Source organism: Mandrillus leucophaeus, unplaced genomic scaffold (assembly GCF_000951045.1).
Source record: "Mandrillus leucophaeus isolate KB7577 unplaced genomic scaffold, Mleu.le_1.0 Scaffold389, whole genome shotgun sequence".
Taxonomy (NCBI): Eukaryota; Metazoa; Chordata; class Mammalia; order Primates; family Cercopithecidae; genus Mandrillus; species Mandrillus leucophaeus.
In genome coordinates this window covers 5,121,388-5,349,203 of record NW_012104131.1, presented here as the reverse complement: position 1 = coordinate 5,349,203, position 227,816 = coordinate 5,121,388, and the positions used below count along the sequence as shown (strand labels likewise).

At 37.0% G+C, this 227,816-nt stretch overlaps 3 protein-coding genes and 1 long non-coding RNA gene across 6 annotated transcripts in view; 1 reads left to right on the top strand and 3 right to left on the bottom strand.

Moving 5' to 3' along the window:
• The first annotated feature begins 28,415 nt into the window (after positions 1-28,415).
• On the top strand, positions 28,416-87,437 carry LOC105547417. Its single transcript, XR_001007223.1, has 4 exons — positions 28,416-28,504; positions 76,466-76,597; positions 77,672-77,773; positions 84,160-87,437. It is a non-coding gene; the product is annotated as an uncharacterized LOC105547417 (long non-coding RNA).
• GCG (glucagon) lies at positions 57,564-67,076 on the bottom strand. The gene is made up of 6 exons (XM_011991004.1): positions 66,836-67,076; positions 63,774-63,874; positions 62,044-62,205; positions 60,233-60,370; positions 58,716-58,859; positions 57,564-58,058 (listed from the first exon to the last, which is right to left on the bottom strand). The coding sequence occupies exons 1-6, from the start codon at positions 67,073-67,075 to the stop codon at positions 58,052-58,054; spliced, it is 792 nt and encodes a 263-aa protein (XP_011846394.1). The 5' UTR covers position 67,076; the 3' UTR covers positions 57,564-58,051.
• FAP (fibroblast activation protein, alpha) lies at positions 85,383-158,771 on the bottom strand. Of its 3 annotated transcripts, XM_011991006.1 has the most exons (27): positions 158,363-158,771; positions 156,940-157,117; positions 156,526-156,610; positions 141,246-141,344; positions 140,205-140,299; positions 139,189-139,263; positions 138,341-138,393; positions 134,534-134,606; positions 133,743-133,863; positions 132,660-132,814; positions 130,561-130,664; positions 128,610-128,745; positions 124,663-124,707; positions 117,719-117,823; positions 117,550-117,620; positions 115,233-115,286; positions 113,414-113,538; positions 109,368-109,415; positions 104,338-104,436; positions 103,786-103,855; positions 102,859-103,053; positions 98,070-98,124; positions 89,543-89,642; positions 88,419-88,483; positions 87,845-87,917; positions 87,509-87,582; positions 85,383-85,775 (listed from the first exon to the last, which is right to left on the bottom strand). In XM_011991006.1, exons 2-27 carry the CDS (start codon positions 156,943-156,945, stop codon positions 85,674-85,676), a joined length of 2,283 nt encoding a protein of 760 aa, XP_011846396.1. In that variant the 5' UTR covers positions 156,946-157,117; positions 158,363-158,771; the 3' UTR covers positions 85,383-85,673. The 3 variants fall into 3 exon arrangements, with proteins under 3 accessions (XP_011846396.1, XP_011846395.1, XP_011846397.1); XM_011991005.1 differs by lacking the exon at positions 158,363-158,771 and having other exon boundaries at positions 156,940-157,174; XM_011991007.1 differs by lacking the exons at positions 139,189-139,263; positions 158,363-158,771 and having other exon boundaries at positions 156,940-157,152.
• Positions 158,772-180,395: 21,624 nt separating this feature from the next.
• IFIH1 (interferon induced with helicase C domain 1) overlaps positions 180,396-227,816 on the bottom strand; it is a 51,922-nt gene continuing 4,501 nt past the window's right edge. The window contains exons 2-16 of the mRNA XM_011990999.1: positions 224,249-224,417; positions 220,170-220,316; positions 206,984-207,088; positions 201,563-201,783; positions 195,733-195,943; positions 194,693-194,910; positions 193,367-193,483; positions 191,568-191,691; positions 190,758-191,036; positions 190,029-190,288; positions 187,085-187,234; positions 185,546-185,707; positions 181,405-181,595; positions 180,796-180,886; positions 180,396-180,696 (exon numbers count right to left, since the gene is read on the bottom strand). Coding sequence (XP_011846389.1) covers positions 180,517-180,696; positions 180,796-180,886; positions 181,405-181,595; positions 185,546-185,707; positions 187,085-187,234; positions 190,029-190,288; positions 190,758-191,036; positions 191,568-191,691; positions 193,367-193,483; positions 194,693-194,910; positions 195,733-195,943; positions 201,563-201,783; positions 206,984-207,088; positions 220,170-220,316; positions 224,249-224,417 — 2,625 coding nt within the window. The 3' untranslated portion in view covers positions 180,396-180,516. The remainder of the gene's footprint in view (positions 180,697-180,795; positions 180,887-181,404; positions 181,596-185,545; positions 185,708-187,084; positions 187,235-190,028; positions 190,289-190,757; positions 191,037-191,567; positions 191,692-193,366; positions 193,484-194,692; positions 194,911-195,732; positions 195,944-201,562; positions 201,784-206,983; positions 207,089-220,169; positions 220,317-224,248; positions 224,418-227,816) is intronic.

The window sequence follows — 227,816 nt, the reverse complement described above, 5'->3', positions numbered from 1 at the left end:
CACCTTGTTAGCCAGGATGGTCTCGATCTCCTGACCTCGTGATCCGCCCGCCTCGGCCTCCCAAAGTGCTGGGATTACAGGAGCGAGCCACTGCGCCCGCGTTTCAGTGTTTTTTTTTTGCTTGTTTGGTTGGTTGGTTTTGTTTCGTTTGTTTGTTTGTTTTGTTTTTAATTTAGTCTCTACACTAACCTCCCTGACCCAAGCATTTTTGTTTTTTATTTTTTTGAGACAGAGTCTCGCTCTGTCACCCAGGCTGGAGTGCAGCAGTGCGATCTCAGCTCACTGCAACCTCTGCCACCGGGTTCACACCATTCTCCTGCCTCAGCCTCCCAAGCAGCTGGGACTACAGGCGCCTGCCAACACACCCAGCTAATTTTTTATATTTTTAGTAGAGACAGGGTTTCACCATTTTAGCCAGGATGGTCTTGATCTCCTGACCTTGTGATCCACCCACCTCGGCCTCCCAAAGTGCTGGGATTACAGACCCAAGCATTTTTTAGACTTTTTTTTTCTCCTGCTCATCCTCCATGAAATTTTAATAGCACAGATATACTCTATTGTATTTATGTTTATGCACTATCTGGAATACATATATATATATACACACACACACACACATACACATATACATATATATTTATATTTATTCTGTGCTTCACTTATAGGGAGAGTGATGCTTTTGCCCTCAACAACCAATTTTCATTCCTTGGGGGCAATGTTGCCCTCATTCAGAATGCATGCTCTGGAGACACATGTGCTTCTAGCACGAACGTGTCAGTGACTCAGGATCAGCTGAGTATCACTGCTGCTTCCAGCACATGATAGAAATACTGAATTCATTCTGGGAAAGCTCATCTCTGAAACCTTTTTTGGTTTGTTCGCTTGTTTGTTTGAGATGGAGTTTCTCTCTGCTGCCCAGGCTGGAGTGCAGTGGTGTGACCTTGGCTGATTGCAACCTCCACCTCCCAGGTTCAAGTGATTCTTTTGCCTCTGCCTCCCGAGTAACTAGGATTACAGGCATCTGCCACCACACCCAGCTAATTTTTATATATTTAGTAGAGACAGGGTTTCACCGTGTTGACCAGGCTGGTCTCGAACTCTTGACCTCAAGTGATCCACCCGCCTTGGCCTCCGAAAGTGCTGGGATTAAAGGCACGAGCCACCACACCTGGCCTCATCTCTGAAATCTTAATGCTGAGAGACTGAATATGCAAAGAGTCAGTGGTCAGACTGTACCTGACAACTGGACTCTGCCCCACAACCTCTATTGCAATCAGCCCAGAATAGTCAGGATTATAAACTTTGCTTCTAACTCAGGACCAACCAGAAAAAGATTTCTATGCTCCCCACACCAATCTCGTCAGATGTCCTGTTTTTAGTTAGCCTACCTCCTGTTTCTTATGCCAACAGGCTTTGATCAGAGCACACCTGAACCCTCTCCTGTTTTCTCTATAAATCTTTCCCCCTGCCCTTCCTGCCTTTGCATCTCTGCCACCTGCTAAGTGATGGTGACTGACTCCCTTGCTACAGTAAACATTGAAAAAGTAACCCTGTTTGTTCTCATTTGGGTGGTTTTCATTTATTTCCACAATGCAAAATGGGGATGCAGCCATGCAAGGTCTCACACATTTAAGACACCATTGATAATAATTGTTACACTCCAGTGTTTTGGCAACAAACATGTCTCATTCGTTGGTCTCTGTTGTTTTCAACCACCCCTACTGTGTTACCATTATTTATCTCACCCTTTTCAGCCACAGTATTTTAATAATTCAGATGATGTGTCTCTGCTATTTGACTACAGTAGCCATAATAGTCAAAGGTGCTTGGAAATGCAGGAAGTTGGTAAAAGACCTAGTCAAAGTCTTTCAAAAGAAATCCTACACATAAAAACCCTACTACTGAGCTGGTTGAATGCTTTACTTTGATGGAGCCCAGAGAAAACACCCATGCTCAAATGTCTACTTTTTGAGGATTTCATTAGAAATATTTGTATATTTATATTTAAGACTTTCTGATATATCCACCAGAGTATTAGGATTAGTATGTTGGCAGATAAACTAAAAGTGGTCTCAGGAGAAGCAGAAGGATGACTCATACTTATTGAGAAATTACTGTGCCAGGAAATGTCTTGGGAATTTTAAGTTGAACAAATCAGGAGCATCTCCAGGATTACAGCTTACAAACCAGTTTACAGTTGTTAATCCATCTGAGCTTGCTAGCAAAACAACACAAAACTAAGTCTGAGATAACTAGGCTTTACTGCCCCCAACCCCAACCCCACATAAGCATTTTTCAGAGGAAGCGGAGGGAGGAGATTAGAATTCCTGAAGGCCACATTAATCCACTGGGCTATGGATCTGATGTTCAGAGTGAAGTGGTCCTCCTGGCTCCATCCTGTAAGTGCCCTGTTTCCCTCCTAGGTCCTGCCATCTCTTTTTCAATGTCTCTTTTATGCCAAGAATCCCCTTCTGTAGTATTTCCTTCCAACCAGTCCCCCTCCAAAGGCCCAACCTCTTCCTCCCTTTCTCTGCTATCAAACTTCATATTCTAACCTATTTCATTTTTTTAAGATTTCATATATAAATGACAGCATGCAAAATATAGAGATAGAGACTAAAACAGTGGTGACCAGGGTTGGGGATGGGGAGAAAATGAGGAGATGTAGGTCAAAGGATATAAAGTAGCAAATGTAGGATGAACAAGTTGAAAGATTTAATATACAACATAAGACCGCTAGTTAATACTGGTGTATTGCATTCAGGATTTTTGCTGAAGGATTAGATATAGCTGCTCTTGCCATGATGGGGATTGGTAACTATGTAAGATGAAAGGATATGTTAATTTGTTCCACTATAGTAACCATTTTACTATATGTATATATCTTATATTGTATACCTTTTATATACATAATAAAATTTATTAAAAAAGAAAACCATCTATTCTGATATACAGACTTGATGGAGGTTGATAGGATTGACATATGCATTTTATCAGGACTTTTGAGACGGAGAGGCCCTTCCCGATTCTCAAAAGTTGCCCCAAATGTATGCCCTGCTCACATCTCCTTCACTGCCTTGAGCATATTTTATTAAAATGATCTGTTAAGTTTCTGTCTTTCTGACCTTGCTTTGAGTGTGGCAGCCATGCTCTATTGTTTGTATTTCTAGAAACTACACCAGTGCTGGGCTAGAGTAAACTTAGCCATGTGCCAAAGCTGGCAACACGGAAACAGCTGCTCCTAGCAGTCACTCACCAGGCCACCTGCAAGGCCATGGGGAGAAGAGAAACGAGCGAAGACTTCATGGTTAGACAAGCCTGGGTCTGCAATCCAATTATATGCCCTTGGCGGTTTTTAAAAAACCTTTATGTGCCCTTGACTGTTTTTTTAAAAAGCTTCTTCCCAGAGTTGCAGAGATTTAATGAGATAAGAACTTAGTCATCTCAGTTACTCCCAAGCCTTCAAATATATCTCTATGCTGATGGTTTCTGCTTGTATTTCTCTAGCTGGGATCTCTCTTCTGGAGTCTGAGCCTCCGGAAGTTCCCCACCTGGATGACTCATAGGCCTATTAAATCTAATTTAGCCAGAGAGGGTTAATAATTACCAACACTACTCCCCTACCCACTAGTCACCAAATTAGGTCCTTCTCCATCATGCTCTCCCTCCATGAGAGTATCACCACCACATGGCCCAAGCCAGAAATCCAGGAGTCCTCCTTGATGCCTGCTCGCTTCTTATCCCACACGCAGACCTCTCTAATTTCCCTTCTCTTTGTCCACATCTCTCTATGGTCTCTCTTGCACCTTTGCTCAGGCCTTCCTCTCTTCCAGATCAGGTCATTGCCCAGCCCATCTAACTGGCTCTCCTCTTGTCATTTCTCTCCATGGCAGCCTCTATTACTTTCCTGCTTAAAACTAGTGGCTTCCCCTGCTGCAGGATCAAATCCAAATCCCTTATCCTGTTCTGGTCTCCGCTTAGCCTTCCTTCTCATGGCTCCTCCCCAACGTCCCGCCACCTACACACCAAGCTACATGCATTCATTTCTAAGAATTGAAATGCAATCTCTGTTTTGCTCTCTCTTTTGCTTTTGGAACTTCAAACACAACGTTCCCTCCACCTGGAGTTCATTCCCTTTGTTTTTCATGTGGCTAAGGTCCTAGTCAATGATTGCAACTCCAGTGCCATCTCATCCAAGAAGCTTTGCCCACCCACTGCCCTAGCAAGGTACATGGCTTCTGTGCTCTCCAACAGCCTTGTGCCTCACTGCTTTTTAACAAAGCACTCATCACTCTGTAATGCAATTATCTAATGTAATAATTGCTAAGATTCAGGACTCCATGCTAGGTGCTAAATATTCCCGTAAGCTCTTTACTTGTAATAGTTCATTTAATCCTCATAACAGCTCCATGCAATAGGTATCTTTATCATCCCTGCTTTGCAGATGAGGAAATTGAGGTGCAGAGAGGTACATCTCAGTATTACACAGCAAGTATTTGAACCCATGAGGCCTGACTCCAGAGCTGTATAATTATCTACTATTATCTAGTAATATTCAAGGATTTTGTCTCTATTGTTCACTGATGGACTCCTAGGGCCTAGAATAATGTCTGGCATAATAATAATTGCTTATTAAGTGTTTACTGACTCACTGAGTGAACAAATGCTGACTCAATGTGTCATTTCCTTCCTGATGGGCAGAGATTAGACTTTATTCCATTTATTTCTAGCAGCTAGCTTGAATCCTGGACATATGAAAATTGTTAAGTTTGTCTGTCTGCATAGGGTCTTTGCTACTCTGTGAGATCCATGATTCTGTTTTGCCTTTGTGCTCTTCTGAGACCCCGTATTCACCCTCCCACACCACAGCACACTTTGCTGTGTGTCAATTTTTAGTGCGTAGAAAAAAATCTGGTCAGCTGCTGCTTGACAGCTGGAAAAATAGAGCTGTACCTGAGCCAGTTTTGTACCTCAGAAAAGCAAGGGGGAGAGTCTCCTGCCTCACGCGGTGTGTGGGTGGAGGGCTGAATCATCAAGTTCTTTGAGTTCCTTGGGAAAAGATAACTCAAAGGAATATTACACAACATGGAGAAATAGGAGGAAAATAAGCAGAGACACAAAAAATGACTCAAGTGTTGAAAAATATGATCCACACAACTAAAAATATATTGCAATTGAGTTTGAAGAGGAAAAGACTGGGTGTCAACATTCCAGTGGCCCAAATGGCTGTGCATGAATGGGCTTTGGTTCGAAGGATGGTGAGCCAATGGTCACCGGCCTCACAGAGAAGAGGGATGTGCAACGGGGCCTAGAGGCCCTCTGAGGATCTGAGACAAGGGGAAGAGGACAACTTTACCAGGAACAAGACAGTCTGAGCTTCAGCAAAACATTATAAAAGAGTATCCTCGGTTCCATATGACCCAGGCAGAGGGAGGAGTGATGGTAAATCTTGGGGGATTGGTGTATTGTGCATTTTTCTTTTCTAAATGAGCACTTACAATTCCCTGTAGATTAAACAATTTTGTTGTAGATTTTTTTCTAGAAACTGAAAACTTTGGGTGGGAAGGGTGGGTCAGGCTTTCATGGATATGCAAACAATTCTCATGTTCCATTCTCTGGCTTCTCTAGCAATTGGCATTTGAGAGATACGTTGGTGTAGTAGATGGAACATGGACTTGAGGCCCCTACTGTTCTGTAACCTAGGGAAGTTGCTGCTTCAGGCTCTACTTCAGTGTCTTTTTTGAGCAACACTTTGCAAATAGCTTTGTAAATACTAAAGAGGTATAGAGAATATCTAAAACACTACCTCAAGGGCACATGATATGCTTAATGAACGAGAATGAAGTTGTCATTAGTATAATTTTTTAGCAGCTTTATTTTCTTAATTTCTGAAGTATTGCCCCATCATAAAAAGATTAAAGTAGATCCCAAAATCAGAAGAGTTCTTGATTAGAATGAAGGACCTGAATTGTTTTTCCAGATGGACTCACTTGTTAAAAGGGGATTGTGACAAGTATTTATTCAACAGTTTGTTCCACAGCCGGTGTTTGGGCTATTGGAAAGGAGGTGCTATATAAGTGTATTGTAATAATGAATGCCCTTAGGGAAGAGGGGAATTGTGTAAGGAGATGTATTCTGTAATTCTTTCATGTATATTCATCTTTTCTGTCCAAGTAGAATATACACCCTTTATGGGCAAGGACTACCTCGTCTAATTTGTATTTATAAACTTTCTTTTTTCTTTCTCAGGGCTTTCAAGGACTGAGAATGCACATATGGATAGAACAAATCTAGAAATTCAAGCTACTTCTATTGCTAAACAAGTATAGAGTTTCATATAAATATAATTCATAAAAGGTATAAACGGCAAGAGTTTCTACCCAAAGATTTTGTGAAACACCTGGTATTCTGGCTACAGTGGCAAATTATGGCATCCCTTAGCCCTTCAGGGACCTCTGTCCTCAGCAGATGTGACTGCCTTCTTGGATCTCAGCAGTGCAAGGGTCCAGTGTGCCAGCATATCTACCTCTGAGGTCCTGTTGTCCTCTCCAGGCCTTCCAGCTGCTTTGAGAGAGAAGTGACCAAAGTATTCTCACTTTTGGGGGTAGTGAAATAAAACCTGGACAAACCAGGTTCTCAAATTAAAATTCATGGATCTTCCTATTTTCCCAAGAAGAGCCTTTTTTTTTTTTTCTTTTTCGTATACTCCATTGAAGGCATTGCTGGTGGACAATTTTCAGTAGCATTTTCTTCTATTTGTTTTGAAAGGCATTGATTAGTAACTAGGACATTTCTGTTCAGCAATTGCCCTTTGAGGTTTTATTCAAACACAGAATTTACTGTAAAACAGACCAGTCTTTATTATTTTAGTGAAAATCATAAACTCTTAACTCAAGTATATACACAATCATATTTCTGGACCTCGAATCTACCCAGGCACCCCTGTGTGAAGTTAATTCTTAGGGATTGGTGAACTACTTTTAACGAGAGTTAAAAAATGATATTGGGGTTAACATACGGGATGTATGCTATACGGATGTTACTTGCTTTAGTTATTTTACTTAATGATTATCAGGCAGTGGTTCCTGATAATGGAAAGGGATTTTAAAAATGCATGGAAATATTAGATTTGAGCCATACAAAACTGGTGATCCTTGACCTTTTTTGACCTACAAAAATAAATATTTAACGTAATACAACCTAATATGTTAAGGTTTGTTCATAAAACAATACAGTCTATATTATGTCAAGTATAAAATTGACATTGGAATAGTGGCATAGTACACTTAAGAAGATAAGCTGGAAACTGTTTTAAATACAGCTATAAAACGCCGTAATAAACCAGTCATTGATGACAAAATTATGGCTTTTTGTACCCAGTAATTAAATAGAAGCCTTATAATTATGGTAACTGATATAAATGAATGTATTTATATTAGTTTACCATAAGCCTTGGAGTCAATAACATTTTATGAAAAAACTCTTAACTGTGTTCTACGAGGTTTAGGAACTCTTCCTTTATCTCCCTGGAGACTATACATTTGTCTTGGTCAGTTCAGGCTGCTACAGCAAAGTACCATGTACCAGGTGGCTTATAAACTACAGAAATTTATTTCTCACAGTTCTGGAAGCTGGAAATCTGAAGTCAGGGTGCCCACATGCTTCAGCTCTGATGACAGTCCTCTTTAAAACTGCAGGCTAGGACTCTTTGCATCATCATGTGGCAGTCATGGAGCAGGTTAGCTCTCTGGCTTCTTCTTGGAAGGGCACTAATCCCATTCATGAGTCTCCCCCTTCATGACCTATTCTCCTCCTAACTGTTCCATCTCCAAATACCAGCACATTGAGATGAGAGTCTCAACATAAATTTTGGGGAACACAGACATTTAGTCCACTGTAATATTTCAATGAGAAATACTGTAAGAAAATTAAAACTACCCTGCACATGAATAAAATGTACTAACATGTAAAATTAATGAAATATGGCTGATAATAATTTGGGTTGACTGTTATAATAAGAACTCCAAGCAATATATGAAATATTTTTGTTTTGAAAAGGTTCTGGCTAATGTCCAAAAGTAATCCCTCCCCTGTTTATATTTTGGTCCCAGGTACAGTAATAATTTACAACTCTGAATTATCCAAAACAGTGAATGCTCTTCTTCAGTCTGTGTGCATCTCATAGACAGTCTTCTTAATAAAGGAACTAATTAGTAGCTGATGGCATGGTGCAGCATAAACATAAGGAGACACCTAACAGGCTCACTAATCTAGGGGTAAATCGCATCCTGTGGGAGGCAAGAAAATGCAAAATCATAGAATGACTGCATCTTCCTCCGAGAGAAAAAATGGATTTCCCCTCTGTCAATCCCAGGGTGCCAGATTGAAACTCCCCAACCCCTTCAAAGATAAATATCTTAAAACACTTGATTACTTCATTACTAGAGATTTTCCCTCTGGATGCTGCAGTTTTTGTTTTTATTTTTTCAATGGAAGAGTTATACTTTAGCACTTATGAGAAATCTTTATTTTAATCACTGGGGAGTGGTCATTTAGAATTGTTTCCATGGCTGGGCGGGGTGACTCACACCTGTAATCCTAGCACTTTGGGAGGCCAAGGTGGGCAGATCACTTAAGGTCAGGAGTTCAAGGCCAGCCTGGCCAACATGGTGAAACCCCGTCTCTACTTAAAATACAAAAATTAGCCAGGTTTGGTTATGTACACTTGTAATCCCAGCTACTCGAGAGGCTGAGGCAGGAGAATCACTTGAACCTGGGAGACGGACGTTGCAGCGAACTGAGATCACGCCACTGTATTCCAGCCTGGGTGACAGAGGGAGACTCCGTCTCAAGAAAAAAGCAAAACAGGATTGTTTCCATGTGGAGTTCTGTGTGATGGGATTTGAGCTGTATCAGTTGTCTCAGTGTTTTCCCTGCAATATTTCTGAGGAACGCAACCAACCTTCCTAGTAGCCTACAGTGTGTTCTCCCTCCATCACATCCAGTCGCCAGACTCGGCCTTCCCACATCCCAGTCCCTAGTGCCACTTAGGACTGCAGGTTACCAGCACTTCTCTTAGCTGGCCTGCTGACTCCAGGATTCTTGCCCACCTCATTTCCTACTGCTCCATCAATTCTCTCTACTCTGCTCCGTGAGACTGTCCTCAAATGCAAGTGGGATCCTATTGTTTCCAATCCCTTAAACATGTCTGTAAATTCCTCTGCAATATCGCCTCCACTCCCTGCCACCTTCTTTTTCCTGACCTTTCCTTCATCCCAGGCATTTGCTTATTCAGGATCCTCTTTCAGGAACGCTATCCCTGAGAGCACTCCCAGTTGCCTGCACCTGTATAGTCCCTGTTTGTTTGTAAAGCTTCTGCTTGGATGCTGCTTCCTCCAAGTTGCCTTCCTAGATCTGGAAAATCTGAGTGTCCCTGGTACCTTTAGCTCCTTCCTCCTAGAGCACTAACTGCACTGTATTTTATTGTCTTTTTGCTTTTCTGCAATCCTCTGCAGTCTGCAAATATCACTATTGTATTCCGAGGGCCTAGCACAGTGCCTAGCTCACAGTAGTCACTGAATGCAGGCTTGTTGAATGAGCAAATGAATGAATGAATAAATGAATGAATAAGGACAGGCCTAGAAAATACACAATAGTGCTTTGCGCAGAGCTTCTATTTTTGAAGAGATTATAGTCTGCTTTACTTTCTGTAGACTGGATGATTATGTGGAATAATAAAAAGAATAACTTTTTAATTAGACCTGGCTTTACAATTTGCCAGTCCTGTCAATTTGAGTAATTTATCCAAATCTTCCTGAATCTCAAAATATAAATCAGTACAGGGATAAAAGATGTCCTCCTGTGGGGTTCTTGTGAGCACTAAAGTAAGCACTGTTAAATGTGTGCCATAATAGGCGCTCAAAGATGCTGGCTCCTCCCCTCTCCAATGCCCAGCTCTGCTTCCACTTAACTCACATCCTTGCTCACCATGTCAGTGAACTTGAGATGCTCCTCCATCATTTATGTGACCACGAGCCTACGTAATTTTAAAAATCATATTGAAGAAAAAGTTAAGATAATTTATATTTATTAAAAACAATATTCATACCTGTAATACATTAAAATTACATGCATAGATCAATAACTTATAAATGTTTAAAGCATTGTGTGTCAAATGTCATATCCTACTGAACAGGGTAAGTAAACTTAAAATTAGATTTCAAGTCCGGGTGCGGTGGTTCATGCCTGTAATCTCAGTAATTTGGAAGGTCAAGGCGGGCGGACCACCTGAGGTCAGGAGACCTGCCTGGCTAACGTGGTGAAACCACATCTCTACTGAAATTACAAAAATTAGCCGGGCATGGTGGCACACGCCTGTAATCCCAGCTACTCGGGAAATTGAGGCAGGAGAATCGCTTGAACCTGGGGGGTGGAGGTTGCAGTGAGCTGAGATTATGTCATTGCACTCCAGCCTGGGCAACAGAGTAAGACTCAGTCCCTCCCTGCCCTCCCCCCATCAAAAAAAAAAAAAGATTTCAATACGCAGAGCTCAGTTCTATGATGTAGGGTTCAAATTTTAGGCTGCTACTTAATTTTACAGTGCATTATTTTAAATATCATTGTAACTAAAAAATACTCTTACAATTTTATATTTTCAATGGAAATAAAATATATAAATTGGAGTTGTATTTTTAAACATGGTAACTAATGATATAAATTTTAGACTACATTTTTTCTCTAAATAATGGTAATAACTATTTGCTTTATTTCACTATGTAATGAATTAAGAGACACACAGAAAAAAGATAGAACTTCTTCATTACTATTATTTTCCCAGTGAAAGTATATACCCTAAACCAGGACACAACAGAGTGTACTGAGATAGCTTTATTTCCACAAAATTTACAACCCAATGGCTAGTTTTGCATGCTTTTCTCACCGGCTGGATTGTGGCTAATCATGGCCAAGTGTTTTGATGCTGTTGGTTTGGCTCTTAAATGAAACTGGATCCTGACAACAAAGTTCAAGAATTATTGTCGGCTTCTCTGCATAACTTAGAAGCATCTCCAAAGGCATATGTACTATTGCCCTGGCAGACATATATACACGAGTGCAGTGTAACACCTCTATTCTCCATGCTTGGCAAGTTAATGTGGATGTTCATTTTTATAGCCGCTAACTTATTAGCTGTGGATTACGTTGTCACTTTGTGTGTTACATTTCCAAGCATAAGAAGTGTGAGTGAGTTCTAAGACATGTGAAATGAAGGATCAGCTCGCAAAAGCTGGTCTTGAAGGCATCAGAGAGTAGGGATAAAGACTTCATCATGCAGTTCATAGAGCCTGCCAATTTCTTGATTGACAGCTCTCTGTATGGCAAGTCTTGAGGGATTGGGTATTTAAATCTTAATTACAAAAAAGTGTTACAGAATACTAAAAATCATTCAAGGAAACTGGAAAGCTTATAATGTAGCATTCCTCTATTAATCTCTTATACAGAGTAGATTTGATTGACAAGATCCATACAAATAGTGTAAAGGAATTTAGAAAATCAGTACAAAACTGAAGGAAAAATTTAAAACTATGTGCCATAAACGTGTCTTATCTTATAAATTAAATTGCTCCACAATCATGTACGCAAAAATAAAACAGATTAAAACAAACTTTGTTTTAAGATGTGATTCTAGCTGGCCTAATAACTAAAATCTCATTAACAAGATTTAAACAAATAAAATTACAGTATAAACAACTGCTTTGCTTAGAAAAAATATCACAAGAACTTAATACAGAAAAAAAAAAAGAATTTGATTTCAACAGATAGAAATAAACCAACTATAAGGAAAAGTCATTATAATAAAAATTGAGCAACATTCAAGGACATGTCTTTGCATATCCATGTCATTCTCTTGCTAATTCATTAACTTAATTCGTTAACTCAACAAACACTAATTAAGAGACCTTAATTTAGGAGACCTAAATTAAAAGTCCAAACCCATTGCCAAGTGCAGAGAATAGGGAGATAACAATGTCAGGGTCATGGTCCAGTGGAAAAATACTCATGAAAACAGGTCATAGCAATAGAATGTCATTGAAATATGAGTTAAAAGTCTGGATACTTTTTTTCTCTCACATCCCTGTATCCACTCTCTATCCTTCTTATCTTTGCGCTTTTCCTTGGGAAGGCTGATTTATATGACCGTATCAGTGGGTTCTTGTATTAGTCAGAGTTCTTTAGAGAAACAGAACCAATAGGATATGCAGTTGACCCCTGAATGCAGGGCTTAGGGGCACTGACCCTCTGCACAGTCAAAAAATCCATGTATAACTTTTGACTCCCCAAAACCTTAACTAATAGCCTGCTGTTGACTGGAAGACTTCACACAACAGAAACAGTCAATTTACACATGTTGTGTGTTATATGTATTATATACTGTATTCTCATGATAAAGTAAGCCAGAGAAATTGAAGTGTTATTAAGAAAATCATAAGGAAGAAAAAACGTACTTACTATTCATTAAGTGGAAGTGGATCATCATGAAGGTCTTCATCCTTGTTGCCTTCAGGTTGAGTTGGCTGAGGAGGAAGAGGAAGAAGAAGAGCTGGTCTTGCTGTCTCAGAGGTGGCAGAGGCAGAAGAAGAAGTGGAGGAGGTAGAAGAAAAGGCGGGAAGGCAGACAAACTCAGCGTAACTTTTATGGAAAAAAACAATGTATAATCTCTCTCTCTCTCTTTCATATATATATATATATACACACACACACACACACACATATACACATATATACACGAAGGCCCAAGAACTCTGAGAGTAAGTCCTAGTCCAAGTTCTGAAGGCCTAAGACCAGGAGTGCAATGTCCAAGGGCAAGAGAAGATGCAAGTCCTCGCTCAAGCAGAAAGCAAATTCTTTCTTCCTCTGCTTTTTTGTTCTATTGTGGCCTTCAACAGATTAGATGATGCCCGGCTGCACTGGTGAAGGTGACCTTTTCTATTCAGTTTACTGATTCAAATACTCATCTCTTCCAGAAATATTCTTATTCTGTTTCTGGTAAAACAGTGAGAAATAATGTTTTACCAGCTATGTGGGCCTCCCTTAGCCCAGTCAAGTTGACACATAAAATTAACCATCACAATTTCTTTGCCCTTTGGCTGCTAGTTGGGTTCAGCCAATGGGGACCCTGGAAGCAGATAAAAGGAAAGGAAAAGTGTGAGGTGGGTTACTGAGTGTGTCCTTAGCTTCTTCCACAACCTATATCTGTTTCTCAGAAGTCACAATGCCTTTCTAGTAATGTCCTTCAATTACTCATTGGAATGTGCCATGTGTTTCCTGCAAGGCCCTAACTGATACTGATACTGATAAATCCTGCAGGAATTCCAGAAAGACTTCACAGAGGAAGCAGCACTTGAGCTGGGTCTTTATGGAGGAGTAGGAGTTCCTGAGGGCACAGGGGAGAAGCTCCAGGGACTTGAGCAGAGGGCAAGTACATGAAAGAAAGAAAAAAACTAAGATGATTTTGGGTGTGGATTGGAAGGACTGTTTAGACTTAATATAAAGAATATATGCAATAGGGTATTTTGGTGAATTTTTAAGCAGAAGGTAACTGATAATAGTAAAAAGTGGTGTTTCTCAAATATAATTATTATGTTAATCCTTTCAATGAAAATATTTTCGTGGACATTTTCAGGATTGACTTACATTGTTTTTATTGTAATGTGTATCCTGTATGTGTCGGTTTTAACTAGTTATATATAAATTCATTTTCCTTATAATTTTTACACAACTGAAGAACCAAAATCAACTTACATAAAAGATAAAAACAAAACCATGTAAACTGTAAAATCCAAATAAATGTTAATGCAAAGGATGATATTTTGCTGAAATAAATGTGTGAAAAAATGATTGAGTTCATCATTCGTAAAGGAGTTTAATGTGCCTGTAATATCTTGTGTTTTAGGATGATTCACTTCTTCTATCCAGTCTTTTCACTGCTGCAACTTTTGTGTGTCTTCCATCTGTACAATGTGCTGTGATGTCATTTGACCTTCATTTAATTTATTGTCTCCCTCAAAAGTTAGCTGCTTAAACAATGACTGTATGATGCTTATGGATTCTGTGAGTCAGGAATTCAGACTGAGAGCAGTGGGAATGGCTTGTCTTTGCTCCATGATACCGGGAGTTTAGCTGGGAAGACAGGTGCTTTGATCTTGACTGTCACCAGGGACCTCAGCTGCAACTGTTGCAGAAGCCTGTACACTTGCCTTTCCATGAAGCACCAGCTTCCTCAGCATCATACCCTCAGGGTAGCCAGACTTGGCTTCCAAATGTCGCAGTTCACAAAGTAGAAGTCTCCTCATGTCTTCCATTCTTGCTTCAGAAGTCACAGAATGTTACTTCCGCTGTATTCTACTGGTTACAGCAAGCCACAACTACCCAGATTTAGAGTGAGGGGGCACCGACTCCACCTCTCAGTTTCTTGATGAGAAAATGGTCAAAGGCTTTTTTGCTACTTTATAAAACTATCATAGTCTGTGATAATTTATCTTGTTAGACACCAATACAGATTTAGGACACTTAAAAAGCATATTTTTTGTTTTGTTTTGTTTTGTTTTTTTGGTAATGTGGTGACCATCTGAATGACCCAGATGCTTACACTCATTAACAGTATCATAGTTGGGAATTTTTCCTTAAACTTTAAAAATGGTCATTAAGACCAAAAGCTGAGGACAAATGTGGTGGTAAGTATTTCCCACTTTAAAGGGCTCATCATTAGGCATTAAGTACACCATTTAGGACATAAGAAGTAGCAAAATGACAGTTTTCTCCTTTCTCATGGAAAAGAGAGTACAATGAGGTCTGCATGGAGAAACATATAGTGCTTGCTACTCTGCAAACTACACTGCATGGTCACGTGACCAAGGTGGCACTCTGCCATCTGGACATCTACCTCCTTCACCAGCCAGTTGCAAACCACTCATTCTGGCCAAGGGCCAATACTGAACAGCACTTGCGAATCACTTCAAATCCCCTCAGTCTACCTCTTCAGCCACTGTTGTGGTGAACAGTTCCAGCAGACTTAGTAGCTTCCCTCAGGTACCACCAGACAGCAGCTTTCCTTGAGACAGCTTTCCTCCCATGTGCCTCTTGCTTCCTGCCCCACACTTCTCAGGTGCCATGGCTTTGGGTTCCAGTGAGGACCAGGTTGGCACTCATGCATGCACAGCCTGGAGGTGTGCGGAAATGAATGCCTACAAAGCCATGTCTGATGCAGGAGGTGGAAACTGACGAATCAATGCTTTCCCTTTTTATTGCGTGGCAGCATTCTAAGATACATTTCAGAAGAATCCCCAGAAGGTCCTGTGGATTGAACATCAGTCACCCATAATGGCAGCCAGTTTGTAAACACACCCTTTGATTGATTTTCCCTTTCTCTTGTTTCACTCTCCCAGGTTCTAACCCCTGCACTCCAGACTCATTTCCCAGATAAACTACCCACATGCAAGGCTTTATTTCAGGGTCTTCTTTCTGAGATCCAGACTATGCTAAAGTCCATAGAGCTGGAGCTGCAGCTGCAGGTGGGAATTCATATTATAGGTGCTCAAGGAACATTGCTCCAACTCAAGACCAGCAGTGAGGGGAAAGAGAGGGTTCCAGGAGAGCTAGGCTGGGGCTCCTGTGACCTTAAGGCCCCAGTCTCTGTCTTCACCTGTACTGCATATCTGTCCGTTTCTGGCTGATGTGCTCATTAGTGGCATGGAAACTAGACAAGGTGGCTACTCTGTAAGGCATAAATGTATTCTGTAAACTAGAACTTCAATATGATTTAAAATAATTAATATGTGTGGTAATTTCCTTCCAAGGTGGATTCTAATGGTTCTTGTCTCCTCAAAGTCATGCCCTACAGTCCCCTTCCACAGTGGATAAGGCTCACTGACTAATCAGTAGGATATTGCGGAAACAACATCAAGTGTTCTATTCAAGACTAGGTCATGAAGAATACTGTAGCCTCCACCTTGATCTCTTGAATCCCTTGCTCTGGAAAAACCAGCTGCTAAGTCATGAGAACATTCAAGAAGCCCTGTGGAGATGTCCATGTGGCAAAAAACCAAGGCCTCCTGCCCACAGCCAGCAACAACCTACCAGCTGTGTTAGTTTTCTATTGCTACTATAATGAATTACACAAACTCAGTGGCTTAAAACAACACAGATTTATTATCTTACAGTTTTGGGGATCAGAAGTCTAAAATCAGTCTTACAAGGCTAGTGAAGGGGTTGGCAGGGCTTCTGGAGACTCTTAGGGGAGAATGTGTTTTCTTGCCTTTCTCAGTTTTTTGAGGCTACCTTCATTCCATGGCTCATGAGTCTTCCCTTGTATCACTCCAACCTCTTGCTTCTGTCTTCACATCTTCTACTACTCACCCTACTCCTCTTGCTTCCCTCTTAAAAGGATCCCTATGATTACATTGGGCCCACATGGATAGTTGAGTATAATCTTCCACCTCAAGATCTTAATATAATCACACCTGCAAAAACCCTTTTAACGTATTAACAAATTTTTGGGGATTAGGACAGGGACATCTTTGATGTGGCCGTTATTCAGTCTACCACACCAACTATGAGAGTGAACCACCTTGGAGGCAGACCTACCGTCACCACCCAAGCCTTCAGATGATTTGCAGCCTCTGCTGACAACTGGACTGCAAAAATGCCCAGCTAAGCCATTCCTAAAATCCTGATCCACAGAAACTTTGTGAGATGATACAAAGTTTGTATTCTTTTGTTGTTTGTTATATTGGTTTGTTTTATTATTTTGTTTTTTATGATTGTTGTAAGCCATTAAATTGTGGGATGACTTGTTACCCAGCAATAGATAATACAAAATGGAAAAGTTTATTAATATTTAAAAGTCTATTTACATTTTCATAGGAAATTTTAATACTAGATTTATTAAGGAAGAAATGACTTAGATTCTTTAGATTCTCAGATTCTATATTATAATTTTAGCTGTTGGAAATATTTGATGAGTTGTAAATAAATGAATTTACATTTTTACCTACTTAAAAGAATAAAGTTTTTATTGATGCCAAATTGCAAAAAATATAAAGAGAGATTGTAAAATCTTATTCTGGGCCTGGCATAGTGGTTTACACCTGCAATACTAGTGCTTTGGGATGGTAAAGAGGGAGAATCCCTTAAGGCCAGGAGTTCAAGACCAGTCTAGGAAACATAATGAGACCCCATCCCCACACAAAAAATTTTTGTTTAAAGTTAGCTAGGCTAGGCATAGTGGTACATGCCTGTAGTCCTAGCTATTCACAAGGCTGAGGTGGGAGGATTACTTGAGCTGGGGAGTTCAAGGCTGCAGTGAGCTATGAGTGCACTGTTGCTCTCTAGCCTGGGCAACTGAGTGAGACTCTGTCTTAGAAAAAAAATAAAAATCTTATTCTGGGCGGATGGAGGGCAGTGAGGGAGAACAGGGAGTGAGTGCCAATGAGCATGGGTTTTCTTTTGGGGATGGTGAAAATGCCCTAAAATTAGATTGTGGTTAGGGCTACATAACTCTGTGATATCAAACTTATATTAAAAACCACTGAATTACACAACTTAAATGGACAAATTATATATCATATGAATGATATCTCAATAAAGCTGTTAAAAAATCTTATTCAGGCATAAGTAATCTGAAGTTAGAAGTCAGGAAAATGGTTTCCCTGTGGAGGGGAGAAGTGACTAAGGAAGCACCAAGTGGGCTCTGATGAGAGTTTTATTTTATTTTATTTATTTTATTTTTGAGACAGACTCCCTCTCTGTCACACAGGCTGGAGGCTGGGGTGCAGTGAGTGGCATGATCTCAGCTCCCTGGGACCTCCGCCTCCTAGGTTCAAGCGATTCTCGTTCCTCAGTCTCCCAAGTAGCTGGGATTACAGGCACATACCTCCATGCCCAGCTAGAGAGTTTTATAAAATATCTGGCTGCTGGCAACATGGATGTATTCATTCTGTGAAAATTATTAGGTACTTACAATTTACCTCCTCTTCTGTATGATTATTACACTTCAATAAGTTTTACCTTTAAAAAATACACAAAAAAGCCAAAATGGCATTATGCAAATCCTAGTTATCAGTGATGTGTATAGGAGTACATAAAAATCATGGTTCTATCAAACAATGAAGGATATGCATAGAAACAAAAATTGTGACAGGAACGATGACCTTCAGAGTAGGTTTACTCACCGTTCCTGTATGCACATTACTCTTTCATAACAAAATAGTTTATTTTAAAACATTAGTATATTAATGTGGCATGTATAGAAACTTATCATTCTAATAGTTATTACTAGAAAAGCCATGTTTAGAAAGTACATGGAGGCACTTCATTTCAAAAATCTGGTATAAAGATTCTGTTCAAAGAAGCAAACTCCCTTCACTTCTTACTGAATATTTTGAAAAAATTTCATTTGGAAGATTTACAAAAATTCAATATTTAGTATCCTCTCTCATGCATTGTATTGTGTTTTATCATAATATAATGGTATAACATAAAAATAATGTAATACATTTTGTACCAGTCCCCAGAAAACCTTCAGGTTCATTCATGCCCACAACTAATATCATTTTATATGTTTATGAGATATTGAAAAATCTCTAGGACACGGTTTTCAAAACGTAGATGTCAAGAACTATGAAGTATCTGAGATTTAATCTTACTTCAAGCTAGTAGGTCAGCCTGGCACAGTCACAGATGCTGGCAGAAGCCATGAGATTCCTGTATCAGAGACAACAGTCTATTATTCACAACCATAGCAGTAGCCAGAGTACCATCAGTTTTTCACTAAGTTCATGAAAGCCCATTTCCAACATAGCAACATGAAAAGTATCAGGTGATATCTCCACATGCAATGGACTGTGTTTTAAGAGAGGAACTCCAAGCTGTGGGGAACAAAATCTTTTATAACGGGTATTAGTCTTTTTTTAAATAAACTTTGTCACAGAGGGAGACATTATCTTTATTTTTATTTGACAGTAAACAAACCTGCCCTTTGCTCTGGAGGTAAATATTGTCTATATTCCCAAGATTGTTCACTATATAAACATCCTTGAAAAGATAGTCTCCATCAAAAACAGTTGGCGCCTATGCTGAAAGGCACACAGAAACATGAGAGATTAATGGAGAATTATATCCCAACAGTTGATGGGGAGCTCTAAAGGTCCAGGAGACCTTTACATGGGGACCCTATTAGGCCAAAACTTTTATAATTATGCTAAAATATTATTTTCAGTTTGCACTTTCATTCTCTCATGAATTTACAGTGGAGATTTTTAGAGGCTTACATGAAATGAGATGATGGCTATGTTTTTAAAGTTTCTGTTTTAATTGCTAATACAGTAGATCTCAATAGACATGGTCCACATAAACAAACACTCTTTGAGATCTTCAGTATTTCTTAGGATGGCAAAGAAGTCCTGAGACCAAAAAGTTTGAGAACTGCTGCCTCGAGACAATCAAGAGAGAGAGAAGACCTTGGAGTGCTGTTTGTATGAGACTCTCTCTCTGAGTGGGAGGGGCCTCTGAGACAATTGCTTCCAGAGATTGAGGGTACTCTAAAGGGAAGAAGAAGGGGAGTCAATATTTCTTTCCTGAGCACATGCCTGCTTATGTAGTTGATTGCTGAACTGCTACTATGCTAATCCGAGCAGAAAGAGCAGAAATTCGAAGAGAAATGACAGGGTGGTGTGAAGAGCCAACAATGCAATTGTGGGCACTTCTGTTCACTGATGTGGGAAGGGTGCATTGTTTTCCTGAGCCACTCAAATGCTTTATGCAATAATCAAGCGTCAGTCATCTTGCCAGCTCCCCTTTCCCAAAGGGCTGTCCTCTGGATGAAGCTGCAAGAGACTGTGGGGTAGGTCACTCGGGAAAGGAGGTGAAAGCCATGGACATTCCAGTAAGTGCTAGTGTATGTTTGACTTTCCAAGAGAAAAAAGAAAGTAGACTAGAGTTGTAATTTTTGCTGATTTCTGTAGTGTAAATTTTCTCACCGTGGTCGATTTCAAGCTACCAATGGATTAACAACCAGCTCACAAAATTCCTGAAAATTTAACAATTGGCTGATAGGAGCCAACTTTAGTGTATAACTGGATAAAGAGATTGGAATAAGTGGAATCAGGACAGCTATCCTATACCCAAAACAATGAGGTGAGTGGGTTCTCCCACAAGAACACACTGTGCCCCAAAGTGAATTTGCACTGTGTCCCCCCAAAGAGCTAGTGTCTGGACTTCTACCACATCAAGAAAGTGTAGCCCAGAGAGAACCATATGACAGCATTTATTAAGCAGGACTCAATTATCCCTTTACATAACTCCTATTCCTCCACCCACCCAGTCACCTAGACAGTGGGGACACCAAAAGAAAGTAAGGACCACACCTTTTATGTCCTTCAGGTTTCAGGCCATGGGTCAAGCAGCATGAGCTCTGGGCAGAGGAGGGAACTCTATGAGAATAATGATTTAACTGAATTAAAATAAATTAGGCTGGAAGTAACCTAAAAGTACCTGATAAGGAAGGTTTATCCTAGCACAATTGAATGCGGCAAATTGGAGGAGAAAAAAAAAAAAAAAACTGTTTTAGGTTTGAATGCTTCCAGTTGAGACTGCTTGATAAACTAATTATGTGCATATTTTATTGATTTGAAGTTCAGCATTAAGATAAACACCAAACAAAAACAATCTCCTAGATAACAGGGAGAAAGACACTCTAAATACACTGAAATGGAGAGGTGAGTTGTAGAAGAGAACTGTGGGACTGGCTGAGGCACAAGAGGCAGGTTCCTACTGTGTCCTGGGGTCAGGTGCTATGGGGACAAATTTTCAGGCATGGCCATCAAAGTTTTGGTCCTTTGGAATCAGAGAATCCCACTTTTCTAAGATAGGCAATAAGTAACGTGAAGAGGCCAGCACAGAGCAAAGGTTGAATGTACGGTCTTCAGGGGCTTAATTGTTCCACTTATGTTTCTAAGATTTATCTGTAGTCAGCTGTGTATAGCTGTAGTTCACTCATTTCCCTGATGTGTCTTCTATTGGGTGAATATATCTATTCTTCTTCTTCTTCTTTTTTTTTTTTGGACAGAGTTTTACTCTTGTTGCCCAGGCTGGAGTGCAATGGCACGATCTCAGCTCACTGCAACTTCTGCCTCCCAGGTTCAAGCGATTCTCCTGCCTCAGCATCTCGAGTAGCTGGGATTACAGGCATGTGCCACCACGCCCGGCTAATTTTGTATTTTCAGTAGAGACGGAGTTTCTCCATGTTGGTCAGGCTGGTCTTGAACTCCTAATCTCAGGTGATCCACCCACCTTGGCCTCCCAAAGTGCTGGGATTACAGGCATGACCACTGCCCCAGCCCTGACTATTCTTTAGTTGATGGATATTTGTATTGGTTTCAGTTTTGTGTTATAATTGTGCATATCATTGTGAATATTGTCATGGTATATATGTCAGGGATGCTATGAGGAAGAGGACAGGTATTTAAAATCTTTTAATTCTGAAATTGGTGGTGGACTTCATAATGGTTTATTTTATTGGTATTCTTTATAGTTTTTATATATAAACTCCTATGGTCAGGAGTTTGAGAGCAACCTGACCAATATGGTGAAACCTCGTCTCTACTAAAAATACAAAAATTAGCTGGGCTTGGTGGCGGGCACCTGTAGTCCCAGGTACTAGGGAGGCTGAGGCAGGAGAATCGCTTGAACCCAGGAGGCAGAGCTTGCAGTGAGCTGAGATCATGCCACTGCCCTCCAGCCTGGTGACAGGGCAAGACTCCATCTCAAAAGAAAAAAAATATGTTATTTTGTAGGTATCAAATATTACATTTTAAAAGATAATATAGTGCTATGGAGAAAATAAGTAGAAAGGCAGAAAACAAAATGAGATATTATGATATTATTTTTATAAAGCTCTAAAGCAAGCAAAACAATGTTATTATTGTTTTAATTTAATTTAATGTAACTTAATTTGGGAGAGCTAAGTAATTAAACATGAGGCCAAAGTACATAAGAAAGTGGCAGTCTTTTATTGCAAATATGCACACACACTCAGGCGAAGTTCTCTGGTCCTCAGGTGTGGGGGGCCAGGGAAGTCGCGCCGGCGCTCTCGGGTGATGTTCTCCGGTCCACGAATGTGGGGGGCCCAAGAAGTCACACCGGCTCTGGCCGGCAGCGGACTTTTATGCCTGGGAGCTGGAAGGGGAGGAGTTTGGGGCGTGTGTGTAGGAGTGGCTTCTTGAATTTCGGTGTCCTCGGCTTGACGTCATTCTGCACATGCTCAGTTGATTTGGTTCTTTTCCCGGGGGCGGGAAAATCTGTGAAGAAGAACCCGGAAACAACAGGGACTGCTCCATCTTGTTCACCTTCCTCCATCTTGTCCCTTTTCCTTCACCCAAACAGTCCAACTTCTTATTCATTATAAGAATTTAGGGCGCCGTGGTCTGTCTGGCTGCTTCCTGCTGTTAAGGGGCGTAGTTAGGGTCTGAGGTTGGCAGTTGGGTGTAGGGATGCAGGAGCATTTGGTTGAAGGTGACTCGGGTGATCTCTTGGACCTTGGCTTGGAGAAATTTTATTAGAATGGGAGCAAGACATAACATAAGGCAGAGGATTAGTATGGGAATTAGGAATGGAAGCATCTGCTGTACTACAAGCAGTAGCCATACTGGTGGTCCGGGGGTTAAGGGGGCGTTAAATTGTTGAAGCTAGGGAAACCCCGATAATTAAGGGAAGAAAAACAGCCCGCTTTTGGATGTTATTGCTGGAGCTGAGCTGGGAAGCTAGTTCAGACAATTCTCCTTCGCTATATAGGGTTAAGCTAGGCACTAAAGATACCGGAATGCAAAGGGACTGGGTGATGGAGGTATGGTTAAGAGTTTTAGATAGAGTTTGGTTACACCAAAAGTAGCCTCCAACAGGGGCCGTCTGGGTCCTGCTGGGAGCTTATGTGCAATTACACCATGAAGAGTTTGGCGTAGAGTAGCAAAAAGGAATCTCTGTTTCACTCTGTCTCTCTTCATCTCTGTCTCTGTTCATCTCTATCTCTTCATCTATCTCTCTCTGTCTCTCTTCATCTCTGTCTCTCCTCATCTCTGTCTCTCTCCATTTCTGTCTCTCTCCATTTCTGTCTCTCTCCATTTCTGTCTCTCTCCATCTCTGTCTCACTCTGTCTCTCTTCATCTCTGTCTCCCCATCTCTGTCTCTCTCCACCTCTGTCTCTCTCTGTCTCTCTCTCTGTCTCTCTTCATCTCTGTCTTTCCCCATCTCTGTCTTTGTCTCTCTCCACCTCTGTCTCTCCCCATCTCTGTCTTTGTCTCTCTCTCTCTCTGTCTCTGTATCTCTTTGTCTCCATCTCCATCTCCGTCTCTGTCTCTCCACCTCCGGCTCATTAAGGCTGCTCCCCTCACCAACTCCCCTACCTCCTGGCTTCTCTGTATCTCTGACTCAACAGGGACTGAGTGCCGCAGAGGCCCTTGGGGAGGTCTGGGCTTTCTACTGCCTTCTGGTTATAGCCTCTCCTTCCCTGTATCTGTCCTTCATCCTGGCCTAATGAGTCCACCTTTTATTTAGGGAGAGGGCAGAGTGACAACCCTGGGTGGTGGTGGGGGGGGACAATCTGCAGTGCCCTGCATGACTGAGTGTATCTGGTTGTCTGTAGACCAGGTTTAGAATCTCCATACAAAGTTAGGATTAGTAGGAGTAACTAGGGGAATTAGAGTGAACCATAATAATGATGACAAAGGTGTAGAGGGTAAGTTCAACATTGCCGAAATCACAAAGGGCACCCTGCTAGGTCTTCTATGAGAGTAAAAAGTTGGGAAACCTACTGGTTGGGGGATGGGTCGGGAAGGAGGGTGTCTATGGGGTTTATGAGGGAAAAGTCAGTTAAGTTAAGATGAAGAATGGTGAGGAAGCGGGAAAATTTGAGGAGGGTGTTGATCCTTGAGTAGAACCTGGCCACCTGGAGAAAGGGAAGGGGAATAGATGTTTTGAGTTAGGTTAAGATGTTTCATCCGAAGAGGGGGGTGGGACAAGAGGGCATGATGAGGAAAGAGTGGGCAAAGCATGCATAGTCCAGGCAGTAACTTAGCATTGGGGTCTGGCGAGGGTTAGACGGTTTACCGTCTACCTTAGCTACTGAGATAGTGGATGGCTGGCTAGGACCTCCATAGGTTGACAAAACAGAATAGGTAGCCTCCGTATTGATGAGAAAAGAAATTGGCTTACCCGCTAGCTGTAGAGTTACCGTAGGCTCGGCGAGGGTGATCAGGGTCTCCGAGTGTGGGCACCGTCAGTCGTCGTCCAAGTGTAGGAGCTGGAAGGAGCCTTCCGGCCTTTGAGGAGAGGCACCACGTTGAGGCGCAATGCCTTCCCTGCTGGCGGGGCAATCAGACTTCCAGTGTCCTTCCTGTTGGCAGGTTGGGCATGGCGTGGTAGGCAGGCGAGGATTTGGACACCTTTTTGCTAAAACATATTCATCAGCTTTAACTTAGTTTATTGTCCAGATAGGACTCTTCCAACTTCAGCACCAATGTAAATTATGTCTTCTAAATTGAGGACAAGCAGCTAGAATCTACAGTCTACCTTAAAGTCTCAATTTTTACCAAGTATCATACTAGGATTCCATGCTTATTTGACATCTTCCTATGGTAGAGTTTTGGACACCTTAAGTTCCAGAAATAGGTATAAAGATTAACTCTTCACTTTCCTTTTTTCTCAGGATGTTAGTTATATGATATACCATAATTTTTGTTATAAAAGCAATACATGTTCATTACAGTAAATTTGGAAAAACATAAGGAAGGAAAAATCACCCACATCCCAACCATCTTAACTATGTTCATGGGATTCTTTCTAGTCTTGTTTCTGTGAGTGTATTTATATATGTACCTGTGTGTGTATAGGCATGTGTATTTTAACAAAGATTGGGGATGCTCTACATACACTGGTTACGTGGTCTGCTGTTTACTTAACTCGAATACTTTCCATTTACAAAGATTCTTTGAAAGCATAGTTTTCTTTTTTGTTTTTTAGTTTTGTTTTTGTTGTTGATTGTTTTTTAGGTACATGGTCTCACTATTTTGCTCAGGCTGGTCTCGAACTCTTGAGCTCAAATGTCCCTCTTTCCTTGGCCTCCCAAAGTGCTAGGCTTACAGGTGTGAGTCACCATGACTGGCTGAAAGCATAGTTTTTAATTGCTGCCAAGTACTTAGTTGTACACAACATTTATAAATCCTTTTGTTATTTTATTTTTAAATGCGTAATCACTTTGACAATCACATGGTGAAGCCTAGGCTAGTAGTCAGGACTACAGCTCTGAATCCAATGTTTATTTAACTATTATAAATACTTGAGGCTAGGTATGATGCTTGTTTGTCCTGGTTACTCACTAAAGATGGTCCCTTAACTAACCACACTTACATTCATAGCCTTGGGTCATCTTCTCCCACAGTGAATCTGGGCTTGTCCTGGATAGTCGATAGAATTCAGTGGAAGGGAGGCTGCATGACTTCGGGCTAGGTTGTAAGAAGCCTTACAGCTTCTGGCTTGGTTTCTGTGCTCCAGAAAAACTTGGAAGACATCTGACTGCCTGAGGTTGCCTTGCTTAAGGAAGCCCACGTTGGCCAGGTGCATAGGCCATATGCACAGAGAGAGAGAGAGAGAGAGAGAGGGAGAGAGGGAGGGACAGAAGAAGGGGGAGAGAGAGAGAGAGAGAGATAGAGAGACAGACAGAGAGAGAGAGAGAGAGAGAATGGTCTAGACAGCTCCAGATGTTTCTAGCCATCTCAGCTGCGGGCACACAAAACAACTTGGATGTCCAGACCAGTCAAGCCTTCATATGCCTCTAGCCCCAACCACTATATCTTTGTCACTACATGAGCAATGCCAAGTGGGAACTGTCCAGCTGAGTCCAGTGAATTCACTGAAAGAGCATAATGAATTGTAGTTTTAAGGCACTGAGTTCTGAGGCGGTTTGTTACACAGAAACAGAAAATCAAAACACTGCTTCACTTCTGTGTCTTCAGCACCTGGCATGAGGCTGGTGTACTTGGTGTATTGTAAACACTTCAAAAACATTTGTTACATGAGTAAATAAGCTTACAAGATTACTTGCACACACAAATAATATGTGTATAATTATGAAATTTCCTTATAATTAAAGGCTAAGAAAATAACTCACTTTCTATTTTGTTATTTCTTGTTTTTCTCAGTTTCATTTTCCACTGGACTGACTGGGTCAATAAACATTGAGTTGGTGTTTGTACAAACACAGTAGAGCCAAATGTCATAAATGACTGAAATTTTTCCTTTCTTCAGAGTCCCACTTCTTTGATGAGATAGGCAATGTGTTACAGGATGGCCCAGTGCAGAGCAAAGGCTCAGCAAGTATTACCATTTCTTGTTGTTCAGACTCCTGGTTGCAGGAGCCTCAGTGTTCGCACAACCACACTGCACAGCTTCCAGGGAGATTTCTGCACATCTGAAGCATCACCTAAAATAAAGAACATTCTATGCCACTCAATATCAAAGTCTCTTTAGATGTTAGCGCAGGCCCTGAGATGGGCTCTGTCATGTATGAGAGGGCACCCCTTCCACTCTGAACTTGTACCATCTTGCCCCAACCATTGAGAAATGTGGCAAGCATAAGCAAACCTTAGAACTCCCACAAACAATTCCCATAAACACAAATCTCATTCCGAGGGAAAATTTTAGTAGAAATTACAAGCACCAACTTGAGACTTCTATAAAAACGACATGAAACACATTGGAAAAGGTGGGCCTACCTAGGTTTCTGCCAAATTTCTAATTCACAAAGTTTTGCACTCTTCTCAGGGTTGTTATGGAGTCCTGGCCACTTGCTGTGTACAATGGGAGATGCCTGGAGAGGCTCCTTCTCACTTTAACTTTTTTTCTAACTAATCTAATTCTGATTTCAGCTTTCAACATTTCAGTGCTCAGATTATTCACTTTAAACGGGCAACCCATGGGCTTTCTTCTCTGTTCTCCCAGAAACTGTGGAAGCTGAGTGGCTTTCCATAATATGCGCTACTTGGTCTCACCCTGAAGCGGAGAAGACTTTGCCTTGTACAACTTCAAAAGGCCCTTTGATAAGTTGTTTTGGCTTCTTACTTAAATATAGAGCAATCCAGCTTATTATCACTTCCAGTTTGTTTTTAAAATAAATTCTTCCTTTATCACACCTTTAAATCCATCTAAAGAAAGTTTAAGTTCTCTTTAAACAATTAAGAAAAGTCACCCAAGGTATTAGCTGCAGCAAGGGTGAGACTTGTGGTGTGATGCAATGTCTTTCAGGGTCCCCTCTGCTCCAGAGTCTTGTCCCTTAGTCTTAAAATGCAGAATATTCAGTTAACTGGCCACCTACGGAGTCTTACTGCATGCAGTAATTCACATTTCCTCGTAACATACTTTTATTACTACTTTGTAATACTATAGCAGTGTGAACGTCCTGTAGGGAGCCTGAACTGTGAGTATTTTGATAACCTTTCTTTATGGTCATGCTTGGTTTAATTTGGACATGATTCAGGAAAAAGAAAAGAGAGAAAAAAAAGGGCCAGATCATGACAGGCTAGTTCTGAATGGTCAAACCCAGCAGGCCCCTTGGTGGAACAGTGGGCCAACCTGAATCATTTGCAATGAATGACGAACCAGGTCAAAGCCCAGAGCAACTGCTGCTATAGGCATACTCTATCATCCACAGAATATTTATTGTTATTAAGCCTCATATTAGTGTTCCTTCATGTGTAGTTTGAGAAGTGTTGATTTAGACAAAATGGATTGAAACAATATCTTTAGTCTCCACTTTAAAGATTCAGCTGAGTGTCAGTTGCTCCAGGGAGCCTTATCTGACCCAGAGCAGTTTATCTCTATTATACCACTATTGTGCAATGCAGTGCTGTAGTTAGATGTCTGTTCCCCCACTGCATTTCTTTCTCCTGTTCTCCTTGAATACACTAATCACAAGTTTGGCTTTGAAGAGTTCATGAATGGATGGATGGATGAATGAATGAATGAATGAGTGAATGTGGTGTCAGATGTGTAATATTGGAAGAGCAATGACCACAATGGTAGCTGTAGAACTCCAGAACTTCTCCTGAGTAGTAGTGATAGTATTATCCTTTTTGCAAGGTTGTTGAGGAGTAAAACAATGAGATAATCTGTATTATTTTATTTAGCAAATGTATAATTGAGTGTCTACTTGGAGGCAAATACTGTACAAATATTCCAAAGCGCTTTAAAAATGATATCGTTTCTCTTTATTTTATAATAGAATTTGGTTGGCCAGTTTCTCTAAGTGTACATACACCACTAGGCAGGGTGGCTTTCCATTGTTCTCTAACATCCTGTTTTTAGATTTTCCAGCTAGGAATTCACATTTCCTCATAACATACTTATATTACTACTTTGTAATACTATAGCACTATGAACGGTCCTGTAGGGAGCCTGAACTGTGAGTATTTTGATAACCTTTCTTTATGGTCACGCTTGGTTTAATTTGGACATGATTCAGGAAAAAGAAAAGAGAAAAAAAAAAAAAACAGAAAAAGCAACACTGCAGATTTTTTTTTAATAATTCAACATAATCCTTTAAGGATGCAATGCTATTTTATTTTAATTTTTTATTTTAGTTTTTATTATGCTTGGTGTGTTTAATTAGAGTGGTTTGGATACAGAAAACAAGTTTGATAGAAATTTGAATTTAACTTTGTTTGGCAATTGGATACCAAAGACAAATGTAAGAAATATTTTCAAAATTTGAGAACATTTTGGTTCTTAAAAAGTATGTATTATGTAAGTTAATGTTTACATGGCTTTGAAATGGTACAGGCACTAATGTATGACTGAAAGGAAAACTTAGAGAAAAAGGCATCTTCACTTAGGAACAGCTGAATTTGGGAACTAACAAGAGCAAAGCAAATAATTCAGTTAGTTGTTGCATGGAATAAATTTACTATGGTAAAAACACCATTTACTTTGAGAACATTCCTATATTTTTCAAAATAACTCATAACATCATTTTGTATAATGGATGAGTTTCTTTTAGTGGTCATGGTTTCATAATTTGTAAAACCTAAAAAATGTCTAACCTTCTAGTTAGTTTTTATTTTTGTACTTCTTTTAGAAGTACAAAATTCTATGCTATGACATATTAATTTGCTATGGATTGAGTGTTTTAAATTCCAACAGATATGGCTTCCAAAGGCACTCAAATAAGCAGGCAGAAAGGACAGAGTCATTGAATCCCAACAGTTATTTAAGTCAAATGGAGCGTATGTGATCACAGCTTGGATTGTGGTTCTGAACCAAGGCAAAGGTTGAGTTTCAAAACTACGAAGTTAGAGTCTCAGACTCATTTTCATAGAAACCCTGATGTAAATGACACATAAATTCCCAATTTAATGGGTATGGTTGCTGGAAGGGTAACCCCAAATCTGAAGTTGGGGACTTGTCTCATTGGTGATGACTGTACTTGAAGGGTTGTTTGTAGTATTGAGTGAGTGGTCTCCGTGGTCCTCATGTCCTGAGGCTGAAGCCCTGTCAAGGGAGCTGCACAGCCTCGTGTGGAGGACCATGAAGGTTCGATTCTGGAAAAGGTGTCAAAGGCAGTAGCTGCTTCAGGCAGCAGACGGCTGCAGAGGGAGAGTTTCGGGTTCTGTTGCTAGGGTGTTGTGGTAGTTGTAGTCCAGAGACTTGGAGCAACACTGGGGAAGACTCGGATGGTATTAGAAGACATGCTTGTGGGAGATGCTGCCATGTCAGAGACAGGGCAGGTGTGACTGGGCTGCATATCCTTCATAAGTCCTGTCTCTAAGTCATGCTATTCTGGTTACTCAGCTGAGTAAAAAATGACCCCAAATCTAGAGGTGGAAAACAAACTTTTATCATGTTCATGGATTCTTTGGACAGGGGACTGCGAGGGCAGTTTTTTTCTATGAGGCCAGGAGCCATATCCAGAAGACTCAAAGGCTGGGGCTGGAATCATCTGAATGCTTGCTCACTCACATGTCTGGGGGGTGCTTCTGGCTGTTGCTGAGGGTATTTCTAGGACTATTGCTGTGGACTAAATGTTAGTGTCTCCCACAGATGTGTATGTTCAAATCTAATCCACAGTGGGATGACATTTGGAGGTGGAGTCCCTGGCATGTCATTAGGTCAGGAGCAAGGAAAACTCATTAATGGAGTTAGTGCCCTTATAAGAAGAGGCCAGAGAGCCAGCTCATTCTCCTTCCACCATCTGAGGACATAGCCAAACGTGGCTCTCTGTAAACCAATAAGAGATCACTCACTAGAACCTGACCCTGCTAGCACCATGATCTTGGAATTTCAGCCTCCAGAACTGTAGGAATAAATGTTTGTTGTTTGAAACACCCAGTTTATGGTATTTAGAGCCGTCCAAGTTGACTAAGCAGCTGTCAAGTGGAATGGCTACACATAACTCCTCCATTTGGGATGGGCTTCCTATCAACATGGTGGCTGGTTTTCAAAGATAAGCATCTTAAACAGGGATGGCTTCATGGGTTTGTGTCCTGTGTAGTTACACAAGGCTAACACACAGAAGAGGGCTCTGTGCTTGCCACTCTTTTGGAAGTCTTAATTTTGAATAAGAGGCTGCTCATTTTCATTTTCTCCTGGGTTCCACAAATTTCATCACTGGTCCAGATTAAGACAGACAGAGATAGAGAGAGAGAGGAGAAAAATAGAAGGGGGCGGGGAGAGGAACTAGTCAAAAGCTATATTGCCTTCTTTTACTTCATCTAGGAAGTCAGGCAGCATCATGTCTACTACATTGTATTTGTTAGAAGCAAGTCATTGAGGTGTCCCATATTCAAAGGGAAGATAATAGATTCCACTGCTTGATGGAAGGATGTCAAGGTTCTGGGAGAGTATGTGGGAACATAAATATTGCTATGGCCATTTTTGGAAAATACAATCTGCCACAAATGCTCTGCATATATTTCTGCAGGTGCCACCTACTGGGGTAGTTTTTATTTTGTTTCTTGTGTAATAGAGTGTTAAAATTAAAGTTAGAGACTGAGACACCAAGATAGAATTGATGTGATATTCCAAAGCCAGATCACAGTATGTGAAATTTACATTCCACGACTTGAATCCCCTCAACCACTTTCAGAATGGAAAGAGTTGACGTGGAGGAGAATTTTGAAATGACTTATTTGGAAAGATCAGTTGCTCCATTCAGGTTTACCCCATGTTTAGTAACGGAGACCTCCAGGAGTTCATTTGGAAAGTTCTGAATCACCTTCCTTAAAGCTAGAAGCAACTTAAGCTGTAAAAAGTCAAAAAGGGTAAAGGCAAGAGGATAAGGCATTATCTTTATTTTTTATTAAAAATCTTGTATGTTATTAAAAGTTTGTATTTATTTTTTCATTTAAATTCACAGCTTTATTTTATTAAAATTAGCATTTTTTTCTTTCTTTCTTTATTTTTTGAGACAGAGTTTTTGCTCTGTTGTCCAGCTTCGAGTGCAGTGGCACGATCTTGGCTCACTGCAACTTCCTTCTCTGGGAAGTGATTGATTCTCCTGCCTCAGCCTCCTGAATAGCTGGAATTACAAGTGAGCACCACTACGCCCAGCTAATTTTTTTTTTTTTTGTATTTTTAGTAAAGACGAGGTTGTCACCATGTTGGCCAGGCTGGTCTCGAACTCCTGACCTCAAGTGATCTGCCCACTTTGGCTTCCCAAATCGCTGGGATTACAGGTATGAGCCACTGTGCCCAGCTTAAAATCAGTGTTTTTAAAAGGTGATTTAATCAGTAAGGTATTTATTATCACCATATAAAACAGACCCAGATAGGGGCCTCCATGGTTAGGGAAGTTTGTAATTTATAGGCTCAGCTGATACAACATAAGGGTGATAGCAGATTTGACCACATCTACAAAAAATACTCATCTTTCCAAGAAGTCCAGACTAGGCACCCCTTGAGGTCCCTAGGCCATTGCCAAGCCTTCTCAGAGGTGATGGGAAGGAATCTGTTCTAATGGGCCCAGGACAATCCTGAATCCTCTCCAGAAAAGTGGAAGGGCGGCCAGGGAGCTGCTTTGCCTATGCACATGGAGATGACCTTCACAAACATTGAATCCAGGCAGAATGGAGAGCTTATACCTTCAGATTCCAAAGGGTAAAGGAATATTTTCTGTGGACTAGCTCTGTGTGGGGTGATTGGGCAAGTGAGACAGTGTGGGTTTTTTATGAATTTGTCCAAGGGCCCTAGATGGTTGAAGGGCCAGAAGCCAGAAGTTGAAGTTAATATCAGATAATTGAGGGCTGCAGAAGGACTCATGAGTAACCCCTGACTAACCATTCTGGTTTGCCCAGATCTCAGAAGTTTCACAAGATGTGGGACCTTTAGGCTAGAATGGGAATATTCCTGGACAAGCTGGGATGGATGGTCACCCTACCTACCTTGGACCACCCATAATAAGATGCATTAACCCAGGACAGGACTGCAGGGCAGGGGCCCACCAGGGACCCTACAGGATGCCCGTGAAAGTGCCCATGAAAGAAAGACTCATCTGCAAACGTTTGCCAGGCCTGGAAAGCCCAAAGCCAGCACAAGAAGGACATTTCCTGGCCCTTTACCATGTCTCTCTTCTGGCTCTGGCATTAACCCAGAAACTGGCTAGCAAGCTGCGGGAGGGCATCAGAAGGGAGGAGGGAAAGCACTAGGTGGAGAATAAAGCATAAGCCATCCACAGTGGAGCAGCTGAGGTACAGGGACAGGAAAAGGTTTAGTGCTAAATCAGTTTCAGTTTCTGGTTATGTAAGATGTTCTGATTACTGAATTCCACTCACTTGTTACTAAAGGGATTGTAGGATGTTCTTGTCCTCAAATACACATCCAAGAGTATCTAGAAAAGTCCTGGGATGCACCTGAATGTTCAAGTAGGGGCAAGGGAAGCTTAACTCTACTGAACACATGAAGGGGAGTGCTGTGATTTCACGATGGGCTGTCCTCGTTCAACATACTTCTTATACTTGAATTTCAAAAATCCTGCTCCAATGTGAAGTGACAAATGACAGGTCAAGGAAATAACTTGTTTGTTCCTCTACTTTGTAAAGATTATGCACTTTCCATGAACTGTTTAAAATTCCTCAAATAATGAATTTAAGTTAAAGAGGGAAAAAAATCCATCTTTCCCATCTCTCGCTCAGTCTCCAACAGCTATCAAACATCAAATATTTTCTTCTTCCCTAGGCTGGAGGCCTAACAACTCCAGGAACTAAATATCAGATTTTCCACAGAGAATTGTGGGATCATTTATTCTTTGGGATGATTGTCAGATATTACTTGTTTTCCTCTACCTCCACCGTACCCCCTCAATCAGGTGAACCCACCTGCTGCAGCTACCTGTTTCAGCTCAGCTCAGCTCATCTGCTTCTACTGTGGTCCTGACCCTCATAAAGTGCCCCTTTCACAGATGCTGGCTTGTCAGTGTTGCTACTTATTTTCACCCAGCCCTGTGCCATCCATATCTGGCATACAGTCTCAAGATCTGATGCTGATTCTCTGATCTCTCTCGACCAAGCCATCAGGTGCTTCTGACCCAGCTGCCCAGGATTTCTGTGTTAGAAAGGAACTGCCTGGGAACTGCTTCTTGATTTTTCTGGACCAGGCTTCTAGTCCCAACTCTGTTAAAATTCCGGTATAATCTTAGACAGTTGTTTTAACCTCTGCAAGCCTCAGTTTCTTCATCTATACAATTAAGATAAAAATAGTTGTATTGCTTAAGGATACTGTGAAGAAATCAATTAATAGATGTGAAAACACTTTGTAAAAGTTAGACAGTAAATATATGCATGGTAGTACATATGTATGCATTAGTACAATCTGGTTACCACACTGGAGTTGGGATTTTTGTTATTATTACCCTTATCTTTACCCTTCCCTGTCATTACTGCATCTCTTGGCTTTTTGCTTAGATCCTTGATCTTCAGGACCTGATGTGCTGAATGTCAATATCCATCCGTTCACTGAGATGATCTTACCAGGCTCAATGTCTTCTTATCGCTTCATGCAAAGGTCATTTTCTCACTCTCTTTCAGTCCCAGGTGAGCCACCTGAGCCTTCTCTCTTCAACTACTTTTCTTTCTGACCCAATGTCCTAATGAATATGGAGATCTGTGCAATTCCAGTTCAACCAACACTCTGCTCTTTTCTTCCTTCATAGCTGTCACACAGAGAAAACCCAAGACAGCAACATGTTCTGGAAGCCAGGTGAGGAGAGATTTTTAAGAGGGAGAGAGTGAAAAATTCTGTCGAATGTCAAATTCTTTTCAAGGAAGGTGAAGCCTGAGAATTGAGCATTGAATTTAGCAATGTGGAAGTTACCGGTGAGCTTGATAGGAGCAAATTGGGGGAAAAAATGAAATAAATTTCAATTAGAGTAGATTCAACAGAGAGCAGGAAGAACTAAATTAGAGGCAATGATAAACAGATCTTTCAAAGAACTGTGTTTTGTTTTGTTACTTTTTTCCTTAAGATAAGGAAAAGAATGGGCAATAGCTGGAAAGACAATAGGATGATGAAAGGTTTTACCAGACAATACAGACAAAAAAGAGGGATACATTGATAAGACAGGAGAGAAGAAAATTGCTGGAACAATGACTTGAGTAGGTTAGAGCAGATGGGATCCAGGGCCATACTGGAGGGGCTGGCCTTCTGAAATGCAGATGGCTCAACTATATCACAGGAAGAGAGCTGGAACATGTGTACACACATGCATCAGGGGAGGACATGGCGGGTGTCTTCTAATGGCTTCAGTTTTCTTAGTTACACAGGAAGCAAAGCCATCAGCTGGGAATGAGGATGGAGGAGGAGGTGTTGGAATCTGAGAAGAGGGAAGGTAAGAAATAACCACATAGGAGAGTAGAACAGTAAATTATCTAGGGATATATAGTACAATTGCTAGGCAGTGTTAATCACTCTCGCAATGTTAATGATCATTAATCTATATTGATGTCATTAGTGGATTTTACTCTAGATATGTTCATTTGTGTGAGTGTAGTCACAGTGTAGGCAGAATGTCAAATTTAACTAGGGTTTGGCTTTATCCAAGAGAGTTTGATGAACAAGAGTAAAGTAGAGAAATTGGGGGCAAATTTAAGGGAGTGATTATAACGACAGACCATGAAATGTAAGCAAGATAATGAGGAAGTGAGGGAGGCTGCAAGGAAAACCAACAGGATCAATAGACAGAAGATGGCAGGATGGATTTAGCCAAGTGACTAATCAGGGAAGAGAACTCCAGGCAGATTGTAGATGTTTGTGAGGCTGGCTGACTATTGGAATTGGGGTTCAGGAAATGTGTTGAAAAAATAGCAGTTATTGACCAGAATAGTAAGCTGCTCATAATTGATATTATGGAGGGTTTGCAGTTATGGAAAAAGCACAAGAGTTTATCCATGGGAATCAGTGGCCAAGGTAAAGAGGAGAACAAGATCTCTAGAAGTGGGGAGGCCAAGGAACTGAGAGAACAGACATTGGAAATGATCATCTATAGGGATATTGAACTCACTAATAAGTAGAAGAGAATTAGAGGTAGACAGAATGAATCATAAGTTAATTATCTCCAAAGACTAACAAGGAGTAACCAGGAAGTGCTGGTGATAATGGCGGCATGAGGTTAGGGATGACCTCAACAAACCCAGTCACTTTCAGAATGCATACAGATCTGGCTTAAAACGTTCTGGTCAGATCAGGCGCCGTGGCTCACTCCTGTAATCCCAGCACTTGGGGAGGCTGAGGCCAGCGGATCACGAGGTCAGGAGATTGAGACCATCCTGGCTAATGCGGTGAAATCTCGTCTCTACTAAAAATACAAAAAATTAGCCAGGCATGGTGGCGGGCACCTGTAGTCCCAGCTACTCGGGAGGCTGAGGCAGGACAATGGCATGAACCCGGGAGGCGGATCTTGCAGTGAGCTGAGATCGCGCACTGCACTCCAGCCTGGGTGACAGGGCGAAACTCCGTCTAAAAAAAAAAAAATGTTCTGGTCATTCCACACAAGCAAGTGGGTAATGAGGGGCCACTGTTTCATGCTAGTGTCCTTATTCTCGCCATTATTCTTTTTTCAGTTTTAATTGAGCTCGTGAATCTCGTGAATAATAGAGAAGAAAGAAAAAAGGAAAGAATGTGGAGTGATGATAATTCAGTTAGTTTAATCCAGCTCAACTCAGGAATTAATTTCAAAGTGTGATTTGGGAACTCCTGGGGCTCCCTAAGACCTTTTCTCGGATCATAACTGTTCTCCTAATGAAACTAAGATGTCATTTGCTGTTTTTGCTTTTTTTGTCTTGGGAGTGTACAGTGAAGTTTTCCAGAGGCTAGATAACATATGATAGCAAAATATGATAAAAACTGAGTACAGAAGCAAACATGAGAATCTACCTGTCTTCTATTAAGTCAGCAATTAGAGATTTCAAAAAATGTAAAACAATGCCATTTTTCTTGATATTTTTTCTGTTTTGGAAAACACAATCTTTTTCATAAAAATTATTATTTATGTTAACTTGTAATGGAACTATTCTTTTAACTTAAATGAATAAAATGAATATTTAGGACTTTCTGTTTAATTTTGGATATGTTAAATGTTAATAGATATAACCTGAATAGACAAAAGTCCTTTGGGGATAGCCGATTTTTAAAAGGGGCCTGAGACCAGAGAGTTTAAGAAACTCTGATTTTTGTCACTTACTAGAAGGCAAAGACTGGGAAGGCTGAGAGGTTGGACGTATCTAGAGAAATGGAGGTGAAGAGTCTTGCATGAGCACTTCTAACCACTGTGACCTGCAACATGTTATAACATCACCTCCCTGAGGCTCTAGCAGGGGACATGCACAAGTCATAAAGTGTCTCTCCTAGCTATGGAAGTTCTCCTTACTTTGAATATCATTAGACATATTTAATGAATTAGTAATTGTTACGAAAAATTGAGCAATAAATCAATCTGTATAAGACAATGGTATATCTTTGAAATTTGAATAAAACTCAATTGTTTTAAAGGTTTAGAAGTTTGCTTTTCTTTTTTGATTATGAAAGCAATACAAGTCACTGTCTAAAATGTAGAAAATTCTGAAAAGCATTAAGAGAATAGGAGTTAGTTATAATTTTACCTCCCAGAGAGAATGAGTTAGCTTACTACCTGTTTTCTTCTGTCTCTCTTTTTTAAACAAATATGTTATCATGCTGTATATATAATTTGAAATCATTATGTTTAATGGAGCAAAATATCCCATTTGAATTATATAATAACAAATTTAGTCAATCTACCTATAGTTAGTTAGATGTGAAAAGGTTCCCCTCCATTTTTTTCATCTGTTATAATGTATGCTTGAATATGCTTCTCTCTATATCTCTATATATTACTTTATTCTGCACATGTACACACACACACACACACACGCCTAAAACTATGTATATGCAGTTGTCTACATCACTGGTTCAAAGCATTCGTTTTGCTGAAGGAAATAAATACTGCAAAGTTGGAACTTCCTTCCAAACTGACTTATATTTATTGTTATTGCTATTGTTAAATTTACTAGCAATTCCAGTACAAGTGCCATTGTAGATTTTTTTTAAAAACACTGATTAAATAAACCTAAATTTCATTTGGATAAATTAATGGATTAAAAAATATTTTGAAAACGAAGACATAATTGAAAATGAATAGTGGTGACAGCAGGTTTTAGAAGGTATTGTAAAACAAAAATAATTAAAACAGCATGGTTTTATAGTAAGGATTGACAGATAAAGGAAGGAAATTCCTAGGAAATATTGTCTAGCATATTTAAAAATTTAGTATATGATTAAAGGCAGTATCACAAATAAGTAGTGACACTAATGAATATTCAATAACTAGTGCGAAAATATCATTAACTCTGTGGAAAGCAATAAACAAAAACAAAAACGCAAATCCCGTTTAAGTGACTGAGATAATTAGAATAAAAGATGTATGGTGCCATCTAGTGGTTAAACATGTAATTGCATACATATTGTTCTATGTGGAGTCTAATGGCAGAAATTTAAACCTGATGGAGACTTGAAGGGAGGTAAATTATTCATTAATAAAAAGGTTTACATCTCACACTTCAGCACTAATTTAAGAAAACATTTTTAAATACTGACTGTTTCTGAGAATATTATAAACGGTAGCCTATATAGTGATCCTGCATGAACATACAAGAAATTGCAGTTCCAGACATTCACATAAACAAGCATGCCAACCTGTCAGACTTTTTTTAGTAACACAATGAAACAAAAGAACAATTTGAGTAAAAGCATGCTGACTGGAAATTCATACATGAGAGCAGAGCCTTCCAGCAGTTATAGTTTTGAATAAAGAACACCAGGGGAGCAATCTATCTTCTGGCCCATGGGGACGAATGGAGGGCCAGAGCTTGCCCTGGGCCAGTGGCCAGTGCGGTTGGGTAGTTCTGGCGTCAGTGGAGACCACATATCTCCCTTTTGGCCTCAGGCACAAGCTGTACACACGCAACCATCTCTACACTGGTTCTATGCCTCCAGTCTTCCCATCCGTCAATCCATGGAGGCTGCTGCAAGGACACATGGCTCATCTAGAAAGCAGCCCTGCCTTCCATCGCTGGGAACGCACTCTCCTTCCCATTCAGTGGCTGCAGCACCAGCTGCCCTGTTGGAATGCACAGAGCTTCCTGGCCCCAGCTCCTTGGTCCAGAGATGAGCTCCTAGACTAAAGCTGGGCCTATAAGTCCTCTTCCTTGGAGTTTTGAATTTGGAAACAAGAGAATTGGGCCAGTCTATCTCTGGATTGTCAAGACTGGGAGCTTAAAACCCAGAAGCTTTGGGTGTCCATTAGTGTAAGCTGGAGAAACAGAAAGAGCAAGTGGAGAGGATGAAGCCCAAAGCAGCAGCAGCGGGCGATGAACGAGGCAGCACCACTGTGCTCCCCCTCCCCAGCTCTGTTGCTTCGCTCCTTTTGGATGCTCAGTTTCTCCTTGGATTCCTTGGATTCCCAGTATTCCTCAGATAAGCCTTTCCACTTTCTGAAGCAAATGTAAACGATTTTTTCTTGCCTCTACATTCAAAAGTGTGCTAATAAATCTTTTGAAAGGACAAATCTGATCTGTATCATTCAACAGCTGCTCATTACCTGCACATCAAGTGCAAGTTCTTTAGCATGGCCTTTGAGGCCTCTCATGACCTCTGAAGCCTCATCTCTGACTTGCCCTTGCTTTCTCCCTTCTCCCAGCCCCACTCTCTCCTCCCTGTCCGTTCTCCATGCTCCAGCCATACCCCGATGCCTCTCACCTCCCATACTGCTGCATTCTGCCAGCTTCTCACCACACTGTTCCCTCTCCATGAAATACTTTTCCACCACTCCTGCTCCCCCAGAAGCACTGATTCGTCCTTCAGATCCCAGCTTAGGCATTATTTCCTCCCAAATCCTCTTAGGTCCCCGAAAACGGGGTTGGTTGCTCATCATATGTTATCCCGTTAGCACCTTGTTCGTGACTGTGTTATAGTTTTTATTGCTTGGCATCAAAATGGCCTGTTTATTTGGAGGAGACACTAAGTTCTGTAAGGGAAGGACAGTATTTGCCTCATTATTGAATCCCCCACCCCCGCTGCAATGCTCTGTACTTTACCTAGAATACAGTTTGTGCCCGAATATTTGTTCAATAAACAAACAAATATATACAGAGAACCATGTCTGCTATCTAAGTGAGAACAACTGAGGCCCAAGTGTGCTGTAAACTTTTTTTCAGAGAAGTGTCCAATCAGCCTCATTTCTGCTTAGACTAGGGTCTGTAAATCTCTAATAACATTTTTGAGGGCTGCTGTCTCAGGCTTCACAACCAGACAAATGCTTTTAATGTATGCAACTTTCTCTTATGCAAAATCAGAGTGAAATGCACATGAATCGATATAAGGATTATCTGCATTTTGTGGACATGGGTGGTCCAGACACCCACAAGGAGATAAATAAATGTTTGAGGTGGGTCCTTCAATGATTTTTACAACGGATGCCAATTTGGCAAGCTTGACTGGGCCCTACCAGTGTGAGGAACCATGATTTTGGTATGATGTTGGGGAATTTGTGGCTTCCATCTGCTGGTTATCTCACAAAATGTAGAGCTGAGAAAAATCACATACTGATTAAATCATAGAATCCCACACTTGGAAGGGACTTCATGAGATGATCTGGGCCCGCCTCCTGAAGGTCAATGCATAAATCATCTTGTGCAGATGGCTGTTTATACTATTTTTAAAGCTCTTTAGGGATGGAGATTACACAGCTTCCCTTGGTAGTCTGATCTTCATGGTCAAGAACTTCCTTTTTTAAAAGCCCAGCTCCTCACTGCAGTTTGGCTCATTTCCTCCTTTTTTCAGCTCTCTGTGAACATGGAGAACACATGACCAATCTTTCCTGCTAATTACCTCTGGCCCACACCTGTACCCTTGCAATTAATTATTAGGATTTGTGCTATTTTCCCCCTCCCAAGCTACCCAGTTGCAATTCCTTAATTTTTTCACAAGACTTATTTTTTGCTCCTCAATTACTTTTGTAATTTATACTTTTTCTCCTTAGAGTCTGTCCCATAGCTCATTATATAAAACTAGTAATAGCAGCTCTCCTCAAGTCCTAATCAGCTATAAATAAACAGCAAAGCTTGCGTCTTATCTTACTCCAGTATCATATTTGCTGTTTAGATCACAGCACTTCCTTTTTGTTTGTGGTGTAGATTAGGTTCCACAATAAACCTCGAGCCTTTTACTGTCAAACTGCTACTTTCTACATGCCATATCTGCGTCATTTGCCTTTGTTTTCTTGATAGACTGAGTAATGCTTCCCCACCCCAAAGATGTCTGTGCCCTGGTCCCCGGGACTATGAATATGTTACCTTGCCTGCCAAAAGGGACTTCGCAGATGTGAGTAAGGACCTTGAGATGGGGAGAGTATCCGGAATTATTCAGGCGGGCCCAGTGTAATCACAGGAGTCCTTACCAAGTGGAGGCCAGGAGGATCTGAGTAGGAGAGAAAAGATGGCGGCAGAGATGAGCGTGATGGGCTTTGAGGATGGGGGAAGGTGATACAAGCCAAGCAATGCAGCTGCAGGAGCTGGAAAAGGCAAGGAAATGGACTTTCCCCTGGAACTTCCATGGAGAACCATGGCCCTGACTTGCCCACACCTTGATCACGGCCCATTGAAACCTGTTTGGGTTTCTGATTTGCGAAGCTGTAAAGCAATACATTTGTGTTGTCTTAAGCAGCTAAGTTTGTGGTGATTTGTTAAAACAGCAATAAGAAACATACAATTAACTAATGTAATGATCTGTGCTTGTCTTGAACTTCATGGTCTTATTCAACAGAGCATTTTTTGATTTATAGAGGTTTTCTTGATACTGTGTTCTCATCATCCAAAACCACATCAAAATGAGTGGGTATTTACTAGACTATTGATAACCTGAACTTCTTATCAACTGTTTTAAAGTAATTTATGTACTAGAGGATTCCATTTATTGAACAGGTTCTATGTACCACGTATTTGAGCTTGGAATGTGCTATCTCACTTAAGCGTGACAACAAAACCACGAGGCAGAGATTATTAGCCGAGCCCCGTTCTCCTGGGGCGTGGAGCGGTGCAGCAGAGCAGCTAGTTGCTGAGGGAGCTGATGGTCAAGCTCCAGCCTGCTTGATTTTAAAGTCTATTTTCTCTCTACCATGATGACCTGCCACTGTGCTGTGCTCACTTTCTCTAGTGGAGTGCAAAATTGTGAAGAATCTGAAGCGTTGAACTTTCAAGGAAGACGTGTTACTATATGTAATTTTCTTGGGGAAAAAAAAACTGGTTTCCTAGAAACGCTATGTAATTATTCCAGATGTCAGATTGAAATGATTTCAAACACCAAAACCAAAATTATAATTGTTGAAAAGTGAGAGGGATCACTCAAAAACGTTAGTGGGGAAAGCAAAAGCTCTCTCTGTCTTGGCAGGAATCTATACTTTCCCTGGGGAAATATCATTTCTAAGGAGCAAAACTTCTGAATTAGTTTTCAGCAAAGTATACTTTAAATTCTTCTGTCCTATGAAAGTTTCTGACATCGTATTATTCTTCAGTTGAATTTTGTTGCCTACATAATTTGACATGTGAGACAAGGAGGGATGCTATTTTGCTTCCATGATCCTCTTCCTTTTCTCGGTTCTCTCTGTTTGGGAGCGAGGAGAGTGCAACTTTATTTTTAATACTAACCTTTTCCAACGACGCTTTCCATGTGGTCTGCTGAGGCTGAGAGCATATATACATTTGTTTTCAAGTCATCTCATTTTAAACTGACCAGCAAATATTTAATCAGCCAACAACCTCCCCTTGGTTCTGCTCATTAGCCCTCTCCCTCTCCCTTTTTACTGACCAATTAGTACATTTTCTTAATATCATAGTAAACACTATGCAGATACAGCTTCAATTTCGGCCTCTCTTCCAACCACACTGCTGCACCTATGTCCCTGATACATAAATCTGACAGCTTCCCTCCCTCTTGTACCTCCTGGCAAATCTTAAAAGACCACAATGATCTATACTGTTATCTGCATCCCTTACTTCCTTGTCTCTTGTTACTGCACTGTAATTCACTCTGCCCCATCATTCCTTTGTGAGACCATGAAACTTGTCTCACAAAAACTTGGGTTCTTGTGGGTGGCAGTGGGAGTAGATGTCAACTTGGTATCTTTTATGTGTCCCAAGCTAAACCTCTTGTTTCCCCTTCAGCCTCTAAAACTCACTCTTTGACCTGTTTTTACCTTTCAGTGAATGACGCAATTTTGAAGTCAAGCCAGAAATCTAGGATGTAACCCTATACTGCTTTCTTTTATCCATGTCATCTTCATTACCTTAAAAGAAGTGATTCTAGGTCAGGCACAGGGGCTTATACCTGTAATCCCAGCTACATCTTGGGAGGCTGAGATGGGAGGATCGCTTGAGCCCAGGAGTTCAAGAACAGCCTGGGCAACATAGTGAGACCTCGTCTCTACATTAAATAGAAAAATTAGCTGGGCATGGTGGCATGCACCCATATTCCCAGCTACTTGGGAGACTGAGGTTGGGGATGGCTTGAGCCTGGGAGGTGGAGGTTGCAGTGAGCCAAGATTGTGCCATTGCACTCCAGCCTGGGCAACAGCAGAGTGAGACCCTGTCTCAAGAAAAAAAAAAAGTAATTTCACTTACCTCCTTCTGCTCACTCTTGGTTTTTTTAATTCAACCCTTCATCTTTTAAAAGAAAATTAGTTTTGTGGGTACATTATAGGTGTGTATATTTATGGGGTACATGAGATATTTTGAAACACATTAGGCTAAATGAGGTATCTGTCACCTCATCCTTTGAACTGCAAGCAATTCAATTATACTCTTTTACCTATTTTTAAATGTGCAGTTAAATTATTTTTGACTATAGTAACTCGGTTTCACTCTCAATTACTAGGCCTTATTCATTCTTTCTATTTTTTTTGGTACCCATTAACCTACTTCCCCTCTCTTTCCTCCACTGCCCTTCCCAGCCTCTGATAACCTTCCTTTTACTCTCTATCTCCATAAGTTCAATTGTTTCAATTTTTAGCACACAAAAATAAGTGAGAACATGTGAAGTTTGTCTTTCTGTGCCTGGTTTATTTCTCTTAACATAATGACCTCCAGTTCTATCCATATTGTTGCAAATGACAAGATCTCATTCGTTTTTACAGGTGAATAGTACTCTGTGTATATGTACCACATTTCCTTTATCCATTCATCTGTTGATGGACGCTTAGGTTGCTTCCAAATCTTGGCTATTATGAACAATGCTGCATTAAACATGGGAGTGCAGAATCTCTTTGATATACTCATTTCCTTTCTTTTGAGTATGTACCCATCAGTGGGATTGCTGGATCATATGGTAGCTCTATTTTTAGTTTTTTGAGGAACCTCCAAACTGTTCTCCATAGTGCTTGTACTAATTTACATTTCCACCACCAGTGTACAAGGGTCTCTTTTCTCTATATCCTCTCTAGCATTTGTTATTGCCTGTCTTTTGGTTAAAAGCCATTTTAACTGGGGTGAAATGATATCTCTTTGTAGTTTTGATCTGCATTTCTCTGATGATCAGTGATGTTGGGCACCTTTTCATACACCTGTTTGCCATTTTCTTGTCTTCTTTTGAGAAATGTCTATTCAGATCTTTTGCCTGTTTAAAAATCAGATTACTAGACTTTTTTACTAGATAATTGTTTGGGATCCTCATATATTTTGGTTATTAATTCCTTGTCAGATGGGATTAATATTTACAAATATCTTCTCCTATTCTGTGGGTTATCGCTAAACCTTGTTGATTGTTTCCTTTGCTGTGAAGAAGCTTTTTAACTCGATGTGATCTCATTTGTCCATTTTTGCTTTGGTTGCCTGTGCTTGTGGAGTATTACTCAGAAAATCATTGCCCAGACCAATGTTTTGAAGAGTTTCCCCAATGTTTTCTTTTAGTATTTTCATAGTTTCTGGTCTTAGATTTAAGTTCTTAATCCATTTTGATTTCATTTTTGTACTTGGTGGGATATAGACATCTAGTTTCATTCTTTTGCATACAGATGTACAGTTTTCCCAGCACCATTTATTGAAAAGACTGTCTTTTCCCAAATGTATGTTCTTGGCACCCTTGCTAAAAATGAGTTCACTGTAGATGTTTGGATTTGTTTCTGGGTTCTCTATTCTGTTCCACTGGTTTATGTGTCTATTTTTAAGCCAATACCATGCTGTTTTGGTTACTACAGCTCTGTAGTATAATTTGAAGTCAGATAACATGATTTTTCCAGTTTTGCTCTTTTTGCTTATTATAGCTTTGGCTATTCTGGGTCTTTTGCAGTTCCATATAAATTTTAGATTTTTTTCTATTTCTGTGAAGGATGTCTTTGGTATTTTGAGAGATTACATTGAATTTGTAGATTGGTTTGGGTAGTATGGAGATTTTAACAATATTTATTCTTCCAATCCATAAACATGGAATATCTTTCCACTTTTTGGTGTCCTCTTCAATAGTCTTTATCACTTTTCAGCTAAATTACTGAAACACTCCCCAAACTGCTACTTTCCTTTAATTTTTAAGTTTTGTTGTTGTTGTTGTTATTGTTGTTGCTGTTGTTGTTTTTATGAAACCAATGGGAACTTCTTAGGTGGAGGTGACTAGATATATATGTTCAAAGCAAAAGGCACCTATGCTATTAAGATGGCCAAAGGAAGAATTTTATTACTACACTTATTATTATTATTTTGAGATGGAGTTTCACTCTTGTTGCCCAGGCTGGAGTGCAATGGTGTGATCTTGGCTCACTGCAACCTCTGCCCCCAGGTTCAAGCAATTCTCCTGCTTCAGCCTTCTGAGTAGCTGGGATTACAGACGCCCGCCACAATGCCCAGCTAATGTTTTGTATTTTTAGTAGAGATAGGGTTTCATCATGTTGGCCAGGCTGGTCTAGAACTTTCAACCTCAGGTGATCCACCCGCCTCGGCCTCCCAAAGTGCTAGGATTATAGGTGTGAGCTACTGCGTCCAGCCAAGAATTTTATTTTTAATGGTCAGAGAAATTGAAATGAGACTGAAGACATGGAAATGTAGGGGACAGCTTTGAAACATATGTGGACTAGTGGGCTCCTAAACACTCACCTCTCAGAATATTATGCTATAATTGAACACTGGTAGATAAAATGTAGTCTATGTGAGCATATATTATTCCATGAATGCTTGTGGTGGTGAGAAGAGCTGAGTTTTTAGAATTGTAACTGGAATCACCAGCTATGGCTTCAAAATAATGAGTTATTATTACTCAATATTATCATTATTTTGTCTTCATGGGTATTTTATTACTAACTTGGAACATGATAGCTTTTTTACTTTTTCTCTTTATTTTTATTTCATTTGTAATTTATTATGATACACTTATGACACTCAAAAATATATAAAGAATGATTAAGCCAGGCACAGTGCTCATGCCTGTAATCCCAGCACTTTGGGAGGCCAAAGCAGGCAGGTCACTTGAGGTCAGGAGTTCAAGACCAGCCTGGACAACATGGTGAAATCTCATCTCTGCGAAAAAATAGAAAAATTAGCTGGGCATGGTGGTGCATGCGTGTAGTCCCAGTTACCTGGGAGGCTGAGGTGGGAGAATCGCTCGAACCTCGGAGGTGGAGGTTGCAGTGAGCTGAGACCATGCCACTGTATTCCAGCCTGGGCATCAGAGTAACAGAGTGAGACCCTCTCTCAAAAAATTAAATAAATAAAGATAAAGAATGATTAAGTGAACACCCATTTACTCACCACCAACCTTAAAATATAAAATTCCAAATACAGTAATGATTGGAGCACCTGTGCCCAGTGCCCCCTTCTCCCCTGCACTCCCCCAATTCTGAAATTTGACTTCTTTCTCCTTCTCATGTATATTTACTTTTAATGCCCCTATTTACAAGGGCTCTCACTTACCTAATGTAGGATCTCAGCTACTGTACCCAACCGTTGAAAGCAGAAACTTAGGCCTAATTCTTGTTTAATCACTTTTTTTTTTTTAATCCTTGGGTGTGTTGGCACTGAGCTTGCCTACTGAGGAGAGGCAGTTGTGCACATCTCTTCCCAAATCCACGTTCAGTTTGAGATCACCATGGTGGGAGTAGTTACATCATGGAAATTGACAAATACTACAAATCAGGGATCTTCCTTGACCCTCCCAGGAGAAAGGTCTTACCTGCACAGTACTGCCCACTGCTCGTCTTCCACATCCAATTAGTTCTGTTGGTTATCTCCCTGATTGTATTTCAATTCTGCCCATTGATCTCAAATCTATTGCTACATCCTTGGCCAAACCATTACTAGCTTTTCCTTTTTTGTTTTTCTTAAATTAAGAAGTTTCAAATACAGACAAAAATAGAGAGGATAGCATAATAAACTCCTGTACATCCATTACCCAACCTCAATAATTACCAACATTTTGCCAGTATTGTTTTATTTATTCTCCACTCCCTGCTTTTTTTTTTTGTTACTAGAGGGAAAGGAGCTGTAGTAATTGAAAAAAATTTCTATATTATTTCTCTCAAATTCTTAATATTCATCTCTAAATTAAGTCTATATCAGGAGATTATTACTCATTAAGAAATTAATGATTATTCCATAATATTATTTAACACCCAAATTATTTTCAAATTTCCCAAATTTTAACACAGTGCCTTTCTACAGCCTTTGTTTGCTATATTTTTACCGTCTCTTGTTTCTGTAACAGATTCTTTCCTTTTTTCTTTTTTTTACAATTATTTGATAAACTCAATAATGTGTCCTGTAGAGTATTATACATTTTGCATTTAGTTCACAGCTTCCTCGATATTCTTTATTAACTGATATTTAGATTAAGAGTTTCCATTAGATTCAAGTTCAAGTCTTTAGGCAGCACTAGCTCAGGGTGGTGTGTTCTATCACATCACATCGTAATTAGTAGGTTCACATATGGCTAGCTTGATCCATGCACTACCCAGTTCCACATCAGTTTTTCACCTAATAGTTTTAGTATCTTCTCATGATCTGGATTCAGTTTTTTTTTTTTTTGAGATTGCAAAATGGTATTTATGGTATTTTTCTAATTCTATAATTTTATTTTCTATTTTTTAGCTGCATTTCTATACAAAAATCTTTCTCTCGTCAACTTTTTAGTTACTCTGAATAATAACTGGTGCAGAAAAAGTATAACAAATTCCTCTCTCTTTTCCTATATCTATAATTTTTTAGAGTAATGAGTTGGTATCTCAGCAATCATCAATGGTAATAAATAGTTTTTAAAAGAGCTTTTATAGGCCAGTTATGGTGGCTCACACCTGTAATCCCAGAATGTTGGGAGGCCTAGGCGGGTGGATCACCTGAGCTCAGGAGTTCCAAAGCCTGACCAATGTGGCGAAACCCCATCTCCATTAAAAATACAAAAATTAGCTGGGGGTGGTGGTGGGTGCCTGTAAACCCAGCTACTCAGGAGGCTGAGGCAGGAGAATCACTTGAACTCAGGAGGCGATGGTTGCAGTGAGCCAAGATCGCGCCATTGCACTCGAGCCTGGGTGACAAGAGTGAAACTTCGTCTCAATAAATAAATAAATAAATACAAATATAAAAGTTTTTATAGAAAAAAATTAAACCTGAAGAAAAGTTGAAAGAATAGTATAATGAACATTTATATGCTATTCACATTCCAGGTACACCAATTAGTAGCATTGTCACATTAATACCTCTTCCTCCATTGGCCTTTGAGTGCTTCCATGGTTTCTGGCACAAGATATTCCAAACTCACCTTGCACTTTACATATCTTGGAGGATTCAAGCATTTCTTTAAGGAGCCTTGGATTTTTTAAAGGGTTTTGAGACCAGAATTAGTGTATGTGTATTCGTGTGTACGTGTGTATACACATATGTACATACACACTTACATATTTATTCATACACACACATCTACAGACATATATTCATGTATATGTATGTACACAAATACACATATATTCATGAATATACATTTATATTAATATCACCAATTCAAATCCACATAGCACTTACTCTCACCTTTTTTATTCCATGTATATTTCTCTCTTCTCCCTTCCTAACAAACTCAATATATTTACTCATTTGTTCTCTCATTCACCACACATGAAAGAGTTGTTTCAGAATTAGTGTATCAATAACACTAGTAAAAACCATACCTATCTTTATGAACTGATACTAATCTTTTTTTTTTTAATGGTTACATAGTTCCCCATTTTGTGAACATATCTTGATTCATTCAATTAGTATCCTATGGATGGCGATTTTGATGGTTTCTCAGTTTTCACAATGAATGATCAATACCCACAAAGAATAACCTTGTGCATATGTAGTTTTGAATGTTTGGATGTGCATCTTTAGGGTGAATTTCTAGAACTGAGGCTGCTGGGTAGTTTTGGCAGACACTGTCAAATTCCCCTCCCTGAGCAATGATTACATTTTGCATGGTAATCTTCACTGTTTGGAAGGCTCTGTGTACTCACAGACTTGTCAACAGAGGGTATTGTTAGGTTTTCGAATTAGAAATACTATCTCATTGTAGTTTTATTTCATTTTATTTATATAGGGTTTGCGTATTTAAATTTATTTATTAAGGCATAGTTTAGTTATCGATTGTGAAATGCACAGGTCTTAAGCATTAATTTTGTTGCCTTTTGATAAATGTATGGGGTTGCCCAGGTTATCCACACCCCAATCAAGAAATAGAACATTTCCATCACTCCAGAAAACTCTTTTATTCTCATTTCTACTCAGTTCCACACTTCCTTCTCCCAGAGGCAACCATTAAACTATTCTACCACCATTGCTTAGTCTGTCCTGTTCTTAAACTTTATATGTACAATCTTTTCTACCCATTCTTCTATTGATGGACATTTGGGTTGTTTCTAATTTTTTGGCTGTTATGAAGGCCACTGAGAACATTCTTATTCAAATCATTTAATGACTATGTATTCCTCAGTTTTGTTGATGTAACTTGATTTATTCAACCAGTAACTATCTTACAGATGGCAATTTAGGATGTTTATATATTTCTATTTGTTTATATATACAAGATAGGTGTATGTTTAACTGTATAAGAAATTGTCAATTTTCCTAAGCAGTTGTCCAATTTTATACCATCACCAGGAGTATATGACACTTCCAGTTATTCTACATTCTTGACACCATTTAGTCTGGTGCCTTATGGAGATTTGATATAAGTATATAATGCATTAATTCTGTTTACTGACACTTCAATGAGGAATAGGTGTTGATTTTTGTCAGAGGTCTATGCAGTACGTGTGAAGTTCATGATAAAAATTTCTGTTTAGATCTCTTAATATGATAGATTACATTAATAGATTTTCTAATATTGAGATACCCTTGACAATTTTAGAATACATTACATTTGGTCATAGTGGATTATTAAAAATTTTAATATGCTATTAAATTCTTTTTTTCTGAATTTTAAACGATTTAAAAATCAATATTCATAAGTGAAATTAATCCATTTTTCTTTATCAAGTTTAGGCATCAATGTTATACTCATTTTATAAAAAGAGTTACGACTTTTTTTTGTTCTGGCCTCTGTAACAATTTATATAGCATAATTATCCATTCTTTATGAGTTCGGTAGAGGTTACATGGGAAACCATCTGGACCTAGTGCCTATTTATGAGATAGCTCTTTGGTTCTTTTCTCCATTTTTTCTGTGTAAATTGGTTTACTTTTCACTTTCCACTGGTATCCATTTTTTTTTTTTTTTTTTGGAGACAGAGTCTCACTCTGTTGCCCAGGCTGGAGTGCAGTGGCGCGATCTCGGCTCACTGCAAGCTCCACCTCCCAGGCTCATGCCATTCTGCCTCAGCTTCCCGAGTAGCTGGGACTACAGGCACCTGCCACCATGCCCGGCTAATTTTTTTGTATGTTTTTAAGTAGAGACGGGGTTTCACCATGTTAGCCAGGATGGTCTCGATCTCCTGACCTTGTGATCCACCCGTCTCGGCCTCCCAAAGTGCTGGGATTACAGGCTTGAGCCACCGTGCCCGGCCCCAAAGTTCAATTTTCAAAAATTACATTTTGTAAAATATTTTACCTATTTCTTCTAGATTTTCAAGTACATTTGTTCAACATTTTTAATAGTCTATTTGTTTTGATTTTTTCTGTTTCAATGGTTGTTTCTCAATTCGTTTTATTTTAAGTATTGTTGGTTTCTTTTTTCCTTGCTTAGGTTGACTAGTAATTTTCTCTTTTATTGTTTCTCTTCAGAGAATTATCTTGATTTATTAGCACTATTGTTTTTGTTTTGTTTTCAACCTATTTTTTTACTTTTATTATTTCCTTCTGAGAGTTTTAAAAATCATAAATAGGTTTTGAATTTCAACAAATGTGTTTACTTCACTTATTAAGACAATCATATAATTTTATCATTGCTATTTCCGTTAATTACATCAATTGCTTTGCAAATTATAAATCAGCCCAGAATTTCTGGAATATACCTTGTTTGTCTTTACTGTATTATTTCTTTTATATATTGCTGGATTTGATTCTTTGATGTTTATATAGGATTTTTCATTTATTCTCATGAGTTAGGTTGGTCTGTTGTTTTTCTTTCTTGTAAAATCTGTCAGATTTTTATATTAAGGTTATCCTGGTTTTATAAGCTGAGAAGTATTCCCTTTCTTCCTCCCATGCCTTGAAGAGTTTATGTAATATTGGTATTTTTTTTTTTCCAAAATGTTTAGAAGAATTCACCTGGAAAGCCATCTGGCCTTGGAGCTCTTTTTGCAGAGATATTTTTTAAATAACAGATACTATTTCCATAATAGATAGAGGACTATTAAAATTTTTCTATTTTTTAATCTGTTTCAGTAACATTCTTAAAATAATTTTTTCATTTCATCTAACTGTCAAATTTATCAGGCATATGATTGGTATGTAATATATTTTTATTGCCCTTTTATTGTCCATAAGATGTTTAGAGATGCCACCTTTATTACGTAGTGACATTTTTCTTCTTTTTTTTTTCTTTACTAGTCTTGCTAGGAACTTATTAATTTTGTTAATCTATTCAAAGAACTAACTTACAGTTTTTTTATTTTTATGATAGATTTTCCCTACTTTATTATTTTCTCCTCTTTTTTATTTTCTTTGTTTTACTTTCTGAGATTTTCTGTCCCTTTTTTCCCCAAACTTTTGAGGTAGAAGTTTTGCTATTGATTTTCAAAATTTTTTTTTCTTACCATTGCATGTAAAGCAATACTTTTCCTTTAAAAATTGCATTAGTTGCATTTCAAGTTTGAATTTTATTGCATCTTCATTAGCAGACAGTATAGAAGTATTTTTTAACATTTTCTTTATGAGTTCTTCTTTGACCCATGGGTTATTTAGAAGTGATTGTCTAATTTTAAGCAGTTGCGAATTTTAAGATATCTTGTTATTGATTTCTAGCTTAATCCCATGGTGGTTAGAGAGCATAGTCTGAGTGATTTCAGTCTTTGAAATTCGTTGAAATTTTAAAATCCAGCATAAAGTCAATCTTGGTAAATATTATTTGTGCACATTGAAAAAAATGTTCATTTTGTTGTTATTGGGTATGATATTTATAAATATTGTTTACCTTGTTGATTGTGTTTATTGAATCTTACAGACTTTTCTGTTTTCTCTGTCAGCTATTAAACAAGTTGTTTAAGTCTTCCACTATAATTACAGATTCGTCAGCTTTAAACAATTCAGCCATTTTAAACCTCATCTATTTTTAAAACTATGTTATTTGTTGCATAAATATTTAGAACGATTATTTATTACTGGTGAATTGATTCTTCTATCATTTTTAAATTCTCCTCTTTATCTGTAGAATGCTAGTTTTTAAAAAGTCTACTTTCTGATATTAATATATCCACATACACTTTCTTGTGTTAGTATTTGCATGTTATAAATTTTAAAACCTTTTTATTTTAATGAATCGATTTTAATAAAAATCCTTTTATGTTTTTATATATATAAAATATATTTCTTTTAATTGTTGGTTGAATGTTTGTACTCAGTTGATGACCTTTGTCTTCAATTTGAGTATTTAATCCTCTTATATTTAGTTTACAACAAAGTATGTTTAGTTTTATTGTATTTTGGATTATATCTGCCACCTTGCTCTGGTTTCTGTTTGAACTGCAGTTGATTCTCATTATTTACAGACACCATATTTGCAAACTCATCTACTCTCTAAAATTTATTTGTAACCCCAAATCAATACTCAGAGCACTTTCATGTTTACTCACAGGCATGTACAGAGTGGTGAAAACTTAGGTCCCTCCATGCACACAATCCCAGCTGAATTAGAAAAAAGGTGACACTCTGCCTTATTGTTTCAGCTCTCAGGCAATAAACAAGTGTCCTTTGAGCAGTCAGTTCAGTACCACTTTTTCACATTTTTGTACTTTCTTTGGTGATTTCTGTGTTTAAAAATGGCTCCTGGCTGGTTGCTGTGGCTTTCGCCTGTAATCCCAGCACTTTGGAAGGTTGAGAGGCAGGCAGATCACTTGAATCCAGGAGTTTGAGACGAGCCAGGGCAACATGGCGAAATACAAAAACTACATAAGTTAGCTGGGCATGGTAGTGCACACCTGTAGTCCCAGCTACTTGAGAGGCTAGGGTGGAAGGATTGCTTGGGCCCAGAAAGTTAAGGCTGCAGTGAGCCGTGATTATGCCACTGCACTCCAGCCTGGGTAACAGAGCAAGACCCTGTCTCCAGAAAAAAAATAAAAAGGCTCCCAAATGTAGTGCTGAAGTGCCGTCTAGTGTCTGTAACTGCAAGAAGGAGCTGAATTTGTGGATTCATAAAATGACTGCTAATTTATAAAAGCATAATGGACAGCACTGCTGTAAGGTTGAAAGCTAAAGAATTGTGTAGTCACATTACCCAACGTCAAGAAAATGTTAAATCCTTTTTTTTTTTTTTTTTTTTTTGAGACGGAGTCTCACTCTGTTGCCCAGGCTGGAGTGCAGTGGCACGATCTCGGCTTACTGCAAACTCCATCTCCTGGGTTCACTCCATTCTCCTGCCTCAGCCTCCCAAGTAGCTGGGACTACAAGCGCCCGCCACCGCACCTGGCTAATTTTTTGTATTCTTAGTGGAGACGGGGTTTCACCGTATTAACCAGGATGGTCTGGATCTCCTGACCTCGTGATCCGCCCGCCTTGGCCTCCCAAAGTGCTGGGATTACAGGCGTGAGCGACGGCGCCCGGCGTTAAATGCTTTTTAGGTAGTCCTGGCTTGTATATTTCAAAAGGTGATACAGCATGAAAAGTGTTAAACTTGCAGGTGAATGAGGGAGCTTCTGCATATCAGGAGGCTGCAGAAGAATTTTTAAAATACCTGTTAAGTGTTACGTGGGGAAAGATTATGTGGAAAAGCAGATTTTCTTTTCTTTTCTTTTTTTAGCGAAAAATCTCTAATTCTTTATTTGAAACAATGCAGTCAAAAGAATAAAAACACTCAGATTCTAGAACATAAAAGCAAAAAACTTGCAAAATTTGCAATAGAGAAAGTAAAAGCGTGACCAACCAGCAAATACTGTATACTCAGTCTCAGCAGAAAGGGAATAATTGCAATTTAAAACTCTTGAGTATTCCTAATTTGACCTGTCAAATAATATTCTTTTTTTCATGTGATTATGAGAAATAATCCAAGGATGCTGACCAACAGCCTGCAATGAGCAGGTCACCCCACACACAAAAACTATGTAGCAAAAATGTTAACACTGGGAGGTTGAGAGGCTATTCTGTCCAGAATATGTCCAACCTCAACGCGTATATGATTCAACTGGGGATCTTGTTCAAATGTAGATTCTGATATGGGGCCTCTAGGATGGGTCCAGACATTCTGCATTTTGTAACTGTTTCGCTGTAGATATTGATGTATCTGACCTGCTGTGTGGTCCACTCTTTGAGGATCAAGGCTGTGGTCTCATATTAAACTCACATGGAAATACTTTGAGGACATCTCCAGCAAGAATCCTATGACATTTTATATTCAAAAATATATTTTGAATATTTTTGAATGTATCTACCTCTTCATTTTCTATTAACAAAATATTATATGTTCATTCAACTTGATTCATTTACTCCTTCATGCTCATTATTTAATCTGCCTATAATTAAGGATATAAAATGCTGTAAAAGTTTTATGCTGAATATTCTTCAATAATTTGTTTTGTTTTGTTTTGTTTTTTTTATTTTTTGAGACAGAGTTTCTCTCCTGTCACCCAGGCTGGAGGAGTTCAATGGGGTGATCTCAGCTCACTGCAACCTCCACCTCCCAGGTTCAAGCGATGCTTCTGCCTCAGTCTCCTGAGTAGCTGGGATTACAGGTGCCCACCATCACGCCCAGCTAATTTTTGTATTTTTGGTAGAGACAGTGTTTCACCATGTTGGCCAGGCTGTTCTTGAACTCCTGACCTCAAAAGATCCACCCACCTCCACCTCCTAAAGTGCTGGGATTACAGGCGTGAGCCACCACGCCCCGCCTCTTCAATAATTCTTTGTTGGATGCTTTACTTTTATTCCATTCGGAGGGAGTCCAAGGTTCTGGAAACCTGCTTGAACTTAAATCAGGCCAACACATCCCCACACTACAAACATGACAGTAAAGTGAGCCCTGGGTATTTCAACTCTGACAGTGGAAATATGCCCTTTAATTTTAATTATCTGTATAATATTTATTCTTTCCCTTGTTCTTACAATAGAATCCTGAATTTTCTATGGGATCCAATATATCCAGCTGAGAGACATTTCCCAGCCTCCCTTGTAGCCAGGATGGGTCATGGGACACATTTTTGGCCAACAAGACATAATTGAAAATCTGTTGGGTATTTTTTGGGAGTGTTTTGCTTTCTCTAAATTGGTACATCACCATCCTGATTATCAATTCTCCTTGCCTACATTTCTTCTCTTTTTTGTCTTTATCTTCTTCCTCTTTCTCCTTCTTCTCCTTCTCCTTTTCCTTTTGTGTCTTCCGTGGAAAGTAGATAAGAGCTGAAGATGGAGCAGCCACATTTCAATCTGGAGCTACCATGGGAGGAAAGCCATTTGTTAGAGATGGCAGAGCAGAAAGAAAAAGACCACAAGCTATCCCTGACATGTTTACCTTTGATCTTCTTGCCTCTGGGCTTCTGATTTTGCGAAACATATAACCCTTTTATCAGTTTAGTCTCTGTGGCTAGATTTATATTACACACAGTCAAACATAACACCTAACTGATATATTTCACTTAATTTCTACACTTGAATGACTCCTCACTCACTTCCTTAGCTTCCTTTTTCAATGACATCCCTTCGTTTGCCTCTTGAACTTCAGGACAGACTTATCTTTTCTATTTTTGACCCTTGGCACTCTTTTGGGCTTGACTCACACTCACTATCTTATGGTCTCCCTTCCATTTACCTCTACTATGTGCCAGTTTTCTTTGTGGACTACCTCCTCTCCTTTGTGTGAGTCTTTTTCTGAAGGATGATGCCTCACTGCGTGTGTCCTGAGGTGTTCTCAAGATTTTGACTTTGGTTTCATGAAAACACACACACACACACGTGCATGCATGCATACACACACACAGAGGTATATATTCAGTTTCCAAATCAAATTTTAGTTATAAATGGGACATTTTAGGTCACCTGTGGATAATTGGTGTAGGAGTGGTAAATATAACACTTTGCATAAAAGAAAACATAGTGAACATCTGAAAGTTGCCTTGAGCTCCTTCAGTGAGAACTGTGAAAAATACTATACTTTGATCTTACCAATTGAATACTTTAACAATCAACATAGCCATCTTCTACCTAAAAAATAAGAAAATGAACAAACAAAAACCCTATGTGTGAATATGCTTTTGTAGCCTGTGAGCCTCCCTCATTGAGGTGTTTTGGAGGAAGATATGATGGTTTGGGTTCTAGAGAAGCTGACAGACATAATTTTGACACATACAGTGGTAACTTCTGCCCTGACCTGCTCCATGACCACCATTTTAGGATGAATACTTCAGGATGCTATTTTTACTGAAACTTTATCGTAAGGCAAAAAATCAGTTATAATCGAAGACTTCTTTAGGAAATGATGGTGATTGGACAATTTTAACTTTATATTTTCACATGAGGAACTTAGTTCCAGAGAGTTTATGTGACTTGCTCAGGATCCTACAGCTAGCAGTAGCCTTAATTAGACAATTCTGGTCTTAAGATTTCTATCCATTTCAGGAAAAGCTCATCACTATGTCAACAAATAAGAGTGATCATTACAGGTATTAGTTCAAATTCACTACTGCTGATCAAAATATATAAGTAATTTGTAAACGTTAGAATCTTATTGGTGGGTAAGTCTACACTGTGGGAGCACTATAGAGATAGAGAAAGAGAGTTGGCAATGCTAAATACAGCAAAGAAAAGTCTCAGGCTTGGCAATCACTGTCAGACTGTCCCAAGATATTGGCCATTGCAGGACAAGGAGAACAGGGTACAAGGCATGATGGGAAAACTCAAATGCCTGCAAGTGCAGTATGCAAGTGAAGTGGGCCAGAGGTAAGTTCCTTGATGTCTCCATTATGTAGGTGAGGTGTGGGAGCATGCATGGGCAGGTGCTGGGGACCTACACAAGCCGGGGAGCACCTGATCCTTTAGTAAGAGGCAGCTGCTACTTAGTTACAGGATAGACTTGCCTTTTGGGTCTAATATTGCCTGATGACCTACTTTTTCAGGAGACGCTACAAATCAATAGTTTTCTATGAAAGACCCTGATTTTTCAATGTTGGCTCAAAATGTTAAAAGTTCTGTGCAGCCATTTGAAGCATGAAGTCACGCCTGTGCACCAGATTTGACTTGTGGACTGCAGCTTAGAAAACAGGGGTGCTTGGAAGGAGTGGGGCATGAAAAAGGGGGACATAAAAAGCAAACAGACAATGATAAAGAAGCTTGAAAATTTTATTTAATTGTATCTTTGATACATTGAAAGCTGATTATTTTTTAAGACAAAGGTTTCAAGAAGAAAGTTATCTTTCCAGTTTCACCACTGTGGCTACCAGTTCTTCTCTTCTCCTATTATTATAATGCAGATATGTCATGATTGGAATAATTTACATTTATAAATTATATCATAGAAAAATAATTTTATCACTAAATGTAAACAGGTTGGGGTACTTCATCCAAAATAAGAAGAAAATAACAGAATCTAGCACTTTCATATTTTATAGCTGATATTTTAGCAATATTTTCACAAAACTTTATTCCATTTACAATTTTTGGCTACACAACACTAAAAGAAAATTTATTTATTGGCATGCAAAGCAATATGGCCTCAGAATACACCTCTTAAATTTACAGGACTTAACGTTTCAAACATCCCACGTGACTGGCAGGTGATGTTGTGAAGATGATCTTGAATAGTGATATAGTTATTTCCTAGAGATTAAAAAAAGAAAATGATTTAACATAATTATAATGAGAAGACGATATGGTTAACTTATCCAGAAAGTATTTCAATGATTTATTTTGATAAAAGTTGTTTATTAATCCCTTTGTCTGTAAATCTCTCCATCCTTTGGACTCTTAAAATATTTTCATTTAAAGATTATTTATCCTAAAATCTGCCCATCAAAGCTATCAAACAATTATTAATAATTATTAAAAAACAAAATTCATCAAGATAAGTATTTTTTGGTGTCCAGTTCTCACTACTCTTCTTATTAAGCATGTAATATTGTATATGCTGCATTTCACCATTGTGCTAAAATTTCAGCATACATAGCAATTTTCAATGCGACAATATGTGAATGATGTAATATTTCCAATGTTTCATTTCTATCTGTGTTTCCAGCTTCTTGACTCTAATAGACACTCAGTAAATGTTTCTGGAATAAATGAATAAATGTATACAAACTGTAATGATACAAAACAAACATAACGATGTACTCTTATATGACTTAAACGCGCATAATTATTTCTTATATAACGAGAAATTACAGACTTTCCCCCTACATGGGGAATAGCTTGTAGCAGTATGGCAATCAGTACTTATGAAAGTTTGATGGTTTTCAGAATTAACTAAAAAGCAATCACCTGTCAGTGATTTTGGTCTGAATCAACCAGTTTATAAAGTCCCTGGTGGCAAGATTATCAAGAACCGTGTTCATCTCATCAGAGAAAGAACCATCAGCATGTCTGCGGCCAAGTTCTTCAACAATGGCGACCTCTTCTGGGAAACTAAGAAAATAAGGGTTAAAATTAGCGTTTGATTAGACGTTTTAAATAAATGATCATAGATTGTCTACCACTGGTAACATGCACAAGTGTCTTGAGGAAACAGGAAAGGATTCTGTTTTTAAAGGGCTTATTATGAAACACCTGATAAAAACTCACGTAGACCGGTAACTGCCTGAAAGAGAAAGTAGTAGAGCTGAGATCTAATACCAAGCCTGCATAATTTCATGCCCCTTTCAATCTTCCAGGTTGTTTTGAAGATTTTAGTATATTGACAATACAGGAACTATTGTTGAGATTATTAATTTGTCTGTAGTTCAACAAAATATAGCATATCCCATAAAATCAGAGATTGCTGAAACAGCCTTACAAAATGCAGTATTAAGAGGTTAAAGCTTCATCTATATTAAATTTTTCTCTTTCACTGGTTTACAATTGCAGAATTTTTGCTATCCCTTTAAAACACTACAAAATACCGTCAAGAGTAAGAAACTATGTTACCATTGGTTTTATAAGTTTAATTATTAATGTTTTAAAAACTAACCATTATGCTAGTTCTCTTTCATCTTGAGATCTCTTTAAATTTCAGTAAGCTTGTTTTAAATCTAATTTAAAAATCAGAGTTAAACATATATTCTCTGTCTCTCATATTTCACCTCTCCAAAAAAATCAGGAGAAAATGAGATGGTTCACGGGTCTGTTTGGTTGTGTTAACATCCAAGCAAGTAATGAATGGTCTTGGTTGTTTTTCAACTTTGATTGTTTAATAGATATCTATATGACAGCCCCATACAAAATTGGATATGTAGTTAAATATATGGATGTTTTTACCTGTTTGTACTTTGAATATCATTTTATCAACATTTTATGTTTGGTCACTTTCAGTCTTCATCAAATTTTTATCTGAATGTTTATTAACATATAAATATATGTTGATCACATATGTAAATATTTAAAGTTAAGCTTTAAATATTACATGTTTTCTTTAAACATTGGAAGTTTTCAGCACCATTTCTTCTTTTTCCTTATCTCTAGCTCTCCTGGAACAGTCCTAGTTTCAACTTGTCTCAGTGTAGTTATTAAAAACACCCTATTTACTCTCAGAGGTGGCCTGATTTGGCCAAAGATTTAATATCTAATTATAATGTAACTACAAGGGGGATAAAAATGTAACTTGTTTGGCTCTATTATTAATACTTAGTACCAAAAACAAAATGGACTCAACTTTTGTATACTGTTTCTCATCAATAGGAATTATTTCCTTACTTTGCAAGACTACTAATTGCTTCTGTAATCCAGATCCATATATAGATAACTGTAGTCTTAAATTTTCTGCATCAAGGCAAAAAATGTCAAATAAGAATGTACAGACTTACTCTCGCCTTCCTCGGCCTTTCACCAGCCAAGCAATGAATTCCTTGGCAGCTTGGCCTTCCAAATAAGAACTTACATCACTGGTAAAGGTCCCTTCAGCATGTCTCTCAAATTCATCGTGACGTTTGGCAATGTTATTCCTGAAAGAAATGTGAAAGTTAAATTGAAGATCTGTCTCTTTGGCAATATGGTTCTCACCTATAAGCAGTGGCAACTTTGGGTTCAGGATTCTATGTAGAAGGGGCTTAGGGAGTTTAGGCGATGAGGGTTGCTAGGGGATTTGTCGTGAAGCTACGTTAATGTTCTGGATTGAAACTGGTGGAAGAGGGCTACTAACAATCGGTGGGCTAAAGCTCCCCCTCCCTTCCCAGCATACCCATCTGCAATCCCCTGCTTGTGTATGCCATTGGTTATTAAAGCTGCCTTACCTTTGACGTTAGCCTCAATGAATACAGGCTATCCACTGTGCTATGTGACTTGCAAGCAAGACAGCTGTTTATTATTAGTAAGTATGGGGTCAGAGTTAGTTAATTGATTTGAGGGAAAGCAAAGGACCATCTTGAATTGTCACCAAAAGGACCACTTGATAATGGATTAAAGAAAATGTGTGATCTGCTAGCAACAAGGAAAGCAAAGAAGATGACCCCATATCAACATCAAGTATGTGCAGAGCACCGTGGAGGTGAGCCGTCAGCTGCTGTCAGTCTCCCTGGCACATATTATGCCATATCACCTCATCTTAAACATGTAGCCAACCCTGCTTGAGTGTGAGGATTGCTTTACATCAATTTACCAAGTTGTGGCATTCCCATTCTACAAAATGAGGACAGTTGTTTGCATTTTTATAAATTTGTGATTTCTCACCTTTCACTGTAGTCCTTAACAGGGACCTCTCCCAGTGTCTGCTCTGACCATGATAGCCATCTTCCTGTGGTTGTACCCTCTATTTTAAGAACCTTTGGTTAGCAACTCTATTTCTCCTATTCCTCCTGCTTGCTTGTTCTCTCTCCCTCTCTCTCTGTCTCTCTCTCTCCCTTTCTTACTCTCACTCTCTCTCTTCTCCATTCTATCCAGACAAATCTATGTCCTTTTCCTGATTTTTTTTTATTTCTTCAGCTACTTTCTATGCATAACTCCCTTCCCCTTGTGGGCCACCCTCCAAAAAATTTGTGAAATTCCACCATCTCTGTGAAACCCTTGCGGATAATTTCCTCCAGTAGCCTAGATGCAGCAAAAAACCCAACACTCGTCAAAGAAAATCCAACATTAAAATGTATGCCTTCCGATAGGCTTGTGTTCTTATTTGCTGCCTTCTCTCTCTATGCTGTGCAGCTAGGCTGTAATTTTAAATGCATGTCTTGGATTTTATTCTACAAGAAAAAGAATGCATCTGTTTCCATTCCTTACCCTTGGCTGGGGGATAATTTTAATGTTGGGTTTGAACCCCACAAAAGAATGTTACATTTGCTCTATCTTTCGGTAGAAATTAGATTGGTAACCTCGTAGGTCCACAAAAGTAAATTTTCACTTTAAGGGAAAGTGAGTAAGCAAGTAAATATTGCTAGGACTACCACTGGGAAAATAATTTAAAGTCTATGTCACACTGGAGGTTGGGTAAGTGGTTTAGAGGGGTGCGGGTTAAGACATTCGGAGGCATAATACAAAGGAGAGCATCCACAACCCTAAATATCTTCAAAATGATCAGAGCTTATGGGCACTATTTGACGAGCATAAGAACTTAATAATGTCAATAGAAATTTTAGACCTATTTAATACATTTATGTGCAAGTTTGAACCAGGTTTAGACTCTTACCTGTTCCTCTTGGTATTCATCAACCACTGCACAAAATCTTGGGCACGCCTGGAGTCCAGATACTTGCTGTAGTCACTGGTGAATGTGCCCTGTGAATGGCGCTTGTCCTCATTCATCTGATCGGGATCACCGAGTGGGTCTGTCTGGGAAGCTGAGACTGATCTGTGAAGAACAGTGATTGGTACAACATAAATCTCTCTTCAAGAGTAGACTCACTTGAGAAGCATCTTCACTACAAAAATACAAGACCATATAAAACAGTAAGGCAGGCATCTAGAGTATTTCAATAGGTAGTTTAGAGAGATCTTCCTCAGCTTGTCATGAGATCCCATTGTTTTAGTATAGTTGCATACGCTATTATTCTGAATTCTAGTAACATGTTTCTCAACTGACCTCTTTTTTCCTGAAATAGGATTAAACAAATCTTTTTCTACTAATTAATCTACCCATGATTATGCTAATAGTGACAGAAGAGAGTATTGACTTGAATGTTTTAAAAGAGTGAAGAATCCCAAATCATTTCTTTGAGCAGCAGATTTATGTTCCCAGTTTTGTTTTGCATATATTAATATGAAAACAGCACAATTATCTAGTTATATGGTGGCTAATAGTGGAAAGAAGACAATTAAAAGTTCAAAGAAAGGCAAGAAAAAGGACACTTTCTAATTTGAAACTGTATCATGAATAATCCATATGCCACTAATCAACAGTTGGTTGGCATGGTAAATTCACGGAGAAATAGTCAATGTAATTAATACTCAGAAAGGAGATACTATTTTTACCTATGAAATTAGCAAACATTGAATGCTGAGGAGGATATTATGAGGAGTATTTCTACACTGCTGATGAGAGTGTGCATGTATATGAACTTTCTGGAAAGCAAGTTCCAAGATATTATAAAAGGTTTAAACTCATGCAGACCCTTTGATACAGTATTTTTACAACTATAAACCTATGTACAAAAAATAGTAAGAAATGTAGGAAAGTGTGTATATAAAATGTTGTTTGCAACATTCTTCATGGAAGAAATCTGAAGACCTCTTAAGCTTCCCAAATAAATAGCTAAACAAATATTGTACATTTATGGGATGATATAGTATGCAGCCATTTAATATCATATGTTTAATAGATATTTTTAATAATACAGTAAAATTGTATAATAATACTACATTAAGATATCAAGCATGATACAAAGCCATATAATGAGCCAAGAGATATTTATGTTCGGTTTACATAAAACACAGGAAAGTAATACACCAAATTTGTTTACTTTGAACAGCTTTCTTTGGACAGTGGAATTTTGAGTACTTAGTATTTTTTGCATACTTTTCATACTTTCCATCATGAACATGTATGGCTTTTACATTTAGGAAGAAATAATGTTATTTTTTAAAGGAGGAAAAAAGAGAAAAGGGTTGGTGTGAATAATTGAAATAATCTATTATGCAGTGTGTGAGTAATGAATTGACAGAATCATCTGTAGATTTCAAAGAGCTATAATTTCCCATGTAACATGTTTTTCAACATTTCTCTCTCCTTTGATTATAAAAAACACATACTCTGATCTACACTCCAACAAAGTCTGCTTTTATCACAAGGATACTTTAAACATTTGATCATTGTGCAGAACATTTACTCTAAATTACTGAGACCCTATTCACTAATCATAGTTTTCACAGGCTTTATTCCAACCATATTGATACGTTAGTTCAAGACTATGGATTTAATACCTGGATTTCTCCTCTGTGTCTTGAAGGGAACGTTGCCAGCTGCCTTGTACCAGCATTACAAACAATCCAGCCACAAAGTAAATGCTTTTCATTTCTGCTGTCTGTCAGAACACAGAATGGGGGTAGGGTAAGGGGGGCAGGCAAGCATTTTTAAACACATTAGGCTAAATTAGTTAGATTTGACTAGATAAATATCGTAAGTAGAAAGAAAAAGCTAGTGTTATCAGTTTTATTCTGATTATATTTTCAGCTTAATTTTAAATAGTGGATTATGTTTTTCCCCCAGATTTTTTGGAGGCAAAAAAGGACACAAAAGATGTGTTCCACCATTAAGCTTTTTCATTAATGTAGGGACACTTCTGTTTAATAATTAGAAGGCTCATTTCCAGACTGGAAATTAAAATGTCCACAATCAACATTTAAAATACCCACTGTAGATGATATGCTACATATGGTTAGCCTGAATGGCACCTTATCCATCATGCCACCCCCCTCACTATCAGTCTGGCTTTCAATTAATAGTCCTTCACTTCCAAGCATTTACATTATACTGCATTTCAACTATCTTAAAGCAGCCTCAGGCTACAACTTGGCATACCAGCTGTCGGTTCAGATGTATTATTCATTTATATTTTAAATAGTGTAACTTGGTCTAGACTTTGTAATTATAAAGCGGCCAACAGATTTGAGGTATTTTAGGGTGCTTTGACCTGTTCTAAATTAAAGGGAAAAAATCATTTTAAAGACAAGCAATTTGCAGCAAGAACTAATGCTTCTGGCAACGTGAACAATCACAACTAAAAAACTAAGAGATTACTATCTAAAAGAAAATTAGAGCTTACTTCTAAAGTCATAAAAGTCCCCAGGTTGTTTTCTAATTGGACTTAGATGAGGACATGTCATTCACTGCTAGTGACACCATAGACTTGGTTATAGGATACACCTAATTGCTTGTCCTTGTGTCACAAGCGGATGCCCTGTGAAGCCATAGTATGTTAAGGACATGATGATGCAGTGTGGATGGGGACTGGGACCAACATGAATGTGGGACAGAGTGTCCCCACAGAGCAAGCTCTTCAATTTTCTGAATGGGGACATCAAGTCCAGTATTTGTTATGGATCTCTGCTACTTTGAAACCCAGTGGTGTTTCCTTTGAGAAGTGGGCATTTCAATCCAAGTTTGACTATGCTTATCCACAAATAATTTGAATGAGTATTTTTAGCAAATGACATTTGTTTGGAATAAGGATTTCACAAATATTATCATTTTTAAACTATCAATCTTTTCCTTAACATCTTAGCTGTATTTGTTATCACTGGCAATAAAAGATAGACACTGTAATACCTGCAGCAGTAACTTTTTTCTTTGAAATATTAAGTTTTTTTGTAGACTGAATGGACGATTAGACAAAGGAACATAGTAGGAATGATATATTCACCCTTCTTCATTCATCAACATCAAATTACCATTTGACATTTTGCTATGTTTCAGTTTCACCAGTTGGCAGACATTGGAAACCTTGCCATATATTTAGGTATTGTCTTCTGATTATAACTCTCAATTGTTATATCCATGCTTTCAGGAATATTTAAATATTAAAGTAAGCACTTCTTTTTACAATTATACCACTGTTGGAAAGTTTCTTGTAAAAGCTTTTAGTCTTTCACAAGACTGAAAAAATACTCATTCCACCCAAAGTCCTAAGCATTTTGCAACATCTCCTATTATGTTCCATTGAGGCAGATTTAGAGCAGAAGGTATCCTGCCACTTCAGGAACCGATGGAAGAAAGAACAACCATAAACAACATAAAGAAGTGAGCGTTCTGTATCTTATAATATTACCAACAATAAATGGCTTCTTCTGAAGAAAGACCTGGCTTTAAAAATCTCACTTATTTGTTTGTGAAAGTCTACCAAATTGTGAGAAAAAATAAGAATAGAGTTAATTGTTTGAATACAATTGCTGAGAAAGTAAATATTTATGTTATTTTAGTATCAAAATCTTATTCAATAAGAAAATAATTTCCAAATTTGCCCCTCTTTAGGTAGTCTAAAGAGAGGCTACAGTTTTGTAAGAACTACAAATTTCCACTTAAATTTAAAGGAAAGTGTGGTAACAATAATAAGTAGGAAGTCTTAGAGAAAGATTAATCTTAGACCTAAAAAAGAAGACATTATATTCTATCCCCAAATATATTGGCATTGTAGTCCACATAAATCCTTCTTTAAACTGGTTAGCTCATTTTATGTAATAGGTCTTCAGTATGTATGGAAAAATACACCACTTAATCATTTACTCCATTGAAGATCTTTGTAAATTTGTGTTTTGTCTTTAGGAGCTTAATCTAAAAAGACAAATTAAAATTTTATTCCAGAGGGTAGCTATTTTAGATTTTATTACTATTTGTCCTCAATACATAGTAAATAGTTATTAATCTATGACTTCACTCAGATCCATCCAAAGAAAACCCCCAAATAGATACTTGTTCTCCGCACCAAGTATGCTATGTTTTATTTACAAAGAGTAGATTTCACGGACTTTGACTTTCTGATAGATGTCTGAAATTTGAATATTTGAAAGATGATATTTAATTTGCTCTTTTGGAAAACTAGAGATTTTAATTGGTAAAAAGCAATTTCTGTTATAGGCTCCCTAATGGACACATTTCTGCTTACTTTAAAAGGCGCCTTCTGTTCAAAGTAGTGTACACATCTATCAAGTCCAAGAAAAATATTTATTCTTCAAAATGTTACCAATTATTTTAAAATGCAATTCTCATAACAGTTAAGTATTATAACAAGTGCATTGATTTGAATCGTTTTTTTCTTTCTATTTTATATTTTTGCGTGGAATTATTTTTCCAACTCGCTTTGCAACTTCGCTATATTAAAGTACACGTAAATGCATTTGATATAACCTTTTCATCTCCGTTCCTCTCTGTCTGCTATTAGTAATAAAGTCTAAGATGAAAGAACAACATTTTAATTTATAATACTTTGATCCCTTAAAAACACTTAACTGTCCCCCAAACAGGATTTACAATTTTATAATCATCTTACCTTCCGGTAGTGTGCTGTAGAACAGAGCAGGTGAAGAGAGAGCAAGCCCTCTTTGGGAACTTTTGACGTGCTCTGTGTCCTAAGCTCTGCACTTCTGCACCAAGGCGCACTGCTTTTATATACTCTCCAGCTCTGTTTAGCCTCACAGATATTACGCTGACAATATAAATTTCTCATCTGTAAATAATGAGTTTTTGTTACAAATGACTTCCCTCGCCCACTCACTTTGCTCATCTGCATTCTACGCTTACATTGGGTGACAAACCTCAGAGACCTGGAAACTTTTTATGCACTCTTGTGTCTTTTTTTTTTTTTTTTTTGGTTGGAAATGGGAAGAGCAGCTTGGAAATTCACCTTCCACTTTCAGTCACGCATGAAAACCACTTAAGTTCTCTAAAGTGAATTTTGATGTTGAAGACAAAAGACCTTGAAATTACATAGCCCATGGCCAGCCCTGTTTTGTGCATGGCCTCATTTGAGGTTCTTGTAAGTCTTTTGGTTTGCTACCTAGCCATGATGAATTTACCTGAATATAACAATCACTTCAGTCATTCTTCTATCCAAAAAATGATCATTCATTCAACAGGTAAGTATTAAAAATCCTCTCCCTCACTACATGGAGTTTATTTATGTTGTGTTTATGGAAAATTTAAGGATATTGATTAAATCCCAATGTGTCCTGTTTTAATAAATGGAATTCAGGCAGAAAGGATGGAGCCAAATGAAGATTAAACATCCAAGAGAGCTGATGCTAATAGGAAATTATCTGGCATTTTTTCCCTTCTAATGTACATTTAAAATCTAATTTTACTGATAAGAGAGTGGGGTACTAAGTTACAAAAGAATGAGATGAGGAAAACTGTTGAGATGAGATGCATGTTGTCATGTTTCCTGAGTTTTGTGACCGACCACATAGGCCTTTAATGATCTGTAAGATTTAGCAGAAATTGTTCTGGTCACTGTAGAGAAATAGAAAAATGGTAAACAGTCTGGACAGAGAGCATAAGACGTAGTGTCAGCATAATTCGATTTTAGTTTTCCTGTTATTGACCAGTTGTGTGACCTTGGTCAAGTCACACATTCTCTTTGTGTCTCTCCCTCCTTATTTGTAAAATGAGAGGGGTTGGCAAATGTCTTTTCTAAAATAAAAAAGTTTATTCCATATTGCAAACTCATCACAGTGTTTCCTAACTAGATTTCAATATTCTAATATAACCAACCGCATGATGTAACTGATGACTTGCATGGAGGTAAATCACTGAGGCAACTGGAGAAATATTCCAAATGAACTTAACTGTTCAATTTGTGCATGAGACCAACGTTGGAATGTAGAGCTACTTAAAGGCCATAGAGATCAGTTTCAAGTCAGACTGGAAGACCTCATTGAGGGGTTTTTGTGCTGGTGATTATTGATGCTAGAAAGCCTTGCTTTGCAAAGTGTGGTCCAAGGACTAGCATCATTTGGGAGCTTGCTAGTCATGCAGAATCTCATGCCCATCAGAATCTGTATTTTAACAAAATCCTAAGGAAATCTGTGTTCGTATTAAAATTTGAGAAGCACAGCTGTATAAAATATCCTTCTCACTTTATCTCCTCGTTGGTACTGCTGGTGTCTTGATCTGAGACCGGTTTCTTGGCACTACCAGCAGAGGGGGTGAAAGAGCAGAGAAAGGTGTCACGCCCCTGGTCAGTCTAGAGAGTAACACTTATAAATACGGTAATAGTTTGAAAGAGTGGATTGATTTAATGTATGATTAGCTTGTCTTTCTGTTTGGCTAAAATCTTCACACAGCTATTAGCTATAGTTTTAATTGTTTTGGCAGATTCAGTTCTATTTTTCCTGTTATCTATTTGTCTATTTAAGTAAATGTTTCTTTCTGTCTCTGTCTCTGTCTCCCTCTTTACTTTTCAGACTGTACTTGTTTGTGGAGCAGCCCTAAGAAAGAAGATCTGCAGATCATGTATATAAAACTTTCAAGAAAGCACTGGTCTTGCAGTAACTATCCTTTTCCGGTATTTAACTACCAAACATTTTTCTTTCCCTCCACTCTACTTGCTTCCATTATTCTAGAAGTGACTATCCCTAGTTGTTTCAGAAAATTTCCTGTGACTTTATCTCCAGCCCACTGACATTGCTTCTTGGGGCTCCCAGTGTCATAAGGGTAAGCATTCTGAAGATGTATAAGCAATAAGAACACCACTGCACTGTGCCCTGCTCTCCTCTCTAGGAGGGGCAATCAGGCTTCTTCATGGACACCGCACTGTCAGAAATTAAGACAGAACCCAAGTGCAATTTGGACTTGCAGATCTTCTTTCAATGACTGTTCCAGCATGAGCCTCTACTTGGCCTATTCCCATCAATACAGTTATTCATTGATTTAGATGTGAGGCAAGGAAAGTGGCAGCCCTGTATTTCTATGACTAGTGTCATATATGATTTCTTTATGATGTTTAGTCCTAAGGACAATTTCCACAGATTTGCAATCTGTCCAGTTGCAGGAGGCTGCATGCAGGACCTCATGCTTGCCTTAATGGTTTTACCATCTTGAAATTCTTAATAATTTACACAAAACCATGCCTTGTGGGGTTATTGTATGTTTATTTTCTGTAGCTGCTCAGAATACTTAGGAATATTTGAATATGGTAGAGATCCAGGTTCACAGTGAGCTGTGGTGGGAAGTCTATGGTCAGGGAGAACTCTCAGACGTTGCTGATTGGAGTACAAAATATTAACTCCTTTGAAAGGCAGTTTGGTAATACTTATCAAAGTCACAAATACCTATCGTTCTTGGCCCAGTAAAGCTAAAGCACTATTCTGAACATTTATCCCATACATATTGCTATGTAGATATATAATGATTAGGTACAAGGTTGAGTACAATAGTAACAGGTGGGAACCAATCCAAGGGGTCAGCAATAGAGCACTGTTTAGAAAAAAAATGAGGATGCTGTCTATTTACCAATATGGAAAGACTCCAAGATATGCTGTTAGTTGAAAACAGGAAAGTGCAGAAGGGGTATGTAGTAGGCTACCTTTTGTTTTAGAAGGTAGAGGGGCAGAAATACATGTTTATTTTTCGTAATTGCGTCAAAAAATTAGAATAAGCAAGAAGCTGATGAAAGTGCTTACCTGTAGGGGGGCAGTGTGGATAAGTGAGGTGCATGTGGACAGGGACAGGATGCAAAGAATACTTCTTTATATATACCTGCTATGTGGTTTGGATTGTTTGACCATTTGATTGAATTATCCATTCAAAACAAACCAAAAAAATGTAATTTAAAAAGGAGTGACAGTACAACTACTTTGGAAAAAGGTAAAACTTTAGAGCTAAATGTACAATTACGCTTTGACCTAGCAATCCACTCCTGGGTATTTTATCCAAGAGAAATAAAAACATATGTCCACAAAATGACTTGTAAAAAAGTGTTCAATTAAGCTTTATTTACAATACTTAAAAACTGGAAACAACTGAACTATCCATCAACAAGAGAAAGAATAAACAAATTGTGATACGGAATTCATACGGCAACAAAAGTTAAGCAACAGCTGACTCAGGCAGCAATGTGGAAGAATTTTGCAGACATTATGCTGCATAAAAGAAGATGGACATGAACAACTATATACTGTATGAATCCATTTATAGAAGTTCAAGAACAGGCAAAACTGAAGTTAAAAAAACTCAGAACTGTGGTTGTTTCTTGGAAGAGGATGGGAGAGTATTGCCTAAGAGAGAACTCTCTGGGAGATGGAAATATTCTATATTATGGGTATGTGTTACCAGGTTTATCCGATTATCAAAATAGTACAGCTAAGATTCGTGATTTTTAATTTATGTAAATTTTACCTAAAAGGAAAAAAAAAAGAATAGTTACAAAAAGAAGAAGTCTGAGGTGTGGGTGGAGGTACAGATGACACAACCATGGCAAAATACTGATAATTGTTGAAGCTGGCTGATGGATAAACAGGGTTCATTGTGCGATTCTGCTTACTTTATGTTTGAAATTTCCCATATTAAAAAGTTAAAGCCGTAATAGAATGATTGTGGGGATGGAGCATTAGTACTAATTGGTCATTTATCACTTTGGAAGTCAAAGAGTTAGACTTTTCAGTGACTAAGGATTAGCTAGGTAAAATAAGTGAACTTCACAGACACATGGTGGCAACAGAGCCTGGATGGAAAACAGTAGCATAGGACAGGGTGAAGGTACTGGAAAAACAACTGCAATGAAGGCAGAGAGAGGAAGATACCACTCAGAGGTAATGGAATCAAAATCACTGCTCCCTTCTTCTCAATGTTATTCAACGCCCATCCCTAGGATTTGCCCAGCTCTGTTTGCTAAAACTGTAGTAGCGACCAGTCAAGCTTTCCTGATATGCTTGAGGTTTGTTTTTGATTCTTGGACAGTATTTTAATACCCTGTGCTCTAATCTAGGAAGAGCACAGCGCATTTAGATACCATCCAAGGGTCCATAACAAGGGTCTTCTGAAAATAGGTGTGAACCTTCAAAAGATCAAAGAAAAATTATGTATAGCATTTGAGGAAAAAATTTTATTGATTAGTTTTAACTTTGAAGATAAAAGGATCAAGAGTCACTTAACAAGAGCATTTGAAAAGCTAAAAATTAAGTACATACAATATAATAATCAGATGTCCTTCACATCTCTATGGGTGACTTAATAGGCTCAGGGATCCAGGGGTAATAAAAGAAGAACTTTCAGGGGAAGTTCTGAGTTTGCCAGAGGATGTGAGAACTACCCTTCCTGAGAGATATTTAAAAATCAGTTCATGACCCATCCATCTGGAAGGATTCTGAGGAAGCCTGCTGGGGTGGAGGGAAGATTCAGTAATAAGATCAACGGACAGTCTTCCTGCCCTGAGGCTCCGAGACCCTGCAGACAGCCCGCTCACAAGTCTGTGTAGAGGACTTTGTGGCATCATGGCTTTGCATTCGTTGATTTTATCTTTTGCAAGATCTCTGGTATAATGAGATGTTTAAAATTGTTCTAAGTTTCAGTTGTTATTTTTATTCCTAAAGGGAACAAGAAAGAGAAAGAAAACAAAATCATATTTGTACAAAAGAATCTTATCTCATAATTTACAAGCAGAATATATATTTATATGTATAAATACATATATATCATTGAATACATGTGTTATGCTACTATTTTTCGCATATTGTAGCTATAAAAAACAAACCATATGTCATTACATTTATCCAACCTCTTGCTCATCTGGAAAGACTTTTTTTCTTCAAGCTTCTAAGAGTCTTTAATGTGAACCAATTAAAACATTGCAATTTTTTAAAGTCTTCTGTAAAAGGAAGTAACTTCAGCCATTAGAAAATTTAAAATTTGAAGTCTGTATAGTAAGAAAATGCAGAGAATGCAAACCTAAGTTATAAAGACTTTTTCTTGTTCATTATACCTTGTAGTAAAATTTGCCCCCTGCCTGAAACCTACTCAGTATTGCCAATTTGTATTTTATCACATGTATTATCAAGATATGCCCAGTTTTCTGGTGAAATTGAAATGATATAATCATAGAGGGGAGGAAAATTCTTAAAGCCATCTAGGCTATTACCCTATTTTAAAGCAGAGCTTTATTTAATTTATTACAATTCATTGTTTGGCTATTTTATTCTTCAAACCTGGAGAATAAATTTCTACATTTCCATTTTGCAAGAAATGACCAAAATAATTTATTTCTGCAGTCAGAAACATTTCTATGGCCAAAAGTATTTCATATCTGTGTTCTAGTCCTGGCTCTTACTGAAAGGTAAATCATTTCTTTGTTGCCATGTTGTCAGAAGATGTAAAAGCTGATTTTTCACGTCCGTTTTAATAAAAATTCTTTTCTCCTCATAAAGCACAGTCGACTAACCACAAGTCCTTTCTAAGGCTGAAGAAAGAATCTCCCTTTGTTTCTTATATGTCTAGTCCATGATTGCCAGCATTCTCCTCCATAAATACTTATGAACAAAACTCTAGAGGTTGAAGACCATGGTTTTTATACCTTCGTTTGCATTCTTTTCTTTTTCTTTCTTTCTTTCTTTCTTTTTCTTTTTTTTTTTTTTTGAGACGGAGTCTCGCTCTGTTGCCCAGGCTGGAGTGCAGGGGCACGATCTCAGCTCACTGCAAGCTCCACCTCCCGAGTTCACGCCATTCTCCTCCCTCAGCCTCCGGAGTAGCTGGGACTACAGGCACCTGCCACCATGCCCGGCTAAATTTTTTTTTGCATTTTTAGTAGAGGCGGGGTTTCACCATGTTAGCCAGGACGGTCTCCATCTCCTGACCTGGTGATCTGCCCGCCTCGGCCTCCCAATTTGTTTGCATTCTTTCCCCAGAAATAATAGGCAAAACTCATAGTGGAAAAAAAGGTGATGCAAATAATATCTTAAAAAATTATTTGATTTATTAAACATCAATTTGCATCTAATGTTTTTATGGACACTTGTCCTAATAAATGTATTGTTGAAGACTGTTGACATTGATGCAAAGAATCAAGTAAAAATTATAAATTCAGAGATACATTTGACTAAACACCAGGGGTAAAGTGTAATAGTCATTCCTTCCATTGGTTAGCACATAACTTCAACCAGCTGATTAGCTTATTACTTTTTTGATTTCTCATCTGGAATTTATATGGAGATTTAACTGTAAGCAACAGATTTAAAAAGAATAATATGAGCACCAGTATTTTTTACAATTGAGAAATAAGGATCAAGCCCTCTAAGAATAGAAGTAACTACCATTTCCTGAATATGTACTAAAGGCAAAGCTGAGTATATTATTGTCTAATACTCGAAATACAGAACGAGTTTAATATTTTTGGCTTCATTTTACAAATAACAGGACAAGGGCTTAGAACAGGCAACCAAGTTGCTTAAAGCCATATCTGGGTCCGAATACAGGACCCCACTACTTTGTAACCTTTCTAGAGTAAGGCTTTGCAGAGTAGTCCTGGAAGGACATGCAAAATCTCCTCAAATCAGAGTTGACTGCTGTCTAAATCTATTCAGAACTTCCAGATAGCTAAGATAGCAAGACACCTAAATGCTAAACAATTGGTGATTGAGGTATTTTTGGGCTTAGTTTTTAAAAAATGTATGATTCAATAGTTTTTAGTATGTTCAGAATGCTGTGTCACCATTACTATTATCTAATTTCAGAACTTTTCATCACCCATAAAAGAAACCCCATACTTATCAGCAGTCACTCCCCCTTGCCCTCTTTTCCAGCTCTTGACTACTGATCTACTTTTTCTGTATACACATTTGCCTGTTCTGTGTATTTTATATAAATGGAATCACTCAACATATAATCTTTTTTGTCTGATGTCTTTTATTTAGCATAATATTCTCAAGGTTCATCCATGTTGTAGAAGGAATCAGTACTTCATTCCTTTTTATGATTGAAATGATTCCATTGTATGTATTTACCACATCTAGTTTACCCATCTATCAGTAATGGACATCTGGATGGTTTCCACTTTGGGGCTATTATGCATAATGCTGCTGTGAACATTCATGCACAAATTTTTGTCTGGGCTATGTTTTTAATTCTCTTGGGTAAATACCTAGGAGTAGAATCGCTGGCTTATATGCTAACTCTATGTTTAACTTTTTGAGGAACTGCCAACTGCTTTCCAAAGCGACAGTGGAGATTCTGTTTTTTAAGAATCAGATCCACGAATTTTGGATATGTCAAACGATGGACTTTTTCGTCCTTTTCAACAGCTACAGATTTCAATGAGGACAATAAAGGAGCATAAGATCGAGAGGTCAGTGGTGGGGCAGGTCTTGGTAAGGAGGAGAGACTTTGCTTTTTGTTTCCTCTAGACTGAATTGGAGCGTCAATGAGAAGGAGGCAAGATGAGGCTGGATGTTGGAAAAAGTCTCCTTGGAAGAGCTGCTCTGCTGAGTGCAGTTAAGCAGAAAACTGAAAGATGAAAATGTAGGGGTCAGAAAAGGGATTTTCTTATATGACAGGTTTAAGCATTTTGAGTGCTCATGGGCTGTAAAATGTAGATCTGGAATAAGTGGCGGGGGTGGGCTAAATCCTGTGGTTTCCTCTGTGCTTTGTACAGAGACATAGTGGTGTGAGTGGCAACTGGGTAAAACAAGTGTAACTGAAATTTTAATTTTTTTCTTTCATTGAGAATAAAAATATTCCTGTTATTGGCAACAACAATGGATCACAATAGATTTTTCTAAAGCACCTAAGAGCCTAATTTCCTGGACTAGTCTATTCTCTTATAACAGAAGCTTTAGTCTGTGATCCAGGAATAATGCAATAATTATTATAGATTACTTATACTGAAAATTATTACAAATAAAATTTTTAAAAGAAGTTTTAAAAAAATTATTGAGGTGACATTTACATAACAAAATAAATCCTTTTAAAGTGAACAATTAAGTGACATTTAGTACATTCATAATGTGTGCAACCGCCACTTCCTATTAGGTACCAAAACAATTCCGTAATTTCAAAATAAAAACCCATATTCAATAAGAAGTTTCTCCTTACATCTCTCTCCCCACATCCAGTGGCAGCCACCACATTGAATTCTGTCACTATGGGTTTACGTATTCTGAACATGTCAGATAAATTGAATCATACAATAGCTTTTTGTGTCAATGCATTAGAGATTCATCCATGTGGTAGTATATGTGAGTACTTCATTACATGCGTGGTGCAATAATATTCTGCTGTATGTATATACTACAGTTTGTTCATCCATTCACCCATTGATGGACATTTGGGCTATTTCCGCTCTTTGAATATGGTGAATAATACTGCTGTGAACATGTTTGTACATGCATTTGTTTGAGTACCTCTTTTCAATTCTTTTGAGTATATATATATATATGTATATATATATATATGTAGGAGTGGAATTGCTGAGTTATATGGTAATTCTATGTTTAACTTTTTAAGGAGCTGCTAAAGTGTTTCCCACAGTGGCTGAAGTATTTTACATTCCCACCTGCGATGTGCAAGAGTTCCAGTTTCTCCACATTCTTGCCAATATTTATTTTTTGTTTTTTTCTGGAATAGTTATAGCCTTTTTTGTTGGCATAAATATACCTCACTGTGGTTTTGATTGGTATTATTCTCATGACCAAGGATGCTGAGCATCTTTTCATGAGCTTGTTGGACATTTGTATGTTTTGTTTGGGGAGATGTCTCCTCAAATCCTTTGCCCATGTTAAAATTGTGCTGTCTCTTTTCTTATTGTTGAATTGTATGTGTTTTTAATATATTCTGGATACTGAACCCTACAAATAAAGTTATATTTGTATATATGTAAATATGTAAGTATATATAGCTATGAGACATACATACAAATATATATATAATGTATAAGTTCTTTATAAAAAATGAATAAAATTTTAATGATAAAAATTATACATTTTTAATAATTACATTCATAGTTTCCATGACTTTACTTACTTTCTGGAAAATATGACACGAAGATGATTTGAATATTGAGTTGCTATTTATAAAGTTTATTATAAAATTGTAATACTTTGATAGTGATAGATTCCTAATTTTTGTTAAGAGAAAAACACATGCAGAAGGCTCTAAGTTTACATCAAGAAACTGATAGTAGGATTTCCTCTAGCAGGTTTCACTGAGCACGGCTTTTTCATCAAAGAAGATTATGTCAACAATATTTTATGACTCCTGATACTGTAACTTGAAAAAGTAAATAGCAAAAGTACTCCGGATATGTTGGGAGTACTTTTGCAACCTGGAGGTACGTGTGTGACCCTTTGAAATCATAAATTGATAGCCACTAACTAAAAATGGCGGGGAGACATAAAAGGCTTTTTTTTTTTTTTTTTTTGAGACGGAATCTCGCTCTGTGGCCCAGGCTGGAGTGCAATGGAGTGATCTCAGCTTACTACAACCTCCGCCTCCTGGGTTCAAGCGATTCTCCTGCCTCAGTCTCCTGAGTAGCTGGGATTACAGGCATGTGCCACCATGCCCGGCTAATTTTTGTATTTTTAGTAGAGATGGAGTTTCACCATGTTGTCCAGGCTGGTCTTGAACTCCTGACCTCAAGTGATCCACCTGCCTTGGCCTCCCAAAGTGCTGGAATTACAGGCGTGAGCCACCGTGCCTGGCCATAAAAGACATTTTACCTGTAATCTTCTAAATTGTACCTTTTTGTTCTTCTAAAAACTTAATCTAGAGGAATAAAGCCTCAGGTTTATACACGCATTGTTCCTTATTTCTGGAGCCTCTGCTTTGGCGGCCTGGGTGCAGTTGGCATGACACACTCAATGCCAATTTGGGGACCACCCCTGGGTGATATCTTGCAAGTGTCCCCCACCACCCTGACCCATCTATAGTTCCACAGTCATGGTGTGGAAGTTGGCAGGAGAGCAAGTGTGGGAAGACACAGTGCAGAGGTGACATTGGGGAGAAGACATCAAGAAGCAGCAGCAACGCGTGGAGGAGAGGCCATGGGAAGACTGGAAAGCCAACGCCATTTAGAGTTCAGTCATGAATTGGATTTGCATATTGATTGACTTGTTTGGACATACACAGAATTTTGCGGAGGCCAGAAACAAGATGTAGACCCTGTAGAAGTTATTAAGTTATAGAGGGAGGCACAAAACTTCAGTTTCAAAAGCAACCTTCAAATGTTTGTTTAGCAGTTACTTAATGGTGATTTCATTATGTGTGCTTCAATTCTAATAATGGCTTATAAGGGCCTGCTATTAGGGTCGTGTTAATTTATACTCCATTATATATTCATTATTTGAATAATGACATTAATAGGCAAAAAAGCTATCTGAAAAGGCATTCCACATATTTCTTCTAGAATACCTAAGAAGAGACACTGCCACTGTGGTACAGAAACTGTATGCCAATTCAATTGGCATACAGGGAGTAATTGAATTGACCTGGATCTATGGAATCTTAGGTGAGTACTATAACTTACACCTTATTTTCCTAGTCAGAAATACATATATTTTAATTTCTAATTTACAGAGTTTCAAAAATTAAATGGAAGAATATATACGGAGCACCGGTATACAATTCACATCCAAAAGAAAGCAATCAAATTATTCCTTAAAATAGAAATTGATACCCAAAGCCCAAATCTGGCACGCAGATGAGTTTCCTTTACTCATAAATTAGTTGTCAAAGGTTCAAAATTGAGAGGGAATTTACATTTAAAACTCCAGTTTTCCGGTTTCTCTCGACAAAAATCACAATGTCTGGCAACACCATATTTCCAATGGCAGCAGTTTGAGTCAGTAGTTGTTATCCCTTTAGTGCAGTCACCAGCTCATTAGAGTCCCAGCCTTATTTTACCAGGAACCTCCTTGACCCCTTTCTTAGTTTGCTTCATTCGTTCTGATCACCTGCCTGAACTCAGTAGTTCTTGAGATTGGAAACTCTACTCCAAGACTCCTGTTACATTTATCCAATACAAGATTTTCAGCTATCAACTTAACTCATATAAAATAAGTTTTATGAAATAAGATGTTGGATGGTGATGGTGATGGCAATCCCTTTGAAAATGTTATTGCCGGGCATGGTGGCTCACTCCTGTAATCCCAGCACTTTGGAGGCTGAGGCAGGTGGCTCATTTGAGGTCAGGAGATCAAAACCATCCTGGCCAACGTGGTGAAACCCCGTCTCTACTAAAAATACAAAAATTAGCTTGCCGTGGTGGTGGGTGCCTGTAATCCTAGCTACTTGGGAGGCTGAGGCAGGAGAATTGCTTGAACCTGGGAGGCGGAGGTTGCAGTGCGCCGAGATCGTGCCATTTCACTCCAGCCTGGGTGACGAGAGCAAAACTCTGTCTCAAAAATAAAATAAAATAAAATAAAATAAAATAAAATAAAATAAAATTTTATTATATGACCATCAAACAAGATGCCATGGTGGGTCCCTGCCCTCACTTTTACTGCCTAAGTAGTTAGAGACCACACTCCAACCTCAGTGTTTCTAAGGGATCTATGGTTGCCCTCCAACCAAATATTTCCCACTCCAACCCCATAAATATGGCCTAAAAAGAGACCCATGAGACCTCCATATTGAGAGAAACCACTGTAATCCCAGTGGATGTTGAGATCCAGGAGAGAAAATAGTAAATGAAAACACAGGACTGACTCCTATTATTTAACTGACAGGCCTCCAGTTGTGGAAGATGATTTAGGGATCAGGAATTGTTTTGCAGTATGCCCTAAAGGGACAGAGAAGAATTCTTAGGGCTTGCAAAATGTGATTTGAAAGCCATGGATCTAGCCCAGTATCTGTGGTATACAGGGAGTAATTGAATCTCAGGAAGAGAAGGAGCTTGCCCGAATTACAAGAATTAGAACTCAGTTCTCTTGAATCTGTTTGGCAACTTTGCAGGCACACAGGACTACATTCAGTTGCATCAATGGGATACTAGGAAGTTCAGTTCACCCATGTTGAATGATCAACTAAAAAAATATGATCTAAAATGCACAACCTTTACAAGAGACATTTCACTGATTTATTTTTCATGACTCCAAGTTTACAATCTGAATTTAAAAGAACCAACTTTTCAAACCAACCAGACTTTCAGGGTTTGAACATATAATTTGATCATGAGACAGAAACAGAATAAGCATGGGTATCCTTGTTTTATAATGTAAAAAAAATCACTAGTACTTGAAACATACTTATTAAGTAAAATATATTTTTAAAAACTAGTGCTGTTTTTTAAAGAAAAGCTGCTAGAGTAATCAATCACATTCCAGATATTTATTTGTCATTTTCCAGCCTGAACATTTGTGCCAAACTTCCTCAGCCTGCAGTGTCCCGGTGGTGATTCATCTAGAGGCAGCAAGTATCTAAGTTAGGACAGTGAAGTAGGCTGTGTTTCCATTTCCTAATCCAAATTATTTTTGTTTCAAAGACTAACTTCTTTTAGATCTCTGGCTAAAATTCATGTCCTCCCTAACCTTATTCTCCTGACCGGGACACCTGCTGCTCAGGGATTTTTCTTTCTCTTTGCTTTGAGGAGGACAATAGCAAGTTCCTATTATATACTAAGTTCCAGAAAGGGCATGATCTGTACCCACTGTCAGATTGCACATCAGGATTCCAGTTTCATGGGCTCTCTCATCCACAGAATGTGAGGATACATTCAGCAAATATTGACTTAGGTCCTCCTACGTTATTCCAGGTACTGTCTAGGAGACAGAGAGGTGAAAAAAAAAATAGACAAGCTCTCTGCTCAGAGGGGGTTTGTACATGAATGGAGAATCGGAACAACCAGCATAAACATAAATCAAAGAATTTCTGATGCTTCTAAGTGCTGTCAAGGAAACAAGATTAAATAATGTGATTGGAAGTCTCTGACTGTGGCAGAAGCAATATGTAATCCAATGATCAGGGAAATCCCCTCTGAGACAATGACACCTGAGCTGAAACCAAATGAGAAGGAGACAGCCAAGTGAAAAACTGAGAAAAGATGTTCTAGACCCCGGCACAGAAATAAGTTTGGTCCACACAAAATCCACAGAGGAGACCAGGGTGACTGGAGTTTTGTAGGTGATGAGAGAGCAGTGGAGACAGGGCCAGAGAGGACGGCCACTGTGGTGCTTTGCAGTCTTCACAGGAAGGTGGGTGAATTTACTGCCCATGTCCTTCAACTGCACATTACCCTGGCTGTTTGTCTTTCTCAAAGGTGTTTCAATCACTGCTATCAAATATTAGACTCTTTAGACAGGTGTTGAGTGAGATACAAGGATGAACAACTCATTTAAGATAAGTACCAAGGAAGATGAGCTTCCTTGGATATGCAAGACTTCAATATTGGTTATTCCTAAAAGGCCACCTTGTTTTAGAAATAAAGACTCATAAAAAACATAAAATAAAGATTCATGTATAAATGATCAAGGACACTTATACTACATTCTCTGGTATGGGAAAGAAACTATTGGCTTCTGACTGAGGCTATTAATTTCTTGAGAATTAGTTCATTGAAAATAACCATTAAAAAGTAGTTCATTTTATGCATCTAACAAACACCTACAAAAGACCTACTATGTGTCAGATACTGCTCTACAAATGATAACTATTTTAAAACAACAATCAATTCCATGGGGTAAGAACTGTTATTATCTCAATTTTACATATGAGGAAACTGAAACAGAGAGAACTTATGAAAATTTATCAAAGTTGCATAGCTTATGTATTACTGAACTGGGATTCAAACCAGATAGATTCACTTTAACCTCCATTCCCTTACCCACTACAGTGCTGTCCCTAAAATGCGCTGTCGTGAACATGTTCTGCTTACAAGATTGACAAGTGAACTATGTTGTGTTTCATTTGAAAGAAAGAGATTTATAACATTGCAAAGTATTGCCTTAATCTTCCGAAGGAAATTAGAGAGCAGCATTGTTTCCTGTGGGTGTACAAAGCACTTGTATATATGTTAAAGCATCTTCACTTTTTAATGATCATTTCTCAAATTTGGAAATTTCGTGTAGTACCAGTGGGGTATAAGGAAATTTCATCACATATCTAAAATGTTCTGTTGTGTTCATGGATATCTAAAAGGATGTTTCAATAAGAAGCCTAATTTTCCAAATGGGTAGTAGTTTTTTAACATAGAAATCACTTCTTAATATTCTACTGTTTCATTATGACACTTATTTCAAAAATTCACCTTCTGTAGCATTGACAAAAGTTCCTGGCCCTAAAAATTAATGGCTAGCAAAGATGTTCCTATCTTTGTTTGTCAACAGATAGTAAATATGAAAGAAGGAAGATGAGTTGTCAAGCCATTGTGGCATGACCTTACCTTGATTGTACCTCTCTCTTGTTCACACAATACTGATTCTCTATAACCACAGAGCAAAGAATGGAGTGCTATACCAACGAGTATCTGTTAAAACATATACTGTCAATACAATGTTTTAAGTAAGTAAAAAATGGAGTATTAATTAGAAACCAATGGAATAAAATCAGACTGCTCTAGCTTGCCAAAGATGTTACCTGTGTGTCAAAAGAAGTGTTTATGACCAGCATGTTAGTATTGCATGCCAGTAATCTGAGCAGGTGGTCATTAGAGGCTTATGCTAGAAGCCAGATCGTTTTCCCCATGAATAGCTTGGTAAGGTCTAAGCACTTATTTCTTCCTGAATTAAAAATTATTCCACTTCAAATTGCCAAGGTACCTGTCCATAATGCCAAGGAAGTGTTTTAGCAGTTCCCCTTCACAGACTGAGAATGATTTACTGCGTTCAGAATTTTTCAATCTGTTTTATTGGATAAACTCAAAATATCTGCTTTATTGGATAAATTCAAAATCTCTGTTAGGTGCCTTCTTTCTTCTTTACAAACAGCATAATTGAAAGCATTGTTTTGGTAGAATCTTCTCAGAAGACCACATTATCACCATTTAAATTAGCTCCAATTCATTTTACATTTGCTTATTTTACTGTTAACTTTCCCAGAACTATTTTTTTTTTACAATTAGAACATCTGAATTTTAATTACATTACCATCAAGAAGCTCATTAAAGTCACTTAATTGGCAACATTTCCAAAAAAACCTTAGCTGGGTTTAATATATTTTAAAGAGTTACTGTCAAAGTATAATTTCACCATTACAAACAGCTTGGCAACAACATTTGCATAAAGATCTGTCAGTTTCTGAAAAATGCTCAAATGTTGGGAAAATCAGATTCGTTAAGTCGCCTTTACTGAAACAGTCTAGAAATGGAGAAACTGTCATATATATTCATCTTTGTAACCCCTGAAGTACCCAGAATACTACTGTGCACAGCATAGGTATTCAATAAATGTTTTCTTAAGGAAATAAGTAATGCATCTTATAAATAAGGGTAGGTTTTTTTTTTTAAAAAAAACAAAACATTTAAAACTCCAATAAAAGTTCTCTCATTTGTGTTAAATTTAACCAAATACTCGATTGCTTGCTCCTTTTTATCTTATTTACTCTAAGAAATATTAGATGCTCATCTAGAATTTTGAAACCTTTAAAAATAGCCCTCAGGCCAGCCTTATGGGACTAAAAAATGAAATAATGTTTAGAAATTAATTGTTTTATGACTTCCCTCTTGCACTAGATTTTTTTTGGGGGAGAGTTCTTACCTACAGTACCTAAAATAGTGGCCTGCAATTGCAGTCACTGAATGAATGAATGAATGAATGAATGAAAATCTTGTTCGTCGAATGTGAAGGATGATTATACTTTGCAGCTTTAATTAGGTTATTGGGATACCCCCTTACCCATGTGTCATATCCAAGAATAAAATGTGGTAAATGATAATTATTAGTATACTCCAGCCTCTTATAGACAGAAAAGGCAAGATATTTTTAAATCTCTCTTTTAGTTTGGCATTTTCTACTTAAAATCTCTCCCTTTTGTACTTCATGTACTTTTTATCTTTCTAGCCAAAATAAGAATCTAATAAAGCTGCATGAAAGGTGAACACTTAAAAGATTGCCATGCAAGTTGCTGCCTTGCTCTTACTACATCCTCAAAGTCTTGCACAGTGTTTGATACACAGTCAGACTCAGTAAATGTTTGTTGAATGAATGAATGAATAAATAACTGAAAACATATTTAGAGTTTTGAGGAAGACCTGGGAGAGTCTACCTGAGGGGGTCAGGGAAGGCTTCATCAACAGTAAGTAGAAAACCTGAATCATCCATGAACACAAAGTCTTTCATTAATTCAACAATTGGTGACTTTCTGTGATATGCCACATTTCAAGACAAGGGCGGTGAAGATTTCTCCAGGGTAGCATTAGGAAGATTTTCTCTAAGGTAGCACTAGGGTGTTCAGCAGCACTTTCTGTGATGATGAAAATGTTCTACATTGACATTGTCCAGTATAGTGCTGACTAACCATGTGGCTACTGAGCAGGGAAATGTGGCAAGTGGGACTGAAGAGATGAACTGTAGTTTTATCTAATTTTAATTTAACAGTCTATAGAAGCTGGTGTCAGGAGAAGGGTTTGGAAAACATGCATGGGGACAGATTGTCAAGGGCTCTCTCTGTCACGCTGATTTTGAATATTGTTTTGTAGACAATGGAGAATCACCAAAGGGTTCTAAGTGGGAAAATGGCACTATTAATTTTGTCTCAGCAGTTCCCTCTGTGGCAGTGGGAGCAAAGGCCTGAGACTGGAGACCACTTACTGCACATTGATATTAGAATCCAGTTTTGCAAAGTTCACAAAGGCAGAAAATAAGTTGGAGAAATAGGATTTTTGTTCTTTCTATTTGCAATGACCGTGTGGTATCCCTAGATAGAGTATTAGACAATGACTGGTTGTTTTTCTCTCCCTAGATGGAGAGAGTGAATGATGAGAAAACTATGAGAAAATCTCTTGGGCTTGCTTCAGAGGCTGCCCTGTGCAGAACAGAGGGAGGTGGTAGCTTACTCTGATCCTGAGGGCAACAGCCATTGCATGGAGGAAGAAAAGAGGGGCTGTGGCCAGTCCTGAACCTGGGAAGGTGTTGTCCAGAATTCCTGACCACCACAAAACGTCCCTTCCTGATGTGTGAGGTGGAGCTATGTGGCCTGAGTTGGGGGCAATGGTTTCAGAAACCTGAAGTGGAAAGAATGCTGGATTGGGAAAAGTCAGAAAACTCTAGAGAAGACTGTTTGTGCTCTTTGTGGTCTTCCTGCTGCAATGTTCCAGGCCAGGATTGATTCTTCTGGCTATAAGGCATGAGGGGATTCAACCTGCAACTGGAAAGAAAGTATCAAGCTAGGGATGGGGAGAAATTACCCAGGGCAATCCAGTGCTGGGGATCACACAATGAAAAGTCCCTTAGACAGCAGTGTGGTGGATACTTCCAACATTCATTCAATAAATATCTTCTGGTGACCTGGTATGGATCTTTTAATTCTGAGGCAGTCACAGAGATGGCAGGTCACTGGTAGTTTCTAAATGTAGGTGGTAGTAACTGGCAATGCGTTGCTTTAGGATTGTAGGCATTACAGCTATTTTTTTTCCAATATGAACTTTATAATGTAGAACTAAAACCCCAGAAAAACCTCATAGATATAAAATTTTCCTCTCTAGCCATTGATGTCCATTTTATTGATTGATTGATTGATTTTTGTTTGGTTTGATTTGGTTATGGGTTAGCAATCTGAAAGCAGTTACCATTACTAATTCTAAAAATGGATTCAAAATAGGAACACTTCCAAATTAGAAGCATTTTTTAAAAAGGAGCCTGAATTCAAAAGTCTGACTTTATCTTTATCAAATGCTTTTGGCAATGTTGAAGAAATCTTCTGGGAGAAATGAAATAAACATTTCTTGGAGGGACAGCATAGAGTGCAAACATCTCAAACGTGATTCACTTACATTTTCTGAACAATGCTTTTGCCTACTCTGAGCTGTTGGTTCCAGTATTTGGAGTTCTCATGACAGAAATCCAAAACTGCTTCTAGTTTCTTCTCCTCCACGACCACCCTAATATTCATGCCCTTGCTTTGCACAAACACTTCTTTCTGTGATAGAACCTGGAACCTGAAATCAGTGAATACAGACAGCACAATAGCCCTTGAACTTCTGACTTTATTACTTTTCTTTAAATGAACAGGTGATAAAACACTGTGTCCAAAGCAAAATGCATGACTCCCTTTTCTCTTCTTTCACAGAGTACCAGAAAATGTAAACAATATTTATCATGAACTTCTTAGTCCTCATCATTTTTTTACCAGCCTTTAGAACAACATTCACTTGTTTATACCAGCATTTTACAACATAAAAAATAAAACAAGCAAATCATCTGAGGGATTTATATAAAGTTTTCAGATTCTGATACAGGCTTGCATCTGCATCGTTTTTAGTCCGACAAAGAAAAACACTGCTTTAGAAAGTGGGTCATGTGGGTGTATAAGTGGTTCGTGGACAGGCCGGATAAGCCGTGGTTCTGGTCAGAGTACCACTGAAACACAAAGAAAGAATCTTGTTTTATTCTTGCAGTCACAAAATGCATTTAGCTTGGACTTTTTTGTGTTCTTAGGACCTGATAATCTTTCTATTATGGGGAAATTCTATCTAAGAACACTCGAATAAATAAAATAGCTTACATGTAAATATTTACAGCAGGAAGAGCTTTCATTAACCTCCACTACTGTTTCACATGCTTTAAACATATTTTAGATCTCAGTGGCTGAGATCTCACATCATCCAGCATCCTGGAAGATCAGGATCAGGAATCAGAGTTACCAGAAGTGATGCACTGAGTCTGTTACTTTGCTTCTTTGGAGTTTGGTTTCTTCATTTGAAAAACAAAGGGGTTGGAGCTGATTTTCCCTAAGATTCCTTGTAGCTCAAAAATTCCATGAGGCTTTCAACTTGTGAATCTAATTCGTCTCTGTTGCAGAAAATCCACAATATAATGTATTCACATATAGCCATAAATACCCTTTATAGGAGTTAAAAATAGCATTTTAAAAAAGTGAAAGATAGTATTATAACTTTAAACTTCACTCTTGGAGAGATGCCACTAAGATTATTGCTTTCACTGAATAAAGGTAGCAGTGGTCACCATGTAATAACATATATATTTACTAAGTTGAATTTACTTTGGGGATCACAATAAAAAAGGTCAGAAAAAACTCACCTCACTCTTTGTATATTTTTAAACATTTGATATATAATAGTTGCACTATCTTTTGGGTGTACAGTGATATTTTGATAGCTGAATACAATGTGTAATGATCAAATCAAGATAACTGAAATACCCATCACCTCAAACAAATTTTGTTTATGTTGGGAAAATTATAATTCTTCTCTTCCAGCTATTTTGAATTATACAATCAATTATCATTGACCATAATTTCCCTACTGTACTTTCAAATACTAGAACTTATTTTTTTCTATCTAACTGTCTTTTGTACCCGTCAACCGCCTTCTCCTTATACCCCCTCCCCCATTTCCTTCCTAGCCAGTACATTTTTTTAAACAAATGTTGAAAAGATGGGGGTTTCCTTTTCGGGGTTCTTGTTCAACTCAAGCAACTGAGGGAGAATTTGTGAGAGGAAAAGGTAGCTACCAAGAATGCCCCCTCCCCCAACTTTGGCTTTCACCTTATTTTCTTTTCTGGTTCCATTTTTCATTCCTCATGAAACCTGGATTTTACATTTAGCTCATTCATTCATTCACTCAGTAAGAAGCTGAGCATCTGTGATAGGCCAGGTGTATGCCAGGGGATGAGAATACATAGGTGAAAAGTCCTCTAACCCCAAATGGAGCCATATGATTTCAGGGAGCCTTGTAGGTTTGTGATGACATTCTGCAGCTGCTTCTTCCTGAACAAACAGCATCTTTTAGCTGCTTAAGGATGCTCAGGTTTTGCAGGGACTCTAAACATATAGCTGCTTATTCACATAGGATTTCAGAACTACTGAATGTTTGAACTAGAAGATCATTTAATCTTGTGAACTCCTTTATTTTACATGACTCAACTGGGAACACGAGAGGTGATCTGGTTTGCCTTGGGTCCTTCAGGAGTTAAAGAAAGATCCAAGATTCATTTGCTAATGTTCTGCCTACTCTATCCTGCAGTCTCTTTGTCAGATTTTACTTTAAAAGTTAAAAAAAATAAAAATATGAACCCCTCCTTTTAGCTTGAGGGTCTAAGGCCATGAACATGAGTAAAACAAAATTATGTACCATTGCCTGGAAATCCACTTGTGCATTAACCAGAGCTTTAGCAATCTGTGCTGAGTTTTGAAAGTGCACATTATCTGCAACAAAGAGAGAGAGTTAAAGTGCGGCTAAATACCAGAAAGCATAGAGTGACAATGTACTGCCTGGAAATGAACACCAACAATTATCTAGTCATGCATTTGACATTGTCAGCAGTGAGGAATCACACTCAGATATGGAAATGTCCCTGACTCTTAGGTACTGACCCTGAGCATAGGCATAGGAGGATGCTTAATGTTTCTTAAACAAAGTGATGCTGGCTCAGTATTTTTATGTGTAAGAGTCTTGCTTAAACCTCACCATCTGCTGTTCCGTGGATGAGAAGATAGTCTACATTTCTGAAATATTCTGCTCTTGCCATCACAGTTGAATTCTGGAAAAGAGAAAAAAATTAACATTTTAGTTGCTGCAAGTTCTAATAGAAAACTAGCTAAATCATTGTGCAATGGACTTAGCACCAATACTGAAATTATGTATTGCTTTGCTTGATAAATATTTAAGAGTCAGAGCAACACATTTTCATCATCATTTGCATTACTTCCATCTGATTCTTAGTTTGAAAAACTGAAAGTTTATGTGTCATATGTTACATATGAGTGAGACCTTAGGCATAAATGATGCCCGCTCAAGCTGTGTAGGGGTTGGGGGTGGGGAGGAAGATTGAGAAAAGAGAGGTTAGGGAAGGGAGGATGGGAAAAGCAAGAACAGAATCCAAAAGGAGTAAAACCCTTTCTAATGAAGCGTTTTGCAATTAACAAAAGATTATATTTGCTTGGGGACCCAGAATTAAAACTCTAAACTCTGAACTACTGCTTTTCAATTATTTAGCATATTAGAAATTAATTAATAACCTAAATAAAATGGAAACACTTACTTTGTAGTGCTCAAGATTATCATCCTTTGTGGGAAGACCCATGAATCTTTCTGTGTAGACAGACGCTATAAAATACATAAGAATATACATTGTTTGCATGTGATGCATGTCATTTCATTAACCAACAAGACCGTCTAGTTTAATAACTGTTTCTCAATTTTCCCATCCTGAGCTCTTGAGGTAAATTCTTGCTTTACTTGGCTGTAATGGTTGGTCTCAAAGAATATGTGTAATCTCTGCAATTTGCCTCAACAGAGCTAGAGAAGTACGAAGGAAGAGATTATGGAAACAGGAGCATCTAAATATTTTCTTTCTATGACTAGTCTTAATATTTTTCACTTCTACCCTCCTAGGGAAGAATGTTGAAGTAGGAATGACCTGTAGAATGGTCTCAATATATTTTAAAGGAAATCACAAAACAAGCCATCTTTAGGACTTCTACTGGTGTCTTATTTCATCTGGAATGAAAATATGTTCCCCAAATCCATTCCCCCTACACACATACATAGATGCACACACATTTTTTCTTAATCAAGATCCCCTACAAGTCACAATTGTTTTATATCTACCGCAATACAGAGGAGAGAATCCGATGAAGCTAATTTTCGTATAATTATTAGAGTTCCTTCCAAATAATCATCCTGCATTGATGTAATGATAAAAATAGGAGCACACAGGAGTATTTCTCCAACAAACTTTTTGTTTCTTTGATTTCTGGGGCAACGGAGCTGGCAATTGCTAACTGTGGCATGGAGGTGAATTGCTTGGCCTCTGGCCTGACCGTGCAGAAGATGTGCTTAAAAGTCAATTATGCTGTAGCTGTGTGCCTGCAAAAACAGAGTTAGCTCTGATTTTAAAGATTTGGTTCGGCAGGGGCTCAAGGTTTCTGGGAGAAAACAAGATATAGTGGATTATGGAAGAAGAGCCTTTCCTCACTCTTGAGGTTTCTTCGATTGTTACAATATGTTTATATAAATGATATAAACAACTTTGTTTATAAATTGTATTTTCCCCAGTGATGCTGGGGTGAATTTTACTGCATAATCCATTTTTCTAGCAACATCCAATGTACAGTAATTACGTGTTAAATGCTTTCACGGTAACATTCAGGAATGTTTCCATACCGTAATATTCCCAGCTGGAGACCGGAGCCACTGCTATCCCACATTTGAAAAGACCAGTTCCAGATGCAAGGGCCAGCGATGAAACGTATCCTCCATAGGACTGTAGAGACATTGTTATGAGTCAGACTCAGATTTACCTTCACGAGCTTTCCTCCATGTGTTTATAGCAACTCTACTCACAATCCGGACCGAAGGGAGCTGGAGAATGTGGCTAAGGGTGGATTACACGTCTATCTTGCATCCTCAGCAGCAAGCTCCAGATAAATGACCAGACATAATGATCGTTTCATCCCTAATGCATTAGAAATACTTGGTGTGCTGATCAGAACAGACCCTCTTAAAACATGGTAAGAGCAGTTTAAGAGATAGAATTTCAATTTTTTTTTGCAAAAACCTTCTCCTTTTTTTCTCTATATCTTTCCAACTAGGACTGTGCTGGAACAAAAACAGGATTTTACTTGAAAGAGATGACTTGAAAGAGATGCACTGAAAAAAAAATTACCAAAATTTAAATGTAAGATACATCCTTGCAGTTTGCAAAAGTCCTGTGAGGCAGAACATGTATCTATGTATTTACTTATTTATTTTCACAACAGAATACCAAAGGAAGGCCATAAGAACTTTTTGGATAATTTAAGACACGGCCATAGTTTGTGTATGACGTAGTGGTACATGTTCTGTTTTAAGGATTTCTGACACAGCAGCTCAAAGGAGGAAAAGTCATCGGTGTCTTTAAAAACCTTATACTTCTTCCTGCAAATTTAAGGAAAAGGAAATAAATACAAAGCAGGATGCAATTTGCAGTCAGGAGTAGGTTTAGCTCTCATAGATTTCCTTCTCCAAGGAATCAAGAGGTGATTCAGAAATGGGATCCTGTTAAGAGAAAGAGATCTCTGACCATGTCATTTGGAAATTTGAACATTTTCTTAAACATGAAGAAATGAACAGGGCATCCAAATAAAGTTGCATTGCCTCGTGAGAAGCAAATTTGGTCTGTACAAACATGCTGTGAGAGAGGTGCTTCTCCTGGGAACGTGGACTAAGCAGTTGTCTGGGACATGGACCAAAAAAAGTGTGTGCACTAGATGAGGAAGTGATTCTCTGTGTTTATTCTTGCCCTGATGCAAGAACGTCTCTAAAAATCATAAGGGGACAGCGTGACTCTCCAGCTAAAGCCATACCGCGTTTTTAGGACCTTATGACCACAGATTTCTGGGAATCACTTCCCTCAGATCAGGACAGATCATATCATCTTTACCAGAGAAAGTCATTCTTTAGATAGGGAGAATGAGTGAGTGTGTGTGAGAGAGAGAGAGAGAGAGAGATGTAGACAGACATGGTGCTGGTAATAGGTCAGTGGCAGGGGTCTATTTTTGATTCATGAAATGTATGGAATGGGAGAATCAGCTAAACAGTCTTGCTGAATCTAACAGTTAAATGAAGAATTCTCAAACTAATTTACAGTTTTATGTTTTTAGCTCTGGGGAATTTTATTGAAGACCTTTAGCTACAAAACACAGAATAAAAGAGGGAGCTCCGATTGTACCATGGCCTCTTTTCATTATACTTGGAGGAGAATTGAACCATGTTTTAACAGGGAAAAAGTATATTTTAAAAACAGAAGATACATTTGGGTTTGAAAATCCTTATTGCAAGTGAAAATTCTCTGTCTGGTTTAAACTTTCACTTATAATTTTAAAAATGACTTGTTTTGATTAGCAGGTTTGCAGCAACTCCTGCTGAAATGGGAGGGCTTTCCTTCCTTCTTAATTTCAAGTTCAAATGAGAGCAGAGTAAGCCAGAGACCTTTAGAAAAAAAGTATTATCATTTATGGTTTTATTGGCAAAGTGTGTTTACTGCAAATAAAAATACTGGTTCCTGCTTCTCCTTTCCTATGCCCCAGAGCAGGAAATAAAGTGAGACCTGAGATTAAAATAAAAGCCTTTGCATATCATGAAAAGGTTTTTGAATATTTCTGTTGAAAATCTTAGGAATTATTAATCTGTATCTATTCAGTGATTGGGTGAGAGTGTTGTATTTAAACAAAACTTTCCTGTTTTCAGAATGAATACAAATTTTCTCTGGGAATTTGTAAGAGCAAAAGCGACTGTATCAGCAGCACAACAAAAGAAGGTGTACTTTAAATTCTCGGGCAGCTTGGAAAAGCTATTCCTATTGTAGAAAGGAAGAGGGGGAAAAAAGAAAACCCGAGTTGACTTTTTCCTGCCCCCCCTCCATGAGTGGGGCTCCCAGGCAGAGTGGGTGGCTGTTGCAAGAAAAGAACCCACAGAGCAGATTGGCCATGAGAATTCTGGAATTTTGTCCTTTGCACTTAGACGCCTTGCCATTTTGTTTAAATGAAGGATATCTTTAAAAACATTCTTAGAAGGGCACAGGATTTTGAAGGAGGGTTTACGAAATACTCTTATTTGAGGCATAATGCACACTGGAACATTTTACCTATAGGCAATAATAATAACTCGCTAACATTTATGTGGTCAGGGTTATTGCAATGGCCTTTATGGTCTCACACAATCTGTCTCCCTTCTCCCACCTCATTTCTCCCCTTCCTTTCCCTTCCCCTTGCTCACTGGCTGTCTTGATGTTCTTTGAACTCTCCAAGCATGATCTGGCCTCAGGACGTTTGCAAATGCTGTGACCTTCTGCCTGGAATGTTCTTTCCACAGACACTGGCATGCCTCACTTCCTCTCCTCTTCAAAGTCAAATGTCACCTCAAATGAGCCTTCTTTGCCGTTTTGATTTAAAATTGTACCAACTTGCACCATTCCTCGTTCTTGTTTTGTCTTTTTCCATAGCACTTAATGCCATTAAACACTCTCTATATTTTACATATTTATCTTGTTTATTGTCTTACTCCCCAACCATTCCCAACTCTGTCAGGGTAGATATTTTTGTCTGTCTTGTCAATGAATGTATGCTTGGCACTGAAAATATAGCCTGACACACAATAGGAATGGAATAAATATTTGTTGAGTATATGACTTTGCTATTACTATGTCTAATCCTCACAGTGTCTTGGTGAGGAAATTACTGCTGCATTTCACAATGAGGAAACTGAGGCTCAGAGTAAACTTATAGTGGCTATGGAGTCAGTAAGCAGCAGAGCTGGGACTCAAACCCAGGACACTTGACTCACCAACCCATGCCCCTTCCTCTGTATCCCTATACTTAGGGCAACCTCTTTTGGGGAAACTGTAAGTTCAGAGTCTAATATAGTCTCATTAGAGGTGCATTTGTCCTACTTTTACATCGTTGATCACACATAGCAATTCAAATTACTTATAATTAGTCACTGGGAGAGAAAGGAACTAAGATTAAATCATGAACTAATGCTTATTCAACACCACCTGGCTAGGCCTATATTAACAAAGCGAAGCCCAGAAATGAGGCTGTTATTCTAATAATTTAGGCAAAACCCTCGCTGCTCTTCAATTGTCAGAATAATTGTGTTGAGTTTTCACTGCATATCAGGGTTTTGCAACTCTGACACTATTGACAGTTTGGGATGGATAATTCTTTGTTATAGGGGGCTGTCCTGTGTATTGTGGGATGTTTAACAGCATCTCTGGCCTCTACCCACTAGATGCCAGTAGCACTCCCCCAGCGTGACAATTAAAAATGCCTCTAGACGTTGTCAAATGTCCCAAGGAGCAAAATCGTCCTGGTTAACAACCACTGTCATAAACTGATACTTCTTAGGCACTGTGGTGGGCACATAGTGAATATTTATCAAGGAGCTAAAACCAGGGCTAGTGGGCTTTGTTTTATGTGAGCCAGAAAATGAAAGGGAAAGATAAAAAGGTTTCTTCCCCATTTCTTGAACTCGATAATGGAGAGTAATGTGGGATTTGGAGCTTATTGACCAATCGACTTCAAAAAATATTGTTGGGTATGACATATTTCCCAAACCACTATACTGTCTAATACTTCATGGAAACACATATATTCTTCCCTAATAAACGCAATAAGAGCTAAGTAACCCTTACGGTAGTTTTCAATGTCTTTCTCCTTTCCATCTCCAATTTGCCATAGGTCCCTGCTTATTATATTGTATAAGAACACACAGAGATATGACCTCTTCCAACTGCTACTTCACTGACTAAGTTAGGCCTTTAATACCTGTCCCTGGTATTACTGCTCTTCTAGCCCCTTGGTCCATCCTCTCCCCACATCTCAGATTATCCTCCACTTTGCAGCCAAGATTATCTTTCTAAGGCACCAATACCTCGCCCTATTGACTTCAAGAGCACTTAAAAAGTTGATGTCCGTAGAAAACATTGTCAATATGTGTTCTGGGATGGTAGAGGAATAAGGAGTTATGGAATCAAATACTTTTTGGTAATATTGTGTTAAACAAAACTTGACAGTATTTTTTACTAGTTTTTCTAGAGCCTATATACACTGTTACATAGAATTCATGATTTGCCAAAGTATTAGACTATAGAACATTTTCCTGAAAAATCTCCTGGTACTAGTGGGACACATTCGAGGGGAGACATTGATTTATAGGATTAAAGTCAGTTTAAACAACATCATAGATGCTTGATGTGGCCAGGCATTGTGCTAAACAAGCACAATTCTAACTCTGCGCTCAGAAACAAAGCAAAAATGAGACACAGTCCATTCCTTTGATGAACTTACATTCTTATGGGAGAAACGAACAGACAGACAAGATACAACATAGTAATTCCTGTAAGAGAAATACAAAGAGCTTCCGGAACACAAAGAAAATAATATCTGAGTTGAATCTTAAAGAGCAAGTGTGAGTTATCCATTTGGGAGTGAGGAAAAGGTGGGGAATGGAAGACAAGAATGGACACTACAGATGCGAGAAACAGCATGTACAAAACGTGGGAACGAGGAAGCACGGATATAATTTTTCTTTTTTTTTTTTGAAATGGAGTCGTGCTCTGTTGCCCAGGCTGGAGTGCAATGGTACGATCTTGGCTCACTGCAACCTCTACCTCCTGGGTTCAAGTAATTCTCCTGCCTCAGCCTCCTGAGTAGCTGGGATTACAGGTGCATGCTACCACAACTGACTAATTTTTGTATTTTTAGTAGAGACGGGGTTTCACCATGTTTGTCAGGCTGGTCTCGAACTCCTGATCTCGTGATCCGCCTGCTTCGGCCTCACAAAGTACTGGGATTACAGGCATGAGCCACCGCTCCCAGCCATAATTTAAATTACTTAAGGTACAGGGAAAAGCAGCAAGAGATGAGATTGGAAGATAAGCTGGAGTCAGATTGGCAAAGGCCTTGCATGCCATGAAAGGTATCTGGGCTTTGTGTTGCAGGCAATGCAGAGTCCTATAAAATACATAAGCAGAAAAGTCACACAGTAAAAATTATTTTGGAATGATAACTTCATTAACCACATTGGAGCTTGTGAGGCCAAAGCAGGAGGACAGGTAAGAAGCAATTAGAACAGTTAAATTGAAGCATGCAACCTGTGCTCCATGGACCCAAACATCAGCATCACCTGGGGTCTTGTTGGAAACGCAGACTCTCGGACCCCACCCCAGAAGCACAGACTCAGAATCTCTAGTGTCTTAAGAAGCTCTCCAGGTGATGTTTGTGCAAGCTAACGTTTGAGAATTTCTGGCTTAAATTACAAATGAAGAAACTCAAACTAAGGTAGTGTCAGTAGGAATGATGAGAACAGACTTTGATGTTTAAAGGTAGAATTGACAGAACTTACTAATCAATGGAATATTGAAGTCAGGAACAGGGGGAGGTTGAAAACAGCTCTCAGGTTTCTAATTTGGGTGAATAAGTGTTTGGAGAAGCCTTAATGAAGATTAAGACTTGTTTTAAAATAGGCCTTAACAAGTTTACCTTAGGCGTAAGTTGAGGCCCATATGAGACATGTGGGAGAGATACTCAGCAGGCATTTGAAACACGGAGCACAGAAGAGAGGTGTGTGCTGGTGCCAGGGATCTGGAAGTCATCATCATCTTTGACACCACAAGCGTTTGCAGAAGGAAAGGAAGACTAATGAGGGTCCAGGTGAGATCCAGACCCAGAAAAACACCAATATTTAAATAATAAATGGAGGCTGGTGCCGTAGCTCATGCCTGTAATCAAAGCATTTTGGGAGGCCAAGGTGGGTGAATTGCTTGAGCCTAGGGATTTAAGACCAGCCTGGGCAACATGACAAAACCTTGTCTCAAAAAACGAAAAAAGGAGTATTAGCCGGGTGTGGTGGCATGTGCCTGTAATCCCAGCTACTCGGGAGGCTGAGGCAGGAGAATCGCTTGAACCTGGGAGGCAGAGGTTGCAGTGAGCCGAGATCGCACCACTGCACTCCAGCCTGGACAACAGAGAGCAATTCCGTCTCAAAAACGAAAAAAGGAAAAAAAAAAAAAAAAAGGTATAACAACCATAGAGGCACAGAAGAACGAAGAGAAAGGTGTCACAGGCATGCACAAAGCCCCCTCTCCTTTAGGTGGCCTAAGAGACTGTGTATTGTCTGTATACTTACTTATTCAGACTCATTCCCTGTAATTTCCTCAAGATACTTTAGACTTTCGAAGTTTCAGGCATCCCTGGCCAGCTCAGTCTCCCCGTGTGCACCATGCTCTTTAACTCAGGTCCTGGGCAATGTGGTTTTCACTCTGCCTGGAATGCTCCGTTCCTCAGCTATCTTCACCAACCTCAAATGCTAACTTATTTTGGAATCCTCCCTTAGCTCCCACAGCCATAATTATCCACTCTTGTCCCCCTGTACTCCACAGCAAGTTGCATCTCTCTTAACACTTGGAACATTGCTGAGCCATTGCTTATTTTGTTGTCTGTTTCCCCCACAAGAGGGCCAGGACTATGACTTACTCATCTTTTCATCCCTTAAGGAACCTAGTACAAGACCTTGTAAAAAATGTACTATGTAGATGAAAGAATGAACAAGTCAGTGATTAGACAGATGGATTAATAAACATGTCTTAAACCTGAACAGCTGATTTTAAAACCCAGTATAGTATTAATGTCTTTATCCACACACTAGTTCCTTCTGCTCAGATGTTATATCACGTGGCAGCCCATTTCTTACTTTCTTTGCTCAGACTTGCTCTCAGAGTCGACCTCACAGTCATCACCATGTTGGAAAGTAAGCAATTGAGGGGTGGGGGTTTTAATGTACTATTTCAGTGGCATTTGCCCAACTAGATGCAGTGAGAATCTATTATTGAAGAATTTCAGGCTGATAGGGATATATTTTTGGGTGATGAGTGGGTTTTTAGAAAATCATCCCACGTAGATGGTTTTCTACCAAACTAATACCTAGAATGTTCTATAAATAAAATAAAAAGTTCTACTTTATGGTTATTTCAAAGCCTGCAGCAAAAGCAAAGTCCAACTCTAAGAGAAATGTTAATGATTATATGTACATGTTCAACTTAAAATTAGAATCTTTCAAGGATTTGCTTTAGGAAACCGTTTATAAAAATGGATGATAGGGAAGGTATTATCTGGAATATTTCACTATAGAAATATTTCATTTATTTCTACTCATTTGAATTTCATTCTGTTTAGATATTTAACATTTGATAGTTTTAAGAAGGACCAAATGGCTTGAAGTAACAACTTTCTTCAAATTCCTAACAGCTCTTCATCTGGTCACTGAGCTGAGTGGAGCTGAATCCTGCAGATTCCCTTCAATATTGGGTTTCATTCCCTTCTTCTCGTGCAGGCCGCTCTCAGAGAAAACAGCCAAGAAAAACAACCCAGGCACAAATGGCTGCAAATTGACTTGCAAATGTACAAATTCAGACCAAAAAGTGAAACAGGAAATCTTCTTTGAAGGGTAATTATCATAATTTATAATGGGCAAATTTAAACTCTTTCCAATATTTCTCTAAACTTTCCAGTGACTTCATTGCCCATAAATGATAAGTTTTGCCACTTTCTTGAAATGTGTATTTTCAAAATATGCACAGTTCCTCAAATGTGAGAAGTTATCTTCATGACCTATAATTAAGAAACTAAATAGTACTTTTCTCCAGTTAGTACAAATGAGCATTCGGTCTAGTAAAATAATTTGATTGCCAAATAAAAAGAAACAAAATTAAACAGCTAAGATATGACTGCTAGGCTAGGTACTAAGGAATTTATATTCTGAAAGTCCCTGTGATTTCAAATTGTAGCTCCGATTTTTATAAAATAGAAATATAAAATAAAAGATATATATTTAACTTTAAAATAACAAAGGAAATTCACCCTCTGATGGATATGGTTCAGTTCAGTATGCTATAATCTAGTAACAAAGACTTAAGTAAAAATATGTTAATTATGAGTTAACTTACTGTACAGGGAAGAAAAGATTGAAAAAAAGGAACAAACACTTAAAACCACCATTTTGAAGCCCAGATTATCCAAACTGACTGTTTCCATTGACAGATTAAATTATGTTGCAACATTAACATTTCATGAGAAACCTTCTAAACGAACACTTTAGAAAATGATGATTGCTGAACTGAATAACAGGCATAAAAAAATATAAAACAACTCACCCAGCCCCATATGGCTATTCTTTTTTCATCAATGAAACCCATTTCTATGAATTTTCTAAAGTAAAAGAAACAAATTTTTAGAATGTTAAGTGTGTACACATGACATTTACTTCATTACACAAGCATATTTAATCCAAAGATTTAATAGAAACGCTACATTTTCTTTGTTTAAACACATGCATAATAAGGCTGCATTTACAAATAATTAAAATAATATTATCATGTTTTCTGCTAAGAGATAAAAGGATTCTCTTACACTCTATCGTACAGTTATTGAGTGGCAATCTCAGAGCGATAAGGCCTTGTATTCTAATCGTGGGGGCATACCTGAGACTCAGAGAGGCCAAGATACGGGGTCATAGTGACACAAGAAGTAGCAGTACCATCGAGCAGGACCAAATTTCCAAATCCCCAGCCATCGGAAAGAAGGATTTTGTTCTTGCTGCTTTAAATTATATTAATTTCTTATCATATTGTTTGTTGAGTTGTTACTGATAATCACCACTTCGTTTTGAGTGACATTTGAGAGAAATACACAACTCTCTTCCATTTCATATTTAGGCATCCTCAATTCATCTTGCATGGGGTCATTACATGTGTCTTTTAGAATATGGAAATAATTCCTTTTTAGCTCCATCCCAGAAGAACATTCATTTGAAAACTATTTTGATAATAACTCTTTCCTTAGGAGCAAGGGGCTACACTGAAGGACAACCTTTAAAAAGTCATGGGAAACCCTCAAAATTGAGGGTTTCAAGCTAATTTCTAACATGCTCCCCTGAGGGCTAGTGTTCTAGAGCAATTGTGATTTATCTGCGGATTGATTTCATAAAAACTCAAGAAAATCTCTGAGAAACAGAAGCCAGAGTGGAATGTAGCAAACTGGATCAGCCATTGCAGTAAACACTGTATGCAACAGTAACAGGAAGGAGGGGAGAAGACCAAAGGGAGACATACAGTCCCAGAAAAATACTATCTTCTTGTTCCATTCAATTACTGTTAATGACCTTCCTCATCAGTTCTTCTCTGGAAGTAGAACTGAGTGATTTTCATTACTTGAATAATGTAGTTTCTTAAAGGGATTTCACAGCAACCATTTCGCTCTTGCATTGATTCAACATGCACGTTTCCGATGCACAGAGGAGTTGGGCAAATGCCCGGGACAAACAGATGGGAAGAGGCCCCGTTAGTCACAGCTTACCCGACACTGATTCTGAAGGACACTGAGGAGTCTACAGAGAAGAAATGCAGTAGCAAATGGAAAGTTGCTACCTGTGTGGATGCTGCTCATGGTATAGAAGAGAAAATGTGCAGCAAATTGTGACACTTGAGCAATTCTTGCACAAACTTCAAAAACCAAATGAAAGAAGAGAAGGTTCACTTTCTCGTTAAAAAAAAAATCTTGCTACTAGGGCTTGAAGACAGTTCTGAGAAATAAAGTCAATTGTGATTTTATGATCTCCCAGAAGCTAGCAATCATACCGCCTTACATCTGGGGTAAAAAGCAAATAACAGGTGATACATGGGAACAGGAAACTCTTAACAGCTCTCTTCCTAGGTTTATTCTGAAAGGATGACATTTACAGGAAAGGGTAGTGCAATAGTTAACATGGAAATGAAACATTAACACTGAATGTGGCAGAACTAGGTTAAAGGTTAGCTAGATAATCTCAGCACTTCCAGACCAATGAGGCACTATAAAATTCACCTTCAAATTATGAAGAGTTTCCCAGAGGGTTGTAAATACTGTTGATAATGTGGTTATATCAACAAAATGTCAGTAACAAATGAAAAGGATGTTTTTCTAATTTTGGAGGCTGGATGAACTTTATAACTTTTCTTTCATAAAGATGGCCCGAGGCCAAGGTAAACTTGGAATCCTAGTGATCAATTATTATCCTATTTTAGAAATATTCTTATTTATACCATCTATAAAAGCATGATAGAAAATTTCATCTCATGTAATTCTTCCCCACCACTAACCCTCAAGCTATATCAAATTTTAAAGTTGTGGGAATATCAAAAATGCCAAATATACTCCAAATGAGCAAAGTTGCCCTTATAACCACCAAAGTTTTAAGGGTCTCACATATGTACTATTTGAAGAGAAACCTAAAGAAAGCAGGTTCCAGTCTCCCTTATGTCTGTAGCTTCACAAGCATCTCTTCTGAAGCATTTTCTTTCATATAGACAGAAGTTATAAGATGATATGACTTCTTTTTTTCCCCTACTTTGCTTTGTTTAAATCTATTTGCTGGCCTTGAGTAGTATTTACTGTTGTTTCCAAATATGTACGTACAATTTTCTTTTGGTATGTCAAAAGCTTAGCCAGACTGCAGTTTATAAAAGATTCAGGGGACAAATTTTATTCTCTGAGAGACAATTTAAGGGCTACAGTAGAAGGATTGTAATCTCAATTCCCCAGGTCAGGCATTTGGTGTCTGATTCCTGAAACACTTCCTTAGGAGGTATATTGAATCATCCCCAGGATTATTATTCTAAATCAATCCTGTTTAGCTTTTGTTTTCTCAAAGCATTGGATTATAAGGCTTCCTTTTCACAGTTGCATAAGAATGATTTCAAGCAAAAACCAAGGCCAGCTCTGGCTGTCATCTCCACTGTTGTTTATAGGCTTTGCATGGGTCCACGCAGCTGCCCATATTCTCTGGGGTGTTTACTAAAAGTTTGATCTAACAATAATGTTGTCCCTTCAGAGTGTAGGTGGCTTATTTACTTTTACCAGATTGTAAGCACATTGAAAACAGAGATTGCAAATTGCACAATTTTATACAGAATGTACTGCAATGGCATGTATTAACATTAATATTTGATATGTTGTTAAATGGCTGAGTATATGGGTGAACATATGTTTTCCCTACAGCAGGAAGACTTTCTTCAGATTCCATCCTAAAAATGGCTCAGAGAAAGTAAAGGTATCCAATTACCACCTCTAGTCCGTCTTCAATTCTAAATGCCAAAGACAAATTGGTATTACTGCGAAAATCAGTAGAAGGTAGAATTTATGGCTTTGTGTCCTTTGTGTTGAACATCATGGCTCAGGTTTAAAATTTCATTTCATCCAAGGAAAATATTAAGAAGTTATTTCTTCTTAGGTTCAAATGGTGCATTTGTGGTGGTAAATAAATGTATAAAAGTATAATGACATATTTTGTTGTTACTGATGGGTTGTGATGATAATGATGATGAAGACAATGATTTTTTAACCAATGCCAAAATAAACCACTTTTTAGCTCTTTTAGCTTTGGAAAAGATCTAAATAAATTATAGATGAGGCATATTTTCATCTGTTTTCATGTAGTACCAGGATTACATGTCCTTGATGTTTATTGCATGGTTTAAATGCAAATAGATGTAAGCCATGGTGCTAAAAATAAGTCCCTCATGGAATTAGGCTATAATTCTGAGGATGGTGTTAATATTCTCATTAAGGCACACTACAGTCTTTATATGAGAAACTGATACCTCAGTGGGGTTTTTCTTTGAACTATCTCCTCCAAACAAGTGAATAGTTGAAAGGCCAAAGTCTGAATCCGTAAGAAAGAAGGAGCTTCCAGAAATTGAGTGATAGCTACAGATTTTAGTGTTAGTAACCTACTTACTAATTTGTTATATCGTACTCAGATAGACTTTGTTTTTTATTGAGCATTTTGTGTGTTCCCAGAATGAAAGAAGCACTTGAAAATGTATGGGTTATGGACACCTTTCTATTTTTAAAAATAATTACTTGTGAGTCTAAACTCTTCTGCTTTGATTAGAGACAAAATTACAAAAAAGTGTTGTCTAGGCCTGGCTCCTGGCTGTTAAATACAATCTTTGTTCTGCACGTTGCAGTGAAATCATTAAGTATTAAGGACATTAAGGAGATAAAAAATGTACTAAAGAAATTTCTAAATTGCTCTTTGCCTGTGAAACAGTGTTTGACCTTTAGATCCGCACATGCGTATATATTCATGACTGAGACTGCAAGTAGCCTGCTACCTTTTAGATTTACGAACTATTATTCTCTAGCTTCACCTACTCATAACATAGTAACAGAAATTCAACAACTATAGAGACATTGCAAGAATTATTTGCACAGTGTTTCTAAAAAAGTCACAATTTTGGTGCCTATGTAGTCCTGTTTCAGGAAAAGATGATTGAACCATAAATCATGGTTGAAAGTATATGTAGTTGAGAAGAAGAAATCAGATTATGAATCTGTCTTTCCCCTAAATGTTTTCATAATATAATTTCTGTTGTGTAAAATGACTTTGTTTTTGTCAAATGAAAATAGGCAAACACTTTCATGCTACAATGGCTGACTGATAGCAAGTTTAACCCCAAATGAATGCCTGACATCTAAAAGCATGTAGTGCTGATAAAATCTTGAGCTATTTCTAAACTTATGAGGTACAATCCACAATGCTTGAGCAAATTCAGATATTTGTTTCCCTGAAGATCATCATTAGAGTTCAAAGTTTTTCTATCAATTGTAAGAAATGGAACTAAATTAAAAGATATTAGAATGAATGACAACACTTCAAAAGAGGGTATTTGTGATTTAGCGCTTGAAATCATTTTTCTACACATTTATCAGCGCTCTTCCATGAATACTTTTTTTTTTTTTCACATTTGGCAAAAATACCCCTGTAAGATTAGTAATAATTTTAGACTAAGTTACAAAAAGAAAAAAAAAAAAAGAATTAAGTCATGAAGAATGGAGAAATACAATAGTGATTGCATGACTTTTGTTGCATGTTGACATCTGCTTGAATGAGAAGGTGCTCACCTGACAGCTGTAATCTGGTCTTCAACTTCATAAACACCCAGCTTTCGATACACTGCATACAGGAGTTTGTCACCTTGGAAAGCTGTTCCTCGACCATCCACCAAGGCAATGACCATCCCTTCCTTACTTGCAAGATAAGATATCCAATTAACAGCAAATACAGACCTTACACTCTGACTGCAGGGACCACCATACCTAAAGGAAAAAAAAAAAGAATCTTTGATTTCTTTGTAAAACTCTATTTCCCATCCTGGCCAAGCATTGCTTCTAGTAATTCCAGTACAATTATGTGATAAAATAACAATGGCGTTAGAACTGGCTCAAAATCAAGAGGAGTCCAGGCTTTTCCCAGAGGTTTGCTACAAGGAAGTTGTTTTGGGACACAGCCTCTCCTATTCCCCAAAACGGATACATCTAGGGTTGGCATTTCAAGGAATATGTGTGGGTTTTTCGTCATTTCTGCCACCTGCCACTTGCTAAAAGCAGACATAAGATATACTAAAAAAAATGCATGGTGTTTTAAGCAAATTGTGTGTAGGTCAGCACTGATTTTGGGTGTGATTCCACTAAATGTATTCTATTCCTTTATTTCATTTCTAACTCAATTACATAAGATGTGAAGATGATTTACAATATTTTTTTGGCTGCAATTTCTCTATCTCAAAGGTATTCTGACACATTCGGCAAATTGCCATACAAAGGAAATTTAACACAGCCAATGCAAGCAAGTCCAGCTAAAATCTCAAAACTTCCTCAATCTATTTTAAATAGCCATATTTTATTTACTCTGATTAGTTGAAGAATATATAAAAACAGCATCAATAGGAACTGTTACCAAGGAGAATGGTTCATTCTATTTCATAAATGTGTATTTCATCTAACATATTTTCAGTAAATAGTTTTTACACCAAAGAAAATATTACATACACTTGAATTAGCAAGGGATACTTCTTTGATCTGTCAAATTGAGGAGGAAGAATCATCTTGTACCATAAAGCTTTGAGGAAAAAAAAAAGGAGAAAAATCTTCATTCCACAGTACTCATAGCATCATTTATTATCTTTAATAGCAATATATGCCATAAAATCAATTTTCAACTACTAAATTGTTAAGAATTGAGGATATATTGAAAGTAACTTTTATTAAATTTTTGTGTTAAATGTATAAATGACTAGAAATCTTGAATTACTATTTGTTCTAGAAGGACACATTTTAAAATTAAAATTAGATAAGCTCTTTTTGAAAAATGTCAATGTGGAAAGGAAGCTATTGAAAATGTATAAGATCAACCATGTTTACAAACATATTAAAGATATTTAGTAAAACTAAAAATTGTTACCATAACATTATTTTAAATGAAATCCTGTAATATTAATAGATCACAGAATTTGCACTGTAACGTTCACCCTATGCTTTTTTAAAAGCAAGAAAATTGCTCAGCTTCATATCTATAAACGAGAAGTTTTTAAAAGATCTTACTAATTTCATCTACTTCAAGTTTCTTAATTTCTTCTTTAGGCAGCTGGATATTTTTCAAAGCATTTTCCAATTCCTTATTTTCTTCCAGGATTTTAATTTCTGAAAAAAAGTTAAATGTTCATTTTTAATCAATAGTATTTTCATAAACAATTTTTTCCCTTAAAATTCCTTTGACTTCAATATGGGTGAAACTGAAACTGTGAAAAGCTTGCTTAAGAAGTGACGTTTCATATTGACAAATGTATTTATAATCAGCCTTTAGACCATAATCAGCCTTTAGGAAGGACATCACATTTTAACCACTGTGTCTTTAACTAATTATAACAGCATCAAAACACATTCTGAGCAAGATCACAGGAGCAACGATGTTTATTCAATCACGTTTTCCCATCTAAAACTGTTTTGTTTTTAAGTTTAAAGCCATGACCTAAGCAGGTGATATTTATTTTATCATATACTAAAAAAAATGTAGTGGAAATACAATCTGGATTACTGGGGCCTCAAATTTAAAATAATTAATTGTGTAATTTCAAAATTTGTTTTTTAATTTTTAATGTGTAAAGTTGAATATTATTTCTGTGATTTTTAAAATCTTTCTTTCTTACACTTTCCTGTTGTACTTGATTAATATAGGACATTCTCCTTTTTCTGGAAATTGAATTATTGTGTATGCTATTTTTTCAGATCCTTTCTCTCAAGGTAGTGATATATCTGAGTAAGACAACAATATATATTGTGTATACACACACACACTATGCTCTTTCTCTGTCTTAAATCTTTAAAAAATCTAAAACCTGCTATTTATACTTCAGCTCAGTTATATTTCACACTTTAATATTTGAAAAGGAAGAAATCCATTGATCTCTTGAATCTGTAGATTGGTAATACATGCAAATAGGTTTCTAGCAATAGAGGGCTTTTTATAGACTTTATTTTGAACTTGGGATTGACATCAGCATTTTCTAGGGAAAAGTTAGTCTTTCAAATAGTATGTGGAGTTTTAGCTTTATATTTTAAAAGAGGGGCTGGATGACTTGTGAGGTATATTTATTGCTACAAAAGATGTCCATGGACTTCTTGTTTTTATGCCTTTTTGAAAGAGTGGTCTCTGAAGAGAGAGAGTTGGAGGAGTGCTTGTAACTATACTAAGTTTGCCAAACCACTTCTCTTGTAACTCTCAGTTTTCATATACTCATGGCATTTTGCTCCAACATGTTATATTTAATCTTAGCACAAGTATAGATGTTTTGGGTATGATTTGTATAAGATACATAATGAATTTCACATTAACTTTGGGTAATCCATCAGGGAAGAGATACTTGTGACACCTTAAAAGTTAAAACCAAAAAAGTAAAATGAATACACAATTCTAAGTACAGTAGAGCCAACCCTTCATTCTTGCGTGGATTCTATGTGTGGAGCTGCCATGGATAAATAGACTCCTGTGTGGATCAAGCGCACAGAGTGGCTGATTGATTGACTGATTACTATTTGTATTATTTTACCACAAGCACTGGAAGTGGGAGACAGTATCCGGGTGTTGTCACGTGCTTATGGCTTTGACTCTTTCTCTGTTCTGTTCTTAGCTCCTGAACTTTTCTGATACATGGCTTAATGAAATGCCAAATTTAATCTAAACGCTTTTAGGATTCAGAGTTGCATTTTTATGGATAGTGAGTGGGCAATTTTTCCACCTCTTGGAGCACAAACAGAATCTCACAGGGGGCAGTGGGGAGAGTGAGAGTTGGCAGGTGGGCTTCTCAGTAAGGCTGTGCATTAAAAACCTATAACCTAGCAAGGGGAGTACAGGTCAGACTATACCTTTTACTTTCTTTCATCCATCACTGTATACTCAGTACCAAGCACACACAGCACCTAGTATCTGGCATGTAGTATCTGCTCCACATGTATTTGTAGGCTCTTCATTGTGATGAAATTGAGTTATAACAGCGATGGACCTTATACTTGATTTCTCTTTGAATCATTTTAAAATCCCACATTGCTCATTAATTTAATTATGGGAAGAATCCATGGAAAGGCTGATTAATAAGGGCCTGTCATGAATTAGTTAATTTTAATGAGCATTTTCTGTGCCGAAAGCAACTAAGCTTTAACTGGGCCCTCCCTGTCAATTCCAGCTCTTCTGGATTCCCACAGAATCTGGTTCAAGTACTGCCCGCTATGTTCAAATAACCCTCCCCCTCTTTGCAGGGAAAAGGAAGCCATTTCACTGTGTTCCAACTTTCATACAATTATACCAACAATTTCTTTATTCTCTCCCATCACATCACAAGAGATTAATCCTCTTATCTGTCTCTGATCTTCATCCTTTGTCAACTTCTTAGGGACCTCCCTCCTCTATGTTTTCATTTCATTTTTTCTCCTGATTTCCTCTATCAACATTCACTCATAATCAAATGTTTATCCTGTTTCAAAACCAAAATTAAACCTACATCAACTTTTTACAGCCATCATCCCACCGATCCCCTCTTCTCATCACACTCAGGCCAACCGGAAATACTGCTTTTTTTTTTTTTTTTTTTTAACTTACTTATGCAGACCTAATTTTGCTTTAATCTGGCTTCCACCTCCACTGCTCCACTGAAATGGCTCTGACCAAGCTAATGTCAATCTCCCTCTTGCTAAGTCCATTAATTTAGAGCAAGTCTTCCTTCACTCTCTGCAGCATCTGGCACGGATGATTATTTCCTCCTCTTTGAGTTCTTCTCCTCCCCTGCTTTCCACAATACCATACTCTCAAGTTTATTCCCCTCCTTCTGTTCCTTCTTGGTCTCCTCTCCAGGCTCATTTTTCTCCTTCCATTTCTCAAGTGTTGATGTTCCACACAGTTTTGTTGTAGGCTCACTCCCCACTAACCCTATCCACTCTTGTATTGTCACTCTGCTCATGCCATCCACTTCCAAGGCCTTAGTTACCACATGCTCCATAAACTAATGAGTTTCATCAGTATCTTCAGTCCAAACTGATCTTCTGACATCCAGATCCAAAATGATGTCATTACAGAGCAGCTCCACTTAGACATCCCATCAGTGCCTCAAGCTCAACATTTAAAACAAAATTCATCATCCTCCCAAAACCTGATCTCCACAGTGAATCCTCTATCTCAGTAAAAAACCATTATCAAGCCAATCATCCAAACAGCATCAACACCTACTTCATATTCATGAGTCTTGGGCTTGTGGTAGTTATCATTAGTAAACATTTCCTAATCCCCCAAACTCAGATGAGCTGCTCTTCCTGTGGGCTTCCAGGCTTTCTGTAGTTCCCCTATTTTAGAACTTACCCCACTGTATTGTAACTGCTCATTTCCATGTTCATATTCCCTACTCATCTATAACCTCCTTGAGGACAAGGACATCATGTAACCCAGTATCTCTTTATTTTATAGATAGATCCAGGACCTAGCACAGTGCCTGGCTTAATGTGGTAGAAGTTCCATACATATTTTTAAATGAGATTGCTGACACCAAATGCGATGTAAACAAGAGACACAGCATCTGCTCCAAAACAGCAGTTGAACATTTACTATCAAAAATACAAACTTCCAAGCATAACTTAAGATATACCATATTAAAATCTTTGGGGAAGGCCTAGGAATCTGTATTTATAATGAACATAGGAGAATAATTTCACATTAGGTAAGTTGTGGAACTGTGCTCTGAAAGAATTTGAATTCTATTTTTTCAGTTAGCACTTATTTAATTACATCTGACATATCTGAGGATGTACCTATTTTGTAAATAGTGAGTGAAATAAAGGAACTTCAAAATCAGTACAGAGATCTGCTAGGAATCTAAGAAGGATCTCAAGAAAGTAGAAATCCATGCTATGGAAAAAGAAAGGCTGACTATTATTTTGAGTCTTGATAAAATGGGAATTATACACTGATGGTGATTTCTATTAAAACAAAACGTTGTTGACTTGAAATCCATTTCACTGACTGAGATGGTCAAATTAAGAAACATAATCGTTATTCTTACAAGTATTTCCTTATTAGACACAAGGTTTAAAAAAAATCTTAAAATGAAACTAAATTCACAGTCCCATTATCACAATGCCTGTCCTGTCCAGAGTTCCCAAATTGATTCTGGTTTTTTTTCTCATTATTTTCACCTATACTTGAGCCATTGAGCTGACAGCCAAACTAATCCCAAGGCAGTCTCCTGACTTGTCACCAAAGCTGTCCAGGAGAAATCGCAGGCATGAGTGCTGAAGAAAGTGGCATCTGCCTCATTGTCCCTTGCCTCCAACAACTCCAACCCTATAATGTTGTTTAATAGTAAATCAAAAGATAATGGAGAGCCAGCAGGAGAGTATCAGAGCAATTAGACACTCGGACAACTCTGTTGAGAGCAAAACCAGTCGTCTTTGAGATGTGAACTATTTTGAACCAATATCACAAATACAGGATAGAGGAGGACTGTCTTGATAGCAGTTGAAAATGGAAAGAGCCTCCAAATTTCAGGGCGTTCATACGTGGCAACAATGTGATGTAGCTGTTAAAACAAAAAAAGCTGGCGTGACAGTCACCCTCTGCTCTGAACTGAAGAAGTTACACGTACAATTTGTTTCCGGTTTGGGATGTTACCACACACACACATACACACGCACACAAACAACCCCCTACCCCCAACCCCCTGAGCAAAAAAAAAAAAAAAAAAAAAACTAGAAATTCTATTTTGGAAGGAAGATCGTACTGAATGTGCTAAGTTTTTTCCCAATTCTAATCTGTGCTTTTTATAAGGCTGATTGGAGAAGATAGAATTAAACCCTCTGATATAACTCATCTGTGTTATGCCAGGTTCTCACTGCAAAGAATTATTAAATTTCATAGGATCTTGTTTGACCCAAATAATATCCAAATCTGTGCAATAATAAGTGGTGTGATAACAGGATTCCACCGCAGTTCCCTTGGTGGTGTGGAGAAACTGTCCTGCTTTCTCTTGTGGAGCATCGCAGAGAGTTCAGGATTACTTGAGACAAGATAAACAGCATGCAAGAGAGAGTACCTTGATCAGTGCGTCCGTCATGAAGGGTGGAAATGGGGATGCCTGGGCCTGTGTGCAGGATGAAAACAAAATCATGGCTTAGTGTTAGAATAACACTTTGTTTTCAAGACGGGCTGCTGGTAGTATTTGTGATTAGTGTCAAGTGCCAGTACATCTTTTAATTCTGCAGCTATTTTTTTCCCCACAGAGAAGAAAACATCACTTTTAAGTTACATTTAAACAATACATGAGATCAAAGCCCACTCAAAGAACAGCTGTGAGAGAGGCCTCGCCTGTGCACTTTTCCAAGACTAATCCTGAATCGTTAATATCTAATTACACAAATGCACCCCAGAAGCTGCAGTGACAAATGGCCTTCTGGGAAGATGTCATGCTGTATTGGGCCAGTTTTGGCTATGTCTTTATTATCAAACAACCTTCACCAGTACCCAGATTGTATTTTCAATCTGGTTTCTTGGTTCAATGTTCAGCTTATTGAGATGGGTAAAATCTAGTATTTCTTCCATGCGGTAATACATGCAGAAATCTATATGAGATACACTTCCTTTTAAAATATGCTGTGGCAGGTCCCTGGGAAGCAGTCCTGGAAGGAGGTTTGTGGGGGTGGTATTGGGATGCACACTTGTGGGGGAAGAGGAGGAAGAATGGGGCAGGGGAGGAAGGTAGATGTCACTGCTGTCACATGGAGACTCCTAGATGGCTTGTAGAATCGTCTCCAATGTGGCAACAAGGCCGGCCTTTACCCCCTAGCATGGAGCAGTCATTGGATGTGGCCTGGGAGAAGAGAAAACTCCAGTGTGTTGGGGGGTGTTAGGGTTAGGGGGCTGTTCAGCTGTAAGCTGTCAGCCACTAGCACTCTCATAGCTGAAGAAATGACTGAGTCAGTCCTGAAGATGGGGATGAAGGGGTCTGGCTGGCACACCAGTGTCCACTACATATTCCAACATGCATTCAGCTTCTCTATGCAGAAACTGGCCATTTTTAGCAAGATATACAAATAATTAAAAACGAATTATTCCTTACTTGAAATACAGGATCAAATAATGTCTGGAAATAAATCTTTTAAGCATAAATTTGCTCCGTCAGTAGGTTAAAAGCAACAAATGTGGAGGTTGGAGGTACATGTTCATTTGCCCCCCCCAAGATAGGGTGAGGATGCTACCTTCTATGTGGAGGGAACCCATTAGAGTAGCATGCTTGGCCCATGCAAAGCAGAGGAGAAATGAATTTTTTGTAGAGTTCTGAGAAGACTTGGGTATGAGTAGCTCCTTCTGTCTTGCTTCTGGCATCTTTCTGCCTGCAGAGAACATGCTTTTGATCTGTTCCTCGGTGCTGTACCTGTGCCAGTGCCAAGCCCCATGGAGGAAGATGGTGGCTGCCCTGTCATACCCGTATTTGTGTAAATATAATTCTGGGATGCAATATTGGGAAACCACACAGCTTTACCACATTTTCCAACTAGCCTTTACAAGTAATAAAGATAATATTTCGGTTTCCTGCTTGAATCCTAGTCTAATTTGGAAATGAGGAAAAAGGATAGTATTTATTAGGCTCCCTCAAGACCCAAAAGTTCCTGTGTGGAATCTCAGAATTTTATAGAATGTTATTGCAGAGATTTTCATTTTGGCCAGTTTTTCATCAAAGTTATGAAAAAGGACAAACACACATATTATATTTTCAGCCAGAGTGCAAAGAAATGAGACATGAATATAAATTTCTAGAGTCTAATCAACCAGCATCTACCCTGTGGAATTTTCGTGGGTGTGTAGTTTCAATAACGGAAACTTGCACATCTTTTTTTTTTTTTTTTTTTGCCTAAAAAATGAGATAAATAAATGACTGACTGCATTTGACACTGGACGGAAGGTGTGATCCTAGTGGCCTAAACATCAATCCTTGAGAAGCCTACCTTGCATGCTTTTGTTCCATCAGCATCATCGATATGGTTTTACCTGTTTTGATCCTATCATCTGGGACTTACTAACCATCCCTCGGGAGAGTTTGAAGTTACATAATGAGGCTTTACTCTTAGTCCCGAAGGGAAAGATTTCAAGGTTTTTCCTATGATGGCGCAGTGACTCATTTTACTGGAGCTTCAAAAACACCAGACGATGTGATGCTTCCCACACAGTATATTTTTTGCTAAATGGGAAATTACCATACTGCCGAGGAAGAGTGAGTGGTGGAAAAGTCAGGCGATTCAAGTTCTAGAAAGGACTCTTCCACCAACTTTTGATGAGAGCTTAGGCTTTTATTCTTCATCTCTTCAGTGGGCACACAGGCTCAAGTATATATTAGGAAGACAAACTAATATAAAATGTGAGATAGTGCCTTCCAAAAACATTAAAGCATTATACAAATGCAGAATGCATACACATATAAATGCATGGATGTAAATGTAGTGTCACTGATGCATTCATCAGCAAATACATCAGTATAAAACCAGTTTTTTTGTAGACTTTGCAAGGGACGGCAATATTACCTCATATCTATGTTAATTCCACAAGCATTGAATGTCTATTATGTATTAGACATTCTTCTTGGTCTTAGAAATACAAAGATTAAAAGAAAGTAGCCCCTGCCTTCCAGAAGAAAAAGATAGATAAACAGATGACTCAGTATGGTTAGCTCAATGATACTATGTGCCTGGCATGTAAGCTTTCAATCTATGTTGCATAAATACATAGCTTAGGTTGAAAAATGTTGCATAGAACTTGAGAGGGACGTTTAATGCATACCTTTAAATGTCAGTAACCACAATCAGCACATATGGTCATGAACAACAATCTCTTGACATTTCAAAGATGCCACTGACCAAACATTTTATGAAAGTGTTATTTCAAACTGACATCTTTGTGCTATCTTGAAGGGAGCATTTGGGTTAAAATGCTTATTCATGTCCACATAGTCAAACGAGCTGCAGCTCAGGTTCAGGGGCCAGGTGGCTGGACTGAGGGAAGTGGCATGTTAGGGTAGCCTTCACTCTGGTTCCCTTTATGGGATCTTCAGGGCCTCTGCAACTGAACCGGAATATCAAGCAGCCAAAGATTCCATTTGTTCTTTAAGCCACATAGCCCCACCAGGGGAACTGATACTAAAATAGGAGGGTAGTATACATTTTGTAATACCTTTTTCCAAGTACTCTAACTCCCAGCTCCAAATTAGGAATAAGCTGGGGGAGGTGACAGAGATTGGAGAATTAGAGATTCCCAAGTCAGTTTTCCAAATCTCCATAATGACTTAGACACCAATATATTTCATTGATCTATATTGGCCTCTTAACCTAACCTGTTTTATTGTTTGCCACATGCTCAAGATATAGATAAAAGGTTGTGTATAAAATAAAATTGTATGGGTAGAAATTATTCATTAAATGTACGTATGTCCTAAACAATCAGGAAATGTTTCGTAGATTTTCTTACTTATGGCTTGTTATATTTGAATGTATTACTCACGATGTTTTCCAGATTTAGAAAGGACATCTTGAGTGACAAAGGTTCATTTTCTATCCCCATTGAAATCACAGTTTGAGGAATGATTGACCTCCGAGGTGGGGATCTCAGGTTTCTAAGCCTTTGTCCATTCCCCTGGCTGTGAGAGTTTGATATTTCTCTGGGAAAAGGGGGCCGAGAGTCCAGCAACCATTTTATCAGAGAACATTTCTTTTATTGCTATTGCTCAAATCCTGCGAAGCCTAGCTGGTAGGTTGCCTCTGCATGCAATCTTAGTGCTGTGGAATGCGGTGGTTGAGAGCATGGGACTTAGAGGCAACAGACCCTTGCTTCAATCCTGGCTGATGCTTAGCCGCAGTGTGGACCTTTGGCAAGTTACTCTGTTTCCCCGAGCTCTGTTTCCTCAGCTGCAAAAAAGTGAAGATAATAATACCCTCCTATCCTCCTTTCATTTCTTTTTCTATAAACACAAGATAAGATTCTTACATATAACAAGTGCTCATTAACTGTAGCTAAGAATTGATCAGATAGAGGTGAGGAGGATGACAACAATGCCCGTGGGGATGGTGTGCTTGTGTGAGGTCCGTTACCTACCATAGCAGACAAGTGCATAGTACTTGGCGTAGTCGCTGAAACTTGCTGTGTAATATTGGCACCTTTCTTTCCTTAGATGGCAAGTAACACACTTCTTGCTTGGAGGATAGCTTCCAATGCTAATTCTAGAGGGAAATGAAAATAAAACTAAGCTGAAATTTTGAGATTGTATTTATCAAAATGTACTACTCCATGTAAAGTGACTAATTTACATATTGACATCAAACCCACTCTATTTTTCTGTTGCCAATATCATTTAAAGTAAAGGGGAATCACAGTATTTTGATGTAGCTTGATTTTTGATCCATCTTTGCCTTAATAGGCACAAACCTTGAGGAAGAAGCCCTATGTGGTTTCCCTGGAGTGGGAGAAATATCTAACACCTCAAATGGCAGTGAGGTAGTCATTTCCCATAACCATTCATCTTTTACACTTTACAAAGTGCTTGGGAATGCATAGTTCTTCATCTTCCTATCTCTCTGTTTCCACCCCATGGCAAAACATAGAAGGAAAATCTGGCACTATTACCAAGAAAGAGTCCCCGTTCTTACCATATATCAGGAAGGGTAAATTAATAATAGGCAAATTAGAAATAAGAAATGACAATTCTAAGTGCCTCCTGTGCCTTCATTCCTTTCAGCAGGAAATTTGGGCTCGTGGAAACTCAGGCTAGGAATGCCCCCTCCACACAGTCTACACAAGCCAATCTGTCCTGCCCACATTGCCCCCACACTCACTCTGCAGAGTCATCTGTGTGGTTCCTGAACAGAGTGATTGGCTTCAATACACAAACTCAGGGACCTTATCCTACACCCTCAGAATCAGAATTCCATGTGGAGGAGTTTAGATGATGTCATGCCAGGGTCTGGACAGGTCAGGACCCCATGGTGGCTGTCAGGGTCTCCTGTGCCACCTCTGAGTTTCTTCTGCTGCTGTCCCTGACTTTGCCTTGGGCATGGCAGAGAGTGGCCAGGCCAGAGACATTGCTGGACCCAGAGAGTGATCCTTCTTCACGCATAAAGTAAGATCACGATCCAGGAGGGAACAGAGAAATATGACAGAGGGCAAATTTCTTATTTCCTCTGTTAGGGTTAATATGTTAGCATATGTCCCTATTTGGGTGTGACCTTGGAAACATTAGGCAGGCAGTTAACAGCAAGGGCTCAGAGACCAGCATGCCCAGGTACAAATCCTGGCTCCAGCAACATTACCTGCCTCATAGTGCTGTAGGAATTAAATGAAATTACATATGTAAGTCAGATTAAAAGGTGCCTGGCATATAATAGACGACTGGCATGTAGTAACTATCGCTTTCCTTTCCACATCCAGAAAGGGCTGTCGAGGGCACCATTTCAGTCATCAAGGGGACAACTGGACTGAATTTAAGCACTAATATAGGGACAGGGATGGGTGGTGCCAAAGTGAGCCAGAGTGAAGGAAATCACATATTATCAGAATAAAAACAATGCCTGGTTCATACTGGGTATTCAGCAAATGTGTGTTAAATAAAGAAATGTCCTCAATTTAACTATATGTAGTTAAAGTGTTTAGTACCAAAATAGTATTTAGTATTTATATGAGCATTAGAATTTCTTGTTTTTTCCTTTTGAAAACAAATACTTTGAATTGGCTAACATTTTGAGAGTGTGTGTTTTTTTACTGATGTAGTATACAACATTCTCCAAATGTTTTCTCTCAATTCATAAATAATTATATTAAGTGCCACAATTTAAAAATATTTTCCATCTCCTGGAGATGATGACTTTTTATATTAAAATGTCAATATACAGAAATAACAGAACGAATGGACATAAATTACCTGTAGATGTTTCTTCTTCCAGGGTAATCTTCAAATTCATTGCTAGAATAAAACCTGAAAATATATTCAGAAATTATTAAGTATTGATAAATAAGTGATAATAGAATTGTTAGTATTAATACGAATATAGTATCAATATAGGTAAGCATTCATCTAATGAAACTATTTATTAATTGGTGCTTAGGTACACAAATAACTGCTGTTAATAACCTGAACTTTGCGTGTTTATTCTGACTTCCAAATCATCAGAGGAAGATTCAATTATGCTGAATACTGTTTTTATTACAGGTATATTATATTCTGATTCATTATGAGCCATGCAAATTAACTAGGAAATTGTATTAATATCATACTTTTCCTTTTCCATGATTAAGAACAGTTTACCTGTTTCTCTGTACTATGTTATTTAATTTTATCTGTGATTCTGAACATACCTTGAATTTATTTTATAGAAACCCTGTCAATAGATAGGTTTGCTACAAATTGAGGATATCACACTGGATACCACACCAGGGCATGTAAATTTAGCCAAATGTAAAACAAGTCAGAAGAGAACATGCGTGTTACTTAAGTATCCAGGTTCTGATTCTAACCTGTCTTAAAATAGCCATGAAGTGGGAAATTCAGTTTCATGACGTGGTTTTCACTCTGCTGTATGTTCATCTGAGTATCAGAAACTGTCATTATTCTCCCCCCACGAATGTGAAAAGTTTGGGATAACTGAAGTTTGATTGAATTCTCAGGACAATTAGGCAGTCCAGTTCTCACTCTGTCCTAGGTATGTTGAAAATCTTATTAGCACCAAGTAGAAGAAAAAAGCAATGGAATACAACTTGTTTATAGCACCAAATTTATCTCCCAAACTAACACCTTTCTATGCATCTTTAGTAACTTTGCGTGACTCCCATCATCCCTTTCCCTTGCCCTCCCCACATAATCTCAAACAATCTGTGAATAAAAGACTCAGGATCTTTCCCCAGCAGCCCCCTGCCACTTCCTTGTTATGTGGAAGCTTCCCTGATTGTCTCCCTCTCTAACCCTTGCAGCTGGGTCCAGTTTGTCTCTTTTCTCTCTCTTTTCCCAGACAGTCTCCCTTCGCCAGTCCTGTTTAGCCTCCATCTGTCTTTACTGTCTATTCTGCTCTCTCTTCCATTTAGATAATGTGTGTTGATCTCCTCTGTGTCAGGCGCTGTGCTAAGTGCTAAGGACGCAAACAAAGAAGGAGGTGCAGTTTTGTCCTCAGTGCATCTACTGCATTGCCACTATTCTAGTCCAAGTCTCTTATGACCAGAGCTGGGGCTCTCCGCCTTCAGTTTTTCCCCACCTCCTCAACACATCATGTCTGAAATGAATCTCCCACCAGTTTTGAGCATGTCCCTTCCCTTTACTCTAGTGATTTTAATGGCTGCTCCAAAGAAAGTCCAAACACCTTTACCCTCCTTTCAAAGAATTCCAAAGATTGATAATAGATTTCTGACAGGCTTTTATTCCATGAGCCTGGACTAATGGTCCTCACCTTTTTGCTCCTAGAATTTCAGCTAATAGCGGGCAGATTTTCAGCACTAAGAGAGGATCCCGAGATGCAGATTGTATTAGAAATTATAGAAAGAAAGTATACTTTTGTGATTAGAGCAGTTTTATCATAAATGATTATTTGAAGATGGTTTATTTAAATAGTATGCAGAATGGACTGAAGAGGAAAGAACTGTAAGAAAGCAGTCCTATGTTCAGGTTAACAATAACAGCCTTAGATTTAATGCTTTAGGATTGAATCTTAGTCTGCTGCTAACTAACTGTGGCCTTTGGCCAAGTTAATTAAATTTTATGAGTATCCCTTTTCTCATCTGCAAACTTAGGATAACCATTTCTACTTTACAGTATCTGGTACACAGTAATTGCTCCATAAATGATAGCTGTTATAAATAATAATGTTCAACTTATATAACAATGAATCACTACAAAAGATGCTCCATATCTATGGGCTGCCCTCCAGTGAATTTTGAAACTTGCTCATTGCTTCAAGTGCTGAAGGGTAAAATTTGCCTTTAGAACCAGTTATTATCTTAAAATTTGTATACTTTTTATATAATTACCTACCAAATATCAGAAGAGAAATTATCACCTACTGAAGACTTTTCTCCAAAAGAAAATCATTTTGACTAGTTATTTAAAATGTACAATTGTAAATGAACTCACAACTGTCTGAATTATAGAGTAACAAAAATCTTCTTAACTAAGAGAGTTGGTACAGTATCATTTACGTCCATCGGTGCCAATTAAAACCTGAATGGTGCATCGCGCTTCGTGCAATACTTACAGTGAATCCTGTGTTACTCTGAATATATTTATGGCCTCCCACTTGCCACTTGTAATTTGAATAGCATTTTCCTATAAAAAGACAAACATTATGTTGTGTGAAACCGAGCGTTATTTGAGCAACCTCAAGTGAATGATCTTTGAGGAGATAAATCTTGGAAGGAACGTACCACAGTGTCTTTGATATAGTGAATATGTTTGTAGCCATCCTTGTCACTAAATATTTTGTAGTATGAAATGGCATCATAGCTGAAAACTGGTGTTGAAACAAAGAACTGAAAAAAATTAACAGAGGTTATGTTCAAAAGACAAACCAAACTAAAACCATAGATTTTGTTTTAATATATAAAAGCGATGTATGGTCATAGTTAGAGGAATCAGAATGTCTTGCCTCCTCTGTCTTCTGTCATTCACTTCTGGAATCTCATTCTTTCAGATAAACAGCTTATGTAGTGATTCTAACAGGCACTTGAACATCCCAACTACTGCTTGGCTGCTACTGCATACCCCTGGATTCATGATGCTTAATTTGATTAAATTTCTAAGTCGAAGGTTATGTGGTTTGAAACGGAGTTGGAAGAATCACAAACGAATGTTGATATTTAACCAAACCAAACTTCAAATGAGGTATTTGACCACAGTCTGATGCTCGTTAAGACTTATACCTCTTTTAATTCTTGATTTGTCTGATGCCAAGCACCTAATACCAATCATTCAGTGAAGACATTTTGAAGATGAAAACATCATGACTTGCCAGCCACAGTTTTTAATGGTGAGGAGGGGCTTCTGGACTTGAGAGAAAAAGGTTGCCTACGTTGGGAGAGGTTTACTCCTTGAGCATAAGAAGCAGACTGCAGACTGTCCTCAATGCCCTAGTTTAACCTCTAACCGGTAACCCCACGCAGACCTTGCTGGGAACCACTTAACTACCTCAGGCACGCTAGGCTCTTTAGTGTGCCTTGAAACAGAACAAGTCACACTTCAACATTCTAAATGATAGAGATAACTGAAATTCTGCAAATGTTCTTACACTAAATTTTTGAAAGTAGTTTCATACATTTCCCATTAAAAAATTAATTGGCTTGTCTTACATTTGCTGACTTTTCTTTCTCCATTGGTCATTGTTTGGTGAAATGATGGCAAATCATTAAAAGAATTACATGAGGAAAGAGCTACTCTACATCATGCAGAGCAGATTTAAAGCCAGCTCTCTCTAGTTGGTATCCCTCCACATAAGAACTGTATCAAGCAACAGCAACAAAAAGCTACCAGTATCTTTTAGCTAAAATACCTATCCTGGTGAGACCTAACGTGAGACCCATTGTGGAGCAAGAAGAGAGCGGGGGAAGTCACTGTAGGCTCCTTTAATGATGATCCCATATTTGATGCCTTTTTGATACAACTGATCATTATTTCTCACGAAATAATTATAATCATGTGACATTAAAATACAACTTATTTGATATGATGTCTGTAATGGACTAAGTTCCCCCAAAATTCATGTCCACGTGAAGCCACAGAATGTGACCATTTGGGAAATGGGGTCTTTGCAGATGTGATCAAGGTAGAAATTGAAGATGTGCTCATACTGGATTAAAGTGGGCCCTAACTCTAACGACTGGTGTCCTCATAGGAGGGGAAGACACAAAGAGACACTGAGAGATACAGGGAAGAAGGCTATGTGAAGACAGAAGCAGGGATTAAAGTGATACGGCTGTGAACCAAAGAATGCCCAGGGATTTCTAGGAGCCATGAGAAGCCAGAAGAGACAGGGAGGATTCTTCTCTTGAGCCTTCCTAGGGAGCATGGCTCTGCTGACACCATGATTTCTGACTTCCAGCTTTCAGAATGACGAGAGAATAAATTTCTGTTGTTTTAAGCCACAAAGTTTGCCATAACTTATAGCAGCCCTAGGAAACAAATACAGTACCCTAAGTCTTACCACATTTACCTAGAATCAATAAATCAGTTAAATCAAATAAGCAAAAGGCCATTAACCTGAGGCTGTCTCTATAATTTGAGTTCCTATATAATGAAACACAACCTTAGTACGTATACAATCCAAAACATAACTACAAGTCCAGCAAAAGGGTTTCAGCCAATCATAGGCAGCCATCATATCACACCACATCCAAATAAGGTAGATGCCTCATGGCTCTATGACCCAATAAGGCTGATTCCTAGTGTAGCCAACCAGTGATTTATCTACCTTGCTTCTGCGTTTGGCCTATAAAAGGTGGCAGCTCACATTGCTGGACAGAACTCTCAGAACCTCTTCTGGTTCTGAGTGCTGCCTGATTTATGAATTGTTTGTGTTCAAATAAACTCTACTACTTTTAACTTGTCTAAAGTTTTTCTTTAAAATGAAAAAATGCAATAATGAGAAACAGCTGCCTCCTTACATGATTCCTGCGTTAGTTTCATTAATAATAAGACCAATCTTGGTAGGCTTTTGCATATTGAGACTAATGCTTCCAAGTGAAATTTATAACCAAGAGGCCCAGGAATAGAAAACTCTGATTAGCAATTTTGTGGGTAGAATTTTATTACTATAAGTGTTTGACAAAATCCTTCTTTCATTCCAGAATGAAATTTCACCCTCTTATCTAAATGATAATATACATACTAGTAACCTCTTTCAATGTCTCCTCTGTTTTTTTTAATGGAGTTTCATTCTTGTTGCCCAGGCTGGAGTGCAAAGAGCATGGTCTTGGCTCATCACAATCTCCATCTCACGGGTGCAAGTGATTCTCCTGCCTCAGCCTCCCAAGTAGCTAGGATTACAGGCATGCACCACCATGCCCAGCTAATTTATAGTTGGTCAGGCTGACCTCAGGTGATCCACCCACCTTGGCCTCCCAAAGTGCTGGGATTACAGGTGTGAGCCACTGCACCCAGCCTATGTCTCCTTCTTATTCCTCATTGTGAAACACAAAATTTGGTTCTACATTGCCTTAATTACTAAAATGAAACCTGAGTCACAACATTTTTTAAGGTACCACAGTAAAAAGAAAAATTGTCTGCAAGCCTGCAGTCAGTTAGTAAAGGACTTTTGAAGGAGCTTTGTTCTAGATTAAAACTTAACATCTCATTTTTATTGAAAATAAAAAAAAAACAGGGCAGAGCATTATGTTTTAAGATATTAGAATCAGGCAAACAGGAAGAATATTTCTGATAAGCAAGGACTGTTATCTTCTCCCCTTTCATTGCACACATTGAAGACAGCTGCTTTAGATGAACAGGTAACTTGGGTGAGGTAAAGAGAGTGTGAAATATGTCCACATTCATTTTGCTAGAGCTAGGCCCATAAAGTGTTCCGAGTTAAGTGCTTCTTGCAAGTCATACCTGGACCCTAGATAAGCACCCACATTAAGTTGTCCTCAGTTTTAATGAGGCCCTTACACTGGTTTCTTTATCATGCTTAGATTTTTTGATAGATTACTCATCTCTATATGAAGTGCAAAGCCATTTAAAATATTTTACCTGGAAGGTGAGATTATTTACTGCCATGTAATATCTTGCCATAGCTGTTAAATGACCTAAAGCGGATGCCCTAAACTGAGTGCACATTCAATCAAAAGCACAAGCTTTCAAGCATCAGGAAGAAAATTCATTTTTTTTGAACCAAGGGATTTTGCCAGCTGCCTAAAGAAGGTGTAGTGTGTTGCTTAAATTATTTTAAAATAATTGGTGTGACTTTGCAGTCTAAGCATAATGCCTTCAGTGCTTGTTCTCCAAATTTAAGGAACTAAGCACTAGGTTCCCTTGATTAACTCTTCACTTTTCTGTCTGTTCTCTACAGAGCAAAAAAACAAAACAAAACAAAACAAAAAATGTTTCAAAAGCAAGTTTGTTGTTATTTTTCCTGATTAAATACCAAAAAAGAAATTAAGTTTTTAATCCTAAATTAAGAGACTGGATGTGCCAGTGCTGGAGGGAAAAAGTGGTAAGTAAAGTTCTCAGCAAACCTATTTGCTAGTTCTGTGCCTGCAACTAACAGACCAGTTACTTTTTACTAGACATTTAATCTCCCTTTTCTAATTCATTAGGTGATTTCTGAGAGTCTTTTTCCATTTTAAATATCTCTGACAAGTTCAAAAGAAACCACATATCAAAAATAGCTTTTAAAATTTATACTAATATGACTAGCATGTATACTTTATCTAAAGACCCTATAAATGTTACTTGAACGAATGTCTGAAATACATACACATTTCTAGTTTTTTTCTGGTTAATTTTATTAAGCCACTAGTTTCATTATAGGTCAAAGGAAGCTATTAAATATACAATATATTATTACATATGAGTTATGGCTATACAAAATTGTGGCCAGACTTTTTCAAAAGGCATGTCAGAACTTACAAAAGCTAATTAATAATCCATTTAAAGCAGGTGTTTTGGGAGAGTGTAAACTTAAACTCTTGAAAACAATCATTGCAAATAATTTTTGATAATTTGTCTTCTGGAATTTAGAAGTTTTACTGACTATTGAATACATGTGAAGAGATTGAGATTAGTATATAAAAATAAGTTGCTCCCAATAGAATTATAAAACTATGAATATTAAAATGATCTGGCACAAAAATCACAAGTCCCAGATAAGTAACTCATTTACTCTCTAGATTTAGTTGGGAATGACTTTTGATTTAATACGAGGACCTCATCTTCTCCCAAAGGAGAGGTATGCGCCCGCACTGAGGGTATTTTTTCAAAAAAGTTCTTCAGCTGGACTGGACACGGTGGCTCATGCCATTTAGTTGGGAATGACTTTTGATTTAGTGTAAGGACCTCATCTTCTCTCAAAGGAGGCATATGTGCCTCCACTGAGGGTATTTTGTTTGTTTGTTTGTTTGATTGATTTTGAAATGGAGTCTCGCTCTGTCGCCCAGGCTGGAGTGCAGTGGCGCGATCTCGGCTCACTGCAAGCTCCGCCTCCCAGGTTCACGCCATTCTCCTGCCTCAGCCTCCAGAGTAGTGGGACTACAGGCGCCCGCCACCATGCCCGACTATTTCTTTTGTATTTTTAGTAGAGACCGGGTTTCACCGTGTTAGCCAGGATGGTCTCGATCTCCTGACACTGAGGGTATTTTTTAAAAAAGTTCTACAGCTGGGCTGGGGGCGGTGGCTTATGCCTGTAATCCCAACACTTTGGAAGGCCGAGGCGGGCGGATCACGAGGTCAAGAGATTGAAACCATCCTGGCTAACACGGTGAAACCCCGTCTCTACTAAAAATACAAAAATTAGCTGGGCGTGGTGGCGGGCGCCTGCAATCCCGGCTACTCGGGAGGCTGAGGCAGGAGAATCGCGTGAACCCGGGAGGCGGAGCTTGCAGTGAGCGGAGATCACGCCCCTGCACTCCAGCCTGGCGACAGAGTGCGACTCCGTCGCGGGAGGGAAATAAAAAGTTTTAAAGCTTTGCAGGCAATTCATTCATTCATTCAGCTCAATTTGATGAGAATGCAAGGTTAGTGCAATACAGATTTTTAAATATAAGATGCTGAAGATGCTTATAAATATGAGCTTTCAAAAGATGCATTCTAAAGTGTTTCAGAGTGTTTTGAACACTGCAGCATTTTCAAAATAAATGTGTATAGATGCTCAAGATAATGTCTTTGAAAGGGTTGTTGGTATCATTGTTGATATAATTATAAAATTACATTATTCATATAACTGTACAGTAAATCTAGTTATATTATCATCTTGGAGAACATGACTAAAGAATATTTTCCAGCATTATTTCTTCTCTTCATTCTTTACTAGAAATATTTGTAATGGGAGTGGATTGGTAGATTAACTTTTTTTCCTCAAAATTTCAAATACCGATCTAAGAATTACCTTTCTGAAAGGTGAGAGTCAGAGATTCAGATTGATTAAGAATCCATAAAATTTAGAGAATACTTTTCTTTCACTGAATACTACTCTTTTTTCCTGTGATATTTAGCACAGTAGAAAAAGTGAGTTCAAATAGGAGTGGTTTTTTTTTTTTTTTCTGAATTACATACTTATCTTTATTATCTTTTTACCACAGAATGTAATTTACATTTACTATATATAATAAATAAAGTAACTATTCCCTAGTTAATGAATAAAACTGCAGTATCTTTAATTAAACACAGAGTATAAATTAAACAACATGTAAGCCAAAATCAACTGGATCCAGAAAAGTGTACAATTAAGAGTTTTTAATATTTGAAGATTATCACTTTACAATTTATCTTTTTCCCAGCCAATTTAAGTTTAAATTTTTATATAATTTATCCTCTTATAATTGATTTCTGACTTTTTTTTTTGTCCTTGGATCATGAGCTAATGTGTTAAACCAGGTCTTAAGAGTTTCCTTTTTCATTGCATAATGCGTCCAAATCTTAGAGAAGTAGCCTTTCGTCTTCAAATACTAATTGAATTGAATTTCGTGTTTGTGGTAAGTGGCAGCATCTACTAACCTTCACTTATTCTCTTGTCTTAATTTTTATTCTTCATATATGATATAAAATACAATTGGTATTTACCTCAAGCATCATTTTTACCTTAAAAATCCTAATCAATTATTGAATAAATCTATCCTAAACTTCCAAATATAAATGATCACAAAAAACAAAACACACGTTTCCCTGTTTGTTACCAAATCATTAAATACTGGAAGGAGTAGACATATATGAAATTTAGTACATGTTATATGAAGTTTAATAAGAGGTAGATTGTCTTTAAATTACAAGGATACCCAATGTATTTATTTTTTTAGATTCAGATGGCTAGTAATTATTAAGATTATTTTAACAGATCAGGGATTTTGTTTACTTTTGAAAAATGATCTATATTGCATTTGTTTAAAAAGTAATATTAGTTCTAGATATCAAGGATTCAGTTGACAAACTTAAAATTGGAACGTGAGGAGTATGAGCTATTTTCAATAGAATTCTAAAAAGATGGACATTGAAATTGTCTGGCACAAAATCACTCAAGAGATCACTACCTATATGTTTTATACCTTGCTATTTTTTCTATGAAAATAAGTAGTGCCAGTTTGGGTACATTGCAAATAGTCCTTTGATAGCTAAGAATCTGTCAAATTTCATTTGAAATTTACATAGGAAAAAGATAGCAAAATCATACTCCACCAGCCCATCCAGTTCTGCTTTCTTCTATATGCTCCTGGGTCTAAAAGACAAAAGATCACATCGAACACAGTATTAGGAGAACATTTTTTTCCTAAATATAATCTGGACATTTGGAAACAGTTAAGCTGCCTGATCAGAGTGTACCATTACTAGTCAACTAACTTATTTGAGTTTAAAAGGACAATATTAAAACTCTCATATAACAGCACTGTTGTATATACATGGGTAATTTTATTGCAGATCCTTAATAATTATGCCTAAACCTTCCATGAGGCAGTGACTTGGAATTATCACAACATCTATGGAGGCCCAGCACAATCCACTTGATGTGGTGTAGGTAAAACAGTGGAGTTTAGGTTAAATTCTTTCTTTTCTGGGTCCCATGAAGTAGCTAAAATTTTAAAATTTGCACTGAATCTTATTTTGGGTTATATTTTAACATAATGTAATTGATTATTTACTGAACAAACATTTAGTAATCCTAAAAGAATGACTAGACTTTTCTAGACAAATAATTAGAAAAAGAAGAACATTCTAGGTAAAATAAATAACATAGAGACCAGACCAGCTTAGTCACCCAACAGATGGTTCAGTATGGCTGAGTGGAGAGTGACTACAGGAAAGAGTTAGAAGATGAAGGAGAATGCATGTTTATGAGCAAGATCTTGGAGAAACTTTATGGCACCCTAAAAAGTTTCAATTTCTCCTGTTTGGTAAATCTTTTGAAGGTCTTCCAATTCACAATTTGGAAAATAAAATTATGAACATGATGCAGAGGATAAACTAAAAGTGGGTAAGAGGGAAGGAGGTAGAGAGACCAACTGGAAGGCTATTGTAATGTTTGGGAAAAGAGTGATAAAGACTCTAATCAAGCTCAAGGCAGTGAGAATGGAACAGAGAAAATGAAGCCATGCATATTGAAAAGTTCAAATCCTCAGAAATAAGTCTGAGAGTTATTGGCAAGTATACCAAAAAACTCTGGTATAGATTAAAATTACCCAAAGTGAGTAAGTACAGAGTTGAGACAGACAGCAGGATAATCAGCAGACCATTTCCTCTTTTTGCTAGGGATACGGTTAGGAAATGTATTTCTCAGCCTTCCTTCAGTTGACTGTGGTTATTTGATAAGTTCTAGTCAATGGTGTGTGAATAGAAATGGGTTGCTTTTGGGCCTAGCCCATAAAAGCCTCTCTTACATTATCCTTCATTCTTTTCTCCATCCCTCAACTGGATGTTGATGCTCAGGTTTGACCAACTTTTGAATAGTGTTGGAAGCCAGTTAGCAGAAATGCCATCACCTGGGTTCCTGAATGACTATATGGAGCAGAGTACACCATTCCCCAACCCCCACCATACCCCACTTACCTGGACTCACTATTGGATGGTTACATGAATGTGCAATAAATTTCTACTGTATTAACCAACTGAATGATTGGAGGTTTTTATTGTTGTTGTTACAGCAGTTAGCCTACCTTGCAAATACATTAACTTGGAGAATAATAAGATTTCTAGAGAAGTCAGAAGAAGAGCTGGAAAGGAAAAGAACAGTCAATGAAGCAGAAGGAGAACCATGAGAGGGTGTACTGTCATAAAAGGCAGGGGAATAACAAATTTTAAGAACACAGTCTGGATTTTCTCTTATAGGGATAGGCCAATGCCTCAGAGAGAACAAGTAAGATAAGACTTGGAAAAAATAGTGAAACTTTTTGGATTTATTATTTTTAGCCATAAAAGTAAAATTAATTTTAATTCCCTTTTCAGAGGAGGAAGCATAATATAAAAGATGTTTCTTCCCCTAACTACAAACTTCTTAATAAATCTCACTATCAGAATTTATTACAAGTCATTGTTATCAGTTTTCTTTGCCTCTTTGTTTTGGGCGTGACTCTCAGCATGAATAAAATGTTGCTGGGTCACTTAACCTTAAATATTGTTTTCATAGTGCGTGCACACACACACACAGACACACACATACACACACATCAGTCATGAGGATGGTTTCTGGGAAATTCAACACTGTTGTTCTCAAATCTCAAAATGTGTTGCATGTATTTATCAAACTATTTTGAAACAGAGGTGTTTAGAAATTCTAAGGTTATTCAAACATGATATTCTAAATTTAAGCACTGTTTTCTGGCTGTAAAACTAAAGTTTATATTCCAGGGACTTCCACACCTCATTGAATGAGCATCTTAAATGTTCTGTCAGTTTGGATTAAAGTTGTCTCAGATTTTGATAAATTAGAATTTCAGATTTCAAAGCAATCACAGTTTTAAAATTCCTAGTTTTAGAAGCTAAAAATTGTGTCTAAATTATAAATCTCATCATGTTCAAACTAATAAAATTAAAGCAATAGTCCCTAATACCTAGATTCATTGAAAAGTTTAAAGATATAGTCACCCAAAGCTGACTAATCAGACCAATTGTTTCTAATTAACTAGCATAATCAAGATTAGTCTATCCTTTCTTTGCCTATGATACTGCATTAAAGCCAAAATCTTCCTGCTTTGTATATCAAAATATATATAAGATAAAAATACGCTTCTAGCATATTCCATCAAAATTAGTCAAGCCTCTCACAGACACAGTAGTGATTTAAAAAAATATTTTTAGCCTGAGTAATGTTGACTATTATAGTCCTGATATATTTCCAAACAGACTCATATGACTTTTTTCTTGCAAAACATAATGTCCTAATTTCTAGATGAAATTTAGTGATTTACTTTGATTGTTCTGTGCTTTTCTTTTTACTTTATAAAATATGATTATTCTATATTTGTTTTAATGAAACATTTCTTCATAATTAGAAGCCTCATGAAATGTACCCATCAAATATCCTATTTAAAGAAAACATTTTGTATCTCTTAGACTCTAATGTGAGTAATTAAGAACAGGCTTATTTTAAAGTTTATACATTGGTTAAGCAGTTTTTCTGACTCATTAATTCAACAGATTATGTTTGAATTTGAGCAATAGAAACAATTAAAACTCAACAATAAATCTGTGCTTAGTTTTCAAGGCTTTTCTTGCCCAAAATTAGTAGATATCGGGTACTGTCCTAAGATAACCTGATAACAGAATAATTTGGTCTAATATCTTATGTCACATTCTCAGTAATTCTCATTTGATTTTAAAATCAAAATATTTGGATGGGGTGTGGTGGCCCACACCTGTAATCCCAGTACTTTGGGAGGCTGAGGTGGACGGATCATGAGGTCAAGAGATCGAGACCATCCTGGCCAACATGGTGAAGCCCCATGTCTACTAAAAATTAAAAAATTAGCCAGGCGTGGTGGCAGGTGCCTGTAGTCCCAGCTACTCAGGAGAAAATACTTGAACCTGGAAGACGGAGGTTGCAGTGAGGCCAGATCGCCCACTACACTCCAGCCTGGCGACAGAGTGAGACTCCATCTCAAAAAAAAAAAAAAAAAAAAGAAAAGAAATCAGAATATCTGGATTTCCTTTGATAATATCCATTTCCTTTATAATTTTTCATTTTTAATATTGAATAGAACATGCATGCCCCATTTGCATTTCTTCTCTGGTTCTTTTGTTTAAAACATATATATTTACCTAGTAGACCCATGTTATGGTTTCATCTGCATTATTTTGCTGTTTATTGGACTCCAATGTTATAATGTCAAAAGGCTGGTTTACCGTCATAATTGAGAACCAGATATCTGATTTTCCCAATGTCATGTTGTCCCATTTTTAATTTTTGGCTATTCAATTTCAAGGTTTAAGTCATTCAAGAAAATAAAAGGCATCCTATTTATTTAATAAAATGATGGACCCGTGAATACTGAGTGCTTTTTTGCAAAGCAGTTGGTAGTTGAATGCAGTAATCCTGGCTTTACAACATAAAATGTTAGCTGTAGATGAATCCCCACTATTGTGCCTTGATCTTCAGAAATATGTATCTGTGATCTTAATATATCGTACCTTTGGACAATCCCATGTCTGCCAGTCTTCCCTGAAATCACATATAGACAAGACCGAAACATTCTGGACTCTTTTTAGCCACTGCAAACATACTCGTTCATCAGTAACCCACGTGAGCCAACTGAAATAATAATCACTGCAAATAAAATAGAAACAGGTAGTCACAACATAAACCAGTTTCACACAAACAGTAATTTCTTAATTTTTGTTTTCTGAAGAATATATGTCATTAAGATACAATACTTATTTAATAGCTAAGGAAGAAAAAACATTCCTTTCTCTGGAGAGAAAGTTTAAATAGCTCTACTTTGAAAATTTCTATGAGAGTTTCTTCATCTAATGAAATCATTTCATATGTGAGTTTTCTCCCCGTTTCTGGATTTTAACATCTTAGAAAAGAATTTAAAACATAATGCCAAAGCCACTGATCAATCTAGAGGGGAAAAAAAGCATTAAACTGGCATTTTGCACAAGTAAACTCAATTTTTCACCTTATAATTAGTTGAGAGAGAGACAAGTGTGATAAAAGGATAATCTTTGTCTCCTGGCGGATTCATGTTGGAAGCTGTTTTAGCTGTGACTATGGTCAGGTATTGAAATTCCATCTTGTGGAATAAATCACAGATGATGTATGCGAAACAACTCAAATAGTGTTTGGCACATACTAGATGTCAGTGAATGGCAGCAATGATTCCATGACTCTGAGGATGAACTAGTAGGTAGAGAACATCAACATAAAATGAATCACAAACTTCTGGAAAATTGATGTAAAGGAAATCACAGAGCTGCAAGGGGCCTCAGGCTCAAATCTGGGCTTTGTGTCCTAATAGTTATATACCTTTAGGCCAGTTACTTAACTATTCTATTTTTATATAACATCAGAATAATAATATTACCTGTTTTAAAGATTGCTGTAAAGATTAGCTGACAGGGCTTAAACCACTTAAGAACTATGTCTGCTACATGATGAGTGTTCAGAATATGTTTGCTACTACTATTTTATTGTTAGTATTTTACAGCTGTTCAAACAAGCCTCTGGAATCCTTGTATTTTGCTCATTTGCCACCTATGGAGAATGACACTTTAAAAAAAATGATGTATTGAGTTAAGTTTTTATCCACTCGGTCAGGGTGGGGAAGAGCAGATAATTCAAAAATGTAAAGTCACGTTTGATTATACATGAGTGGACTCAGCAAGGCCCAGTGGAAGCCTCTCATGGGGTTCTTTTAAACCCTATTAATGATCAGTCACTTGATCTTGGCTATTCTTCATGAGGCAGAAAGAGAAGACCCAAGCTTGGCCCGCTAGGCATTGGGAAGTGTTAAGAAAGCCCAACAGGCAGGGCCTGGGCACCTCTTCCCCTTAGCCACTTCAACCAGAAAGACCACAGAGGACTGACTGAAGTTTGCTGTAATCTGGACTAATCAGACAATGAGACATAGGGCATCATGCTAGGGAAGTGAGAACTCTTCACGTCTCTGCCTGCCTACAGTTCATCTCTAGACAACTCTAAAACCAGATAAATGAGAATAGCCTGTTTCATAGCGAAAAATGCTAATTTTTGGAGAGGGTCAGCTTATCTTCTCTTATTTACCGTACACATGTGATCCACATAGATCCCCAAATCCTGGCTTGAGATAAAGTCAGCCAAACTTGAAAGAAGCCAGGGTAAGGGCATGCATAATTTTACTATCTGCTTGCTTGTCCCAAGTTCACATCTGTACATCTGAGGAAGGTTTCACTTAGATTGATCACTGAGGTCACATTTATATGTGTAAAAGGGCTAATTTTGAAAAACCAATTAAGGAAACTTATTTGTCACCTTTAATTTTGTATGTCTTTAGCTTTGTGTGCAACTCTTACTTACTTATTTGTTTTTGCTTCTAGCATGCACAGCATAAACTCACTAGAATGTAGGATAGAAAGATGGGAGGGATCTGAGATGAATTACCTTGAGGCTATCATTGCTGGAACAGGCACTTCCTGGGGACCTACATACGCAGGGTAAGTGGTATCGATAATAAATATCCGAACAAAAGGATTCTTAGCTCCGGCCTGCCAAAAAAATTGAGATATATAACCTCCTAAAATTCTAATTATCACCAACATTTTAAATAAATTGTAGGAATTTAGACACATTTTTCTAAGTGAATAATCTTATGTATATCACTGTGGAATACATTCTATTTATAACATGACAAGAATTTCATTTCAATTTTACCTGCAGGGCAATTACAAATGTTGCGTCAACCAGAGTGAAAATAGGTGTTTTAAATGCCTAATGAGAGAGCTTTACTTTATAGGGAAAATCATTTTGGATATGAAAGTGCAGTTCTGTGAACCATATTCTCTTTTCTGATTTCCAAGATGGAGCTCTCTCATTTTTATTGTTGGGATAACTATAATAATAATCATATCTCTGTATACCAAGGAGAGTTCAGAGGGGGAGTAATTTGAGAGGAGAACAGAAAGAAAAAATAAATGAAAGACATTTTTTGCTTTTGCCATATGATTTGGTCTAGGACAATCACCAAATGCTCAGTCTCCTACCTGCTTGTATTATTACTGCCACCATCTCCAAAAGATTAGGGAAATTTCACCTCCAAATGAAGTATCCATGAGATTTACACTTTTCTTGTTTTGTGCTTTCTATACTACTGCATACTTAAAATTTACATGACAGGATAGCTCATACCTAGACAGTTTCTTAGAGTTTCTGTTATTTTACCGTAGAAAGAGAGAATCTTGCAGTTGTAATAAAACTTAAATTTATGAAATGTAGGTACACGGTATTTAATGACTCAGTGCTGTTTGAATTCATCCAAAGAACTGTTCAATCTCCCTTAGGACCTCCCTGTTTCACTCCCAAGTTTATCAGGGGCTCCCTTAGTTTTCTGGAATTGTCCCACATCTCCACCTAATGCCGGATGTTTTAGCAACTTTAAGCCTCAAGGAAATATGAGAATGTGGGTCCCAACTTCCCAATCAGTGCCAGTCACTTTTCGGTTCTGGGTTCCCCATCTCTTCCTGCTCCCTTAGGTCCTCCCAAAGATCTGAGTTCTTTTACATCTTGGGTCCCCCCAAAATGCTAGGCCTCTCCCAAACATCTCCAGCTTTTAGCGTTTTTACACAGCTTTTAGACTTTTAACATAAATATTAGACTGTTTGCAATTCTATTTCTTTCTCTATGGCCACTTTGGCTTGCTTAGAATTCATTTGTGTGTATGCCACATCCATCCATCTTTGTCACACAGGGACCCACTGTGTCCAGCCATGGCAATGTTCGTCTTGGCGAGTAAAAGGAATAGGATCCAAAGAACAAAGAAGTAATTCTAAAATCACATCCGATTCCTTGTGCAAGAGGTGAATTTGTACTTTGATTCCATTTTTTCTGATACCATTTTTACGTTGAAATTAGGACATAATGCTTCTTCACTGAGACATAACCCATTCTCCTACTGCACACTGAGGTCTCCTCCCTCCAGACGTAAGACTGGATAAAAAGAATGTATAACAACTCTACAATGTTAAATATTCAAAAAACTATGGGCTCACACCATATCTAATTCCTTCAAGGGAGAAATTGAGACTTACAAATTTAAACTATCTTGTATATCCTGAAAAGATCATAACCCATGCCTGCTTCTACCTGACAGAAACATCAAATTCAACATTTGTATTTCTTATTCTAGTTTGCATTTACATGAGAATTCAAGAGAGAATTGCAAAACAGAACTTTACCCTGAATTTGGAGCATGAAATATGAAAAAAATTAAAATTAAGTTAAGCTTGTTTTTCCTCCATGATCAAGACCATATGTTTTTCAAAGATTCTGCAATAGATTTTGCAAAGACTACTTCATCCAGCACAACCAGATGTCCAAAGCAACAGATGTCCACATAAATAATAGAGCACAGTACAATGTTTGCCTTACAATGCACAAGGATAAGAAGCTCTCCAAACTTGTTGATCCCACCTTCACTCATGGTAAATCATTGCTCATTTTGATACCAGGAAAATGAAAGCATCTGCTGAAAGTATTCAACATACCTTTGGGTATGGAATATTTATTGTTCTGGGATATTGTTCATCGCCATAATAGGAATAGGCAATAACTGGTATATCTGTATCATTAAATTCCGCATATGCCAAAAATTTTCCATTAGGAGACCACCAGAGAGCATATTTTGTAGCAAGCATTTCCTCTGAAAAATAAGTACTAGGATATTAACTATAATTACATCTTACTCTTAAAATCATTGTAAATACTTCTGAATAGCTATTTATCAACTGAAATAATTTATTTAATGTGGATGTGACATATGTCATACTTTGCTTATTAAAAAAATTACATAATCTGAGTTAAGAGGAATAGTTTAACCTTTTACTCTATGTCAAACATCAATTAACCTTGTTAGAAAATGACATTAATCAGAAATGTAATTTTTTAAATGAATAATAAACACATCGGCAATAATTAATTTTTTCTTTCAGGGCAGCTTCAGGTTTTTTAGTCACCTAAAACAGCCAAAACAGAAAGAACTGTAATTGTACTAGAGAGTGGCATAAACATTGAAAGTTACATTTCCCTCCTAGGAATTAAAAAAAAAAGCAAAAAACAGAGTTAGTTTAGATAAATAGATAGATAGATAGATAGATAGATAGATAGATAGATAGATAGAGACTAGAGTCTTTTTAAAGTCCAGTTAATTCCTGAATTCTACATTACCAAGAATGAGAACAAAATCAACAGAGTATCAGAAAGTAAAAATATTTTCCCATAAGATAATATAGACAGTTGTTTAGTTTTGAAAAAAAAATTGTTTTTCTAAAGAAAAAGTAAACATGAGAAAATGTACTAATGCAGCACCTGAGGACCATATACGTTTTTGGATTATAAATCATTACTACTACTTCATAGTAATGTTAATGAAAATCAATTCTACCAGTCTTCTGATAACCACAATTTGTTCTTTTAAAATACGTATGCCCTATTCGTAACCTACAGACAATTTTCAGCAATGCTACCCTTCATGGAAATAAGATACTACTCATCTAAATCTTACTAAATATATGAAATTATTTTAAACTAAAAGCCTAAAGCATTAACAGTAGAAAAGGAATACAGCTTACCTTCATAAACCCAGTCTGGGATTCCATTAAATACTTTATTTTCTCTTCCATTAAATGTTATTTGAAAAGGTGGATCTCCTGGTCTTTGTTTCAAATAGATATTGTTTTGATAGACATATGCCTAGAAGTGGTGGTAAGGGGAAAGTCCCCAACAAATTAAATGAAGGCTGTATATTTGTTTTAGTTATTCCTCTAATACCTTTAAACAGAGTGGTAATAAAGATACAAAAAAGATTCACAACTAAAATATCATTTTAATAGGTCAAAAAATCCAACCACCTTACATTAACATCAATTATAAATTTTAAAGTCTGAATGAAATAAGAAGTAAAGCCTATTATTTTCTTAGTTGTTTCATTACCCCCAAATAAATAATTATGTATATTGACAGAAAGTCGAATAAATCTCTGAATATTAATAGCTAGCCAGATCTAATCTTTATTTAGAGTCCTTAAATAAGAGCTTGGACCAAATTTCATGTTGTCTGAAGCTAGTCTGGGAAACTTGTGAAAACCATATTTTTCCTGAGCTTTCTGGCACAACGCATTCTGGCTGAGTATAAGGATAAAGTTTTTGACTGCTATATTTAAAGAAGTCTATCCATGAGCTTGAGATTTTGCGGAATTCTCAGATGGGTTTCAATTTATCAAAACTCTTCCCGTTTTTAACCACTAAAATAGTCATGAATGTATTTTTTTTTTCTTTCAGGCAGGGAAATTTAACAAAGGCCAAAATCAAATGGCTCCTCTTTTATTTACATGATTAAACACTTCAAAAATTTAAACACTTACTAATTTACTCCCAACAGGCGACCAGCATAAATACTGAATTGGACGAGGAAGCTCATTTCCTCTTACAAATTCTCTAGAAGGAAAGAAAGAAAGAAAGAAAAACAACAAATCTTGCTGTTTAATGCAAAAAAATTAATAATCTGTATAAACAGAAAAAATAAACAAACAATTAAAATTAAGCCTCATTCCCTCTGCACCTACAAACCTAATGAAAAGAATACAGGAATGAAGAACTGGAGACATAGGTGTTGATTTCTGTTCTTCCAGTAGTTACTTAAGAGTCACTTAACTTTTCTGGGTGTCAGTTTTCTGACCTTTATCGTGAGGTGAATGGATTAAATACTTACAGACTGTCAAAGTGGAGAACATCTCTAGAAATTATCTAATACAATCCTTTCATTTTATAGAAAGTAAATATGAGGCTTAGAGAGCTGATAGAACTTTTTCAGACCACATTGCTAGTTCTTGGCAGACCTTGAATTAAACTCAAGTCCTTTTAACCCCTGGGATTGTAAAATTTGCACACACTAGACTGAAATGGTCACTGAAGTGCCTTCCAGCTCTGAAATTCTATAATTGTGCTGAAGTTTAGTATGTGCTCTTCTACATTCTCATTCACAACCCCCATCTCTGTGAATGCATATGCATTTCAAATTTTTGAAAATAAGATGCCATTTGACAATCTCCCCAGGGATCTGACTTGAAATCAGAAAAGGAAAGGAACATCTGATCTCAAGCTAAACTGAAAAACGGATTGTATACTGGGCAGTATGCCTTAAGCTTGTAAAGTCCTCCACCCATGGGGAAATTTCAAATAGTCTATTGGCCAAAACTCTCACTTTGATGCTTAGAGTCACTCTGCAAGTATTCAGTTAAGTGACTTGCATTGTGGAGCTTTTGTAGTTCTTCAGCAAGAATGCATTCAGATTTTTATAACTGTTACAGAGTCATAGGATGTCATGCTTACTTTTTGATTTTTGTCATCTTGAAGATTGGATTAACAGTTTCATCAAGACTGCCTTCATGGGAAAGCAAAGCAAGACCTGCCGCCCAAGCACAATTTGAAGAGACTCAAAAAAGACCCAAGCTCTCCAAAAAAAAAAGAGACTCAAAAAAGCCCAACCTCTCCAAAAAAAGCTCTCCAACCTGGACCTAACATGTGCCTGACATTTCTGCCTTTCCCATTATTTTAATGTTTGGACAATTGTGAAGATCTGTAACACACACTGCCTTGATGTAACTTTTTAGGTGCTTGCATGAGACCTTGCAAGTAACAAGGGAACATGGCATAGTTTTGAGTGGGGAAAGTGATTCCCGTGGAAAGTGACCATTGGCTCTGCAATGAGAGTCTTGGCCGCCAGAGGGCAGTACATGAGCACCAGGCACCTGGGTGATCGGGAATACGTTGAAAGGGATGCGAGAGCCGGGTTAAAAGATTGACCCAGGCCTGGCCCGCTCGCTCACGCCAGTAATCCCAGCACTTTGGGCGGCGGATTACTTAAGGACAGAAGTTCGAGACCAGTCTGGCCAATATGGAGAAACCCCGTACCTACAAAAACACAAAAATTAGCAGTGGTGGCACAAGCCTGTAATCCCAGCTACTTAGGAGGCTGAGGCAGGAGAATTGCTTAACCTTGGGAGGAGGACGTTGCGGTGAGCCGAGATCACACCACTGCACTCCAGCCTGGGCGACAGAGCGAGACCCTGTCTCAAACAAAAGAAGAAGACGTTCTTCACCTGGTTCACAATTTGTTCTCAAGCTCCTGTTACCTTTGATACTGTAACATTGTCTCAGTTTTCTGCACGCAGTGGAATCATCTATGCAATCACACAGGCAGCACTAAGCTAAAAATCTCAGCGCATGTCTCAAGCCACCACAGCTGCCATTTTCTGTTTTCTGAGTCAGTAAAGGTATGAGAAAAGGTGAGGGGGGATGCTTTACAAAGGCGTTCATCTCCTCAGTTTTGCCTACCTAGCTTGAAACCAGTACTGTCATATTTTCTCTATGCTAGATTTTTATAGAGTCTTCAAAGGCATAAAAAAGACTTGAAATTAGTGGTGTTCAGGGAGGCCTGGAATCTCAAACAAGTTTGCCATCCATCCTTCACTTCCTAAGTTATGCTGTATTTACCTGACCGCCCCCTCCCCAAATCTGAAATACTAGATAGTTGTGCAGAAAACAAAGAAACAAACAAACAAAAATAGTGATTTGATTAAATTCACTGCAGAGAAACTACATATTTAATGCGATTTTAGGCCATAAAGCTTATCTAATCCATGATTAAAATATTAAGATTATCATTTTTTTGAATGCTGTTCAACTTGGCGAGCCTCAACAAAAGAATTTCAAAATGATTAAAAGAAAAACAAAGACATGATGAGAGCCTTGAGAAACTGGACTGAAAGACTAGGATTCCCCACTCACTAATAGAAAGAGATCTTAAGAGTAGGGCTGGTGCCCCAAGCTCATTTGCATCTCATTGTTATATGTGTTTCATATAGAAGGGGCTCAATAAATATTTTTAAAATTTGGTGATGATATGGATTCAGAGGCAAGAAGGACTCAGAATGCATTAGATGGATTTGAGATTCTACTTTAAGAAGCAGTTGCTATTTCTTAATTTGACAGTTTAAGTAGATCAGAGTAATTCTCTGAACATTTGAAAGAAGCAGATAGATAATTTTTTTTAAAAAAATTGCGCTCTTGCTAGACAAAAGGGGAAATAGACCAGAAGTTTTTTTTCAATACCTCTTCAAGCCATATAATTATTTCCCCTTTTATATAACAGCAAAGAGGATATCACATTAAGGTGAGTAGCTAAGGCAATTCATTGTCCAAACTTAGCCAGGGTGATTTTCCTAAAGTGCAAATCTGATCATGTCATTTTCCATTTAAAACCCTTGAATGAATCCTTATTGTCATCAGAAAGAAAGATCTAAACTCATTTTAATGATTTCCTCATTATTATTTGGCCTTTGCTTCCTGGCTTGGCTGTTCCCCAACCTTACACCACCTCCTACTAGTCAGCAGGCCCCTCCCTCAATTTCAAACAAATTGACCTACTTTGCATTTCCCAAACGCACAATGCTCTCCCTCCCCCTTTTAGGCCTTTACATATTCTTCTTGCTGCCAGAAATTCTCTTCGTCAATCCTTCGCCTATCTGCACATCCATTTAATTTTTTCTTTTAAACGGTAAATGCTTCAAACAGTTAACATATATATATGTGTGTGTGTGTATATATATATGGAAAATGGTATTTGACAATTTATCTACCAACTAAATTAATTCAAAAGAACATTTAGTAGTTTACATGTCAAATATCTTTCCATTTTAAAAATAATTTTAACATTTTGTCATTTTTATAATAATTAATTTTAAAACAATTAATGGAGTATGTGTTCAGACACAACTAATGCTGCATCTCTCTCCCTCCCTTCCTCCTCCCATCAGTGAAATAGCCGCTCTCCTAAAAATAGTGTCTCATTCCCAAGAATGTTTTTGTGCTTTCCTATATATGTTTTTTCCATAAATAGCACATGTTTAATTTGATCTTCAAAAACAGAAAATCCAAAACAATATTGTGAATAAAAATACAAAATATTAGTCAAATAAAGAGGTGAGTATCCCATATAAGTATTTTCTTGAATTTTGTAAGCTTTATGGGTACATGTATACTGTATTACTAAAAGGTAAGAAACAATGATCTGTAAGAAGATAAAGTCTTCTTAACACCAAATCAGAGTTTGGAATGAAAACATTCTAGGTATTAGATTTAAATAGTATTGATAAACAGAGGTGATTTACCCATTGCTAAGGTCATAGATGTAATATGTTGCTGTGTAAGAGTATCTCCAAAGCTGTCAGAAAGAAGAAAGACAAAAAAACAAATTGCAATTGTTAGAAAGCTTACATCAATAATGTATAATCATATATCATCCAATTCAAAGTTCAGAATTATAAAAGGACTACTTTCACAAGGCACAAGGAAGAATATGTTTCAATTCCAAATGAGTCTTCATTTAAAGAGTCTTACTGTGGACTTTTGTGCCGTTTGTGCAAGTTCCAGAACTAATCTCAGCAGTGATTCAACCCTCACTCCATAAAAAGCATACCCAAAGAAATTTCCTAACATAAAAAGCTTATCTTTGCATACTCTATCCCAGAAATTTTCCCTTCATGTTTTACCTGTATTGAAGTAAAACCACAATGATTTCCACAGTCCATAAGGAATACCCTGCACCTGGGTAATTCATCCTAATTATACCCCTTAAAATTGGGTAAAGAGAATTTCATTCAACATGTATTTTTGCTGCAAAATGCTTGCCTTTCTTTGAGTATAGTTTTAAAAATAATAATTGAAACAAATGAATAAGAATATTTGGCTTATAATTCTTCGTGAACAAAGCTCTTCGTTTTCTTGTTAAGTATGTTTGTGCTGTTGTTAATGAATGATGCAAGTATTATTTTGGACTCTGTTCCTTAAAGCGCTTTCACACTTAAACAAGCTCCATAAGATTGAAACGTGTCTTGCTGAAGATTATTGGTGACCATTTAGAGGTAAAGACAGACTCTTGCTTTCTCTCACTTTTTTAAACCACCTTGTGGATTAGTAGGAGATATAATTGGATATAATCAAATTAAATAGTTGATACCTTTGAATAATCACTTTCTAGATATACAAATTGCCGATCAGGTGATAAGCCATAATTTGAAGCATTCACACTTTTCTGAAATAATGAAGAGGTTGATTAGAATACAGAAAAGATAACAAAGAGCCATGTAAATTTGTAGTTTTAAAAGAATATTATATTATTAACATACTCCTACATACATAGACTTTCAATGCAATTGAAAAAAATATTTTGTGGAACTAAACTATAATTCAAAGAAATTTGCTAGATACTGTGGGAGAAGGATGCAAGAGATAATATATACTTTGTGATTTCAAGAAACTTATGAACTTGTTAAGGAGTAACATACTACAAATTAGAATGTCCTATAAAAGATTCAATATAGCATTGCAAAATTATTAAGAAAGAAATGATTAAACTCAAATCAGAGGATTATTGATTGCAAAGAGAAAGAGAGTATGATCTAAACTTGGTTTTAAAAGATTAGTAGGTTTTTCAGAGTGGAGAAAGTTGGAGGACTGGCAGCCCGAGGGACAGAACAGTTAAGTGCCCATACTTTATAGCTACCACTTATTAAGCACTTATTCTATGTTAGGCACTGCCCTACGCACTTGCAAATGTTATTTCATTTAGTTCTTTTATTAAACAAAAGAGGCATTATTATTCCCACTTTACCAAGGAAAACACTGAGGCATAATAAGATTGGTGTAGTAAAACCCTTTACCCAAGGTTTCACCACCAGTAAGGGACTGAGCCAGGATTTGAACCTCAATTGGCCTGACACTAAGGACTGAGTTCTTAACTCCTATCTTATGCTATACTATATTCAAAAAGGAGGAAAGATGTTAGGTGATTTAGAAGAAGCCAAAGACAGTAGTCTAATGGGATTAGCAGACAGCACTGGAAGACTCTAGTGGAGTATGGAGCTGGGAAGGCAAGTTGTGTCCAGATCAGGTGCTAAGACTTTGAACTCTGTTTCTTGGTCAATGAAGAGCTGGCAAAGGTTTCTGAGGGGGAAGATGATGTTGGATACATACCATGGTTCTGTTACTCAAAATGGTATATGATTGTCCTGTTTCAATATTATAAAGTACTATATTGTTATCTGCAGATTGATGAAGATATTCTTGTCCTTTAAACAAGAAAGAAAACAAAATTTAAATGATCTCTCTTAACAGGAAATGCATTCCTAACAAAGAAACCTCTCCTATTTCACAGACCTACTTTGTTTTTCCTCTCTGTCCAGTACACATTGCTTTGTGAGATGTAAAATCGTAGGTTGGTGGTAGAAGGAAGAAGGTAGAATGCTTTCTTCTACTTCACACGAAGATGCCACATTTGCAAACAGCAGCCCTATTTTAGCTGATTCAGGGTGCTTAGGAACACAATTTTGTTTTCTCTGGGTTACAAAGGGGATAAACTAGTTTGAAATGTACATTTCTTTTGCAATAATAAACATAAATTACATTTAGATTGTGTTTGGTTCAACTTAAAACTCACTTTGCATTAGTTTTATTTTCTTAAGAGAAAAAATTAAAATATTCCATTTTGTTCAGTGACACTTAAGATATGCAACTAAAACTTCATAGACTATTTAGTTGATCTCACTATTTATTTGATTAGATTTGTTTTATAACATCCTATTTTGAAAAGCTACATGAAAATACCGATTTCATGACCCTTAAAGGGTTCATTGTCAGATTGAGATTTGCCTGTTCTCCAGATTATCCAGATTAATAATGGAATTTCTCTTTTGGTAAAATTTTTGTGACTTCTCCTAAATAAAAATATATCTACCATTCTGAAAAGTGATTACAGACGTTCAAATTATTTCAACAATACTTTTTCAACTTTTCTTTTTCTATTTAAAACTCTATTGGCCTCATTACTATGAGGCAAATCCAGTATGAATGGTTTCGTCAAAAGCGCTTTTTTGAGCACTTGAACCATTCCAATAATTGTTCTTTTGTACATTTCAACTGATACGGCTTCAGTTACTATAGAGATGCATTGGCACTGAAATAAAAACCAAACAAAATACATTTTAAAAAACCCCTAAAGATAAATAATGCACTTACCTGAAATCCAGTTTGGAAAAAATGTTTTATAAGAAAATGTCCCATTTAAAATATCCTTCAGTGTGAGTGCTCTCATTGTATTTTCTTCAGAGTTATGAACTTTGGGGGAAGAGCAAACATATCCTTATTAAAAAGAAGGTTAACAACTCAAATAAATGCTAAGCCTGGCCTTCATCTGTTCTTTCTTATATAATAATATCTGCTATTTGCTAAGTGATTGTTGAACTCCTTTCATAATAACTATTAATTATTAATAATAGTATCTCCTTTTTTGTAGATAGGATAAGTAAGAATTAGGGAGATAGTTTCACTGCCTGGAAGGGAAAACTGGCTGGAAACTGTAGGGGAAGATGAAGATTACAAAGGAAGGCCATGCAGAGCATGGTTCTTCAGGCAGTGAAGAGTTGTCAAGGTTTTCCAGAAGGAAGATGAGATGAGGTTCCAACAACTCTAGTCTTTGCAGAGCTGGGGTTACAGACCAGGTAGGTTTGGCTAAAATCTCACTCTCTTATGCAATTCACTGTACTTCCTCACATAGGTTTGGTTCAGATTTCAACTGATTTATCAATGATGTATTTTAGCATCCCAGTTGGTCAAATGAGATTGGCCAGAACCCTTGCCTTCAGAAATCTCAAGAGAGGTATTATGAATATAGGCTATTTTCTCATACTATGGACTTTGAGAAAAAGAAAGCAGACAGAAAGGAAAGAAAACCCCTTGATCTATACAAAATATCTTAGAAGTCCCAAGAGTAGAGGGTTTTCTGTAGAAAAGCTAATCTAATGTAGCTCACAAACCACAAACAAATTCAATCTATATTTGAATCCTTCAAAACCATTGTGTTTTTCAAACATGATCTTATTCTCAGAACAAATATTCATTACAGAGCCCTCAAGCAGTCAGATACACTAGGCAGATAATAAGGCAACCAAATCCCAATGCCCTTTTATATCCATATTGCCATTCTCCATCTCTCCCACCTTACCCCTTCCACAGGCCACTAAAACTTACAGGAAGATCATATACCTTGAATGCCACTTATGAATCTGGCATTTGTCCAGGTGAAAACAAAACTGTCAAAGATGGGAGTTGTAACTTTATCCTGCTATAAAACTCTTTTGTAGCCCTCCATGACTATTCCGGTAAAGATCACAAATGATGATCTGGATGGACTACAGGCACTTGCTGGTGTGGGGCAGTCTACCCTGTTAGCTCTTCTCGCTCCTCTCTCATTACTTTCTAGACACTAACAAGCCAGGCTTTCTTTTCCTCAAATACTCTTTCGTAAGGTGTCTACAGCCTTTTCTAGTCTCTCACCTTTACTACTCAGTCCAAAAGCTATATACGTCCTCTGAGAAGCCCTTTCTGACTCCCTGGTTTAGATCAGGTTTCCTTTTACACATTCCCATATACCATGTTCCTTGCTTTTAGAACACTTGTCTTGGTTTGTAATCATGTGTATATTTGAGTGATTATTTGATTAATGTTTTCCCACAGTAACCATAAGGCCAGGAATCATGTTTTGTTTTTCTCATAGCACACCCCAAACGTCTAGCACATACAGGTATCTAATAAATAGTTGTTGAACGAATGAATGCATGAAATGAAGACTGGCTGGATGGCTGGATGGCTGGATGGCTGATTGGTTGGCTGGCTGGATGAGATGTGTGCCTTTTCTGAATTCCCTGCATGCTTTTTGGTAAGAAGATCTCTGGTGCTTTGGCTTGCTTACCAGTATTACGAGGTACTGGACTAGAAGGTGTTGGCAATCTCTTTCAGCTATGCCATGCTAGATTTTGAAATCTGAAACTCAACCTGCTCTATTAACCTTGTAGTTACATTAATGTTCTGCTATGTATGTAGTAAGATCAAAATAATAAAGTGGAATAATAATATCTTCTGTTGTTTTAACTGATTTACACTGATGCATGTATGCGCCACACATTTGATTAGGACCATGAGTTTATTTCTTTCCTTAATTTGTGGCAACTTATTCCATGGCTGTAAAAATAGTGGCTGGTGAACCCCTTTGCAACTAGACACTGAATACTTAATAGAATTGTTATTCTATTTTTTAAATAATTATCTTTCTGTATTATCTGTGCATCCTAAACAAGGTTGTGTACACTATACATTTATTTGTAATGAAATATCTTCTGTTTAATGAAATGGTCTATGTAGAATTCGTACCATTGATTTTTTAATTCTCATTCACTGAATAAAAGACTGTTTACTACAATAGCATTAGAATAATTGCCAAGTATTGTATTTAATGCAATTTTATTTAATTTTCCTAAGAACAAGTTGCAATCCATTTCTAATGTAATAAAGGGAAAATTATAACACTATTTATAGTGGAACTTATTTTCCATTTGAAACACACTTAGTTTGTGCCTACACAATCCTGAATATCTAGATGGAAAATTTAAAAATGTATTAAGTCGTTTTACTGTGAATACCAAGATCACCATTTTTTTCAAAGAATGTTTTTGATATTAATTCAATAAACGAATATAACTTTAGTTATTTTTTAGAAAGTATAAATAACGCTTCAGTTATGGCTGGTGACATAGTTTTCCCTATTTAAGCATCTTTGCATATAATTTTCCTTACTTGTATTATGCTTAATTGAGACATTTATAGCTGTAATTAATCTTCGTTTTCATAGAAGGCTAAATTAAGTGAGATAATTCAACTAAAACATCTAGCTCTATGTGTGGCACATGGTAGCAGTCAATACATGTTACCTTTTCACATTATTGTAACTCATCAGTATTTTTCAAATAAATATTTTAGATCAGTGTTTCCCAAACAGATTTGTCCACTGGGAATTTTTGCTTCTGAATATCTACTAAAACCACAGTTTGAGAAACACAGTTCCAGACAAAGCTATTAGTATATACAATTAAGCTTTACTTTTATTTTAGTTTAACGAAATTCATCAGTTATGCTTGAATATTTTGTCTATTGCCTAGCTCCATAACTGAACTGTTACAATTAAAATCATAAGTGTAATTAGTACTAATATTGTACAATGAATAAATAAAACATAAAAAACAAGAGTTTCAAATTGCTTTTTAAATACCTACTCATTTTCCTTTTCGTATCATTAAAAAGCATTTTGATCTTATCAGATTTCTCAAAAAGATTCTAAGAATTAATTATTTATTCCTTTAAACCTCTAATTTTGTTTATCCAGGAAGGTTGTACTTGATATTATATTTTATATTACTTCCTAGTTAGCAATTAATTTTATATGAGTGCACAGTAGCTATAAATGGCAACAATCAATATAGATAACTTAGCATATGACTCAAAATATCTGTAAAGCGATTTTAAACATGTACTAATTGTACTACTGATTGCCATAATGAGAATAATCCTCACCATCCCCCAGGAAGCGATGAGTGGATGTATGAATAACATATCCAGATGAGCCAGCTACATGTATGTGGGAATGGATTTCAGGCACAGATTGGGCTGGGATGATTACTCCTAACCTCATGTTAGCTTTGTAAACCATATCATATGTCATGTATCCAGGGCTTAGAAAGTGTAATTATGTTGATGTCAGGCTGGGTACATTAAGTTCATCCCCAATATAATCAGAGAAATTTAATTAGGCATTCTTCCTGCTAAACATGACCACGTGTTCATAAACACAGTGCAGTAATGTGTCACATGTTAGAATAAGAATAAAACATAAAGATTACTTAGAATTTTCAATCCAAACTTTGATTCTTTGTACATATGGGATTTTGCTTTCTCAACATTTATCCAAATTTATTGAACATGAATTTTTTTTCATCTCTGTGTGGCAAAGAATTGTATAAGACATAGGTCTCCACCCATAAAAGTAGAAGCAGTGATTGATTTTTCTCACTATTATATGTTCAGCTGCTAGGACAGTCCTTGACATAGCACGGGGGCTCAATAAATATTTGCTGAATAAAAAAATAAACCAACTTGACAGATTTTGTGTTCACTCGTTTTGGATAATTCCTCCGAGAATATATCTGCCCTTACTTTCTACCCTCTATTACAAGTTGTAAATTTCATGTGTAGACTCTTTTGCCTTCATTTAAATATTTATAAAAACTTGGTCCTTGGAGCCCCTTGGAGTGTGCTTATATAAAAAACAGATTCCTAGTACTTATCTCAAATCTACTGAATCCAGATCTCTGGGGGTGGGATCCTGGTAGTTTTAGTTTTTACCCAGCCTCTTTGATGATTCTTCTGCAAAGGTTCAGAATCTCAGTTTAATGATTTCACTGAATCTATTTTGCTCAATGCACTCCTGTGCCTATCAATAGGAATCATTCCTTGACTACAAACTCATTGTAGGTGGGTGAGGCTGGCCTGTGAAGCAATCCACATGTCATGGAGAAGAGATTCCACATAACTGAGTGTTGACCATGGCTTTCAAGGAATGTAAATGGCCTACTTTAATGTTTGTTTAATGACCTTGCTCATTGCCTTCAAATGCTCTCCTTTTTAAGTACATTCCCTTTCCCAGACCTGGAAAAGTGGACAAAAGGCAAGGGGACTGATTCTGCCCTAGACTAGACTTAAGCAAGATTATAGAAAAAGCATTGGGGTCATTATTTTCTAATGTTTGGAATGTGTGTATGTGTGTGTCTGTGTGTAAATCAGTATAAAATATATCTCCATAGCACCAAATACACTAAATGTTCTAGTCACCCAGAAAATATTCCATTAATAATTATTGGATGAATAAATGAATTTTCATGTCCCCTTCCAAATAATGTTTTAATATTAAATGTAATTATTTGATGATTTTGGAAGGTTAGCTTTGACATCTATAATTTTTAAATTCTAATTATTGAACAAAAGTAAACATGAATTCTGAAAGCATATATCTCCTCTGTATATGTTAACACTTACTTGATTAGCTCTTAAGTTTTGCCAGTGCTCTTAACTTCGTTTTGGCCCATCTTTAGCATAGTTACTCATACATTGCTTAAACACTCTAATTAACTATACTTTAATTATTTGCATTTTCAACTTATTAAAGCAAAGCTGAAAATTATTTCAATTATGAATCCAAGAAATTACAATTCACAGAAATGATTCACAAGCAAGTAATGATTTACTATTCTCTTAATTCTTTCTTAAAATGTTGTGCTTCTATTAGGTTTCTGTGTCTGTTTCTGCCATGTGATTTTCTAGTACTGAAAAATTAGGAATGGGTGTCAGAGCAGAGACATTGGATGTTAGTTCTAACTTTCAGCATAAACCAAATGAGAAAATTAAGTGGGCATACAAATGGCTGGCAGGTCCTTTTGTTCTCACTTTTGCACTTGATTTGTAATTGATGCATATGAGGTCATACCAAGGAAAGGAACTAGGGCTCCCAGGGAAAACACATCCTGATGGCTCTGCAGAGGTGCTACCTATGGGGAGGTATCATCTCCAATCATCACACTGGGTTTTGTTTGTTTCTGGAGTGCGTACCACAGGGGCAAGGACAGTAAATATTAGGGCAGGAAAGATACTATTTACAAGCTGATATGATCAAATTGGAACAAGACTGACAACTTTGAAAAACAAGTACATGAGGAGGCTTTAGATGAGTAATAGAAAGTGTTATAATTTGTAAGTTATTGTATGTACCAAGCACTCTACATGCATAGTCCTGTTAAATCCTCACAGCAACCATCTGAGGTAAATACTTTTGTGGACACCATTTTACAGATTAGGAAATGAAAATTAGCAAGGTGAGCTAACTTGCCTAATACAGAGAAAAGCTGGGGTTTAAATTCAGTTGTATCTGGTTTTAGATACTTTGCCACTATACTATAATCAAAATGTAAGTGTACACATACGACAACATACAACAAACACAAAAATAGGCAAGAACCAAGCAACAAACAAAGGGGTAGAATAATTACACCTCAAAACTCAGGTTAAGAGAAAGTGAGGCAATTTGAGCTTTTTCAAAGCAAATAGGTTGCTAGCTATTATAAAGCTACTTACTGCTACTATTATTACTGTCTACTTGAAGAATGTCTCAGCTCTAATAGCAATTTTCCATGGTTTTCTCTATGAACAACACTAAATAACATAAGTTATTCAAAGGATTTGCCGGGCTTTTAAAAATAGCCCATTTGTGCGTTATTTTACTGTTGTGTTACATTATTTTAATTAGGGTTCATTTATTTTTCAGGCTAACTAAGGCTTTCAAAGATCCTAAGATATAATCAACATAATGTGTAAGAACATGAATGGTAAATGACCCTCTGGTGACCCTGAAGATGAAAGCAAGCCTTGTTTATTTTTGAAGACCTCAGTCTCCTTTGCCAGCTCATTTTCCTCTAATCTCTATTTGACATTTTGTCATGGCTGTTTCTGCTGCTACATGGGGCTGGAGAAAGAGCAACTTTCCCAGGTCATTTCACTCTCCCAGGGTTTCTACTACATACCCCTGGGCTGAACCACCCCCTGACCCCACTACCACACCTGACTTTCACTGGATTGCCTTTTTATCTCCAGACATGTCTATTACACTTCCTTTTTAAAATCCCCACTATATATCTCACAAGCACTTCAAAATCAATATGTTTAATGCTAAGAAAAAAATTCCATGCTCCTCTTCCAAATTTATCCAAGTAAATGGCACCACCTACCATTCATGTAGTTTCTCAATACAAATATTTTGGTGTGATCCTTGACCTTCCTCTTCCTTAACCAGCTCCCAGACCTGCCAACCCTGTCTACTGCTTGTCTCTATTTCTACTGCACCCCCAGGGACAAGCCATTTCACAATCGGTAGGCTTTAATGGATGCCTAATTGCTCCTCTGCAATTTCATTCCTGGCATTTTGTTGTGGTTTTGTTTTGCATTTTGCAATGTCTAATGGCATTGTGCATCATTCATGTGCTTATTAGTCATTTGTATATCTTCTTTAGCAAAATGTCTGTCCTTTGTCCATTTTTTAATGGAGTTATTTATCTTTTTATTATTGAGTTGCCAGAATTCTTTGTATATTCTAGATACATGGCCTTTATTGGATATATATTTGCAAATATTTTTTCTCATTTTGTAGGTAATCTTTTCACTCTTTAAATGGTATTCTTGGCCATCCTAAAATGTTAAATTTTGATGAAGTCCAATTTATGTATGTTTTCTTTTGTTTCTTGCATTTTTGGTCATATCTTGGAAAATTTGCCTAACTCAAAAACATAAAAATGTATCCATATGTTTTAAGAGTTTTATAGTTTTTAGCTCTTACATCTAAGTCTTTGATCCATTTTGAGTTAATTTTTGTGTATAGTGTGAGGAATTGGGTCCAACATCTTTTTTTTTTGCACATAGATATCCAATTGTTTCACCATCATTTGTTGAAAAGACTTTTCCTGTTGAATTGTCTTGGCATCCTCATCACAAATCAATTAACTAAGTATAAGGCTTTATTTCTGGACACTCAATTCTATTCCATTGATCTATATATCTATCCTTATGCCAGTAACACACTGTCTTGATTACGGAGCTTTGTAGTAAGTTTTAAAATAAGGAAGTGTGATTCCTCCAAGTTTATTATTCTTTTTCAATATTGTTTTAGCTATTTTGGGTGCCTTGCATTTTTGTATGAATTTTAGGATCAGCTCATCACTTCCTGCAAAAAAAGAAAACTATGCAGGATTTGGATAGAGATTACATTTAATCTGTTGATAAATTTAGGCAGTATTGCCATCTTAAAAATATTGAGTTTTATGATCCATAAACATGGGATGTCTTTCCACTTATTTAGATCTTTTTGGATTGCTCATTGGGAGTGTATAGAAATACTATTGGTCTTTATACATGGATCTTGTATCCTGCAACCCTGCTGAACTTTATTGTTAGTTCTAATAGCTTTTTAGTGAATTCCTTAGGATTTCTACAAACAAGATTGTGTTATCTGTTAGTAGAAAGAGTTTTACTTCTTCCTTTCAAATCTGGATACTTTATATATTTTTTTCTTGCCTAATTGCCTTGGCTAGAACCACTGATAAAATGTTGAATAGAAGTGATGAGAGAGGACATCAAGTCCTGTTAATGATCTTAGCAGGAAAATAGTGTGACATTAGCTTTCATCTGTAAGTGTGATATTAGCTATGTTTTTTTATTTTTTTTTGTAGGTGTCTCTGATAAGGTTGAGGAATTCCTCCTACTCCTAATCTATTAAGTGATTTTATCATGAAAGGGTGCTGCGTTTCATCAAATCCTTTTTCTGTATCTATTATAATGACTATGAGGTTTGTGTCCTTTTTTCTATTAATGAAATTTATTGTATTAATTGATTTTCAAACGATAAACCAACCTTGTATTCTCGGGCTAAATCCTAATTTGTCATGGTGTGTAATCCTTTTTATATATTGCTGGATTTGGCATGCTAGTATTTTGTGGAAAATTTTTGCATCTATATTCATAAGAGATACCGATTTATAATTTTCCCTTCTTGTGACATCTTTGGTTTTGGCATTATAGTAATGTGGATAATACTGGCCTTATAGAATGAGTGGGGAAATATTTTCTTTCATTTTTTGAAAACATTTGTGAAGAATTTGTAATAATTCTTCTTTAAGTGTTTGGTAGAATTTGTCAGTGGAGCCATTTGAGCTTAGGAAGTTTTTTTTTTTTTTTGGTTGGAAGTTTTAAAATTACTAATTCAATCTTTTTTGGTGTTACAGCACCATTCATGTTTTCTGTTTCTTCTTAAGTATTGGTAGTTAGTATCTTTCTATGTGCCTATTTCTATCTGCTTATTTCATTTGTTATCTGATTTTGTTTTGTTTTTGGTGGGGGGTGGGGAGACAGAGTCTTGCTCTGTTGACCAGGCTGGAGTGCAATGGCACGATCTCAGCTCACTGTAACCTCTGTCTCGCAGGTTCAAGCAATTCTGCCTCAGCCTCCTGAGTAGCAGAGATTACAGGTGTCTGCCACCACTGCTAATTTTTGTGTTTTTGTAGGGAGGGAGTTTCTCCATGTTGGCTAGGCTGGTCTTGAACTCCTGGCCTCAAGTGATCCTTCGTCTTGGCCTCCCAAAGTGCTGCGATTACCACTACGCCTGGCCTGTTATCTGATGTTTTCTTTTTTAACATACAATTGTTATGTCCTGTTCCTTAAAAAGTCCTAACATATCTGTTTTTCCCCCAAGTATAAATCATAACCTGTATTCAAAATTTTAATTTAGATACTAAATAATACTATTTTTATTATTAATGGGAATAAATATTAATAAATATTATACGTTATTCTGTTCTTACTGCATAATATTAGTCAATTAAGAAGGATACTGGAAATGAAAAATAAGTTCTTGGTTCTCTAGACACGAGAAATAAATTAAAAAGAGACTGATTGCGGCGGGGGAGGGATGGCATTGGGAGTTATACCTGATGTAAATGATCAGTTGATGGGTGCTGACGAGTTGATGAATGCAGCACACCAACACGGCACAAGTGTACATATGTAACAAACCTGCACGTTGTGCACATGTACCCTAGAACTTAAAGTATAATAATAATAAAACAAAATTAAAAAAAAGAGACTGATTAGTATTTGATTAACTGTTCTATGAGAAGATCGTTTTATTACATGCCTACTGTATTAATTATTGATTTTTTTTTTTTTTAATACTTCAAGTTCTAGGATACATTTGCAGAACATGCAGGTTTGTTACATAGGTATTATATGTGCCATGGTGGTTTGCTGCACCCATCAACCCGTCATCTACACTACGTATTTCTCCTAATGCTATCCCTCCCCCCAACAGGCCCCTGTGTGTGATGTTCCCCTCCCTGTGTCCATGTGTTCTCATTGTTCAACTCCCACTTATGAGTGAGAACATGCAGTGTTCGGTTTTCCGTTTCTGTGTTAGTTTGCTGAGAATGATGGTTTCCAGCTTCATCCATGTCCCTGCAAAGGACATGAACTCATCCTTTTTTATGACTGCATAGTATTCCATGGTGTATATGGGGCACATTTTCTTTATCCAGTCTATCATTGATGGGCATTTGGATTGGTTCCAAGTATTTGCTATTGTGAACAGTGCTGCAATAAACATACATATGCATGTGTCTTTATAGTAGAATGATTTATAATCCTTTGGGTATATACCCAGTAATGGGATTGCTGGGTCAAATGGTATTTCTGGTTCTGGATCCTTGAGGAATCACCACCCTGTCTTCCACAATGGTTAAACTAATTTACACTCCCACCAACAGTGTGAAAGCGTTTCTATTTCTCCACATTCTCTCCAGCATATGTTGTTTCCTGACTTTTTAATGACTGCCATTCTAACTGGTGTGAGATGGCATCTCATTGTGGTTTTGATTTGCATTTCTCTAATGACCAGTGATGATGAGCTTTTTTTCACATGTTTGTTGGTCGCATAAATGTCTTCCTTTGAGAAGTGTCTGTTCATGTCCTTTGCCCACTTTTTGATGGGATTGTTGTTTATTTTTTTTTTTCCTTGTAAATTTGTTTAAGTTCTTTGTAGATTCTGGTATTAGCCCTTTGTCAGGTGGAGAGATTGGAAAAATTTTTCTCCCATTCTGTTGGTTGCCTGTTCACTCTAATGCTAGTTTCTTTTGCTGTGCAGAAGCTCTTTAGTTAAATTAGATTGCATTTGTCAATTATTGCTGTATTTTATGGCTCAGTTTGACTGTCTCTGGTTCTTAAGTCCTGATTCCACACCTCTGGCTCAAACTTTTGAATCTGGTTTTCAAGGTATATCTATGACTGGATGTTCTCGTCGAAGTTGTAACTCAATTTGCTTTGGAAATCTCAGACAGGTAAACGCCTCTCCATTATGAGAATCATACAAAGATTTGGATTTATTTTTAAATTATTTAGAATTTGGCAAAACTCAAACGGAGTTTGCCAAGATTCATCTGTGATTTTAAAATTTACGTGCAAATTAGAGAATTATAAACTGCAAACTTGATTTCTTTATCTTGACTTAAAAACTCTTTTATATTCATAAACTTTCTGAAACTTCTCCTTAACCTTTTAGACTTTCCCATATTTTCTCCATAAGAATAGTGAAAAAATAAACTTAAAACTCTTAAGATGTTTGAGGGAATCTGTTTCACAGACTGAATGTTGGTCCTGGGAAAATATTTTAACCTTACAACTTACATATTTATATCTCCTTTGAAGATGATTTTATCTCACTTATATCTTATTTTACCAAAGGTGATTGTTGAAGTTATAGTAGTAACAGAATACTAATGGTAATAATAACAACAACAATGAATTTCTGACTAAAATTCAGACTTCCCAAATGATATTTCTTCTTAAAAAATATTGATCTCTGTTCTATCCAAATTGTCTGCGGCCTTCACATATTTTCTTCAATGCATTATAAAAGGCAGGACTCAGCTAAATAATTACTACATATTGTATATATATGTGTGTATGTATGTAGAATCACAATTACACATGCATATACATATTCTCTTTGTTCATTTGTTTAAATAATTTTGGCCTCATAGCTCTATCAGTTTCCTTTTGGTTTCCTGAACTTTCCAAACACTTTTCTGATATTCAGCCTCCTAAATAGCTGGGACTACAGGTGCATGCCACCACGCCCAGGCAATTTTTCTATTTTTTTAACAGAGAAAGGGTTTCACCATGTTGCCCAGCCTGTTCTTAAACTCCTGGGCTCAAGGAATCCTCCCATCTTGGCCTGCTAAAGTGCTGGGATTACAGCCATAAGCCAACACAGCCACCCACCCTTTCCTTTTTTACTCTCACTTAGCCTTATTCTCCATTCCTCCACCCTTCAACTTCTTATATCTTTCTTCTTTCCTTTTGTTTTGCTTTTGCCCTAGAGCCATCAATGTTCTGTATGAGTTCTTCAGACACAAAAGTTTCTGAAACGTTTGTTGTTTTTGGTTAAAAAAAAAAGTTGGGGATAGGAACGGGGATGATATTCTGGGATAAAGGCTCTCTACTCTCAGAATTAAGACATTTTTGAAATTGAAATACATCACACAGAATGGAATAGTTGCTATTGTTGCGTGTATAAGTATATATTCTCAACATGGAGAACACAGACACAAATACTAGCTATCATTTACTACATGTTAGAAATTTTAGAAAACTAGTAACTAACATTTGAGTATTTGTTCATCACCATGTGGGGAACTCTATACTGAAAATAATCTGAAACGAGGTCAAATAGCTCCTACAATTTCTTTCTGTAAGCCATGGAGGAATGGTCCAGGTATTCAGAAAATATAAATCATGAATCAAGTTTGTGTGGAATTTACCTGCAAAATTCCGCAACCTCTGTAACTTTTCACTTCTAGTTTTTTGCTTTTATAACATCTGTTAAATCTCTTGAAACAAGAGAGTATGTATGTTTGTCTTTGGGGTGAACAAAAATAAGGGGAGCCTTAGTTTCCACTCTCAGCCTTGTTGCATATTCACACAGGAAGAGGAGTGATGCTTTTGAAGAAGAACCTCAAAAGAAAAAGTGATTGGAGGTAAGAGAGAGGAAAGGAGTCAGTTGAAGAGGTGTAAGCTGAAGACAAGGACAACCTGGGAATAAGGGGTAGAAACTCATGTGTGTTTCACACTTTGGCAAAACCAAAAAGGGAATATTTTACAAGTTTCGAAAAAAGTTTTTCCTTATAGTTAATATTTTGTAAGTGAGCTAAATGGATTTTCTCATTTCACTACTACATTTCATATTTGTTCCTACAATCCAGTTTAATTATTCCTAAATGCTTTTAATCCTGAGGCTGGTTCTCCTGGAATGGAAGAGCCTTTCTCTTTTTTTTTCCTTTAGACCTTGTGTGAACTAACAGAAATCCTTCTCAGGTATCTGTGGTGTTGACTATGCATCTTTGGGCGCAGAAAGCACTGGATTCTTACTCCCCAACTTGCAGAGGAAATTCTAGACTGCTGCACCTCCATATCCTCAGCAACTGGCATGATGATGGGCAGGGAGTTAGTAGGACTAATACACTAATATGTAAATGAGTGAATGAATGTTTCCTGAGTATGGCTTTAAGTTTCTCAGAAGACTGTTCATACACTGGTTCATGAAATTCTGGGCTGAGGATACGAGGGCACCTAAGGCAAATCTGAGGTAATGGGATTTCTGATGAAGTGTGAGAAGGAGGCTAAGTAGGAGTTCACTTGGCTTTGAATTCTCTGTTCTTTTTACCCCTTCCTCCTTCCCTTTCCTGCCTTGCCATCTCAGATCCTATTCTCATAGGCACTGGGCAGATGTGAGAGTGAGGACTGGACCTGGCACTCCAGATGGGAGATGATTGACGAGTGAGATGTGAGAAGAAAGGAGGAAAGTCAGGAGGAGGCCACCACGCCTAACTTCAGGGCTGCCCGTGGCACTGACTTGCCTGGGTCCTGCTCAGGAAAGTAGGGGAATGACTGGTGCCATTCTCAAGCTGTTTAGCTGACATTCTAAGAAGTTATTAAGCAAATTTAGAACAGAAGGAGAATGATATAGTGGATCAAAAAACAGCAGTTCTCACCTTAGTTATGATTTTTCTATTTCTGAATGAGTACTCAAATTTCATTGAGTACTCGAGTTTAATTTGATTATTTCACCCTATCAAGAAATCACTTTATTCTTAGAATTTTCCTATTAGTTGAAAACAGAGAATTGTATTATAAATTACATAGGACTTTTATACTGTATATAGTTTACAACATATATTTATATGTAAGCTATACATAACTAAACTTGGAAAGAGGGTAGGATTGAGATTATATGTGATCACACAAATATCTGTGTATGTGTATCTCCATACATCATTTGTAAATATGTAAATATAACGTATTTCTTATTAGAAATTATAGCTTGAATTCCATAGTGAAATTTATCCTTCCCTGTGGACATGGAGGCAAGTGCCCTATAAAATTAACAAACTTTTGTTCCAAGAACATTTATTTCTGAGAGTGCAGAGTATCAATTTCAAGATTGAGTTTCTTTTAAAATCAGGAGCTAATTTTTAATGAATTAACATTCAAAGGATCTATATGACCTAATCCACTACCTGATAACTGCTGGTATGAGGGAAATGTGGCCCCAAGACCACTGAGTTGAGAGACGGGTCTGAAAATAATTTTAACATGAAAATTTATGAAAGATATGTACACGCACAACATACCTCTCAACTGCCTAAGAAGAATCTTGTGCTGGCAGAGAACAGAAACAAAGACTGAAATGAACACTGAAGATATAAGCTGACTTCATCTTATGGATTCACCTATTCTATTTTGTAATTCTGTGAAAATCTCATGATTATTTTCAATTTTCCAAAACATTTTTCTATGTTCTTTTTAACAGCAATAGTCGTTCAGGACTCATACATTCTTTAGCTGAAGTTATTTTATTGATCTTCCTTTACTATCAGTTAACTTTTAACCAAGATATTTCCCACATTTGTTATCATAAACTTTTAGTATTTATTAGTACAAATTTTTCCCCTTTTCCTAGACACAAAGACATAAGATCTGTTATTACTGGATTTTTTTTTCTATTTTAGAAGCTTGAGTTTCTCTTCATAAATATTTTCATAAAAAGCTATTCCCCTAATATCACTGGATTATCTATCAACATAGTCCTACTTTATATTTAAACTAGCTCTGATATCAGCCCATAGTACCTTCCAATTTTTAGTAAAGTGAGATCAATGTCAATCTAAGCCTTTTTTGTAAAAGGATACAATTTATGACTGATCATAATGCTTGCTTAACAATGTTTAATTTTCTAATTTGATGTGCAGTGCTACTACATCTAAAACAACAACTTCGCTTTTTCTATACAGCTATTCCTGAGATCTGTATTCTCAACTTCCTCCCTAAATTTTTGGAAAGACTATTTAGTAATAAAAAAAGTCCATAGATTCTGTTTTAACTTTTCCATTCTTACTCATTTTTACTTTCCACGAGACAAACCTAATAATGAAAAGCAATGTTAGTTAAAAATGTTGTCTCTAAAGGCCTGTCAAAGCTTGTATTTAGCATATATTTTTGGGGGTTGTGGGGGTGATGCAGCATAGTTCTTAGGTTTTTCTATTGCTGAAATAACACTGTAAATCTCTTCCTACCCATGCCTTAAATTCCTCAGTATTTCTGGTCTTGCACAACAACATATCTGTGAGCTTATATGTCTTCTTAGAAATAACAGACTTACTTTGGAACATAAGCACTTAGGAAATGTTCAGCCACTTGTGATCTTGCATTAGTACATTTTCCAAGCTATTCTAGGCAGATAGAGCAAATCAGAGAAAGTTCTTACCTCTTGAAGGGCGTAAGACAATGCACATCACCAATAAGGCAAGCACAGCAGAGGTGGCAACTCCAAATACGATTTTTACCCAAGTCTACATAAAATAAAGAGAATTAGGCATACACACAGTTCCTGCTAAATAGTAGAAATGGCAAGATTTTGTTTACACCTAAATCCTATTTCTCTCGCCCCACGAAGCTTTTGATTGTCTTCCACTGATCCGGCTATAATTGCTGGAATTCTTCCAGCTCTGCAAGGACAAATGTTTCTACAGTATATTTGAACAATTTTCCAATCCCAACCCATTCAGGAAGTAAATACTTATGTACAAATCCTCACCTTTTAAACAATAGAAAACTCTGATCACGTTCAATCCAGCCAACCTTAATTTTTTTAACGATACTTGAGGTTACTTATACTAACCTTCATTTTTCCAGATGTTTTTGAAAGTTAGCTAATTCTGCTTCAGAGCGTGGGTCACTGGATCTGTGAAAACCGTTGAAAAGGACCAAGTCTGTCTTTGTAGTTGGAAGCTGAAGCCAGGACAAGGTTTTTTTCTTTCCACGGACTTTTGAATACCGTGCCAAGTTTCAAAAGATTTCTGTAAAATTAGAAACAGATTTTGGGGGCGTTCTTGGCCCTCAAATGAACTGTGAGTGACTCAGGGGAGGTTTTATAGCCTTCTCATCCTTGTAAATTCTACACCAACATCTGCTTACGTTGACATACAGAGGTTTTTATTTTTTCTTTTTTACAAGTACAGGTTTATGTTGCATTTTCTTCTAGAATTCACTGAGAGATCGCTTTAGCAAGTCATTGAGTTTCGTATAACATTTTTATTTGCCACTAAAAGATGAATTTAAAATAATGAAACTTGCAGGTCTGTACATTAAACATATATCTACTTTTTAACAGAGGAAGAACATTGAAGCCACATAAGATTTTGTGAGAAATGCACCATATAACTGCACTTTTTTTTCCTCTGGAAGATTCTGAGGTATTGCAGACAGAAATGTTTTTCTTTCAGCACAATTTCTTTGTCCATATAGCACCATATGCACTTTCAGTAAATACAGAAGTTTAAAAATTCAACTGTCTAAACCCACGGCTGCTTTACTTTAAAGAAATAAAATGCCATCTGGTGAAATTTAGTATGGGTTAGGTGTGTATGCACAGGCTAGAAAGATGGAAAGATCAGTAAGAATAATTTACCAGCAGACCTTTGGAAGAATGGAAATGGCTTTACAAGAGTGGTATTTTTGCTTTCCTCTCAGAATATCTTCTGAGAGAGAGAACATTTAGTAATTATAAAGATTTAAAAATAAATAAAAAAGCATCTGAAAAGAGAAGTAAATCTTATGTACAATTTCATTTTGGCTAAATCTACATAATTCCAAAGAAATTGGTCATCTTGACAGATTAGTAAAATGGTTGACTGAATTAAAAAAAATACACATACAACAGTTTCTTGGAGTGTTCTGTCTGTTTTAATGCAATTCACTTGGATAGATTTTGTGGTTCCACGTAAACACAGTTGTTAAATCTACTGTGTCCTTAATTTTTCCACTAATGGTTTTCTTTTTTGGAAGTTTATAATGTTCCCAACCTGATTAAAACACTTCATGGCAACCTTTCTTGGATTGTACATGAAAGGTAATGGGGAAATGTTACCAAAACATGTTGCTGTTTGCCTTCGTCAACTTGTCTGGCTACCATGGGACAGTTTCTCCAGCAAAGAGCAGGACAGTGGCTTGTGAACTTCCTTTCAGACATTCTCCAGACATCCCTCCCTGAATTCCAGCCTTATGAAACTTCTGTTGAGGAAAATGAGTCATTAGGCACTTACTGGCAGAGAACTGTGTTCCTCGTGGCTTGGGGCTGGGCCCTCTCCTTTGCTGTTGGTGGAGACCTCTTTACAAACTGAAGTAATCATTAAGAGTAATATCCAAGGTGTGCTATACACTTGTAGGTATCTCCAAATGATTGTGAAATCCTCAGATCTGAGATAAAAGCCAGCAGCCAGGTCCTGAATGAAGTGTTTCTCTGTAAGTCCTCTCAGATTGATTATCTTCTCTGGAACACACCGTGTTCTCAGAAGTTCTGTCCTAGCCTGCCAAAGCCCCAGAGTACACAGGTACTTTTTAGTGGGTGATTTCCAAGACTTTACATTGTAGAAAGAAACTATAATAGATTATTAGGGTGTAATTAACAGACCATGCTGAGAGCATATTAGCTCTAGCAATTAAGAATGCACTGCCATGTGACTGGTCTGAGCACCACTTAGGATTCTATGACTGTGTGTGGGGGTCCACAGGATACTTATTTAACAGGCACTATGAAGAAGCTGGAGTGCTTTAAGACACATTTAAGTTGCAACTATTAGTAAGGGGGAGAAATGATGAGAGTGAAACAATGTCTGTTTAAGTTTTTTTGTTTTTTCCTTGGAAGGTTGGGTGAGTCAAGCTGTAACTTCTGGAAAATTCTTACTAGTTTGAACTGTTTTAAGAAAAATGAGACTGACTGCAGAAATAAAGATGTCGAGTTTTTCCATCTGATTTCATGCTTTAGGGAGGTATTGTTTTTATAGAGTTACACATGTTCGTTCGTTTGAGACAATGTGAATGTGTTCTAATTTTCATCCAGACAAGAACTCCCATAAAATTTGGATTTTTAAAATATTATAACATCTTTATTAGCTTTTTAAAAATTTTGGAGTCAAAGTGAAAATGCTTTTGTTAACTTTTTAAAAACATTTAGGAAACTGACTCTTATTCCTACTTTATACAATTAGTTAACACCCAATCAACATTTTTGTTGAGAAAACAAAAAGGAATCAGACACAGTATGTGCCCTTAAGGAACTTACATTCTAGTACAAATATGGCAGGTCCGTTCTTACATACTTGCTTCCTTTTGCTTCCTAAAGCTCTTGTTCAGAAATAGCCTGAAGCTGAGTTTGTGTTTTGTAGAAGGAGTGTTCTCACTGGTTGGTGATTTCTGCATGGACCTGGGAAGAGGACTGGAAAGGACACATATCACATGCATGTAATCCTCAGTTCAAGTGTAACCTTTGTTAGGACTGAGACTTTTCTCAGAAAGTAATTCTGGGTCTATAAAAATGCTACAAAAGCAGAAAGGATGATGATTTGGCATGTACAAAGGTAAGGCCAGCAATTAGGAGAGTAGAGGCTCATCAACTGAGTTCTTTCCAGAGAGGGACCTTGTAAGACTGACTTTGGAATATGACTGCATTCTGGTAAGCCTGCTGGATAAATGAGCTATAACATAAATCCTTAGATTATAAGGAGGAGAGCTTACTAGAACTGTTTATTAATAGCCAATGTATGTCTGCCAAAAATGATTTTAATTTATATGTTTTCCCAGAAAACACATTCAGCTGTGTATTTCTAGAGTCTGAAGGTAAGACCACGCTGAGAGCATAAGGATGTTATCTTTTTATTTTATGGTAGGGAGATGAAAGAGAGATGTGTTTATTAACCAAAAGCCATGACAAATTATTTTAAAGACAAGTTACAAGTAAGGGGAATAATGATAGAAGTGCAGTAAATATAAGCCTGATTTTATACTCTAAAGTAAAAATTTGCTTCTAGAAAACCTAAAAGCTCCTAACATCCTACCCATTTGATTCCTCAGATTGAATGAACATTTACTGTTTACTGTTATCTACAAAGTGATTTAATGCATTATTTCATTTGATCCATACCAAAACTCATTTTGCTGATTAGGAAACAGCCTAGAAAAACTGGATAACTTGCCGAAGATTTTAACAGGACCCAGTGTTGCTATCTTACATTGCTTCTTTGTGATACTTCCTAAAATTTTATTCCAAAGTGATAAATATATATGTTTTAAAATTATAATTGACATTTCACCAATTTGCTATTGGGGGACACCTTAAGGTTGTGAGGGTAAAATAATTAAGGCTAAAATATTAATGATCTTCACATCCTGAAAGTACCTTGTTACATATGTCTCAAAAGAACACAATTTCACTCTACAAGGACTGTGTTCAAAATATTAATTTGTTTAGAGTTTTCTTTAAATTGGGGTCTAGTAATCAGATAATTATTTATACAGTGCCTGGGTTAAAAGCTCTTCCTCCAGGGACTTGCTTAAATCAAAGGATTGATCAAAATACCCATCAACAAAGAGATTTTTGAGTTCCAAGCTAGAAAGAGTCCTGAGGTCTTCAAAGCTCAAAATAACTATCACATAGTTATAGATCTGGAAGAAATGGCATAATATAGCATCAGTGGGAAATGATATAGCTCAAACTATTTTTTGAATCTGATCTCTTTTCTAAAACCACAAGCGTTACATAAGGAAGAATATAAAGCCACATGACTCCCAGTTTGTAATTGGTATCTGCTACCTTCATAAAAGTTGTAATTAGATGTCAGTGTTTCATTATCCTATCATAATTAGGGCAAGGGCTCCTTGGAGACCCAAAGGATTAACTATCAAAATGAGATTAGAAAAGAAACAGAACAGAGACACAACCCATTTTTTTGAGTGCTGAGGGTACAAAGACTCAGAAGAGAAATCAGTGCTTCATTGTCATTTAAACAGGGAAATACTACATCTCTTTAGAAGTGGTTAACTTACAAGAAGACTGTTTAAACAGTATAAATAGAATGTTTAAGCACCTATAGACTTTAACATAACCTATTAACACATATTGCTTTTTCACTAGCATTTTCAGGTTAAAGAATATTACTACTACTAGTTAATGTCTATTGAATACTTTTATTGATCATGACGTTTCTTCTCAGCACTTTGCATGTGCTATCTCCTTTCATCCCCAGAACATTCATACTATTATTATCCTCATTTTACAGATGAGGACACGGATGCACAGAAAATCTAAATAACTTCCCCGAAGTCCCACAACTTATGAGTGGTAGGGATGGGATAAACCCAGATAGTCTCACATTATAACACAATTGGATTGACCCATGCTTAGGGCTCTCAGAGGAGGGTATATATTGGTACAGTGATTGGGATGTATGATCCAGCTGGAACTAGGAAGAATTGAAGATGGAAGGAAAAAATACATGGGCTAAAAAACTGGACATTTTGATGAGTTCAAAGTATGAGTCCTAGTAGTAACTAGCAGTAGGATAGGAAATAAAAGAGATTTTTTACCAGATAGCTGCAGGTTGCATTTAAGATTTCAGTTCAAGTTACAATGAGACCTAAGGTATGGTCACAGAAGTAAGTAGCTGAGATAGAAGAAAGAAGTGAAGGTCCTTAGAGATATCGTTGGCAAAGCAGTGAGAGGCTAAGGTATCCTTTGGGATGTTCATCCGGGAACTTAATTCACCTCAAATTATGTCAATAATTAAGGGCAGCAGAGAAATGCCCTGAGTTATATCCCCAATTCTGTATAAAATGGAAGGAGAGATTTCCAGTTTAAGATGCCATATTGAACATATACATTGATCTCTTTGCCTTTGGAAACTCCATTAAGCTGATTGTAAAGGACGAAAAGGATACTGACATGACAATGAAGAGACTGAAGAAGTATCATCAATGGATAAAGCAAAACAGAAATAGCAGCTGCCTGGACCATGCCTAGAAAGGAATCATTTTGCCTGGCAAAAGCATGAAACAGTTCCATATTTGAGATGGCATTTACCACTGAGGGTAAGAAAGGGAGATGGGGGCTGAAAAAAGAGGACTGTTTGGAAATCTATACATGGAGTCTTCACCTCTGGGTGAAAAAAAAAAAAATCTGCAGCTAAGCATTTATCCTAGGAGCATGTATAGGAGTCAGTGCACCAAAGTCAATCCAGTCCTCCAGCTTAATGGCTTTCTGACCTTTATCCTTAAACCCATCAACTGTATACCAGGATCTCTCCAGTCTCACCTCATTCTTAATCTGCAACAAAAATAAGAATCAGTAGACAAGAATAATATTTTTAAAAAAGAAAAAAGAAAAAGAATCAAAACCCCAAAACATGAAAGAAAAAACAATTTTTTAAGCAAGATGAATAAATTTTGAAAATGACCATAGAGATAATTCTGGGAACAGAGGCCTTTTAAAATGTTTGAATTAGCATTCTCAGTGAGATTCAACAAGATATTGCCACAATTTAGAGACCAAGTTTAAAAAATGTAACATTCGAAAAAACTTCTTATGATAGATAAGTTTATGTGTCAACTTACTGGGATAATAGATAAGTTTATGTGTCAACTTGCCAGGATAAGGAATGCCCAGATAGCAGGTAAAACATTATTTCTGAGTTTATCTTTGAGGGTGTTCCTCGAAGAAATTAGCATTTGAATCAGTATCGAGAAAAGAAGATCAGTCCTTAACAGTGTGGGTGGAAATCACCCAATCTACTGAAGGTCTAGATTGAACAAAAGGGCAAAGGAAAGATGATTCTCTCTCTGTTCTTGACCTGGAACATCTATCTTGTCCTGCTCTAAGATCCTGGTTCTCAGACCTTCTGACTCTGAAACTTACACCAGGGCCCTACCCCACTTTTAACCTCTATAATTGCATAAGGCAACCCATAATAAGTCTCCTCTTATCTACCTATCTAACATCTATCTATCATCTATCTATCTATCTATCTATCTATCTATCTATCTATCTATCTCCCATTAGTTCATTTCTCTGAAGAATCTTGATGAATATGCTCTAAGGTATTGAAAATATGATCACCAAAGTTTATTTAAATCAAAATAGGTTTTGTGAAATAAAATGGAGGAAGCCCCTCAGAACAGAAAGGCAAAGTTGGATAATATAATGGGAAGTTAAGAGACATAAAATATAAACTCAGGAAGTTTGAGGAATAAAGGGCAAAGAAGGCAGAGGGGAAGAGGTTATTACAGGATGAATGCAAGGGAATTTCCCCAAACTGTAGAAGAAAATATGTTTTTCAGGGCCCACAAAATATCCAGCACAAAATATGATAAAAGACTTATACCTAAACACATAATTGTGAAATTCTATGATATTGATTATAAAGATAAAATTTTATATTCTTCCTTAGGAAAAAAAATAAGTATCATGTGAAAGAATCAAGAATTGGACTGACCACACACTTGTCACTGCCAGTCAGATTCTGCAAAACAATGGATCTATTTTTTCAAAGTTCTGAAATAAAATACTAATCAAACTAGAATCTACTTAACTAAGACACTGTTAAATATGAGGACAAAATAAAAGATTTTCAGATGTGTGATAAATCAGAGTTTATACTCCGAGCATTCTTTTGTAGAAAGGAACTCAAGGGGGTATTTCAGCAAAATAAAGAAGTAAAGTACTAGAGCCATCACTCAGAGAGCAAATGACGAGACCAGATGCTAACAACAAACGTTGTGTGACTTCCTATCTCCAGCCACTTCTGAAGTCAGATCTACTTTCTTGAGTAAGTAATTTTTTTCTAAGTTTGTGTTTTTTTCATACCATTTGGAACCAAGAGTCCTGGTAGTCACAATAATGTTTGGAGGTACTAGATGGACTGTAAAAGCAGAATCTCTAAGTACCTTCTTCGCTGAACAGCATGGGAATTAGTGCCACAGAGAAAGAAATGTGATCCTACCAAACCAGTTAGCTCAAGAGCAATGCTTAAGTAGTCATAGTAATTTAAAGTGTTTATTGATTTAAAATTTTTAGAAGTCACTGAGACCTTTATAGTCAGAGAAATTGTCAATCTTAAGAAGTATAAAAGTAAATGTATGTGTAACCAAAGTTGGGAAGTGAAAGAGAGTGAAGAAAGGTAGGTAAGGAAGACAGAGGGCAGGAAAGCCCATGTCCTCATCTCCCAAAGCAGATAGTGAAGAGATCTCACCTGTGAAGACCAGAATAAGAATTGGAGGCACACATAACAGTCCCTGCCATGTTATCACCAAATGGTGTTGAAAGCACATTGTAGGAAGGGAAATACATTCATAGAAATACAGAAGCCACAAGATTTTTAAATGTAATTTCAGAACTTCAAAAATAAGTCTACAAACTCATGTGATGGATATTAGGTCTATTCCTAACTAGTCTTATACTATAGATGAAATTTGTGCTTGGCGTCTTTTTCCCTTTTTAGGAACATTTGCTCCACAGTGCAGTAAAAAAAAAATAATAATAATAAAAATGGGTAAAGGACCAAAGCAGGCAGTTCATGCAGGTAAATCCACACATTCACAAAAGGTGAAAATATAAAATTAAAAATGTTAAATATTTCAAAATAGGATCATTTTAATTTGGATTATCAGAGATTAAAAAGACTAGAGAACCCTACTGGTAGCAAGGCTGTAGAGAAGCTGGCACTTTCATACTCAGCTGGTGGTAGAAGAAGGACTGAAAACTTTCTGGAGGGAAATTTAGGAGTAAATGTCAAAATTACACATATTTTTTGGTATAGCAAACCTAACTCTAGGAATGTGCTTTAAGGTTAACATGGATAAGTGTACAAAGATGCAAATTCAAGAATAGTTTTTGAAACTCTGTTTACAGTATCCAGAAATTAAAACTATTTAAGAATTCATCCAGACAAAATTAGACAAATAAATTATGTAACACATAAAAATAAAGGATACAGGTCTAAATTGGTTGACATGGAAAATGTCTAAAATCTGTTGCTTAGTATATACAGTATGACTTTATTTTTGTGGAGGGGAAGAAGGAAATATTTATGTAGCTGTGTACATAGTGGAAACTCTAGAAATACATGTCTCAGAGCCATGAGGACCAAGGTGGGGCTTGGTGCCATGGTGTGTCCTGGTAGCAGATAAGAAAAGCGGTGCAATGCCTACGGTATATTTATAAATAGTAGTAAATATCACTAAAAGTTGGTCTTCTGTTTATTATCACTATGTCCAGAAATTCTAAACTATTTTCAAGATAGAACACTTTTTCCTGCTGAGGCAGACGACTCTGCTCCTACTGTACCCCTTCCTTGGTGTGCTAATCTATCAGAGGTCAAAAATATGTATCCCAGTGAGAAAATAAAGTTAGGTGAGAGGGCGAGCTGATCAAGAAAGTTATAGAACATATTTCTTTGTGTAAGTAAAAAATACCAGGTCAAGTTTAGGACCTTCCAGTCCTTGCCTGGTCTGCCATGTGGACTTCCTGGACTCCCTGTCCTCCAGTTTGGCCCCTGGCCCATCAGAGGGAGCCTGGGGTCCACTCTCCACAAACCTGCCGGCCATGCCACAAATGCAGCCTTTTTCTTTCATGAGCTTGAATGATTTTTTTAAAAGTCTTATTCCCATGGCAAGTTTGAATTTTAAAAGAGAATCACTAAAAATGCCATGCTTTAATCTAAAGTAATGAATATCTTAACAGTGGTGAATTCAGGCAGCATGGCTGGCTGATGGGAAAGTTATGTAACTATTTCAGGAAGTAGATTTTAAGGCAGTAAAGAGTCTGGGAAAGGAGGAGACAGAAATTTGTGTAGCACATCTTACATCATAGCATCATATCATACAGTTACCATGAGTAAGGCCAGGCCTCAGGTTTTCCAGATATAATTGAGATACTATCATAAAAAAATTAACTGGCCTTGACTCAAGGTCTGTGTAGTTTTAAGCCCATACATACATAATGTTTCTTATGTGTCTGGTAGAAGGCCCTGGGAAAGAAAAAGAGAATGATAGGAACATAATATTTATGGATGAAAAAATAATAAAGACATTACCAAAATGGGCTAAGTCCTTGCTCAAATGTTACCTTCTAAATTAGGCCCAATTCCCCATTTAAAATCAGCTCCCCTTAGCTTCCCATTTTTCTGATCTTACTTTTTTCCCCCCAATAGATCTTACTACCATCCAACATCTTACAACATTTATTATTTTTATTGCTTATTGCCTCTTTTCCCTGCATAGAGCTCCATGAGGGCAAGTACTTTTGTTTGTTTTGCTCATATATCCCAAGAGCTGAGGAACAATGCTTGGCATAAAATAAGTATTTAATCAGTATTGTTGCCTGAATGAATGAATGAATGAATGAATGAATGAATGAATGTAGGACAGAGAGGATACGGAGCTGTCCTGCGGCCCTCTGTGGCCCAAGCTAGATGACACCAAGAGGGAGCACTTCCAAGTGTGACCAGGAAAGGGTCAAGCTCCTTTTTTTAATTAAACGATTAGATGTTAACCATTATTATCTAAAAATGGTCATTTAATCCTTGTGCTACTGCTTCAGGGTGCCTTTCAAGATAAATTGCAGGTTTTAAAAAAATTGTAATGTGGAGAACTAGTAATAGGAGAGTTTACTGCAGCTATTCAGTCATTTTTCCTGAGAACTGAGGAAAGATTACCAGCTATTTATGAGAAGTATCTGTTTCATGGATTAGTAAAGTGAGAATTAGTTGAACTCCATGTCTACTTCCTTTTGACATTTTAATTAGTGAAATTTGAATGAATGTATAATCTAATAATACTGTGATCCAATGTGATTCTTTTCAGCAATTTGTAGTTTATATAAAAATATACGGTAGTACTAGAATACTATAATTAATTATAATAACAATCATTTGATTAAATTCTGGCAATGCTAGAAATCTCAAAAAATCCTTGTCAGGTTCATGTGCCAAAACTGTGGAACTCTTTTTTTAACAAGTGATTTACCATGCTCTTGGGGGATGACTTGGTATAACATCAATTTTAGTAGCAATGCTAAGCTAATGTAGACAAGGAGTTGTCTGGGGGCCTCTGAGCTCTGCAAAGCCTATGGGGCCATCTGGACCATCAGGCTGCTGAGGGATTGAGCTTTCCCTCCAATTGGCACAAACTCTGATGCAGCAAGTTCTCCCTTTCATGCTGCCTCCTCCTCCAGACTCATCCTCTGGAAGAAAGCGTCACAGGGGAGGGAGTTGTGAAGAAGGATGGAGGAAGCAGTAGGCAGGAGAAAGGAAAGCCGGGGAAGGTGGACTCTCTGGAACTGCACAATCTGTTCAGGCATTAATTTACTGTCCTATTATGTGACTGCCACTACCAAGGGCAGGACTTTGTGTAGCAGACAAGCCCAAGTTTTAAGACAAAGAGGATTTGATCTCCCTACACCCCATCTTTTAAAGTGTTAAAAGACTACCAGACAGGACTAGACTACCAGTCTAAGGCAGTGAAGAGAGTGTTTTGGGAAAGCAGGGACCCACAGACACCAGCATGGGGTCATAAATATAAAGGCTAGAAGGGTGGAATTTCCCTGAGGAAGAAGAAAGAAAATGAAGGCAATGATTGCATTAAAAGATGAAGCTACTAATGTCAATGGCAGAACTGCTCTGCATCTCTACCCATGCAGATCAACCCTGGAGAGTCAGGAAAAGTAAAGACAAGACAGTACTCTGGTGGTGTCAATACATGTATGGGCTACCATATTGTGCCATTGATATCTTTTTCATTTGGGGATATGTTTCTCATGCTTTGACCCAATGCTGTTGCTGAAACTCAGTTTTGACCATGCCCTTTACTCAGTTGTCACTTTGATCTTTGGGAAAAATATAGGGAAAGAAAGGCAATGGGAGTGAGCAGACATGAAGAGCCAGAGGGTCAGAGTATGTCCTAGCCTTGCTCGCATGTGGGGAAGTATAAGACATAAAAATGAATCAGAGCCTTGTTCTGCTTTTCCTCCCCTACCTCAAACACTGCTAATGATCTTGCCTTGGTAAAAAAGAGACTACTTTATATTCTCTTTTAAACTGAGTTTCCTGGAAACAGATTTTGAGATGAAGAGATGCAAACAGAGTTAGTTTATTTTTTTGGAAGGAGTAAGGGGGAGTTGCTCTTACAAGAGACACCTGTAGGAAAGTGAAGGAAACAGGATGGGGCAGAATGAAATGCTGAACTGCAGTACAGTGGCAAAGGAGGCCTCCGTCAACCCTTCAGAGACTTCAGGATTTGGACTGTCCCTTCAGAGTTGTCTCAAGTGGAGTAAATGAAACAGACTTATGCCCCTCATCAGTCATTATTTGGCTTCAGGCTACCCTCCAGAGGGCATAGCCTGAGGGAAAGTAGTTCCCCACAGCCTACGACAATACGCATCAAAAGAGGCAGCTGTGAACTGTCAGCGGCCATATTCATAGCCCCAGGAAGGTGAGTACCTTGACCCTGAAGAGGGAATCTTCACAAAAAATCTGTCTTGGTCCATTCCTCTGCTATAACAAAATACCTGAGACTGGGTAATTTATAAACAATAGCAATTTATTTCTCACAACTCTAAATGATGCAAAGCCCAAGATTAAAGCATTGGCATTTGGGTGTCTGGTGAGGGCCTTCTTGCTGTGTCTTCATATGACAAAGAGTGGAAGGGCAAAAGGAGCCTAATAGCTCACTCCCATAAGCCTTTTTATAAGGGCATTAATTCCACTCATAAGGACAGAGCCCTCATAGTCTGATCACCTCCTACAGACCCTTCTTAATACTATCACATTGGGTCTTAGGTTCCAACATGTAAATCTTTAGGGGACACACACTTTCAAACCATAGCAGGACCACAGTGTCCATTATGTAGTCTTAAGATTAATTGTTTTATGATATAAAGATGGGCACAACCAGAAAGAGAAGACTTCAAGGAGTTAAGAGAAAAATAAGGGACTTTAAAGCCGGCTAATAACCCTCAAGAAGAAAACTAGGACTTCATATTTAAACAAACTGTGTCTATGTCTTTCTTAAAAAAATGAAATGTCTAGAACTGCACTATCTGGTACAGTAGCCACTAGCCACATGTATCTATTGAGCACTTGAAATGTGGCATGTACAAATTGAGATGTGCTATAAGTGTAAAATAGCACATCACAACAATTTTTAAAGACTTAGTATGAAAAAAGTGAACTATCTTATTAATAATTTTTATATTGGTAGCATGTCTATAATATTTTGACTATATTGAATTAAATGAGTTATTAAATTTAATTTTACCTACTTCTTGTGACTTTTTAAAATGCAGCTAGTAAAAAATTTAAATTAGTTATGTGTATCCCACCATAGTTTTATTGGACAGAGCTTGTCCAGGATAATCTTAAAGTCTGATAAAGTTGTTATCTCAGGCCACAGACTATAGCAGAGTAAAAATGGAAAAAGCAACATAATGGACATTCTCGTTACACAACATTCTCAGTAACACATTTCCCTGGCCTTTCTAAATTGGTAACCTTTTGGGCTCGTCATTTGGCTATTGAGAGGCTGTATTAGCTCAAGCTGCCATGCAAAATGCCAAAGACTGGGTGGCCTGAACAACAGAAATTAATTTTCTCCTCACGGTTCTGGAGACTGTAAGTCTAAGATCAGGGTGTCAGCATGGTCAGGTTCTGGTGAGGGCTCTCTTCCTGGCCTGCAGATAGCCACCTTCCTACTATATAATCACAAGGCAGAAAGATGGGGGAGCAGGAGGAGCTCTCTGGTTTCTTCTTTTGCAAGGGCACTAATCCCATCATAAGGGCCACACCTCATTACCTCATCTAAACCTAATTAACTCTCAAAGGACCCATCTCCAAATACCATCACAGTGGGAGTTAAGACTTCAGTATATGAATTTGGAGTTCATAAAAAAAATTCAGTTCAAAACAGAGACCAAGATAGCACCTAGGTCATGCCACTAGTTTGCCCTCATTGATAGAGCGGCAATGAACATAGTAAGTACTCAAGACTCATTATGTCACTCTTCTAGGGAACCAGAATCTCTGGGAAGTAAAAAGGTTTGCTCTATTCCTATTCAAAAGAGATTCTGACTTGCTTTAAACATTTTCCTCAGGACAAGAGAACTATATCTGCCATGGCTCAGTGTGGATAGACTATGAAACAGCTGGAGCCCAGTGAGCAAGTTTTTGGGTACAATAAAATAGTTATTCCATATGCCAGGAATATGACTACATTTGGCACTAGTTGATGACCAAGCAGAACTATGAGTCATATTTAGGGCAAAAATAAGGTGATGCAAATAAATTACTTGCATTTGTTTCTATCACCAACTGTGCTATACTTTCATATTTATTTTATTTATTGCCATCAATGTCATGCTAGCCTCCTTTCCCCAGCTCATGATTTTATTTGAACGTCATCCAGAACCACTCATTCCTCCCATTCCCCCTCCCACTGCCAATGACCAAATCCAGATTTTTGTTAACCTCAGCTAGAATGACTGCAACCAGATTTTTCCTTGATCTTTTTCCTTCCACTTTTTTTCTTCAATCTTTGATTTAGCCTGTTAACTCCTTGTAGGTCATCTTTTCTAAAACATGCCATTTTCCTGCTCAAGAATAACTACATATTGGTTACCCAGATACAGTATAGCATTCTAGTACACAAGCAAAATGTGTTAGGCTTTCTTCTTCTTTCTTGTTCTTTATCTCTTTTTGGAAAACACTTCTTACTCCTTTCCTATCTTTAAATTCTATTAAATATGGATCTAACACCTCATCATTTGAATTATTTATTTATTCTAATTCAGAATCTTTTCTAAAATAATCTAGAACTTCTCTTGATTGATCCCTGGCTTTTATAAACTCTACAGTGCCTATAATTTGTATCCCATGTTGTTGTTGTATGCCTATATTTTTTCTAATAATTTTATACCTATAGTCATTGGACTCTCAACCAATTTGTTAACTCTCCCAGGTCAGAGATTACATTTTATATCTCAAACCAGAAAAGGAAATTAATATTTGTTGAATGCCTCCTCTGTGCCAGTAACTGTAAAACGTTCAACATTTGTTATTCAGAATTCTCTGAGTCCACGTTTTTGTGTGTGTGCATGCTCTCCCTTCATCATTTCCACATTGCCCTGCCAGACAGCCCTGACTACTCATGCCAAATAACACCAAACCAAGTAAGTAGCAAGTTTACTGGTGTTTTAGGACAATGTTGCTGGAATTTCCACTAGTTATTTCTTCTACTTGGGTTCCAGACTCCTGCCTGTTCCAAGGACTTTGTCTTTCTTCAACATTTTCTTGCTTCCTTTCTATCCCCTTCTAAATGATCCTGTTTTGTGCAAAACAGGTAAGCTATTTCTTTGATTCATTCACAGTAGAGTCACAACAAGGTCTCATCTTAAAAAATAAATTCGCCTGTTAGGGGGTTTCTAAAGCAAAGACAGTTTCTCTTTCTGTCTCTCTCTTTCTCTCCCTAAAACAAAGGCAGTTTAGTTTTTCGCAAGCTATAATTTTTTAAAAATTACTATGCAAACATTTTCTCATTTAATCCTCCCAACAATCCATTTCACAGCAGCTAGTGATACACATTTAATGCTTACTATGCACCAGGCACTATTCTAAGTGCATTATTCATATTATTTCATTTAACCTGCACTATAAACACAAGACACAGGTATTGTTATTATTCACATTTTACAGACTTGGAGTGAAGATAAGCACTTTGTCTAAGAGTAAGCGAAAGAGCTGGAATAAAAACCTAGGCAGTCTGATTCCAGAGCCCAAACCCTTGATGTTGCTGTCCTGGCCCAGAGAGAAGGAAGCAGACATAAGAGATTAAGTGATCTTTTGTGGTCACTCGGATGGTGACTAATGTTACTCAAGTCCTTGCTCTGGCTGCCAGGGTCTCGTGTTCCATTCTTTTCTTTGTTAGGGAAAGTATTATTGTCCTTCCCTTGGCGCCCTCACTTGGCTTCCCCAACAGGTACTTAATGTAACTTAATTGTGTATATTAAAGTCATGGAGATCTGAAGGGGAGGTCAGTATTTTTATAAGACTTACCCTCAATTTCTCCTTTTGTTTGATTTCCTCACATCCTGTTTATCAACAAATTTGCCACCAGTATGCCTCTTTTCTAGTCCATTCCATCACAATAGACTTGCCTAGTACCATCTAACTGCTCTCTCGGCTTCTATTTTGTCCATTTCAACCAACTTGTCAGAGTAGCTGGAGTGTATATCACTTCTTGTCACTCTCTGGATGAAAATCTCCACCGGCTTCTGATTATCCTCAGACTGAAATCCAGCTCTAGACAGTGGCCAACAGGGCCCTGTGTGAGCTGGCTCTGCCCTTTTTTCCAACCTCATTTTAGGTCATTCTCGTTACTCATCACTCTTCAACCACCCTGGCCCTGTTGCAGTTCCTTGAACATTCCAGGTTTTCTTCACGTGGGACTCAGCCTATGCAGTTGTTTTTGTCTGGGAAGCCTCTTCCCTCCACCCTTTAAGGTGGTCCTTTTCTTGTTTTCCTCTTCTTGTTTTCCAAGTCACCCTCTAAAATGTCACCTCCATTCCGAGTCCTCCCTTAACCTTTATATTCGTTACATGCCATCTCTGTTTCTTATGTAATAGATGGATAAATAAATGGTGAGTAGATCCACTGGAGAATGGGTATATAAAACAGATGATATTGAACAGATAAATAAGTGCAATGACTACTAGATCCATTGGAGACATAAAGTAAAAGTACATACAATGACTAGAAAACAAGTCTAAGGTAATATGTAAAAAATGTATGTCAGTGTGTACAGTTTAAAAGCATGATGTGTGAGGGAAGCTAAAATAAAAGAGAGAAGATTAACATGGGGCTTACTCAGAGATGATTTATTGGAGGTTGGGAGACTTTGTTGTGAAATACTGCATGGTTTTGGACTGGAGGAAATTTTTATGCATAGAGGGAAACGGTAAGAGATCTAAGTTGATAGGATCAGAGAGGTTATGCTGGAAGGTAATAATAATAACAATGTGGGGTCAATTTTTGATGGACACAAAAAGTGACATGTTCATATAGCAATTGTAAATTTATGTTAGTAATTGATTTTTTTTTTTTTTTGATGGAGTCTCTCCCTGTCACCAGGTTGGAGTGCAGTGGCATGATCTCGGCTCACTGCAACCTCCATCTCCCAGGTTCAAGTGATTCTCCTGCCTCAGCTTCCCGAGTAGCTGGGACTACAGGCATGGACCACCATGCCCAGCTAATTTTTGTATTTTTAGTAGAGACGGGATTTCACCATGTTGGCCAGGATGGTCTCTGTCTCTTGACCTCGTGATCTGCCTGCCTCAGCCTCCCAAAGTGCTGGGATTACAGGCGTGAGCCACCACGTCCGGCCTAGTGATTGATTTTTTTTTTAAAGTGTGGTGGAAATTTCACAGTCTAATACTGTCATTGTTGCTCAAAAGATTTTTGAATATTTCCTATGAAATGGCCCAGAGAGTATGATATGCATTTTTTCCTTCAATTTTTTTCTCATTTATTTCCTCTAGCAAATTTCTGCTCTTTTGCATTAATGCCATTTTTGAAAATAGACAAAAGTTATGCAGAGCCAAACCCAGTGAATGAAATGGTGATATGCTATTACTCATATCTAGGGTCAAATGTAATACCTCACTCTAATTATATTAATATCTTTATCTATATCTAGCTAGTTTTCCATCTATCTGCCTTTGTATCTAGCTATCTATTCAATATGTTAATCTATTTAATATGTCAATAGTGTGCTCAGAAGGGCTTACAACTGAAGACATTCCAAGACTTAGTGAGGAAGTTCAGCATAACTGGAATTCGAATACACCTCCCAAGGGGGAAAAAATTTCATTTACAAATATGGGTTCTGGTGCTTTCTTAAAAAATAAAAATTAAAAAAAAACTCTTCCTGCTTTTTTTAAGCTCCATTTTTTACTTAGCTCATAAGATTCTAAACACCTGTATTGCATGTAAATAGGCAGATTTTATAAAAAGAAAAGTGTCATTTTAAAGAATTGGCTACATTGGTCAAGTCAGAGATACCTAAGGGATTTCTGTCCTCAAAGTCACAATACAGTGATTCTTTATAAGAGACGCAATGCTTGCTTTGGGATTCTAAAGGGAACATTAATATGTCTCGTAAAAATAAGGAATCCTTAAATGAATAATTTGTGTACAACACTACAGATAGTGCCTGGCACATATGGTATATTTAGTAAAAATTGGTTCCTTTTCCACTAATCATGGTTTGAGAATTCAATATCCTCTATAGTTTTATTTTACCTTTATCAGTGGTAACCTGCATGTTTTGAACAGGAGCAGGTACTGAAGTTTGGTAACAGGGGGCCAGGGGAGGGAGAGCGTCCAGGTAAGTGGCTAATACATGCTGGGCTTAATACCTAGGTGATGGGTTGATAGGTGCAGCAGACCACCATGGCACACGTTTACCTATGTAACAAACCTGCACATCCCACACATGTATCCTGGAACTTAAAAAAAAAAATTAAATACAATTTTTAAAAAACAAGAAGTTCAGTAACATTGTCTTTTATAGGAGATAGAAATTTCTGTTTCCGTTACTAGTATTGCAAAAGGGGTGTTTGGATTGAGAAAATTAAACTATCTTGTTATAAAATCCATTCTGTGATGTTTCTAAATTATTTGGTTAGAGAATTGGTCAGATGTACTTGAGTCATTTCCTGTGTGAAATTGAATGCTCATACATAAGAGCAATTGGCTCTTTGGAAATTATAACTTCTTATGAAGTAATTCTCATATTTCGTTACTTATGATTGAATCAGTCTGAGTCCAGTCTGAAGGAAGAAACCACATAGTAATATGAACAGATAAAGTTTGATATAAATAATTATGAACTATATCAGTATTGAAGTAACAGAGGATTACCTAATAAGAAATAAAAATAATTATAAAGGACATAGAAATAGCAGATATATGAAGCAGCCACCACTGTTAGACCTGAGAGAGAGCATGCAAGGCTGAAATCAAGGCGTTACTGGAGAAGGCAGTTATGGGTGTGGGTCACTGAATGGTGGAGAAGTTGCTGTGGTGCCAATGGAACTTGCTGGAAATGTTCCCCCTAGGGTGCTAGGGAAAGCTGTTCATAAGAGGTGTCACTTGAGGCACTGAACACAAAACTGCCTGAGGAGGTGCCAGCAGAGTTGCTGGCCACTGAACACTGCTGGCTGCAGTGCACTGTAAGACTTTGCTGCTGGAGAAAGCCACATAGACTACAGGAACTGGATGCTAGAGAAGCCACCCACACTGCAGGAGCTGGCTAAGCAAGCACACAAGAAGCAGGAAGCAAAACCCAACCCTTTTTTCCTGCAATGTCTCTCCAGTCCCTCCCACTTGCAAAGCCTAATATCTTGCCAGGAGGCAAAGAAAAAATATTTAAAGGGCCCAGATGCATTTTCAGAGACCTGACAAAAAAGTTGAATTTGGAGATAAAAGTCAATAAATTGATAACTGGCACTGTTGTTTTCTGATATTGTAGGGACTAAAAATATTAATATGAATATTCACAGAATTCCCCCTCCCCCATTCCCATTTCTAAGATATAAAAACCATTTGTGGTTCAGGCATCCATCAAGTCTGGGATACTGAACAGAGTGAGGCAAAGAAATAAACATAGCAAAACCATATTGATTTACATTATGAAGGAAGTAATCAGGGAGACCTTAGGAGAAGGGGCCAGGGAGATAAACAGCTACACATGATGATTTTAGGAACATAATTTTAAGGAGAAGTACACTAAGAAGTAGTGTTCATGCTATACTAAATGGTTCTTTGGGAAATAAAGAGTTAAAATACTTTTTTAAAATATTGTATAATACATAATTTTTCTTTGGAACTTTTTCATTTGCATGTCAGGAATAAACCTTTAAGTTGGTTTTATATTAATTTAGACATTATTGTTGAGTTTCTTCTAAATACAACTCCCTGCTGAGAGAAACCACGAAGAGGCCCAGCTTCAATTGGGTTACACTGATCACAACATTTTAAAACATTGCAGATCTACTTGAAGATGAGATTGGAAAGTGCTGAGCCTTATTTATTAATTCATAACTTTTAAATCCAAGTTAAAGCCCAGATGGTAGATGAGGCTATGGGAAGACCATTTTTGGAAAGTAACACTTATGTGTATATATTGATGATATGTATCTTTTTGTTATGTCCATAGAAGATCTGGACATTAAATTGTCCCCCAGCTACACTGAATAGCATATTCATAGCAACGATGTTTCATTACAGATACTACTTACTTTTTTGGGATGAGTCTTTTGAGCTAACCATTGATGAACGGGAGAGGGCTGCAATCTTGTTTATATCCTACTTAAATGTTAAACATAGATCTAAAATTCACTATTAGTATGCTATACCGTTACCCTATCCACACAGTAGACTTGCCTAGTGTCATCTAACTGCTCTTTTTGCTTCTATTTTGTACTACTGCAACTTATGTAGACTGTTTTTGAGGTGACAACAAATATCAGGTTTTTTCATCTATGTTTTTCATAGTAGTAGCTGAGGCTACTACAATTGCTGGTATTCTTCGGGCAACTCCTGCTCCTATATTCTATAAATTAATTCCTATGAGGTGACAACAACTAAACATGCTCCATGAAATATCCAAATTTTCATTAGAGTCCCTCAAGGTTGATATTATTATAGTTCCCTATGGTCTCAGAGAGATTAAGTGGCTTGCCCAATCACAAAGCCAGTGAGGATCCAAACCCAAGTTTGTCTCACTCTGTGCTGTCCCTATAAAAAGGCTGTCCCTATAAAATATATAAAATCATCTATCTAGTAAGACTAAGTAGAAATGCACAAACTGAAGAATGCAGAAGAAGTTTCAAATAAACTTCATAAGTCTTAGAAGGAAAAAACTAATTTTCTTATTTCTTTATTGTTATGACTCACATAATTGTTAGCCAGATTTTGGGAGTGAGCGTTTTATCACGCTCAGGAGGAGGGAGAGATACCTTCCATACATTTCTCTCCATTCCAGTTTAGAAAATGTGAACGTGCTAGATTCTGGGAAGTGACATTTGGGTTTTGTGTTTGAAGACCATAAAGGGTATCTGCTGAAGAGTTGGCAAAGAACAACTTCTAACCACGTGCAGAGGCACTCATTTGAGAAAGGATAAGGGAGACCAGAAAAGACTATAGCAAGAGCATTTGGTAGAATGTATCAATAATACCCAATAAGCAATTTGTTTTGGAGTTGGACAATGTAATATTTTATCACTCTCTATTATTCTTCGCCATTGGCGTATGTGTGTTTGAGTCTCTTAAATCTTAAAAGCAACAATGATAAGAGAAACTCCAACCCTCTTTGGCTTTATGGTCAACTGAATTGAAAACACCAGAATTCTTTTCTCTAAGGCATACCACTCTGCTATAGGGACTATTAGACTGCAGAGAGGAATCTATAGCATTATGCACTTTCACAATTACTTGTGACATGCACTAATTAATCATCCTTTGGAAAATCGTATCTTATTTATGTTTGTGTTGCCATAATCAATGCCTTACATTCAAGATATTTACATAAACTCTAAGTTGCTGTATTTTAATTTCATGTGGTCTCAAATATTATGCTTTATATTTCTTATCAATCAGGTCTGTCAATAATCTGTTGGTTTGAAAATACTTGTTCTATAATTTCCTGGCACTTGTAGGCCTTTTGAAACTGCCCTAAGACACGTGACTCCAGACAGGGTACCTGTTCTGTGAGATCCTTACAATGCCTTGTAACATACATGAGCTACATTTCAATATGTATTATACTGAGCAGGTATTTAGCCTTGGTTGATATTACTACAAGTAATATCAAGGTCTTAATGAATGGACAAGGTCTTAAACTGAAAGCAGGAAGTGAGCCAGAAGCATGGAACTATGAGGATGCTATAGTTGTAAGGGTCCTTTGATATTATCTAATCCAATCTCTCATTTTCCAGGGGACAGAATACTGCGAACTATGGTTGTTCAAAGTTACCCACCGGTTGAATGTGGTCTTTTTTTGTTGTTTTATTTTGTGAGGCAGAGTCTCCCTCTTTCGCCCAGGCTGGAGTGCGGTGGCACGATCTTGGCTCACCACCATCTCCGCCTCCTAGGTTCAAGCGATTCTCCTGCCTCAGCCTCCTGATTAGCTGGGTTTACAGGTGCCTGCTACCACTAATTTTTGTATTTTAGTAGAGATGGCTTTTCACCATGTTGGCCAGCTGATGTTGAACTCCCGACTTCAAGTGATCCATTGTCTCGGCCTCCCCAAGTGTTGGGATTCTAGGCGTGAGCCTCTGGGCCTGGCCGAAAGTCTTATGGAAACTAAAGCTCAGGCATTCTCACAAGCTGATGTCTAACATATTCTGTAAGTGACCCTAAAATATCATGAATATTGAACTGTTCAGTGACAATCAGCTGAAATGCTACAATAATCATCGTTATTTTTTGAATGAAACATATGCACCATAGTTCAAGTTTTCAGGTACCATCACATATTAAGTTTCACACTATTTGAAACATGTATTTTAAAACTTTAAAGTAGAAATAACACTTTTTTAATTGAAAAAAGTTACTGAAAAACATAGATGAAAAAACCTGATATTTGTTGACACCTCAAAAACAGTCTACATATGTTACAGTAGTACATTTAGCTATTTTATGCATTTGGTTTCTTGCATAGTTTCCAAAACATTCTAGAAGACAGCAATACTTTAAATGGAGTCAGCTGGAGTTTTAAAAAGTATTTTAAGAAAACTATCAATTATGTGTGTCTTCTTTTGTCCTCCTGTATACCCAAGAGATCTCATTGGTTAATATTGATCTCTGCTTAGGCATTATCAAGGAAAGATTCAAAACTACTGTAATATCAACTCAATTAATCCATCAAAGCTTCAGAAGAATGTTCTTTTCACACCCTCCAACATTTTGTTTCTCCTTAGTCACAGGAGGTAACTGTTCCCTTGGAGCAAGCCATCTGTGAGACTTGCTAAGTTTTGGTTAAAATGGTCAATTGTGGCTTCTGTCTGAATCATGCGACTCTTCCTTGTCAAAAGAGGCTGCTTTTCTACTGGGAGAATTGTCCGCAGTGTTCTGGGAGGGGCAGAGGCAGACATTTTTCTCTTTATTCTCTAATAACACTCAGCATCTACTCCCTGCTAACTCCAGTGTGAATCCTAGAGTGGGAGGTGAATGGCTGTCCAGGGACACGAGTAATCTTGTTGGCATTAATGGTCAGCCTGGATTTAGCCACTACTCTGTCGTTAGGTAGTTCTACAGCATAGTGCTATGTTCGTGGAAGGGAAGATCTAGGAAGGAAGCCTTAAGCTACTTGATGCTGCTTCTTAACCGGTCTTTGATGGTATTTCATAGTTTTTAAAGTGCTTTCCTATGATATCATTTAGTTGCAAAGACTGGGCAAGTGATGTAGGAGGCAAAGCTCTAAGATGGTCCCCACAATTTCCACTGGCTGGGGTGATTCCCTGAATAATCCCCTTGCGGTGAGTGTAAGCAGAACCTACGGATATGATGAGACAGTCACTTCTATGTTTACAGTTAACCTATCTAAGACTCTATCTGAGCAGACTTGAAAGAGAGATTCTTCTTCTGACCCTGAAGAAGCAAATATCTGTGCTGGGAAAGAGCCTTGAGCATGCTGTGTGGTAGGGACATTGCTGGAGCTGAGAGCGATCCCCAATGGACAGACAGCAAAATAGCCATCCTACTCAGACAGCTGCAAGGAAACAAACTCTGCCAAAACTCTGAATGAACTTGGAAGTGGATTCTTTCCCCAGTGCCTCCAGATGAGAACACAGTCTGGCTGACACCTCAATTTCAATTTTGTGAGACCCTGAGCAGAGAACCCTGCCCTTCTGACCAACAGGATATGTGTTATAATTAATGAGTGTTGTTTTAAGCCACTACATTTGTGGCAACCGGTTATAAAGCAATACAAAATTAATAAAAAGCAAAACCAGAGAATGTTATGACCATTTCATCAATAAGGAGACTGGTTCCGAAAGATGAACTGATTTTCCTAATTGTATTCTGAAAATTAGTGACAGACCTGAGACTGATACCTTGAATTTTCATTTGTACTTCAGCATTCTTTCCACAGGACTGTAATGCTCTACACTAATGAGAATTATTGGGAGATTTTCCTTACCCCTGCCCACCAACAAGATGGATCATGCATAATATATTGTGTTCTTAAAAAGTTCAATGCAGAGTAAAACAATCATTTTATTGATTCTTATGTCAGTTTTGTAGCATAATGAATACATTAATCATAATCTTATTAAATGTTTAACTGATAGTATTTTAAAAGAATCTTGAGTCAAGTGTTAATCCTCATCACTAAATAAACAGCATTCCGAATAGTCAAGATTGGGAAATGTGATAGGTAATTCAACCCACTTTTTGTATTGTTTCTTTGTTGAATTATTTTTGAAAACCACTACAAAATTCCTTATTTTGAGACAAGGCAAATCTAAGCCTTTGTGCACCATCATTGTTCCCCAAGCCTGAAAAACAAAAGAGAGAGCAAGAGGAAAATTAAATGCACATGCAATTAAACATTCCTTTTGGCTAAAGTAAGATCAGGCCCACAGCAATTTACTCACCTGGCCACATTTGCAGATGATTTCACCGTTTGTTTGATAGTCAGCACACTTCTTTTGCAGGGCTTTGTTTTCTCTTACAATGTAAAGTTCCCTATAAGTATCAAAGGAAAAGAATCATCACAGAGAACTGACAAAATACCAATGTGTAGTTCATGGGTTTTTGGACCTGGAGCTCAACCACATGCCTGCAGTATTCTATATGGCATTCCTTCCTTCCCTCCTGCTTGCCAGGCTTGTTATGGCAACTAAGGCAATGCTTCTCTTCTACACATACCTCTCAAGGGGCATGTTGCCTTTTGTAACTTCTTTCAAGTCTGTTGGTTATATTAACTTGACTTTAGTGGTTCAAAAATTTGAGAACAAATGATGAGCATACAAAAATACATGCCTTGGATCAAAAATGGCTTTGGTTCTTACACTTCTCTTTTCCTGCACCAGTGCAGTTTATTTAAAACATAGACATTTAAAATAGGAATATAATTGAGAGGCTAAAGGAGAGGAAGTTGTAAAATAAATGATTCTCATTTGCACTATTTTGAAAGAACATTTACAATGCAACCTGCCTCATCCCTTGTGGAAAAATTTAAAGATAGGTCTTTCTGGACTCACTTGAATTCTGGGGTCATATTGACATGATGCATTTTCTCAATTACGTGGATATCTTCCCCAGAACAGGCTAGCACGCTGCAGTTTTTGCAAAGGAAAGTTATTAGTGATGGGTTATTCTTGTAATGCTTGGCAATACTTCTCTTAGTTTTCATTTTCTTTTCCATTATACTTTGCATCTGTAATTCCAAAATCTGGACAGAGAAAGGAATAGTTAGTGGTTTCAGGTTTGTTTTCTTTTCTCAGTTTCATAGAAGTAAGTCTCCTGAAATTTGGAGGTCTTAGTTGTGAAAATACACAGTTAGCTCATGGTCTAGGAAATAAAAATAATGAGGTAATAACCCTCCCCGCAAAGAACTTGGTATATAATCATCTCCTGTAACCATGAAAATATGCAATCTTTAGGTATTCAAAAAGTAGCCCATTCCATTTCAGAAAAGTTCTATTGTGAGAAAGTCCTTAGCAATATTCAACAAAAATTCTCTGTCTAGCCTACCCATTTGTTTTATTTATTTATTTATTTATTTAGATGGAGTCTTGCTCTGCTGCCCACGCTGGATTGTGGTGGTACTATCTCGGGTCACTGCAACCTCCATCTCCTGGGTTCAAGCGATTCTTCTGCCTTAGCCTCCCAAGTAGCTTGGATTCCAGGCACCTGCCACCATGCTCAGCTAATTTTTGTATTTTTAGTAGAGATGGAGTTTTGCCATATTGCCCAGGCTGGTTTCAAACTCTTGATCTCAGTGATCCACCTGCCTCAGCCTCCCAAAGTGCTGGGATTACAGGAGTGAGCTACTGCGCCGGCCTACCCATTTGCTTTAATTCTGTTCCGTAAAATAGGTCTAAACTTCCTCCCACATGGAATCTCTTTACTAAACACTGTTATTACATTACCAATGTCTTCTCTAATCTGTGCTAAGCACCTAAATTCCTTTAATCTTTTTTCATGCTTTATAATTTTCAGACCCTTCACCATCTTAGTCAGTCTACTGTTTACACATTTGTGGCAGAAACTGCTGGTTTTGCCCTCAGTGTCCATTTTCCCTAACAGAGTCATAATTTTATTCTGGGTGGAAATACGCTAGCTAAATGACTACATTTCCAAACCAGCAGTCAATGACATGTAAAAAGCTGTTGAGTAGAATTTTCAGAAAATCTTCTCAAAAAGTAGATAGCTGGCATGTGTACCTTTCGCTATTTCCATTTTCTTCTTACTTCCTGCCTAGAATGAGGATGTGGCAGCTGAAATTCTAAAAGCCATCTTCGACCATGAGAATGAAAGCCCAATGCTATAATGGCATAAAAGAGAGAGAAAAGGCCTGGATTCCTCATAACATCATGGAGCCAATACTGCCTAGATTCCTTATGTGAGATAATATGCCCATAAACATCTTTATTCTAGGCTCTGTGACTAGCAGCAGCACTTATTTTATAACAGAAATAATCTAGTTTATGTAACATATGAAAGTTGACATAGGGACTGACCAGCGTTTATACTAACACAACTTCATGGTAGAAAAATCTGGTTCTTGAATAATTTACCTCCAAACTGACCTCTCATAGATGAAATATTTATATTAAATTATGGAGGAAGTAATTGTTTTCTTTAAGACCGAGGGGAAATTTTCAGTAGAAGTAAGTCATCAGTGCAAATGAACAAAGCCCATCTCTTTGGCTCCTAACTCTACATTTTAGATCTCCCTTCAAGGCAGCCACATATAGCATAGAAAAGAGAATAAAACCTTGCAAGCAAGCTCAGAGGCTATATAATAGGTTAATCAGAAAAGTACCAAGATGAATTTCCAATGTAAATTATAGAAAAATACATTGAAATATTTTTCCCTAAAAGTTAAAATAGGTTACTTTTATAAGACATTTACAGTTCAGTGAGCTGATAACGTAATTATAGGATCACATACATGTGGGAATTAAATGTGTATGAATGAGTCAGAAAAAAAATAAAGCCAAGGTAAGTGTATGGATTTGTAATCAGGACATCAGAAGCTAAAAGACTAACTCTAAAATAGCAAAGGAATTTGAAGTAACTAGAAGGGCAAACAAACAAACAAACAAACAAAATAACTCATAATAAATATACAAGAGGCACAGCTACAATCAGCCTAAGTCCAAATAGAGTGTAATAATGTAGCAAAAATTGAATCAATGCTAGAGAGAAACATTTATGATGATCAGCTTGCTCCTAGAAGTCTCATTTAATTTTAAGAAGCTCTGTTATGTATAAACTGTGTTTATGACATGGAAAAAAGATTTCATCTTATCTGTCAATTCTCATTATTCATTAGTGGTTGCCTGAAGATTGTGTTGAGAAGGATGCTCAAATTAGAAGAAAGTAAACATCTTCCCAGTAGCAATGTTTTCTACAGGCTTTGAACAGGTTACTGGTGGCGTGTACCCCTCCTTCCCCATTGCCACTCCTACTTTCAGTTCATCTACCCAAAGTTGTTTTAGGAGGGCAGGTTTCTTGGCCAAAGGAGACCTAAAAATATAGTCCATTCTGGGGCCTCCAAAGGGACAGTGTCTTATTCTAAAGAATGTCTGGAAGAGTTTGACCCTTAAACTCCAGAGATTGTCCTAGTGTTGACCCCCAAAAAACTACTCTTAAAATATCAGTCTTTGTAAACATCTACTTGATTAATTCTCTTAGGATATTAACTGGGAGGCAGTAACTTTCCAGTAGCATAATTTGGTGATAAAAGTTTGATTTGATACTCTAAAATGTTTGCTTTGCCTTGTATTTAAAGCAGTTTTAAAATAAAGGTTTGTGCAGAAACCTGGTCAGGAAACCTTGGAGTTGGTAATAGCAATGCACACCAATTTGAAAGCATTCCTTTAGTGAAACTCTATTTAAGGTAGAGCCAATTCCAATGTTAAGAAACTAACATTCACACCCATATGCAAGGGTGTGAATTTTCTTCTAAATGGATTGTTTGCTATTATAGTAGTTACAGTCTTTAATTCAGTGGTATGGGGGATTTCCTGAAATACTATAGAAATACATTCTTTCTTCACTGCATTCCTTTGCACAACTCAAATAACTGTGCGTTAGTAAATTGAGATGTAGCTATATGACATATTCTGTATTTTCTTATCATTCAGATGCAGCTTCGGTGTCACTCCTTCTAAGAGACCTTCCTCAACCACCCAGTTGAAAGTATCCATCTAGTCTATGCAGCCATAAAAAACGATGAGTTCATGTCCTTTGTAGGGAAATGGATGAAACTGAAAACCATCATTCTGAGCAAACTATTGCAAGGACAGAAAACCAAACACTGCATGTTCTCACTCATAGGTGGGAATTGAACAACGAGAACACTTGGACACGGGAAGGGGCACATCGCACACCAGGGCCTGTCGTGGGGTCGGGGGAGAGGGGAGGGATAGCATTAGGAGATATACCTACTGTAAATGACGAGTTAATGGGTGCAGCACACCAACATGGCACATGTATACATATGTAACAAACCTGCACGTTGTGCACATGTACCCAGAACATAAAACATAATAAAAAAAAAAGAATTTCAAAAACTACAAAAAAAGAGAAAAGTATCCATCTAGTCAGTTGTTTCATATCATCCTATTCTAATTCTCTTTACTTATCTTGATATGTTGTATTTCTTGTTTTTTAATGTTTGTTTACTGTTTCTGTCCTCCAAATCTCACCAGGCTCACACTAGAAATATAAACTTCATGTAGCAGGAGTCTTATGTGTTTTATTTGCCTCTGTTGGCTATTCCTATAATGTTACCTGGCACACAGTAAGCATTTCATCTACATTTCTGAAATTAAAAAATGGTGCCTTTACAAACAAATTAGGTCAAACCAAAATTACCATGTTGGATTGAATCAGTGAGTTGCAGCAGTCTTTCTGGAACAAGGCAGCGTAAATTTATATTATCAAAATTTATGGTTGGTTTCACTGGAAGGAGCAACGGCTCCCCGATAATTTCCTGCCCACTATGGATCTCGATTCTCTGCATGTGAATCCGGATTAAGCACAGTTCACTAAGCAGAAACTTATAATTCAGCACAATTTTTTTCTGGAGAATGAGCCACAGAGATATCAATGGCAACCACATGTAGCCATTTTTAAATGAAAATCAAATTCAGAGGTAGCCAACAATACCTTATGAGCATACTCCTCTGGTTTCATATTTTGAACACAGTGTATAGCTTTATACATCATCTTCTCTCGGAAATCATTAACTGTCTCACGTTCGATAACTCCTGAACCGCTGTGAGCAACCAGGACATAGGTGCTCTCATCAGCTCTGGCTCGACCACGGGCCTGAAAACACAAATAAATCAAGTAAATGAAAGGGTACGCTGTGATACAAATCTTCCTGGTTTTTTCTGGGAATGATATTCACTGCTCAGAATGAAATGATATTGGGTTGTTCAGCATGCCAGTCTTTAAATGGGTAAAGTTAGTTATTAATCCATCCTTGTAAGTCAGCTCTTTGAAACTTAAAATAAGCTTTAATACAGAAACAGTGTTCTACAGTGATGATGATTAGGCCTCAGTGACATAATATCATCCTGTCCAGCCTTTTTGCTCTCAGAAACTCTCTCTCAAACTATGAGAACCATGATCAATGACGTGGACTGAGGAGTCGTCTTTCTTGGTAGGAAGCTGGGAGGAATGAATGGAGAGAAGGGTCATCTCTGACCTTGACACCAGGGCTGGTAAGAAGGCAAGTCAGTTTCTGGCATCCTACGTTACATTCTTAGCACATTTTCCCATGGGAATACATTTAACATGGTGATAACTTTCTTGATATTCAGCTATATTTTGACTAATAGAAACTTCTGTGGCCTGGCCCAGGAGCCTATCAACTATAAAATTATTCTCAAGGAAAAATGTATTCTAAGTTTTATTACTAAGTTTATCACTGACTTAGAAATAAACTCCTGAAATAAAATTATTTGCTAATTTGATGGCAGTCTGGTTATCTTAGTCTTCTATGACTTGCCTTTTATTCAAGGATGCAATTTAAATTATTTTGAAAATCCTTCAGTTAATTTTATAGGAAGAATAGTATATTAATCAGCATAAACCTATGCCTACTCAACAGAAGGTTACAATAATTCCATTTACACAGGTGGGTAAGAGATAACGTGAAATCTGAATGAAAACAGAACATCTCACTCTTTTATTTATTTTTGCATTTATAAGTCTGCCCCCAACCAACATTTTATCACGAAAACTTCTAAACATACAGAAAATTGGAAAGGATAAGGGAATAAAATGCAGAAACAGCAAGGCTCCCTCAGGTTTGGGCATGTTACTTCATCAGACAATCGTGGGACAGCGTACTTTAGATTCCCGGTCCAGCCGGGGGCTCACAGACATCCTAGGAATGAGGAGGCTGCTTTTGACTCTTACAAATGGGGCTGGTGTCATGGTCCTGGAAAGCCTTAGGGTACAGAAATAGCCAAAGAGGAGTTGTTGTTTAAACATACAACAGGTATCTGGTTATCATATGAATTGACAGCAATATGAAAGGCAACAGTGCACAGCATTTTAAAAATGCTCTTTTAACAGGAAAAGGGTTTTGTTTTAAAAACTAAAAAGATGTTTTGTGCTGTTTAACTAAAAGAAAGCAATTAAAATAGGAACACACAAATAAAAATTAACATAGTAAGTAAAGGTATTTGAATGTACCTGGACCATGGCTATTTCATTGGTGACAAGACCATAACGGATAACAATGTTACATTCTTTAATATCCAGACCTTCTTCTGCCACTGTGGTAGCGATAAGCAGATTTATTTTTCCAGTGCGAAATTTACTAATGACTTCTTTTTGTTCATTCTGTAGAAACATTTTAATAAATTAAATTTTGTGATGCTAAACACATTAAAATCTTCTAATTAGAGGAAGAAATAATAAATTGCAACTGGTCAGTGTAAATCAAAGGATTAGATCATACATGGATTTGTTGCCATCTGTTTTTGGCATTGAACAAAGACATAATGGTGAGACAACATTTGATTTCCAATCTGGGATTACCACACAATAACAAAAATATTTCCATCATCCAGTCTGGAGGTGGGAAGACCATATTTTATGCCAAGGAAATAAACTGATGGGTGACTCCAGAGGAAGAAAGGAGGAGCTGTCGGTTGAGAAGAGGATATGACAATCAGAAACTTAAATGGGCTTTTCCCCCACTACATTAACTTCAGAATCTTTAATATTTAGAGGATAAGATGCAGAGATGCTTTGATATATTGTTTTCAGTCACAGAGAAAATGCACACTGTATATGCATTTGGTCACTTTAAGAACCATTTCAGTGAGAAGCTATGGAATATTCCTAAAAGGACACAAGATAAACTGAAAACATTGGCTGCATCTGGGGAGGGGAGCTGGAAGACTAGAAGTCAGTGGTATGCCTTGTGCTTTATTAATTTTGAATGAGGCAAATATATTCTTGATTCAAAGGGATAATATAAATAAAAATAAAAGAAGAGGTTATACAACTGTAATTAAAACTATTTTCAAATGAAAAATCTCTGAATTTTGAAAGTCAATATAAATAAATTAAAATATGCCCTCTTATCCTTACATGGGAGAAATGAGTGAGCACAAACCTAGCTTGATATGGACAATGTGGTTTTATTTTCATAACCACTCTCATCAAAGTTGTTGGTCCAGTGGACATTTGGTGCACATCCACACTGTGTTTTGCCCCCATACATTAAACAAAAATAAAGCTGCCAGACCAAAACTATGTTCTTCCATCCCCTTCCCTTTCTTCTCAGAGGAGCATGGGTCCTTATTTGACTCCTAACTGTTGGAGAACCCTGTAGAAAGGCCTCTTTTGAGTCTTCTCTGAAAATTTCTCCCTCCTGCCCTCACACCTCCCGATAAAAACTTACATGTCCTTGGGTTTTAGTAGAAGATGCCTGTGTCTTAATTTGAAAGAGTAACTTTAATAACAAAAATTCCAGACAGTGTCAGATCTTCAAGTCACATCACGTAGATGCCTAACACCATTGCTAAGGAGTTTATCCACCCCAGTTTACAAGGTGAGGATGCAAGGAGTGGGGAAGGAAGGGAATATGTTCTGAATTTTGGCATATAGCCCCTAGGTTTGAAATGAATAAGGAGCAGAAAGTAGCTTGAACTAGGCTTTTCATTTGCACTCTACCTCTTTTTAAAGAGAAGCTTAGCCGTCTTACAATGAAAGTCATAATGCTAAAGCTAATATAAAAGAAATTTAAAAACAGGACTCATAAGAATCAACACAGACGCTGTGAGACTGAACTTGAATTTTGCCTGCTAGCTTTCTGGAAGCTAAGGCAAAAAGAAAAACATATTAAGCAAACTACATCTCATCAAAAAGAAAGAAGCAAACTTGTTACCCAAGGAAAACAGTACTTTCTCTGGCATTAATTTTATTGGCAGCGCTCACAGGAGTGCACGTAGAGGGTATATAAAGAGTTATAGTGAACCATTTCAAGAATTTTTCCCCAGCAAACACTGAAACAGAATTAATTTGCTCCATTGGCTTGAATAGTGATAACTATAATAGAAAGGAAATATCCATTTGTCCAGAAAGACTCAGGGTCAATATGACCTTATCCCTCAGAAGAATATTTTACTCTAACAAGACATCATTGCTTTATGCATGCTTGTTATGTCTACAAGTGCCTTTTTTTCTTATCCAAGTGTTTTTTACTATGCTCACAGTAAGCAGCATGTAAACAAAATAAAACAAAACACCTTAAAAAGGAACAGAAAACCTACTTACCAGAATCCCAAATCTCTAATGTATCAAATTCTTTAATTTTTCCAAGTTTCCCTATAGGTCTCATTCTATGTAAACATATTTTGCATAGTTCTAGTTGTAATGCACATATTTTGCATAGTTGTAGTTATAATGCACACATTTTTGTGGGAGTTTGAATTTTCCACTTGATACTATATTGCAATCATTTCTGAACTTTGTTATTAAGTTTACCTGTCACTCATTTTTGCAAGGGAAACTTAGAAGGTTCTTCCAATTACTATATGGGAAAAATGACTCCTAAAACAACACGTAACCTCTCAAAAACCACAGATTTGGTTGCTATTAGGCTTAGATTTTATTTCAAGAACACATGTTTTATCCTGTAAATGTATTTGTGGAGAGTGAGAGGATTAGTAGAAAAAGACTAAAAACAATTTGAGAAGAGTAATAACAGCATAAGAAAAGAAGTTCAGGCTGAGCGCAGTGGCTTATGCCTATAATCCCAATACTTTGGAATGCAGAGGCAGAAGGATGGCTTGAGCCCAGGAGTTTAAGACAAGCCAGGGCAAGATAGTGGGACCCCTTTTTTACAAAAAAGATAAAAAAATTAGTTGGGTGTGGTGGTGCACACCTAGAGTCCCAGCTGTTTGGGAGGCTGGGGCTGGAGGATTGCTTGAGCCTAGGAGGTCAAGGGTGCAGTGAGTCTTGATTATGCCACTGCTCCTCAGCCTGAGTGACAGAGGGAGACCTCGTCTGAAAGAAAAGAAGAAGAGGAGAAGAGAAGAGAAGAGGATAAGAGAAGACAAGAGAAGAGAAGAGAAGAAGAAAAGAAGAGAAAGAAAAGAAAAGAAGTCCAAAAGGATATTTATACCTGTGTCATGGGTTTGAACTCACTGCTGTGTCCAGCTCCTATCAGATGGTGGGCTTTGACTCCTACTTCAGCAAATTTTTCATTTTCAGTAATCCACTGGGAAAGTGCATATGCACTCTGTCGTGTTTTTGTAAAGATTATTCCTCGTGCTGATTCCTCAGTCCTAGTATATTGCTCCATTATGGTATTTCTTAATTTGGTCAGCTTTTCATTTTCATATTCTGGGTTTTCAGCCAGTTTTTTCAACATTTTATTGTTTTCTTTAAGAAATAATTACAGTTGATATGTTAACAAGCTTTATTTAGCCATTCCACAATGTATAGATATATCAAACATTTTGTACACCAAAAAATATTCAGTTTTGTTGATTAAAAATTAATTAATTTTAAAACTACTTGAAAGAAAAGTTTAGTAAAGCATACAACAAATTATACTAGAAGGTTTCATGAATTGTGGCTCATCTACAATCTTGCACTATAGCTAATAATTAGGATGGTTTAATAAATAAATTCATTACAATTGTTTTGACAATAAAACTGAATGACCAAATGACTGACTGTGATCATACAACTGGTAGTTAATCTGGTCATATAATCAGAAATAGTTCCAATCTGAGTGGGATTTCTTCTTTCAAAACATATTTCTCTTTTTGGAGAGCTTATGAGAAGCAGTAACTTCATGTTGAAAAGGTAAATGAATGAGACCAGTATATGCTACTTTGAATCTTACCAAAAAATAAAGTCATGAGGAATCTATCTGTTTCATCCAGTTTCAAAGGTTTCTTTAAATCATCCTCATCTTCATCACCATCACAATACTCATCATCACCACCCTCATCACTATCATCTTCTATGACTGCAAACTTCTTATCTTTCTCTTCATTATAGAAAGTTTCAAGATGATTATATGCATCTATCATTCGAATTGTGTCATTAATTTGTAGGGCCTCATTGTACTTCCTCAAATGTTCTGCACAAACACGGTCTTTGCGATTTCCTTCTTTTGCAGCTGTGAAAAAATATATTATGTAAGTGAAATAATAAGCATATAAACCCCCTAAAATTGTGCCATGGACTTGAATATATTTATGTTACTCCAAAACTGGCTTGGCTTTAAAATGGGCAAGTTAAGGTTCAAAATGTGTCCTGAGCTCTGAAACAGGGCAAGTTTTCCAACTCCTAGACTTGCTGCTTGAGTTCTGCCTGAGCAAAAACATGTAGCTGATGCACAGAAGAGTGGCATGAAAATATATTAGTTGAGTTTGCCTTTGGAGACAGAGCTATTAATATTTATCTCAATACTTTAAATATACAATAAATATAAGACTCTGGAGACAAAGAGAAAATTGGATAGTATTGGAATCTCTTTTCTTAGAAAAGGAATTACAACATGTTTATTATACTTGTCCTACACAGAACACAGAAATTCTATTTGGAACTACTTTTGCTTTTAATTTCTTGGGGGAATCTGTGATATAGTCATCTGAAATCTTGGCATAAACATGGGATAAACTAAGTGTTAGGTCCAAACCTAAATTACCTTTTTTTTCCATTTGAATGGCCCATTGTTCATAGGGTTGAGTTCCAAAATCTGACATTGGACTCATTTGACAATAAGTTTGAATCCTTGTCATTATTTCTAGAAGTTTTTCTTTAAATGGATCCTAAAAATAAAGTACACACTTATTCTTACGTATTCTTATTGTTAAAAGAATAACATTACTTTTGTTAAAATAATTTCTAGGTTATAATAAATCTGATTTGGAATCTTTGTTTAGACAAAGTAACAGGTTAGTGTCCCATCACTTGTCTGTACATTTATTTTTGTCAGCTTCTCTTTTAAGTCTGCCATCAAGCCACACCCACACCAACACCCTGTTACCTCTGCTGTAATCTCCAACTTAAAAAGTTAATGAAAGTAAAGTTAATGAATGATATAAACCTTGTATGTTAAAGGTAACTTAGAAAACACATATTGCATTAATGCCACAATTATTTAGAAAGCTTACAATGTAATTTAAGAAACATTCCCCCTTTGTAAAACTGGTTTCAGTATTATTTCGACCAAAATAATAAGTTGAAGTACAGTCTGAATAAAAGCCAGAAATAAAGGAGTGAATGTTATATGTTTCCATTTATATAAAGTTCAGAATCAGTGAAAACTCATTTTTGTTTGAGAAGTCAAGATAGTAGTGATTCCTGGGGCATGGTGACTGGAAGGGGGAACCAGGAGCTTTTGGGGTACTGGTAATGTGCCGTCTCTTGATGTGGATTTTGTTTACATATGTGTATTCAGTTTACAAAAATTCAGCGATCAGTACACATATGAATTTGTACTTTTCTGTATGTATGTTATGCTTCAAAGTATATAAAAAATTAAAGTAAGTTTAAAAAATGGCAAATTCTTTTAAAAATGTACCTGAGAAATGTAGTTTTGAAAATCTTAATGAGTAGAACTATGCATTTAAAATTATCAAGTAAAACCAAATAAGTAACAAAAAAGGGAAAGTGAATAAAATATATTCAACTGTAATAGTACAGCTGGAGTAGATAGCAGTCTTTTTCAGAATTAAAAAAAAGAGATATACGGAGGCTAGTTACTAACATTGGTGTAGTGCCTACTATATTTCAATCTTTGTTTTATCTACTATTCATATATCATATCATTTGATCCCAACATTCTTATTTTCAATGGTATTATCAAGTACATATGGCCAGAATTTGTAACGCTTTCTAAATTTTACAAAACAAAGTATTGACATAATTTACTGGCCATAATGTCCAAATTGACTCTCGGTTTATTTTTATAATTCCTGAAAAATTCATCAGAAAGGCATCATTACAGTAAATATTTCACTTCTTTACCACTGCACTGTTTTCCTAAGAAAGTAAATATGCAAGTATGCAAATTAGGTAGGATTCCCATTATCATTGCCAAATGTAATTTGATAGCAACAAAATGGCTCTGTGGCATATCAGAAAATCAATCCTGGAATTCACCAAGAAAATTAAAAAGGCTAAAACGAACTGTCATAACCCCTCCAGCTTAGTTATACATCCCCCTGGTCATCGCCCCCCACTGTCCCTCATAACTCATATGTAGCAAACAATGAATGAGCTATTCCTCATGTAAACTAGAAAACTAAAAGAGGACTAGAGGGGAGAATTCTATGTAGTGCTTCACTGCCTAACATCAATTAAAAAAAAAAAAAACCTGAAACTTGTTTGCTTAAATTTTTAAACAATATTGTTCACATGGTCAGTATAAAATAGCCTTTGCCATCTTTCAACTGAATGTGGTATTGCCAATCAAATAGATATAAAACGTTAAGCACATACTTCTCTGGTGTCATCTGCAATTGCAAACTTCTTGCATGGCTCCTGTATTTGGTTTTTCAGTTGATCAAGGTTTTCTTTAACAGTTTTAATAGTAAATGCGTCAAGATTGGCACATAGCTGGAAAAGAGACATTTTAAAATATTTATGCAATTATTTTTCCTGTTCACTTTATTCAGTGTAGAATTATTTTTCATGTAAAAAATATGTAGCATTAAATTGTAGTATAAATATATAGTATAAAATTTCGTGCAAGTAATATGTAGCATTGCTTGCTAAATATAGCATTTTAACATTGTTTTATTATGGATCTCACTAACCAACCATCAGTAACATTTGTCCTAATATAGGAAATAGAAGCTTCTAAATCAAGTTGGTGGATAATTCCAGAGAAAAAGGTGTACTGATATTCAGTTCTTAAATTCCATTTTCCAGGTGGAAAACTGACATGGAAAGAGTATAACAATTTACCATCATTGACAGAGAATGATTTTGAGATAACCATGTTACATGAGGCATGTCAAAAGTCATCTTGACATCCATGAATCATACTACCACCTTCTTCTACACATAAAGCAGGCGATGCAAAGCTGGGAGCATCCTTAGCCATGTTCCTGGATTATTAGACTGGAATTAGTCCTTAATCCCAGTAATAAATTATATTTTGGAGTCTATAATTGCATCTCTGAATGTTGTGTCTACTCTACATAATTTGTATTGAATTCAACTTGAAGTAAGGGACTTAAAATTCAAATGCAATTGCCTTGGTACCAAAATACTTCTTGGGCTACTATGATTTATGTAACACTCAAGCTTAACAGTAGCACTGTACGCGGTGTTACCATTTTGGGGCCGCTGACAAACTCATCTTTAAAGATCTTCATATCCCTATTTCCCTTTGATTTGAATTACCTCGGTTCCTAGAATCACATAAGAAACACAGAAAACATGTAGTTTTGAAACTCTTGGAGCAAGACTTTATCATGTGTGACAACGAGAAACTTTCACAGTTTATGCATATTTCTATATCAAGTAGATCATTAAGTTTAACTATAAGAGTAGATGCAAAGAAGGCATTCTATTTGTCTCAACTTTGCATTAATTATATCACTCTCCATCATTTTTATGATATTGTTTTGTGTTATTGATATTTATTAAGGCATATTCGTATTTTATAGAAGACTGAGTATATTTATTGTACTAAAGCAAACAGATTTCACTTAACTGATGATCACAACACTTGAACTCAACCTTATTGAACAAGACCAAGAAGTCCTGGCATTTGTTTTAGCTTTGCTTTCATTGGTTATACATACAATTATGACTTACTTTTAAAATGTGTTCTTCGGCTTTAGCTTGCTTTGTGGCCCCTCCAACACCAGGTGAAGCTGTTAGTCCCAGTATCTGAGGAAGAGGAATCACTGGTTTGTTTTCTTTCTTGAGTCTATTGTTTTTCAACTTCTGCATCAAATAACGCCTCATGATGTTATTATACACTGCTTCTTTGTTGGTGTGATGACATTCATCAATGATAATGAGGGAAAAGTCTTCAAAGAAAATTCAAAGAGTTCATTTCTCCATACCAGCACACTACAGTGAGAAAATAACTTTAGACCAGTAATTGAGCTGCCTTGGGGATGCCTTCTCTTGGGCAGGACACAAGAGCAATCCACTTCCAGTTTTCAGGAGGGAGATCCAACTACACTAGCACCTGTACACATAGAAGTTCATATATACTAATCATGAAACTCCCTGTTAGGCATTCTCCTTCTTTAATAGATAAGATTCAGAAAGTTTGCAGAGCTAAAAAGCACTAGATGTGGAATTCACATCCTGGCTTATTATAAAACAAATCTCAGGATTATACTTTTGTTCTTTAATAAAATATTTAATTTTAGGTTAGTGAATTTTATTTTTATTACATCAAGTGAAAACCACACTATTTAAAGAGGGAAAATTTTGCCTTGTTTTAACATTGCATTTAGTTACTATAAATTATTTTTACTTTTTTCCCATTCTTTATCCTACATTCTCATCCTATACCCCACAAAACACAAGATTTGTATTTTTATTCTATGTTTCCAGGAAGCAGATCTAACAACATTCACTAGCAAATAAAGGAACTTGTCAGAATAAATGGAAATTCCAGCGAGTGCTTGCCTTACTCTTATGCAGAATAAAGTGGTCTAATTAAAAACTTACTTTTTTTGTTTCCTCCAGGAGGTAGAAGGATTTTAATAAAACCATAAGCAATAAAAAACAATTTAAACCAGTTAATTTTTATAAACATTTAAAAAATTAACAAATATAGACTCGTTATCATTAATATTACTATTAATTTTTTAAAAAAAATAAACACTTAAACTGACCTGACAATTGAACACCAGCATCTTCTCCCTTTTCCAAGTTTAAGAGGGAATTTTCAAGGATTTGAGCTGTACTGATAATAATATCACACGACTTGACAACTTCTGGAAATGATATTTTCAGTTGGGTATCACCACTTAATCCAATAACACGATACCATTTCTTCAAAAATGGTTTGAACTCCTTGCGGAAGAGCTGTTCAACTAACAGTACCTTAAAAAAAAGTGCGAAGATTTTTTTAAAAGAGAGAAAGTTAGTCAAAGCCAAAGGAGTGTTGATCAGAGGCCTGTTTGGCGTCCAGCAATAAAAGAGGTATTTACATTACCGGTGAATCAGGCATAACAACTTTCTCATCATTCCTTTCATTCATCTGTCAATAAGTATTTATTATACCCTTGTTAGGTATAGGCATTCATGTCTGGGACATAAAGATGTTTAAGATATGGTTGACAACTTTGAGGAACTCTGTCTAGCTAAGCATACAGACCAAGACTAGACAAAGCAAGACAAATTATTACAACACGAGGTAATACTGCACCCCTAGAAACACACACAAAGTGACAGTTAAGAGAAGAAGCAACTGACCACTCAAAAAAGGGGAATTTGAAGGAATTTGAATCTAGTAAGCCATGATTCAAGTAAGTGAAAAGATAAACTGAAGCTAAAGTTGAATAAGAAATACATTTTTAAATTTGTAGAGCAGGGCCAGGTTATAAAGGGCTGCAAACATCAAGCAGAGTATTTTACATGTAGTATAACAGTTTACAGGATCCCTACAAGTTGTACTGTTGAAGTGATTTATTCCTGTTGTTTGTTTTGGATTAGACCAGAAGCAACAGGCCCACAGGACTGGAAGAATCAGGGAACCACAAGTGAGGAATTAGGGCATTGACTAGGAGAACAGATGTGAAGTGAAGAAATGAGCTGCTGAAATAGCTGTGGTGGCTGAGCAAGAACAAACCCACAAGTAGACTTGGCAAAAGAAGTGGAAACTTCTGGTCCTTTTCAGCTGATTCTGTATATTGTAGCATCTGCTAAAAGGTAGCTGGGTTGACACCTCAATGCTACACATTACTAGTCACTCAAAATACCTTCTGGATTAGGGGAAAAAATATAAGGCCATCTTGAAGGTCATATCCTAGAAAGATTTATGCAATGGAAGCCCAGCAGTGTACAATATGGCAAACGGAGAGTTGGCAGGAAGAGTTTCAAGGGCAAGCTTTGAAGAATGCCCATTATATTCTTCACTCTCCATATTTCTACTGGAAATGCAATCAGTGGTTACCTTTCTCCTAGTCTGTAGGGTTTGTGTTATTCGTCTTTTTACTTGAGGTAAGCCCCACTTAGGTGTTAAATAACGAATGGTTGATCCCCCTGGTTCAGGGGAACACCTTATAAAGAACACTGGTTTACATTGTTATTTAGTGGAAATGATGGAGGTTTCCAAAAGTAGATGTCTAGGGGGCTAGAAGAAGGGGTGGGGAAGAGTTAAAATGAAATCCATAAATTCTAATGAAGCAAAGTGGACTTAAAATCAGTAATTAAGTTGGTGAGTGGAAAAGAACATTACCTAACCACAAGGTGGAAAGGGTAGAAAGAGTAAGAAGAAAAACTTTCACTTCGTTTCTTTCTTTCTTTCTTTTTTTTTTCCAAAGTAAAGTCTCTCTGACCTACCTGTTACAAAAACACTTGAGAAGTTTGGAAAATGCTGACTCCTAAGTCCCACTAAAGAATTACTGAATCTAGGGACCATCTATGGGGACAGAGGCTTGAAATCTTCACTTTAATGACTTTTAAGCCTTTAAAATTTGAGAGCCATGGTTCTGCTCTTCTCTCTCTCTTCCACAAAGCCATTCCTGAATCATTTTCTGGAAATATTCTTTCCATTCCACTTACGCAAGACAGAAGACTTCTGAGGAAAAGAATGGAAATTCAGTTTAGTGGAAAGAGATAGCATGATGCAGAAGGAAGAAAGCCCTGAAAACAGCTGCTCTAGCCACTTACTTCTTGTATACCTTGGACAAGGTCTGAATCATCTCAATGCTCTCATTTTCCAGATTAATAAAATGTGGATAATGTTAACCTATTATAGGGTTGTGAAAATTAAATGAAATAGAGGGTGCCATATTGTCAGTACTAAAATTTCCCTGATATTTCACCCATCCTTTTATTCGAGAAGGAGGGTGCAGTGGCAAAAGAAGACCAGTCGACTCAGAAGATAAAAGTTCATATCTCATTTCTGCTGTTTCTTGGCTGGATGATCGCTGAATTGCCAATTAAAGTCTTGGAACTTCAGTTTTCTGATAGGAAAAAATGAGAATAATAAAGACTACCTTATGGGGCCGCTGTGTAGATTTAATAAGATAATATATTTGAGAGTGCTTTATAAAGTACAATAAAATATTAATTATCATATTATCAACATATATCTCTCATCTCTCTTCTAGACTATATTCCTTGAGGACAAGATCTGCATTTGATTTGTCTTTAAATACACTCATGCTGAATGATTTAATTAAGAATCTCTGTATTATGGAGTGACATCGCACCACAAAATTCTGCCCATAAAAGGTAAGTCAAAAATCTTCAAAAGGAGCAGCACCTTCTGATGTACAGAACAAAAATAAGTTGTCACAGGAGATAGCAGGTGCTGGAAATCCTGATACTTGCTCTGGGTGGTGTTGACTTCCTACTGAAGGACACAGAGAAAGCCAGATGCAAGTCTGACATGGCTAATTGGGAGGTGTGTGGTCCTCTTGGAGCCTTTTCCTGAGATGTGACAGAGTGCCTGCCAAGACTAATCAAACCCAACTGCTACCCACTTCTGCTGAATCATATGGGGCTGCATTGCAGCATCTGAAGGAACCTGGGATTTATCTCTCATGATGTTGAAGCCCTAGATAGGAAATGGAAAGTCTGGGAACACAGGTGGTGTTTTCATTTCTCTCTGCATTTGAAGGCTATAACTTTGGAAAGGACGGAGGAAGGGAGATGAAAGTAAATGGTTTTAAAGAAAATGATTTCTCTTTTCTAGATCAAGGGTAACAATATCTTGTTGTTGGGGCAAACACAGGATTCAGGTTACGTAGACTTATTGGGCCAGAGGTGTTCTGACTCAATCAAAAAGAATTAAAACTGAAATTAATTTAAAATTCAAAAAGATGGTATAGTAAACAATTATGACATAGATGGAAGAATTAGTGGAGGGATTTCTAGTAATTCTAAGGAGAAAAACAATAGAAAAGCGATAAGGAATTAGAGTCAAGTCCCCAGGTGTCCACACAACAATGCAGTGAATGTGAATAATTAATGAGGATCAATTAACATTTACACATAGCCATAAATGTGCATTCCTAACAATCACCTAGATCCAATGCAATGAAAGATTCCTGGCTAGAATATAGCATTGAGAGGAGAAGGGAATATTATAGAAGGAAAGATGCATTAGACACATACAAAAATATGAGACTTGAAAAGATCAATAGTTAAAGAAATAAACCTAAGTATTTGAATTTAGGCTGAAAAACTGACTGTACAAAAATAAATTAAGAATGTTCTACTTTAAGAGATTTTCAAATAAAAAAGAACTGCAGATTTTGAATTTATGACAAGGTCCAGATAAGTCTGTGGATGCCAGAGGCAAACACGGTCATAAGCTGAGTGTCACATCTCATCTGTCCTACGTTCTGTACTGGTAAGATCTTATCTGTAGTATTTTGTGCAACTCTGGACACCGCATTTAAGAGTGTCCTAGAAAAATGTCTGAAGGAGTATGAGCACTAGGAATGATGACAGGTTTAGAAACCATGTTATATGGAAAATAGTTAAAGGAACTGTGGACATTTATTCCAAGGGACAAAAAAAAAAATGTAACTTAGGAGCCACATGATACTGCCTTCTCGATGTGAAGGGCTGTCATTAGGCTGGAAAATTAAGACTTCATGTGGTTGCAGAGGAAGGAACTCTAACCGGTGATTGTGGGATTCCAGAGAAACAGATTTGGATGAATACAAATAGGGCTTTCTAACAGTGTCAGTTGTTCAAAGAATGGCTGTCCTGTTAGAAGGCGGACCTCCTTGATATTAGGAAGTTACCCTGTAGAAGTGAGAGAACCATTCTGCAAAGGAAGAAAACTGAATCTCGAAGCCCCTTTTCAACTCTAGTAGCCTATGACCCCATGACCAAATAAGGGAAATAAAGGAAGTAGTTGAATTAAAACTAACTCCTAGGTGTGGGGGCTGCATGCTTTGGAGGAGGTGGTATTACTAACAAAGAGACAGGTAAATGGGGAAGAAGAGCCTTTGGGAGGGTAGATGGTGAGGCTGAGTTTGAGAAAATGGCAGATGTTCAAATGGTTTCAAAATTATCAGTTTAAGTAGCTTTGAATCCAGTTAACGTGGTTCTTTTCTCTGGACTTGGCATTTAAGAGCCTCTCTGATTATGTTACTCAGTTTCATGAGTTATGAAGGTGAAGAGAAAGGAGCAGGAGAAAGCTAGTATTTCAGAGTGAAAGAAAGAGTCATTACTAGGCCATATATAATCCAACTGAAATTTCAGAGCAGGGTAGTTATTATTTCGTTCATTTTACAGATTAAGAAATTAAAGTTAGAGAAGTCACTAATTTGTCTAATTCAAAGTACCGGTAGGTAGAAATAGGATTCAAACCTATTTCATTAAAAAAAAAAAAAAAAATCCTGTACAAAGGGAATATATGCAAGGCTATTGGCAAACAAATTTGAATGTGTCACCATTACTAGCAAAAGAAATAAAAGTGTTTTAATAGTGAGTATATAAGTATAAAGGAGAGCTCTTTGGACTTAGCAGATGCACACAAAATGCATTTGGAACTACATGATAGAAATCATTCAAATCATGGATTCTAAGTACTGAAAAACAGGATGTAACTAAAACTTTTGGCATAATAGAAATAAAAAATAGAATATTTTACAGTCTACTGCTTTTTTTTTTATAAAGGAATAGATAAGAATGAAAAAAAGACTTTCTGATGGCGGAAAAGTATACTCATTTTTGTTCCATAAAATAGTAAATATTCATATCCCCAGTTCATATATTTATAAATTAATAAACTCATTTATCTGAATAAAGCTCAAATAACTAGATTTTGTTTTACAGGGAAGCAGACATATTTACTTAGGAAGATGGCCTTCAAATACCCTAAGATATAAATTATTGAAGGAAAACTTCAGTTACATTTAATGTAATATGTGTGTGTATATATATGTATCTATGTGTGTGTATGTGTATATATATATATACTTCTTGAGCATTTAAAAATCTATTTAACTTGATTTAGACATCAAACATTCACTTAATTTTATCTCCAAACCACATTACATGTATTCTGGATAAAGAGGACTTGCCATCTTTGACTAAGGGTCAACAGCTAAAGAGAAAGTAAAAAACAATATTTGATCCTTGATTCCAGTGATATTTTGGGGTCATTCATTTTCATTTGCAATGATAAATTAGCCAGTTAACCTTAAAGTATATCTGGGTTAATATAACCTGTGACCAGATAAGGGAAATAAAGGAAGCAGATGAATCAAAACTAACTCCCAGGTTTTGGGGCTACATAAGTTATAGTTATTTGGTATAATGTCCTAGTTTTATTGGAAAATTTCTATTTTTAGGTTCATCACTTAGATATTACATATGCCTAAAAAAGGATTAAAAATAAAATAAAGAGCTTATTTTGACATTACTTTTAATTAAACTGAACATGTGTGAGTCAATGCCAAAAATGCCATCATATAAAAGTTTCAGAATAATACAATGAAAATGAACAACTAATGTTATATGTTCTTTGAATACCTTATTGACAAGAACTATAACTTTTCCAGGCTCAGATGCTTTTTTCTTCTTGTCTAAGTGATCCTTGGCAATGTAAACGGCCACTCTGGTTTTTCCACTCCCTGTAGGAAGGCAGATGATGATATTCTTCCCTTCCAAGGCTGGTTGGGCAACTTCCATTTGGTAAGGCCTGAGCTGGAGTTCTGGCTCTGGGGATGCTCTTGCTGCCACATTCTCTTCATCTGAAGAAGATCGAAAAGAAAAATAAGAGAAGGGACAACAAAGTAACAGAGCTTAGGAAGCCTGAAACTGAACGTAGGCTTCTTGTGCTTTAAACTCCTTTTCACGTGTGGTCTAAACCAATTCATTTTCTCTTTTCTGTACCAATGAATGTCTGCTCTCTACATTTGCAGAATACAACCCAGGATCCCTCTCACAGAAGGAGTCGGGGGGTGTGGGGGTGCAAAGGGAGTCAACTGATTAGAGGACTGGGAAGGAGCAACATGGGGGAGTGTTTTGGCAGAGTGGGTGAAGCCAAGGCAAATCTGTAGAAAGGGCTGTGGTGCGGGATTGGCAGGTATGGTTGTTAAGGCATCAGGCTTCCCATTTCTTTGTGGAGCCATTATGCCCTGCTTGTTTCACCTAGCCCTTCCACCTACAAAATCAAGAGGAGCTGAGAAAGTAGGAATCATTAGTCCTCCCAGTTCCGTATTTCCCCTTATTTTTTATTGCAAAGAAAGTATTACGGCTGATACTACTTTCTTTCATTTGTGGAAACTTTATCTGACAATCAAATACCAAAAAGCACACATACACACAAACACACACACACACACACACACACACACACAGACACCCTATCTATCTCAAGTTCCTTTTTCCATCTGAGGCAACTACGTTGTACAGAAGTGAGATTTAGAGAGTAGGGGAAAAAACTCTTCCTATGCTAGCCTTTAATTGGTAGGTTTCCCTTAAAAGGTAAAATATAATTTTGTTGGTTTAAACTAAATTATGACTAATTTTGCCATTTAGTTGTGAATTGTGATCTTTATTACTTCCTTATGTTTATGGCTCCAGATATTCCTACTTTTTCTAAAATCCAAAGTATAATATATTGAAAATATTTTAAATTAGTATGGATTTTAAATTTAAAATACTGATAAAGTAAGTTCTAACATAAACTTTATGAATATTAAAATAAAATTATTATAATGTATCTTGTTTTAGCTAGAATATATTTTATTTAGAAGTGATCATATTAACCTATATTACCAGGGGAAAAAGATCTAAAAATGCATAGCTTATAATGTGAAATGAAGTAAAATAAATATTACACCAATTTAAAAGCCCATCGTATGCCTTATATAATCACAAGAAAAAATGAATAACAGTATTTACCAGTATTTCATCACACATGAAATAACTTCTTTTTCTTATCAACGATTGCAATAAAACTAAACTAACATAGTCCCATTAACTTCAAAAAAACTTGCTGATGGCTCCATTTCAGCCCCTGGATAATTCTATTTGAGTGGGTTTTAACTTGTTGTGATAGTACTATCTGAACAGGTAGGAAAATTCACACCAAATTTCACTTAGGATCATCTACTAACCTGGCAGGAAATCTGCCTTCTGTATGGATGAGTAAAAGCAGATGCAATACATTTAAGCTATCATTAGATCATCTGCTGATTCATTCAATATGATTTTTATGAAAAACTCATTTAAAATCACCAGCATTTAAAATATACTTTTATAAGTTTGCATGCTTGTTTTGAACTCTACATTATTTACAATAAGTCATCTTGTATTATATTTATGTAAGCCTCTGATTTATTTAAGAACAATGTTACCCCTCTGTAGCTTTTATAGATTATCAAAACCCTGATATTTCACCTCTATTAAGATCATTTATCACCTAACTTTTCCAAAAGAGCCAGTATATTTGCAAAGGAAGATGCACTATAAAGTGTCTAAACAAAGACCCAGAAATTTACTACCGCTAAATTTTTATTTGATCTAGGAAGTTTGTTAAATATATCAATAAATCCTCTTTGTTTAATTTCATCTAAGGTACATTTTTGCATAGATTTTAAGAATACTAATAAAATGCTGCTTCCTTCATAATAGTTGCAGAGTAAACTATTAAAAGAGTACATTTTAATAATGATTTCCCCCATTTTTCATGCTTACGACTATATCCTTGGATAAGAAATATTAACAAGAGAAACATATAGTGATTTCCTAAGTCTCTTTCCCAAGAATATAGAACCAAATCAAATGAGTAAAATATTAATATTACTCATGCATTCTAAACATTTATTATGCTGATACATTTAAGAAGAGTTAGAATGTTAAAAGGACTATTGTGTTTGCAATTTAACTTCAGAACTGAAGTCATGGGGTTTTACTGCTACTTAAGTAGGCATGTACCACAAATTTATTCTTCAGTCAACATTGACTGGACACCTATTATGTGCCAGGCACTCCCAATAATATAGTTGTTGTCTTGAAGGGCTTCAGAGTCTGGGGCACTACACCGCTGTTACATACACAAAAATACCTGGTTAGACAGATAGCTCAAGAATCTTCCATATTTTTGATTTAAGACTAGGAGATTTGATAGGTGGCCCTAAGTTTAAAAAGAAGCACAGTGTGGATACAGAAAAAAATTAGAGTTGGATTCAATGTGAGACTAGCATCCAAAGAATAAAAGCTGGGCGAGTGCTAAATATTCAGCCTGATTCTTGCCTTATCACATCCTCTGACATAGGGATGGAAGAATTTATCCACAGAAGCAATGAAAAGAGAGTTTTCTCTTCTCTGTCACCAGAAGGAGAGAACTGGGCTGGTATCAATGAGCCAGGAGCCAATTTCCTTTATAAAATAAATGTTTGGGTTTTTGTTTGTTTGTTGTTTGTTTGTTTTTGGCTTTCTCTGAAAAGCATAATCAATTAAATGAAAATAGCATTTAAAATATGCACAAGCTTGAATAACACTGTGCCCTCCCTCTACAACAAGTATTGATTAAAGACTTAAAATAATATTATACCATATAAATGGTCAAAAAAGAAAATCAAATAAGGCTTAAATAATAATATTCTATTGGAACTACACCATGTGGCAAATTTCATTCTCACATTGATTTTGACAGCTGAGTTATTCTTGGAGAGAAAAGGTCTGTCACTGCATGTGTTTGAAATCTACAAAGTATTCCTTTACCTATAGTATGTAACCACAGAAAAATACACCATTCCAGCTGGACAAATATTAATAGGCATTATCTTGAAATAGTAAGGAAACACTTTCTACATATCAGGCCAATGCGTATTGCCAAAAATATTGCCACTTTTTGAGAGGCAGTATATCTTTCTGAAAATGAGAAACAGAAAAAAAAGCCTTTCATAATATAATTAGAAAATTTGTACTTTAAAAGTACCGGTAATTATGTTTACTACGGCATAACACTTCCACAAAGGAATAGACCGTGATTGCTTTAGGTCACACCTTATGGCCCATATATGATCTCTGGAGGAGGAGGAGGGACATATAGAATAAAGTCCCTTTTGATGTCAACTTCAAAGATTAAAGCACAGTTGCAGATTCTGTAATATTTTTCAGTGCCTCAATATGTGTTTAACAGTTCACCAATTTATCCAAACCTCCTTTTGAATTGATTCCTATTTTAGCTTATACCAGGCACTTGTGGGCAAGGAATTTCATAATTTTACCATTTCAGAGATTGACTACCCACTAGGCAAAGTAATTCTTTGCTCCTAAGTACTGATCCATCTAGAACTTCAAGTGGTGTTCTTTCAAATGTGTTTGTCTTCAAAAATGTATTTGCCTTGAAAATGTATTTGCTTTTCAAAAGTAGATTGCGTTCAGATTTATCATGTGTTTCATGCCACATTGAGGACTAAAAATCAGCAAATACATTTGTTAACAGCTCTAAATAGGCAAGATGCCCTGCACATAGAAGGTACACATTAAATATTTATTGAATGAATGGACATTGTTGAAAAGACCTTACTTAGACGAATGAAAATTAGCATGATCTCCAAAAACTTTAAACAACCTATAAAGATGTTAAATATTAGCTAGAGTATCTATTTTGAGTTCTAGCATAGCATGTAATAGAAATGTTAATTATTAAATTGAACAATTTTATGACAAGGATAGAAAAAACAAATATAATCCAAAGAAATAAGCACATGGCAAGAACTCAATAAACACTGACTGAATTGAACAGAAAATGAATTCACCCTTTTAAATGAAGATTAAAGTTGTGAATGACATTTGATGAATTGGGTTTCCTCAAACTAATTCGTTCTAAGGGATTCGGGAGTGTCATTGTGATAAAAGGATATATGAAAAAAGAGGTGCTACAATCTAATTTGGAAAACATTTAGGATTGATGACCATCTTTCTATAAACTATTTTGCCGCCTTAGGCCTCTTGTGGATATCAATTTTTATAATTCTTCTGACAATGCAGGATAATCTGAATTATATAATATATTCTTAGGGGAAACAACTCAATCACAAATGAAGAATAAAGTAATCTGTTTCTTAATTTATCATTTTTCCAATGCTTCTTAGCTGGCCCCTTGCAAAGCGTTTTCTTTTTGTTTGTGATTTGTTCATTTTAATTGTGAAATACTTCAAACACTTAGACAAATATAGAAAGGTATATAATAGACACCCACTAACCCATCGCTACATTTAATAATGTTAACATTTTAGCTTAGTAGTCATCATGGAAATACACACTCAAAGAAAAGAAAGAAACAATTTGAAATCTATCAGACTAACAAATCAGGAAAACTGATAACAAAGTACTAATGAAGGTGTGGGGAATTAGGAAGAGGCGCACTCATTTATTGCTGGTAGAATATACAACTGATATGGAGAGTAATTTGGGAAAAACCTGGTAAAATTTTCATTTGGTGACCGAAATATTTTGCCTAATATCAAAAGATATTTATATAAATTTGACTTCTTTTACTTATATATGTAATTTCTAGTTAGTCATACTTCTCATATCGACAGTATCAATTTTTTATTAAAAATGTACTTTAATTTAAAAAGTAGAGTTTGGAAGTAAATAAATGTACCAAATTGAATACAGTCTATTTAAATGCAGTCAAATTAATTGAAACAGATCTCATAAATAAAATAGATGACGTGACTCTATGGAATGTGGCATATGCCAGATCAAAAAGATATGTACTGGATCAAAATTAGAGAGTTTGGTTCTAAGACTTTTGTAAGTTACACTTTTAAAGAAAGTGAATGGCAAAGTTCCAAAACTATTTCACTGTAGAAAAGAATTGCTTTAATTGCATAAATACATTAGGGAGGGTATGAACAGCCCCCATGCTTCCACTATATGGCGTCTTATTTCACACTTTTTAAGGTTTACACAACAGTTAGGCAGTACCTGAATCACTTCCCATGGTGCCTGAATCACTGCCCATGTTGCTGTTATGTCCAAGACTTTCATCTAAGCAGCTGACACTTCCTTCTGCCAAACTTGTGTCTGATTCTGCAAAGGAAAACATTTTAAAATATTTTTAAAATATTTCTGAGAATAAACGTATTTTAACTGCACACCTCTACAGCACACAGTACATACAGTTCAATTCAAGTGGGGAAGGCACACCCAGACAATTATGAATAAAAGGTAAGCGCTTCTGGCAGGCTACATTAAAAAAAATCCACTATGGATGAGCAGCTGCTGGGTAGTGATTCAAATACATATTACCTACTTAAAGTACTACACATCCAATATGAGAGCTAAAGCAAATTCCTAAGGGTTTATAACTTTTGTTGTCCTGCTACATGTAAATGTTGCCCAAGAAAACAATATTTAGGTTTGATAAGTCTTCTAAACAAAAGTAATACATAGAAACCTTTGAGCTCTTTTGATTTAAAATGATAGGGAATTAATGAAGTACAAAAAATTAATAAAGTACCTGGATCTACTGATCAGTTATGAAAATGATTGTTTGGCAATAAACATAAATGTAAAATCTTGAAGAGAATTTGTTCAAAAAGAATATCACTAAAGTCTGGCATCACAGTTGTACTAGAAGCTCATGTGAGGTTGGAAATAACTGTTTTTCTTTACTATAATTAGACTAAGCCTCTATCAAAGAGTTATGGTTAATATGGATGGATGGCAGTGCACATCCTTCATTTATGAATCCCGACATTCTGTTTTCAGAACTCAGGATTAATTCTTTTTGAAAACCTTCTTTCCCTCAAGGGAAGAATTCTTTTCTTACAGTTTATTTCCAAACACTTAACACAATCTCATTCTCAAGCACCAGAACTACCATTAAACTGGTAAAAATAAAGCAATAGTGGTTACTAATATTGGCTTTGGAATCAGAAGGACTTGCAAAATTTGCTATTCACTTTGTTCTGAACCTAACAAGTTCCCCTTATTTTAAAATGAGGCTAATCCCACTTACTTCACAGCCCTTGATAACCTTTGAGTAATATTAGGTACAATAAGCTCTTGGCACAGGACTTTAATTGCTGGTGATTAGAAAATGAAATAAAAATCAAGAAATGATATATTCCTAGGATAGGAATTCCATTAATGTTCTTCTTATAATTAAAAATATTTTATAATATTTATGCTTAGATAATATTTCATCCTAAAGTCCCTTAGCAGACCAATGAGGTAGCTCTTAGCTATTTAAAACTAGTTTGAGTGTCATATTTAGGGCTGGAAATAAAAATGGATGAAAAAATAGATACATAGTGTGTTTTAATAAACTTCTCTGAAAAGAGATGATATAATACTCAAAACTGCAAATATTTCCTTTTTCCTTAACTAGTTAATTTTTTCAAGTCAGCCATATTAAGGTATAATTTACTTACTAAAAAGAGTACTCTTTTTATGTTTATAGTTTGAGAAGTTTGACAAATGTATACAGTTTTGCAACTTTGAAGAGTTTGACATATGTATACAGTTATGCAACTACCATCATAATTAAGATATTTCCAGCACCCCAAAAGTCTCCTCAAGCCTTTTTGTAGTAAATCCCTCTGGTTATCTGATCTGGTTTCTGTTCCAGATCAGATAACCAGTGGCAACCACTGATCTGGTTTCTGTTCCAATAGTTTTTCCTTTTCCAGAATGTCATATGAATGGATTCACGCAATGTGTAGCCTTTATGTCTGTCTTTTTAAACTTAGTTTATAATAATTGTGATTCATCTATGTTGTTGTGTGTATTACTAATTTGTTCCTTTTTATTGCTGACTAGTATTCTACTGAGAATCTGTGACATTAACATCTCCCATCCAATTTGGATGAACCTATTTAGTTTAAGAGCTATAACAGAATTATAGCCAATGCCAATCAAATATGTAAGATATCTTTCTTAAAAATTAAAAGTAAGCTGATAAGAAATTTGTAGAAAAATTCTCAATGGACACACATACTGTTTAAGTATATTAGCACAACATAAATATACTAATGTGAAAATACTGTGCTTATCAGTTGTCACAGATTAGTTCTAAAACTCAGATTTGAGGAATCCCTTATGATCACACGGGAAAACCTGCATATCTCACTGAGAGATTTAAAATATGGCACTTTGCAATTCCCAGAGGTATGTCTTGTTAGAAGCTCAGAGGCGAGTGTAGGATAGAACTGTCAAGTAGAAGAGCATTTTGGGCAGATGTACTGATGAAAAGAGAGTATGATTTGTAAGGAAAAGGCAAGGTGTAAAATGAGATGGGGAAAATGTCATCGTAAGAATAATTCTAGATCTAGAAATATAGGCTAAGATTTTTGAGGCAAAAAAGTGAATTTTGACATGCTTTTCATTTGCTGTTTTAAATGTAATATTGAGAACTGAAGAGAATATAAAAATTACTGAAAAAATACTAACAATTATCTAAAATCTAAGACTGTCTCATTAAATTTTCCAAGTATAATAGAAATAAAAATTATATTTGATTTCCACTTCATTTTCTAATCGCTATCAGTTAAACTTTAATCTTAAACCTACTTCATCTACGTGTAGAGTCAAGATTTCTCCCAAGCTTTGTTTTAACATCCATAAGTTTTGGGAGGGACCTATTTATGCAATGTGCACGAATAATTGATGAATTGTTTTAAAAGTTGCTACCCAAAATAGGGTATTATTAATAAAGTCTATTATCTGGATTATTTTGATCTAACAAACCAATCAGCAATGTGTCAGGAAGACACTGAACTCAGATATTTCACAGATGTAATGTAAATTTCATTTTAATCTCTCAACATTCTATGTGGTAGATACCCATTATCTCCTGTTTCATAGGTGAGAAACCAAGGCTCTGAGAGGTTAAGTGATATATCCAGATCACACAGCTACAGTGGGGCAGAATCCTTATTTCTGCATCTAAGTCCAGTGTTCCAGTGCTTTTTCCCCTAACACTAAGCATGGCTGATGATTTGGGTGAAGTTTTGTCAACACAGTGTTAAGAGCTGTGGTGTTGTTTTTTAACAGCAAGAGACATTTTCATTGTATTGTCACATTTTCTATCCATCTTGAAACAGAGCTTATCTTTCCAAGAAAAGAACTTAGACAGACGATTTTACTTTGCTAACATTTCTGGTTTCGTTGATAGATTTTCACTAACTTTACATTTAAGCGTCCACACTTCTTTTTAAACTTTTTTCTGCACTCAAATAAGAACACCTCTGTTCTTGTTACATAAAATTAATTGCAGTAATCCTGTAGAGATTATTATGAAAATGAAAGCGAATATATAGAGCTCGATTTCTTTGTCATTTTAAGGGTATATAAATCTTCAGTTTCTCCACATAAAAATAATATTTTTTCCTAGGCAGCAAATTCTTATGCATTTTGATATGTTTTTGCTTTCATAGAAATGTAAGTAAAATTTAATAATAAAAGAAAATGTAATGTATTTCTTACAATAGGGAGAACGCCTTCCCCAGAGATCTTCCTCCTGCATTCACTTTAAAAAATATATTACACACAAACATACACACACTCCCAAAAAAGCAAGATCAAGAAAGTGCTTGCGTGAAGCCAAAATTAAACCAACCTATAAAGTTTAAATGCCAAGAATTTCTGAAATTGATTTATTTAGGTTTATCTTGTTTTGTTCTTTGTATTTTTCAAACTATGTCAGTCTGGATTTAACTCCTAATGAATAAAGTCCTGCGTTTATGATTTTACAAGTAGATCGTATGGAGTCAATTGGAGGCAGGCCTTGCCGTGAAAAGAATTTGTGCTTTGGAGTCCAACAGATCAGTCTCCAGATCTGAACTTAGCTACTACTTACAAGCGAATTAACCTCCTGTTTTAAAAAATATATATAGAGAGGTAGTAGTCTCTATTTTCTCACTTATTGTGAGAATGATTCGGTTAGACCAAAAAAAATGAAACTTGAAGAGAAACAAATTTTAAATTCTCATTAGAGGAGCTTTGAATATTGAAGTTATATTGTATAATAAGTTTAGTTAAGTTTTATGTAGGTGTCATTTCCTCTAGGGAAAATATCAAAGCTAGCTATGAAACAGATTAGAAGATGATAGTAATTGAACTGTTAAGGAAAAGCAGTTATTCATATCAAAAGCTATCGGAATGAACGAAAATTATAACTATCCAGTTAAGAGATAGGATTTTCTTTAGCTATTTTGTAAACAACACAAAAAAGAACAGCTTTGCCTACAATGACAGAAAGTGCCTAAGACCAGCCCAAAAGCCATGGAAAAAAAAAAAAAACGCCTTATTTTGCAATCACATCTTGAGTATTTTGCTAATAAGGCAGAAATATTAACTGAAATCCAAGAAATTTCTTATTTAAAATACTCTAAATACTTTAAAATGTTTTAAAATAATTTAGAAACCGAAAATATTGAAGTTTAAAAAAATTCAAACCGAAAAAAAAAAAAAAAGAAAAACCAAGAGGTTGAAGGCCTTTTTAGATCTATTTCAATGTAAAGTCTGCCCTCTGCTGGAGAAAGCTAACATAGCAAGTAGTGGACAAGTAGGTATTCTTTACTCAACGAGCTAAGCTTCATTAGGTAAAATTCAAATTGATTCTTGCTTCTATTCCTACCAGGTAGTGCCTCTCCTACTTTTGGCCTAGAGGCATTTATTACCCCACAGAATATCTTTCCTTTCTTTCCTCTGGCCTCAGTCAGTCACACACTATTTTTCCCGAAAAGTGGTTTTGCATTACAGCAGGAAACGTTGAGGGGAAAGGGCCTCTACATATTGAGAAAGAACAGCACCAACTGCTCCTGTTCTCCTGCGAGTCAGTGGTGACAAGGTCTTTAGTCCATTTTCACTTTTCATGATAATTTCATGTTTATTCTAGTTCTGACCTTGTGATGCATTTTAGCTTCACCTTTGCAGCTATCCCCACCTTCCCTCCAGTTTCATAATCCTCATGCCTGGAAGGTCCAAGCTACCCTGAAAGCTTGAAACATGTGTGCACGTTTGGGCATACACACACAAAGACTGCATGGGCTTCTCAAGTGGGCTTACACTCATACTGCTAATAATATATATTTCCTTTTCTTTTGAAATAACTTAATCTTTTTTGAGAGGAAATAGATCACTTTTATTTTCAGCTCTATGTATATGGATCTACACACACACGCACGCGCGCACACACACACACACACTCACATTTTGGTCTGTCAGATTTTCCTCTCCGTGCCAGGGAACATGTGTTCCCGCAGAATGGAGAGAAGCCACCTCCACCCACCTTGCATATTCTCTCCTGGATCCAAGCTTCTAGGAAATGAGTTCCCCAAAGAGAAAAATCACTCTCCTAGAGCCACAGGCCCACATGGCTATCCATGGAGCTCCTCTGCTCCTGTTTATAGAATTTCTACTGCTGAAATGTTTCTAACAGAATTAAATTTGAATTGTGTGTAATGAGGTTGGCTTAGATTGTATCATCGATGCCCTTTAGCCTTTGCACTTAGGTTCTAATAAAGAAAGGTAGTTATTAAAGCACAGGTTTCAAGGATAACAACCCCCACCAGAATGACCCATTCATTCACTGCCAGTCAGTAATGGAGGCAGAAAGTCCTAGAGTAGAGTCAGTTAAGAGTGAGGAGCCAGATAACCACATGGGAAGTAAATCTTGGCAATAACAAGGTTTGGAGACGGCAAGGTAGAATGTGAATTAGAAACCTCTTTGGCTGGTAAGCACCTTTCAGGGAAGGCTATAGGAGTTAAGCAAATTTAAGTAGACATGAAAGGATGGAGGGAGATATGATTACACTAAGGGTGCCCAGGTAAATGTTCAACAACTGGCTCTTTGGTGGAGGGAGATATGATTTTTAAAAGGTTTGTCAATTTCCATGGTGTAAATATTCGCACTGTGGCCAGTTTCCAGCATGATATCCTGAGTGGAGCTGGAAAGAGATGTGCATGCTGGGCTCTTACAAGCCAGTAAGATCCAGTTCCAGCATTCTGCTAGATATATTCCTCTACCTAAGGACTTCCCTACAATCATCATCTAAGATGATGCTTGTACACACATACATTGTGCTGGTATTTTATAATTATCCAAATGATTAATGGTATACTTTTAAAAGTGTGTGTGTGAGGAAAAGTATTGTAAAAATTGCTGAGAAATTCACTAACTTCCAGTGATCTTAGAAGTCTTAAATCCTACTGCCCTCTCCACAAATGCTCTCTCTCATCAAACTGTTCCTCTGAACACATTTTGAGCTTTCTTGTGCCTGTGCTTTTGCTCATGATGTTTCTGAAACCTGAAATGTTGCCTGCTGCCTCTGTTTACAAATCCAGCATAGTGCTCTCAAGGCTCAGATGAAATATCTGATATTCCTCATCTGGTAAGCTTTCTCGTCAGTCTTCCTTCTTTCACAGATCTTGTCTCTTCATCCTGTAATACAGATCTTGCATCTCTTTTACCATGGCTAGATTACGGTTTCTTTGTGGAGGCATGCCACTTGCTTTCCTGCATTAGAGTATAAACTTTTTGAGCAATTCCTCAGTGCTTGGTTCTCTCAATGAGACTATATTATCTGGCCAACTCACCTCCTTCTTCCTATTTCTCTGGCTTCTGACTTAATTCGCATCCTAAAATTGTGAAGGGAAGATCTGATAGTCTAAATTGAAATCACTGCTTTTGTTAAAACTCTGCTAAAAAAAAAGCTTTACGTTTGTAGTCATAAACGGATATCATGAAAATAAATCCAACACGTATTAACTGCACACTAGGGAGATTTCTTTCTGTCTTTCTGTCATAATATCTATGTCCCCATTCCTGAGGTATGAATGGTAATCCTCCTAGAACTATTATGTAACTGTAAGCCATATAACTGACCCAGATACCTCATGCTAGGTTGCAAATAAAACACAAACTTACATAATCCTTTAACAAGTACCAATATCAGTATCAGCATCAGCATCCCTCTCTTTCTCTCAGCTCAAATTAATATCTGTCTTTTGGATTGCCTCAGTAGTACTGCTAGTTCTCAATAATCAATGATAACTAAATTTAGAATAATAAAAAAGTAAAGGAGTGTGCTATCTTACTTCAAACCAGTTCTGATATAGCATGAGTGATTCTGAAACAGTCTTATTGTAAACTACTGTATCAATTATTTTTTTCCACTTAGGTTTCAAATGCTATGGTTTTATTTCTAGAGATTCTAAAAATCTCTAGATTTCTAGAGGTTAGTGCTACAGAACATTATTCTGGTCCTCAAGTGCAAGGATAAATTTTGTGGCACTTTTACAGAAATTAGTATAGACCAAATCTAAGATTGGACTTCAGTCTATAAAAAGGCAAAACAAAACAACAACAAAAAAAAGTGCTATAACAGATTGGGCCAGGGAGAAGAAGGCTGTTTTATAAAGGTCAATTTTTAAACCCCTCCTACAGAACATGATCTATGCAAAATATATCCACAATATATTCCAAAGCATAATGTCACCGGATAAACCTAAGGAGTGGAACATATGGGGAAATATGAGAAAGAAGGTATTAAAGTCTGAAAACAAGCAGGTTGGTAAGCTCATTAGCTGGGGTGGAATTTTAAAATCTTCACGTGAACGAATATATAAATCAAAATACACACATGCAATCACAGTCATGCGCACTGTATATTCACACATGGCACACTCTACAGTTACATTATAATCTTTCACGCTGAAACAGTGAAATTCCATTGGCTTTATAAATGTAAAGGCGCCCTCTGCTGACCAATCTGAGGCATTTGCATTTTCTAGTTTTCACAATAGGGCAGCTCTAACACAATGATTAAAGAAGTTTAGGGGGATTTTCTGCTCCACTCTGCATAAAAGTTTATATCAAATGCAATAAAGTTAATTTAGTTTTAAATGTCACTTAATTTTCTTTGATTTTATTGTAATGCATTAATTCCTAAAATAGTATAATGAAAAAAGGTTAATGTGAAGTAACTACTCACTTGTTTTGACAAAGCAACAGTAGCAGACAATTAAAGACTGATTGCACAACTAATTTTACTGTAAACTTATAGAGGTAAAATAATCCAGTCAATTATTTGCTATAATTAAAATGCTTTTAATAGAAAATGAAAGCAGGCTTTGTGTCTCTCTGATGTTTCCTAGGGAAATCTGGCCTAGAGAAACACCAAAGTTTTGCAGTTATCTTCTTGTTATAAGACGACCAGTGACTTCAGAAAGCAGAACTATAGCATCCAGCATTAAATTCCCATTAATAGTCTGAGAACTGTTCAAATGTTGTTTAGAAATTTTGTTAATTTGGAAAAGGGCAAATAAAAAAATTGATATATCTTAATTACTAACCACTTTTGTAATGAGAAGCAATTGATTGTAAACAGAGGTGGGAGGAGGAAAAAGGACACATATCAACCCCCAAGTTTGGAGATATGACGAAATCACTCTCTAGAACAATCCACTAGAGAACTCTGATATGTCACTTCTAGTGCCAAAGAGATATGTGTTTAAAATTAGTTTCAAGGTGGGCCACTGTTACTGATGGTGGTGTGTCTTATCCATCAGATGTGTTACATACACACACACACACACACACACAATCTTTGCATTAAAGCTATAAATAATTAACAACATTTGCATAGCACTAAGACTACTATGCACTGAGAAAATATTTGAGAAACTGGTTCAGAAATAATAATTATAAATATCTTAATTTAAAATTACAAATAATTTGAGTCTTTTTACACATATAAAAAAATCATATTTACAGACTGTGTGCAACTTAAGGGACAAGTTTTTTTCAATGCTATCTTGGAAACTATTTGAAACTTTAACCTAATACAATGGAATTCAAAATAAAGACTAAACATTATCAATATCAAGAAGATACACAAAACAAAACTGCACAAATGCATATTAGAAGCTATGGAGTACCTCCACATTTACCTCGATTGTTACTTCTGTCAGAAAATGCTTATGCAGGCAAAACCCTTCCATAGTAAATTCTGCAAGAAAAACTTCAATCAAAAGCACTCCAATAATTTCTCTGGACTAATGGTACTTTATAAGTTATTAATATCAGTAATTCTTAGTCCTGAAGATAACAAGGAAACAAACAGACACTTGGAATGCCAGCAGCGGTCTCTAAAGCAAAGGTCTGAAGCAAATGTGCTACATTTTCATAAATAAGTGACCCTTTGCTAGTGCTCTAGAAAGGGCCAGAATGGATTAAACTAACCTGCTCTCAAATCCACATGCGAAATCCATATACCATAAGGAATCTAAGGACTAGAAGACCGGTAAGATGTTTGTGAATTGGATGGTTCCTCGGATTACTGTGTGGTTTACTGTATACTCTTACATGCTCTCAGACTATTATATATTTTAATACCCTGTACTATTCTTTCATGGCACATACTGCAAGTGTAGTTATACAGTTACTATTGCTGGGCCAACACCTCCCTCAGTGGAAAGTTCCATGGGGGCTGAAGCCATTTCTTTTTTTTTTTTTTTTTTTGAGACAAAGTTTTTTTGCTCTTGTTGCTCAGGCTGGAGTGCAATGACGCAATCTCAGCTCACTGCAACCTCTGCCTCCTGGGTTCAAGCAATTCTCTTGCCTCAACCTCCCAGGTAGCTGGGATTACAGGCACCTGCCATCATGCCCAACTAAGTTTTTGTATTTTTAGTAGAGACAGGGCTTCACCATGTTGGTCAGGCTGGTCTTGAACTCCTGACCTCAGGTGATCCACCCACCTTGTCCTCCCAAAGTGCTGGGGTTACAGGTGTGAGCCACCACGCCTGGCCTGACTCATTTACTCTTAATTATCTCTTACCATCACAATCTCCAGATAAAGTCATATTAGGCTCCATGGCCATGAAGCCATTTCTATTATGTTCCTGAGTTCACAGTACACAACAAGGTGCCTGGCACATGACAGGAGATTGGAAAATAGTTGCTAAATTAAAGAAGTGAAAGGAAGAGAGGGAAGGAAGTTAGAGAGAAACTTCTAAAATAATAAACTTCCTTCTGAAAGGAAGGAGGGAGATAGAGAGAAAGGAACCCAAGAGGAAAAAAAAAAATAAAAACCTTTTCTGTCATATATATTCTGATATAATGTCTAATATCATTATTAAGATTTTTTTTCACAAGATGCATCTTTAAGTTTTATACTAAGAAGTAAAAATTTAAAAAATTTTCAAACTTTTGCCTTTAATTTTGTTCACTCAAAATTCAGAGTAGATTAACTACGAGCTAATGCAATGCATTAGTCTGGTAATCTTTGATGATAAACCCTCATTTAAGATGCAGCGTCATCTCTCAGCATTAGCTGCATCTTCACTTCTTTCTAGTGTGGATTTACAGAAAATGACCAGTAACTCATAGAGATGTCGGGTAGCCTGTAAAGGACATTTATGAAAACATGAAAACTCCACACTCAGATAGTGGATTTTGGCATTCCTATAGAATCATGATTTCTAAAGGAAAGTGCAACTGTTCAAATGAAAAGCAAAACAACAACAGCAGCAACAAGAACAACAAGAACAACAACAACAAAACTATCCTGTATAAGCTTTGCTATTAGCAGCAGCAGCATCACCAGAGTTTCTGAGAAAGGTGGAATCGCATTACATTAAAAAACAAACAGCAGCTCAAGTCTATAATCCCAGCACGTTGGGAGGCCAAGGCAGGTGGATTCCTTGAGCCCAGGAGTTTCCAGACAAGCCTGGACAATATAGTGAAACCCCATTCTCCAAAAAAAATACAAAAATTAGCCGGGTATGGTGGCACATGCCTGTGATGCCAGCTGCTTGGGAGACTGAGGTGGGAGGATTACTTGAGTCTGGGAGGTCAAGGCTTCAGTGAGCTGTGTTCGTGCCACTGTACTCCAGCCTGGGCGACAGAGAGACAGCAAGACCCTGTCCCTGCCCGCCCCCCTCCCTCGCAAAAAAAAGAAAAAGAGAAAAATCCACAGTCAGGCTAAAAAGCAAGGCAACCGTGAAAACAACTGGTGCTATTTATGACAATGAATTGATATCTTGCATACTTAGGAAGCTCATATAAGCCAACAAAAAGAAGATGAATACTCCAATAGAAAAATGAATTTTAAAAGTATTGATAATTAACGAAACAAAGAGAATGAAGTTGTGAAATTCTTTTTCAGCAGAAATAAGAAAATGTAAATTCAAATAACAAAATACCATTTTTAATAGCAGCCAAATTGAAAAAGATTGAACATGATAATATTATTCGTTCTCATAGAAGAGAATTCAGGGAAATAAGCACTCGTATCCCATACTGTTGGAGAACATGTAAATTGGTACAAGTTCCTGGAGTGAGATTTGACATGAAGTATCAAATGTGTTAAAATTGTATAAATCATTTGACCCAGAAATTCCAATTATATAATATGTTTTTAAGAAGCAAACTGTGACATAAGTACAAAGAGAGCTATCGAGGCATTATTTAAATGTTCAACAATTGGTCAATTAATTATACTGCATCCAAATGGTGGGACCATTATTTAGTCATTAAAAATCAGGCTGTAGAAGAATATTTAATGAACATTAGAGAAATGACACTATATATACACGTTCAGGTATTTTAAAAGCTCAGAAATACACATAACCAAATGTTAAGTGTAATATCCATACTCTGGGAATATTGGTGACTTCTTTGTGTGTTTCTGTGTATTACAGATTTCTTGCAATGCATGCATATTACTTATCTAAGTACAAAATAACAAAGCCAGGCGCAGTGGCTCATACCTGTAATCCCAGCACTTTGGGAGGCCAACTGGGCGGATCACCTGAGGTCAGGAGTTTGAGACCATCCTGGCCAACATGGTGAAACCCTGTCTCTACTAAAAATACAAAAATTAGCCCGGCATGGTGGCAGGTGCCTGTAATCCCAGTTACTTGGGAGGCTGAGGCAGGAGAATCGCTTGAACCCGGGAGGTGGAGGATGCAGTGAGCCAAGATCATGCCACTGCACTCCAGCCTGGGTGACAGAGTGAGACTCCAACTCCAAAAACAAAATAAAATATAAAAATAATAAACTTTGCAGTGGTGTGCTAGAGTTAGTGTATACGGGCTCACAGGAGCTAACTGGTAACTTTTCAGGAATTTTCTGAGTTTTTAACCATAGCCATTACAAAAATTAAATTATATTAAATTATATAAACTTATGATTAAAGAAATTATTTCCAAGCAAAAGTAATAAGGTATTTAAAACTCATCACTTAATCATTTAACTGTCATCTTTGATCTGGAGGCTATGTCCGTCTTTTGCATCTGTATGGTGGGAAAGCTGTACAATGCCGTGCCACTGCACAGCTCTTCCCAGCTTTGTGTTCAGTGAGCTTATGTTGGAGGCTTGAAATAAACCTGAACGAGAACATTCAAACCACGGAGACTGGCAAATGCTACAAACTAGGGCTTTTTCTTTTCCCCAGAGAGCTACGTGTTACATTTACTAGCACACCACAGGCTTTAAGCAACTATTTCTTGTGAAAACAGAATAAGGCCTTTTGGCAGTGAAGGGGAGAGGTGGATTATCCTATTAAGAGCAGTTTAGAAAGGGAAAAAATAATTAAGTAATTTATTTCTACCAGGGCTGTTTCAGTATCAAAAAGGTGGACATGGTGGTCTTCAGTCCTCACTGATTAGTTAAGGCAATTCAAGCCAAACCCTAGTTCAGCATCTGTTCATCTTCCTTTTTATAGCTTTGATTTTAATTTTTACAACCCAGTTGAATCTCTCTGAGCCATCCCAGTTTAAACCAGAGAAAAAAAGTAATGGCTCTGTTTTATTTTCAGGGTTTTGGGTGAATTAAATTGACTGATCTATTTGAAAGTACTTTGAAACCCATGAAATATAGGGCATTCTTATGATATTTATCTTACAATGACTATGGATTTCTTATAAATTAAAATTAGATGCAGTTGTGTTCATATTTATACCACATTGATATTGGATTAGTTTTAGAAAGCATTTTGGCCAAGAATTATTTTATTTTAATCTCCTCTAAAAATATTATTTTAATATAAAAGTTTACTAACCTTAGTGCCCACATTTTCTCCCTCTGATTAATAGGTTCTGCCCAGTTGGTTTTTCTGGAAGTAGTAATTACTGTATTAAAGTATGTATGTGTTTCAAGTACCTGAAACTACAGAAGAATCTGCAAAAGATGATTCTGATGAGTTATTCTCCATGCCCCAGACCTCCTTCTCCAGATTTGGCTGAACTGTGGTTGAAAGAAGTTGCTCTTCCACTTGAGGACCATCATCTTGTGATAAATTCCCAATCTCTGTGAATAACAGTATTAGAATGCAAATCATAGGGCAACACAAGTTTTTGTAGAGCATACATAACTGTTATTGTTATTTTGAAAACAAACCGGAGGTTCCTAATAGAGGTTGCCTGAATATATTTAAATACTTTGAAGTTCTAAACAGAATGTAAATTGTATTATAATGGAAGATTTTATACAATATAAATAGCTGTTATTGTTATTTTGAAAACAAAATGGAGAGCCCCCAGTAGAGATTTGCTTTAATATATTGTAATATGTTGATATTTCGAAAGGCTTTGAACGTGCTTCTGTTATGGTACAGTATTTTTAATTGTAATATGAACACGATGAGTAGTTCTTTGTAATGATTAGACTGTAGCTAAGAAAAAAAAAATAACGATTATGCTAATGACAAGAAAAGTGATTTCCTGTCTGACCATCACGTTTAGGAAGTAAGTTACTTATTCAGTGACACAAAGTTACATTTAAGGCTGAATTAATGAAAATGCAAATTTGGTAGTTTTCTTTAGCTTTGCTCTTGCCATTTTGTTTCCTCACTGTGTGTTCTGCACGAGACGTACATCTGCTTTAATGTCAGCCTATATTCATGTATTCTGAATTTCTGGGGATTTTTAAAACTTAATGAAATATTCTGTGTCCTTCCTTTCTTCTTTCCTCCATTCCTCCCTTCCAGCTTTTCCTACTTCAACTGTATGTAATGGGTATTTTATTAAGGGCTTATGTGGGTTAAAAAGAAAATCAAGAGTTTTTGCCTTTATGAAGTTGCAATCTGTCAAAGACTGATGCCATAAGGAAAAATTTCTAACGTATCATTTTTTTATTATCTCATCTTAAAGAACACAGGGAAAATGTGCCCCACTTTGTATGGAAAATTTCCTAAAGAAAACTGTTGTGACTTTGGACAAGAAGAAAACTTGGCAATGTTTGCAGTTAGATATTAAGTATGTTAGGGACTATTATATTAGTTAATTTATTTTGAACTCACTATATAAATATTTTACATATATTAAGTTATTTAATTCTCAAAATAAACCTACATGGTAAGTAATATTATTGTCTGCATTTTACTGAGGTGATAAGTAATATTATCTCCATTTTATTGAGGAGTAAACTGAGGCACAGAGAAGTCAAGAACCTGGCCAAAGGTCACACATTCAAGGAAGGAGCCAGGATTTGATAAGCATCTGTATCAGGACCCAGAGTCTAAGCTCCTACATTAGTCTGTTTGTGCTGCCATAACAAAACACCATCAACTGAGTGGCTTAAACAACAGACACTTCTTTTCTCACGGTTCTGGGCACTGGAAGTCCAAGATCAAAGTGACAGCAGGGTCAATGTCTGATGAGGGCTCTCTCCTTGATTTGCAGATGGACATATTGTCCCTGCGTCCTCACATGGTTAAGAGAGAGAGAGAAAGAGACAGATGTTTCTCTTTTTCCCTCTTCTTAAAAGGCCACAATTCTATCAGATTAAGGTCCCGTTCTTATATTCTTATGACTCATTTAATTTTTTTTTTTTTTTTTGAGACAGAGTCTTGCTCTGACACCCAGGCCAGAGTGCAGTGGCACAGTCTTGGCTCACTGCAACCTCCCCATCCTGGGTTGAAGCGATTCTTCTGCCTCAGCCTCCCGAGCAGCTGGGATTACAGCTGCATGCCACCATGCCTGGCTAATTTTTGTATTTTTAGTAGAGATGCGGTTTCGCCAGGTTGGCCAGGCTGGTCTCAAGCTCCTGACCTCAGGTGATCCGCCCACTTGGCCTCCCAAAGTGTTGGGATTACAGGTGTGAGCCACCATGCCTGGTCTGGCTCATTTAATCTTAATTATCTCCTACTATCACTATCTCCAGATAGAGTCATATTAGGCTCCAACATATGAATAACGGGAGGACAAAATTCCATCCATAGCATTTTACCATTGGCTTCCCAAAATTCATATCTTTACTACATGCAAAATACATTCATCTCTTCTCATCAGCCCAAGTGCCTTAACTCACTGCAGCATGAACTCTAAGTTTAAAGCTAAAGTCTCACCTAAACATTGTCTAAATCAGACATGGATGAGACTGGAGATGTGATTCATGATGAGGCAAATTCATCACCAGCTGTGAACCCATGAAACCAGAGGAGCTACATGTTTCTTTTCCATAATACAATGGTGGGACAGGCATAGGATGGACATCCTATTCCAAAAAGGAGATATAGGAAAGAAAGAAAGGGTGATGGGTCCCAAGCAAATCCAAAACTTACTAAGGTAAATTCCATCGTATCTTAAGACTTATAAGGCTTGAGAAAAGCTCTGTTTGGTTTGATGCACTGCCTTCCAGGTCCATGGAAATGGCAGGTTCACGTCTAGGGCTCTGCAAGACAGCCTGCTGTCTCTAAGGGCTCCATCCACACAGCTTTCTGTGAGGATAGCTCTGCTTCTAAGACACTGGGCAGGGTCATCCTGCCCACTGGGCAGGGCTCACTAAAACCTGAGAGACAGGCTTGCCCTTTGAAACCAAAAAGGAAACTGCCTTGGCCCCTGGGCCTGTGGTGGAAGTAGCAACCCTGATGACTTCTGAATCACTTTTGGGGGCATTCTTTCCTTTCCTTGAAGAACAGTACACATTCACAGCCAAATAGCTCTACGGTCTGGTTCTGTAGAATCCAGAAAGTCCAGTATCCTTTTCTCATTCTTCCCTGCCTTCTCTGTCTCCTTCAGTTCAAACTGAAAGTGTATTTGCTGGTATAATGTATCTCTATTCCTACCTTTTGCTGAAATGACTGATAAAGTCCATGAGTGGCACCCATGATCTTGTTATCAATTGGTTGTTCAGCCACACCCTTGGTGTTCTCTTTATAACACAGTTTCTCATTTTTTGCAATATGAATAGGCTGAGGATTTTCCAGATATTTAAATTTTGGTTCCTTTTTGCGTAACAACTCCTTCAATTAACTTCTCTTCTTTTGCATTTTACTATAAGCAGTCAGGAGAAACCAAGATGCTCCTTAAACATTTTACTAAGAAATTTTCTCAGCCAAATATCCAAATCCATCACTTGTGAGATCAAGTTTTATGCCATTTTATAAAAGGATCACCTTTCTTTCAGTTTCCAATGACATTTTTCTCATTTCTTTCTGTGACCTCACCAGAATCACCCTTAACACCCATATTTCTACCATTTACCAAAAACTCTTAAAGTCTCTATCAATTACCCAGTTCCAAAGACACTTCTACATGTTTAGGTATTTGTTACAGCAGCACCCCACTTTTTATACCAAAGTTTTCATTAGTTTGGGTCACCAGAACAAAACTGCAATGATTATAATTAATTAATAGTTAACTTTCAATTTGTCTTTCATATGATATTTTTGGAAACATAGGATGCATACTACGAAAAGAAAAATAAGATAGCAGTTTAAGTGAGGTTTACAAATAATGTAAGAGAAGGAGCTATAAAATGTTATGTTATTACTGTCGTTGAATGCTTTTTAAAATCTCACATTAGGTAATGTTGAGATATATTGACAAAACAATCCTTTTATCAAATGCTTAATACATTGCTTAAAAATGTATAAAATGTTCAGAATAATATGCAGCAGATTTTTTATAACCACTAAAATACTTTCCTCCAAGGTATTTGTGTATATTCAATGTTAAATAATCTTGATAAAAATTTCTGGTAGTCATATCATTTCTAAAATAAGGTAGTAGAAAGAGTGTTGGTTGAACTAAAAATGGTCTTTGATCAGTTGATTTTTTCCCAGGCATCAATTTGTAAAGGTGATAAAATAGATCACCTTTACAATGATGATATATCACATATGTTCCACTCTTAAAATTTTGATTCTAAAAATCTTGGTGTTTAGCATTGTGTCTGTCTGCTTTATTGAACTCTCAATCAGTAGGCGGAATTGGAAAAATCTTCCTAGGTAAAATTACCTGCATTGCTTTCTGAGCAATCAGTGCCTGTTAACTCTTGGACAAGTTCATCGTTTCCTGTTTGACGAAGAACATCCAGAAATGCAGAGAACCAGTTTTCTTTCTGCACAATCCTTTTTAGTAGCTCTCTTACACCTGATTCGTTTCCGTTGTTTTCTGCAGCAGCAATCTGTTGTAAGAGAAAATTAGAATTAAGTAAGATCAAACATCTTCTGAATAACCTTAAACAGGAAATACCATTTAGAAAAACTGAGCAATTAAGCATAAGTATAAATAAAGGCTTACATTGAAACATTGAAGAAAATAGCTATGTTACCTGTAGCAATTCTGAAGTTGGCAGGGAAAAAAAAAAGTCTCTGGACAAAAAAAAAAAAAAAAAAAATTCTCTGGACCAAGTGTCCTTTTAAATATGAACCATTTTTTTAACGCTATTGAATTATTCAAACCTGACACCTAGAAAATAAATTTTACCTCAGCCATTCCCGAATAAAGGGTAGAAGAGAAAGTATCTTTAGTTTGTAGCCATGTTATATCTGTTTTCACCAATTTCTTTCTGTATATCTAGGACTGGCTATATTTTTTCAATCTATGGAGTCTGTAAATAGGAAATCAAACATTTCTTATCTAATTCCTCTTTCTTCATGATTATCATTATGAAATAAGTAATTGCTACTGCAGATTTATGTTCTTTCCTATTCAATATTTGCACAGTTGATTATTACTATAATCAATTTTTCTCAAATTTGTGTTTATTTAATGTTATGGGAAATTTGTTTTTATATCTTTTTTTGGAAATATGGGGCAGAATTCTTTTTATATCCTTTCATTAGAGTCTTTAGACTTCATTTATTTTCTCTTTTAGGTTAATCTAGTAAATTCTTTTTAAATGTGGATCATTTGTGTAATCATTGTTACAGCGCATCTCCTTAGGTCATAATACAGCAATAAGGATTTGGAGGAAAGATGAACTCAAGCCATGTTTAGACATGAAAGAAGTTAGGCAGGACATCGTTAGCTTTCTGTGGCATTTAGCAATTTACTTCATCTTCCTAGACCTCGATTACAATATGTGGAAAACAAGGCAGCTGAAAAGAAATTTCGGAGTTTCTATATCTTAGCTGCACATTAGAAACAATCGTAGAGCTTTAAAAAATACTGATGCCTAGGAAACACCCCTAAAAGATACTGATTTATTTTATCTATATTAGGAACTCAGATATTAAAGAAAAATTAAAGCATCTTATGTGATTCTATCAACCTCCCAGATAAGAAATATTGCCTTTGATATTATCAAAGGTCCTTCTCAACATTTGCCGATCTTCCACATGTAAAATTTGGATTGTTTAGTTATTTCCTACAAATTTATGTATTTTCTAGTCCTATAAATATATTCCATAACCTTTTATGTCAGCAATTTGTTAATGTTTTTGGAACAATGTCTGGCACTAATTCAGTGTTAGAATTATTATGGATGACTGGGAAGAGTCACTGTTACAAACACCTCACCTGCACAAGCACATGCTGCATGGTCTCTACCCAAGGGATATTTCCGTCTTAACATCTAGTAGTTAAGAATGCTGTTCTAGGGGACTTGTAGTAATCCAGCAGCCCAGAAGTAGGTCCCAATATTAACTCATTTACAGATCAGAAATCCAAGGCACAGAGATGTTTAGTTATCTCTCTGAGGTCACAAAGCCAGTAAGTGGCAGAATTAGAATTCGATTCCAGGCAATTGAATTTAGAGGTTGAATCCTGCCTTCTTGAACTATAATTATAGCTTATAATTTTCTCCAATTTTAGTTCATTTTCTGGCAAGAAGTGGTTACAAATAACTATTTGAACTCAGTAAATTTCAAGTGAATTCAGTCCATGTCATCCACAACATTTTCTAAGAAGATTTTTGCTCATTTTTTACCATTTTTTTTCTAACTCTCTTAGTCTCCTAGTGGAAATTCTTTGGCTTCCCTGGTGTTGTAACATCTTTATTATCATCTGCTAATTTAACAAGTAATTGCTATAGATGTAAATAAGACTAGTTTCAGTGCCTTCTTTTAACTCAGCCATTCTCATATTTTATTACCCTATCCTTTAATCAGCTTTAAATACATTTGAAAGAAGCAATCAGGAAGGATTTCCTTAAAAAGAACCAGTGAGGCACTGTAACAAATACTGTTGTTAAAAAATCCCTAAGCATATTCTATCCACAAAAGTTTCTTCAACTACTAATCTATTAAGTCAACTTTTACTGTGGAATCATATTTGTCAAGCTTTCTTTGCCTTTATTGAGTCCAAGCATGTAAGGATCATGATGTCATTATTTCCTAAACATATTCTTACAATTTGAATGTGGAACTACATATATCTGTGCAATTTTAGCAGCCTCATCAAGATGCTGAATTTTTAAGAAATCTTCTCAGTTTTGGTGCTGGAAAGTACATCAACTCCCTTTGACGCAATTATGTAATTTTAAAAATTTAATCTGTTCTCCTAAAACATTGTAAAGATATTAGATCCCAATATGTAAACACAATTACAGAAATTCGTGGAAGGCAAATATTTAGATTTGAGACTGCAACAAGTAATAAAACGATTGTCACCCATGCCCCTACTCCACTCGAAGCTTTCTCTATGAAGTTAAAAATGGATGGATGTTTTCATGACTATGTAGTCTATTAACACATTGTTAACTAAATTATGAAATATAAAACAAAATTAATTTGGGGATAATACAATTCAATGCTTTCATATTCTAAATTATTTGATATGTTTTTTCTTTCCAACAGAAATCAGTGAAGAAACCAATGACATTTCCATAAAGCGCTGGCTTGCCAACACAATTGTACAGTTTAATGCAAATGTTTTCTTCCCTTTATAATAATCTTAGATAGCTATTTAAATATGATGGTGATTTTTTTAACCCAGCAGAGTTCAACTCTCAGATAAAAGTAAATCAAGAAGCAAAACCTGTATGTTAAAAATAAAGAATTTTAAAGAACCAGTTTCCCACAAAAAGTTAATATCTTAACCCAATGAATATTTATTGTCACATTGACATAGCTAATTTCTTAGTCATACTTTTTTTTTTTTCAAATGAAATTCTTATCCTTCCTAATTTGCCAGACAATACAATATTCTTGGGGAGATTGACTTGGGTACTCAACTTGATGTTGGGAGAACTGGACTGTTTTTAGCTGGACTAGTCATGGCATCTCTGGTTCTCCTGTGTAAAAGAAAGGGGTGTGGAGTCTCCAGGACTACAGATGCTTTGTGTTCTGAACTGGTCAGGGATGAAACATGCACCTCTCTTTAGCTGTTCAGCTTGATTATTAAGACACTATGGAAATGTTTATATGATCACTTCAGTTCCCAGAGTTCATGACTGCCTAAGTTGATGGGTGTGCCAAGTTGTAACAATGCCAAGTTGTAACTTAGCATCCTAAAAGAGGAGCAAGGCAGTACAAGGATCGCTTTATTATAATGATTGATAAAATGGCATATATATTACTGCTGAATCTCTAGTATTTAGAATAGTCCCTTGTATACAGTAGACATTCTTCTTTCCCTCCCT

Excerpts from the sequence above, each read along its gene's own strand:
- FAP (XM_011991006.1), bottom strand. Across the intron at positions 89,643-98,069 it reads GAATAGCCATATGGGGCTGG|TCCTATGGAGGATACGTTTC; the intron begins GTGAGTTGTTTT and ends ATGTCTCTACAG. Across the intron at positions 88,484-89,542 it reads CTCCAGCTGGGAATATTACG|CGTCTGTCTACACAGAAAGA; the intron begins GTATGGAAACAT and ends TGTATTTTATAG.
- GCG (XM_011991004.1), bottom strand. The coding sequence starts at position 67,075 with ATGCAGATGAGCAAAGTGAGTGGGCGAGGGAAGTCATTTGTAACAAAA. Across the intron at positions 63,875-66,835 it reads CTACAGCACACTACCGGAAG|ACAGCAGAAATGAAAAGCAT; the intron begins GTAAGATGATTA and ends GTGTTCTGACAG. Across the intron at positions 62,206-63,773 it reads GACACAGAGGAGAAATCCAG|ATCAGTCTCAGCTTCCCAGA; the intron begins GTATTAAATCCA and ends TGTTCTTCACAG.